This window comes from Corvus cornix, chromosome 3 (assembly GCF_000738735.6).
Source record: "Corvus cornix cornix isolate S_Up_H32 chromosome 3, ASM73873v5, whole genome shotgun sequence".
In the NCBI taxonomy this organism is placed as follows: Eukaryota; Metazoa; Chordata; class Aves; order Passeriformes; family Corvidae; genus Corvus; species Corvus cornix.
Genome location: NC_047056.1, coordinates 30,658,265 through 30,946,622, shown reverse-complemented (window position 1 = coordinate 30,946,622; position 288,358 = coordinate 30,658,265). Strand labels below are relative to the sequence as shown.

General features: G+C 47.1%; 1 protein-coding gene and 1 long non-coding RNA gene across 6 annotated transcripts; one reads left to right on the top strand and one right to left on the bottom strand.

The window, feature by feature from the left end:
* Positions 1 to 81,415: 81,415 nt before the first annotated feature.
* MDGA1 (MAM domain containing glycosylphosphatidylinositol anchor 1) lies at positions 81,416 to 234,148 on the bottom strand. 4 transcript variants are annotated; one of them, XM_019281293.3, is made up of 19 exons: positions 234,082 to 234,109; positions 233,500 to 233,802; positions 233,145 to 233,389; positions 185,336 to 185,475; positions 182,395 to 182,569; positions 176,804 to 177,000; positions 173,886 to 174,018; positions 168,891 to 169,160; positions 168,176 to 168,505; positions 164,561 to 164,854; positions 137,423 to 137,692; positions 134,029 to 134,180; positions 116,820 to 116,997; positions 115,738 to 115,761; positions 108,185 to 108,337; positions 106,830 to 106,964; positions 92,947 to 93,077; positions 91,852 to 91,960; positions 81,416 to 90,720 (listed from the first exon to the last, which is right to left on the bottom strand). In XM_019281293.3, exons 3-19 carry the CDS (start codon positions 233,269 to 233,271, stop codon positions 90,629 to 90,631), a joined length of 2,910 nt encoding a protein of 969 aa, XP_019136838.1. In that variant the 5' UTR covers positions 233,272 to 233,389; positions 233,500 to 233,802; positions 234,082 to 234,109; the 3' UTR covers positions 81,416 to 90,628. The 4 variants fall into 4 exon arrangements, with proteins under 4 accessions (XP_019136838.1, XP_010390105.1, XP_019136836.1 ...); XM_010391803.4 differs by lacking the exon at positions 233,500 to 233,802 and having other exon boundaries at positions 234,082 to 234,148; XM_019281291.3 differs by lacking the exon at positions 234,082 to 234,109 and having other exon boundaries at positions 182,455 to 182,569; positions 233,145 to 234,000.
* Positions 232,835 to 243,447, top strand: LOC109143524. 2 transcript variants are annotated; one of them, XR_005604206.1, is made up of 4 exons: positions 232,835 to 233,047; positions 233,996 to 235,005; positions 242,416 to 242,741; positions 243,266 to 243,447. It is a non-coding gene; the product is annotated as an uncharacterized LOC109143524 (long non-coding RNA). The 2 variants fall into 2 exon arrangements; XR_005604205.1 differs by having other exon boundaries at positions 242,416 to 243,447.
* Positions 243,448 to 288,358: the final 44,911 nt, after the last annotated feature.

Genomic DNA, 288,358 nt, shown 5'->3' with positions numbered 1-288,358 from the left:
TAGGGAAAGCAGCCCTGGTGCCACCTGGAAGAGGCTCTGAGCATCTTGCACCCTCTGGGCATAAGCCACTGGGTGCTGCTGCCATCTCATTCCCACACAGGCCCTTCTCAATTTGCTTTTTGGCTTGAAGCAGCTATATTGCACTGTCAGCATGTTCTCCCTCTTTAGATGGCCAGCTGAGAGGGAGCATTAGGTACCAGGCAGTCAGAGTGATCACATCAGGGTGGAAGCAGACTTCAAATGCTGGATGTGGTCAGTTTGGGTAATTTGCATTTCCAAACTCTGAAAGACTTGCATGCAAATGACAAGCATCTGGCATGGAGCTTTGATACATCCTTCAAACTGTGATTAACACCTGATTAGAGATTAGCAAAGGTAGTATCTCTGGTTAATAAGGGTGATATGTGTTCTCTGGGCATGTACTTGGCCATGTCTGACCTCAACAATATTTAAAGATTTTGAGCCACTTGTGAAGGATGGACAAATTAGAAGAGGTAAATGGAAAAGGTCATACAATGAAACATGAGTTTTGCCCTTGGCAGATCATGACAGAGCAGTCTGATATCTTTCTTTGAGAAGGCAGCTGTTTTTCTAGACAAAAGAGATGTGGAAGATCTGTTTATGTTTCAAATACAATTTTGATAGGATGCCACTGAGAAACCAGTGGAATTGAAGTATTTGGAAATCAGTAGAGCTGACAAGGTAAAAAACTAGCTGAGGAGGAAATGACAGCAGAGTGTATTTCACAAGAGTGTACTGACCAGGTTTAAGGGTCTAGAGATGTGTTTCTTAGGGATGAATCTTGGGACTGATCTAATGTTTTCATGAACAGAAACAGAGGTGTTCTCTGGTAGAATGTGATACTCCTGGAAAGACAGGAGAATCAGCAGGACAGAAGAGGATCAGAGTATCATGCAGCAGAAATTGGGTTATGTTCAAGACTAGAGAAGTTTACAGCCTGCTACTACTAATTGCAGTGTTAGAAAGTGGGAGAAACTGCTTATGAAAAGCTCAGCAACTGGCTGGGGGTCTGTGTCCTTGAAAGAGTCATCAAGACAGAGATCCTGGGAGTGCTACTGCATCATATGGGCTGGCAAAAATGAAGACTGGTTTCTCATATGTACCTGAAGGGAAGATGCAAGGAAAGCAGAGCCAGGCTCTTTTCAGTGATGCTCAGTGGCAAGACAAGAGGCAGTGGGCACAAGCTGGAACACAGGAGGTTCTTAAACAGCAGGAAACACTTTTTTGCTGTGAGGGTGACCAAGAAGTGGCACAGATTGCCAGAGATGTGGTGGAGTCTCTATTCTTGCAGATGTTTAGAAGCTGTCTGGACACAGACCAGGGCCACTCTTCCAAACTCAACCTTTCCATGAGTCTGTGTGAAAATGATACAGCCTGGAGAAAGGCAAATGCCAGTCCTCTCAAACAACGCATTTCCTGCAAAGAGTGGGAATTACTACTGCTCTCAGAAGGGCTGCTTACAAATAAGAGTGGGCTGAAAAAAGGCTTTGTGAGCATCAGAAAGCAGTGAGGTTCTGGAACGGTTTCTCAGCTGGTGTAATGGGAGAAAAAGCTCCAGTGGAATCCAAGGATTTTGTCAACATGTAAGAGGAATATGGTCATTTGCTTGCCAGAAGGGACAGGGGATTTGGCTCAGATGCTGCAAGTGCAAGCCTGTTTTTTAAAATGCCAAGAAGGGCAAATCCACCCTTTAGGGTATTTCTCCAAACCTGAAGCTTCAGAGACGGTCCCTTGGTATCGGCAGGCCAGTGTTTTTTCACTTTCTAGATTGTAATTTTTAAGGCCTTGCTGAAAGTTCACCTCTTCTTGTTGGCTTCCTAAACTGGGAAAAAGTACGTGCATCGCAGACTTGAAATACAATCTTCTGTGCTTTTCTAGGTTGTTAGCCTAGGTTTTGGGAAGTCAAATATGTCACTATAATTGGCCTGGGCTGCCTCCCTGATGCTCCCTGCTCCTCACAAGAGATTTGTGCAGTATTTCCTGTTATTGGAGGGTCATATTTTATAATAATATTCCAAATAGATTTAACAGGGCACTCTGGGAAAATTACTCCATTCAGCAGTTTCACATTTCTGGGACACCTGCTAAGAAATGTAGCCCTCTAAGGGCATGAGCAGTGAGCTCAAGCCCCTCATTCTGCACATTGGACCAGGAAATGTTTGCATTCCCACTTTGAATTTTCCTGCTCAGTCATGGCGGCTCACAACCTTCATGGGTTGCTCTGCATCCACCTCTGCTCTCCTGTAACTTGCACTAGCCTGCCACAGGGCTAGGATGGCAGGAAGAGAGGTGAAGGCATGTAGGCCTGTGCCACATAGAGGTGACAGAAGCTGGGGGAGAGGAGGGTCAAGGACATCTCTGTGAGCTGACTCCCAGGTATGGTCTCTGATGTGCCTCCTTCTGCTTTCCGTGCCTCTGTATATGCTTGGCATGAACCTTGGTGTTTGTCTTGCAGTGCTGGGCTTCCTGAGCACCAGCCAGCCTGCTACAGTACTCAGAGCATTAGGGAGACAAGGTTTCCAAGAGAAAAGCTGATTCTGGACAGGTCTGTACATACCCACCCCTGCCTCTGCCATGAACCCTAGGCCAGCCCACTGCACATTGCTAGAAGTTTCTAAACACAGGAAGCAGAGAGATGAAATTCAGATACCTTCATCCAGACAAGCATTTGATGAGTGTGTCCTAATGCCCAGCCCTGCATTCAGGTGCTGGTCAGTGATAACATCTTATTTTGGGCTAATGGAGGAGCTGTGGCATAGACTTAACTGCAAGCCATGGGGAACAGCACAACACTGATGGGTCTGTCAGTAGAGAAGGATAATTTTTTTTTTTCTGTTGGAATGTATGTGTGTATTTTACTGACAGTTTCAGCTGTAAAAAAGCAGCAGAAAGATGTTTGTGCTATAAGACCATAATCTGTGACATGCTGGGGATCTGTGCCTCTCTGCTACCTGCATCGTAGATAACAGTAATGTCACAGTGCATCTCCACAGCCGAGCAGAAACACCACCACAAAAGCAGCCCAGATGCTGCAGCCCAGAGTAATGATGCCATTGCACCCACAACTATTACTCAGAGATATTCTCCTTTCTGTGAATATGCTGTGTGCATTCAGGCTTTCCCAGCTGTGGTATATGTTCTGGTCAGCTGGCAAGGCAGTCTTAGAGAGGCTGAGATGCTGGCTTTTGGTTCATCTTTCTAGTGCAGCTGGGAACACAAAGAAACTGATAAATGAGAAAGGATCTGGCCTGCATTGCTCCTGACACTAATGGCATTTTTTACTGTCGTCAAAGTCCCACCTGGCCAGGCTCACATTGGTGAGAGAGGCAGCAAGAAGGAGCTCTCTTTGTAGCCAGTGCTCAGAGCTTTCTCCAGCCTTGCCTTGCTCTGGAAACCCTGTCAAAGCTGGGATTGAAGCAGAGGGGACTGAGAGCTACCATTCTTTCATGTGCACCACAAGAATGAAGAAGAACCAACCCAAGAGCCTGACAGTGTTTGCTTTCTGGAAAAAGCTGGAGCTTTTGAGGTCTTGTGTTCCTGGGCTAATTTCTGTTCCCTGAGCAAAGTCTGAGAGCCACATTTGCTGTGCCAGACCCCCAGTCAGAAAAAATGGGATAATGAGTCCACTAGTAAATACTTTATTGTTTTATCTTGTTTCCCCCCCTCTGTTTCCAATTTGTAGAGCTCACTCCTTCCCGTGTTGCTGACTGACTTGTTCAAGGTGCTACCCTAATGCAAGCAAGTGATGGTGACAGGTAGAAGGTCACCCAGCATGCCCCTCCAGTAATCTGTAGATTCCTCTTCAGTGAGCTATAACTTGAACAGGCATGGCCCAGGAAGCCTGTGGAGGCGGCATGGCATCCAGCGTGGAGGTGAGGGAGGTATCACTCTGTTGGGGTGCTCCTCAGGAGATGGGTGCACAACAGGGTCCTGGCCCTCTGCAAGCTGTCTGAATCCTTGGCTGTGTAGGAGCATGCAAATGCTTTTCAGGTGAGAAAGACTGTGGAAACAGCCTATGATGCCACTGCATCTCCTAGCTTAGCCCAGAAGGGACTTAACTGAGGAACAAAAGTTCACCCATGTACCCCGAGGCTCACTGGTGCTCACTAGAGCAACACAGGAGCAGTGCCTGAGCTTCTCATGTGCAGGCAAATCATGTTTCAATGGACCGAGTCTGGAATTTGTCTGTGCCTCACTGAGCTGTAGCCCAAAGCCACTCCCTGGCTTGCCCCCTGTCTGCACTGTAAACTCCAGCCTGGGCTGGGAGATTGCCTCAGCATAGGCAACAGGCTGCTACTATATGCTGGATAAATGGAGCCCATACTGGTACAAGGCATGTCCCAAGCTTGGTACATCCCACAGGCACTGCAGGTGTTTTAAGCCTGAACTGCCAGCAGCACCATGAGCAAAAACATGTGGATCACAGAGCCTTAAGGGCTCATGACCCTCACAGATCTCTTAACTGCTTTTCTCACAGCATGTAATACTGATTGGAGTGGGAGAAACCTCTTCAGGGATATGTGATATCTTCGGGTTTCTTTCTGTTTCCCTTGGAAGAGTGCAGCACCAACCAGTGCCAAGAACTGGTCACACTGAGCCCATCAGCTTCTCTTTTCTTAGGGAAGCAGGCTGAGCTACTGCTTCTTAAGATTCAGGAGACTGTAGAGAATATTTCAAGACTCATTGCACCAAAGCCTCCCTCGCTTCAGAGTTTTGATACGCAAAATATGGAAACAAATCCAAGCTTCGCCTTTTCTAATTACTGCTTAGTGCTTGAGATGTGTCTCTCGCATTTCTGTCTGCCATGGGAAGGTGGTGATGTGGAAAACTGATGTATATTAAAAGAGTGCTGGTTTGGCTCCCTGTTGCTGCTGGCTCTGCTTCTCTGAGAGCCTGCAGTACACCCTGAATTTCTGTAGATGTTGCTGCATGCCTACAGTCTCCCAGCAAAGCTTTCCACAGAGGGAAGCCCACAAGTGCAGAGCATCTGGAGGGAGCAGCACTTTCAGAGGGGCCTTCTCTTTCCTCCCTGGGCTCCAGAAAGTGAAGATGGGGGTGTGGAGGCTCTTCTCGGATGGCTGACAGTGGGCCTTGAGGAACCAGCTAGCTAGGATGGATTGGGATGGGTGCTGAAAAGTCACTGTGGCTAAACCTGGTGGAGTTAAAGGTTTACTGAAAATCATTGCTGATCTGCATTGCATTGCCTGTGCCACTGGGTTCCTCAGCACTGGCCCCACAGTGGTGGGTAGGGCCTGGTCTGGAAACACGGCTGTTCCTAATGTCATCCTTCCAACCTGGGGAGTCAAAAGGTTTGCAGGTATCGCATTTCCCAGTATGTGTCCCAGCACATCCCACAGTTCTGAGCCTGGCCTTTCTCTGCATTGCATGTACCTACCTTCTTGGGTTACAGGAACCCACTAGCTCCAAAACATGAGGTCTTGGAGCAGAGGGAATGTCTGGTGTAACCTTAGACTGCCATGGCCTCTGCAAAGTCATATGTAGAGTTACCAGCTGAAACTCTTGGTGTGCGAGCCCATGTGCTCCCTGCTGCCCTGCGGATATTAGCTGAAGCCACGTTAGAGATTGATGTGACTGCTCTTGATTGAGGGCATGTAGGCAGGAATCAGCTGGGTCCCAGGAACCTGGAGTAAATCCCAGCAGATGGGAAATACTCCTTTTGACAGATGCAAGACCTTAGAAGCAAGTAGCCTTCAAAGATGATTACCCTGAGATGTGATCTGTGCCAGGCACACACAGAGTGACTGGAAAGACTCAGTGCCCTCAGTGCCATGTGTCATGGGACTCCTCAGCCCCGTGGGATGGACACAGCAGGTTGGGGGAAGAGGAGAGAGAGTGGGACAGCAGGCTTGCAGTTAGGGAGGGAGATAGGCTGCTGCACAGCTCTTCTCCTCTCCTACCACCTGCAGCAAGCAATGCACAGGGTAATGGAGATGATGGAGTTCTGCCTCCTTTTTCTATGCCACTCTCAAGTAAGTCCACCCTTGTTTTACTAATGCAAGTTTCTAATTTGCAAACACAGGAGAAATTTCTCATGGGAGAAATTACTTACTCTGGTTTAAAAAAGCAGACATAGAAACATGGTAATGGGTTTAAAGAAACAGCCCTGACTGAAAAACACATAGAGCTGGAACAGAGAACTGAGATATTCACGTCAGGATCTGCTGGGGCTGATCTGCAGTACATGGTAGGCTTGGCATGAGATTTTGGCATGTTTGTTTATAGGTGGTGTTTCTTTTCAATGTTTATGTCCTGAAATGAAAGGTACGATGTTTTGGGGAAGCTGACAAGTCACTTGTCACTTGTCATTGTCCTGGAGTAGGGACAGACCTGTGAGCCCAGAACGGAGGCCAGTGGTACTCAGAATAATCAGGCAATTGCAGTGGGGATGCTGTTATAAAACTATGGCTCTGTCCTAAAATGGTGGTAGCCAAAGGACTTAGCAGTAAGTGAAGTATCTCGCAAAGGTTGGGATGCAGGGGTTAGCCCTCCTCATCCTTACCTCTACGTGTCAAAACAGTCAACCCTGGCTGCTGGAGAGGAAGTATCAATATGTTGAAGGGAGTGCAAATAGTTACAAGACTCAAGGAGTGGGCAGTGCCACCTGCAGCGATCAGGGCACAGAAGAAATGCACCCTTCTCCCTCCCCTTCTCCCAGTCTTCTGCTCCCTGCCAGTGGTGTAAGTCATGGATGTTGTGAAGAGTACAGCAGCGACCATGGGGCTGTCAGACTGGGCTGCCCAGAGCACAACCTGGCTGGTTTGATAAACTTGACACTTTTTGTGGTTTGACCTTAGCTGGCAACTAAGCACCACACAGTTGCTTGCTCACTCCCAGACCCTTGATGGGATGGGGAGAGAACTGGACGAAAAAGTAAAGTTCGTGCATTGAGATACCATCTGTTTAATAGGACAGAAAAAGAAGGGAAAAATAATTAGAATATATGAAACAAGGGATGCACATTGCAATTTCTTACCACCCATTGACTGATATCCAGCCAGTACCTGAGCAGTGGCCCCTGGCCAGCTTTCCTCCTAGTTCATATCCTGAACATGATGTCATAAGATATGGAACATCCTTTGGATAGTGGGTGTCAGCTGTCCTGGCTGTGTCCTCTCCCAGCTTCTTGTGCCCTCCAATCTCCTTACTGGTGGGGTGAGGTGAGAAGCTGAAAAGCCCTTTACTCTGTGTAAACACTGCTTAGCAACATCTAAAACACGAGTGTGTTATCAACATTATTCTCATCCCAGGTCCAAAGCACAGCAAGCACTGTACCAGCTACTAGGAAGAAAACTATTTCTATCCCAGCCGAAACCAGAACACACTTCTGGCTCAACTCAAATCCTGGAGAATTTGTTTGTCCTGTGTGCCCCACTCTTGCAAGGATGTGTGACTCCTGTGGAGACTGAATGCAGGAGCAACCAACAGAGCAGAACTGATGGCTGCTGTGAAGGAGACACAACAGGGTGTTCATGCCCTACATATGTATGGGTTCACATGCTGTGCAGGCGTGCAGCATCCAGATAAATGGCTATCCAGCTTGGCATCTCACCAGTTGGTCATGTGTGCTTGGGATAAGTGTGAGAAAGAGACAAGTGTGCAGTGCAGCCTCTCCAAAATACTCCCTCAGATCCCAGAGATCTGAATTCAGGGATTCTCTGATCAGAGCTGCTTGGTTAAGCCATCGATAGGTTTGTCTTCCTTGACTTTAGTCCACTGCCATTTGTATCCGTGTTGAGCATTCCCAACACCCTGTGGCAAGGAGTCCCACAGCCTAAGAAAGCATTGCATGAAGAACCACCATTCCTTTTTTGCTTTGGACCAGCCCCTTCCCTCTGATGCTCCCCCTAGTTCTGGTAGCAGAAGGGACAGCAAATATCTCTGCCTTTGGCAGATGCACTGAAACCTACTTGGCTTACCCTAGATCCTGGCAAGTCTAAGGGCTGGCTTAGACTATATTTGGCTTGCAAGCTTTAGATTGCCTATCACTTGTAAGATTTTCAGTTACCTGGACTCAGATGCCACCCTACAGCTTCAATTTTAGCAAGGAAAGGGAGACCTCAGCAGATATATCAGCTGCCATGAAATGCCAGGGTCAAGGCACAGGCTGCTCAAGAGGTCCTTGCTGTGCAGGCAGAGCTTAAAGGAGGGCAGAAAGCCAAAGGTGTTTTGAGTTCCTGGTATTGCAGCCCCCTTGCCTCTGTAGGCTCCCTGTCTGACTGGCACTTGGTGAGCAGATAGGACCCCAGTCTGGCTGTGCCACTCATGGGGCTTGAATTCCTTGTCCCAGACCAAGTGTGAGGCAGAGATCAGCCTGTTCACATTGGCACGTGCATCAGGGGAGAGATAAGGCAGTGAGCTGATGTGACTGAGCCACTTTCTGAAGGGCTGTGGCTGGGTGGAAAGCATCCTTGCCCTGTTCACTGAGTAGCAGCAGCAGCAGCTCATCTCTCCCGAGGTCTCCTGTCCTTTCAGCGTTAGATAACCCTGTGCACAAAGGGAGGCTGCTTTGCAAGCCAACAAGAGCAAGCCTGACCTTTGATCGGCACAATCGGCCCTTTCACTGATTTCAGCTTCCTTGCTGCTCTCTGTACTTCCAGGGGCTGGAAGCAGACCCTGGGGCACTGGGAGCCTGGGGATGGGGAGCCTTTGGCCTGAAGAACTGCTGCCCTGGTTATTTGAAGCAGCTGCTTGGCTCCTTTCAGATAGGCAGTTCTTTCTACCAAGAGCTGCAGCACTGAAATGGTGACACAGCTACTCTAGCAGCTGGGGCCATTGCCTGTTGTCACCTGCACCTCCCTGTGCCGGCACCCATAAGGGCAACAGGTGCTCAGCAGCCCTGCCAAGCCCAATGCTTTGACCTGGCTACCAAGATCTGGCACCCCTCTTTGGGAACCAGAGGGGTTCCAGTTCACTCTGCAGGGATAGGGAATAGTGATCCAGCCCCTCTCCCTGGCCAGTCTGTGATGTGATAGCTTGGCTCAGGAAGCAGTGGTGCTCAGGGCAACAGGTCATTCACCCCTTCTTTCCTCTTCCCTGTCATGTGTCTCAGGTTCTCCATTCACTCTCTTCAGTCATTCATTTCCCTGCTTTGACATGTTTTAGCAGTTTGCCCTCATTTTAGATAGTCCCCCAGAATACCCTTCCTTCAGAGAGGTGTACCAGGGAGTGAGGGAGATGGGGAGCAGCTGGTGCCAGCATCAGTCAGGCTACAGGGAAGGCAGGTCTTGACAGCCAAAAGTGGTAGAATATATATATATCTATAATTTATTTTATTAAAAATACCCTAGGACCTCTAAGTCCTAACTGGAAATCTGCTTTGTCAAAGGCCAGCCCTGCCTCCCAGAGTGCTCCCTTTAGTTTCTTTCTGCTCCTGAACAATCTGCTCCTACATGTTAAGAAGCACTTAGTAAGTGACTAAAAGCCTCAGAAAAGGAATAACCTAAGGATTTAATAAACTGCAAACAAAATTATATAAAAAAATTTCCCAGGCAGTTGAGTTTTCAGTGATTAAGAAAATACAATTTCCTGTAATTAAATCTTAACAAGAAATGTTATTAAAAACACTCTGTCCCGGCTTTTGTAATAATTGCCCATTCCCCCAGAACAGTAAACAGAATTAGAGTCTGCAACACACACTGTAATCCATGTGTCATTTTGATCAAATTTACCTTAATAACTTTATCTGGAGAGAAAAGTTGAATCACACTGTCTGAAATGGAAACCCCTGCACAGCAAATGTGGCATGTGGCTGCTTCTGGGGCTGGGGCAGGGGCCAGCCTGGGTGGGTGATGCTGCCAGAATGGTCCTGTCCTTGTGTGGGCTCCCTCCACAGCTGCTGTGGCACCTTGAACGCTGGGGATAAACAGGCTTGGTGCTTCTCTCCAGGTCATGGGATGTGTACCCTACCTGTGGCTCTAGCCCTCAGCATCTCCATCCCAAAACTCCTTGGTGTCCCAGAAGCCACCATGGCACCCCAAACCTCCCTCCTGGGAAGCCGTGCTCTGCAATGGTCATTTGTTGACGTCTGTGGTTTCAGTCCCTTCCCACAATGTCTCTTGTGCACTTCTGGTGCTTTCTTTCACACGATGTTTGACAACACCACTGCCACCTGCATTTTAGAGCTGGTGTGGGGCTTTGTGCCAACATGCCTCTGTCCCCTTTTCCTTGGTTCTGGCTGCCAGGGGGCTCTGGCTGTGTGGCTGCTGCAGCCTTGCCCATGCTGCTTGACTGTCCTTCCCTCTCCTTGCCCATGGCTACAGCCTGCTGTGCCATTTCTGCCCTTGCCCCCTTAGAGTGGTAGCCATCTTCTTCCAGCAGCTTTCAGGCTCCCCAGCACTCTCCCATCACCATCTGGCCCTGGCTGCTGGCAGAAGGGAGGTTTTTCTCCCACCACTATCAGTGTAGCTGACAAGGTGTTGTGCATTTCCCCCTGATTTCCTCCAAAGTCTTCTCCAAATGCTAGGGTTGGGAATAAAAGTTGAGCAGAGCACAGCGTGGGGGGCACTGGCACATCTTTCCCAGGCAGCAGAGACTAACCAGGGGCTTTGTCGGCTGGCTGACAATTTCCAGCCTATCCTGAAATCAGTCTGACAGCAGCTGGGCAACCCACTCACATGAGGGGCAATTTTTAAAGCCAGTAATTGGCTGTCATTGCTGTTGTGTCAGGCTATGCCTCTCACCCTGCAGCAAAGCCTGGGAAACAGATGAGGAATCTGCTTGCAAGAGGAGGAAGGTTTCTTGTGTGTGCCAGGGTGGCCATGGTAGAGATGGGGCAGCACCTGCATATGCTGGCCAGGGTTGTCCTGGGTGCTTCTGCTCTGCATCTTGCAGCACTGGGGAAAAATACAGTCCCTGCTATGAAGAGGAGCTGTTTGAGGCAATGTGAAAGGGGTCTTGCTGCGGAGACCTGCTAGAAGATTTTTTAGGGGGCAGAAAGACTTGGAAGTGATAGTCTGGTACCAAGAGGAGGGGTGTGGGCTAGGATTCAGACTAGTCTAGCTTCAGGTTCTGTTCCCAGCCACAGGAAGAGGCTGGTTTCTCTTGGAAACATTGTGCAGATGTTGCTACAGGGCTGAACAGCCTCTGCCAACTGTAGTCGAACATAGCATTGAGCAAAACCTGGATCCAATATCTGTAGGGACTTCTAACATTTCAGTGGTTGCTTACATCACTAGGTGGAGGTGAGTGTAGAAACTGGGGAGGTTTGAGGGGAGCAGAGAAGCTTTTGAACTACTATTCCATCTTTTTGTCAAGAGGCAAGCACCTGGACATGCTGTACAATTTCTTTCAGCAGGACATTGCATTTTTCCACCCAGCTTCATTGTCCCTTTGTGCAGTAGTTTAAGAACCTGCTGTCTTTGTTCCCCTCTAGTGATCCAGCTCCCCAACTAGATGCACCCCAGCCCTTCTGCCTTCTATGAGAGCCAGTAAAACCATGGAGGCTCTCCTTGTTGCATTGTAGGAGATATAGGCTAACCCAAGGAGAGAGGATTCAGCCTCTCAAGCAGAATCTGAAGCACGAACTGTGGACCCTGCCAGGGTCTCTACTTGCAAGGAAGCATGGGTCCAGTCCAGAAAGACTTAATGAACCAGTGGCACGCTGTCTCCTGGCCCTGTCAGTAGGTTCCTGGCTGTGAGAAGACAGATCCTGCCAAGGTGTTGCTGGCCAGCCAGCATGGCAAAGAGGCAGAAGAAAAATGGTGAAATGAATGCCTCCCTCCCTCTCTCTCTCTCTCTCCCCTTACCTACTGACCTACCTATTTTTCATCCCAACCTTCCTTCTTCTACAGTTACACCAATCCATCCATCCATCTCTCTCTAATAGAGAAATGCCCCATTACACTGTTTAACGGTAGCATCTCCCTCTCTGAGCAGTGTTTCTGTAGGGACAATCATTTCAGTATCTTGCCATCACCTACCTACAAAAGACAAGTCTTGGAAAAGACTGTGAAATATGGTGATGAACCATTTCTCTGGAAACCTCCAGATAAATGTACAACAGATGCTGTCTTTTTAAGCAAAGGTTTCTTGGAGGAAATAAGTTATTTGCTGAATGGGATGCAGTGGTCCTGCTAGCCTGAAAAGATGTACACTCCCATGGGACTGAGTCCTGCATTATTTCAGGGAGGTGGCAGGGCAGACTGCACAGTCCACATACTCCATCAATTGCATTTTGCTGGCCAATTTCTTATCTTTCAGAGTCTAAAATGCCTGCTGCTGTCAGAGTGTTTGAACAAACTGCCAAATCCTCGCTCTGTGTCACACTGCTGGCATCTGTTGCTTGTTCTGGCAATAAACCAGTTTATACTGTCATGATCCAACCCAACGGTTCTCCTGAGTCGGTGCAGGATGGCTCGGGAAGGCAGTTTCCTTTTCATAAGATTTTTATTAAAAACATTGGAGAGAGGAGTTTCTGTGCTGAGATGGTGGAAGCAGCTGGGGGATTGGCTTTTTTTCCAGCACACCATGCAGCAGGTATTTTATGTGCATTCTTCCTGCGGGGAATGGCCTTGTTTCTTCTCTTCCTTCTGCAGGTGTAAAAGAGGAGTCTTTTTAATGGAGTTAACCTGCTGTGAAGCAGGTGTAAGTGAGAGGAAAATCATGCCCCTTCTAAAAAATTGGCAAAGTTAAAGTCTTTGGGAGCATGTTGGACATTCCTGCTTCAGTAGGTACTTGAAGAATACTCTCTGTCAACTCAGACAGCAAGGCCATTGGCAGTAGAAACCAAGTTTAAATAAAAACTTCCTCAGCTATTCAGAGAAAAGCAAGGCTAGGGCAGGGCTAGGCTTAAAATACAAGGGCAGGCCCTGTGGGAATCCGCTTACCTCTGAGGGGAGGGCTTGGTGCGACCAAGCAGTTCTGATGAGAAACCAGGGATCCTGAGGCTGGTTTGAACACCAAGTGGAATTTGAAAACAGGAAGCTCTGAACCTTCCAGCAAAGGAGAAATTATTTCAAAAGAATAAATGTCACGAGTGACTCAGACACAGTGCTTTGAATCGGAGCATCTTGTGGCATCTCAGCACCTGAAATCTGTTGGGAGTTGAGTTGTTTCATGCTTGATGTGTCCACAACAGAGTCTTCAGATGTGAGCCTTCAGAAGTACAGAGAAATGTAGCAGAGTCTTGTCTGGAAGTTGGGGTCCGAAGGACTGGAAAAAGTTGGTTCAGAGCAAAGTCAGTTTGAGGTTTTCTCATCACCTGCTGGAATTCCAGCTCAGGGGGATGAGATGCTCCTGGTATTTCACCTTGTACCTCTATCTTTGGAAGTATGGCCTCATTTCCTGCTGGGAAGAGAAGTGATTGGAAGCCATCTAGCTCCAGCCATGGGAGTACAAGGGTTTATCTGTAACAAAGGAAGGAGAAGGCATCCAGCTGGGCCACAAGCCCCCTGGATGCCTTATGAAGGCTGGAATGGTAACACTGAGACCTCAGGTAGCACTTGTGAGGGAAGCAACTACTATGCCTTGTGCACACTCTGCCTTTGGCTGGAGAAGCCTAATGGTCACCAGCTTCCCTGGGCTACAGTCCCCAGCACCTCTGCCATTATTAAACAGAACAGTGAACATTTAGAAACTGATCCTAAATTCTTGTCTGTCTAGTGATTCCACTCTTGGAAACCCAACGTTAGCAGATGTAATCAGACCAGAGCTGTGCTGATACAAAGCTGTGACATCAGAGGTGTTTATCCATAAGGAAATTGTCACACTGAGTTTAGCAGTGAGGGTGTTTAACACCGCCTCTGTGGTCCTGCCCTGCAGTGTACAGGCTTCCCACCTCACTTCTTTCCCCTGGCCCTGCAAACCGCTGGTGCCCAAGCTCACTTGTCTTCCTTCCAAACTTCAGTGTCCATTGCTATTTCTTATTCCTGGCAACACAGTCCCCTCCTGCCTCCACCTCCTCTAGGGAGGGAGCAGCATGACGTGATTAAAAGCAGAAGGCTGTAAAGAAAGGTGGCTTTTCTGTAATAGCAGATACAAACAAGAAAAACTGCAGAGATTGTGTGCCTGGCTCAGTTTCATTAAAGTTTTGAGCTTTTAGCTGATGACAGGTATTGAGTTAAATCACTCTGGTCATGTTTTATAGTCATTAAAAAGACACCCCAAAGATAAAAAGTGAGAGATCATAAGCCATTTTCAGGATTTCCCCTTCCTTTGTGTTACTGCAAAATTTTAATTCTCTTGCTCTGCACTTTGCACTGATCTCTGGATGTTAAGACTGAGACCTTAAGCTAAGGATCATGCTCTAATTTGGCCTCTCTGTTGCACAGTAATACAGCTCCCTTGGCATTTTTTGCAAACATTGAATTCTTCTAAATGCTGCACTGGCTGTTGTGGCAGCAGAGCTCTGCTTTGGCCGTGGCTCTTTTGAACATCATCCACTGCATCCACCCCTGCCCTAGGAGACCATGCAATCAAAGTGGCATTCTTCACAGTCAGCCTGCCCTGCAGATGTACGCATGCAATTAGTAACCTCCCTACTCACCTGCATTTTTGGTATCAGCCCTTCCTTCCCTTTGAAAACACCTCAAGAATGAGCCCCTGTGGTCTTTATCATCCATCTGAGGCCCAGAAAATGGTAGAGTCAAAAGAAATGTGAAAATAGTCTGGTTTTCTCTAAGTGGACCCAATGCAGTGAAGATCTGTGGGGCTTCGAAGATGAGGAATTTCTCACCAGAGGATTTTAAGCTGCCAAAGTTTATATGGGTCCAAAAGAGACTGGACCCAGAGGCAGCTCTCAATGAGTACCTGTGCTCCTCCTTGGCCTGACACCCCTTCCTTCTGGCTGATAGGTGGGCTGGGCTGATGCCCACCTTGCAGACACAAAACTGCTGTGTGAACCCATCTCCTGTGTCTCTGCCCATCTGAGGGGCAAGTGCATTCCTGCAGGAGGGTGAGAAGAGCAGGCAGGTGCATGAATATATAAAGTTGGTGCAGGTCAAAGTTACAGTGCTCACTTTCTGGAAGCCACAGACAGACATTAAAGCAAAAATGTTCCTGTCTGCTTCCATTCATTTGAATTTTGCCTGGCTGTTTCTTGAACGCTTTGAAAGGGCTCTAAGTTGGTACTGTGTTATGCATGTTCAATAATGCATTTCCTGCTCACAATGTTTAAATGGTTATCTTCATTGTTATTTATTAAAACATCTCCAAGAATGTCTGGACATTCATGGCTCTGCATCTCAAATGATTCATTAAAACACCCACTTTCCTTGTCAGAAACTCCACTCTTGCATTATGTTTTGATCTCCACCACTGAGTGAGTGAGAGGCTCATGTCAGGTGGAATAAAATCTTTATCCCACTGCACATCCACAGGACAGAGGTGTCTGTGCAGTTTCTTGCAGATGGAGGTGAGCACAGACTTTCAGTTCTCCCCTCTGGGTTACAGTGTGTCAGCCCTCCCCTACTGTTAACCCCTGCTAGCAAGAAGCTGAGCTGCACCTGCCCTGCCTGTCTCTTCAGCATGGCATAGGAATTTGAGTGTCATGCCTTGATAAACCATCTACACGGCTTCTGGATTAGAGCTGGCTGGTGCCAAGCTCACAACCCAGGCAGACAAAGCTGGCTGGCAGAGTCTGCACTGCTACCTGTGGTAATCGTGATGGAAAGCTCCTGGAAGTGTGAAGATGGCATTTGCAAGCCCAGGGAAAGCGTGCTGTCTTCAGTCATCTGTACCCTCTGTCTGGCACTTGGAGAGAGCATCTGGAGTACCAGGTCCAGTCTGGGGCTCCCTGGGAAGAGATACTTACAAAGTGGAATGAGCCAAGAGGAGGGACATGTTTGGGGCTGGAGCACCTGGCATCTGAGAAGAGTCTGGAGATTTGGGGAGCTCTTTGCTATCTTCTGTTATGTAAAGAGCCATTGCAAATAGGATGGAGGCAAGTTGTTCTCAGAGATACATAGCAAAGGATGAGGGATAAAAATAGTTCCCAGGAAAATTTGGATCAGATATAAAGGGGAAAAAATCTTCCCTGTGAAATTGGTCCCTGCACTGAAATAGGTGCCTGGAGAGTCTGTGGGATCTCTATCTTGAAGATACTCACTCACAGAAGGCTGGACTAGATGACTTCAGAGGTCTCCACCCTGAATTCTTACCTTTTTGATTTATTGGTGGCAACATTTTATAACCAGCTCTTCTCATAACAGTCTTCTCTTGATCTCCAGACAAAACTGCCTCTGTTTCAGCAAGTCTCTGTGTTGAAACTGTGTGGAAAGGAAAAGGATTAGGAGCAAGTTTACTACATGCTTGTCCTGCTCTGCCCTGCCCCTGGTTCCTGAGAGGACCCTGGGATCCTGTGGGATACCATACAGATGTTCTTGTGGAGGGGATGGCATTTTCTTCACTGCAAAACTCACTCTATTGCAAAATGGCAAATAAAAGCCTGCTGTCTTTTGTCATGCAATTAGCTAAGACAACGAGCAGCCTGGGCTTCTGTATTTTTTGGGAGAGTGTACCACTTCCAGCAGCAGCTGTGCAGTCTCTGGCTCTTAACTTGGTCTATAGAGATCTTTCAGGGATGTGACATTTGACCATAGCTGTGCAAATAAGCACTGCTTTTGTTTGCTATAGGAACAGTGGCATTAAAAAAAGCCAACAAAACAAGCCCACAACTGAGGTTCATTGGGAAATTCATTATTTCTCCGTTTCCTGCTGAAATGAAAAGCAGAAAAATCATCTTGTGTTGAGTAAATTACTCATTTTGAAAGCAAATGTTCTGCTTAGGGATATATATAAAAAAGGTCTAATGGGCTATTAGGAATCTGTAAAAATAAATAGCTATTTCAAGAAGCTAAACCAGCTAATTCAGAAAATGTTGAATTGGAGCCTTTGAACTTCTCAGTTTTCTTCCCCTCAGCTGAAATAATTCACTGGTTTTTTACAGTGATGCATGACTTGGTTTGGTCAACCCAAAGAAGAATCTTTCACTGCAAAACAGGGACCCTGAAAGTTGGCTCCTTCTCCTCCTTAGGACCACCCCTAAAATGTCCTCCTGCTCCTGCCATGCTGATTTTCAATTGCTGCAGCTTCACTGCTGTCCTTGACACTAATCAGCTCTCTGGCACATCCCTGAGACACTGCTTCCCTGGTGAAGGTCTTCTAAAAAATAAGCTGTCACAGTGTTGTCTGCCTCATTTCAGCCTTCTTTTCCTCAAGGGTCTTTATAATTTTTTTTTTCCTGAAGTGACTGGGTGGCTTTAGGTGTGCTTTCAGCTGGATAGCACATGGCATTTATCATGGTCCCTGCTTTGCTGCCTGGCATGGAAAGTGCAAAAAAAGCAAAAGCAGCAAAGGTTGCAAAAGTTTTGTGGAGATGTGGGCTGTTTAGGAGGGGTGATAGTGGACACATCATCTGGCTGGAGACCCTAGGATGCCATGTTTCCGGGAGTCTGTGAGGCTGAATTCATCAGCGTCCATGAGGAGCACAGACATGGCTGTGGGGAAGGCTCTGGGGAGGGCATGGTGGTGATTAGTCCCTTGTAAGTACCTCCATGTTCACAAGGATCCAGGCACTTGCTAAACCATGTCCCAGGCAAGCAGAGTCCCTTCTCTCAGCTGCTCTTCATTCTCAGCCCCCTCTCGCTTCCCAGAGATGAATGCAAAATTAACACATTTATCACACACTGTCTGAAAAAACAGAGAGACATCAGTTTAGAACAGGTTGTATTTGCAAATATCTGAGCCCAAAATAAAGCAAACAAGCAGTCTCATGACAACTCCATGGTTGCTTCTCATCTGAAGCCTTTCACTGGGGTGGGACATGCCTCTTGCTTTGCTTTTCACTGTTCTCTGGCAGGTGATGCAATACCTTTCCACACTCAAGTCTCCAGTTAATCCTGCAAAATCTTTTTAAGGGGCAACAAATAGAGTGTCACTACCTATGCCCACTGCTGGCTGCCCCACCACCTTTGCCTGCTGCAGAGTGCTTCCCAGGGTGGTTTTCTCTATGCAGCTGGGGTATCCTTGGTGCTCTGATCCTCAGGAGATGACATTTTTGTCCACAATGGACTCCCACTTCTGAACAGGGAGAAGCTGAGATTAGCTGCATTTCCAGGCTGGGAGACACACTTCCTCCTCTGCAGTAAAAGGCAGAACCTGATTTTACCCACATTTCCCATCAACAAACAGAAAATGTGGTGGTCCTGGAGGTGAATACCCCACCTCTGTGAAAACATACAGTGCAAGAGGAACAAGCTCGTCTTCCAATATGGCACTGCTAGTATATCTAGCTACACCCTCCAGGGATTCTGGTGGGGATGAGGAGCAGCCTGAGCTGCCATGGTCCTCAGAGCTCCCAGCTGATGCTCTCATGGGGCTCTGCTTCCTAACATGTGTTGTGGTGGGATTTGTTTTGCCGTGGTGTGGGTCACTCCCATGGGACTAAGGACTGGAGAGGTATCTGCAGTGGAAGAGACTCTCTGTATGGAGATCTTGGAACATCTGTGTGAGGAAAGGCAGTGACTTAGGAGGGGAGGAGACCTGTGGGGTGGATGGGACAGTCTGTTAGACCCATGCAGAGACCTGACACTGGAAGTGTCCCTCTCAGGGGGTTATTAGTACAGACAGGAGTGGATGGAGGTGCAGAGACATGGGAAGAGCTGTTTATTTTTCATCTATGCCAAGTCTTCAGAGCCAACTCCCTTCACTATGCTGCTTTCCCAGTTCTCCTCTCATCCCACCCTTCCTCTTGTCACTGTCACAGGCTCCACAAGGATGATGGATGAAAGGCCTTAAAAGCAGCTGGTTTCACATTTTATCACTGTCACATAACTTGCTTCCCTCTTTGCCTGAAATCACTCCTGCTGCCAGAAATGCCCTTGGTATCCCAAGGTGTTTTCCCTTGCTGGTGCCCACCAGTGATGGCCTGCTGGAGTCAGGTGCCTCTGTAGTTTTGCAGAGCCCCTGGATGCCTTGAGAGGAAGGATTCATCACAGCCCTCTGCTCCTGACAGCTGGAGACAACAGCATTATTTTCATCATGGGAAGAAGGGATGATTTGAGCATGGCAGGGTTGTCCAGGCACAGGTGACTGAATTGCTCTGATGAGAGAGGGAAGGGAGCTGGGATGGGAAACTTTGGTGGCCCAGGGACATGTGGGAATGCCTTTGGGACTCTCTGTGCTTGTGTAGCCCAGCCTCCTGCTAGCTGTGTGCTGGGTGGCTCTGCTCTGCTCACAGGGAGGGGTGGTGGCTGTGCTCCAGGCACAGTCGGCATGACAGTGACTCCTTTGGGGGTTAACACGGGGTGTCTGGGGTCCCCTGTGGCACCAAAGAGGGCTCCTGTCATAGGCAGGAGCACCCTTGATGTGGTGGGCAGAGGAAAGTAAGTCCCAGAAGGACTGCACTGCTAATGCCCATGCACCCCTAATACCCATGGATAACCACGCTGCATCTCCATGTCGTCTCTCTGTGCCTTGGCACAGCCAGACCTCACCCTACATCCCCCCGTGCTGGCAGGCTCAGGTCCAAACCATGCCTCCCAGACAAGCCCTGATCCTCAGGATGGATCTGGCCAAGGACTAGGTAGAAAATATTTATACAGTTGCTTTTCAAATTTCCTCCGTTTGCAGTGCAAGCAGGTAAAAGCTGGGTTGGAACCCGCCTTGCAGGCAGCTGTGATTGAATGCCTAAGGAGGGGAGGGGAGGGGGGGAGAGGAGGACAAGAAAAGAAATGATTGAATAAAAAAACTCTAAAGTAAAATAAGAATCAGTGTGAAGCGAGAGAAGACATTGTAAATCAAATTCTGAAAAAGGAGGCAGAGAGCAAACATTTCAGCCAGGTCTAAGCCACCACCAGTTATTTATTCAGATAACATATTATTAGTGAAGAGAGACACTCACATCTGATATATATCTCCCAGTGCCAGAGAAATATGAAAAGGCAGCTGGCTCTGCTCCTATCAGAACCATTCCAGATGTTTTCAGCTGGTGTCAGACATGCTGCTTGGCATGACAAAGCAAAGGGGGAAAAAAAGCCGAGAGAAAGGAGGGAAAAGAAATGTCATCATCTTTTTTTTAAAACACAGAAGGAAAATAAATCATGGCTTCACATATTAAATGTTTCCCCTGGCAGCTCCTGGTGTAGTTGTCATTAATAGCTGAAACAGCAAGGGAGATAGCAGAAAACAAGGCTCCTATTTACCATTGTTAATCAAGCACTAATTGGTAGTTTAGACATTCTAAAATTATTGTGGGGAACGTTTCAAAAGTGTCAAGAACCCAAGATCCATTCTCAGAAGTGTCACCCAAATCTGATTTCCACATCTGAGTCATTAAAATGCTTTTGAAAATTTTTCCTTTACCAGTCACAGCTGAGACTGGAGCATAAATTCTGGTGCCAGGCACTGCAGCACAGAGCAGTGGCCGTGCCTGAAGGTTTTGATGAACATGAAGGAGGAAACTCAGTCACCCTGTTCTACATCTGAGGGATTAAGTTATGCAGGGGTTAAGGGTGGCACCTATATTGCTTTACTGGGTAGTTCTGGAAACCAGCCAGGCTGGTGTGTGTGCACAAGCCAGCAGTGAGTGTGCCACCCCACCTGCCTTTGCAGCGCGCCTCTCGTGTGGCACTTGCTGATGCCTGCTGGCACCTCCAGGCTCATGCCAGGCTTCAGACACTCATTCTGTGCTTTGGTGATTAACCATCTCTGCTGTGAACCTGTGGGGACTCTCAGGTGATGAGCAGGGAAGGTGTTGAGTGAAGTAATGCTTTTCCTGTGGAGATCTGCTTGTCTGTGGTTAACATTGCCTCTGGGAAAGGAGCCTGGGAGCTGTTACAAGACCTCACTTTCTGCCTTTGGTCATGAGAAAGAAGGAGTAAGCCGCAAATGGAGGATCGAAGATAAACACAAGCACTATTGAGGAGAGGCAAACATGGAGCTGGGCTGCAGCCGGAGACAGTTACCATAGTTACTCCCCATTCCTGCAAGGAAGGAGGCTCAGGCAGCTGCCCACTGCTTTGGCACGCAGAGCAGAGGTATCTCAAAGAGCCCAGGAGTGCTGCTGGCAGTGGGAGTCAGCTGGGGGAGACATCCGTCTGCTTGTCCTGAACTTAACCCCTTACCTGTGCTGAGCTGACCTGGACAAGGGAAATGTCCCAGCCACCCTAAAGCTGGCAGCCTTGAGGGTGGTGGGGCATGGTTGGGCATGCAGGACCAGGGCGGGGATTTGCTAAAGGATGGGCAAAGCTGCAAGAGTGCAAAGAGCATCCAGAGATTGTTTGCAGACTTAGCTGGGGCGCTTGTGGTGTAGGTATGGGCCTGGGAAACTGAGGGGAAAAGAGGGCTGTCCTTGAGATTCCTGATTTGGAATCAGGTCAGGGTTTGCAGGATAATTGACATCCCCTAATCTGGTTGGGGGATTGAGTTTAGATCTCTTTAGGGCCACTGGAAGAGGTGCATGCAGGATAATTGTGCGGATTGATGATTGAGATGCATGGAGATGATTATGCAGCCCCAACTCAAGCCATGCTTTGGGCCATCAATGGAATGACATGACATGGAGTACATTTCACCTGTACTCAGTACAAGCCTGAACCCCAGAAAAGCCAGCTACAAACTCGAGTCTTGCTACTAAGTGACTATAGAGAAAGAGCAGTAATTTTTCCCCATCAAGAAAAAAGCCTTGTAATCATATCAGCTGATGTGTGCTGACACCTCAACAGCCACTAGCTGGCTTTTCCTCTTAGAAAGAGTAAAGAGAGAGACATGTACATGCAAGAGATGAGCAGCCTACAAAATGAACCACAGAGCCCTGGAAGGTGCCTGTTCAGCCTACCGATGGCCATCCCCAGCATGTCAGCTTGAGGCTTGTCTCCTGATGGAGAGACCTGCTTGTGCTGGCTGCCAGCAGTCCCACTGCTGCTTCCCTTGGGTGCAGGGCTCACCTTGGAGCGGGATGTGCAGAGTGCTTTGGTGCAACAGAGATGTGTTTCAAAGCAAGGAAGTCTACAGATACAGAGATCGGATGCAGAGGTGGCAAGAAAACTTGTCAATGGAAGGTGGTGTCAGGCTGCCCTGTCCCCTGGGAAGAGGGCAACATGGCACACAGGCTTCCCAAGGCTCAGCCCACTCCGGAGGATGTAGCTGGGAGCTAGATATTGGCTGGTTGGGAGTGTATCCATGGCAGCAGCAGCTTCTGCATCGCAACATGGCTTCGGGAGCCAAAAAAAAAAAAAAAAAGAAAAAGGACCAAAATATAAAAAGAAAAGGAATTAGAAATTCTAATAATTATGCAAGACTTGGTGGCAGATCAGGTTTGCTGAACGCCTTCCACCTAGGTGGGGCCCACCCCTGGGCACCAGCTGAAGATGTGATTTCTAGAGGAAGCCAAGCATGTGCTCTAAGAAGTCAGGTTGTGAGTGTTCAGGTGGAGCTGGGGAAGGGGCTCTTCTGGCTTCTATGCTCCTGCAAGCTCTCATTACACTAACAGGGAGCATCGTGGGCAGAGACATGGGTATCAGCACCCTTGCTGTGCACTTAATAAAGTGCCTGAAGATCCTCTACATATTTTTATTAAAAAAGTGTCAGTGCCTCAGCGAAAGGCAGGAGGGAATGACTAAATTGCTGTTAAGTGACATGTTCAGACATGAAATCAAGCAGATCGCTACATTTTTAAATTAGTTTTTGACAGTCTTTTCCGCAGCATCTCACCAGGCTGCAGCTCCTGGCAAGATGTGTCCAGTCCCTCTCCTGTCCCCAAAGCAGCCCCTTCTGTTGGGATCAGCAGTACCAGTTTCTCCTTTTGTGGAAGTGCGACGACCACATTGCGTTATAGACCCTGTGCTCCTGGAGTCGTGGTACCTGGTGAGAGCTGGGACAATCATGGTGGGTGCATCAACACGTGTTGAAGCTCCTCTGGGCTTCCCCAGCTCATGTGGGTGCACAAGCTGCTGTGTGAGTGGCCCGTGACTGCTTCATGCTATCATGGAGCTCATGCCAGGGTGATGGGCTCTCTCTGGGACTATCTCTCCCAGGAACTGTCTGTGATGACCATGCCAGACTCCTGCTTGACCTAAGTAAGTGACTCGATGGTGATCACAAGTTTCATGGCTCCTCCTTATGAGACTGCCCCACTGCCAAAATCAACTCTTGCTCCATGCTTACAGTCCAGCCCACGCCCAGCTACCCATCCCTTGCCCCAACCACATTTTGCCGTGTCCCTGCTCTCCTGAATGGCAGCAGAGGCTGGGATGAGAGATAGGGTATTGCTAGGGGGGATAGAGGTGTGTTGGACTCCCAGCAGTGCTGTAAGCAGAGTGAACTGTATGTGTGGAGAGGCAGACTTGTTCATATTGCTCAGCACTGGAGGACACCCCTCTACCACCCACTCTCCATCAGGGGGGTGAGGGATTCAGCACAAAATTCCTGAGCTCAGTTTGCTTCAATTGTTTGGAATTTTCATGTAGGGGATTTAGTGTGCAAAAAAATGGCATTGCAAGTTAAGAGTCAGGTTTAGGAGCCTCATTAGCTGTCACAGGGAAGACAGCAGTGACAGAGTGGGGAAGGGTGGAGGAATGAAGAGAAGTTCAGAAGGAAGCTGTGGACTTGTGCAAAGCACTGGAAGTCTTCAGGGTCACGCTGTCCCTCCTTTCTCAGCCCAGCATGCTGCAGGGATTGATGTCTGTGAAAAGTATCGAGGGGCTGTGCTGCTTTAGCATATGCATGCCAGGTAATGTGCTGGTGGATACCAAGGAAAAGCTGATGTAAATTCAGGGATATGCTAATGCAGGCTCAGGGATAGGCATGTACTTGCCCAGTCAGGAGCCAAAATAGACATCCTCAGCTCCTGTATCTCAGCATATGCACAGCCATGGTACCTCTCCTGCAGTGAAACAGTGGGGCAAGGCACCCATGCAAGCTTCGTGGCACACATGCCTTCATCCCTGGCCGAGCAGTCTTTGAGCTTAATCTTCCTGAAGGCATCACAAGATTTCTCTTCGAGATTTTCTCAGAGCTCTTGGACTGCAATTCTGGGTGCAGGGAGCTCATATATAAAACTTGAAAACTCAACTGCAGTGCATCCCTTGAAAGCCTCTTGGGTCAGAGATGTGAAGACAGTCCATGGAGGGAACAGAGGGGGCAAGCTGTCATCTCCAATGGGAAGGGCATTGCGAAGAGAGGAAGAGTTTCCTGTCTGACACCCGCTTGTTTCTCTGATCCATCTCTTCTGTTATGGACTATTAAAAATTAACCGAATCATGTTCATCATTAACATGCGTTCCCTTTGTTCTCCAGGCTCCTAGTACCCATTTGTGGTGCTTTTGTTATGTATTTTTCAGCACTTTGTCTCTTTAATTGCTCACTTCTCTCTGATGTGCTGGGCTGCGGTTTGCAAGTCAGCTGGAGGGAACAGAGGGGCATTTTTATTGTTCCAGACTGGAGGGCAGTGAAAGGAAAGGCTCGGCAAGCCCCAGCTATAGCAGCCGAAGCTGCTATAGACCCTGCAATCTCTGATGCCTATGCAGCAGATGCTCCTTGCTTCCAGGCAGGCAGACAGCTCTGGAGTCTTTAGTCCATTACTGGGGAGAAGGAAGGAGGCTTTTCTGAAGTTTAGGCTGCCTTTGCTCCTTTTTACCCCTTTCCTCCCAGACACAGTCCTGCTGCTTTTCTCTCTCTCTGTTCTCAAATGATGTAGCTGCTTTTGGCACCCCGAAGTACAGCGCAGGGCTAGCTGCAGCTCTGTGGTGCTGGATGCCCTGGGCTCTGCTGCTGGCCGCACTGCAGGGGCTTGCATGGCTGTGGAGATACCTCCAGCCAGGATCAGGCTGCAGGTATCCCCACAGCCCTTTCCTGATATTAGTCCCTTCCTCTGAACCTAGGTGCTGCCTTCACTGGAGTTTAGTTGGGCCAGGCAGGCCTCCTAACAGCTTGTATGGTTTGAATCCCCCCAAAAATGGATGCAGCATGATAATCCGACTAGCTGGGCTGACACTGAGCAAATGCCAGCAGGAGGTGTGAGCAGTTGCTCCACTGTTGGGGCTGTGGTGGGGGCATCACTGTTGCTAAAGAGAGATGGACATGCAGGACCATGGTGGTCATGGGTCCTGAGATGCCTCCTCCTGCTGAGGGCTCCAGAAAGAAGGAGTGAAACCAGAGAGTGAGTTCAGTAGTAGGCACATAGGCTGCTCCTGTTGCCAGGAGAGCTTTCTCCTTTGCTGACCTGGGAGGAAGTCCGGAGAAGAGGTTGTAGGATAGCGTACTATCGCTGAGTCTCCTGGGGCACCCTGTCACTTGAAGCTACCAGTCATCCTGGCAGTCAGCTGGAGAACATGAAGAGATGGGTCAGCTGTTCGATGCTCATGCACAGTGAGTCAGTCCTCTGCCCACAGCTCCGCAGTGGGATGCTGAGCAGAGCTGACAGGCAAAAGCGAAACATCTGCTTCAAACCCTTGTTCTTTTTAAGCTCAGAAATTCTCAAGCCAAGAGCTCACCTCTTGGAACAGAAGTGCCCAAAGGAGAGGTACCAGGAGCAGGGGTCTCTGGTTTGGGGACAGAAGTCTGTTTGGCACTGAATCCTGTACTTTTGCAACCTGGCAGGGAAGAAAGACTTAGTTTCCCTTTGGATATGGACTGTTATGACTTAAGGCTGGGACTTACCACTTTGATGAACAAAAAAACCTAGACAGCATGTCTGCAGATCAACAAACCATGCTATTAGGAAAGGCAAAGATCATCAGAAGTTTCCTGTGCCCTGAACCTCTGTGAAACACCCTGATGGAGGGAGATCTTTAGTCTCAACTACCCTAGTTAGTCTCCTGATGCTTCTTATCAGGAAGGTTGTAGATCCCCAAAGCACTCATGTGTAAAAGCACATTGGAAAGACTCAAGTCCTTATGAAAATGATGTCAGTATTTTTCTTGGCTTCATCAGTCTTTGGATCAGGGCTGGACTCATTGTGGTCTCTGTGTGGCCATTGTGATTAAAACACCCAGCTGCAGGGGTGATGGCAGGAAGTGTTAGAAGGGGAAAGGCTGGTGTCGGCATTCCCTCTAAGAGTTTTAATGCACAACATGTTGAAATTTAATAATTAAGGAGGTGCTTTCAATTTTTTCTTTTTCTTTTTTTTTTTTAATAGTCTAACAGCATGAACTAAGCTATTCAATAATTAATTGATAAAGTTGAACTGCACATGCCAGCACCCGAGCTGAGGGTGTGGGCTCAATCTTTGCAGACAAATGAAGTGAGAAGTAATTGCTTGATGAAGAAAAAGAAGATATTAACATAAGATTTGTCAGGTCTCTCACAGGAATTCATCATAGTGGGTCTGGGGCTCTAGATGGGATTTTTGCTGCTAATTAATCACTAATTAACACTCTAAATTGGCCCAGGCATGACGGAGGGAGGGAGCTGGGGTGATTCTAGACTACAACAAGAGCAAGACGAGGGAGAGAGAAAAAAATCTTTATTTGTATGGGGGATGATTCAGAGGGAATAAGGAGGAGACACATATGGACTGCTTGTGCTGGACAACATATGCACATGCGTGGTTGCTGTTGGGAGGGGTCTAGCAACACTGACATCCACAGGGATGATCCCAGTGCGTCTGGATGGAGACTCAGTTCGGAGGAAAGGAGTTCCAGTTCCTCTCCCAGCTGACTCCAATCTCCTTCCTTCTTATCACTCTCGGGATATCTCTGCTGTTGCAGATGTTACATCTTGTCTGTCTGGGTGAGATTAGCAATTCAGCCTGACTCTGGTGCTCTGCTGCCTGAGCCTTGCTCCATGAACAGCCTGTAGACAGAACAAAGTCCCACAGTGAGGGAAGGCACCTCTCCAGTGCAGGCTCAATGGGGCTCTGAAGTGCTGCCGTAATATGGGGAATAACAAATCCTCCCAGATGCCACCTACAAATGGCAGCTCTACCTACAATAAGATGTGAGACCTCAAAGGTGTCCCGATAATTTAAGTCTGTCTCACCAGGCTATCTGTCTCTCTGTCTCTGTATGTGTGTTATGTGGCTTGGGTCTCTCTTAATTACCTGTTACCATGTGGGACAGCTCCACAGGGAGACAGTGAGGGCTCAGTCAGCATGCCTGAACCTGGCAACCTGGCAGCTGGGTAATAACTACACTTTGGGTGCCCTGTTCCCCTCCACATACTCTGATTCCCCAGCTATTAGAGGAGTGTCACCTTTCCTGTGATTTTTTTCTTTTTTTTTTTCCTTTATGAGAAAGCTCAAAAGCCTAATTCAACATGATAAAAACACTAAAACCTTGAAAAATGTTCCTAAGAGGACAACTTTCTCCTTCCCAGCTCACAGTTTATTCCCAGGACAACAGATTAGTAGCATTTAGGGCTGGAAAGGATCACTAGTTTAATCAGTAGATTAAAAAAGATCACGACCGTTAGTGCCAGACTTTGATTTTTACACTGCCACTAGATTTTATGTGGCTGTCTTCCCTTTTGTGGCATTTTATAGCATTCAGGATACCTCTGTGTTACCCCAATCCGTTTTATGTCCTAATTTTATCCTATTCATCTATTCCTTTGCTATCCCTTATCTCCTCAGATCTTCCTGGATCCATGTCCTGCTGTGTTTCCATCACTCACAGGTTGTGCCAGGTGGGAAGCAGTCCCATGAGAGGCTGGCAGTGTTTGTGTGATGTCTCCAAGGCAATGCAAGGGCAGTCTCTGTACTGCCTGCTTTTCACTTCAGGACCAGCAGCTCCTAATTTTGTCTCAAGGCTGACCAGGGACAGGTGATTTTTCTCCCCAGACACTACAGCAGAGTCCTGAGCTAAGCCTCTTCCCCGTGAAGGTGATGATGTGGACAGAGTGCCAGCCGGGCTCAGAGCACCTGAGCAGGCTGCCAGAGTCCTCTGAGATGAGACTGCTGGGAATGGGGTCACTTCTGGTGAAGAAAAGGTATTTCTCTCTCTCCCCATTTCACTTTTTACAGCAGCTGAGCTACTTACTCTCTCCCCACCCTACATGTTTTTGATCTTTGCCTTGCCCATGGTGACAACTCTGAGCCACTCTTACAAAGGCCAAAGTCATAGGCTTCAGGCGAAACATGCTGCTGTCAGCTGCTGCTGCAGAAAGGGAAGTGGCCAGAAGTGCCTCTGTGCCTCATGTTTGCAAAGAAAAATAAATGGATATAAAGAACAAACTTGTTTCCTCAGAAAGTCAGCTCTGGAGGTCCCCTGAACTTGTGTAATCTTTTTGCTGCCTGAATGTGACTAGATACGTGAGTGGATGGATTGAGGTACTGCAGCGGGACAGGCTACAGACAGAAATGAAGGCACTGACAAATTACAGTGTTTCTTTGGTGTGGTTTATTCCAGAGACCTTGCTGCAGCTTCTAGGGAAGGAATTACTCTTGAGGGAATGAAGCAAGTTTTTTAAAGTCTCAGGAGATAAAACCTTCTATAAAAATGCTATATTGACTTCCAGCCAAAACCCCTCTAAGGAGTGTCTGAGTACATTTTTGGGCTTTGGGTCATCCATGGATTGTATGCACAAACATACCTCTTCCTTGTGTCTTATGCACTGAAAAGGAAGATTTAGGTGTCAGCTGTTTTTATGGCTTCTGGAATTTTTGGAAGATAGAAAAACATAGTCAACTTCATTGAAGGGAGCTACAAGTCCATTCTCTGTACTTCCTGGTACAAGTCCCTGGATGAATTTTTTCTAGCTCTGCTACATGGATGGCAATTTCTATCCAAACCTTAAATTAATTGGCATTGCAGTTCTCTACTCCATTATTTTTCCATATGGGAAAATGAAAAATCCCCAAATGAGGTCTCCAGCTCTGTAATTCTGTCTCTGGAGAATCAGTCTTCATGAGGTCCCCTTGGGCATTGCTGATCTAGTATAATGTCCCCCCACAAGATTTTGTTTTCTGCTGATCAGCAAAGCTTCTTCATCATTACATTTTCTCTTTGGGTTTCAGGGTGAGTTGGGAGTCTTAATAGCATTTGAGCATCATCTCTAAGCCCAGAACAGCTATGTCATCAGATAAAACACTTCTTGTTAGTCTTCTGTCTTAGCTACAGAATGATTTCTGCATTGGCTTGTGTTTGCTCTAGTAGTGACGTGAGTTATACCCTGTTTCCCAGGCATGAATAATCAGACATTGATTTGAGGGGGATTCCTGCAAACACTGCAGCTTTTGTGACAATCCTCAGGACTCTATGACGTCAACACGTCACTTGTACCTTGATGAGGACACTAAGGTCCTTCTTCCAGAAAACACCAGGGGAACCTGGTGATTGTCAGCTATCAGTTGTATAATTTCAGCAAAAGTTGTCTCTCTCTAAAGCTGATCTGCAATGCACAAATCAGTACTGATTCAAAGGGTAACCTCGTGGCAGGTAGAAATAGCTGTCACCGGATCCACAGTGCTACCTGTGGCTTCTGGGTTCTCCTGAAAGGTTTCCTGTCCTGGAGCAAACCAAGGACTTAGCTGAGGGTGTGAGCATTGCCTCAGTGTGTACACATGGTCCAGAGGATGGTGCAAACTTCCTTCTTCAGTGAGAACAGCAAGTAGATGCAACCTTGGAGAAAAGATCAACTACAAATTCTTCCACAGCAGGATTTTTAAGACAGAAGAGCCAGAGAACAGGCTCTACTGTGTGAAACTCCTTTGGAATTGTGTCTTGCCACAGTAATGAAGGTGGATGCAAGCTGGGAGGAAATGCCTGGATAAAATGGCTCTGCTTTTGGTGTGTGCTGGGTATATGGCAGCTGGTGGTGAAAAAAATGACATGACTGTGGATATTCCTGTCCCTTCAGGTGGGATTTCTGCTATTTGCCACGTGCTGACTCCTGCAGCATTTGAGCAAGATGTATGAGGGTGATGGTCTCTGATGCCTGGAAGGCAGAAGGTTTCCAGTGAATACTTGGACCAAACAGAATTCAGCCAAACTGGGGCCCATTGCACTAGAAGAGACTCCAGGTTAGGAGGTGGGGCTCTGCTGGCTGACAGGGATGCTGTTCCCATGTCTTTCACACCCCAGAAATGTTTCCCTGGTCTCACAGGCAAGAGCCCCAAGACATATCCCAAAGTGCTATAAATCCTGAACCTTTTCCACTTTAAATGGTACAAATCAGATTTCTACTTCCCTAGAAACATGGAGGCTGGAGCATCCTGGTTGTATTATTGCTTCACTGCGCCAAGAACTCTGCATCAAACCTATTACTTTTACATTCCTGCCTTCTGAAAAAGGGATGCAGGTAACAGTACAATGTACCTGGAAAGCACATCTGCAATGTTAGCTTAGGCTCGTGGCTCCCTGGAAAGTCCTAGTGAAGTGCAAGCAATAGCAATGCATCAGAGCATTGCAAGAAAAAGCAATACATTAGCTCTGTACATGGGATTGTTTCGCTGCAATAGCCAGCTCAAGCAGCTCTAATAGCTTTCCTCTGACTTTCTGCTGAAAGAATGACTCTTGGTTCGAACAACAGAGATGTACCTGTGCCCGAGGGGGGTTCCCTTGTACCAGAGGCTGCTGTGAGCTCTGTGAGGGACACTCCAATGTTTCCAAACTGGAAAACCTGCAATCAAAATGACCCTAAAATACCCACTTCAGTGACGTTGAAAAGAAAGCTTACAGCTTCATAAATCAAACTGTGGTGAGGAAAGGAAGTGAAGGTTCTGCAGTCTGAGTCTGGAGGGTATAACCAATGGAAGGAGCACCTTGAGCCATAGTGCTTGGGGTCAGTTTTATCAAATTTTTAGGAGTAAACGATAGTGTCCTGGCTGTGTCTGATAGTTAGAGGATGGACGGCCTAGTACAGCCCAGGACAGGCAGATCTACAGCTGAGCAAACAGAACTGGACATGCAATACATATCAGGCAGCTCAGCCTCTTTTCCTCCTGGGGGGAATGCCAGCCATCTGCCATTTCACTAAATTCTGTTAGCATGCAAAATAACAGGAGTGGCTTGCAGAGTGGGGAAATAATCACATATTTTGTAAGTGGCAGCAAAAGAATCAACTGCCAGGGTCTGATCTGCCATGGCTTGTGGCAAGGCTCTGGCATTACTTCCTAAACTTTTCCTGCCATGCCCACAGGATCGTCATGTGTGGTGCTGGAGGGACCCTCCCTTAGACACATGTAGTATCTGCTTTGCTTCTGTTGGCTACTTAGAAAATTGCCTGCCTTAAGTAACCTGTCCGTCTGCCCCCCTGGGGACTGGTGCCCTCTCCTTTCTTCCAGTATCAGGTATGGAGCAGAGTGTGGAGATGCTGCTGGTACTTCACAGAGCCATGGGGACAAGTTAGCAAGCCATGAAGGAACATCCCGCAGGTACCACCACAGAGCTGACACTGACAGGCAGAGTCCTGAGAGCAAGACCAGGGAGAGCAGAAAGGTCACCTGTGCCTGGGGACGAAGTTGTGGTGTTCCCTGGTCCCCTCCACAGCCCTGGCTGGTCCAGCTTGGGAGAGACCATGATGTGGAGTAAGGCACCAAGGGCAGGAGCCACCCAAATCTCATTGGTCCGTCACCTCTTTTCCTTCAGCAGAGCATTCCCTGTCCAAGAGGAGCTAAGGCAGAGCAGGATAGGGATGTGATGCGGGGAAGGGGTGACCCCACTCTGAGCCGTCATTGAAGTGTGCTGCCAGCGGTAGCAGGGCTGTAACTCTCCCGCTTGTAAACATTCAGCGGTTCCTTCGTTCAGGCATTACCGAACGGGTTCATAAAGCAGCGAACAAAGGCTAATCAATATGCTGAGTGCAGGGGAGAGGGAGCCTGAAAGCATTCGCTAATCAGGGGGATGCCGCCGGCCTTATAAATAAGGAGGGTGTCTCTGACGGGGAGTGGGCCCAGGGAGCAATTCGGCACCTTTCATCTCCAGTCGTCTCTAAACGTCTCTCTCCAGTAATGAGCCCGGCGCTCCCCTTCCTCCACAGCGCGGAGCGGAGCGAGGAGGAAGAGGCAGGCGGGGCTGCCGCTAATGGTGACTTGCCACAGGGATCAATAGATGAGAAGCGAATTAACTAGGATCCCGTGGGAAGGGATTTGTTGATATGCGGGGTGACATCGGGCCGGATGGCTGTGCCTTTTCGGAAATACCAGCCTGTAATGAACCCCCGAGGGAGGAGGAGGGAGGGGACCTTCCTGCCACTCTGGAGTGCTGTCTTTCCTCACCTCATCCTTCCATTAGCATACACACCGCTTTGATTTTCCCCCCTAACGAGTTCTCTGCTGCCTCTCTCCTTCTCCGAAGTGCTGCTCTCTCCAACAAAACTTCTTCCATAGATGCCCCTGGAAATAGGGCAGGATCCTCAGAGCCCAGGGAGGGTGATCTACGGGGCTTTGCATTAGGATGTATCTGTAGCCTTTCTAAGAGGATTGCAGCCTTCCTGCCCTGGAAATGTGGCATGTGCCTGCAAAAAAAGCCCTGGTCTATTTAGTTTGCCTCACAACCACTGTGGCACTGTGCTGTGAGGTGGGCAAGAGAAGACTCAGCCAGGTGTTGCTCACCCCTTCCTTCTCTGGGCCTGGGCAATGAGCGACTGCTTCTCCAGGCAGTGAAGCTGGCAAACCACCCTCCTTTCCCAGCCAAGCCTGGCAACTTGGTCAGTCTTTGATTTCTGTGCGAGCACTCCCAGAGATGGAGATCTCAGGCCCCTCTGCCAGCAGCCAACACAGGAGGCTGCTGGAGGAGGAGACTGTTCCCAGCCAGCTGCTCCACAGAGCAACCTCATGGCTGGGAGACTGTCACGAGGCTGGGATTAAGGAGCAAGCATCTTGAGCAGAAGCCGATGCAGCCTGTCCAGACTGTTAGAATCATAGAATCATTGAGGTTGGAAAAGACCTTTAAGATCACCAAGTCCAACCATTAACACAGCACTGCTGAGTCCACTGCTAAACCCATGTCCATAAGTGCTCCAGCTGCAACATTAGGGGAACAGCCCTACTTGTAGAGGGCTTCTCCTGCCTTTCCTCCTCACCTGCACGTGGGTAGCCCAGCACTGTAGGTGTTAGTCTTGGCATTCTGCACCTCAGCTGGAGCCAGAAGAGCAGGCAGGAGGAAAGGTAAGGCTCAGCTGTCTGCTGGACCAAGTCTGGCTGGGTAAGGACAGGAGCTGCAAGTTGTGGCGCCTGCTGGAGGTTGTCCAAACAGGAAATCTGTGCACAAGTAGTGCTTTTAAGAATTGGAACAGATTCCATTATCTTCATGCTCATATTAGGCAGGCCTGGCAGAAGGGTGGGTGGATAGGAAGGGCAGTAGCAGGGGAAGACAGCGGGCTAAGAACAGTAAGTCCTGAGCATACGTAGAGAGCAGGATGACCCTGATGGAGTGTCAGTCATGTCTGCAGAGCAGATCCATTTTTAGTACCTCTCCTTCACTGCAGATTTCAAGGCACAGCATAGAAAGGGATCAGTTATCTGCTGAGACAGCCAGGAACTGGATTTCCCAGGGCAGTCAGCCAAGAGGAGGGTGCCTGGGACTCCTGGAAGCCACTGCCAGCATCTTTGCAAGACAAACTTTGTGGCTGAACAATGCTGAGCATTCCTTCTGGAGCTGATCAAGGAGACCCTTGAAAGCTTGCTCAAAGCAGAAGTCATGAGAGGGGCCTGAGTGCAGTGGGTTTTTTGGGGGACACCCAAGTTCCCTTGGAAGTCTGGGGAGTGGATGGGCTGCCAGATGTATCCCTAGGCATGCAGAGATGCATGTCCCATGCCTGTCATTCTCAACACCTGCGCAGGTGGCAGCAGGAGAGAGACCACCAGTCTGTTCTGTGGCAGGCAGCACGGGCAGTGTTCTGGCAGCTACTGATCTGAAGGAGCAGGGGTGATCTCCTGGCTGTGCTGCTTGTGCTGCTCTGGCAGGGAAAGTTCTCACTGTGCTGGTGGCCCCTCCTCACTGCCTGACAGCTTATGCCCCGGGGGGCTCATTTGGAGCAGATCCGGCAGTGAGTTCAAATCTCATTTAATTTTGCCCGCACGCACAAAAGAGAAATTCCTGTTGTTTCTGCTGCTAGCTGCTTGACTGGCTGCCCAAACAAACAGGCAAGATAAAGTGACCCTGGGCATCTCTGCTAAACCATGGCCAAGGCTCGATAGAGCAAATGAGCCTGCAGACAGAGAACAGAAAATGGCATGGGTGTGCTCTGCCTTGGCTGTCCTCCCCACCAAACACTGCTGGCACCCAAAGGAGTGGAGTCCCCTAGGTGCCTTTCCTGCTGTGGGGGCCTGGGAGGGCAGAAACAGCTTTCTGGGGTGGGGAGGAGTGAAGGGAGTCCTCATTTGGGAAACCAGAGCACTGAGTGGTCAGCATCTCACTTACGGGATCAAGAACAGAATTTCTTTGGGAGGTATCCTTTGTCCAGCCACTGGGACTAGAGCTTACTCACCTGCCCCATTTCTCTGCTTTCCTCTCTGCTCATGGCTGAAGACTGCAGTGTCTCTGGGCATACTTAGGAAGGTATGCTTGGGGCCAGTCTATTAACAACTGGAAAATAAACCTTCCATCACTCCTTCTGTGTCCCCCTCACCGCCTTCTGCACCCTGCTTTCTCATACTTCCATCTTTCCTTCCTGATCTCCACCTGCCTTCCTTATCCTTCGTTCTGTCTCTCCCTCCTGTTTGATCTCATCCTCCCTCTGCAGTGGAGCTGTGCCTTTCAAGCAGCCTGTTGAAGGGACTTGCTGAAGGAGCCATTAGTCGGAAGAAAAGCAGAGGCCTGTGGTGGCTGGTGGGGAGGGGAGAGCTGATCTGTATAATACAGCTCCTCTCCACTGCCAAGTTGGAGTGACCCCCCTCACCAGGCATCACTCAGCTACACTGTGACAGCCATTTGTGAAGAGATTCAGCATTCCCAGCTGCATTCCCTAATGAAGACTGAGACTCACAGAGCCCCAACTGCATCACAGCCCCCTCCCTTCAGCCCCAATATGTGAAGCATGAGTATCTGCTGGAGTTTCTGCTCCTCTGGAGGTGGCTAGCTCTCGCCAGGAGGTGAGAGGAAGGTGTGTAAGCATGAGGAGGGACCTAAGAGAAATCTAAAGGTGACAGCAGAGGCTGGCAAGTTCCTGGCTCTTTTAGGCTGTAGGAGACAGGTGAGAATGACTGTATTGTCCCAACAACAACATGTTGCCTTGTTGACATATCAGGGGCAGGGTGTGAAGCTCTCTTGTCTCTTGGTCACTGTTGGCAGTGATGAAATAAAGTCTGTGTATAAGAATGGAAGATAAGATTGGATGGGACATTCTGCCTCTCTGTGGTAAAGCCCTTTGAGGTTAAAATGATGTCTGGATTTAGGGACAACTTCTGTTGGGACTGCTTGGCAGGATCTTCTGAGTATTACTATTCTTTTTTCTGCAACAGTGAAGCCTGGCTGTTTCCCCAGCACCATCTGAGCCGTTTCCCTGCACAAAGCTCTGCCCTAGCGAAGAGCCAGCGTGTGCCTGCAGGTCTGCTTGCTCTTTCTGTGGCGTGTGATCATGGAGTGCCTTTGCTTGGGCAGAGAGGGTGCCTGCAGGATGGCTGGTGTTCTGTGTTCATGGCCTGTGCACTTCAGCCAGTAAAACACTGGGATGCTATAGATATAATTCCATGTAAGCAAATGATCAAGATTCCAAAAAGGCAGCATTGTATCACTCTCCATCTGTTAAGTGCTTTGCAATCATTGAATGCAACGTTTGATATAAATGCAAAATAATTATTATTTTTAAAAAATTATTGATTTCCTTCCATTATACACAAACGCACCAAGGAGTACATTCCCATTGCCAGGCATTTGTGCACAATCTCTTGAGAGTGGCTTGTCTGATGTGTTTATTCAGTGTAAATAAGTTAAATGCTGGGGAATGAATGGTTCTACTAATCAAATTTATTCTTGTAAATTTAATATGTCATTCTCGCCAAATGTGCCATCAAAAATGTGCATTATTTTGTTCATCTGCATGGTCATCATTGAAATTCAGAGAACACATTTGAAATCCCACTGCATGGTTGGAGGAAATGGTCTTTCCAGGAACCCATGGAAATACTGTGTGGGATTTCAATATTTGTATATCCAGAATGATGGCAATTGTAATGCTGAAATATGCCCACTGTGAGAGAAAGTACAGTTTCTTAGCTTTTCTTACTCCTCTCATATTGATTCCTTTGAGGCTTAGAGTCCCTCCTGTGCTTGTTCTCTGCCCAGAGAGGATTTTAAAGCAGAGAGGAAAGGGACAAGGAAAAGCTATTGGTTTTTCTATAACTGTGCTTTGCATTCATTGTGAGAATTATATCTGGGTGTAACTCGGCACCAGTCAGGCATCTTTTGCTCTAATTCCCGTTTTATAGCTCTTACAGAGAACCAATAGCAATGAAAGAGCTGTTTGTGAGGACACAATTGATTTGGAAGACCTGAGTGCAGGAGTTTCTTTCTGAATCTGAGTGCTAAGAGGGTCTGTTACATTTCTTTAAGCTCTTCATCCAAATCTTGTACCACAGAAAGTCATGCATCTGCTGCAAACTCGGTATGACACTTTTGAGCCTGTTGCCTGGCAGTTCAATAAGATGGTTCAGAGGTGGAGGAAGCTCCTGCTAGCTCAGCCACAGGAAGGAAAATAAAGCAAAGCAGAGTACATCATTATGCCACTGCCCGCATGCTGAGTAGGGTGTAGAGCTCTGGCTTCTCCAACTCAAATGCCTTTTGTATAATAGAGCTAAAAGCAGCTCGGAGCAGCAAAGATGACCAAAGATGGGAAGTGACCTGGGTGTGAAAAATGATTAACTGGGCTGGGACTCTCCCGTCTGGAAGAAACTGGTGAGGAGGTATGAAATTGTGAGTACCACGTAGGAGAACGAAGAGCAATTGTTCTGTCTCAACAACAGGACTGGGCTGGGGGTCGGAGGGAACAGGCAGGCGGCATTCCAGAAGAGACCAGAGGATGTGACTCCATGGCAGGGGCATTGCTGAGCTGTGAAATGCCTGGGCAGCAGGCATCTGGAGCATCCCAAATGTGGGTGGACAACACTGTGGCAAAAAATCCAGAAAGTATTAAAGACAGGAATGCCACATGTCACTTAGTATGTCTGGAAGCCAAAGGTGGCTGGGAGAGTAATCTGGGTAAATCCTGTGGCATGCTTGCCCTGCCCTCACCTGCTGCTGCTTGGCGACAGGCTGTCATGCGTGATGGGTCTCTGGTATTACCCAATATGACCATTACTGCACTTCCATGTCCATTGCTCAAAAACCACCCAGTGCTAGTCAGTTCAGCTCTAAGACCACTCAACTTCAGAAAGTTATGGGACTATTAACTGCTTTATCTTCATACCATTAAGTATCATTAGGTCCCTACTATGGGTTTAGCAGAACCCCGATGAGCCAAGAGGGAGAAATAACTGCAGCCCATATGCCTGAAATCATCCGTCCCACTAAGGACTGCAATTCCGCTCATGAGCTGTAATCACATCAATTAACCTTTGTTCCATTGAACATTAGGAGGGCCATAGAATTACAGTTTTTGTAATTAACCTCCTAAATAGGGATGTATCCAAAACAGAGAGAGATCCCTATGTCTCCCAGGCCTGTGCAAAGGCAGGGGGAGGGAGAGATGAGGATTACTGAACAAAAAGAAAGAAGGATTAAAATGCCCACTGAGCTCTGTTGTTGCCTTGCAAAGGCAAGGGCTGCTCTGAGCCCTTGGGTCTTATGAGCCTCCCAGGCAGGTGGCAGTTCTGTACCAAGGGCCTTAGATCCAATGCCAGGGAAAGGAGAGATGTGGGATCAGGAGTGGGGGAAAGAGGAAACTCCCAGAGCCTAGGTAAGGGTGAATAAAGGAAGCTCCCACCCCAGAGAGGTGGCCCATATGTTATCTCAGCCCCTCTGGGATCAAGTGCCAAGCTGAAGATGCATGGGATGCTTGAGACCTGGTCTCTGCTGCTCTGTCAGAGGGTCAGTCAGCAGAGCTGTCCTCAGGGGAAAAAAACACGGAGCAGCCAGTTAAAAGAAGAAATGGAGAAGATTCACTGAGTGGTAATGGGAAAGTAATTGAGCAAAACTGAAATGTAATTGGAAAATAATCATGGTGAGCAGCAGTTTAACACATTTTATTGTAATCTGAACAGAAGGTGCTTTATGAGTTTGTGTTCAGCCCCATCTTGGGACTTGTGGCGTGTCTATGATACAGACAAAAGACTTTTTCTGTGGCTTGGGACTGAAGCCAGAAACAGACTCTGCTCCCTCATTCTCCCTGCCACCTCTGTCTCCATATTCAGTGTTGGGGCAGAGCAGGAGGAAGAACCTGGTTTCTCCAGCAGTGTGGGAGAATGATGGTGATACCACCCACAGCAGACTGTGGCAGCTGCTGGCCAGGGGGGACAATGCTGGGAGACCCCAGTTGCTTACTCCATCAGGAATATTAATCAGGAATAATTTTCCATCCATGCTTTCTGTGTACTGTTCTGCTCCAAATCTGCTTATACCAAGTGTTCAATAAATACCCCCGAAAGGTGGGGGAGATGAACAAAGTAATGTGAAGAATAATGAAATGTCCCTCAGCCTCTGGGGAAGCAATATTGACCAGCTGTGGAGAGAGCTCATAATGAGCCCACTTTACCCAGAGAGAACAATAATAGCCTTCCTTTCTGTAGCCCCTGCTTACCATCCCTGTAAATTGTGTTTGCTCAAGAAAATGATTTGGGCAGGGAAGGAGCCAGGCAGCAAGTGCGAAGTGGAAGGGATGGTGTGGATGGAAGGAGAAAAAGCTGCAGGGAGAGTCATGGCTCAGCTGGGGTTCTGCACAGTCAGTCACGGCTACAGACAAGGTCTGCTGTGTAAAATGCTCCACTGGACCCTGCTGGCCCAGGATCCCAGGGGAAGAAGACTTTGGGATTGTGGGAGCCAGAGCTGGCAGCAGGGAGTGGATCCTGTGCTCAGTGAGTGTGACCCTTGTCCCAGTGACAGTTTCCCCTTTCCTCACCCAGCTCTCTGTCCAAAGCTCTGTTCTTGATGCAGGTAGTGTGATCTCTGCACCAGCCATACTCTGTCCTGACAGTCACCCCAGATCCTGAGCAATGCCTGTTCTGCTGCATCGCTCTGGATGGAATCAGGGAACTTGCATGCTGGACTCACTGGTCACTCTCCTCTGGCCCCTTTACCCACCACTGTCTCCTGTGGAGATCCCCTGAGCTGTGGCAGAGCATCCAGCCGAGGCTGTGTGTCTGGGCAAACGATCCGCCCCTCAGGGGTGTAACCCAGATAACCCGAGTGCCCAGTGACAGGGCTGCATTTTCCCACCCGCAGTGGCTCTTGTTTTCTAGCCCATGACCTCGGGTTCCTGGTGGCCTCTCCAGCACCACAATATCTCTTATTTCAGCAGGCGTGGAGATTTCTAAAGAGCACCAGCTGCTCACCTGGTTTTAACTGTGCTATCTGTTCAGCGCAGCATCCCATCTACATTAACCTTGATCGCATCATCCCTTCCATTCCTCATTTCCATTCCTTGCCCCCTTGTTATCTGGGGAGGCAACAGGTCTGTCACTTTGCCTTTCTGTTCTTCCTATTAATTTCTCTGCCTTTTACTGTCAGAGCTTCCTTTGCCCGCTCCCTCCTTGAGCAGCATGCCAGCTGGGACCGGCATCTCATTAGACTGCAATTCCCCTTGCCTTGGTCCAGTGTACAAAGTGCCAGAACACCTCAAATTGAGCTGGGACTGTTGCCTCACAGACAGCAAGGTCACTGCAATCCAAGGAGTTCCTAAGCCTGTGTGAATATGAGGCAGCCCACGTTCACACAGTGCAAAAGGCAGCCCTGCAAACTTTAGAGCTGAGTCCTTAAACTGTTGTATTCAAGTACCCCCACACTGCATAATTTCTTTGGCAGATTTGGTTTTATTATCATTATTATTGCATCATTTATTTCCTCCACAATGTCCAGAGGAGAAACTCCTCCCTGCCTCCATGGCAGGAGAGAAAAAGGTGCTGGAGAAAACACCAGATGGTGGAGACCTGAGATAAGGCAGGAACCTGAGAAGGGTGATTGGTGATACAAGGCTTGAGTGTGTGGTAGATCACAGATATATGGTGACCTTCTTCCCCGCTGCACTCTGATGTGGCCCATTGTATGGCCAAACCAGACTGGGTTTTTCAACACTTTGTGATGTCCTTCATGGTCTCACCCCAGCCTTTGCATCAAGAGGTTTCTGCCCCTGAGCTGTGGACAATCCCACACTGGCACCCTCAGGGGGTGTCCATTATCCTCTGCCAGGCAGCAGAGGGGTTAGGCTTCACTGTGCCCTGGGGAAAAGTCTCTGGAAACTGTCAGCCTAAAGCAAATTGGAAGAGCCCCCCTACTGTGTTCAATCTGTTGATTAAAGCAGTAGCTGATCTTATTGTCATTCCTAGCAGGTCAGCCGGAGTTTTCCAAGGCTGCTGCTGAGCCCATTGTTAGTTTGGCTGGTTGCAATGATCTGAATTTATCCTAAGGGTTTTTGTTTTTTCCTTTTTACAATTTTGAGTCTGCTTGGAAAATAACTTCTTTTTCATTTTGTGTTCATTGGGATTTCATGTGGCAGAACCTGCCAACCTGGCAAAAAACCTTTGATCATGAGTTACTGAGAGTTGCTGAAGCAAATCAAACTAAAGCAAGCTACATGAAATCCAAAAAAGCTAAGCTATGGTCAAACCAGACCAGATTCAAAAAGACCCATCAGACCAGCCTCAGCCAGACCAAACCAGAGACCTACCTTAACTTAACCAAACCTAACTGAGTTAATATTTGAGCTGAGAGGAACAGAAAGGCTCTTGGGCAGAAAGGCATTTTCTTTCCTTCTTCTACTGATTCCAGGAAAAGCTCTGCTCTGCTTTTCCCTGATAAGTGGGCCTACTGCTCAGGTTCAGAGCTCCCTAAAATGAGAGTTGCTTGGAGAACTTGCCACAATGCCACAGCATTTCAGAAGAGATGTCTTTCCTATCCATAGTAAAAGCCAAACGAAAGCAGAGAATCATCCTTACCCAGTATACACTTCCTTAGGAATCTCCAGAAGGAACATGGGAAATGGTATCTGTTGTTATCACAGCACCCACTATGACTTTACTGCTGTGGTTGACACCAGATGCTAACCTGGATTTCCTCCTGCCTGGAGGCGACACACAGCTGTGATCTGAATGAAGGGATTAGGAAGCTTTGTGCCTGTCCTTGTGCCTGTGCCATATGATCACAGTCAGCAGCACCAAGTCATGGCCATGCTGCTGTCCACTCAACAAGGTATCCAATGGCAATCCTGATCAGGAACAGTAATTGTTAAATGGAACAGCTCTTTGGAGACCAGGTATTTACCAGGCTGTCACTATCCATTGAAGTCCCTTATGATTTTTTCTTATAAAAACAAGGAAACAAACAAACAATCCAGAAGAAATAATTTTTTGCAGTCCCAACAGTTAGAATAAAATCTTTGTATTTGGACCTTCTCTTCTTCCCCATGCCTCAGGTTGAGCTCATTACTTTTCCCAACTAATTAGCATGCAGCCTGCAGGTTCCACAGCATCAGCTAAATATAAACCATCCTTTTATTTTTTCTTTTTGTTTGAGGGCTGTTGACAGAGCTTTTTGTTCACTTGAAAGGTAGAGGATTAGCCATGTGAGGTTCATTCCTCATGTCTGTCTCCTGTCATCTCATTAGCCAGGCACACATCCAAGGCAATGCACTGGGCAAGGTGTCAGACAGGAAAATGTCACAGCTGGACCCAAGGGAGTGAGTGCCTGGGCTCTCATTTGGCCACAGTCTAGTGCTGAGGACAGAAGCTCAGCTCTCATCACTCCTGGCTTTTCTTGTCTGCCTCTTGACTGTTACAGGGAAGTTACCTCTCCTCAGTGTGCTTTGTGTTCTCCACATTGTTTTTCTGGAACAATCATATCTGGGGAGAAGAGTGGCTAAGGTCTATGAATAGAAGAGTTGGAGGGGGATTGATCCTAGTCATCATTCTTTTGGTTTAACCAGCTGGTACCTGTAAAATTCTATGAGATTTGCTAAGAAATTAGCCTCTAGCATTCATGGGGCACTGATACGTGTCCTCTCCGTGTCCTTTCATGCTTCTACCAACAGAGCTGGCCCCCATATCTTTCTTGTCTGCCAGTTTGTAATGTTTTAGGAGTGATGACATTCCAGACTGAGGAAGAGTGAACACAGCTTCTGATGTTAATTTTCTCATCATTTGTTGCCCCCTATGTCCTTTTCATACCCATTAGGAGGACAGGGTGACATTAAGGGAGCTGCAGACTGCATTTTAAAGCCTAGGGGATCCCATCTTGGCTGAACTGTAGCTGACATTTCACCCACCCTGGGCTTTAAATTGCAGCAAAGACCCTCTGGGCATGATACACAACCGTTTTATAGAGCACTGAAACAGCATTCTCCAGCTGGGATAATAAAGGAGGGGATTCCTTTTTTCCAATGGCTCCTGTTGGAACACATTATGAAATCCTTTGTGAGAGGCTTTAAAAAGTGCCTTTAAAATTAATTCAAATGGAGTGAGACTTGGCAGAGTTTGAAGTGGAAGAAAAATGTGGGGGATGGAGAATCTCCAAACCAAGGGGAGTAATTCCGGGAGCATGGAGTAGGCTTGTCAGCAGGATTAGATCTCTTTCCTCCTCCCAAACAATGAAGCAGGTGGCAAGACTCAGATTTCCCTCCCTGAAGTTGACACACAGTTAGCCAGTTTATCACTGAGTCACGGGTTTGGTCACACATTCGATACTCTACAACAACAAACAGCTTGGTGTGGACCCTCAGAATGTGCTCAAAGTGGTAAGATTGGTAGAGCCAGGGCTGATGTGTTAGAGGCTTTCAGGGGCCTCACAGTTCTGCTGGGGAGCCTGGTGAAAGTAGGTGCTTTCTGATGAAGGCTTGCTTTCTGACTCAGATTAAAGGGTTTCTAGATAGAGTAAAGGATGAAATTTGAAGATAAGGATGAGTGTGAGAATCTGTATGGTAAGGTCTCTCCTATATATTAAAGTCTTCTTCAGAGAAAAGAGATAAAAATTAATCCATGGCTGAATCACAAGAGAGCTGGAGCTTTCTTTGGCCTTGGGAGAGGGGGGGTGTTTAGGGATCTCCACAGTCTGCCAGTGAAGCCTTGCGGTGCAGTACAGGTCTTGTGTCATCTCTGTGATTTCCAAAAGCAGCATGAGGGCACGTCTGTGGTACTCAAAAAAAAAAAAAAAAAAAAAAGAGAAGCTAGAAATCCTTGTGGCTTGATCACTAGCCTGGCTTTGTTATCTGTTCCTTATATCCAGACTCATTGCTACACTAGAACTACTAGTTTCAAAACCTTGATTCCTCTGTGCCTGCTCCAAAGTTGATCCATATGTTAACTGTGCAAGCTGGGGTTTTCAAAGCTGAAAATACACCTTGGGCTGTTTTAATGTTTCATCTAAATTGGGTCATTCATTTCTGAAGAGAAGATTAGGGAAAAAACAAACACCACTGTTCTGACCACACTGAACAAAATTCTGACAGATGGGTGGTTGGGAAGCACAAGCCTATATGTTGGAAACGGGAATCAATGTTTGTAGAATTCCACTCAACCGAACTAGAACTGCCCCAGTGAAAAGCCATGCATCTTTGCAAAGTCTCTGGCCCATCTATTTTCTGTAGAGACTGGCTGTATCCCGGCCACTCTGTCCTCAGAAGCACCTGTGTTTGCTGAGCTTGCTCTGCCTTCCTGTGGCTCCTGCAGCCCAATTTGACAGCACTTCTAGAGGGTGATTTTTCTGGTGCAGCTGTTACTCTGTTGTGTCATGGTAAAGTTTTCAATCCACAAAGCATCCTACAGGACTACTGCTGAAAGCTGTCTCCCCACTTCCCTGTTTTCTAGAGGAGTATTCCCTGGGATGTAGGTGAGGGTAATGCTGGAGGAGGCTCCCCCTCCAAGTACTGCCCTAGCTACTGCTCATGGTGAATATTAGGAAGGACTAAATGAGGGAAATGCAAAATGCAGGAGAATGATCTCATGCTGCCCACCCCAAGAGACTGGATTTCTTTCTTCCTCTGTCACTGAGCTCCTTGCTGTCAGGGAAAGGTGGCATAAGGTAAGACGTTCATTGAGAGCAACTCATTTCTCCTTTCCTGAATAATGAGCCTGATTTGTGCTGTTCCTTATTAAAACCAGATGGATTCATGCTTCAAACACATAAAATCCCATGTAAACCCTGAAAAATCAGACTTCAAGGTCTTTGCAAATCTAGGATCCCAAATTAATGATAATTTTGAATGAATTTGGCTTTGCTTCTGTCCTTCAGTTCATCAGGTGTGAAGATAATAAATCCACCTGATTCAACAGGGGAAGTGCTGATGAATAATTCATTAATACCTGTGGCACTCAAATGCTGTCATGAGCAGAACTTGGGAAAGGCTTTGAGGAAGATCTTGGCTCTGCTGAAGGCTGTGAATGAGCTGGAACCAGAAAGGCCGAGGCAAAGCTGGGGGGATTGGAGCAGTGGGAGTCACCATGAGCAAAGAAAAATGACTGTCACTGTGGTCTCTCAGTCTGGAAACCTTCTTCCTGGTTCCTCTGAGGGGAGAAGGCATGGGGATACTTGTCTTGGGGTGCTTGGTGATAAGACTGGAAGTGCTGAGGAACAACCACGCCCTGATACTCGGGAATGGGATCCCCAGGTGGGATAAGTGGGTCATCTCCATTACAGCATTCCATCATGCAATTTCCGCCTATGAAGAAGCACCAAGGTGAAGAGAAGAGACAAATGTCTCTCCTTGTGGGAATGTGGTATTAAAAGAGGAACTCCAGCAAGCCCTGGCTCTACTCTGTGTGCCAAGCTGCAAGGCAGGACAATGTCAGCTAATTTACCTGTCTCTGTGCTGCTGGCCTTCATCACTCCTGCTCCTTGCCCACCATGCAGCCAGGAGTTAGACTGGGAGCAGGCAGCTTGTGCCATCAGCCCAAATGCAGCTAACCTGCAAGGGAAGGAAGAACATGTGTTAGGTATTCAATAGTGCATAGCCATTAAGCACTTCTGAAAAATTTCAGCTTGGGTATACAAATTCATGTAGCTGCTAATCAGTGGATGATCTCCCAAGTGGTAATTTGTGTCAACAGAGTGGATTAAATGCTTGTGCACCCAGTGCAAGGCAAAACCGTCCCCAGAGCTCTGCTCCTCAGATGGACTTCCTTCTGCTGTTTCTGATCCCACACAGATAGTTTTTTCAACCCCCAAATACGGTGTCTTTTCCCTTAGTGCCTCGAGATGCTAAGTTATTGAAAGGTTTAATTTCAAATATTGGCACTACAAAAGGGCAAGAGTTTTCTGAGAGGTGGCTCACACATACAAAAAAAAACCAAACAGGGTTCTTTGGCTGTAATGGGGTGTTTCTCCAGTTGCTGGACAATTCAAAGCATCTGACATACTTCTTCTCGTGGCACAGTGGTAGAATGAGCTCCCTCTACCCTACAGAAGTCCATAACTTATCAAAGAAATCAAAGTGATCTAAGTGATGGGAATAATCCATCTGGAGGATTGGTGGATGTAATACACATCCCCAGGTGATCCAAGTGTCTGAAACCCTGGTCACTCCAACTTCTTCCATGATATATCACCAGAACATCAGGACATAGATCTGCAAGCGTCTTTTGACTGTCCTGGCTCCAAGTGGACAGCCTAGGTCAGGTCAAGCAGTCAGATACTAGTACACCAGGCTGGAAGTTACCTGCTTGGGATAGAAGTACACTTTGCAATAACCTGAGTGGTTTGAGCTAATATTTGATCAAGAAGTGCTACAGAAATGGTGTTTTCCACCAGCTCCAGTTTGTTGAAATCCAGAGTGTGCAGCAATAAGAGCTGACTTCAGTGATGGGAAAAAAATGTATGTGCAAGAGTATACATTTGTAGGTAAGGAGACGTTCCCAGACTGTCAAAGCCATGATAAAATTTTTGTGGCTTTCAGTTTGCAGCAGCTTTTCATTCTTGAAATGTTAGTTAATTCATACACAGAAGAAGGGGAAAAAAAAGCCTTGAAAGCTGTAAAGGTTGAAGAGGCTGCATGAATAGAGGTCTGTAGCCTTGGAGCTGATGGAGAGGCACTCTTGCCACACAAGAGCCAGGCTGTCTATCAGGGGAACAATCAGCCCTGGAGTGGTGGCCAGCAGCTAGCCAAGGTCACTCTTCTTCCAAAGGGCCATATGGCAGTAAAAGGACGTGCTTGCTGGACAAAGGGAAATACACTGTGACTCACTTTCCCTGCTGCTTTCCCCTCCCAAGCCACAACTGGATCTATCCCTCTCCCTCTCAGGCTGAGGGAAGGGAAGGAGAGAGGGGAAGATACGCCAGCAAGGAGGGCCGGGTGATAGCAGTCTGTTTGTAACCCTCGATAAATGCCAGAGTGCAGCCAGCGTGAAATGAAGAAATATTGCTTCTGGTAAATATTTATTTTATATCAGAAATTAGCATACCAAATGTAATTAAAAACAAATTTATGTGCACCTCCCTCCCCCCCCACCCCAGTCTGTCAAATTACAGCTTAGAACAACTAGTCATAAAGAATGTGGCCTAATTAGCAAGCATCCCAGCCTACTGCTGCTGTTTGATAATTACCCTACAATGAGCTTCTGAAATAAGGATTTCATTCCCCCTCTCTGCCTTCCTTCAGATGAAACCAGCACCTTTCTGTTGGTGAATACCTGAGTGCCTACATGCCAGAGCCAGCCTTGAAATCCCTCGCTTTGCTGAGCTGGGGACAAGTGAGTGACACCTGTCAGCAGAGTCACCCCTGTCATGTGGAGCAGTTTTTGCAAGGCAGGCACTGGGGTGTCACCTGCGCTCTGCAACTCCTTGTCCAGGCACCGGGGGCTTGCCTGAGGTGAGACGAATTATGGGATGGGAGGGCTTGGATGAAGGGAGACTGAAGAGAGGCATCGGGAAGAGCAGCTAGAAAGACGAACAGGAAAGCAGTTAATCCTGATCTGGCATGTGGCTGCTTAATTGCTTATCCCGGGGCTGCTCAGGGAGTGCCTGCTCAGGGAGTGCCTGCGTGCAGTGAGCCTGCTGCCTCCATTCACCAAGGCATACATGAGATAAAAACCAGTTTTAAAGAGAGCTTGCAAGTATTAAATCCATCAGAAATGACCCATAAGTGGCAGGGAGGAAAAAACAAAAGAAAGAACCAGATGGTGCCTTGTGAAAGACAGCCTTGTTGCTACAGTAAAACCAAGGCTGCCCTGCGCAGGTTGAGCCTGTGGAGAGGGGTCGCTGGCTCCTGGGGACCCGAGGTTTGGAAACATGTGTAGCTCATTTTCTCCTCCTGAGATCTTTTTACTCCCAGTGATCCCTGCATTTTGTGCTCATGTGCACACCTATCTCCCTGTGGCCCCTTCCTTGCAGATCCTTGCTCCCCCCACAAGCATCCACAGGCTCCCAGGGGCAGGGTGGGTGGGGGAGAGTCCCTGGGGCAGGTCCTCAGGAGACTTTGCCGGGACTCGCTGCCTGCCTCAGCCTGCTTGTGTCTGAGCCCCTTGCTCCTCTTCTCCCTAGGGCAGAGGGCAGGGTGCTTTTAGGACCTGCTTTGTCTGACTTAGTTTAAACACTGACCTTAGGATGAGACAAATGATGTCATGGAAGAGTCTGTTTTCCTCACCTGAGCAAGCAGAGACCCCAGGGTTACTTGCTGAGATAAGAAAAACAACAGTGAAATGAATCCTGTTCTGAGATCTTGTTTTCCCACAAATAGAGACTAACCAAGACAAAGCAGAGGAGAGGAGCAGATAGTATTAAAGAAAAACAGAATTAACTATAATGGGAAGCATTTCCCAAGAGGCTTTTTAAAAGACACTTTTCATCAGCACACAAGAGAGGCATTGGCTTTGTCTGCCTTTGTCTGGGATGCTTTACCAAGAGGAATGAGGGCACAAAGAGATGAGATTTTGGAGAGAACCATAGCCAAAAGGGTCACACTGCAGCTGAGGTCTCTAGAAATTCAGAAGGGATGCTGAGGCCCCCTCAGCTCCATTGCTGCTGTTTTTGATAGCTTGGTTGAAAGGGGGAGATGTAAGGGAACCACAGGCTTTAGGGTGAAACCTTGTGTGTGTCTGGGAAGGCCCAGACTAGGGACTAGGGACTTCTGTTCAAGCCACCCACATCTCTAAGGGCAGAAGAATGGCATTTACTCATCCCTTCCATCCCAAGTGGGACCAGAGACTTTGGATCCCCTCATGGGTCACTGGCTGGTGGTGCACTTTGGGTGTGAGAGACACAAAAACTGCCGTACTGCTGCTGGGCTGAGACATGCTGGTAGCCTGAAGGAGAGTGGGAAGAGAGGGAAAGGGACCTGCATGGCTTAGGAAAGCCTTCCTGAGACTCTGCAGTAGCCTCTGTCCCTGTGCTGACAGTGCTCCCAACTTTATGGGGTCCTCCTTCTCTTCCTGAAGAGAGCGGAGAGGATCTCCATGCTGACACTGCAAATGCAGCAGTCCCAGGCACTGGTCTCCTAATTGCTGTGCATGGCAGGGTCTCTTGGGGATCCAGCAAGGAAGGTTATTGAAGATAGAGAAGGCTGGACTTCATTTAAGTCATTAGAGAACTCCTCAGGGAGCTGGAGGGAAGACAAAGTGAGAGGTATGGTGGGGGAGAGAGAAGGAGAGGCAGGAAAAGAGGAAAAAAGGAAGGAATGAAGGAAGGTGTGGGGAAAACAGGATGGAAATATGGTGAAGTATCTGGAAAGCAGAAAAAGAAGAAGGGAGAGTAGAGAGAAAGCAGTGTGGGCAAGGGAGGTGGGGGGGGTGTGATGGAGGAAGAATGCCCCCATGTCAGAGGATGAGAAAAGAAGACCTGGTACTTACCAAAGCAAGGAGCAGGAGCACTGCAAGTCTTTTCCCTGGCGTGCTCAGGTCCTGTGGCCACCTGCTTCTTCCACCCCTCTTCCCTCTCTTTTACCGTGTTCTTTGTGCCACCTTCTCAGTTTTTTTCTCCTCAGTTAGTGCTCTGCAGCCATCTTCCTCTCCTGGACTGGGCAGCATCAGGCAGATTCTTAACCTTGGATATTTTCATTTTAATTTCTAATAGCAGTGAGAGCAGCACAGTCTCATTCGCTCTTTATTTTCCTTCTTTCCTCATTTTCTTTTTAGCCCCTTTCCCCCTCTTTTCCTTTTTTTTTTCCTTTTAATTTTCCTTTCTTTCTTTCTTCCTTCCTGTTTTCTTTCCTTCTCTCCCCCCTCTCCCCCCACTCCATGTCTCTCCCTGCTTTTGAACTCCTAAGGTCTTTTCCATCCCCTGCTTCCCTACGCACAAAGGAGGGAAGCAAGCAGCTGCTTGCAGAGCAAGGAATGGAGCTGACCTGCAGTGGAGTGAGCTTAGCATCGCAGGCTCTACTCTCATGAACTTCTAATTGCAAATAATTAGCTTGTTTTCTTTGGAAATATTTTCTCATGAAAAAAATAACTCTTTCCTATACACATTTTTGAAGGGCGGGGGGGTGTAGCAGATTGTTTTTTCTATCAAACATTATGCTTTGTAGATGGAGGAAAATCACAAACTTGTATAACAAATATCTAGTCTCTTGTCTTCCTCTATTTCCACACAGAGAAAAATTACATGTCTGAAAAAGTGAAGTATTTTCATGGATTGTTTTGAAGAAAGTAATTTTTTTTTGTGGTGGTAGAGCAGAGAAAAAAAAAGATAGTTTTAATGAATTCTGCTGGCATTCTGAATAGACAAAGCAAAATAACCTCACTGTAGCTATTTCACTGCTGTCTTTTAGCAGGGGAAACTGAGACATGGACAGCTTCATGGGCTGGCTCAAAGGCAGGTTGTGAATCTGTAGAAAAGACTGAAGCATTATTCCTGGCTTTCAGGCAATGCCACACTTGAAATGACTTCCCTGCTGGCCACAGATCCCGTGCATCTTAGCAGCTCAACATCTCTGTGAAGCCCAGGAGGGAGAGGGAACCACAGCTTAGCTTGCCCTGAGGACAGGGGAATGGGAGAGGGGCTGAATTAAGCTAGGCAGCTGTGCCTAGTTGCCTTAAAACAGTTGCCTCCTTCCAGGATAAACTGAACCATGCTTTTTCCCCACCACACACAGTACATTTGACCTCACCTGCTCCAGCTGTGTCCCACCCCAGTACCAGCTGCACCCTTGACCTCAGGGCAGCGGGCACACTGCTCAAGAGCTGTCCAGCAAGGATGTTTCTGCAAATGAGGAGGCCAGGGAGCAATGGGAAGAAGATTTAATTGCTGAAGCTCAGTATGTTTTCCAGAGCTTGCAACATGGACGTTTTCAAATACGGGATGTGTCAAACCTAATTGCTCTTCAGGCTGGCCTGCTCCTTAATTAGAAAGTGTTTTAAAGCCCCGTGTCAACTCCCTGCTGATAAAACCACTTTGCAGTATGAAATGAGATCCAAGTGCCCCAGCACCTTGCAGCACTGCTAGGACCGAGGCAGGAGCACGGGATGCCCAGTGCTCTCCCTGCAAAGAAACCCCACAGGGCTACAGTGTTGTGGGGTTCAAGGGTGGCCTCTGCTTCTGGCCAACTCCTCTTCCTTCAGTCTGTTTCCAAACAGAACTGTCCCACACAATATGTGTGCTTCCCTGGGAAAGAAATTCTCCTACTAGAAATCCCAGCTCAGTGAGGACATGAGTGGTTGTCTTGGATTCAGTCTTGAGGCTGGACAACAGGAGACCATCAAGGGGCAAGCAGGGGAGCTGCTCCCAGGCTTTCCCTGGCATGGAGATGCCACTGCATCAGCCCTCCTATCTGAGCTGGTCCAAGCCATAGCAGATCCATGGGAGAGGCAGGAAGCAAATAGTTTCCAGCACAGCTTCTTCCTTCTGAATGTGCCCTCCTCCTCTGCCTTTCCCCAGTCTGCCGTTGTCATTTCCCAGTCGGCCAGCTCCACAAACATCTTAATTTCATGCTTGCTTGTCAGGGCTGCTTTGTGAAACATCTGAATGACATTAGCACAGTTTAAGAGTGTGACAGACTGAGGAGCAGCAGCCTCCTGTGATCACCTATTCCAGATGGTTAAGTGACAAATCTCACTTCTGATATCTTAACTAGAGAGGTGCGTGAGGAAAACATCTCCAGGGAACACCAACACCCCACCCCCAGCTCTGAGCCTTTGCTGGGACCAGGCAGTGGTTAATCCATACAGAAGGAGACATGCAGCAGATGCCATGTTCTTCAGGGACCCTGGAAATATTTTCCCCTCCCTCTGACTTGTTGCTGTCTCATATCAATTACATGCACAGCCATAAACAGCTAATCCGTACTCAGTGCTTTTTACTGAAAGTGTCTTTCACCCAGCAACTCTTCTCACTAGGGTGATACCCTATCACATTGCTTTCAGATGGTATTTGTAGTCTCATAGGAATGCTCCAAGCCCCAAGCCATTGCAGGACACTTGGGGGAAGAAACTGCATCCACAGCAGTAGTGAAAGACGAACATTGCTGGGGGTGAGTTTAGAGTCAAAACTTGGAGGGGGAGCGTGTGTCGAGGGTGGTGAAGCCCCTGGCTCAGGGCCTGGAAGCTGCTTGCATCTTGACTGCCTTGCTGGTTGCAGCTTTACTTTCCAGTGTAACCTCTCCTGGATCATATCTAGCTCCTGACCTCTCATTAGTGTAAGAGTCTCCTACTACCATCACCTCTGGGAGTTATAGAAATGCATTGTATGAGTAGTGCTGACAGGTTCAAACTCTGCCAGCAAGAAAAGCTAGAAGTTTCCGGATCAGCACAACGATCGCATGTGTGAGTGTGTTTATGGGTTGCTATTCTAACTCTTGAAATGCAGCTGACCCCAGCCTGAAGCATAGCAGCTGATTGGAAGGACAGGACAGGACAGGGCAGGACAGGAGGTAGCAGGGCAGGAAGTGAAGCAAAATACTGTAAAACTGGGGAGGGGTACTTAGTGATCACCAACAGCTGGAGTTTTGTGCCTCCTCTGCAGCACAGCAGTGTTACAATGCTTCCTTTTGTCCATGCAATATAATGTAAATTCCCATCCTGGCTTGGGATCTGGATCCTGAGATGATGCTGTCCTTTCTCATGCTGTAGCAACAAATGTATTCTGGGTCTAAAGGCCACAAAATATTCAACACACAAGGTCAATATCAAGAGGCTATGTGCTCCTGTGCTCCCAGTGCTGTTCCCATTGCTATAGTTACAGCATCTGTGTGTTTGCTTTGTAAATGCCCTCGCCTCCCCTAATCCCTGCTACCCCCAGCCTCTATTCCCAAGCTCAGACACATCAGGGGCAGAAACTCACAGAGCCTTTGCTGCCAGTTCACCTGGCTTGCTTGTGTCAATAACTTGGGCAGGGACCTGAGCAGCTTTACTAGCACCCAAACAGGGAAAAGTGTCCATCCTTCCTGCCCTGATTCAGTCCCCCATCCCTGAAGAGAAGGCTCCCTGCCTCCTGGAGTGAGAGGCTGAAGTCATTAGCAATTGGTCTGGGCAGTAGAAATGCAAGACAACAGCTGATCAGAAAATAAAACCAGAGACTATGGGGAGAGGAACTAAATCTGGTTTTTACTGATCTTACATAAAATAGCAGCAATCTCGTAGTTAGATAATTGCTTTTGTAAAATGCTTGGAGGCAGGTCTGACTTGCAGACTCCTAAGAAGTGCTCACAGGAGGTATCCATCAGCATCCTGGTCTCTGGCTGCCATCCTCTTGTTGTGAGGGAGCACATCTGTTACTTCAGAAATATCCTTTGACCCTCTTAGAAATAGAAATATATGGGAATTAGTATATGCTGTTGAAACCTATCTTCTGCCCTCTGCAGATGGGAGGCAGAAATGCGGTTGGATCTGGATAGGATTACTCTGGATGGCTGAAATGATCTCCAGTCTGGTCCCACAAGAATGATAGGCAGAAAAATGAATGCAGGGGGAACAGATGTCTGAAACCTTGCCAGTGGAGAAATGTTTCAAGTTAGATACTCAAAGAAGAAAGGAAATGTTCAAGGATCCAGGAAAGGTGACCTGGCCTGATTTAGTTCACATGAGTGGCTCTGCATGTGAGGAATCACCTGCCCCAGCCCTGGCTGTGACATGGTGTTGTTCATCACCTTCAATCCCTGCTTCCCTCCCCAGGGATCCTGGAGGAAAGTGACAAGCAGAACAAAATGGAACCTGTGGGACTCGGGAAGACAGCAGCAAAGTCCCCAGCCATGAGTAAATTGCACATTTCTCAGCCCTTTTAATCTCCTTATTATGGTAATGGGCTGATAACTGATTGTGTAGTTAAAATGGAATTTGGCACCAGGGCTGCGTTTCTCTGACTTCAGAGAGATTCTGCAGCAAACAACCTGGTAAAGAGCTATAAGAGCTGATGTTCTGCTTCAAACCTGTGCTAGTGGGAATATGAAGAAGTGCAAGAGAATAAAGAGAAGCAGAATTTATGTGGATAGAGGCATCAAATGGCCCTGGATAAATAAAGCATTTCTTGGCCTAGAAAGAGGATGGTAAGAGAGGTCACTCTGTGGGTGGAGATGAAAAGGCGCAGGAAAAGCGGGAGCTGTGCAAATAAAGAACTCTAGGGCCACTGCCTTCAGTGTACAGCACCTGCACAATCCTGCTGCCATGGCTGCACACATAGCCTCAGCAGGCAACTGGCCAAGCTGATACTGGTGAGCCCATCATCCTCTTACCCCTACAGGAGATCCTGCACATCACATTCTTCGGATGTGGTTCCCCTCTGTTAGTCTCAGCTGCTCACTCAGTCTTTTTACCACATTTGTTTTCTCTTTCTTCTGCTGTTTTATTAATTCATAGATGTTGATTTTGTATTGTTTGCTGTATTGTCTGCTATGAGGTCCAGCATGAACCAGTGTTTTGTCTAAGCATTTGCCTTCCACAGATTTCCTTTAAATTTTCTAAACATTCCAGAACTTAACTCTGTTGCTTTTGCCTGATCTGACAGTTTTGCTCCTATCCTATCCTATCCTATCCTATCCTATCCTATCCTATCCTATCCTATCCTATCCTATCCTATCCTATCCTATCCTACCCTATCCTATCCTACCCTACCCTATCCTATCCTATCCTATCCTATCCTATCCTACCCTATCCTATCCTACTGCATATCCTGCTGTTCAGTGTAAGACTTTCCCAGCAAAGCACAGACTAATGTCTGTGGCCTGTGGTTTGTTCTTGTATCTTCACTCCTGCCAGTGATTTGGCACCAAACTGTGTTTCTACAGAGGAGGAAAGGGATCTCTATCATGGTCCTAGCAATTAAGTTGCAGAGGATAAGAAACACCAAAGTGACGGGGTTGTGAACCTATCTTTGCCTCCATCCCCATAAGCATATTTCTTCCACACGACAGAAAAAGAAGGAGAAGAACCTCTCGCCACTCACCCTTCTGAGATAGGTGACAACTGATAAGGCAAACTGCAAACCCCTCTGAACTGCTGGGCTCCTGGTGCTTTTCTAGTGAAACATAGATTTAGAAGAAACGTAAAGATTTTAGTTATAGGCTAGCTGTGTTGAAATTAGTTAGAATAGGAAGGAATTTGGGCCCAGCTAGAGTTAATTAAAATAGTTAAGAGAGCTGGACCTGAAATGGGTTTTAAGATGTTAGTAACTGATTACCAAATAACTGATGATCTGTCATTTGTAATGTTTGCTTAGCTGTGCTTAGAACGAGGAACAGAAACATTGATAAGCTGGTGTAGGGAACAAGGACAATTACCAATTTCCTCCCTTGGTGGGAACCTGTTCAAAAGTCACACAAGAGGAAACTTAGAGGTCACTAAAGTAATTAGGATTGTTAAAGTTCAGAGAAGCAGAAAGGTCAAAATGAGGAAGATGAGTTTTAGGACCACTGACCCAATTCAAGACCACCGACTCCATTCAGGACACACACTACGCATGCTTAATGACATTTAAGCTCATTTCCATACGAAGCAGAGAATGGGAGGTGTTAATGTAATGAATATGCATTTGTATTTTGGATATTCATAATATTTGGAAATAAAAGGCTTTGTGTTTGCTTGGATCGGGGCCCTGCATCTTAGGGAGCTATCCCACACAGTGCCTGGCGCCAAATAAAACATGCACTTTCTAACTCTAAACTGTTAGAGAGTCTTTGTCCATCTCAGTTGGATATCGATATTAGATTGATATTCAGATTTTGGTAAATCACTAGTTCCTGAATTCTGAGGAATTTCACGTTGATGGCCCGATGGCTGCAGGGAAAATCCTTGAGCAGACCTGCTGGGTTTACCCCAATGAAGATCTGTAGTCATGCTCTACCAATTACTTTGCCCACTCCATTGTCCCTTTGAAAAACAGAAAGGAAAAAGGCATCATTATGAGGATCTGCTTTTACTTTTTTCTAAACTCACAGTCAAGTACATTTGTGTGCGGACAAAAGATCCATTGAATTTCAAGGTCTCGGGCAGCAGCTATTTCCTCCATTAAGCAAGCGGACATGGGGAAACGAGGGAATGCGTATTGATTGATTTTACCACGGTCCATTATAGGTTGTGTGGATTGAAATATCAATCTGGCTTTGACATGAGGCAGAGAGGAAGCTGGATTCCTGAGAGGATACTGTAATGAGAAGGCACAGGCTTGGGTTTTTTGGTGGGCTCAGCAAGAGAGGGACGAACAGTGTCCCCAGGTGCCACAACTGAGGCTGTGTTCAGATGCTGCAGGTAGTCATGGGGTGCTCACAAGCAGCTTCCCATCCCATCCTCTTCCACCTGAGAACTATGGATGGTGTAGCCATGGGGTGCGTGAAGCCTTAGACCCCACTGTGAGCACATAGGGATGGGGCTGCCCTCGCTCCCCAGGCACCCTCTGCCCATGTGCTAGCCCTGAGAATGACACTTAACATGGCTCCTTCACAAGACAAGCTTGGGGACTGCGCTCAGCCTGTCCCTGAGTACTGGATGACTCCAAGGCTTGATAAAATAGCAACATTTAGGGAGGAGTCCACTGGAACCCACAGCCCAAAAGGTGCTTCTTGGGGAAAGTACTGGCTGGCTGGTATGATTAGCTGAGAATTCCATGTGGAGGCTTTTATCCAGCTGCACACAGCATCTTCAGGTAACGAGAGTAGGATCTGCAGGCCTGCAGAAACTCCTTGCTGGCCTTGAAGCAGGTCTGAGGGGATTATACTGTGATGCCCAACAGGGTTCATGGGCTAATGGATGTCTCACACTCACCTTTATTCTTGGCATGTGTAGAACAAGGAGAATGTGTAAAAAAGAGCAAGTTCAACTCCTTTAGGCAAAGCAATACCGCAAATCAAGCTGTGCTGATGCACATAGCACATGCTAAGCTGTGGAACTCCTTGACACAAGAAATTAATGGCGATAATAACTTAACCAAGCTTGATGGCACCCGTAGATAGGCAAACCAGCATGTGCAGTAATACAATCTTTTGATCCACGGCATAGGATGAAGTTTCTTTTCTAGCTGTTAGGTCTAGGGGGTTTTCTCAGCTTTTTTTTCAGCCTGCTGAACAAATACATCTTTGCATGCTTCTGTTTGCACTAATTTTTCTAGCAGGGGATTAGAGAGGTAACAAGTGTTTTTAATCTTCAGGATGCTGCTTGGCTGATGTACCCTGAGTCGGAAATGCAGTTCTCACCCAGTGAGATTCTCTTTTCTTTCCAGAGCTGTCAGTAAATCCAACAATACCATCCTACAGGTCAAGCTCTTTAACCAGCCCGGCTGTTGTTTGGGAGAATTTCTGACCCTCTTCAGCCCTGACAGTCGAAAGCATGCTCTACCCTTCTGCTGGGAGAATCTCCTTGTCCTTTTTTGTCTACACCCCAGTTCTCTCATCCCAGACTTTGAACTTGTCAGACATTGTCCATCAACTTTGAACAAACAGACGCTGTTTGCTGCCCGCTCGGCTGCCTCCTTCATATCCCTGTCACTGTGGTTGCACACCAGATTCAAGGCAGTGGTCCCTGGTGTGAGCTGGGCTCTTGTCTTTTCCTTCCCCTCCACTGCACATCGTTTGTGTCCTTGTCACCTCTCTGATGCCACGATGCATTCTTGCCTTGCCTTCTCCCTGGCCTCTCCTCATTAGATGACACTTCCAGCCATCGCATCGATCTCCTTCCCTTTACACAGTCCAAGGAACACCCGTTACCATAATACTTCCCCTCCTTGCAAACCACAGGCAGTCCCACTCCTTTTGGGCATAGTGTCTAATTTTAGCATTACTTTTTCTTACAGCTACTCTTCCCATCAGGTCAGAAGTGTCCCTGCCCTGTCAGAGACATTATTCTCCTGGCAGCAAGCAGGTATTTTGCCATCATAAAAGCCAGGCTTCTTAGAAGAAAGCAACCTTTTTTAGGCATTAGGGATGCTGTGATGTAGGGTCATTAGGCTAGGCTGGCATGAAAAAGCTCACACACACAACAGCTGGGGGTCCCTCTCCAGCCCTGCACTGCGCAGCGGAGGGGTCTCCCTTTCCTGCCTGACACTGCTCTATGACTGTTCCTTCCAAGAAATTCCACAGATGCACAGACCTGGACTAATGCCATCTAAGAACCACCTCTGGGAGCAGCTCCCTCTTTTTCTTCCCAGTTCCCAAGGTGTAGGTGATTCCTGCAGACTCTGAGGGGTCTGTGCCTGGGGATGATGCTAATCTTGGTCCTTACTCTGTTTTTGTGTTTCAGAGAGGCATTTAAGTTCTGGGGAGAGCAGAGTGCAGCAGAGGTCTCCCCTAGCTCCTCTGGGAGAAAGATGTGCTTCCCTAAGCAGGCATTCCTGGATCATTCGACATCTCTTTGAGTATGGCTTTTCACAGAAATTCCTCTGTCATCTCTGAGCTGACTGACACCCTCTGTGAAGTGAGCTGCCTTTTGGTAGCACTGCACTTGTGGTATGAGAGGGCTGTGTATTGAGGTTCTTCGTGAAGAAAGGCAGCCTATGAATTATTTAAGCACCTCTGTTTCTGATTAGCTTATGACTAATGCTCGTTGCACTAACCCCTGAGACGTAGCACGTTAAAACTAATGCAGAAAATACAATGGATTTAATTGCTTTCTAGGTAGCGAGGTACACACAGAGCTTTTGTGGACTTCTGTATGTTTGTTTTGCTTTTAGTTTTAAATAGGCATGCTGAAAGAGAGCTCAGAAAGTCTGCTCAGGGACTGGGAGTCCACAGTGGGCCTGAATCATTTTTTAAGGTCATCAGGGAACAATGGGGAGTGAATACCACAGCAGACAAAGGAATAGAAAAAAATCTTCTTCTAATTTCACATTAAGGTTTTAAAAGCCTTAAGACCAGGAGCAAGGAGGAGAGATTGCCTTGAGATAGCCCAGGGAATGAAGGGTGCATAAGCAACATCAGCAAATTTTACATCATTTTGAAAAAACACAGGAAATAGTACTGGTGGAGCTCAGAAATCAGAGCCTGATGTTAGAACAAGTTAATAAATGCCTGGTGTGTACTGACCTCTTTGTGGTCTGTGGCTGGAATTGGAGGCCATTTCTCCTGCTGGAGTGGATCTATGACAACTCCAAGTACCTACCTCTTACCAGAGAGTGTGAGAGCTCAGCTACTAACCCCTGTCTAGATTGAGGACACTAACCCAGGACCTGGTAATTCAGATATTTAACTAGCAGTTTCATGTGGGATTTGGATTCTCAACTCTACCGTTTTCCAAATGATTCCTGTACCTATTAGCATCCCCCTTTGCCAGGTGGCAGAGCTATCTTTAGGTCACTGGGGACCACAGATATCTTTTTGTCTGCTTCCCTTCTTTCTGTGGGTCAAGTGAGTTAAAAACTCTTAGACTGTGCTTCTTTATTCACATGCACTGACTGTGAGCTGTGGGTCCCTCTGGACACCTGTGTGCTGGCTTATTAACCACCTGAGTTATATTTGCTAACTAAGGGTCTTGATCACAAAACCCAAGCAGCAACAAAAAAAAGAAAAGTTCATTATTCATTGTATTATTCCACAATATCAGAGCCACCTGCGCCATGTTCCCAATGGTGTTAGTTTCCTGCAGACCTTTTCCTCAGCTGAGCTCCCTGTAGGTAAGAGAGCTAGAACAAAAGCCACTTAGAACAAAAGTTTGGGCTCCAGCAGGAACACCAGGATATTCCCTCCTGGAACCTCGAACTCCTACAGCCTCCTTCAAAACTTGCATCTGGTTCCCAAACTTTCTTTTTTCTTCTCCATATTGGTCTTGTTTGGGTTCCTTCCATCTAAAGGAGCAGTATTTCTTGGGTTTTTCAGGATTGTCTGAGACCCCACTTATCATCAAGAAAAAGGAAAAAAAAGAAGTATGTTACAACAAAGCCAAGAAACAAGGTCTCAGTAGCACAATGTGCCATTCATTGAACTAAAGTTTTTTCAGTGGGTGCTTCATCTGTTCTCTTCATCTGGAATAGATAAGATTTCTCTTGTCCTTAAAATTGCTCTTCTCCTGTTAGAGGATCCTGGGGTGAATATTTCACATGGAGGCATTTGCACAGCAGACATGCAGAGGTTGAGCAGGATGGGGCAGATTTTGCCCCTGGTTACAGAAGCAAATCACAAAGATGAGAGCTCTCATGCAACTCTTCTACCTGCTGCCTTGTAAAGCAGGAACTAAAGTGGTGTTTTCCAGACTGGACCCAACCAGTGAGTCCCCATTCAGACTTGGGAGCTTCCAGCTTCTACTGGAAGAAAAGGCAGTTTCAAAATGTCTTCCAAGAGCTTCTCAATAGTCCAGTTCTTTTGAGGGATCCCACTGTGCAGTAGCTTGTGTGTGCCTGCTTGGTGCAGGCGAGAAAGTCAAGGGAACATCTGATCCACACTGGTTTTCCTGCCATGGGTGCAGAGGGTGTGGAGCACAGGCTCTCCCATCCCTGCAAGCCTTGCCTCTGAGGAAGCCAGCTGAACGACAGCTGTGAATTCATGTGGTTGCCAGTCCTACCTCGCTCATCAAGGCATCTCCTCACTGTGTGGTGAGCTCTTGTTTTCGTGCCATTTTACAGAGACTGCATGTCTCAGACTAAGGCAATAGATGTGGAACCTACTTATGCTTGCTCCCTTCTCTGTCTTTGGGGGGCTAACTAGGTCTTTCTAGCCTTCTGAATTCACCAGACAGTCTTACCATAGTCAGGATTTCACCAGATCTCCTAAAATAAAAAATCTCCAGGATTTTGCCTGGTCAGTGATCCCTGTGGGAATCCTTCAGGGCGCATGCAAAGTGCTAAAACAAACAGCAGTGGCTTTCAGCATCATTGACATGGTGTGATATGAAGGGAGGCTTCGGTGCAGGATGAGCAGTCTTGTAGCTAAATCCTGAAATGCAGACTGCAGTGATGCCTTGACAATTTTTAGCCCTGTTTTTATGATCATACCACAAAGCTTGTGAAACTGCTTTGTACACCATACTTCCCATTGGGGCTGGTATTCATTGTTCCTTGCCTGATTTCTGCAAGTGCTGCCTCACAGTCCACCCCAGGGGCAGCTGCACTGCAGCACAGAGGGACTCTGTTACTTTTGGGAGTCCCTTGAGAGGGAAGATGCCATAGCAATGTGTTGATGGTGGCACAAGAGGGGCTGTTGCTGGGGACCAGCTGCTCTCCCTCTCTGCCATATGTCTGTTTCTGTATGCAGCCTGAGTGCAAATACATTTTATTAAATAAAAACATCTTTAGTTCAATGAAACTTCCAAAGCTGGTAGGGCTCCAAAAGCAGTGTCAGCTCCAGGCACTGCATTCCTTTTCTCTTTGACTTTTACCCTCTTAAGTCCAAACATCTCTCAGTTATTATCTCTTCTGCATTTTCAGTTGGCAGGGCTCACACGTTTAAAACATTTCTATGCTCAGTTCAAGGAACACCATGGCCTCAGCACTGTTGCCAGCAGGATGAGACCATCCTGCTTTAGGAGGAGAAAGTTTAGCTGCATGGATGTCAGCACCACACCATGCTGTTTGCTTTCCTCACCAGAGAACAGGCCTTGGTCTCTGAGACCAGGAGAAAGGGTATTTAGTTTTAGCACTTCTGGTCTCCTGATGTTCTCTGTCACTGCTTCAGAGCATTGAAGCCAGGCTGGTTATGTTGGGAGATACTTCACCTCCACAGCCACCATCCTAGAAAGAGGGTGGATAGAGCAATTATTCAAGAAGATGAGAGCACTCAGAGACGAGATGTACAGTATGTTCCTCAATAACACCTTAAAGGCACGGCACCAGTGTGTGGAAGAGATTTCCCTTCTCTGAATATCGCTACAGGAGCAATCTTCTACTCTGTATTGTTATGGTCACTTGCAGGAAGATCATGAGTCTTACTTGTGCATCCCTAGTGCTCCTTTGAGCTTCTTTTCCATAGTGACCTTGCTACAAAACATCCTGCTGAACCTGTCCTCTCCTTCATCCTGTCAGTGTCACCTGCTATGAGAGGGTACCTGTCCCTTTGCTACACTTTGCTACAGCCTGCTAAGGAATCCCTCTTCCTGGAGGTCCTGATCCCCAAAATACCCATGCTGTGCTGAACTAGCTGAAGCATAGGCAGCTGCAAGGGACACCTGCGTCCTGGTGGTGGCCATATGGGCTGGGACCTGGGACCATTGAGGGGTAACCAGACTCCAGCAGGGCATTTTCTTCATTCCCATGTCAGTCTGTGGCCACCACACAAAACTCCTGGCTGTGCTCTTCCCACAGACACCCAGCGTTGGAGCATTACAGAGTGGTGTGCTCTGGCACTGAGCGTTAGGCAACCTTGACACACACTTAACCGTTGTTTTCAAACAAAGACAAAGGCAGTCATTAGTGCGCAGACATTATCTCATCCATCCTAGCAGAACTACTCTGGCTTCCTCACTGCTTCTCGTGGCACCCTTTCCGTGATGACAAGAGATGGCTCATCTGTCTGATTCCTCTTCATTGCACTTAACTGCTGCTCCCTGCAGCCAGCACCACAGAAAACCTGTTTTCTCCTCACGATACTTTCAGGTTTGGGATTAAAGCAGCGAGGAGCTAGGGATATTTCCCTTCTATACCATGAGGCTGTAGCCATTGCGAGCCTTCATTTGGCTGGTTGAAACTTGAAAGTGGAGCTTGGGGATCTGCAATCAGAGCCAATTGCTTCTATCACTGGATGCTGTCAGCACTCGCCTGGACACAGTCCCCAGCCATTCTTACTAGCAACATTTCTTGCAATGAAAGCACTTTGCTTCTGACAGTTGTCCACGCTATGCTTTTTGGAAGTCTCTTGCTTAATACATTGCACAGGTCATACGATACTGTCACAAATCCCTGGCATCTTTAGTGCTTGTTTCTGGGGATATTCCAATTTCTTGAGCAGTTTTGGGGTCAAATCAGCCTCACTCTATAATCACTGGTCAGGGGTTGTTTTATTTCCCTGAACACAGAGTACCCAGTTCCTTCATGCATCATTTATATTCCCTGCACCCTGGAAAAGCTCTGGCCATTTCTCTATTCCAACCACGTTTTCAGAAATGTTCATTTTCGTTCAGATTCTCTTTATAAAAACAGAACTGCTCTATCATCTCCAATGACTCTGAGGATAGGTGATTTTATAAATTTTCCACAATCTCAGCAAATGCTTTGTCTGCAGATTTAATAGACCCTGTTAAACTGTGCAGCAGATGATAAATTTGAGCCACTATTATGGTCAGTAAACTGCCAGGATTTTTTTAGATGCTATGCACTGTTTACTCTCTGTCTTGGGGTGCATAGCATAGTGTGAGCAGTTTTCTCCGAAGCCACAGGAAAAACCTGTTTTGCCCAGAGCTGAATGTGTTTAATCTTTTCTCCTTTGCCCTCTGCATGCTGCATGGATGGATTCCTCACATCCCTGTACCTGCCCTATGGAGCTCCCTATGCCATACTAGTGGGTTTTGTGGCTCTCCTCATTCACCAGTAGCCCAGAAGCAGGATTGAGCTGAACTGCAAAAATGGATGGGGAGAAATGGGCTGTAAGTCCTGAGGGCTGGTTTGTATCAACAGCTTTGCAAAAAAAAGATTTTGTGCACCAATATGGGTGGAAGAACTGTGCCCTCACCTTTTGTGCTGCTACCCAGGTCTCCCTCTATCTTCTCTGTCTTGCAAAGTTACAGCAGAATCGCTGCCAATTCCTGCAGTGGTTTTGCATGGCATGGGCCATGTTGTGGTTTAACCCCACGCAGCTGCTCACTCATTCCACCACCAGCAGGGTTAGGGAGAGAATTGGAAGGGTAAAAGTTGGAGAACTCGTGGATTGAGATAAAGGGAGTTTAATAGGGAAAGCAAAAGACAAACACACAGGCAAAACAAACCAAGAAATTAATTCACCACTTCCCATGGGCAGGCAGGTGTTCAGCCATTCCCAGGAGAGCAGGGCCCCGGTGACTTGGGAAGACAAATGTGTTCACTGCACATATCCCTCCACCTTTCCTCCTCTTTTCCCCTTGTACACTTATATACTTATATCTTATATACTGAGGAGGATGTCGTATGGGTCGGAATATCCCTTTGGTCAGCTGGGGTCACCATTCCCAGATGTGTTTTGTCCCAACATCCCATGCACACTCAAGTTCCTTGCCAGCCTGGCAGTATGGAAAGCAGAAAAGGCCTCGGCTCTATGTAAGCCCTGCTCAGCAACAGCAAAAAAATCTCTGTATTATCAGCCCTGTGTTCAGCACAAATCTAAAACACAGCTCCATACCAGCCACGGGGAAGAAAATGAAACTCTAGCTGAAACCAGCGTGAGCCAGCACCCTCATCTTGGCTGGGACCCCAGTTGCCATGGCTCAAACACTGCCAATCTGCAGGCAGGTTCCTAGCAGGCTGCTGACACTTCCACGTTGGAAAAATGACAGCCTGGTGGGTTCTGTGCAGGTTTTTGCCTTACATTTGCTGGACGATGTTTGAAGCAGAGGGTGGCTTCAAACTGAGTAGGTGAGGCATTACATGTACTTCCCTTGTCCTTCCCCAGGTCTAGGTTTCTTTCTGAAGGCTGGGTGCTGGCTGGCTCATGTAGGTAGGTGGCTGTTCTCTGAGCCTGGACATCTCTAGCCAGGAGACCGATTCCCACTGCTTTAGATTTTATAGGCTGGCTGATGAGGATCTGAGGATGCTCAGCCGATTAGCACAACTCCAGGAAAGCTTCCAAATCCTCTCAGTGCCTCCTAACTCTCTGCCTTCTGATCCCATTGTTTTCACATGACACTTCCTCTGACAGCTGGATTTTTCTCCTGGTCAGCTCTTCTCCTCTTTCTGCTCTCTGCAGCTTGCAGTTTGGTGGATGGAGGCATTGGGACAGGAGTGGGAGCTGAATGGACAGAACAGTCTGTGGATGTGAGATGCATAGTCCTCAGTGCCTTATGCAAATGGTGGGGCCTAGGAGTCAGGTACTGTTCAGTATCAAGAAGCTGGACACAAAATCCCTTCACTCCTTTGTCATAAGATGGAAGTGTTGGGGTGGCCAAGGGGTCTCTCAGGCAGAAGCAACTGAAGCAGGAGGAGAAGGGCTTTACTGATATCTCTCAGCCCCTGGTCTTCAGAGGTGATGAGGTTACACTGCCCATCCCAGTCCCAGTGTCCCTCCAGAGAGCTCTCTGCTCTGGGTTGATGTTGTTTCTGCTGATCCATTCAGGCCCCTGGAGTCTTGGGAGAGATTGGTTGAAGTAGAGCACACCTGAGCTGTGGGAAACCTGCAGGCAATGATGCAGCTGACCAGAAAGGCAGCTATTGAGTCTGCTGAATGTTTTATAGTGCATTCAAGTACTGAGACCACTATCAAAGCTGGATGTTATCCATTTAGAGCCTTGTCTTCAAAAGAAATGATAACCCTTTCAGGATGAGCTGCTGACAGGTGAAGAAGAGAGGTTGTACGTCTGTTATGGGAAGAGAAACTATACCAAGAAGGCCGAGCACTCTCACCTGAAGGACAGAAGAGAGGGAAAATGAGCTCACAAAGCCCAGGCATCCCTCCAGATCATGGCATCATCCCAAAGCAAATTTCCCAGCAAACAATATTCTTGAATTTTTCTTTTTTAATCTACAGAGGTCAGTAAAACCTGAGTTAGTACAAATGGCTTGGAAAGGAAAGGGGAAATAAAAAGGACTGTGCTGGATTGGGAGTGTGATGCCATAGGCACTGGCATGCAAGGGAAGGAAACATGGGCCTGAGGAAGCTGAGGAAGGAGCTGCACTGCTGGGGAATTAATTCTGGGATGAAGATGTTGTGGGTAAAAAGGAGATGTACGTGTTTAAAGGTGTGGGGGACAGGTAATGGGGTATGGGAAGGTTTGCAGAGATGTGCAGTAAGCAGTGGGACTCCTGAGCCCTGGGGGGAAGGGAGACAGCAGTGGGAGAGGGCACTGCTTCCTTCTGCAGGAGGTGTACGGAGTGGGGGACACAGTAAAGCTCGCTGTGTGCCCAGCCTTGCTCAGCTGCACAAAGAGACAACTGCTGCATAGAAAAACACACGAGCCACCAATCCAAGCAGTAAAAAAAAGGGGTGAGGGAAGGGAGAGCAGGAGGCCATTGTGAGCACAGGAGATGCCATACTGGACAAGAAGAATGTCCCTCTAGGCCCTTATCTCAACCCTGACAGTGGCTGGTATCAGATGCTCCAGATAAAGCTGCAAAAACAATCTTCACAACACATCTGGGCATCTGTGTGATAGCATCCCCACAGGGGCTCTTCCTGCCAGACCCCATTTGCTGATCAGCCTACACATGGAAATCAGAAGGGTGAGAGCTCTTGTCAGTTTTTCTCTGGCTGATGTTGCAGCTGGAAGGACTTTCACTAACATAGCCTGCTAGCCCTGCTGGTTTCCTTCCCCACTTGCTTTATTCTGCATGTGCTGTGGGGTCCTCGGCCCCTGTGGCAAGTGCAGACCCATGAGCTGTGTCCCTAATACCTGTGTTCCTGCAGATAAGCACAGCCCAAGGTGGGGCTGAACGATACCCTTTCTTGCTCCATCTAATTGCCATGATTTGAGGGCTCACCCATTCTTCATCCTGCTGTTTTAAACACCTTGTAGCAGCGTGCCACCTCTCTCTCCCTCTGTGGGAGATGCATTCCTGGAGGATGGGTTAGCAGGAGTGTGAAGAACAAACCAGGCGATCCACATACCACTGCCACGGAAGTAATGGAAGGTCCAACAATGCTACATGGCCCAAGTGGAGGGTGTATACCAGCATTTCCAGGTGCCTGAGGCATTAAGCCTGATGCCTTCATTCTGCATGTGGCAGGACTGATGAATAGGGGAAGTAAGTTTGAGGAAGGATCCCAGGAACAGATGACAAACATTGGGATTTACTGACAATTGCTGATCTGAGGTTTATTGGCAATTGCTGAGCAAGTTGATGGACTGCAGCATTATCCCAAGAGACCTTTGACAGTCCCTAAGACGACAGCCCATAAGAGACCAGAGTGTGACCTACAGACCTATTGTACATAGACCTCCTAATGGAAAACCGACACTATCTGCTTATACTCAAAGCACAAGGAGACCAAAAAACAAGAGAAGAATAAAAAGGAATAAAAGAACTTCAAAAGTTTTGTTTGGCTGTAAATGAGAGTTGCTCCTGGCTCTCTGCACATAATGCTCTTCTGGAGAATTTCTCAGCAGCCTGGGTGGTCACCTACAAAAACACAAGTGGTGAAACTCTGACCTGATAGGTTTTCTGGGCTAAGTCCTCCCCATGGATGCGATTAGATGTGAGCCTGGGACTACCTTCAGAAAAACCTTCCCTCTCCTCAGCACAGCGTGGGAAGAGGCAGCATAAACCACAGGGGATCTCCTGGCTCTCAGCTGGTTCAGTTCCTTTGACAGACTGCTGATTACATGGGAGGTGTGAGGCTTTTTTTCCAGCCCTCCTGTCCCCTTGCATGCACACACATACATGTGCACAAGTACCAGGGGTTTCCAGGTTCTTGTATCTGTGATTTCCTGCAGCTGCAGGATTACATGCCCAGCCAGCAGAAGTGGTTTTGTTCTATTCCCCCATGCCCTCCCTCAAAGAACTGATTTTAGGGAACACACTGCACCAATTCATTGCTACTCACTGATGTCCCTACTGTAACATCCTTGACCATGGATCACAGTCCCACTGGCCTGTTAAATGTGTTCAGGTTCACAGTATTCCAGCCCCGCGGAGGGGCTGCATCTCACTGTCCTCACGGAGCCTGCTCATGGAGGGACCCCAGGGAGGGGAGCTCTTGGCTGCTTGCTGCTGTCAGCTCTCTGGATGCCTGTCCACATCTCCAATCTGCCCTGCATGCCCCACTGTAGCCCCCAGAGGAGGTGGCTCTTGCTCCCTGACAGACTGCATCATGGGGTCATGGCTGCACTGGCTGGACATTGTCACTGTGTGGCATGTGAGACCAGCTGAGGAAAGCAGGTCATTCATAGGAGTTTTAGCACATGGGACTTGGCTGGGCACTCCGGCTGCATTAGAATCCATGGGAAGATAAATCAACAGCTCTCCAGGGATGATCTCTCCATGTACTAGCCCCTTCCCTCTTCTTTGTCCTGGCCTTTGGGATGAACTCCCAGGCTCACAGGGAGGTAAGTAAGGACACTTGAAAGCTATGATTCACACTTTTAGGCTTATGCTGCCTGATTTTTTAAGGCTCTGAATTATTTGCTGCTGGGACACCACACTTGTGCTTCCATAGCTGCTTTAGTGCAACAGTGTTCATGCAAGAGACAGCAGACAAAGCACTGCCTTGGCAGGACCCTGCTCTCCATGGGTTGACACTGCCCTTCCCTGGGAGCAGTGGCAGCTCTGCACACTGCTCTTTTATGTCCAGGGTGACTGCAATAGGTAATATTTCTTGAAGTGCTAATGGGTCCTGGTTTGGTTCATGTGAGCTTTGTGGTTTCTGGTACTTGGTTTGGAGTGTGGCTTGTAATGCCTAATGAAGAGCAGTGAGCAAAGCCTACTCAGAGACCACATGAATGCTTGCACTTTCTTTCCCTTTAAATTAATACTTTTACAGTGTCAACATGGAGCTTTCCAGAGATTTGGGGGTTTTGTGTCTACTTTATCCCCACTCTATTGTAACTTTTTATTCAATATTCATTGTTGGTTTGTTGGTTGGTTGGTTAGGGGTTTGTGGGGAGGTTTTTTTGTTTGTTTGTTTTTGTGTTGGTTTGGTTTGTTTTTTAGAGGTAGCAAAGGTTATTTCTAAGCTGTTTTCCAAACAAAAAAAAGCCTTTAACCAGGCTGGGAAAACCCACAAGTGATGCAAAGGCAGCTGTGTGCTGACAGAGATAACAGAAGCACACTGGACTTCACCCCCTCCTTACAAGAGTAATATCTGCCTTTAATACAGAGCACAAATCCATGAAATGTTCCTGACATGGTTAAAAGATGTATTATCTATAGGTATAACCCCCAGCATATCCTCCCCTTCATATAGATTATAACTTCCCCTTTCCCCTCTCTTTCCCCCCTTTCCCCCCTTCCTCCCATCCCCCCAAAAAAGAGCACAGTTTGGAGCTAGGGTAACCCCACTATCCATACAATGTTGTTCCACAGATCAGGGACTACACCAGCCAGCTCTTCACTGGCTCTCCAAGGGGGTGCCAGGGGAGTGAAGGTTGTTTCTATGAAAAGAGTTTGAAACAAAACCTTGGATTTTGAGCTTGGATACTCAGGAAGTCAGAAAAGGCTTTTGGGAGAGATGGGAGAAGGGCAGGATTGTGCCTCTGGCAATACAACCATGTAGAAATGTGTTTAGCTGAATAGAGTATGATCATCTCACTGTCACAGAATATGTGTCTATGTCCAAAAAAGTTGCCTCCACTGTTGCTGATGCACACACCGAGGTGGAGGACTGAAAGATGAATTTGTAGTTCCCAAATCGCTCGTAACAAAGATCCCAGTAGTGATCTATGCAGTGCTTGTTATTTATTCTGTGCATAACCAAAAGAATTCATCCTCTGGGGACTCTCAGTCTAGTTCCTTTCATTAAGAATAAATGAAGTATTAATTAAAAAAAAAAATTGTAGAACAACATTTTTTAAAAGTGTTTTTTTGATTGGAACCCATTTCTATAAAGCTCTGGCTGGAATAAGCAACATGTAGTGTAATGTATTTCAAATAGATAGAAATAATGCCCTAAATAACCAGGCTAATTAGATGTACTTTCTCTACAAAACCACAATTCTAATGTTCCTGTCTCACTGTAATTAAGGAAGCATTTACCATGCATTGGAACTTTTAATTAGGTCTAAAATCTAATAAACTTGGAGTAAACTAACAAATATTTTCCCTGTCAGTGGGTAGTTTTTAATCAGTGTTTAGAGGTTTAAAATTTCAGATAGCAGACATCAGACAGTGTCTATAGAGCTTGAAGAGGCATTTGAGCATAACCATTTGAGTAACTGTTGTGCTCAACCCCCTAGTGTTGAGGGAACCAGTTTCCAGCCTTTCCCCTTTGGTAGGTTAGTTTTCCTGGGGTGGAATTACTCTAGAAACTGTATTTGCATGAGGTTATCTAGGCTGTGGAGTGGATGTAAGTACCTGCTGGGTGCCAAGTGTGGGTTCCTTCCTCCTTTCAAAAGCTGTCCAGAGGCTAGACCAGCAGTCCTGCTGTAGTCAGTGGGGGAAAAGCAGGCTCATTCTCTCCCAAATAGTGTTTAAGAGAGGTGAGGCCAGCCCCCTGCCCGAGATTCCTCTCTTCCTCCATCAAGACAGAGCACCTTGGTGGCCATCACAGACTAAATATCTGAGTTATAGACATCCAAAGAGAGGGGAGAGGTCTCTCCCTGCCATGTACCCCAAGAAAGCCCTGCTAGTATGAGATGGGGTTGTGAGTTTAGTGACATGTCTCTGCACAGAAATCAGAGCATGGCCCACAGGGGAGCTATTGGGGAGGAGAAGAAATCTCCTGGTGGCAATGGGGTTGCAGGAATCCACTGGGGACAGCTTGTGCTAGCCATGTGGAGAACTCTCTCCCCTTCCTCAGGAGGGAGGGACAAGGCTGGGGGAACTGGGACCTTGATGATGAGGAGGACAGAGGGACTGGAGGCAGAGCTACCTCCACATGATGTGCCTGTGTGGGTAGGGAAATGGAGATGTCTCTTGGTGACAAGAGGCTGTGAGTAGGAAGGCTGGCAGTCCATCCTAAGTGGTTTGCCATGGCTGTGTTGAGGTTCCCATGGCAGTAAAACGGAAAAGACATTGCAGTGGCCAGACTTGTGCTCAGCTGGACAGCAAAACTGCACAGAACTGTCTGTGGTTGACAGGTGTGAGTCCAGGGAAGGAGGTCATATGAGATCATTGGGACAGACTGCCCTGGCCAAGGAGAAGAGTCTGCAATGGAGGAGAGCATCCATCTGCTTTTCCGTGGCTGGTTCAGTGGGATCAGACAAGCATAGATCCTTTAGGACTTGCCCTCTCAGGAAGTTTCCTGTGCAACAGGACAACCCTTTTGAATCATAAGGTCCTTTATGTTTTCCTCTGGAAGGTCGGAGCACAATGCTAGACCCCTAAAGAATAATCAGCATATTGTGTCTCTGCAGCATCCTAAACTGCCTTCAGGAACCAGTCATGCTATCTTCCCACGATGAAATAGCTCAGAAATTTCCACATTCTCTGCAGAAGAAGAAGAGGCAGGAGAGTAGAGTATAGGAATATATGTTAAAGGAGCTACTGAGAAAGCAAACAGAGAAGTCAGGAGGCACATGCACAGGGTAAAGACTGAGGGTATGCTCTTGAGAAAGAGAGTGCTGTGGAGGATTTGATACAGTGAAAAAGCTGGGAGGGGGTGGATGAGGTAAAGACTTTCAGATTTGGTCATGGAAATGGGGTTAGGACATTTTGGAGGGGCAGGAGGAAGCCCAGGTGCTCCTGAAAAATGGTCACACAAGGCAGTACCCGTGAAGTGCCAATATTTGCTTCAGTACAACTGGCATGTGCCAGTACTTGAGGAACAGAAGGTCATACATTTTTTTTTTAAGTGTCCTGCATCTAGGGAATGACTTTAATGTAGCTTGAAGTACCAGTAAGTGGAATAAGTATGTGCCATTACCAATAACAAAACAGCCCTGGAATATTTTCTACCCAGAGATCTCAAAGCACTCCTTTTTGTGATTTATTCATTGACTCTTTGTGTCCCCAGGGAAGGAAGGGATTATAATGATCACCCACTTTGCAGGTGGTGAAACAGAGGGTAAGTAGCTGAGCTGTGACTAGAGCCATGAGTGTTCTCTCTCAGCATCAAGTTCCCAAGCCAGTGGTTGGGAAGGAAAAAGCTGCAGCAGCTGCCAGGAAAAGCCTCTGGCATCCCAAGGAGCAAGCCGAGGGGGTACCTGTTAAACCTTCCTGCTATGACTGTGATGTGAAGACAGACATTCAGACACCTTGAGGACAGAGCTGAGCAGGCTCATTCTTGTGCCAGGCAGGTTCTCTGGTGCTCTGGCTCCTGTGGCCTGGATTCCAGCACCATTTGGAGGTGCCCAAGCTGTTTTTTGAGAAACAGATTTGCATGGGTGAACCCCCACCCTCTCCCCTCACTCCCAGGTTGCAGGCTGGTTTCTCACCCACAGAGAGTGGGCAACTCACAAGGCAACAAAGGTGTTTGGTGTGACCTGAATGTGTGGAGAATATTTGGGCTCTGCTACTGTAGGTACAAAAATGCTGCTAGCGAGGATTTTCTTGTTATTTTCTAAGTCCGTGAGAGACTTTTCTCTCTCACAGAAGAGGTAGCAGGGAATGTAAACAACCAAGCCACCTGCAACCTTGAAAAGTCTTGTTTATGGTCTAGTAGAAAATATTTTGACAATGGATGTTTTAGGATTTTGGCCAATCACCCCCAAGGGGTGGCTGGTCCTTTGTCCAATTAGACTATGAAGAAAAAAAGTCTATAAAGAGTTTGTAAAATAATTAAATAAATGAATCTTGCTGCACAATTCCTGCCTGCTGGATCTTCTCTCCCCCTCCTCCCTCTGGCTGTGGGACACGGTGATATACCGTAGGAACAAGGCCTGCGGTAATATGCTACCTCCCTCTGGTTATAACTGATGTTTGGGTTGGCTCTTAAGCTTCCAGACCAAAGAAAAGGAGCACAGGTCTGCACAGGTCCACACAGCTATGGGTCACAGTGCGTGTGGACTCTGTGCTGTATTGTGTGCAATACACAAAAAGTATACAGATTTAAATGGAAATTTGATAGGGAAACCTATCTCTACATATATCTTTAAGAAGCATGCTAGGAACTTATTTGGGTGCTACCAGTGTAATAGACAACTTCCCAAAAGGCAGCTCTCCACAGTTGTGGAGAAGGTTGTCTCCAGATGCAGAGCAGAAGTTTAAAACATTCCTGTTGCAGTGGGAAAAACCTCAGGCCCTAACAGGACAGGATGTATTTATGTTGCTTGGCCACAACCCAAACACTACCAAAGCCTAGTAGGAGCCTAGTGAAGCCTCTGTGTTGGTGAAGCCTCTGTCTTCCTTCTGTCTGACATCCTCACCCTTTCCATCAACATGACTCCCTCTTTCTTCACTTACTGCCTTTGCTGGTCCTGACTGAAAACACGCACAAGAAATGCAGACCATGAGAGGCAAGATTTTGAAGAGGTTTTTCCATTGGGGGTCAGCAGACCAGCTCATCCTGGGGGTGGAAGGTGGCCTTATCCTTGCTTACACTGGCTGGCTCTGTCTCTCAAACTTGTACAGGCTAAAGTGAAAAGCCTGAACTTGCCTTCTGCAGCTGAGGAGAGGCTGGGGGAGTTGTGTGGCAGCACTGAGAGTTATTGCTGTGGCATTTATGGAGCATGTTGCTATGAATAGGTATTTCACCATAATTCATTTGCCCATTTTTCAAATTATATAACAAGGCTCAATGCTTGACCATATCATCCTTTATCCATTTGCATTTCCTCCTCTCCTTTGGAGTGGAGGGGAGCCCCTCTTCTATTAATCAGCAGGCCTTGGGGTGAATGTGGTTACACCCTGAAAACTAGTGGCTCCTTTTGTCTCTTATGCTTGAACACTGTCATCAAAAGGTGGGAGGCCAGGCCAGACTGCCCACTCTGGGAGGACAGGGGGCAGTTCGTGCTGGCTGGCTCCATGCCGAGATGGGAGGCAGAAAGCAATGAGCTCACGCTCTGTTCAGACAGTGACATTTCCATGGGGCAGGGCTCATCCATCATGATGTGGTGGCTGAGGAGAGCTATTAACTGTTTCGAGCTGGCTGCCTGCCTCCTGTGCTGCTGCAGTCAGGGTTGCTCCCATGGGGAGCTCAGGACCCCCAGCATCCCTGGGGAAGCTGTTTATGGGGTCTGGGGAGAACGATCCCACCCCCCTGAGCAGCGGGACAGTAAGGAGGACAGGAGACTCTCACCACGACTCAGTGTTTGGGGAACACAGAGCATCTATTTGTAGGGGAAGTGCTTCTGTTCCACCTGCATGGCCAGCTCTGGGGAGATTTATTTTCCCCTTTGTTCCTGATGTTTTCTTTGCAGAGGACAGGCAGACTCCCCCCAACATGTTCCCTGCCCACACAGGAGCTCATGGTTTGCATCACAGACTGACATGCACCCACCTCTTATCTCAGGGGTTGATTTCTGGCTGAACCCATCACCCTCCATGCTGTGGCTGGGGCTTTTTTGTTTCTTTGCTCAGCAAAGAACTCAAGCTCATCTGGGTGGTGACTTGGCTTTTGTAAAAATAACACTTGCTCAAAATCAGAAGCTGATCATGTCCTCAACCCCTCTTCATGCCTCATTCTCCTGATCCAGCCTCCAAGGCAATACCTATTACCAGGAATTACAAGCAAAGCAAATTCTTGTAGTCAGATGGCTCATTAGCTCCCACTTCTCTGGGGATGCCCCTGCGCCTTTGCTCTCTCTCCCCTGTGAGGAGCAAAGGACCTCACCTTTGCCAGGGCAAAATAAAGAACAATTAGACAGTCATTAATCTGCAGAAGGGAAGGCAGGAGGAGCACCAGCTGCTGAACTGCTGTTGCACAGCTGAAGCGTGGTTTTCCAGGGGCAGGTGGGAATGCAGCTTGGATCAGAGATGGGGGAACTGTTGTGCCTCTCCCTTGCTGTCAATTAGTACAAGATGTTGGCTTTACCTCCAAGTAGCCAGAGACCCCAGGAGCAGCTCTCAGAGACGTAAGCAGACTCTTTGGAGACTAATTGGGGTCTTTCACCTCCTTTTAGCTGCTTCTCAGCAATGCACTCTGGAGTGCAAGTGGGAGAGCAGGTGCTTAGTTTGCCAGGAAGTCAGCAGGGCTTTACCAGTGCCCTGGAGCTCAAGGGGTAATAGGAAGAGACCTGAGAGACATGGCCCTGAGGTCAGCTAGCCACTTTCAATCACTTAGCAGTAGTCCTGGCAAACTGGGGACGTCCCAGATGACGGGAGGTGAGCAAATGTGATGCCCATATATAAAGGTCAGAGGGATGACCCAGGTAAATACAGGCCTATCATCCTGATCTCAGTACCAGGGAAGGTCGTGGAGCATGTCATCTTGAATGCCACCTTTCGGCATGTATGGGACAACCAGGGGATCAGGCCCAGCCTGCACAGGTTTATTAAAGGTAGGTCCTGCTTAACAAACCTGATCTCCTTCTGTGACAAGGTGACCCACTTGGTCGATGATGGAAAGATTGTGGGTGTATCTATCTGGGCAGTAGTAAAGCCTTTGACACCATTTTCCACAGCATTCTCCAGGAGAAACTGGCTGCTCATGGTTTGGACAGGTGCACTCTTCACTGTCTGGACGGCCAAGCGCAGAGTGGTGGTGAATGGAGCCACATCCAGCTGGTGGCCAGTCACAAGTGCTGTTCCCCAGGAGTCAGTGTGGGAGCCAGTTCTGTTTAATATCTTTATTGATGATCTGGACGAGGGCATTGAGTGCACCCTCAGTCAGTTTGCAGGTGACACCAAGATGGATGGAAGTGTCGATCTGCTGGAGCGCAGGAAAGCCGGGCAGAGGGATCTGGACAGGCTGGATCGATAGGCCGAGACCAACTGAATGAGGGTCAACAAGAACAAGTGCTGGGTCCTGCATGTGGCTGACAACAACCCCATGCAGTGCTACAGGCTGGGAAAAGAGTATCTGGAAAGCTGCCCGGTGGAAAAGGACTTATGGTGTTTAGCCTGGAGAAAAGGAGGCTCAGGGGGCACCATATCGCTCTCTACAATTGCCTGAGAGAAGGTTGCAGTGAGGCAGGGGTTGGCCTCTTCTCCCAGAACACAAGTGACAGAACGAGCGGAAATGGTGATGAATTCTGCCAGTGGAGGTTTAGATTGGATAATAGGAAGAATTTTACTGAATGGGTAGTCAAGCACTGGAAGAACAGGCTGCTCAGAGAAGTGGTGGAGTCACCATTCCAGGAGGTGCTTAAAAGACATGTAGATGTGGCATTGAGGGACATGGATTAATGTTGAACTTAGCAATGCTGGGTTAATAGCTGGACTCGATGATCTTAAAGGTCTTTTCCAGCCTAAATGATTCTATGTTTCAGTGAGGTGCTTCATGGCTGTAGACAGACCCTTGTGTGGCAGGGTGGTACCTGCAATGGCAGCCAGCATGGGGGCTCCCCATCCCCAGCTTTCAGACCCTGCATGAGACTCCCTGCTCCCTGCTCGTGTCCTTCTCTGTGCCCAGGTCCTTGGGCTGATGCTCATCCAACCTCTAAGGGACCACTTGCCTTCTTCTGCACCTTCTCCTCCATGGAAACATGTGTGGGGAGACATTTATGCATGTGGGGGGACTTGGTGTTTTGCCAATGTGATACAAAGGCGGAACGTGTACATCCACATGGAGAAGCACCACCTTTCCCTCCTGCTGCAGGAGGCTGATGGTGGCTTACACAAAATGGTAATGGAAGTGCCCTATGAAAAGGGAAGGGAAAAGACTGCCCAGATGCCTCCTACAGGAAAGGTGTTTCCTCCCGGGGAGAGGAGAAAGGGATGAGGTTGTTCTGGAAAGATGCTCTGGACTGCACCAGAATACGCCATGCAATGAGTTTGAATGGTGGCTGGTTATGAGCCCCAGCGGGGAGGGCAGCAGGATTCAGGCTCAGTTATTAAGACCATAAATCATGGAGACAGTCATGGGAAAGGCTGATGAGAATGGTATGTGCAGCCAGGAATGCCAGGAAGGAGAGGTGGTGGGCATCAGAGGCACAGAGCTTCTCCACATTTTGTTATTTTAAGAATCTTTCTTTTTTATGGCAGTCCTGTCAGTTTTCTCAGAAGAAGGGACCAAATGATTTTAAGCTCCCATTTCCTGAAGACCCAGGCATGAATTCTGGGTTGCTCCTGATAAGAGCAAGGGATGGGGAGTGGGGGCTGAAACAACATTGCCAAGGCTGCAGGGTGAAAGTGAAAGGCAAGGACAGGGCTGGAGTGAGGCACCAAAACACCAGGAGCCACCCATGCTTGGGGCAGGGGACGGCCAGGATTTGGGATGGCAATATTTTCACTGTCAAAAGCAGAAGGCAGGTTTTGGTGAGGTGGGGAGGTCAATCCACAGTACTGCCTGCAGTGGAAGGTAGAGCTGTTTGAGGTAGCTGGGAGGCTCTGCAGAGCCAGGTTTGCTGCAGCCCCTTCCCTTGGGCAGCCCATGTGGCACCGATGGCTTCTCTGCTGCCCAAGCCCTGCCGCTTGCAGTCAGCTCTGATATCTCTGTGCTATGCTGTAGGTGTGATGCCTAACTACCTGGAGGGTACAGCAGGCAGATCCTTGCCCACTTGCCTCCCATATCCCCTTAGGAGCCTTCAGCTCTCTCTGGTTTAATGCTGAGGTCTCTCAGAAATATCTGGGTCGAGGAGAGGCGGTCCCCCAGAGCTGCGCAGCCAGTGTGCCTGGTGACTGCACCTTGCTGCTGGGCTGAAGGCAACTGCCTGGCTCTGGCTTAGCTCTGACTTTGGGTTTGGCTCTCATTCAGAGCATCAGGCACAGCTGGAGATGCACAGGGGCATATAGTGAGATTTAGGCACTACTCATGTACTGACAGCAGGACTCTGGCTTGCTGCAAAGCCCATTCAGAACACTGGGTTAGAAGAGGCTGAGTCTTGTGAGTGTAAACCTATTGGATAAAGGACACCCCAGTGATCTTCCTCCTCAGGGTAGCTCTTTTCAGAGGCAGATGAAGTTGAAATCATCCAGGGCAGCCCATGAGAACATAAAAACTGTCCCAGTGGTTTGAACAGGTGAGGTGACAACCAGGCTGAAACTGGGCAGCAGCCTGTCCAGAGGCTGCAGCTCAGTGTTAAGGCATGGGATGGGATCCCCTTCCTTCTCAATGGTGTGGAGAATTTTCCGATGCTAGCACAGGCAGGAGGTGATACCTTGATCTGCTTTGTGGTCTGCTGACAGGCTTGACTTGCAGCCCTGCACCTTGCAGGAGCAGCCCTAGCCCTTCTTCCTTGTCTGCTCTCAAGAAAAGCCTTCAAAAGCATGTCAGTCTGGCTTTTGCATGGAGCAATCTGTGATGCATCTGCCTTCCCTTATGCCCAGAGGCTCACATGGGATGTGGAAAACCCCTGCAGGGATGGATGGGTCCATCTCTGAGCTCCAGCTGCCAAAACCTTCAGCCTGCCCTGGCATCCCCCATCATACCCACCAGCTGCAAGGTACCAGGCTCTGGGCTAGCCTGTCTTCTCAAGGCAATGTGAAATAATTAATTAATTAATCCCCATTTCTTCTCCAAGGCAGGGAGGAGTCCTGGCTCGGTGCCAAACCAGAGGTGCAGGAGCAGGCAGTGGTTTTGCCTTATGTTACATGAGTGGAGAGAGTTGGAGGGCTACAGCATCCTGAGCCCTTGGTGCCGCAGGTGACAGGGCAGCGAGCCCAGGGGACCAGACTGCACCATCTGCCTCCTTCCATTACGAGTCCCCAGTGCAGCAAAGAGGATCAAGATGCAGCCAAGAGAGGCTGAAGGGAGTCAATGTGGCTGTCCTCACACAAGGTGGGACAGTGTTGCTGGTAGGCCATAGAGGGAGGAGGGTTTCCCAGAGATCAGAGATCCAATGGGAGCAAAAATCCAGGAGCACATCTGTAGCCGGCATCAGCACAGGGCTATTGCTGACAGAAAAGGACTGGGGGAGGGAGTCAGGTTCAGTCAGAGCCCCCATGGGGATCAGTGTGTGGCATGTACACGGGACCACATGATGGAAGAGTGTGACAGTGTGGAGAAACGCAGCTGGAGGGAGGTGCCCCCTCCACTGCCAGATATCCAAGCATAAGCTAATCCAACCCCTTGCCATGCTCACTGAGCTGATGGACAAGGCTTTCCCAGCCAGACTCAGGACCCAGTTCTGCTCTGGGGCTCACATGGGCTGGCAGGATGCTATTGTGGTGGGCTCTAGCTGCAGCCTGTATCTCTAAATCTTCTCTGCTTTTTAGGTCACTTTGTTCTGCTTATAAATCCTGGTCTTGTCTTACAAGCCATAAATCTTCCTCTCCAGTCAGCACCATTTATTTTTTTCTCTGGTCTTGTTACAATAACAGGGTCAGAATACTTAAAATCCAGATTGTTGCATTTTCTGTGGTTTTGGCTCATAATAAGTATTCTCTTCTGTTCTGGGAAAATGCCACAGACCTGTGGCCAGACAGCCTGGCTTAGGAATTTGTAGGAAGAGAGGAATAGGAAAAAGGGGTTCCAAAGGATATGCTGAAATGATCTGCCACTCACACAGCCCTTGCATGTATGTACAATTCCATGCATGTGTGTGGCACACCCTATGCACCTGTGTGCACAGAGCCTTACCTTCCCTGCTTTCACACTCTTACCACCTTGCTGGCACCCAGCACCTCTCTTCACTGAGGCACAGCCTTGCACAGATGAGAGCTGCATCTTGTCCCTCCACCTCTAAGCCTCATATCCAATCCCAGGCATCTAGCAGGGAACATAAGTGGTTCCCATCCTCCCCCTTGCCAAGCAGGGCTGTTCACCCAAACTTGGTCTCCACCATCCCAGCTTCATGCTCTGAGCCTTTACACCCTCCCCAGTGTCAGGAGCTGCTTCTCAGCAACCTCCACACCCAGCTGTGCTCCTCACCTCTACCTGCAAGATGTTGGTGGGTCCCCACCTGGCAGAAGAAGCACCTCTCCTCTGTTGCCTGCCTGGGGAGGGGGAGAGGCTCTGTGAGAGCTGGGTTCATGTGTTGGCACAGCGGTGAATAGCCTCTGCCAAGCACCAGGACAGCCCTGGGATCAGGACCCTCCCAAAAAGATGTGTGTGTGATGGTGCAAGGCCAGTGCTCCACACTCAAGCAGCCTGGAGCCCGCAGATGAGCAGTGAAGCATCCCCATGTGTCTGCATTACAGTTCTCTTCTTAATGACTGTACAACTCGTGTTTCTGCAGGTTTCATGTGAAGGGCTCTACTCACTTGAGCATGCAGTCAATACTCCTTTCGATCTTCATCACTCACTGTCTGGCTCCTGGCTTTATTTATTGCACAGCATCAAATCACCAAGCCAAAGACAAAAACAGCTCACTCCCTTGTGGCCCTTTTGCTGGGCATTCCCAGTGCATGCAGTGATGTGGCTTTAACAAAATTAGCATTGCTTCTACCTTTGGAGGTGATATTGCTGTCTGCAGTGCACGCAGGAGGGACTGAGCTGTAGCAGCTGTACAATCAATAGTGCAGAGCACCTTGCAGGAGCAGCCTGAACCTCAGCCTGATTTCTAATCTGCCAGCACATCCTCTTCTCCCTTAGGGAAGAATTGCAACATAAAGCTCGGGAATGTATTAGTGTGTAGGGAGTGAGAGTGACCACAGATGGGGTGTCAGGCAAAGACAAAAACTAAACAGCAAACTCTGGGTTATCAGAGGTAATCCCCAAGGGTGGTGCCCTGTTTGGGAGAGCCAGAGCCCAGGCTTTTACAGTATGTGTCATTTGATAGCTGACAACACACTGAAAATTTTGAGTGCTTCTGCAAAGCAGATCTAGTGTGGGGACATCTAGGACAGCAAGAATTAACAATTAATGACAAAAATGCAAAGTTCCAGGACAAAAGGTAAGTGGCTGGAGTAGACTCTAGCTCTCTGGGTGATATTAAACAATCTTACATTTTCTTTCTTTGGCTGTCCCCCTCTACCTCATTTCCCTCCCAGCCTGTGCCTGTTCCTTTAAAATACAGCCTACTTTCCTGCCCAGTCCCTGCCCAGCCTCAGAGCAGTTCTGGCCTGGGTGCAAAGGGAGAGGGACCCTGAAGAGGAGTCACGGCAGAGTGGGACAGTGTCTCAACATGTGCATGACAAGGGTGAGCTGAACTTGGGCAGGAATGACAGAGATGAGCAGTATGTGCATGCATATACATGCATATATATAATATATATGTATGTTACATATATATATATACACACACACACACATATGTATTTGTTTAATAGTGCTTTCCAGTACTTTGACCTGAATCTCCACAGTAATTCCAGTACCCAGCTCCCTTCAGGCTCCCATCTGGAACACTTATTTTTCATTATGAGGGAAAAAGGAAGCATTTACTAGGCATGATTACTTTCATGGAATCATAGAACCAGACATCCTCTTTGCCAGTGGGTTTCACGACTGCTTGCTGTGTGGGAAGCATAGGAGGTAGAAATGCTGGGTTAGCTTGGAAGACCCTTCTGCATTGCTTTGAGCCCTATCCCAGACTTTCTCCAGGCAGCTCAAGATGTCACGGAATCATCACCATTAGCACCAGCTGTAGTTTATGTGATCCACTGCCCTACAGTCAGGGTAGGCACCTGGGTGCTGTCTTTGTTTTAGAATCTGGTGAGGTTCAGCCAACAGCAGCTTATGGCCTGTAAAACAAAACTATGTTTGGCTTTCACATCCAGTTCTCTTCAGTGTTGCTCTTAAGGGCTTGGATGACGCAATGTTAACTTAGGGTCTAAGCTGAATAGCCCAGTAGATCTCATGGCAGAGAAGATACATTCACCCAAGAACATCTCAGGCATCATGTGGGTCATGGTTGACATTGCCCGTTCTCTGATGGGTCCATGGAGTAGCTGGACCCATGCTGGAGTCCCTGGGGTGGAGGGGAGTACCAGGACAAGGGGCCCTGGCACCACACTGACAGCCCATATCTGTTGGCTTGTTTCACACCTACTAGTATTGGAGCTGCTGCCTTGGCTCACCTTCTTATGGGAGAAGTGAAGAGCAAAGGACAAAAGAATAAGCTTTGAGTAGTGTCTAAGCTTTGAGTAGTGTCATCGTGAGCCAGCAGCCTCAACAGCTGCAGGTCTGGGATGGGAAGGAAGGTTTAGAAAAGACAGGAGGAGTGCTGGGTAAGGGAACATCAGGGGAGGGCTCTGTACCACTCCCTTCACAAGGGTGCCCCAGCACTGACTGTCCCAAACCTGCCTGTGCCCAGCCCCTGTGCTGGGGTTTGAGCAGAACTGAGAAGCCTTCCCCAGGGACTTAACAGATGTTTTGGGAAGACTCAGGGTCAAACACTGGCACATGCCTCAGTGCTGGGCAGCAATACGATCTCCTCGCTGCTCCAGCCACTGTGAGCACCATTTGCAGGCTGCCCCTTGTCACCCCGACCCCACACAAAGGGACACGCAGGCTCACCCACTCGAGTACTGCAGCTTTATTTGAATGAAACAATCCACGTTGAGAGTCTATAGGTTACACGGCGGGTGCATCGGGGCTGGGGGGAGGTGGTGGATGAGGCAATGCTTGTGAAACATCTCACCCTGTTTAAAAGGTTCAGTTCAGTCCCTTTGTGCTTTGTGCTTTTAACATTGTGGACGGCTTGGTATCATGGTGGCAAGAGGGTCCCAGCTCCACTCAGGGGTGGTGATGGCACTCTATGAGATGTGGAGTGGGGATGGGACAAGACGTGGTGGCGATGAGGGAGGCTGGTGGAGAATGAGGCTCTGTCCCAGGATCCCCACCTAGGACACTGATAGCAAAAAACCCAAGAGACACCAGAGGACCCCCCTCCCTCCTCCACAGTATCCCCAAACACACTGACTTTGTCTGTTGCTCCATTTGGGGGGCCGTTTCTAAACACTTCTGTCAGGTCAATGAACACTTTCTACTGGCCTTGGTGACCTGGAAGTGTGTGGCGACGCAGTCCCACTGGAACTGGATCCCACTGAAGTGGCTCACTGTTGGGCCTGAGCTGGTTCTCCCTGCACCTCGGAAGCTGAGGACGGGATTTTGGTGTGATCCCCTTCTATGGGATCCAGGGATGAAGTCTGCTGCTGTCTCTCCAGGCTGGAAATGAAACACTTGGTGAGGGTAAGTAAAGAGCAGGGGTATGGAGTGAGGAAGAGTGTGGAAATCACTGTCTGATGCTCACTTCTGGCCAAAGGCAGATGTCAGAGTTTTTTCCCCATGAGACAATTGCATCTTGGATGACAGCCCCTTTCCTCTGCTACGCGTATTGTGATACAGGCAGGATGGCTCTGACTGGGAAAAAGGACCCAAGTAATACCATGCTGGCACCCAATTTTCCATTCCATCTAGAGGTTAGAGATTGTCTCCATGCTGTCAGGCAAGGGCTGTGACCAAAACCACAAAGAAGAGCCACATATCTGTAGCATTCACAGCTTTTAGGGAATGTCTTGAGATGAATGCATGCTGTGGAGCCCCCTGGGATGAGATGGTACATCTAGAAGATCCCAAAAGCTGGAAAACAGGCCAAATTCATCTATCTGAAAGCACTGACACTAGGCCACTTTACCCAGCTTTAACACCAACAATTACATTAATGCACTGAGAAGCTGGGGATGGGCAGCAGAGAAGAACAAACAAGGTTTGATGAGAGGAAAAGGTCACCTCCAGCAAACTCTGAGAGTCTTCTTGTCTCAGGATGCTATGTGCACAGGAAAGCTTCTTTGTGTCAGGTCTGTAAATACCTTCCCTCATCAGCACCTGAATTTTCCCAGAGAAATGTCTAGTGCTCACCAGTCCCTTGCCCAGTCTCTGTGTGGTACATGCTGCCACCCATACAAAAGACCCAAATACTATCCCAGTCAATGCTTGTGGCATTTTATAGACACAATGGTATCTATATTCTCCTCTCAGCCCTTTCTAGGTGCTGCCTGAGCTGACCATGCTGCTACAGCCTGGCTGTCGCTCTGTTTACTGACACCCACAGCTTGTTCTTGAGAACAAGGCCCAGTGAGACAAGATATACCAAATGCCCCACCTTTGAAGGTGGTTGGAGCATGGACTGGGGAGAAGGGAAAGGTGGGGACTCCACCTCCAAAAGGGGGTTTTGAGTCCTGTCTCCTTCCTGTTGCATTTCTGGCAGCTGCAACACACCCACGCCGCAGCTTTTAGCTTTGATCCCTCTACAAGCTGCTAAGATAAACACCAGTGGAAGACCTACGGTGCAAGTAACACCTGGAAACAGCTTCAGCTCAGCACCACATTACATATCAGGGTCACCAAAAGAAAACCAGTTGGTGCCTGCCTGCAGAGGCCACAGTGTAGATGAGGAAGTGGGGTTGCACTTGCTCTTAGCTAGTTTGGGCTCAGCCTTGAGCTGCTGTAACACTGAGAGCAAAGGAGTTGCAGCTCACTCAGAGTGGCAGAGCAGGACTGCTGACACCTGGCATGTTCCAGCTCCTACCCAGGGCCTGCCTTTGCCGATGAACCGAGGCTTGCCATGGTCATGCAACTTCTGAAGATCTCCGAGTATCTCTCCATTGTAACAGCTGGGCTTTACAAACTGAAACTGCCTCAGTGGCAGGACCAGAGCCCATCTCCCCCAGCCAAAGCAGACCCCCACTGGCCAACAGCAGCAGCAGCAGTGGGGCTTTTATCTTCCTACAGACTTGGCTGGCAGACAGGACAGGTGCACGTGGGTGGCAGAGCAGATGGATACCCTTCACTTGGCTCAAAGCTTCAGGCAAGGGCCCAGCCATTACAGCATAAAGCACATCCATCACTACGAGCTGTGGGTGCTGGCACTGCCTGGGGACTGGCACTGTATGAGAGCTGTCCAGCTGGCCCTGTCTTATACTGACACTATACTTTAGGCCATCCTGAGGGTAAAAAAGTCTCACTCTAAGTCAAACATTCACAGCCCAATTTCCTCTTAGAACAACAACTAATGGAAGCACAAAATTTTGTCTCATTCTACAGGAGCAAATGGTTTATAGGCCACAGCAAATGCAAGCAAAACATGGATTTACCACAGACCTGAACAGCTCTCTACAAAAACCTCTGATCACCCAGCTCTACCTTTACAACAGTAGAGCATCTTCCCCTCTCCCTTCCCCTTGTTCTCTGCTCCATGCTGGAAAACCCCCACCATGAAAGGCAGCAGAGAGAAGGGCAGTGCTCATAAGCTGGGACCAGCCCTTTGCAGCTTTCCTGAGGGATCACCCATATCAGGACAGTGGCTTGCTCAGCTTCTTCATGCACAGATGTGCTGAGGATCTGGAGCTGGACCAGTGTATTTTACTGGGAAATCTGGTCTCAGGATTTTTGTTTAGTCTCCTTGCCCAGCATCTGAGCAGCTGCAGTTAGAGCCTTCTGCCTGCCATCAGTGAAACAAAGGACAATGCACTGTGGAGCTCATTTTTCCTCTCTCCTTTTCCAGAGAACACAACCAAGTTCTGTTCCATCCTTTCAGCCACTCATGGGGCTGTTGTGAACCCTCCTTTGCCTCTGATGAAGCCAGGACATGACCCACATGAGGTTCCTGATGGAGAAAACACATGCCCTGAAGTGCTCCTGCTCCATCACCACCATCCAGGCAGCCCCACCAGCCCCTCAGGCTTTGCCAGGGCTGCAGGGAGCAAGATGGAGAAGGTGCCAGAGCAGATCTAGGTGATCTGGACCGAGCCCCCATCCCCTGCAGCCACACAGTGGAGGAACACAGCAAGCCCTGCTGACTTGCTGTCTGTCTCTGGAGCTCTCTTCCTTTTGAGAAAAGATGCTTGATGGCAAAGCCACTGTGCACGCACCTGAATCACAGGGTCTGGATGTCAGGCATGCATCTCAGACAAGATGGAGTGGGATGGCACTGCTTTTCCATGGCCAAGAGGTTGTCCTGCAACAGACTACAGTTCCCTGCAAGCTGCATCCTCTCCCTCTCTAGAATGGCAGATTGGTCGAAAGTGGCCCTGGGCTGTCCCGCAGTGCTCCTTGGGATGTTTAAAGCCTCCAGGGCGCAAGTGGTCTGATATGACCATACCAGACTGTAAGTAGCCATCAGAAGACCCCAAAATCCCCTGTGGTGTGCTAGGTGGTGGCAGATAGTCAGCCAAACGGACATGTGTCTTACTCCCAAGGGAAGTACTGAAAACACACACATATCACAGCTATCATTTGGGATGCTGCGTGTACCAAGGCTATTCAGCTCCCTGCTGGAAACCAACAGCTGCCAGCTATTACCATGGAGTGTAAGTTTGGCCCCGTTAAAATGCAATATCCAGAGCTCTCCAGCATTTTTCTTCTGCAAAGGCCTTTTGTTTCAGGATGAGCAGTTATCAGTTGGGCCAAAGCAAATAGAAATTATGGCAACAGCCTGCACAGGGTCCTGCTGCTGCACACTTGTGACAGGGATGCACACGCATTGAGGGCAGTTTAAAGGACCAAAAGTGGTCTCTGCCAAAGCCAGGAGTGCAAGAAGTCCTATCCTTTGCACAGGAAATACTCACAATGCAACTGCTTGTCCTCACTGAAAAGCAGAGCCCTTCTTCCTGGGTGCAAGAGCTGGGCACCAGTAGGTGCTGTGGCACTGTGTCCCACCGCACCCAGCTCGAGGCACAGAGCCCATGGTGATATGTCCTTCCATGCCATTGCTAGGCCACCCAAAGGCACCCAGGAGGCAAAGGGGTGCTGCAGCATTTCCAGAAAAAATGGATTTCTGCATGGTGCTGACAGACAAACATGACTTAGACAGCAACATCCTGAAGCAGCATCTCCCTGAGCTCTCTGCCTCGGCCTCTCTGAGAGCTGATGGGGAGTAGAGCTTGCTCCTGCCAGTGCCTTGCACAGGGACCACTTCGCACTGGAGACACAGCTCAGGGCAGCGATGGAGGGATGCTTCTCCCACCTGCACCACTGACTGGCCCCTCCCAGGCTGAGAAGCACCCGGCACCAACCCAAAGCTGGGCACTTCTTGGCACAGAGTGATAGGGACAGGCTGAGGAGGAGGAATCCAGACTCTGTTCTCCTTTGAGTAGCAAAGTGGGGTTTTTTTTGTAATTCTGGAGTAGTGCACCCACAGGATTTTTTATACAAAGAAAGTAAATTTCAATACTTTGAATAGCAATAGGGAATAAAATACAATGTGTATCATATTTACTACACTCATTCACACATCTCTAAATTATTTTTGCAAAAGAATTACCAGCCTAAATAGCTGAAGCCTCCGCTACTTTTCCCCTGATTGCTACCATATCTCTTTCCAGAACAAAACTTGTTCCCAGAAGAAGGGCTCCCTATCACTGTTGCTACAGCTGTTCTCCAGGCAGCACGCCGTGCAGCTCTGCTGGAGCAGCTCTGCATGTCTGCCAATCACAGAATCACTGAATATGCTGAGTTGAAAGGGACCCACGAGGTCCCACAAACCATTTGTGCACCATGCAAAGTTTTTCATATACATGAAAAATTTCTTCACTCCCATACAGCTGGGAAGAGTTGCACTCAGGTGTTCCTAATTACTTAACTCCAGATCCAATGGAACATATTAGGTCAGTTGCTTTCCAGTGGCTGATCTTTGTGGAAGAAAAATAGTCTATTATTATTACCAGCCAGGAAATGCATTTCAGGGCAACAGTAGGAATTGATGTTCATATTGTTAAAAGCCATGGATTAACGTTCTGTGGATGACCTGTTATTTGGACTTGCACTGAACTGTAGAAAATTATAATTAAAAAGTATATTTTTCAGAATACAATGAACAACTACAAAAAGAGGTTTCAAACGTAAGTTTCTTTGTAAGCCCCACTTGTAACTACACAGTAGCATTCACTACTTCTAATATCTACAACTTATACCCAGGAGCCTGCACACTCACATATTTCCTGTTTTATACCCTGAAAAAAATGAAATCGAGTACATATCGGCTAACACCCACACAGCATTCTTCCTAATGTATTTCTACAACTACCAAGCAGAGGTCTCCTTGTAAATAAAAGCAGTCTCTTAAATTTATATTGCATTTTTCTTCTGCAGGGACTTACATACTATATACAGGAATAATATCCACCATTGCTGAAATGCAGCCACTTCTGGAGTGGAATAAAGCAGCTACTTGGTAGGCACAGAGCAACATAAAACATCAGGAAGAGAAACATAACATTGGGACTGCAACATGTATTTAAGATGACAAACAGTAATTAAGTTTAAGGACTGTAATTTAGCCAGAACACTGTGAAAAATGCAAAGGGATCTTTAATTGGAAGGCGTAAGGAGCATGGCTTTATATCTCACCTGGGATGCATTACTACCACAAGGAGACTTGCCCCTCAAGCATGGGGTAGTAAGCCACAAATACCACTATCCTCAAAGAGGAGAAACCCTGCCTCCCCTCCACCCCATCACTGCACAGCTTCCATCCTTGTTGCTGAAGTGCCTCCTTCCTCTGATACCCTCTTTGAGCACATCTGCACATCAGGGAAATGAGGTCTTTCCTTTTGTCCTCGGTACTTCTGACAAGCAGAGGCACTTGGGTTAATGACTTTCCCCCAAACTCACCAGCAGCTGCTTTCTAGCTGGAGATAAAAGAGCAGAGGTCTAAGTGGGGAGAGGCTTCCTGAGACTTTTACTGAAGCTGATGGACACCTGACAGCAGAAGGCTTCACCTCTGTCTGGGGCAACCTCCTTGCTCTGCCCTGGACCTTCAGCCACCAAAAGGCTTCTTGCCCCCTGTGCCATGGATTGGTGTGGTGAGGTTCTTGCATCCTTCCTCACAGGAGTTAGCAACAGGGCATGGACTCCCTCCCTGCAGGCGTTCCTTTCTAGAAGTGTGGTGCCCCTTTGCTGGCACTCACCTCACAGGTCCATCATCCTGAACCTTCAGGCTGCACCTCCCCAGCCCCACAGCACCTCTGATGCCCACTAAACACCAGCAAAACCCAGGTGCTTGTGCAACCTGGGCTAAGCAGTCAGTAGAAGAAACCCACAAGGGGTCTTGGCCTCAGCCTCAGAGCTTAGAAGGTGAGATGGTTGCCCTGGGCTATCCCTCACCGATGGAGAAGCATTCCTGTCTCCACCTTCTGCCCAGAAGAAGCCTCCTGGAACCAGCAATGGAACAAAAATGTTTTGCTGCTGCCAGATCAGGAACCATTGTGAAGCTCCCAAGGGCCCCTGGAAAGCACTGTGCCTCTCCTGGGAGTGAAAGTGGACTCTCACCAGGAGCGGGGTGGTGTCTTCTGACTGCCAACAAGCACAGAGGAAAGGAAGAGCACAGGGCTGGAAGAGCTCAGCCTAAAGAAGGGCAGCACTGGCTGCCCATGAAAATGGCAACAGACAGCAAGACACAGAATTGTGCTTGGCAGCCACTGCAACCATGACACTGTCTGGCCCTGGGCAACAGTTGTGGGTTTCCTGGTCAAATGTGCACTGTGATTGAGGTCTGGGCTCTGGAGGGAGGGGTGAAGACAGAAAAGACACAGTCCCAATTCTTCAAAATGGAGAAAAGCAAAACAAGCAGGGGAGACCTTTATCATCCCCTCCCACTCTCTTTCAAGGCCTCCTGTGAAGAAGGCCCCCTTGTCCCTTAGAGCTGATGTCCTTTCTCTCTCTGATGGTGGCCGGATCTCCTGGGAGTTAAGAGCTTTCCCCCTCCATCAGTGAAGGCAATGAGGCACCAGCTGTGGCTGGAAGCTGAGCAATGCAGGAGGCAGATAACACATTCAGGTGACTTCAGACAAGCATGGCTGTCTTGGAGAAGCTGATATATTCATCAGAAATGGGTAAGGAGCCATGGGTACTGGGTCTTCAGTGAGACAGCTATCTTATCTGTGGTGCTCCAGATAGGGATTTTGGATGGGGTGCCCCTTAGGAGGAAGAGTCCTACTTAACTAATTGTCAGAGTGGGATAGTAAACCCGGATTCACAGCCTTATGGGGCTAACTCTGCCCTGTGCAGGGAGGTAACTCATGCCCAGAGCTGCTTCCAGATGCAACAAGACTATCACAGCTCCTGTCTGGCTGGTGGAGGGCAAATCCTTCTCCTGGGGGTTCCCCTGGAACAGTGTGTGCCTCCACTTTGAAGAGGTTAGCCAGACCTGCTACAGGTCTGCAGCAGAGAGAAACACCAGCTTTACCCACTCATGATGCCAGCAGGAAAAAGGTGAATTTCCCCCATCCCTGCTCCCTTGTTCCTCAGTGGCAAACAGGGCTACAGTTCAGCATAACCCTCTCTTTTGGGCCAGTTTCCTGCCTCCATCCTTCTTGGAGCAGTTTCCTGCCTGTTTCACCTTTCAGCTCCTCTGCCCACTGCCTTGCCAGTGGCAGCTGAGTGCCTGTGTGGCTGCATGTACTGACAAAATTCAGCCACCCTGAGCAGCAATGCTGTAGCCACCCGTTGCCCACGCTGCAGCAAATTCACTGTGCATGCAGAAAGGCCTCAGGAGGAGGGCAGCACTGGAACTGCCTGAACTGCAAGGCCGGGGGCTGGGTCATGGGCACAGGACTTGTTGTCTGGCTGAAGAATGTTTAAATGCCTGACTCTTCCCATAATCCAGAAAACTTGAGGTGGAGGAAGTTAAGCAATGGAATAAAACCCAAAATAAATAGGTAACGAAATATAGGCAGAGAAGCAATCCTGGGTATAGGGCTGAGGCGGTCATCATTCCAAAATTCACAGGGGGAAGCCAATGTGCAACTGCTCCACCCTTCCAGACCCATCCCGTCACACCCCATCCCGCAGCCCCACAGAGACCAGACTTTCCTGTCTGCAGCTCAGACCTGCTCCCTACCCAGCAAGAGTGTTGAGGGACAGAAAGAGGCTCTTAGAGGCCAGTGCTGCAGCTGGATCCAGCCTGGACTTCTCCACCACTCAGCGTAGTCCATGTCATTGGTCCCCTCCTTACTCCATCTTCTTCAGGCTGGGGGGTGAGAAGCACAGAGTGGTGGGGAAAGGCCGAAGCAAACCACACTGGGGGCAATTAAACACGTGAGAGCCTGGAAGATGTGGATGGATGGAGACACTGAAGCACATGCGGTGCGAGGCAGGGCGCTCTGGCCGCCAGCACGTGGGGCGGCTGCTGCCCCACGGACGAGGCCGGTGCTACTGCAGGGAGCTGCAGCCGGGGCGGGGCAGCCCCAGCCAGCGGGAAAGCATGAGGAGACAAGGGGAGTACTGCAGGATATCATCCACTAAGCTGTGGGCTCTGCAGTAAAGAAGGTAACTGTTCTGGTAGAAATTTGTGCTTTAATATATTTTCGTTTGTTTGTTTAAAACAAGTTCCCACTTCCCTGAGGAAGCCCTGTCTGACATTCCCAAGGAAACATGGGGTGTTTTTTTCCTTCCTTCATTTGCTCTTCACATTTCTTCATTCCTATATTTTGTGTTTCGTTCCTTCTTTTCTCCGGGTGTGTTTCTTTCCTTCCTCTCTCTTTCTCACTCTCTCTCTCGTGCACGTGCTTTTTAAAAAAGTTTTGTCTTTATTTTTAAATTATAGACATTATGACTCTCTCAAGGAGTGCTCCAGTTCTGAACCAGATCCCTTTGCGTGGTCATGCCTGTCAGTCTTTGGTAACATATGGACACTTTGGTGTGCCAGTGAGGAGGGGAGGAAGAGGAGCAGAGGTGGCTGAGTAGGAAAGGAGCAGGAATGTCTTGGTCCGAAGACAGGAGCGCTCGCTTGCCATCATCTGAGTAGCACGTAAAGGAAGAAAGTCAATGGGCCACAAAGACAAGGGCTGTGCAGGGCTGGGACACCACTTCCTGGAAGAGCAACAGCTGCCAGGCAAGAAGGGAGAAAGAGAATTAGTGATGGGACAGATACAGATCTCATCAAACAAGTCTTCTCCCACCCTGAACCACAGAGAGTTCCCTGATCTTTTGGAAGACACTTTGAGCCTTTCCTGGACGTTCTCAAGGTTCCCCAAAACTAACTCTGGAGAAAAGGTTGAATCTTAGACACTTTTGAAATCTAATTCTCCTTTCTTCCCCAGAACTTTCAACCTGAGTCAAATAAAATACTCTCGTTTTGTTATGGTTACATCCTAGGCTAAAAGAGATCTTTAACCATACCTAAAATTTAGAAAATTTTACAGTGTTCTGACCTTTGTTTCCCCCTTCACCTCCAGAGTTAAGAAAATTGCCAGAAGTGACTCTTACTCTGAAAGTTTTTTTGCTTCAAAAATAAATAAACCAAACTGAACCTTGCTCTCAAGCTCCTGTCTGGCTCTGGTTTGCATACTCCAAACATCTGCTCTCCAGCCCACCTGAGGCATGTTATCGAGGGCACAGGCAGGACTAGGGCACATGGCACACCGGTGATTCCCACCCAATGGCTACGTACTGCTTACACACACCTTGCTGTGGCTTCAACCCTTGGTGCACCTTAGTGAGAGTGGAGCTCTCTCCCTTACTGCAGTGCTGGCATCAGTTTATGGGGATGGACTGGAAAGGGGCTGGTGGGATTTAGCCTGGCTGTGCATCTATGCTCAGATGGCAATGGGAAGAAGCACAGCCCTCCCTTGTCCCACGCCCCAAAGAGCAGATTTTTTTTCCCGGGAGAAGGACTGACTTAACCCTACGGAGGCCATTAAAGCCTGCAGAAGGTCTTTCCCTTTTCAAAGCTTCCATAACTAGAGTTTCCAGGAAATGAGATATTGCAGAAGTCCTTTAGCTTCTTGGGCATGACACCTCCTGGTTGTTCCTTTGATTCTTGCTAACTCTCAACTCTAAAGAACAAGTCCACGAGTCTGACAGCTCCTTTGGTGACTTCTGCTAGTGGAGTCAACCATCCCATTGGGTCCCACCAACACGTCAGTGTGCTCTGGAATCAGCTGTGCATCCCTAGCATGTGCATTTGTGAATGCACTCCTACCAACTCATTTGCCTCTGAGGCAGACACAGTCTCACCCTTATTCGGTCCAATTGGCTTCCTTGGACAGTCTCCCTTTTTCAGAGTGACGTCATCGATGGCAATGTCCCCCTCGTAGCTCGTGCCCCGGACACCTTCGAAGATGATCTGCAAGCAGAGCATGGGAGAGAGTCCAGTGTGAGGCTGCAGCTGTGGAGGGCTCTTCCTGCACTGCAGGGCTCTGCAGAGGTGAGCAGGACACAGACCAGGTCTTATCAGATCCCCAGGAGAATGATTTCCTTCCTGTTTCTCCAGTATTCACAGGATCTGGAAAGCCAGATCCCACTGTTTATGGGACCAATCTCTGTGCTGAGCATCTGTGCAGTAATAAGTAAGCATTAGAGCTCTGCTTTATTATGTGCCCTGCTCTAACAAGCCAACCAATACTGAACAGGACTTGCAAGAGTAACTACATTCTTATTTATTATTTTGAAGTATCCAAAAGCACACTGGGCATTTTGCCACAGTGCCACAACCTACCAGCCTGTACAGAGCAGCTCTCACAAACAACCCAACAAGAGCGAAGTAGCCTGTTGGGAAACAACCTCAGCCATAAATGCAGCCCACTGCCTGGGTACACATGAACAACTCGATGAGTACATGCAGAGTGCCCAGTTCATATTCACAAGTGCTCCTAGAGTCCTAAGCAAGGGGCACAGCGAGGGTGGGCTCTTGCAGCACATGCTAGAAGAAACCTCTAGCATTCAGTCACTTTACACCAACAGGCCAGCATCCCCCCAGCTGCTCAGCACTGAGGAACCTGTCCATCACACAGTCATGGCACCAAAAGGAGCTCTCTGACAAGCAGTTTCCAGACCAGCAATAACCAGAAAATTAATAATGCCAAACTGATGCACATAAATTTTTAAATGCTTGCACATTAAAACCTCAGAGAGAAGTGGATTTGACTTCTGTGCATCCACTAAGCCTTTGCCTTGCCCCAGTGACCCTGGGGGATGAAAGCTCCCAGTACCCTGCCTTGTGCCCCACCAGCCCCTGTGCTACAGAGGAAGATGTCTGCTGGGAAATCTTCTACATCCATAGCACACAGATAGGACAGTGCAGGTGGCTCCTTGACTGTGGGCTTGGCTTACCTGGAAGGGCCCGGGTGGGTTGATGGGCACATGTGCTTGCTGCCACATGTTCCCCCGATTCCCACTGAGGGACCAGACCTGGGTGTCGATGGCTCGCTTGTTCCGCACGCGGACTAGCAGGTTCAAGGAGCCTGGAAGAGAGAAACTGGGATCTGGCATGCTGGGGCAGGCAGCCAAGCCTGCCTGCTGGGCTGGCTCCTGGCACAGCTCTGGGCTCAGCCTTGAACCATGGCTGTAAGCCCCAGCTGGCTCAGGGACAGCCTGCACAGCCCCAGTGGTCATCTCTGAAGGGAGCCAGCTTTCTCCTGTGTTCATGGATAAGTGCCACTGGCAACGTTTCATCCACCTGGCCTTTCCTAGGGAAGCACAGACCCAGAAAAAGAGGGATGGGATGAGGAAGAAGCAGTGTGCAGCATGGCTGGGGTGGCACGACAAGAGGGTGGCAGAAATGCCAGGGACCTCCAGAGGCATCCCATCCAACCTCCTGCTTGAAGCTGTCTCCTGCTCTACATGAGGGCAGCATGGTTTTGCCAGGCCAAGTCCTGAACTTCCCTGAGGGAACCAAGTTTTCCTACTGTCCAACATGAACCTCCAGCACTACCAGTTGAGGCCACTGTTCCTTATCATATAATTTAATACTATGAAAAGATTTTGGTTCCATTATCTTTGAATTTGCCCTTGAAGCAGTTGGAGGCCAAGGGCTGATAGCAACCTCCTCTTTGCCAGACTGAGCAAGTCCAGCTCCCTTAACCTCTCTTCCTAAGGACTTCTGCTCCTAGCCCTTGACCAGCCTGATGCCCTTCTGCTGGATCCTGCTAATTTCTCTACATTTCACTTGAAATGAAATGGGAGCCCAGAACACATATTTGCCTCCCCCCATTGACCACTGGCACCTGAAATATGCAATGCAGCTAACAGGGCTCTCCCTGCCCTGGCCCTGGCCATCAGCTGTGGAACTATGACCAGTGTCCTCATCCACCACTTGCCCTGGGAGCAGCCTTGGGGTGAGCAGCTGTTCTTTGAAGCACCAGAGAGCACTGCCTGTTCCACACCACCTGGTATCATCCCAGCCCCATGTTTTCAGAGGTTCACAAAGACCCTGTGAATCAACACCAACTTCAAGTTCTTTCAAAAAAAGCAATTCCCAAAAGGTTTTGTCTATCATTAAACCAAAACCAAAGCCAACAAATCTCAAAGCATTTCCAGTTCTCACTTTGAAAACAGTGTCAGAGCTTCCTACCCTCCACCCACACATGAAGCCATCTCAGTTTGTCTTCCTGCAGCATTTTGTTAGTATGCCCTCAGATTACTTCTTTTCCTTTTTTGCTTCAGTGAAAAAAGCATTTTTAAACATTCAGTCAGGGTTGACCTGAACCACTTTTTTTTTTTCTCAAAAAATCAATCAATCACAATTCCAGTCATGCTGTTGCTCATCAGTGTTTCTGGTCTCCATACACAGATATATTACACCTGAGAGTGGGATGGAAATAGTAACCCTTACTTAGCCATCTGTAGTCTGTCTGCACTTGGGATGCTGCACTCCCACATGGGTACACCCTTTGGAGAAGCAGCAGAAAGAGGTCAGGGGAAGAGGCAGGGAAACATATATATATAACCTCCCTCCTACATGATCCCCCCAAATCCTTCTTTCTTGGCACATCCACCTTAGGGGCACTGTATGAAGGACAGGGACCTGGAAATAGTCCCATCAAGTGCCTGGCTGTCAGAGAATGAGAGATACATCACAGGGAGTTCAGAGCATAATAAAGATGATGAAATGTTTAGATTCTGAGTGAATGGTTTACAAGAAAAGGTTAAAAAAATGAACTATGTATATAATTTAGTGAAAAGAGGATAGAAGGCACATTATTGACTGGAAATATTCAGAAGCATTAACTGTAAGGCTAGCTGAGAAAACTAGATGAAGGCCTGACAGGACATAGACAGCATATCCAATCCCCTTCCCGGGTGGTTCCCCGGTTTGGGATGCACACCACAACCCAGGATAAGGAGAAAAATAGCTTGTTTCTCTCTCCCTTGAGACCAGTTGGCACTGCACAACCTTGGGGGATCCAAGTCAGTGAGACCTCCCTCCTGGAAACACAGTGCCACAGATGAGAGAAGTCACTACAGGAGTCTCTGGCAAAACCAGCTTTGAGCTGCTGGTTTCCTGGCATCTTCCCTGCCCTCAGCAGCTTCCTATGAAGGAAAGTGTCTCTAAGGATACCTAGTCCTCATGAAGCCCCTTGTCCAAACTGACAGCTCACGCAGGAACTACATAACCCCATAGATCAATGTCAACAGGAGTGTGTTCAGAGCAGCTAATTACAGACACCAGGGCCGGTGAGGTGAGGGATTGAGAGCAAATGAAGAATTAATATAAAGCTGCTAGCAAGAAAGGATTAAAAACAACCATTGTCTATTCTATCCTCATTTGGGGACTTGTAGCTAGGATTTGCTGCACAATAGCTTGGCTGAGTAGCCAGCACTGGGACAAATCACGCAGCAAACGAACTTTGATGCCCTAGAAAAAAAGCAAAGGCAAGATAGAAAGAAACCCAGAGAAGCATCTGGAATGCAAATTAGCGCCTCCAAAGCACTGGCTGTGAATGCCTGGCCTAAACCCAAACCAAGCTTGAGCACATCCTGGCTGACAGCTCCATGTCCTTGCAGCCTCAGGAAAAACAACCTTTTGGCACCTGAATTCCCTAATACAACAATACTGAATATGAGCAGGCATTCTTCAAATTGTTTACAATTGGAAAGGAAGCTCCCTTATCTACTCACAACATGCAGTGTTTCACTACTCCTGCCTACACGTGGAAAACTGAAGGTCGAAACAGAGGAGCAGCACACCCATGGCTGTCTTAGAAATCAGTGAGAGTTGTGAAGGGCAGCCAGGTCTCACAGCCCTACCTGCAATCCCTGCTAAGTTACAGAGGCTCCCTGAGTCTGGGAAGGAACTACAGACCTCCATTTTCCAGTAACACTGTCACTGGGAATATACTTCTGGGAGACATGGCAGAGACTCCTGGACTTTAAACAGTGATGAAACCTCTATCCCATCTGAACTGAGACCACGGGGTTGTAGATGTTACTGTTTGTGTAGCTCTTCTACTTTACTCCCTTCCACCATGTGTCAGTCTGCCACCAGTTGCCAGTCAAGTTAAGGGCACGTAGCCTGTGATGGAGGTACCTGTAAATGAACCTCCAGATCTGTGCTCTAGGCAGAGCCATAAAATATTGCAGACTTGGACTATGGGAATCTCCAAGTCATCCTCCTTTCCAGTGGTTACAAACTGAAGAAGAATCAAAGCATGACCTGCTCTCCAACTCATCAGCAGAGATGAGAAAGGCCCATCTGGGATGTTCTCCAGTGCCAGTTGCTGCAGTCACCCCTTTTTGCCTGCTTTCATACTGCAATCATGCCTGCTTTCCTGTATCCGAGTCCAAAGCCAGCTGGGCAGTTTTGTTACCTATTTCTCTCCTTGTTGCCCCTTCCCCATCTCCCCGGCCTGGCATTTCCTAAGGACACCTGCTGGTGAGGCACACAAAAAGACAGACCACCTATCTGCTGCTATATCTCTCCAGCTGACCAGAGACAGACAGACAAAAGAGAAATCCCAGGACACCAGCAATCCTGTTGTTAACTCTTCCCATACAAGGCAATCTTCGCATTTGTCTTGTAATCTGCATTATTCCTTCTTCCCAATCAAAAGGGAGAATAAAGGCCAGTGATGAGTGAGGAGGAATCAATTACAGAGAGAGCCAGCTGTACCTTCTGCTGTCTGCCTTGAAGACCAGAGCTGGCATTTCAAAAGAGTGGCACTCACACAAAAGACCAGCTGGGCTTCCAGATAGAGTAACCCAAGGGATGCCTTTTAAATGTTACCTTCTCACAACAAAAAAAGGTCTTCACTCAGTTTCCAGGGGACAGAACTTCACTGTCACATGGAATTGCAGTGTAGATCCAGAAGAGCTGGCACAGGCAGCAGCAGGAGGGAGGCAGGGTCTGTAAGGGAGGGACCACCAGCACAGTCGGTATGGGATGGCAGAGAAGGTAGAGGTTTCCTCAGGAGTTCTCTTGGGGAGTTAATGCAAAATGATGGGGTGCAGAAAAGGCTAAGGAACAGCTCAGTTTACATGGCTCAGGATGGGAGGCAGGCAGCTGGAGTAGTCAGGATGCAAAGGGAGGATGACACTACACACTGAGACATGGGGTACCATGCCAAGTGCAGCAGAGCTCTGTGGGATGGGTAGGGAAGGTTGTTGGGATCCACAGCCATGAGCTGGCACACAGCCTGGTCTCACTGCAACTGCGTGCTGCACTCTGTAAGATCCTTGCTCCAGTACGGGGCAATTTCAGGAGACCACCTATTGATGAGAATTCCTGGCTGCAGCTCCAGTTTAGATTTGGCACCCACCTGGGAATTCAGGGCTGAAAGGCCCCATGGAAATTCCCATGGCATTTCCAGTGCAGGAAAGACAGACTGAAATAGGAAGCTGACTGATTACAAGAGATATCCAGTACCTAGAAAGAGATTCACGGTGTGGAGAGGACTTAGACCTTACACAGCTTAGCAGAGTCACCCATAGACCCAAAAAGAGGGCTAAAACCAATCGAGGGAGAAAAGAGCTCTTACATTTCCAACAGGGGCTCTGAGCACTTCTTCGAGTGTTTAATGTTAATGCCGCTGATCAGAAACTAAAAGCCCAAAGCTTAGTGCAGGCAAATCCCAGGAGCAAATGACAGTCTCCAGAAAGAATCTATTACTTTTTATAATATTCACAACAAACACAGGTCTCTCTCCCTCTCTCATTTAAATGGATGTTAATGAATAGCAGTCAGCATCAGGCTGGTGTTCTTGGTTACAGAGCTGGGGGGAAAGTTACTGCTCTGAGAGCTAGAAAGCAGAGGGTAGAAAAATAATTGTAGCACAGATAAAGAAGCAGAAATAACACCAAGTGGTACTGACTCATAAATTCTGGGAATGTAAGTTGTCTTTGTGCCATGGTAGGATGTATTTACTCATTCACAGTCTCTCAGGATGCTTCACACATTAACATATGAGGAGTAAGACAATTAAAGCCTCTGGGCTGCTTTCCACTCCTGACTACAGAGAACTTCATCTCTACACGTCTTCCACTGTTCTCAGCTTGGTGTGCAGGGTCCCCTCTGTGCAGTCATGGGGTCACTACACAGACCTGTTTCTGCAGCCACACTTCACTAACTCCAGAGCAGGAGGGTTCAGAGAGCTCATCCTCGTCAGTCTGGAAAGCACCATAATCCCACCTCTACTCCTAAGACATCTGCATTGGGCATGGAGAATGTTTGGCCTGTGCTGCCAGCTGGCTGATTGCTGTGGGACACTCCATGCTTTGGTACAGTAGGGAGGCTACGGAGAAAGGAATCAGGGGAATCAAAGCCTCCTGTTTCCTGCTGTGTCTAGGACTTTCTGGGGATATAAACAGCAATAAGGTAAGTTTTGATTGGCAATGTTTCTCCTACAGCAAACCTGTGAAAATTACTTATATATGGCTACAGGGAATTTTCTTTGGAGCTAACTGTGGATTTCAAAAACCTGAAGAAACAAACACATTTCCACCTCTGACCTCCTAAACCACCATCAAATGAAGCTGGGCTTGAAGCAATATTCCCTGACATAGCTACACCAATTGCACAGATTGATCTATGATCCATCACTATCTATCTGACTAGTCTGGCATGTACAGGAATTTCAGGATGGAGGGAATGTACCAGCAGAGAAGCAACAACACTCTAAAAAGGCGAAGTGGACATATGGATGGACCCCTGGAGAGACACACTGGGCAGGGGGGACCTGGGCCCTGCAGACAGAGGGGTAAGTGCAGTGGTACTGTCATGGCTGTCTCGTGATGAGGAATGGCAGGCAAGCTACAGCTATAGCTCCTTCTCTCCAGCATATCCCCACCTGTCTGTGTACACAGAGAGCAGATGGTGATATGGCAGGAGCAGACTCGCAGTGGAGCTATGCTTGAGCTCCTTTGCTCATTTGATCCGCCAGTCTAATTAGAGAAACTGTTAGCATAGAAAGATGAATGATACAAGACTTCCATCTTTGATACTGTGTTTATGGAACAAAATCCTGACACTCCTTTTCATGGAAAATTCCCTCAGAGGTTGTTTGTGACCAGTAAGAGGCTTTCTCTCTGTGGACAACAGGATGTGGTTTAAGAAGTTCAGAAGAGGGAGAAGAAAGATCTCCATGCTCCACAATGTTAAATTTATGCAATCTCAGAAGAACAAAGGCTCATCCAATATGCAGCCAGAACAGAGAGATGGCACAGGGAAGGTGACTCAGGGGTAAATTCAGAGCTGGTCACTTGTTGGGGCCATGGCTGTGTAGGAGCCCAGTGCTGCCTGTGACTCAGCTTCAGGCAGGGCAGGGGGAGCTCCAGGTGCTTGGCAGGGAAATGGATGCTCTCTCCTTCATTTCTCTGTGCAGCTGCTGGCAAGCAGGATGGGGGCTGCCGATGGGGGCAGCTCCTTCCCTCTTTCCTGCTGTAGCTCGTGGTCCCCAGAAGTGCTGGGTACTACCTCAGAGAGGAGAGGCCAGCCTGGCGGAAAATCACAGAATTGTTTACATTGGAAAAGACCTTTAACATCAAGTCCAACCATTAAAAATGAGAGTATGATAAACCTAGCAAGAAGGAGATCATGTGTAGGCAACTTTTCCCACCAATTTTGCAGACTCAAGAAGCAGAGTGAACCATAGTTCAGCTGCGAGGTCTGTTTGCTCTTTGTTCACCCTCTGTTTCGTGACATGCCCAGATGCCTTCAGGCAATGCTCTCTCTCCTCCCAGCTTTGATAACGGGCCCTTTCATCTTTGGCACCAGAGACAGCTGGGTCCTTTATGGAATTCATGTGCTCAGCTCTCAGACTGAGAGCACGCACTGTGCTCAGCACTCCCCGACGAGCTGAAACAAAGTCTGCTTCATAGACACTACCAGGTCTAAAAGAGCACAACAGCCAGACGGGACTCTGCCTGTCTCCCTTCTGTGGGCAGGCTTTGAAAAGACCTCAGCAAGAGAGGAGGGAGCCTCCCAGAGCCCACAAAACACAAGTGATGTGTGTGGAAAGGTTCCTGACAAAAACCCCGCAGACACAGATGCACTTATGCTGAGGAAAATCTTGCCTGTCTCTTCGCTATCCCTATTAACAATTTTCCTATTTCCCCATCATCACCCTGTCTGCGGTGTCTCAGTCCCGGGAGCCAAGCACAGGGCAGCTGCACAGCTGCAGGGCTTGGAGCAGATGGGCTGTTTTACTGCAATGCTGAAGCCAGTGAGACAGAGGAAGGAGCAGCTGAGATCACATATTCTTCCTGCTGAACTGAGGACACCACTCAAAAGCTGTTCTCTGGCCTCATCCTCTGCCTGACCCAGGGAGATGTGCGAGGATGAATGGTTCAGGCCTTGGAAATGATTTGCTGCAGGAAGGCTGTTTGTTAGAGCAGGCTGTGCACCCAGCTTAGAGTCAGGATGCATTATAGCAAGAGACTCTTTTCCCACTTCGTGCCTGCCGTACTTGCACCACAAAACTTCAAGGCGACTAGCTGAAACTGTGATACCCCAAATCTGCAACCGCAAACTCCTTCAGGTGCTGGCGTGCCTGTCACCCCTGCAGAGCTCTCTTTGGGAGAGGAAATCACTCCTGGAAGTGATGGTGGTGACTGACACTTGTGGAGCATTTCTTTGATTTTCTGGGATACATTACAAAATCACGCCTGGTTGAAGCTCAAATACAGATTAGGATGGATGCACAAGTGTGTATCATAGTTTTGCACTCTGGCCCCACAGCCTTTACTCTGTCAGAGCACCCAGGGGGGTGTCCAGATGTGCACCTGGAGTGACCAACAGTGAAATAATTAATGGTCTATGGACAGAATAGAAGAGTGACAAGGGAGTGCTAAAGAAGTAGCTGGATATACTCTGAGAGCTCCTGTTTCCTCTTAAGTGTCTGTTGTGTTTTGTATATATCAATTTCAGAGTCTGAATAATTGATGCAACACCTGATGTCTCAGGAGATAATCAGGTTGCAGTGTATCCTTACAGCTCCTAAACTTTGCACAGGGATGCTGCTGTGATTAAAGTCTGAATGGAAAGATGTTCTGCTGATCATTCAGCAGGAGGGGAGATCACAGCAACTGTCCACCAGAGGAATAACTGTGTCTCCAATCAGGTGATCAGGAGCAAAGAAAATCTGTCGGGATTCAGGGCATCTGCAAATGAATGGGTGCCAGCAATCTGTGCTCCGACAGCCTTGCCAATGAAATCTGCGGCAGGAAAGCAATCAGACATTCAGCTAGCAAGACAGAAGAGGGCTTTTGAAGAAGGCAACATTTCAGTGTCTATCTGCACTGGGAACTTGATTCAGTGATTCCTTTTTAGTGAGGGGCAAGGAAAGGCAGTGAACCCCCGTTTAAGGTACTAAACAGAATACCTGCATCAACATTTGTGGAATAAAAATGACGTGTAGCCAATCCACACCTGAACACCCTTCCCTCGTCTCCATGTGTTCTTTAGATGTCAAGCTCTTTGGCTTAGGGATGGTTCAATCCTACCTATCAAACATGCTGTTTGTGCTCTTCATAAGTAAACATATAATGAAGGTATAGACACATAGGATTTACTGGGCTCCAGCAAAAGTAACTGAAGGGAATTCTCTGCCCTTGGTTATGCAGGAAGTTTGATTAGATGATGTATCAATACTATTGGGTCTTAATAATCTTTAAATCTATGCCTCTCACTCAATTCTTTAGAATTCTTTAGAAAGTCACTGAATTCTTTAGAAAAACAATGACTTCATCTGTCTTTGGTTCAGAGCCACTGTATTGAACTTACAAAGGTTGAATGACACTTTACAAATACATGGTCTCCTTGCTAGGTGTTTATAATCTTTGCTCATGATCATGGTAATTGACTAACCTCCCAAAAAACCCATGCAGATACTACTAGAAGAGGCCACAGTCTATCCAAAGGGTCCATACCACAGCCCACAGGAAGGTGCTGGATCTCTTCATTAGTCAATACGTGTTTATTGATGGAGGAATGACTAAAGCCAAGAACACATCTGAATAAGTGGAAAAAGAATGAGTATTAAAAAGTTGAATACATTTTTTCATTACAGACTGTTCACTTAACTCTAACCGTGACTTGTTTTCAAGAGTCTAGAGGGAAGTGAATCATACTCATTAGGAAAATCAGCCTCCCCACAATCAATCCAGTGACGTAATCTCTACTGTGTAGTTATTGCACTGGAGATAATGGCATGGATTTAATGAACAACACATTTCTATATGAGGCAAACTATGTATCCAAAAGAATGCAGCTACCTCCAGGGTGCCACCTGCATTACTGTGCAGTGGCAGGGTGCTGTGTTCATAAACAAAGTTTGGGTAGGAACGAGGGAGCTACGATGTTGAATCTTAAAAAATGATGGCTTTGTGGTTCAAGCTGCTTTTACATGGACATAACTGGTACCTCTCAATCCGTGTGACCTGACTGTGTGATCTGACTACTGTCACTAGTCAGAAAGAAGTTGGAGCCACATGGCACCCACCAGCTCCTACGTGTGATCATCTACCATGGCCTTTCAGACACGCCTTTGCACTGATTTTCTGATCTGAGTTGGACAAGAAAAGAAGCAATTCAGTTTGGCAGGCCTTCCAGACCTGTGATTCCTCCTCAGCAGGAGAGCAGCAGTGGTGACACTGCCTGTGTAAGTGGCCTGCCCACAACCCAGTTCCCTCTGTGAAACAGCCATGGCTTTCTTGAACTGACAGATGCTGTGGCAAGAGATCTGATCTGGCCTCATTGTTTCCAGTGACTCAGAACCAAAATCCTTCTTAATCAGTCCCCAGCACTGTCCCTCATGGGATCTTAGAGTAGAGTAGAAGAGAAAAAACCAAAAGGGAAGTGAAGGGAAAGAAAAGTTGGAAAGGACTTAAAACCACGAACTAGTCCAACTGCCTGACCACTTTGATCACCTCTCTAGAAAGCCTATTCCAGTGTCTGACCACCTTTTCAATAAAGAAATTTAATCCTTCCCTGATGTAGTTTTGAACCATTCCCATGCATCCTGTCACTGGATACCATGGATTGGCACCTTTCATCCCCCTTCCCTCCTCAAGAATCTGTAGACAGCAATGAGTACTTTACAATTTTATTGGAAGCTTTGTATCCTGATTATACATAGACCAGACTTAGCTGGGGTGGTCAGGTAAGGTCTGTGTCAGCACTGGAATAATCACACCCTTAACTCTCCATTCAGTGTGGCTGAAATTTCCATGTCCCTCTCAGCAATCTTCATCCTGCCACCTGACCACGAAGATATCTCTTGCTGCAGGGCCTGCAAGAGCATCCAGCAGTGAGCAGGAGGCCATGCAGATCATAACCTGGCTGACCACTGAGTTAGGAGGCATGAGAGAAAGGTGGCAGGGCACTGTGGTCGAATCAGTCTGTCAGGGAAACTGTCGTCTTAAAGCATCCCCCTCTCAGGCAGCCCCTGGGAAGGGAGGAAGAGGAGTCTGATGGCTGCAGCAAGGACTTGAGGATTTGCTCCAAGCTGCAATGCTGACTCACCCAGCCAACCTGGCAAAGAGGCTTTTTTGAACTTGGCGAATAGCTGCTAGCTGCCACCGCTAGTTTCCTCCCCTGAAGAAAGCAAGCAATTCCTCAGAAACACAGAATCACAGAATATTCTGAGCTGGAAGGGACCCACAAGGATCATCAAGTCCAACACTTAAGTGAATGGCACACATGGGGATTGATGCCATGACCATGGCATCATTAGCACTGGGCTTCAACCAACTGAGCCTCATTTGGTATTTCTATGCCAGCCACACGTAAGACACCCTCGTTCTTGAATGCCTTGTGGAAACGGGATTTCTTTTCTTCCCCTCCCCCTGATTATTGTGTTGGGGCTAGCAGGATCATAGGGCAATGTGAATGCTTGCTACAGAGGTGGCCAGAGGAAGAAAAACAGATGACCAAATAACTTCAGAAGAATGGGAATTGCCTCCAGGGAGCTCCCCTTCATCCTGCTCTCTCATCAGCTGAGAGATATTCAACAGCGTCCTGCTCTGCTAGTCACTGAATATTTTATATCATGGCTACAACCAGTGCATTTGTATTCCGTTTCTCTCTTTCGTCATATCTATTATAAACGAGTAGTGTCTGGGAACTCTCCCAGGGAAGATTTGCCTGGATGGCTGTGGATATTTTATAGTCAAATTGTGAGAGTAAACCAGCTTTCAAGTTCTGTAGTGGGGGAAAAAAAGGTAATAAAAGGGTTATTAAAAAAATAAATAAATGTCGGGATTTTATACAGCTACTTTTTGTAGCGACAGAGCTTCAGTTTGCTCCACGATGGAGCTGGAAAAGGCTTGGGATGGGAGACACCCTCTTGCTGGCACTGTCTGCTGACAGGAACAATCTGATATGCTCTTGCTGGCACCTGGCTTGGCAGGACTGTGCTGGCACTAGGTGAGCCAGGGGTTGTGGCTGTGACTGCAGGCATCAGGGATAGATATATGGGAAGTGAGGCATGGCTCCAGATTGGAGCAAGCCCACCTTTACCTTCATATTGTTGCATATGTGAGATGGATGGGAGGGCAGGGCCTGTCTCCTCATTTTGCAGAAGTCCTACTGAGTCCTACACCCTCCTCAAAGCCAGGGCTAAAGAGGAAGAGCTGAGTAAACTTGTTTTGCCCTAAGGACTCTGAGAGGACTTCAGCCAATAAGGGCATCAAGCCTGGCATCAAGGAACTGAGCTTCAACTTGCAGACAGATACATGGTGGGTTTGCTGGACCAAGTAATGTATTCCACAGGCCAAGAGAAAAAGAACTTTTTTCTCATTTCATTCTCTTTCGATCTCTGTCTCTATCTAGTCAGTCTAATTTTAAAATTTGCCCTCAGCATTCAAGAGTCTGTCCACCCCACAGAAAATTTATCAGCCCCTTTGTACAACAAGAAGAGAACAGGGATCAGGCAGGGGCCATAACATTGGGTATGAAGTGAAAAATCAACAGACATAAAAGGTGTCTGAAGCTGAGGAAAAGAAAATAGCACTCAGAGGCTTTCTTAGGTCTTCGGAGGCACTGTAGCTTTTGGGTAATTTGTGGATGGAGCAAATCAGTAAAGAGTTAAAAAGCTAAAAGCGAAAAACCTGTAATGAATTGATTCTCTGTCATGTCCAGCCCACCCCATCTCCAGACCAACCACCACAAGAGAACTGTTAAACCGAGCTCTCTTCCAAAATCAAGCAAGTGTTGATGAGCTTTTACTTTACCTGTGAAATGAACTTGGGAATATGACACAGGAAAAAAAGCAAGAGGCCTCCACTCTCCACATCTTTTTTTTGCTAATCTCCCACCAGTCTGGGCCAGTCTTCATCAAAGAATGAGATCCCTTTCCGAGCCTCCAGGAGAAGACGTGCAGGCATTAGGCAGCAGAGCTGGCTTACCGTAAGGGCCAGCTGCAGGGAACACGAGTTCACCAGAGAGCATTAGCAGCTGGACTCTGTCAGCTAAGCAGGACCAGCAAGTCCAGGAAAACCTGGTGTGAGCCAACACTGACAGTGCTCTGCCTGAGCAACCTGCCACTACTGGCATAACTACAACATGGAGCAGCCTGTCTCCAGGCGGAACCCAGGTGTTGGGGTCCCTCCCCCGCCGTGTAGCCCTGGCAGAGGGGCCCTGAGGGCACAGACACGGGGCTTCCCTGCGCCTGCTCAGCCTCGTTCCCGTTGGTTGGTTTGTGTTCCCTGTGCGGGCAGAAGGACCCTTGGTCCCGTGACTGGAACAGTTCCTGGGCAGAGCCCTGGCCATGCGGCTGGAGAAATAAACATCTCTCTGAAACAGCTATCAAGAATCTGTCCACATATATATTTCTTTTCCGCGGGACTCCTGGTTTGATACAGGCGTGTTACAGTCTCCGCACTGTAACACCCAGGTGTGTGAGAACACCTTTGACCTAGCCCGATTCCAAGTGCAGAGAGCAGATATGAACCCTCAAAACACAGACACAGATGGAGACCTGCTCAGTGAACTGCAGTCCAGCTCCTAGGCCCTGACACCCATGGTGTCAGGGTTTCAGCCTTGCCCAGATTTTGCAGTTTTAACCTCTCAGCCGTGCCACATGTACACAGAGACGTGGCCAGACTCAGGAGCCTGTTCCCTTCCAATGACATCTACAGTACTGAGCAGAGAGCTGTTAATTAACCCCACTTATTGAAGGGCAGACACATTCCTGCCTGGGCCCTGATTTTTCAGTCAGGCTCTAGTCCAGCAGGTGATTAATAACCCTGTGTGCTGTGGGAAGAGTGCATCTATTATTCAAATTAATGAAATTATAATCAAGAGGTGACGAATTAGCAGTTGCTCCTTGACTGGATGTGGAAACTCATTAGTGTGCCAGGCGCTTCTGTGGTGCTCGCTGTACTCGAGGCTTACAGTAGTGAGACGAGGGAGCCAGGCAGAGCAGGCAGCCCCTTGGCACAGCTGGGGGAGCACACATCCTGCCCACCCCAATATAGCTGTAGCCTCCACAGAGCTCTCTGGTCCCACAAAGCCCCTTCAGCCTCTTCTCCTCTCCAATGGACAGACTGGCTGTAAGGTGCTGCCCCAAGGATGGGCTGTGACAGCCTCACAACCCTGACACTGCTGGGCTGCAGGACAAGTGTTTGAGAGCAGCAGCCCACCCTGTTGCTTGGAATCCTGGAGTAGGACTCCCACCCTCTGGAATTGCTGGTCACAGGCACAGCTGCTGGAGCAAGAGGCTGGAGATCTTCCCCAGGAGCCCACATGAGGCTGGGTTTACCCCTCCCCAGAGGGTACTCACCAATGTGCTTCCCGTACATGTGGTAGTAAAAGGAGACACAGTAATACTTGGCAGTGATATTGTAGAGGGGGCTGATGAGCCGGGCTTTGTCTCCTGTCACCCGGGGCCGGGATGCCTCGATGAACATGTAATAACCTGCAGAATGAGAGAGAAAGGTGGGCAAAGGCAGCACACACTGGGTCTCCCTTCCTCCAAATGATGGGATGCCAGCACGGCTGGGAGAACACCCCTCCTCTGTGGGACATGGCCTTGCTCTTCCCAACTGCTCTGCACCCACTGTGATGCTGGCCAGAGACACTTGCAGGATGCCTGCAGTGCCTCCTCTGCCTCAGCAGTATTTAGGGACGAGCAGGAGAGATGGGCATCTGCAGACCTGCTGTGAGCACACATAGCAGGTGAACTCCTGAACATGCACATGCTCTGTCTGGGTGCAAAATGAGCCTTGCTGCTGCAGCACAAGGAGCCTCAGGGCTGACTGCACTGTGCAAGGAGAACCCCAGAAAGAGAAACCATTCCAGACTAATTTCTTTGCCTCAAGTAGAGGGAGAGAGGATTTGGTACATCTAGCCTAAACAATATTGTTGTCTAAAGAGAACAATACCAAAGCAGTTGTTAACAGCCCAAGGAGGAACAGATTAGCCATTTAATTTGTTAACATCATTTTCAATGCTCAATCAGGTTGGTGTACTGAACACTAATGGGAAAAGCCATTTCCTCAGCTGGCCATTGGATGTTCCCATTTTTTTCTGAGTTCAAAGTTATGTGTTTGCATATAAATTTACTTCTCTTATTACAGAAAGAAGGATGTAATATCCAGCTAAACTGGATAGCACTGTATTCCATGCACAGCTACCGTGAGCAATAAATAACACCAGTCTCCTTCAGCTATAGGTGGGGCTTCCTTCTGCCCCACAGGCAGCTTCTGTCTGCTCTCTCATGCTTCTGTGCTTGGTACTGAGGAGATCTGTTTGCATCCCTGAGAACTTCTTTGAGGAAACAGCTCACTAAAACCTACAGGACCGTTTCTAGGTGTTAGAGATGTTCTCCTTCTCATTAATCCATTTTTTACTTCAAAACAAGCATCAAACAGTGCAAGGGCATTAGGCAGCAGGCAATTAGCTGATAACAAGAACTAATGCTCACACTATTCCCTTCAACAAAGTTGTGGGTGTTTTAATTGTGTGTTTAATTCCAGTCAGTAACATGCAAATTAACTGCCTGCTCCCTGCACTCTGTGTGATGTAGAAAGCAGATCAGCCCTCCATCAGCTCTCAGAGCTGTAAGACTCCTGAAAAGAGACGGTGTGCACCTCGCCTCCCCAGCCAAGCCAAAAAGAAATCCAGACAGGTGCCTACCCTCCGGCGTACCGCTGATGTCCGTGGGGGGCCCTGTGTTGACGGTGCGCTTGGGGTTCTGGGTCAGGGCATTCTGCCGGGTCCAGTCAAAGTTGTCCATCTTGTCCTGCATGAAGCCACAGATCTTCTCGTCCTCAAAGCGGCAGGTGTTATCTGTGGGCATGGGGAAGAGAAGGGGCTGCTAAGCTGCTGCTTTTCAAACACCCTCCCCAAGCTGCCTGGGTGCTCGCAGCAGTGCTGTGTCACTACTGAGGCTCTGTGTCAAGCCGGGGGCAGATGGGCAGCCCCCAACCTCAGGAGGAGGCTGCAAAGGAAGGCATCACAGAAATCACAGAAATCACAGAATGGGTTGAGTTGGAAGCAGCCTCAAAGACCATTCAGTTCCAAACCGATTGCCATGGGCGGGGATGCCATTCACTTGATCAGGTTGCCCAGAGCCCCATCCAGCCTGACCCTGGACGCTTCCACAGATGGGGCACCCATAACATCTCCGGAAAGCTTGTTCCAGTGCCTCACCACTCTGTGAGTAAGGAATTTATTCTTAAAATCAGATCTGAATCTCCTCTTTCATTTAAAAATGTTCCCCTTTGTCACTACCCATACTACATCAGTGATTAGTGCTGTTACGGAAGTGTTAATCCAGGCTGATGGATATGATGGTCTGACAAAATGGAATAAAGCTACTAAGGCTAAAGAGGAAGAGATTCTCTGAGACATCTGAAGGGGCAAATGTATAGGAGCATAAAAAGATCACCGAAGGCAAACTGGCTACAAGGTATTTATATCAGAACAACTTGATGGTAGAATAATTTCCCCAGGAGAGAGGAAAAAGTAGCAGCAGATGACCCCCCTTCAGGCTATATATTAAACTAAACTATGACACACATGAAAAAAATCAGCTGTGGAGAAGAGGTCAGCTCAGTGCGACAAACGTGTCATTTAGCCAGAGTACATCTAATTTATGTCAGCTAAAAGGCACATTTGATTTTGCAGCTTGTGCTGGTTCCCCTAACAAAATAAAACATGTAGGTAAAAGATTTTTATGTAGGATCAACCACATGTGCAATAGGGCTTGCTTTTATTACTACCACAAGATGGTTACACCCTACAGCAATATTGTAAGACATGAAAAATCTTGTGCATAGACATAACCCAATATGGACTTGCAGAAATTGAAATGAATTGGACATGACCAGGCTGAAGATTGTAACCTTTGTGTTAAAAAGGTAGTTTTGAGTCACAAAAGCAAAGGCCAAGAACCAGCTTTACACTGCTGACACAATAGGAGAGGGATGGATAAAACAGGAAAAAAACAAAGAGAAAACAGGTCTAAGAACTGATGTGAAAACTGCTGTGTGTTGTGAAAGGTCCCTGGGCAGAAACCAGAGCTGGAGAATGAGCTGGAAGTGGGATCTCGGACCTTGTGAGTGATGTAGATACAGCAAGCACAGATATTTTTATTTGCTGCTTTTATGTAAAAGCAAGGAAATGTGCTATGAAACTGAAAGATAAAGCCATGAAAGAACACATACACAAAGGAAAACAAGGCTCTTGACAAGGTCTTGGGATGTGCTAGGAACCTCATCCATGGCATGCTGGTGCAAGACTCAAATTTGGTGTTTACCTCCTACCCTAATCTATCATGCCTAGATGAAGAGAAGCCCAAACGCCTACTGGGGCTTCCGCATTCTTGTATCTTCAGTGATGACTTGCTCTGGTTCCTGGGCAGGAGGCTTTTTCTCCTAGCATGGGTGACTCTGGCAGGACATGTAGGGCAGAGCAGGGTCCTCAACCTATGGGCTGGGTGCCAAGAATGGGACAGACAAGGGAAGTTTTCTGCAATGTCAGGGCCAAAAGCTCCAGATGCAGTACAATGTGATGTTAGGAGCTTCATACACCTACCATACACACAAAATCTGTTATCTTGTACCAGAGAAGAGAGGCTGCTCATGAAATGAACAGAATCTTGACTCTGAGATGCTGCACCTTCTGATGGCTACCCTGTAGCGAGCATCCTCCCCATCCCCTCCCATTTGGAAATGAAAACGACTGAAAATGTAATCCAAACAGACATGAAACCCTGTGGCAGGGAAGTGGATTCCCCCTTCTTGCCTGTCTCTTTCCAGCATCCCATCAAAGCAGTGAGAAAAGAGGATGCAGCCTCCTGCTGTGGCCTGCAAAAATGTCTTTGCCAGCATAGGTTGGACAATGTGTGGCAAGCCAAGGCCTGGTTCACAGACCAGGGCAGCTGGGTTTCCCATAAGCTCAGTGGGAAGCACCACATGCCCCCTCCTTTGGGCTGAGCACAGCCATCGGGAGCTTGTCTGGGCTGGCCACTTAACTGCTGATTAACCCTGGCTAAGTGCTTTCTGTTCAGTCTGCTCATTTCTAATTAGCATCCAAATCCAAATTAGCCACTGCTGAGCAGCAGCTAGCACAGGAGCCTGAACAGCACCTGGAGCTGAAGGAGAAGGGAGCAGAGGACAGGACAGATGCTCGCAGGGTCTGAGACAGGGCAACTGTGTGGGATAGGGGGCCTCTTCCATCCCCAGAACAAAGAAATGGAAGGAGAAAAGAGTGAGAAAGCAGCTCCTAAGGGTCCTTCTTCAGCTCTCATGGCTGAGAGAAGGAAGTTCATGGCTGTGGGAGATACCCAGTGGTCCTCAAAGGAGGGGCTGGAGCCTGCAAGCTTGCTGATGTTGCTGGGTTGTGTAACACTCCTGGTTTCTCTCCACTGGAACAAAGACAAACATCTGCATGACTCCAGCTCATGGGCTGCCAGCTGCAGATGAAAGAGACACATTTTCTCTTAGAATGGCATTATCCTACACAGCAGGATCCACCATGACTGTCCTTTTGCAAAAGCATCAGGGTGGTTTGCACCTCTGACCCTGTTGATTATGTGAACCTTCAAAGAAAGATGACATCTTTCTCCAGCACAAAATTACCTTAACAGGGAATATCTGGTGGAAAGCAGCATTGGAAGCTGTAACACAGAGGTCAGACAGGCAACTGCCTGAAAGGGAACAAACCACAAATGAGGAGGCACACAAATCAAAGGAAAGGCAGATTAAGGAGAAAGCACAAGCTCAGGTGGAGATCAGAGAGATTTGTGCAAGACAATAGGACCTGAGAACAGCATTCCCAATGTAGCACCAAGGCCTGGTTGTGCCAGCCTGGTGGACTACTGTGCCTCATTTGTAAGAAGCCACACACATGGGATGAGACTGCTCAGAGAAGTTGACACAAAAGCCTATGGAGAGCTCTTTTAATGTCCAAACTGGGCCCTGAGCACATCCTCTCCTCTCACTCAAATGCAGCTACTTCCAGAAGGCAACGCTTCTAGCAGAGCGCATAAAAGAGAGAAGGGTCCCATGCATCACAGATCAAGCGACGCTGTTGCTTAATCAACAACATGATCCATCTTATGTGCACCACTGGCTGTGCAGGATGCAGGAGTTTGTGACTCCAGCACATCGCCTCTGCTGAGCTTGGGAGCTCTAGGCACTTTGCAACAACTAATGAACAAGGCTTCTTAACTTCTCTGTAACATAGCAATGCCTCTCTGTGTATCTTCTGCATTACATGTGGGGAAACAGATGCACAAAGACAGAGAAACACATTTAAGGTCACAGCAGGCAGGGCCTAAGCTGGAAACAGAACCCAAGTGCTCCGACTCCTGGTCCTTTGGTTTAAAACAAGCCACAGGAAAGCAAAGCTCTGTGGTTTCTCTGAGCTACAAGTGGAGGTGCCATGAATAACTAGGAAGTGTTCAGCGTGGTTTGGGACACTGCCAGCATGTCACCTCTGGATGGTTATCAACAAGGTTCACTAGGAGAAACCTTGCAGATCCAGCCAAAAAGAAGTCAGATCACCTGCTGTGCCTCAGAGGCCACAGAGGTGATCTGACTTTTGACCTGGATTGCGTGTTGCAAACCTTGAAGACTTTGGCCTTTTGCCAGGGATCCTGGCTCATCATCAAGGTGTAAATGAAGCTTCCTGTTTAAAATTTAAGTAGTGGATTTAAAGATTGGACACAGAAGTTGTTCTCTGGATTGTGATAGATGAGATGGAGGTGGCAGGGGAGCTGCCTCCTCAAAGGCTGGAGTTAGTGCTGTCTTCACCAAACAGATTTCCTAGGCAGGCTTTGCAGTGGTGGCAGCTCAGAGTGAAGAGATGTTTGCTCACAGTTAGACACCTCCCTGCACTCCCAGGGGAGGGACCCTCTGTTGTGGCTATTAGCATTTCTTGCTGCTTTGCCTTCTTGAGAAACATAATGGAAGTTTTACTTTCTAGTCCTTTGGGGAAAGCCATGCCTGGTTCTGAAATTCTGGCTGCCAGATGAATGTAAAAATAATAATCCTATTCTAGCTGCAGACTATGGGTGAATAGCAGATGGAGTGCACTTGCATAAAATTGCCTGGATCTTTTAGCTGTGGCCTGACAACTGACACTGGCTTGGTGCATAAAGGACCACTCTCTGAGCCCCGGCTCTGTTGCAGACCTGCTGTGTGACCCACAGGCTATCACTTTCTGGACATCAATTTCCCCATCTAGAAAATGAAGACAATGAAAACTGTATTGAGACCTCAAAGTATGTCATGATCTAAGAAAGAACATTCAACATTCTCTGCCATTGCAAGCTTCTGGGGATTTTATAACCAGTAATGGAAGGAAGCTTCACAATGCTCTAACTGGTTAAGTCATCCTATTTGCCATCAGGATACAAGGAACCGTCACCTTTTTTAACCTTTGCATTACAAACATTCTTGAAGAATGGGCACACACTTGAGTAATCCAACTCTAAACACAGGCTGACATCTCATTCCCACATGTTCTTACCTGAACACACTTGGATTCCTCTGGACTCTGAGCATTATCAGAGACTAGACACACAAGCAATAGATGGTAAGCAACAAGCCAGGCTAATCTACATCAACCAACATCTACCATGGATCACCACCCACTGTACTTGTCCATGGTCCCAAAATCACGGTTTTAGCACAACACAGCCAGACTGCAGGTATGTGAGAAATAGTGTTGCTGCTCTAGAAGGGCAAGACAGGTTGGTTAACAGAAAAATAAACCAGCTATGCCATATACTTTTTAATGACCCCGTCACCAAGGTTGCAAGGTTACATCTGATAGAACAAGGGAAGCTAAAACACCCACTGCTGAGGAACTGGAGTGGCTTGTGGGGCAGCACTCCAGAGTTTAGTTTAGAAAGCAAAGGTTATATCCAAAAAAATTGCAGAGGAGGTAAGAAGGACAGAGCAGATTCCCCAGCACTGGAATTTGGTCATGACATTAAAATAATCAGTTATTCTAAGACAACTTTCAGGTAAAATCTTAGAATTAAGATAGTTCTTAGGCAGTTTTTTAAATACGAATTCTACTTTTTAGAACCAGATTAACTGATTTTTAAGAGTCAGTCTTATTGATGACCTCTAAATATTTGGAATTCCCAGTGTCTTTTGTTCACTTCCTCTGCTCTTCCTTTGCTTTTCCTTTATAACCCCAAACCTGGCTCTGTAACCATGCCACACGCATGCCTGCCCCAATGTTATTAACATCTTATTAGGCTGAGAGAGAAAATGCATGAAGAAGTAATTGTATTAAGTGACTCTCAGAGTTTGTAAATTAATCACCATTGTGCATGCCCTTGGATCAGGCTGCCAGAGGCATTAATCATCTAATCTTTGCCTTTCACTCGAGAGCTCTCAATGTTTGCTCCCAGCATTTGGCTAGGCAGCCTAGTGTTAACTTTCCCCTGGGGGTGGTGGTAGCAGGGGAAGTAGGAAAAGAAGAGGTAGCAGGAGGGATTTCCATGTTACTGGGATGAGAGTTGGGGAACTCAGCTGTGGTCCAAAGAAAGAGCCAAAAGCCTTTGGGTCATATTTCACTGGCAGCAGTGAAAGGACTGAAAGGAAAGGGAGTATCTGAAAGCAAGTGTGGTAGATCTGATTTTAGGCAGTCAGTCTCAAGGCATGAACTCATGGGCAAGACCCTCACAAGTGGCCCAGAGGTCCCAATATCCACCAGAGGCTGGGCAGCTTATATCAAGGGGAAACTCTAAGTGCTGGGTTTACTGCATGAAAAATTTGAGTGGCTGAGTGATCCTCTGCCATAGGCAAATTTCCTGCAGTTGTTCTGGACTCAATCAAGCTGCCAAAGCAACCCCAGGCAGGCAATCTGAAGGCTCAGTTTACAAAGACCCCAAGAGATTGACACAATTAGGACTGAAGTTGCTCTGGGTTTACCAGTGATTTATGCAGTGTAAAAGCAAGTGGCAAAAGGCCAGATTTTGTCACTTCCACCTGTGGGCTGGGACGCTTGCCTCCTCCAGCAAGTACTAAGAGACACATTCTGGAGTGGGTCCCTGGCAATATGCTCCGTGTTTCCCAGTGAGTCTTGTGTGGAGAATATTTAAAGAAGATCAGAAAGTGAGGAAAAGCAAGCAAATGATATCAGGAATTAGAGCCACGAAATCCCTCTGACTCTGTAAGAAGCTCCTACTCTCAGGCAGAGTATGGTTCATCAAAGCATCCTCAGAGTGTGAACGTGCAAGAATTAACACCTTGTGGCTGCCTTAGGAAGACAGCTCCCTATCCTGATTCATGGCTGCCATCACCTAATCCTGGCTTCTTCTCCCCCCTGCTACCCTGCAGTGCAGCAGTAGCACTCAGCTCCACACACAGTAACACATAAAAACACTGCATACTGACTCAGCAGCTGGAAACAGGGAGACACAGCCCCATGCTCTTCATGGAGCACTAGCAAGTAGTCTGCCCATATCTGCCCAAGAGCTTTGCCTGGGCTTACATCCTGCAATCAAAGCTAAGAGACCTTGTTGCATTCCCTGAAGATCATTCCCCCACTACTTACAGCAAGCTGGAATTCCTCTTTTATGCTCAATGGGCACTATCATGTTGGTGTTAAAGACCATCATTCTTAGACATTGTGTATTCTGCTCTCAAAATCAATGGGAACTCTGGATGTTCAATACAGATGGGCCTGCATCTTGCCAGGAATGACCAAAAGGTAAATAATCAAGCTAACAGTGATGACACTGGAGGGGAAGAAGAAAGGGACTGTGCTCAAGGAGTTTGCAAGAAGTGCCAGATCTGAGCTGGAGACTGCTCCATGCAAGCCCGCAGATGTACCAAGTGATACATTTCATAGTCAGAAGAGGATGGGGAATATTCCTAAACACAGATATTTTGGGGAACATTTAATAACCTGCTTACTGGAAGTAGATTGCTCATGCTGGGGTGGGGAGGTAGGTGTTCAAGATCACAGTCTACCCAGTCACAGAGATATCAGGTGTGAGTGAGAGGCATATCCCTGGTGTAAATCTCCTGGCAATAACTCGAGGTACAACAAATGGCAATGTTTACTGGAAGCTTTAGTGTATGCAATTTCATCTTCTTTTGGGGAAAAAGATTTGACAGAGTCAGCTGTGTATTCCAGCCGCTTGTCTTGCCTGATCTGTTGGACCACTCGACTAACATGCATTGCATTCAAAGTATTAACACAAAGGTCTTGCTGCTTACCTGTTGGATTGGGATAGTTGATTGCTGGAAAAAGAAATAGAAAAACAAGTCAGAAGAGCTAGTACTCCTCCAAGTCACAAATCATAATCAAAGTGTGAAAATAAAACAAACACATCAAGAAAGGTCACAAATGCATGAGTCTCCTGGCAGCATCCCTGTAAAAAAGCAGTGCTTGGTGCCTGTGTTGGTGTGGAAAAAGATGCTGACACTCTGATCCAAGCAGCAACAGACCTTAAGAAAATCCCACCTAATGGGTGATCCTGGGATTGCATAGGGAAACCCTTCTGGCAACACAAGTAGTTTCCTGCTGGAGCACCCAGTGGGATAGCACCCACTTAGAAACCAAAGCTTGGTATCTAAGAGGGGCATCAAAGCAGTTTGATGCACTGTGGAAGTTTGAGATGACAGGTATGCTGGGGACACCAGACACGTTGTCAGTCCATGGGACAAGAAGGTTGTGTGAAATCAAGCAAACATAGAAGGAGAAGGATCTGTACTTTCTGCTGAAATAGAGAGTAAAGAAATCACAGAGTTGTGGGAATAGAGCTGTGAGCTGTTGGAATGATGGGGAGAGAAGTATGGTCAATGTATATCAATGGGATAATCCAGGATTCAAGGTATTGGACAGAGCTACAGCCTTAGGGGTGACTAGTTAGGAAAGGAATCATGCATTCAGCTCTGGAAATAACGGAAGTCTCCCGAAATCCTCTTAGTTTTATGGGTGTGTGGCTAATACACAGCATCCAGTGGCTATCTTGTGTAATACGCCTCTGTACCATGGGGAGTACAGCATGGCCTGACTGGGGTTTTGGGGATCTCCTGTCCACAGAGTGCAGAGTGCAAGTCAGAGCTGCTGAGTGAGGGATGAGTGGACACTGACCTTCAGAGGTCTCTATTTAGTGCTCTGCATTAATGGCAACATCCAAAACACAGTCAGATGTGATAGCACTGTACCATCAGAACTCCTCAGAGCACAGAGACCCACCCAAGGGTCACAGAAGACCACACCTCTGCCTGCCCACATCCCCAGGCCTGAGGCTGGGACCTGCTCTCGTAGGCAGGACCGAGGAGGAGACACCTACGTTCCATGTACCGGATGATGCGGGCAGCCATGTCTCCAGCCCCAAAGCTGGTGATGGGCGTCAGGCGAACTTCATAGCTCTGAGGCACTTTCAGGTTGGGCAAGATGTGCTCCAGCAACAGGCCTTTCTCCATTTTCTTCACAGGAATGAAGGTTTGGATGGTGTTTCTCTGAGAGAGCTGCACAGAAAAAGAACCCACAATGTTATAAAAATCCTGAAAATGGAAACCTGAGCAATCCTGTCCATCATCTAACACCCTATTCCTCCTCTTCCTATACAGACATATACCTCGTTGCTCCATGAGACCTTCATGCAGTATTGATTTGAAAATGGCCATCCCTGGTACAGAACAGTGATCAGCAGCCTGAGCGCTCCCTGAAGGGAAGCCTTGGTGTCCTCCTGACTGTAGGGACAACTTGAACTACAGGTCCTGAAGCAACTTTGTGTCAGAATCAATGGCTTCAGAAGGGAGAAAATGAACCCAGTTCACCCCTGTTAGTGCACCCAGGTCCTGTGCAAACATAGCACGGCATTTCACCAAGATACCCTTCAGTTCACAATCACTGCTGCAGAATTCATTCATTTGCTGCCTGGGCCGTGTGGCATTTCATTTCATGTCTCACTGGGACCAGTCTGCTACCATACTTCCTCAGCGACCTTCCATAGGGTCCATCCTTGAACCCTAGCCCACACTGCCCTGCAGACTAGAGCAAGGGGTCTAGTTCAAGTCGATGGCTCTCTGGAGTCCCTCATAGGCTCCCTCTTCCTCTGATGCCCATTGGAAGGGGCTGAACTATGCTAGCTGAACCACAGCAGCTAAACATTGTTCAGTTTGCTAAGGCAGCAGGGCAGTTTCAAGAAAACAATGGGGAAAATATCGTTATCAAAATCACCACCACTAAAAATGATGAATTACATGTCAGTGAAACTTCCCTGCCATGGTCATGCTTGCTTGGCCGGGAAAGGACAAGAACGAGGATTGCATTGTGAAGATAAAATTTCCTGCCTGTTGCTGTGCAGTGCCTGGACCCTTGTGGCAAGATATATTACTGGGGATGCTGGTCCTGGTAAAAAGACCTTTGTCAGGACTTTCCATAGTCCAGCGTCCACTAAGCTTTCCCCTGCCTCTGATATATCCTCTAGGCTGAAGTTTTCATCACAAAGGCAATTCTCCTGACAGGCAGTCTCAGTGTTTGCCATTAACTCTGAAGTTACAGGATTACTGGAACAGGAGGAAGGTTTACAGCAAATCTGTCAGTGTAGAGTGTGTGGGGCAAGAAGATGGAGTGAGGGCACAGCAGAAGTGGAGGCCACTATCAAAGCAGGGCAGGGGGCAATGCCGACGTGGCCCTTAGTAAAAAGGAGTACATGCAATCCCTCCTCTGCTTGTCCCAAGCCCTCTCATATGTAACTCTAAGTTCAAACTCAGAAGCAATGGCTGCTGCTGTAGAGCTTTCCAACACGACCAGGACACATTGACCCACCTCCTTGACCTCCCACAGTTTGGACGGTGTTCCCAAGGGAAGGGGCAGGGACTGGTCCCTGGGAACCCGTGGCTGCGTGTGGTTCTCACAGTGAAAAACACTTTTGCGCCTGCCTTACAGATTGTACCTCTGTGAGACCTTTGTGCCTGTACAGATCAGGGTGTAAGTTGCTTGAGGAACTACTTGCTGCAGTCTCCTCCCCCTCCTCCCCTGGATACCAGGGAGCAGAGAGCTGGGAGCTGTTCTGGTGCCTTCCCCCAGCTTGGTGCTGCCCTACAAGGTATCTGGGAGCAGTCCTAGTGGGCAGGACCAGGGCAGTGCCTCTGGGAACCAGAGGCACCAGGATGCTGCTGGGATCTGTTCATATCAAAAATGCCCTATCTGCACACATGCAAGCTGAGTTCTGACCCAGCTGGCATTCCTACTGCTCAGCCCTCCCATCTGCAAGCCCTCCACACTGCTGCTCAGGCCAAGCAGTGGCAGAGCTGGCTCCCAGGGGCAGGCACTTAACCTGGGATCATTAGCACCAGACCCCCAATTATCTGGGAGAAGAGGAGCAGTCAGAAGCCAGAAGCAGGAGGCTGGAGTGGTACAGCTTCTGGCATGGTACCTTTTGGGGAGTGGAGTGTGACTGGGAGGGCTGGCAGCAGCTCCTCCTCACAGGCTGCCGTTTGCTGGGGTGTTGGGAAGGCAGCTAGCAAATAGGAGGAGGTCAGGAGCCATTTCCCTTGTCTAGACATAACCTTTAGATGAGAAACAAAATGGAGAGTCAGAGAGAAACCTGAGGGTGAGATTCAGACAGTGCAAATTCCACCTCAGCCGGGAGTTAGGTGGAATTTGGGTACCTAAAGCCTCCGGGAGCAAGGTCAAATCATGTACTCTCCCACATCATCTAATCCAGGACAAAGTGAGAAATCAGGCTCCAGTCTGGACTGCAAAGCTCTGCATCCCCCAGTTGAGTCTATCCGTGGGGACTTGTGTAACCAAATAAATAACTGGCAGCCAACCAGGTTTGGCTGCAAAACAGAAATAATTAAAGGCACATATGCTTCCCATGCGTTGCAACCTCCCTGCTGTCCAGAAGAGACCTGGATCACTAGGTAATGGGAAAGGCACAGTCAAGGCTCAGCATGTATCTCCTCTTGGTGCAGAGAGGTAAAGTTTTATGAGGGTCTTTTCCCTCCACCAAATACTCTGTAGCTAAATCTTCTCTCAGCCTATGTTCTCTCTATTCAATATGCAACTTGGACAGACACAAGAGACTGGCTGCCAGCAAGACTGCCCTCTGCACATCTTTACTACAGTTTCTACAGTCCTGGCATCACAAAAGAACTGGCCCTGGATGTCTTTGGAAAGACTGACTCTTCTCTGTGAAAAGCAGCATGGGCCTTGAGCTAGCTGCAGCTGTCAGTAGAAATAGCCAGGTGCGCTGCCAGCACGGTTTAAAGGGCATGAAATTAGTGCAAGGGAGAAAAGGGGGCAGCTCCAGCCAGCTGCTTGCTGGCATGTAGTCACTAGCACAGGTCCAGCAAACAGAGACATAAAGGCCAAGGTCTGCCTCTGCATCCCCCTCCTTAAACATCCTTTGCATCCCCGATTGCCAGCAGCAGGCCTGTGTAGAGCTGCATGCATCAGTCCAGTAGGAACCCATTTTTCAATCCACTTCAATTGCCATCTGTCTCCCTTTCTCCTGCTCTGTGTGCTCTCTTGTCTCATGCTATCCTGGTATCTCCTTCCTTCCACCCCCTTCTCAGCGCCTCTCCTCCGGATCATGTTGACCCAGTGCTCCAGTTTAATATTGCTGCAGTGCAGTTAATAAAGCAGAGGCTGGTGCAGAGGACAGGGAAACACTGGCCACCTTATTAGAGATGCTGAAGCCTCAGTGGAGGAGCTCATGCAACAAGCTCATTTATCACCAGGCTCAGGAAGCTGCCAGTGGGGCCAGAACAAGAGCACTGCGCAAAGCACAGCCTCGCCTTTGCCTTTACCTCCTTCCATTCCCAATAATCTGAGGAAGGGGATGGGGAAGGAAAAATATCCAAACAAATCCACAGTTTCTACCAGCTGGCTGTGAATATCACACAGGCTGCAGAGGTGAGAATGTTCTTGTAGAGTGGGTCCACTAAAAACACCTTACAAAGGGCAAAATCAGCCCCATGTGGCTTGTGTGTATTCCTGTGCAGTGTATGCAACCTGTCCCTTTCCCCTGCCACTGTAAGCAGTATTAGTGATCAGGGAGAGCTCACTCACACGCACTCAGCCACCAAATCTCTGGGAGCTGCAAACTGGGGCTGCCCTTTCTCATTCCTCACCGCCACCTACCCTGCTGGTGGGTACTGTCTGCCCTTTCCCTTGTTGTATCATTTGAGCCAGCTCATGGTGCTTGCAGAGTGCTTGTCCCTCTGCAGCCAGCTGAGCTGGCCCGTGCACCGGGAACACACACCAAGAGTCTCAGAGACAAAACCAGGATGCCACACTACCCCTGCCCCTGCTTCCATTCCCAGCTGGGGCACTGTCACATCAGAGGACCCAAGGTACAACACTGCCACACCTACATTTTCTGTTTATAAAGGCTATTAAAGGAAAAAAAAACAGGATAGTGTTTTCAGACTGAATGATGTTTATGCCAGATATATACCACCTAGCAGCCATAATAAAGCTAAAAGATATTAATAAACACATCTGTCAAGAGTTACTGTTGTGGTTCTGCTCTACACCACCACAACAACCTACCTGTGCTGAGACTGGTGTGACTTGTGAAGCCATGCATGTGGTCTCACAACCAGCTGTATATTAATGCTAGTTTGATGGAGAAATTAGAAAGAAAACCTGTTCCATCACCAAGTCCCAAGGAATTGTTGCAAACACCAGCTAGAAAAACGTACATTAAAATCATGTACATTCCCCAACAAGCTGATCAGAGCAAAGGAACTGTTTTGCAGGCATCCAGCTTCCCAGCATTGCAATTCACTTGTGATGCTCTCTCTTAAATTGTCCCACTTCTTCAGCAACTTCTTAGCTCAGGGCACAAGCACTAGCTCTGCTTTCCAATATCTCCATTCAAATCCTTTCCACACATGCTCGCTCTCTCACCCTTTTTTCTCAAGCCTCATTCAAATTCCCCTGGCTGCTCCTTTCTGCAGCACAAAAGAGACAAGGGGTGGCTGCCTGCATTCCCACTCCATCCTCACTAACTGCAGATATGGGCTGCTGGGAAAGCTCCAGCTCCATCCGCTGCCTCTCCTGCCTCTCTGAAGGCACAGGAGGCAGTAGATAAAGGCAGGCAGGTGTGGCGTGGCAGCCTCGAACTCAGGCTCCATCCCTCTGGCAGGCTCTTCCTTGCTCCCTGAACAGCTCCGCAGAGGAGCACACCAGACAAATGCTGTCTGGGCACGTGTGCAGGAGGGGTCGCCTAAGCCCCCTCACTCTCCCCCTCCTCTTTCATCTGTGAGTGTCAGGACATCTGGAGAGCAGACATCCACCAGACTAGGAGCTGTGGAGAGCCTGGTGGTGCAGGAAGCACAGGTATCTGAAAAAGATCTGAAATGAAGCATAGGGCAATAATCTGGACAAAATAATCTTCAGATGCCTGTGTAGTTCATGGGCTGCACTCTTCAAGCAACCAGCAATCAAGGTGGTCTTCAAAGCTCAGTGTCAAGCTGCCCAGTTTCTCAGCACACATAGACATCCCTGCTTAGCAAGGTCTAGGGACCAGCAGAAGGTGAGAATAGCAGTAGGGCACTTTCCTCCTGACAGGCAATACCACTCAGGGTGTGACAGAGCCTCCCATTTGTATCGTGTCAGCCTGTTTGCACAGTCTTGGCTTCATTACACAGCTCTGTCCTAGAGTGCTGTAGGCATCATCTCTTATCAGATTTCCCCAGTGGCTGCCACTGTGATGACCTCATCCCAGCAAAGTTCAGCTAAGATACAGCTGCTCCCTTCCTAAGTGAGTGTTGCTCCCAAAGACCAGAAACAACCACACCATTGCCCTCAGCATGATGGGACTGGCAGTGTCTGTGGCCATAAACAGGTGACAGCCAGGAAAAGTACTCCCAAGGTACTGCAAGGGGCTGAGCTTCTTTATGGTGCTGGTAGCAGCTCCTGGGATGAACATGGGGCTTGGCAGTGCCAAACCTCCTGCTACTCCAGCAGACATTCCCTGTCCTCAATTCCTGCCCCAACTGTGCCTTCAAAGCTACAGGATATGTGGCAGAGAGGCAACCTCAAAGAGTTTAGAAGCCATGGACTTCTTAAAGTAAAAAGAAAAAAAAGGAAATATGATTACAGAATTTATGTGTGCCAGAGTTTATAGTACCAGAGACTGAAAGGAAATTATCCAATTCTCCATCACTGGAGAATGAGTGCCCAGCAGATGAGTTTCAGAGGTAGAAGTAATTTTTTGGGAAAAGAGGAATGAATTGCTCAGAAACAGGGTCAAGAGGGATGTAGGGATAGGAAATTTTAGGGAACTCTCTTGATCATGAGGCTCCAATATATTCCACAATGCTGGGAAAATATGCCATAAATCTGGCCCTTCTTTTCCCCTTTTTCCCATTCATTCTCTGACACATAGCAGTGGATTGAGATTATGATCCTTGATGTCACCTTGGCACCACAGGGCAGAACAGAGGAAGACGTCTTCGACATTTCTTTTGAACACCATGAATTTGATGCTTGATTTCTGTATTCTGGCAGAGGGATAAAACCCCTCTGCCCCCAGAGTTCAGAGAAGGGCAGAGTATGGCTACAGTCTAGGACAGAGCAGGGGAGGTACACTCCTGGCTGATAGGGTCCCCCGTCACCAGAGGGGCTGCCTCTGCTTATTAATTTTATGTATGTATCAAATCCCATCTTAGAAGTGGTTTGTTCCCTTTAGGCCTGCCCCTCTCCCTGGACATCTCTTCCAGAGCCTGACTGCCCTAATGTTCTCATTTCCAGACTGAATTTATTCACATGCAGATTGCACCCAGTTATCTTGTGCCAGAATTGTCCTCTGGCTTCAATGGCTCTTTTCCCTCGCTGCTGTTTGACCCCCTGATGTTTTATAGACAGCAATCACATTATCACACTACTTCTCAGCTTTTGCTTTGCTGGGCTAAGCTGGCTGAGCACTCTGTGACTGCTCTTGTAATACGTACTCTCACTTCCCGTGATTGACTCTACAATCTTTTTCTGTATCATCCCACTTGCTGGAGTTTGGTGCCCCAGCCCTGCATACAGGATGCACTGGCAGTTCTCCACCTTGGCCCAGAAGTACCTCAAGTTCCATCTAGGAGTACACTTGCCCTTTCTCACACCTGCATCTTCTCAGCAGCTACTTGAAGTCAACTCACTTGTGCAATGCACTCATTTCCCAATGATGAGCTCCCAGTCTGCAGCACCTTCTGCATGTATGACCCTGCCTTTGTACCACTGCATTTCATCCCACCAGAACCACTCAATTAGTTTTCCATCTTTCAGATCTTTCTTCCAATCCTTCTTGATCCTTCACCAAGGTGGCATTGTCTTCCAGCCTGGTGTCAGCTGCACAAAATTTCAAGAGCACAATCATAATAGAGGATTCTGTACTCACTGGCTGGTATCAGCTGCAGGGAAGATGCCTGCCTACTCTGGAAAAACCATTTGGGTAAGTTTTGGGTAATGAAGAAATTTGGTTTGGATATGAAGATAGTCATTGTGATGTTTCTTTATAATCTCTCATCAAACTCTGTCTGTCTGTCACATTGAATTGAAATATTTTCCTTGGTTAGTACTTAATCACCGTCTTGGATGGAAATGATGTCAAGCATTAACCTCATCAATTAAAGGCTCAAGGTAAGTTTAAAGTTGCATTTATTTCATTTTCCTTGCTTGACAACCATTACTCCCAAGGGGTTTCCAGAACAAATAATCAATCACATTGCAAGCACAAAGCTGGCATTTCCCAGACAAGCACATTGGTGAACTGAAATTCATGCCTATGTTTTTCATCAGCCAAGCACACGGGTTCAGATCCTGGGATTAAGCAAGGATGGATGGCCAAAGCAAATCCATTATTCAGTCTAAATGAAGAGTCCTGGAAGCTTTTTGTACTGAACTGTTTTTTATCAGGAGGCCCAGTTTCTGGGCTGAAACATTCCCAGCTCCAGAGAGAGAAGCTACTGTGACCTTCAGTGGCTTCTGAGGACAGCTGGAGCCATCTAGGCTGGAAGTCAGTCTCTCTCTCTCTTCCTCCTGCACAGGCAATCAGCTGCCCATCCTCATTAGGTGCCAAGAGCAGCAGATTATGGCTTCCTAGAGAAACCAAATTGGTGCTGTCATGAATTACTGTAAGTGCTTGTTCCACACTCTTCAATAATGTCTTTCATTAGGATCTGATCAGAAAGCAATATGTATTTTATTAGCGTATGTTCCCTGGTCTAAGGAAGAGCAGACCTAGCCTTCACTCTGTCAGAGAGGCAGTTAAGCACAAGCCTTTACTAAGGTTCTGTTCTACTGTCTCACAGCCTTATTTTCAACCCTGAAGGCACATGCAGTCCTTCTGTTTCAGACTGGAAGCTCTCTACTGTTACTGCAAGCTCCTACCTGCACCTGGCTATGCACCGCAGAGCCTGAAATCCCCTGTCTATTGTATGGGCACGAGCTGGATAAGAGACAGTATCTCTCATGTTCCTCCACATCCCCCACTTGCAGAGAGCAATGGTTCCAGACTTTTTCAAGCCTCACATCTGAAAATCAGCACTGTTCAGTGCCTTACTGGATCCAACTTTATACCCATCCCTACGTCAGTAAGCACAGTCTCCTCTTCTGCCAATTTCCTTGCACTGGACACATCTGCTTGCAGCCAGACCCACCTACATGTCTATGCACTGTGCTGTCAGCACTTCTGGCTCCAAGATAAAAAAGCAATTTGGCTCTGCACAGCCCAAGTCTGCCCAGCTGCGGTTAGGCTGAGCTCTGAGCCACTTTCCCTATAGTACGGGTGCAACTTGCAAGCAGGACGTGCTCCACCAACAGGAGTTGCCATCTCCCAGGCTTCTTTTCTTGGGTTCTCAACAGAACCTGGCAGACCCTTCTGCTAGGGCACCTTCACCCTTGAAAACAACTAATAAAGGACAGGGCTGATGCTTCCTGGAGCAGAAGTAGCCTTTTTGTGTGACTCTGGACTTTCCAGTCTGGTACCTGTAATGAAGGTATATAGGTAAGCATCATTCCAGCCTCTAGGCTGTCTACAAAGAGGAGGCAGAGGCAGCACAGCATTTGCAGAGAGAGCCATAAAGCCCTTCACATTGCTCCATGCTGCCTGCTTCATTTCTTTATGATACACAGCCAAAACATCCATCTAGTGCCTACTCCTGCTCCTTTGTGACTAGCTATGGGAGAGACCACATCTCTCTTCCAAACCCCTCCTCTTCACACGCTCTTATCTCCAATGTGTTCTAGGAAGTGAGAGCCGGGGGAAAAAAGAAACAAAATCAAGAACAAAACCTAAAAAGGAAACAGAAACAAAAGAAAGAGGAGATGGAATATAGGAGGGGGAGCATGAAAAGGCACAAAGATCCCCAAAGAAAAGATGGTGAAGCAGTAGGAGGAACATGGACTGGCTACTGAAAACAACAGATGAGCAGAGTAAACAGGCAGAAGCTGCATCACTGCCTATCAACAGGGACTTTAAGGAAAACTCAGTACTAGCATGTATCCCTTGAAGCCACTGAAGGAGTGTGAAAAAGAGATGGACAAAAAGGACTGACTTTGATACCTGGTAACCATTTTTCATTCTGCACTCAGCTTTGCAAAACACAAGCCAAGAGCCTGCTGGATACAAACAAGCACAGTGGTGTGAAAACAACATCTCCGTCCTGCAAGGCTGCTGTGAGGGGTGTACTGGCTTGGGGAATCTGATTATCTCTTCTCTTACATTTTTCTTACCCCAAATGAACACTGAACAGTGGCGTTGGAAGCTAGAAATACATGAGATTTTCCTTCTAGATGTGTTTTAAGATCATACGAGCCTTTCTGGCAAGGTGATTTGTATTGTTCTTCTCAGCCACTCTATTCTAAACACAGCTAAAACTAGGACATCTGCTTGGATTATTCCCTTGTACTAGGAAAGCTAAACAATATCCTGCTTTCTTTCTTGCCCAGTCAAGTACTTGAACGGCATTAGGAGCAGTACTTATGGAAAGTTAATGTTAAGACAAAATCTCTCTGCAAGGCACCTTATGAATGGCAAGACACCTTGTAAAACTGTCAGCTACCCTGTTTTGGGCAGGTTACCTTACGCTTTGGATCTGGGTGAGACAGAGGTGGTTTTCCCCATAGGAGCCCTCACAATGCCGTGCTTTGTGTGGGTAGCTAGAAAGAACTTGGTAACACATCAGTGTTTTGGCTACTGCTAAGCAGAGTTCCCACAGCACCACCACTGTCTCTCCAACACTGTCCCCTCACCAGAAGGCTGGGGGTGGGCAAGATCTTGGGAGGGGACATCATATCCAGGACTGCTGATTCAAACTGAGCAAAGGGATATGAAAGTATGACTATGATATTTGTCTTCCAGAGCAACTGCTACATGTACTGAACACCTGCTTCCCAGGAAGGGACTGGACATTGCCTGCTGATGGGAAGTAGAGAATCAGTTGTTTGTTTTCCCTTGCTTCTGCACATGGCCTTATCTTTGGGTTATTAAACTGCCTTTATCTTGACTCGTGGTTTTCTCAATCTTATTTTCTCTCTCCCTGTCCTGCTGAGGAGAGGAAGGATAGAGCAGTTTGGTAGGCAGCTGGCATCTAGCCAAGGTCAACTAACTACACTTTACTTACTTTAATCACAGAAGAGAAAAGACACCTTAAGACTGAGGCACAACTAATCCGCCACTGTTCGTATTACTAATTTTCCCAACTAACTGATTAAAAATGATCTGTGGACTAGGGAAAACCAGCTCAGGAAAACCATGTATCATATTGAAGAGCAATTTGTGAATGCAAAAAGACAGAATTAATCAAACTAATTCATTAGTTAAGCATCATTTGCTAAGCTCTCATGGGCAAAGGGAAGAAGTCCCAAGAATGGCACTGGAAACTGTTAGACTACCAAAGGGGCAAACCTTATCCCATGGCTACCAGTCATTTCCACTGAAATCACACCAGACCCACCAGTGCTGGTCAGGCCCGTGCCAAGCTTCCCTGGCCACCCTCATAGAAAACATGCTGATCCTCTGGCTGACAGAGCCACAGCCAGGCAGACACCTCCACCTGCAGTGAGTAATGGCCAGGGGAAAACTCCCTTCGTTTGTGCTGGTGGAGGCTCTGCTGTTGTCCACTTCGCCAATAGAGAGCACAAACATGAATTGTGGAAAAAGCTCCTTGTTTCCACCCCCCACCAAACATTCAGCTATCCTGGGATCTTCCCTTATAACACAGGTGGAGAAGATGTTGTTCTAGCAGCATCCTCTGTGACAGATTTCTAGGGATGAAAAGAGAGATGGCTCAATGTGCTGTCAGCTGCAGTGACTGATGGTGTATCCCATTTCCAGGCAGCAGAGAGCACAGCTGAGGTAAGATCCTGCTGTCTTCACTCCCACATGCCTGTGGCAAAGTCACTGCTTCACCTCCAGGTCCTGCACAGCAATCTTACCAAGCTTCAAGGACTGCTTGTCCACCATATACTATTGAGCAGCCAGCTCTCCTTCCACCAGCACGTGGCTCACACTCAGTCCCAAACCTCTCCCGCTCTTGCAGCCTAGAAAGGCAGAGCCTCCTCTCCCCTCTCTTGCTTTCCCTGGCTTTGCATCTTGGTGGCTGTTCAAACCATCCACCAAGCACACCTCCCACTGACACTGGCTTATTTCTGCATCCTTTTCCACCTCTTCCTCAGGGCTGAGTCCTGCCCAGCATCACGTAGGCCACTAGCACAACTGAAGGCAATTGTCTTGAGAGCACAGATATAATCTGCCTATTCTCACTTCCTGAGCAAAAGTTGAAATTAAAAGAAAGAGCATCAGTAGGGAGATAGGATAGTTAGAACTAAAAAAAGCCCTTTTTCCACTACAGAAAACGTCTCTGCAGGTAGATGGAATTGCGTTGATTTGACATCCCATATGACAGCAGCCTGTGATCAAACATCAAACTGAGAGACAAGGTAGGCAAAAAAATAAGAAGAGGACTAGAGAAGCTTTCTGACAGATGTGATTTATAAGCCATCCTGTGACAGAAGGTCTGCTCTGAGAGTCAGTGCTGGGCAAACACTGTGAAGCCAAGCCACTGGAGTCCCCAGCCCCAAAACCAGTGAGACAGGACCAGCAGAGCCCATATCAAGTGCAAGGATGAACAGTAAAGGGATGTGGTTTGTCACATCCCATGGGTATTTCGGTCCACACAGCACCTCACATGCAGCCAAGGCCACCAAGTGCTGCTTCAGGAAAAGCCAGACTCCCTTCCTGGCTGCAGCCAGCTGGGACTGTGATACTCTAGGTAAAGGGACTCACACATCCTTGTTCCAAGTGCCCTGTCTGTGTCCTACCCTGGACATCAAACTGGGCTGTCCAATTAAGCACCCTGTCAGCTGGAGGTTTTTTTGGTGGATGTGGCACCACAAACCTATTCCCTTTTTCCAGGTAACGCCAGGTCAGTGCACCACAGAGCACATTTTATCCAGAGCAGGATGGGTCCCTTCCTAGCCCACAAGCTGCAACTCTTCTTCAAGCTTTTCATTTTCTAGTATGAAAACTAGGACAGCCCTGACTGCTTTTTAGTTAAGTCCTAAATCAGATATCACCTCCTCAGCTCTTGCAGCATCCTCCAGCTGAAAACCCCACTGCAATACTACTGTGGGAATGCACAGGATAGGGCCAGTGAGGTCACAGTGCATCAGAGAGCCTTGGGATGAGGGCTATGGACCCAGCCTGGTCTGCAGCAGTTGCCTTGGCAATGGCAGCGTTGTGCTGCGGAGCCAGCAAAATGTCAGAGCCTTACTAAAGCGAGTTCAGCCACCCTGAACTCTGCCTTGTGCAGAGCTGTCTCCTTACCAGGTGTCCCCCTGCTCTGAGGTGCAGCCCACAGGCAACCCCCCAAGGCGCCAGCTGCTCGTTTTCCCAGGAATCTTTGCCTGAAGCCACCACAGCATGTGCAGAAGAAAAGGAATTTTGTTCACCTCCCAGGATACACGGCTGGGCTGCTGCAAGACCCAACACCTGCTCAAGTATATCACCTTTCTGCAGTCACAGCCTTTTCCAATCTGGGACCCAAAGGCATTCTCAAGCAAACATTTATGGGAAAATGTGGGTGGATGCACTGCTCATTCATCCTCCCTTTTGCTTAGTACCACCCCCTGCTCAGCATGTAAAGAGTGGGAGAGACACCCGGCCCTCAGAGGGGTGGCCGGCTCCGACAGCTAATGAAGCCAAAGACAGGCAGCAGTAGACAGACACTGCTGAAGTGGGCTCAGAGGAGAGAAAAAGAACAACTCAGAAGCAGAAATGAAGTGATACAGATCCACAGGCCGTGGGCCTCGGCATACAACCTCTCCTGCTGCGCTGGGATGGCTATCAGCGGAGTTAACCTTGCACTCTAATCACAGTCATTAAATTCCTGCTAATGCCCCTGTCCTATGTCTGTCCAAACAGCTCTGTTATCTGTCACCTCCCCACATGGTGTGCAGGCTCCCCACTGCCACAGCTCTCATTAATGCTGCTCTGGCTGGCTGATGAGGCAAGTGGCAGCCGGCTCCCAAGCCCAGATGAGTTTTGGAGACAGCAGGGAATGTTTATCCAACATGGAGGGGATGAAAGTACAAACAAAGAGAGACCATACAATTACTCAGGCATTGCACAGGGCCAGTCTCATTAAAGACAGTCTTCCTGACAGGAATTAATCTGAAGTGACAACCCAGTGAGCTAATTTAGCAGATGGGTCTGGGGCCTGGCCCAGTGCAAATTTCAGGGGTCTGTCTAGCAGGTAGACTGAGACTGCTCTGAGGAGGGGAAAGCCAGGAAATATGTAAAGCTGGCCCAGTTTCTGGCCCGAGCCTGTGTGTGAGAAGGTACAGAGGAGACTGCAGCCTCAGGTCGCCTTGAGGGGAGCAATGAAGATTAAACTTTTGTACTGCACCAAGAGCTTCTCCTTCCTCTTTCTCTTGCAGCCTCAGGTCACGGATGGGTTCCAGCTCATTGAGTGCACAGTTATTCTGCCACTATCGCCCATAACCATAACCACCAGCCCAGCTTAGATCTTTCCTCCATGATGCAACCTGCTTGCAGTACTAGAATGGCTTTTCATTTCTCTTTAATGTTAGAGCAGAGCCCTGGGACGGGTATAAAATACACAGCGAGAAACAAGCAACTTAAAAGGCTTTTTATTTTTTAAGCAAAGATCTGGTTTGGGGAGGCTGCTTTGAATCCCCAAGCAATGAAAAGCATTTTCACTTGGAATGCAGTACTTCGGTGCCTTTTCTATGCTGCAAGAATACAGGGAAGAAAAAAAGCTGACCACACAAATAGCCAAATGCCTCGTGGCATCTGCCCACAACCAAACCACCCAAGGCTGTGACCTCATTGAGGTCACTGGCAGAGGTGAAGTAAGGTGTTTGGCATTTGGATCAGTTGCCTTGCAGCAAGAAAGGGAAAACCTCCCAAGCTGTTAGGACAGACGGCTGTGAGGCCCCTGCTGTTTTTCACTGGGCATGTTTTCCCCTCTGATTTGTCACTCAGCAATGCCACTGCCCAAGCCCACCTGAATGACAGCCTCCAGGAAATAACAGCCTCTTTGCCGAGATATAGAGTAGAGGCTTTACAAGAAGCTTGCTCCAAGTTGCTACCATATGCACTTTCCTGGGTCAGTGGCTCCAAGCTGTCAAGCTGCTTATCAGGTTTTAATCGAAAGTTAATTCTTATTCTACTGGAACTGGTGCATCTGTTGTGCCTCTCAGCCTGCTCCAAAGCACTGGGATCAATCAGCTCTGGTGGAAGTGCATCTACCCATCTTGCTGGGAGTCCCCATGCATTGCTTAGGCAACCAAATTCCCCCAGACTGCTTACAACCCCCCCAGTAAGGCCCTAGGAAGCTGCTGAACAGGAAGAATTGGAGGAGGCACGGCACCAGGCAATTAATAAGCAGCACTCTGACTCTCACCCAGCCCCATTTTCAGCAGCTGCAGCAAGCAAATTTAATTCAAGGGTTCCCAGGTGCCCTGCAAAGCATCCTGCTACTTAGGGATCTTCACATTACATATGCCAAAAGTTCCTTGAGCATACCAGGGAGTGTGAAATGAAAACTAGCAAACCAAATTGCAACCAGTGGGCATCCCAGCTGGTTTCCTTTTGGGTTCCATCTCAGCGAGAGTTAATTCTCCTCTTTCCATCCCCTCTTTCCCCTGACAGCCCCTCACCACCCCAAGACTTCAGGCTGCCACATTCGTTCATCCTTAAGGTGCTGAAGAGCCCCTGCCATGAGCACTGAGGCTGCGGAGCTCCCAGGACTGGGGGAGAAGGTGGGCTGGCTGGCTGGCTAAGCTTCCACCAGCTTGATGCTGGCAATAAATCTGTTGCATCTGGCCACGTGTAAGGCCCATTTCACCTAAGGAGAATATTCCACTTCAATCTGAGCTCCCTAGGAGGATTTTTGTGCCACCACAGCTGGTGCCTGGAAAGCCAGCGTATCCAGTGAGGAGTGTGTGCAGGCGAACAGCAGCTCCACATTCAGGCAGACAAATCCCCTTTCTTAAGAGCTCTTCAGTCAGTAACACTTTTAAGCGTTTAAGGTTTTCACAGTTATATTCACTAAGGTCACTATGTTTTGCAGTCTAACAATGGAACAGAAGGATGCAAAGCTTAGCCCAGGTGGCCCAGCACAGAGAAAAAGGTGCCATAAAGCCGCAGAATCTGCAGGACATGGGAGAGGGTGATGGAGCAAGGAAAGGAGTGAAAGATCAGAGGGTGTCACAAGGGTGCTTGGAGTCCAGGTGAGATGAGACATCACAGCAAAAACGCCAGGAAGGCAGCACATGAACACAGGGAAGCAGTAGGCTGGATATGAGAGGGGATGTGATCCTCTGCAGCAAGGAAATGAAAAGGGCTCTGTAAGACCTCCATATGGCTCATGGAGGTGGAGACCTCACCAAGAAATGCAAGTGTTTTCATTGGAGAAAGGCCAGGAGGAGGCACTACCATGAAAACCTTTTCTATTGTGTCCTAGTTTCAGCCAGGACAGAGTTAATTTTTTACAGTAGTACCACAACAGTGTTTCCTGCTTGTGCTTGACAGAAGTGAGAACAAAGCTCCCCTGCCTCCTCCTCTCTCTGCCTTCCCTTATCCAGTCCCAGGCCACCATGATAACACCTGTAACCATTTCTAAGAGCCTTCCCATTTGACTGGGCTACAGCAGGGCCTCAGTATCATGCTCCTCTAAAACACAGCACTCAATAGCCACAACTACGTGGTGATGCTGCAAAAATTAACAGCAGTAACCAATGGGGTATGAATGAAACTGGGTGTGGGTGTGTGTGTGTGTGAGCAAGGCACTCAGCTCCTTTCTTGTCGTAACTTAAAGCAGAAAAGTGATTTCCCCTTTCTAGATCCCTATTGGTAGGAGCTCAGTGAAGAATAGAACCAAGATTACTTTTAGACACTGTGCAAAAAGAAAAAAAACCCCTCAACTTACTGGAGAAGGATAAACCCCACAAATTTGTTCATTGAGTTGCAGTGCTGATAACAGCGAAACTTGGCCCAGAGGGAAGATCTACTATGACAAACTGCCTTCATTATTAGAGGCTCCCACATGTCCCACATTATTATTAAGTACTGACAATGTGCTCCATGCAGTGTGAGTAACAAACAAAGGCTGTCCGACCCCAGAGAGCTCACAATCAAACGGAGACATAAAACTGGAGCCTACTGTGCAGAACTAGAGGAAAGAGACACTTGAATCTTTTTAATTATTTTGTTTTCTCTCTACAGTAAACAAACTTTTCCTTGCAAAATGCGTTTGCTTCCCAGCTACGACTGAATGGCAAGAACCACCAATTTTAAGCGTCCCCGTTTTTCAAAACTGTTGAATGCAGGCACTTTGCTGGGAATGGATGAAAGTCCAGCAATCCTGCTAAGATAAGGTGCTCTTTAAAAACATCAAACTCTTTTCCCTAACCTTCTCCAACCAGTGATGTCTTCAGATTTCACTCAGTCCTCTCCCCCGGCCCCCAACCCCCAGTATGATTTCTCTTCAAACTCAGAAACCTTGAAACCCACTTCTCTTCCGCTACAGAGTTCATACAGTCCAAATAGCTTAGCTACCATGACAGGATGAAAGCCCTTCTGCAACACAAACAGCCATTGACTTTTTCCTGCAGTTCCTGCCTGGAGAGCTCTTCAGCTTAGTCCCTTTTTTCCACACGAGTGAGGAGGATGGAATTCCACTCATTTGAATCTTTGGCCTACAAAATCTGCAGCACCAACTAATGACTATAAGGCATTGTTCCCATTAAAACCCCACTCAAAACGCTGAGCATGAACAGCCCAATGGGGCCCGTGGGGCTTTGAAAGACCTCGACTGTACCCAACCCCAGAGGCAAAAATGAACACCGAGATGTGCACTTGGCCTGTTTCTTCCATTCAGGGGGGAAGGTGCAAGACCATCAGGATCTGCCAATTTCATCACTTTCAGCTCTTAATCAGCAAGGAGGCATTGATGTAAATGCCTCCTGAATGGCTCTCTTCCCAAGGCCATATGCTGGGGCTCCAGAAGAGCAGACCTTACCTGCCGGACTTCTAGACGGTACTTGAGGATGGGATCCACAGCATCAGGCTCCTTCTGGGTCCACTGCAAGACGTAAGAGTAATTCTTGGATTGCTTCTGGCTCAAGGTGGGGTTGGGAGTGTCATAGTAAAACTCTGGGCTATAAGCTTTTGCTGGAGGGGAAAAAAAGAAAAAAGAGGGAGGAAAGTAAAAGAGTGGGATCAAGGGGAACAAAACTTACAAAGAGACGTGGTGAGAGTGGAAGAGCTCCACTCACCAGCTTATCCACCTGCCTCTAACATGATGGACACCTTTACTGTTGCAGTAATGTGCCACCATTTTCTGTGAATCACTACTGCTTTCACAGCCTAAACTATTGGGAAGATTAACAGCCCTGCAACACCAGTGGGACATGACCAGCACCTGAGAAGGTGGGAACAACTTCAGTTCTCCAGCTGGAACCAGCTCTAATCTTTTCTCCCTTGCTTTGTAGTTTAGATTGAAGTAACTGGCATTTCTCCCGTTTCATCTGCTGCTTTACAGAGACTCCTGCTAACAAACCCTGAGGAAAGATCATTTGGCCAGTAGGTCATAGGAAAAGTGTTATTTATCACACAGAGATCATGGCATTAAAAAGGAGACCTTGCTCCTTCTGCACCTCCCCTGCCTTGGCAACACAGTGCTCCAGCCCCTTTGTAACACAACAATCAACTCGGCAGCAAAGGGGACACTGACCTCAGCCCAGGTAAAAGCAGTGGGAGCTTTGGCAGGGGCAGAGATGTCTTTTCTAAACCCACATCTCTCCTTAAAAACAGTGCAGCAGGAGAAGGGAAACACAGGAGGAAAGACGTACCAGAGAGAAAACGAGCAGTTCAGAGAAGAAGAGACTTCCCATCATTTCCCCAGCAGCCGCTGTCCCGAATCACTACCAAACAGAATTTGAAGGCTCCTGCCATGCAGCCCAGCAGCTGGCAGACGAATTAATGCACAGGGCTCACAGGCAACTTGAGGTCTTATCCATAACCGATTTTGCCCTATTTGAAATTACGATCATTTCACCCAGTGAACTTCAATTTTTGGAAGGTCCTGTCCTGAGCACGGCAGGAGTTGGACCTAAATGAAAGCTTAGGTGTCTGGGTTCAGGTCCAGTCTGAACCAGCAGAGACCAGAAAGATGCAAGGGATGCTGGAGAGCAGAACAGGCATGAACACCATCTCCCCAGGATGTCTGCTGCACCTTTCCACTTGAATCACAGGCCCTGCCATTCTGTGTGGTTATAATTAGGCTCGACAGGATTCAATGTTTATTTTTTATGAACTCAGATGGATAATATTGATATTTATTTCCAAGTCCTTTTTCTCTTATTATTTTTATTGACTTGAATTTTTGCGCAAGCAAGAAGTTCAGAACCACCTCAGAGACTAATAGCAGCTTATTCAACTTGTATTGACTATGGAAGTCAAGCTTCATAATGGATTTCAAAATAAAATCAGAACTGATGATAATCATTATCTTGCATGATATTAATTCCTTATTAATTGACTCCAAGATGGAAATAGAAGCTAGAAAAAAAAAGGTTTTGATAGAAATACTGCACATCAAAATACTTTCAGAACTTCCTTCTGGAAGCTTTTACTATTGCTGGAAAGTTTTGTCTTTTGCTTGGGAAGAGCTGAAGGTTATCCACTTCTGTCTTTCAGGCTCTTCTGTGCTTGTGGCTAGTGAGGGAGCAGATGATGAACAGTACGGGCTGCCCTGATAACTTCCTCAAGAGGAATGGGTGGATGTCTCACTATCCTTCCAAAACATCTTGGAAAGCTAATCACCCATCCATAGAAGAAAATAATCCCATCCTGGTCAGATACATGTACTGTATTTTCAGTGCATCTGAACATCCCACAGTCACAAATAAGTCACTTTGTCACACAGGAAGGTTTTTGTTTTGTTGGGGTTTTTTTTTGTTGTTGTTGTTTTGTTTGTTTGTTTTTTTCTTTGGTTGGGTTTTTTTGTTTTGTTGGTTTTTTGTTTGGTTTTTTTTTTTTTTCCACAGAGAAAAAACAGAAACCAAAAAAGACCATGCCATTCTCCCTGCTCAGGTAGGAAGGCTGTGGCTGATGGGAATTAAAACTCCAGCAATCCTGAGCCCAAGAACAGCAGTTTGGTCACTGGAATATTTTTCAGGATGCTGTACAGGCTTAGAAGGTCTAATGAGTTGGTTAACTGTCCAGGACACAGGCAGAGATGTCTGAACAGCTACACCAGGTGCCAATATGTATTTGTTACTGCCACCAGCGAGAAATTCCTGGGAGCATTCCCAGGCTTGACAGGGATGCAGTTTTCTGTGATGGCTCATAGAGGGATATGGTTTGCTGTCAGTGATGTGAGAGTTACAAGCATATGAAAAGGGTAGACAGGGCCAAAGCTCTCAAGCAAAATCCACTGCCAGACAAATTACAGGAAATCTCAAGGAGTGAGAGCAAGGTCCTGAAAAGGGGCCCAAATAGTAGAAGTAGTTTGGGTTCCCCCATTTTGGCAAGCATCCCAGAGTTACAGCATACCCGAGCTTCTCCAAACCCTAGGAAAGACCTGCTTCAAAATCAGGCCTCTCTAGATGTTATTCATTCTCATTTTTTCAACCCTGGATTGAAAAGTATTATATATTGGCCCTGGACTCAAACCTGAGTATTTGGGCTGAATTTATTGTTTATTAAGGTGACTTCATGGGGGACCTTTTCTAGAAAATTGTGCCCAAGTAAGTTGTGGGATCATGGGAAAAGCAGATTTAGTGATCAGTTGGAGAGGCCAGGTCAGATGTGCCATTTTAGATGCTATAACTCTGCCATCCCTCTTTGCAGTTGCAGGTGCTGGAGAGGAGTCCTGCTACAGTGGATGATGGATTCACAGAAAACTGTGAGCAGCAAATCCACTGAGTACCAGTGTCCATTCCCAGCTCGTGTTTTTTCTAGAAAGCATTGTGAGACACAGACAGACAGGAGTCACAGGGAAGGTACATAATACAGCTTTTGTTTCTTTGTTTGTTTGCTTTTAAAGAGGAAATCAGATGGTCTGGAGCCTGTTGGAGGGATGTACAGAGTTTTTCACCTCCCCTTGGTCAATACTTACTGACGACACAGGTTGTCCAAGCTGGAAAGCTGATGGCAGCCTTGAGTTTAAGTCCTGTAAGTGGTCAAACACTGCTAAAATGTACGAGCGACTAGCACTTAGCTGCTCCAGGTCCATCTGTCTGAACGATGGAGACAGATGTCCCTGCAGGCTTATGGAAAAACATTCCTCCTGAACAGAATGCTGGGCACAGAGGAGGCAGTAGAGGCACTGTACTGGCACCAGTTTAGGAGGAGCAAGCTTCCCATGACCCCATCCAACAGCTTGCTCTGATGTGCACTCTGTGACTTACCAGACACCTGGAAGAGGCAGGTGGAGACCCCCACGTCGTTGGAAATGCTGCACTCGTAGCTCCCACTGGTCTCCCGGCTGACGCTGTCCACCTTAAGCTCTGAGTAGTCCTGCTGCTCTGCCAGGGGCTGCGCCAGGAGGCTCCCGTTGAAGCGCCAGACGGAGGTGGCCACTTTCATGGGGCTGCCCTTGAGCATGGTGCAGCGCAGGGTGACGCTGTGCCCCATGCCCTGCCGCACATCCTGGAAGGCCGGCTCCACCACGGGGGGGACTGGAGACCCAACAGAGCAACAGACAGGGATGCCATCAGGGAACAGCTGCCTCACTCAGCACAGTCACCCCGACTGCCTCTGACAAGACAGGCACCTATGATTTCCAAGGGGATGGAGCCAGGATCCATCACACCAAAAGCCACAGTCGTCTGACATTCCTTTCTGACTGGGCTGGGGCCACATTCTACCTCCCTCCCATTTGTGAGGTAGGGAGAACCTTTAGCAAGTACTCATCCCACACCAAGCACTGCTTGGAGGAGCTACCAAGCTCTGTTCTCTCATGTGAGAAGTGCAATGTCAGCAGCTGTATCACAGCTTGGATTCAATCCCCAGATCTAATCAGAATAACTGGTCCTCTTACACAGCATAAAATGCACTCTCTGAGCAGGCAGGTAAGCTCCCAAGCAGTCATGTTCTTCTTGTCAGTGTCTGGCAGGGTTATCAAGGACACTCTGTTTAGGTAGAGGGATCTGCACTGGCTCTCCCCACACACCTAAGGGGTTTTAGAGGCTCGTTCCCAAATACATTAGCACAACACATCATGGACTCGCTACAGGGACTCTGGGTCCTATTTTTATCTCTGGCAACAATTTCCTGATGTTGGGAAGTGAGTCACATCTACCCACGTCAGCTTCTTCGCCAGTAATGTGAGAATGGGAATGGTGATGTGTGTTCACCTCCTTAGGAAAGGGAAACTACTGCATCTTTAGCACTTCTTCAGCACTCGTAAAAATTTATGGGAATCTCATGATTTGGGCACGGTTGAGGCAGAACAAGGAGAAAGATTGGTATTGTTTGGGTTATTCCTTATTTAATGCAATGACAGAGGACTTCAATCTCCACAGCCATCTGAGACATGTTTCACTTGCAATAAACTCTTAATTAAAATGCTACAGCATGGGGATAACCAGAAGCTCTCCATCTAAAATGAGAAAAGCTTCCTGAACACAAAACAGCTGTTAGTCTGAATGTAAAAGAGGGAGAACGCATTTATAGCAGCTTCAGCACAATCACAACTGACCTTTTCCAGGTTCAAAGCACCTGCTCTTCCACAGACAATTTCTATGCCCTACAGATCAACAGAGCACCTGTCTCCTCTAAAGGGCCACAGAGTTGCCAAGCACAGCCAGGCCCAAAAACCTGCAACACCCAGCATCTGCAGCATCTGCCACAGACACAGCTCTACCAACAACCAATGGGTCACTCAGCATCCCTGCTGCCCTGAACATAGCCATGCTGGGAAGGGCTCCAGCACACCAGTCTCTCTTCTCCCATAGCCTGACCCCAGCAAGACTCAACAGCTCTGTGACACTAGTGGCATCTCTAATCTTCACCACAGCTGAAGGTGGTGCATGCACCGTCCCATAGGTGGACATACAGTGTCCCCTCTCCCAGGGGCACAAATGCATCTGTGGGTACAGGCAGTGTACAATCATCCCCATCATCCCCTCCACCTGGCAGCCTTTCTTTGATGAGGTTGTTTTCAAGGTACCTTGCTCTCAACTCTAAGTCGCTGGGCCCCTTGCTGCACTTAGGTGGATTAAAAGCAGCCCCTGCCTGAGCTGACACTGCCTTGCTGAGTGGCATGGTCAGCTCATTATGGATGGCTTTCCTGGAGATGTGTCTCTGTGAGTGCTCCAAGTGCTGACTTGCCTTTGGCTCACATATCTCCCACCTCACAGTGAGAATAATGTGAGAAGTTGTTTGATTAGACCAAGTGCCATGAACGTGTCATCTCCATCCCTAGCTGCTATCCCATTTCTTCAGTCACATCTGCTCCTTAATTGAAGCTGGTGGGGTCTCACATTCTAATCTAGGCCAGCTGGTGATATAAGGGAAAAGAAAGAGAAAAAGGGCAGAGAAGAGAAAAAAGAAGGCTCAAAAAAAATGGCACAGCCACCTCAGATGTACTCAGAACAGTCTGTCTCCTGAGGAGGAGAGAGAGGGGTGGGAGAGCAGCTTCCCTCACTGCATCTGGCTGTGCCAGGTATGGGGCTGGGACAGCAGAAAAGGTCTGAAACTGGACAAAGTACCATCTGCAAGGACATGTGCTGCAAGGAAAGTGCCCTCCTGGGCCTCACTGAGGGAGTTTCTGGGGCTGGTAAAGAGTCACAAAGGAACAGGGCTGGGATGCTCCAGATGTTTCCTTAGGTCACTGGAACAGCAGGGCAGCCAAGGATGCAGAAGATATTTAATCTTCTTCAGCTGGAAAATGGGATTTACTTGATTTGTACTGGGACAGGTTCTGAGCCTATGTTACCATCTTGCAAAGGGAAAGCCTGAAAGTGCCTATCAATTAAAAATTGATTACATTTTTTCCTCTTGTCTCTGGCACTAGGAAACACCCAATGAGCATTAACTCTGCATGTAGTCCTGGAGCTCCCAGATTTTATGGAGCGAGATCTGAAGCAGGTTATCCCATCACTACAAAGTATAGAGAACTACACCGGGGTCAGTTGTTCCCCAAGGTTCCCAATGGATATGAAAACAAAGGAAAGTCAACAGCAATTACAGAGTCAGACATCAGCTCTGGCCTCCAATGCCTACCGGGGAGTTCACACTTGTTCAAGGAGGTTATACACAAAAGGCAGACTCACCACAGAGGCAGGGATTCAGTCTGTAAAACCTTGCTGCTAACAACACAGCCTTTTCTGTTTCTGTTCTTTTTCCCTGCCTTAAAGGCAAAAGAAAGCTTGTTTAAATGAGCTGGTGCTCCTACTGCCCAAACCTAGGAACTGAACAGCTCCAGTACACCTGAGACGGGGGCTGTCTTGGAGGAGAGACTGTGGCATGAGCCCTGTACAGACACCTTTAGGGAGCTGCAGAAAGGATAATGATTTTCAAGTTGCCTCTTATACTCACAGGGAAGCAGCATTCCTGCTGGCTATAAAGAAGTAGTATTTGGCTATTCTGGCTTGCCAAGCTGCCATATTGCTCTTTAAGTTTTTAGCCCAGTTCCAAAAGTGAGTCCTCATCCAGAGGCTCCTCAAATGCCTTTCTGTATCTCCTTTGAACTCCAGCTCTTTTAAGAAGCCTCCACACTGCAGGCAGCAAGTTGCTACGCTTCCAGGAGGTAAAAAACCTCTGTGCACATATAGAGCTTCAGGATCCCCTGGCAAGAAACACAGCAAACAAATATAGACAATTACTGCCCTCTCTCAGCACACAGCTTAACTCTAGAAGAACTCGCTGGCAAGAGCAGTGATGAAAGGGGTAAAGAGACAATGCTCCTCCAGCAACCTTGTTAAGATGCAGCTGCTGCGAAACACAAGGCAGGGCGGTCTGCCTTTGCAGAAGAATTAGCTAGTTAGGAAAAATTCCAATCAGCCAAACACAGGCAACCTACTCCAGCATGCCAGGCACCCTAAAGCAAAACTGGGCTGCAGGCAGCTCCTCACTGTGAGCCAGAGCAGATGCTCTGCACCGAAGGGCTGTTAACCTAATGCTGCTCACAGTGATGAAGGGCAGCAGCGAGAGAAGTACAACAGCAAAATGTCAAGCACCAAGGAGTGTTGCTTTGTGTCCCAATAACCTCTTATTTTCTTGGTTTTATTGGAAATAAACAGAACTGAAATGCTCATCCTGCTGGGTGGGTGAGAAGTGCACTTCCTTCCCACAGTTTAGTTATGGTCAGCTTGGTTTAAGTCTGTTTTAGTTTTAGCCTTGAGAAAGGGTAAAACTAAACTAGGGCTCTTCCTTACAAGAGCCAGAGAGCTCGACAGAGAGACCACAGTCTCTCCTTGTGCTGTCATTGTGCTGTCCTGCTTGGGCACAGCTCAGGAAGGCATACTTGGCCCTTGCAATGCTGTCAGATTGCTGCAGGTTCCTATCAAATTCAGATGCCTCCAGAAGGCAGAGATGTTTCTTTCACCAGTGATGAAGTCAGAGCATCCCAGGATAGCAGAGATGCACTTTGAAGCTTTTTACTTGTGGGGTAAATAGAGAAAAAAAAAATTCCCCTAAATTAGACACTGGCAATGCTGTCGTGAGGCTGCTCAATCCGGTATGTATGAAAGGCAAAGAAAGGCTCCTGTTGGAGTGGACTGATGCACAGAAATCAGTGACAAGCTTAGAGACAAACCAGCATCTGCAGAACAGGGGAGCACTGAGTGAACAGACCTCACACAAATTGTTCAGGCAATAATTGAGAAGGTTGAATATCCTAGATATCATGGGACAACACTACTATGCAAGACACATGCATACTCTGCTTCCCCACTGCAGTTTGGTAACTGTGAATAGCACAACCTGCTCAAATTCCAAATGCTGGCTTTTTTTGGAAGGTTCGTCAGAGCTAGGGAGCTCTTTCATAACCTGCTCTCTCACAAGCAACCTTGTCCCCCATGTAGCCATGTACAGCTGACAACAGCCATCTCTGTGGGTGGTGAGCTGCCAGCACTGTTCCGCTGGTCTGTGCAGCTGCCATGGGCTGCTACATTCTTATTTTGCTACAGGAATTTACTTCCCACAACACTTCCTCTGCTGCAAAGAGCACCACAGCACAGCAATGTCCAGGGGAAAAGGAGAGGCGTGACTAGAAAGATGCCCTAATCAAGGTCACACACACACACTCAGATCAGACAGAAGCAGCACAGGAGTCCTGTATCCTCACCTTCAGTACCTGGTGTCCTGAATCAGGATACCTTCCATATCGGGACCCCTATCCTGGTCCTTCCATTCTTAGCCCAGGCTTCCTTGTCTGTGAGAAACACCCTCTCCTCTAACCTCCAGAACCAGTCTTTAAATTTTTATTTAAATCTAGACAGTGCAGTACGTAACACAAGTGATGAAAAGAGCAAGCTGTGCTGGATTAGAAAGCAGCTTAATTTCAGCAGCTCTCATCCCACCCTACTGACTGACTACCTCAAAGCTTAGCCATGCATCACAGCACCAGCGAGACTCCTGCCTTTGGTCTTCACCATGTCCCTTGGTGAGACCTAACTGACCACTCATTTGTAGGATTAACATTGCAAACAACACATGGATAACCTGGTATGAAAGACTGCACTTAGTGGTCAGTTACAGTTATTAGCTGTGTCTTGTTATCTGAAGAAGCTGATGACAACAGGAAGTAATTTCTCTCTCTAGAAAGCAAATCAGCACAGGCAGCTATTAGGACCTTATGAGACCTGTATGAGTCTATCTGGCATCTGTTTAATTTCTTATAGGTATCCTTTTGCAGTCATACTGGATGCAGTCTTCCCTAATCTTCTCTAGGCAACCAAAGCAACCTCAGCAAAGGGTGCCTTCCTTTTCCAACCCCTGGTCCCATAATTTGGGGTAATAAAGATATCACAGACAGCAAAGATACTGCAATCCTTTTCTCACAGCATGTAGAAAACTCCATGGTTTCAGCTCCAGAAGAGACAAAAAGTCTCCACCTGAACAAGCGGGAAGCCCTTTTATTGTCACGAGGCTGGGAAATCACAGCTGAGCAATTCTGTTCCTTGCAACAGCACCTACACCCCACACCCTAGGAACACACATTAGGCTCCAACAGTTTTCCACGTGGAGACAAATATCCAACCTATATTTACAAGCCCAGTCTCATATGCTTGCTTAATATATAATTGAGTAGTTAGAAGAAGGGAGATCCAAGAAGGCTTGCTCAACCTATTTCAGCTAAAAGCCAAATCTCATTCTTTCATCTTATATGACTTTTGCCTTTCCACTTCAGTCTCACCATGTATGAGGAGATAAAATCTGTGGGTTTTGCATAGTGCTTGAAAGCCAAGTTGCAAATATTGTTATTTCAAAGAAAACAAATTTGTTTGAGCACATTTTCTGCTAGACAAGTGAGTGCAGGGTCTGGAGAGACAGGGCTCAGAGAGTGTTTAGTTCTGTGCTAGTTGACTGCTTTTAAAAGAAGAGCAAATGAAATGTATTCACTACCAGCTTTTCTGCTTTCCTCTTATCCTGAACTTTCCAAGCCAATTAGCTCAACCAGTCTTCACCTAGTTTCAATAAAGAGGGATTTACTAGAGGATTTCCTCTTCTGCATGACAAATTGTGCTGATTAACACATAAGACCCCTTGCTCGCTGTACCAAGTGCTTTGAAGAAAGTCCATCCTGGGTGGGAATTTCCAGACCTTTAGCCTCACAGATATGCCTTCTCATAAAAAGATCTGTCCCAGACATGCTGGAACGCCACCCAGACTCACTGCCCAATTAATTCACCCTAACAAGACACTACAAAGACAAGTATTCTTCTACAGTGTAAAGCCACCTCATTCCCATGCCTCACTTACCTTCAAGCGCCTCGTTTCAAAACAGTACACTCCCCTAATTGAAAAAGATAAGTAGAAGAAGATGGTGCATGTACAGAAAACACACACACATTTATATGTGAGATGCATGCTGATAAGCCTCCCCCCACCCACTTACCACCCAATCAGCAAAGTTGTTCGCAGGAGAAATATAGAGGGTGAGAGTGGGCATTTCAGAGCTAATACCTTCAAGTACTGCCAGACCAATGGCATAACCCCATAGACTTTTTTTTTTTTTCTGCCACAGACTAACACAAAAATATTTTCTCTAGCTGACAGCCAATTTTACTAATTATAACATGGTGAAGCAGCATGATGGCCAGGGTGGATCTGCCCACCCTTCATTCTCCTGCCCGCCCACATACCCACAAGAGGGGAGCCCTGCCATGTGTAGCAGTGTCAGACCACCAACGCTTCGCTCAGGTTCTGCCTGTCTTCTACAAGATAACAAGGTGTCACCTCATGCCCATGCGTCTGTTATTACATGCCTCTGTTTAACAAACTGGGCTAGCAGTGACACGCTGCTCCCAATAGCATATAAATAGTTTAGATGGAAACATTCACTAACAGTCAGCCAATGATATTCTTTCCCCAAAAGCATCCTATATGCATTAACTTTTGGCAGAGAACCAGTTATCTTACTACTCAATAATTCATAGGTGAGCTACTCAGCTGGGCAGTTCTGGGAATAAAGCAACTCATTGCCAATGCAAACTAAGGAAAAGAAAAAAAACCAACAAAATCAACCCACAAAAAAGAACGAATGAGGTTCTTCCAAAGCAAAGAATCCACATCTTCTCTCTTAGTTCATATTTTACCACTAGTTTTTTTTACTATCTAACGTAATTCCCTTGCTGCAGTTTAAGCCTACTGCAAGTCCTCCCCATAGGTATTTTCATGTCCTAGTAATCAACTCTGTACTATCTCCAGCATGTAAAGAAGGGAAAATAGAGGGAAAACAGCCTATCTATGAAGTTCATCATCCTAGGATAGACCCTCCGCATTCCCGAGAAATATTTGGAACAAATGGGAAAGGACTGGTAACCTCCCCTCCCCAGGTTTGACAGCAAACCTGGTGCTAGCTGAAGCAGGACTTTAAAGGACAAATTTATCTCATTCTTCTTCATTGAGACACTCAGCTTAGGAATGACACCTCCCTCCAAGGCGATAGAGCGAGAGGGACATCTCCAGAGGATGATTCAGATGGCAGGAATTCCTAGCTGGCATACCAGCCTCTGTCCTGTACCGGCAGGGGGAGCTTAAGGTGATGCCAGCCCTCACAACTCTGCTAGGTGGGATGAATGCAGAGCAAAGCAAATGCACTGAAGTGGCAGTGCCCCACTCCCATATGAACCTCTCATGAACTCTCAGTGCCATGTTTGATGAGTTGATCAGTAAGCTGAGTCTAACACACATCTGAAACCTGGGCAGTGTATCCTGCACTTGGACAGGAGACACCTCCTGTGCTCCAACTGCTATGTGCCACAACAGAGCTCACCTGGGAAGGAAAACAGACACCAGCCTGCACATTCCCCATAGTGAACACAGTGAGAAATCTTTGGACTCCAGGCAATGTCCAATTAGTGCCACCACCAGGGCTCATCTCCAGAGTACGCAGCTGCCGCCTACAAGGAATTGTCTGAGTTCCCCCTTATCTCCTAGAGGCTCTCACCCCCAACCAGAGGAGCTACCGGGCAGAGGTGACTGCTTCCTCCAAGCATCAATCCAATAGCAAGAGGCTCCTATTCCATTGCCAGCTGCTGTAGCAATTCAATTGCTTCCATATATTTACACCCCTTTAATAAAAGAACTGAAATTTGTAAGCAAGGAGGCTGCAGGAGAAAAGTACCTCTGAGGACTGCAATCCTATCAAAACGAAAAGGAGTCCCTCCTTTAGAAATGCAGTTTTTGTCAGGGCTGCAGGGGATCAGAGGCTTCTGCTCACAGCTGGACCACAGCACTACCTCATTCTCTGATTTCAGTTTGAAAACTAAATTGGGACCACAAGACAATCCCTCCACAGCTGCTTTCCACACATGCAGGCAAAGCGAGAGGCAGCACAGCCAAAACCAGAAACACTGATTAAAAAATCAGACCTGCTTTAATGTTGGTGTGTTGTGATCAGAGCTGGAAAGGGGAGAGATCCAAGTCAGAAAGAGCCTGGTAGAGGAAGGCAGGCCATCCACAGCAACTGATATAATAAATTACTAACCAGCACTCCTTAATATGTTTACTTTGAAGTCTTTGTTCACAGTAGCAAACATGGAGCATGGGGCAAACCTAGACCAGGAAGAGTTAATACAGTGGTTCACTACTTATCTACAGAATGGAAAGAGGACAAGCTTCCCCACACAAAACAGGCTCTCAGCCTCTCCCTCAGGCTTAGCAGGGAATTTGGACCAAGGATGAAGAATTCTGCATGGAGCAACACTCAGTTCTCCATCACTTCTCTATCTGCTGCCTCAGAGTTCTGTTGCCAGTTGTTTAATATCCTGCTCTACTAACTGCCATCATTACCCCATTTTTCCATCCTTCACCCTTGATTGGTCTTGATTCATCTGAGGAAGATGACGACAATGAAAACATAACTGTTCTGAAAGAGGCTGAAAGGATGCTCAAACTAAAAGATTTATGGCAAACATTCAGTCTCATAGATGAAAACAGCTGAGGTCAACAGATATCAAAGCAATTTTTCCCATAAGAATTAATATAACAAGGGGGGCAGTGCATACAGGAACTCAAGAAATGCATGCAATTTAAAAACACAGGATAAGTATATACAGCATAGAGAAAGGAGAGGCAAGAACATTTTTTACTGTAAGCATTTTTACTGTCATTCTCTGGATGGTTACCGCTTCATCACTGTCATCATCATTTTCAGATGAATCAAAGCAGATCAAATCAATCATGGGCAAAGGATGGAAAAATGAGGATGGGTTCAGAAGGTCTTCAGATGAAATGGCTGAGGTCTTTCAGAACAGTGACTAGCTCCAAAAAGCCAGCTGCCAAACAGCCACCATCTCTGCCACCTGTACATCCTGTCTTTCCCCTCCATCCTTCACACCACTACCTGCATGCATTTAAAATGTGTGACAGCCATAAGGACCTTTGCCCAGCTCCTATTCAATTAATTATGAAAAAAATACTTTATCTGTCCTATTAGTACTGTCATAGTTTTCATGAATGTATCTTCAGCAGATTGCTGGTTACAGAGAATCATCTCCCCGCACTTTACTCCAAAAGCTGCTGCCTGCCTATGGAGACCGCAGAGGATCTGGCAGTCCCATTTCTTCAGGTATGGATGATATCACCCAACTCAGAGAACAATATGGACTCAAGCTATAGAGGACTTACTCCCGCACTGGTAACCTCCTGTCTTCTCTCGATGCCGGCTCCGTGTTTCCCAAGGCTCAGCAGCACACCAGCCTTGCTGCTGAAGCAGCTGCAGCCCTGTAGCTCCGGTCTTTCCCTGAATGAGGGAGAGCACTGTCACTTCAGACAGCCACAGGTGCTGTGGGCTCCCAGAAAACACTTTCCAGGGCTCGGGGTCTCCTCTGTAGCAGAGGGCACAGGAAGGAAGCCAGTGAGAGAACTAGCCACCATTCAAGGACAGCAGCCTGCTCCCTTAACCTCCCTATCTGGCTATCGGCTCTGTCCCATCTCTTCTGAACTTGGACCAGGAGAGGTAAATTTATTAACAGTCCCACTCACTGGACAAATCTGATCTGACATTCAGTTTTCCACGACTGAGCTCAAACTGAGCCAGCACAGCAGGAACTATTTGGATGAGCAGTGTGGTCACTTGCCTATCTCGTACAGACACTTCTTTGTGTTGACTGAGGAGAGCTTTGGCTGCAGCAAAGGTGATATGCAGGACAAGTGGGAAGGACACACTCTATTTCTTCTCCCAATTCCTGGATTTTCGTCCAACACACAAACATCTGAAGTTGGTTCCATGAGTTTTCATTATTCTCATTCCCAGCTCTGCTGGGACACAAAAGTTAAGGCTGCTACTTTCCTCATTCTGACCCACTGCATCAAGATCTGAAAGTGGATCCTGGCCTGAGTCAATCCATCAGCAATTGTCATTCTGAGGGGTTGCACCAGCACACACTGCAACACAATCCTGCTCCTTCCACCCCCTTCAAAACAAATGATAATGCCTCCCAGAATCAGATATCCCAGGTGAAAAGGATATTTTAAACCAGTTTCAGCAACATTTGCTGAAATGTCCCACTATAACGGGCAGGAAGTAAATAGAATTCTGCGTACAGTTTTGGAAAGAACCTGCGTGGACTTAAATCTGGAAATATTTGTGACTAAATCTGTGATACAAGCCAGAGAAGATGGAAAGACAGGCTATGCCTATTTGTAAGACTCTAGCTAGGTCTATGTACCCTAATCTGAATTCATCAGTGCAAAAATGGCAGACTAACAACAGATCATAAAAATCTTAAAAATGCCACAGAAAGTAGTAAAAGATGTGGGAAAATTTCATCCAGCCAGGCCTTTGAGGGCAAGTTTGTGGTAGCACCTTGTGAATACCTGAGGAGATAAAATTACTCTCTACCCTCCATTCATGTATTGCCTAAATACACAAATCAGTTCGGTCAACCTAAGCAGATGAAACCTCAGAACAAACAGCAATAAACCTTTTTATTCCTCACTGATTCCATAAAAAAACTCACGGAAGATGAATGTGGGATGCAATATTCCAAGTTAAAAATGAATGATGATTAATATAGTTTTATGGGTCCTTGGCAGACAAACTGGGTAGTGTTTGAGAAAGCAACAAGAAAAGTAACTATCCTGTCATAACATCCTCGGGCTTTGGAAAGAACCTGGCTTGCTTCCACACGACAGACTAATTGAAGATATAATACTATTCAAATGCAGCCCACATTAAGCAGATTAAAAACACATTAACTGAAAGAGTTCAAAAAGAAATTTTAAATGCCTGCACGCACCATTGGGATCTCTCTAGCGACAGGGAACACCTCTTCTAGGAAGACAACTCTGGTAAAAACCCACGCGAACCTCTTAAACTGATGCTATTTCACATCTCCATCAAGGTCAGAGATCCAGACAGCAGGTTGGCAAAGCTAAAGCATATCAATTATAAAGCACCCTGTTCAGGCTGTGTAGCCAACATCGCACATAACCACCTTCAGTGGCTGAATGACCTTACGTCTGTTTGCAGCTGGTGTGACTGGGTGCACACCTTGGCAGATCTGTGGCTTTTGGCTTGGGCTTTGCTTCCTTCCCTCCCACACAAAGGCAGTGATAACTGACAATCACCATCCTTAGGTGCCTGTGTCAGGATAAGAACCAACATTTGTAGAAGACACAAAATATGTAGCAATAAATAGCATACTAACGAAGTACCTCTGACAGGACAACTTGACTTGCCTGATGGAATGGTCTTATGGTAACTCCATTCAATTTATCTTGGGCAATCGCAGAACCATAGAAAACTTGGGGTGGTAGGGACCTTTAAAGGTCATAATGTAAAGGTTCTGGAAAGGAAACTGTTGAGGAAAGAATGTGTAACTCTTGCAAGGAAAGAGACAATGACTCCAAAAGGAGCATGAGTTAATGTAACCCATTGAATATCAGCTTTCAGCTTAATTCCGTAGTCCAAAGATGTCCAAATCCTTAGATGATTAAGCCAAAGCTTACTAAACATATTGTGAGATGGGCATTGCATCTGCACTGGTGAGATTATGTTTGAAAGTCTGTTTAATACGTGTGACCATGCTGACAGAATGATGTTGAAAAAAAATGAGACGAGGGCTATAAAAATAAATATAGGGCTGGAAAACATGCTTTGTGGTAAATGGCTAAAGAGACCCTTTCTGGATTGCATATTGAAAAGGCTAAGAGATTACTTGTTCTGGTGTCTGAGACTACAGGAGGAAGAGACTGCTGATAACAAATAGCTCGTTATGTGAGAAGACAAAGGCATAAAAAGAGCTTGTTGTTGGAAACTGAAATGAGACAGGCTTAGATTAAGTGATGACAACTGAACCATGAGAGTAAAAAAACACTGGAACAACTTACTGAGCAACACACTGAATTCTCTGTCATTTCAGTATGTGAGGAGATGTTGCACTGAGAATCTACAAATAATCCAAGTTCAGATGCACAAAGGTAAACTCACCTTGTTCCTCAGCTCCATCAGTGTTAGGGACTATGTTTGGCATATAAATAAGCCTCCTGTCCAGACAAACAGCACAAAATGTTTAGAGGGAGATGCAAAGATCTCTTGCTTTCTCATAGTGATTGGGAAGCTGGAGTCACAGCATTTCAAATAAGCAGATTGGAGCATATAAACTTCTCCAAAGGGTTTTTTTGAAAAAAAAAAAACAAAAAAAAATCCCAACACAAACCCCAACTCTTTCCTCCTCTCTTTAAAATCTGTAGATAGTTTCATTTGCATTTTTCATTTATACATGTGAGTCGGGTCCTAGAAAGTGAATCAGTATGAAAACTTGCCCACTTCCATGCATAAGTTTGGACTTTTGCAAAGCCTCATTACAAGCAGCCAAAGGGGAAGAGAAAGATTTCCAAACCACAAAACCCTATTTTGAGTTCTCTGTTTTCCTCTGATCCAGCCAACTGCCGCCATCTTCTTATCCCTTTAGATCCATGATACTCTCTCCAGCAATCCATCTTAGATGGAGGGCTGCTCACTTTCCCTCAGGCCCCAGTTCTCCATTTTACAGCATACCAGAATGGTGGCTGAAGGGCCTGTATTATACATAAACTATGAACTGCTCAGAAAATCCCAGCAGACTTAGTGCTATTAAGCTCATCTATATTGCATTAAGTTATTAGCTACTGTATTCTAATTTATGATTAGGACAGTAGAGTATCTCCTTGCAATCAGCACTTTGTAAGGAAAATCCCTGTTCAGTGCAAATGCTACTGTCATTCATTGTTCTCTTGACTGCAATCACAGCCATTGTTGGGAACCTCTGTTAGTTTTGGCACTCCAAACAATTCCTCCTATGAAATGCTTGGCCAAGTTGGGCCCAGAGTTGTAGCATATTTGCATGAGATTTGCAACACTCATTTCATCAACTGTGAGAGCAGGTCACAAAAGATCAAGAGTCTTATTTTTCCTTCCACATTTTTCTAATCTGGGGCACCTGTAGAATTTAAGAGCTCAGTCTCAATCCCAAACTTCCATTTTGGTCTAGTAGTAGGTTTAGGGTTCAGAGAACCATGAAGACTACAGCTGCAGGGATACTGGGGCTGGAAAAGGCATGCCAAGTAGAGCACAACACTGCACCAACACTGATCTCTCCCCATCTTTCTTAATCTGGGCCACCCATAGTACTGGGGACCTCAGGCTCTGTCCAAAGCTGCAATTAAGTGGTAGGATTCAAAGAAGTAAAATGCTTACAGCTCCAGGGATACTGGGACTGGAAAGCCTGCATTTCCAGGGATCAAAAAAAAACGGTCACAAGTGCTGTTCCCCAGGGCTCAATTTTGAGGATAGCTCTGTTTAATCTATTGATGATCTGGATGAGGGCATCAAGGGCACCAGTCAGTTTGCAGACACACCAGTTTGGGTTGGAGTATCAATCTGCTGGAGCGTAGGAAAGCCCTGCAGAGGGATCTGGACAGGCTGGATCGAGGGGCTGAGACCAACTGAATGAGGGTCAACAGCGTGAAGTTCTGGGTCCTGCACTTGGGTCACAACAACCCCCTTCAGCACTGCAGGCCCTGGCAGAGTGGCTGGAAAGCTGCCCAGAAGAAAAGGCCCTGGGGGTGCTGGTGACAGCAGCTGAACATGAGCCAGAGTGTGCCCAGGGGGCCAAGAGGGCCGATGGCACCTGGCCTGTATCAGGGATAGTGTGGCCAGCAGGCCCAGGGCAGTTATTGCCCCCTGTACTCGGCACTGGCAAGGACACACCTTGAATCCTGTGTTCAGTTCTGGGCCCCTCACTGCAGGAAAGACACTGAGGGGCTGGAGCGAGTCTAGAGAATGGCAATGGAGCTGGGGAAGGGTCTAGGACATAAGTCCTACAAGGAGTAACTGAGAGAGCTGGGGTTGTCCAGTCTGGAGAAAAGGAGGCTCAGGGGAGATCTTATTGCCCTACAGATACCTGAAAGTAGGCTGTGGCAAGATGAAGGTCAGTCTCTTCTCCAGGCATGTAGTGACAGGACAAGATGAAATGGCCTCAAGTTGTGTCAGGGGAGGTTTGAGTTGGATATTAGGAAAAATTTCTTCACTTAAAGTGGTGCCAAGATTGGAACAGGCTACCTACTAGCAGTGGAGTCACCATCCCTGAAAGTGTTCAAAAAATTAGTGGATGTGGAACTTTGTGATATGGTTTAGTGGCCATGGTGGTATTAGACCAGCGGTATTAGATCTTGGAGGTCTTTTCCAATCTTATGATTCTAAGTGAACAGTCTCAGAAGTCAGCTTCCTCCCAGTCAGCAGTAACAAAAATTTCCATGGTTTCTTCTGACCACACATGACTGTAGAAACAAGGACTCCAAAATTAAATAAAATGCAACAAGGTAGGCATGCAAATAGGAAATTTAAACATGTCTGTCAATTCCTGGGACCAGTGATGGATTTGCAGGTTCATTAGTGGGATCATAAAGGAAAACCAACTGTTTTACCTTGAGTAATGGAGCCAATTATATTTGAATCAGAAGCAACAGCTGAGATAAGGAAGGAGTGTGTGCACACTCATGCTTATTTGTGTTTGCAATAGAGAGGCAAAGAAAAATGGAAATCAGGAACTATATGAAGTGAAATAGAGTGAGAGCGGTACATGTTGGAAATATGATTTCTGCTCACTGAGAAAACACGATTTCCTGACTTCAAAGAAAAAACAGTTTCTTGCTCAGAAAGTGGCCCAAGTGGAAAAGCCCAAAACTAGTCACCTAGTAGCTCCACAGAAAGCTCCATAAAGTCCCTATGGCCTTGCTAAAAACTGAGCTCTCAACCTCCCTGTAATGTGTCCCAGCACAGAATTGGCAACAGCAAGACCCCCTGGGATGTAGAGAAGCCTGAGAACCTCTGAAATTTAATTCTCATTTAAACAGTTTCCCTATAGGGGTGCACGTAATTAGTGCTGTTTCAGAGATCGGGGTCAGGATGGTCACAGCTCATTCAAAACACACCCAGGATGCTCAGTTTCTTACTGGGGCTTCTGTTCATATCACGAATCTCTCAGAGGCTTCCCGCGTAAGTCCTCAAAAGTGGCACCACTATTCTGTGCACTACTTCCATGTGCCTGCCACAGTCCTCCAGTCCTCTTGGGCTGGAGGAAATAGCTGTGCTCCAATGCCAGAATCCAGGGAGCAGGTGGAGAGTAGCATGGGATCCTGCTCCTGCACTGTCATAGGTGTTGCCTGACATGGTTTACAGCCCAAAAATCCTGGGAGAAAAGCAAAGGCACAGGCACAATGCCATGGGACCACAGCTCTCTCCGGAAAAGAGTCTGGGGGAAAAGGACCTCTGCTTCCCTGGCACAGGTCCTTGTTGGGGTCCCTTCCCCCTGCCATGGAGCCCTGGGAGAGGGGCCCTGGGGGGGAGACACGGGGATTCCCTGCCCCTGCTCAGCCTCGTTCCCCATTGGTTGGTTTGGGTTCCCTGATAACGCCAAGGACCCTCGGGTCCCGTGACTGCGGAGTTCCTGAGCTGAGCCCCGGCCATGCGGCTGGAGAAATAAACATCTCTGAAACATCTACCACGAATCTGTCCATAGATACTTCGTTTCCACAGGACTCCTGGTTTGAAATATGCTTGTTGCAGTAATCCCCGCTGCGACAAACTGGTGGAGAAATGCAGGCAAGATACTGATCCCTGAGGACAATTCGTGAGTAAAATAACCACTCTAGACCTCTCTCTTCTCATCTTGGTTTGGATATTCTCTCTGGACTATGGAAGAATCGTGGGAAATGGGGCTCTCTGAGCCACAGAAAGAAATGTACCTAGAAGTTAAAGGAATCCTTGAACAACAAAACAAAAAAGTAATGGAACCGGGAGATCTAGAACTTTTTTTCAACTGGCTTTTCAAAAATTTCTCCTATATTTCTCCAGAGTTACTTTTTGATATTGAACCTCCTGGATCTTGTCAGGGGTGTTTTTGGGACGAGATCTTGTGGGAGATGAAAGATCAAACAGAACATGTATTAGTGATTGAACCCTTGCGTGGATCCATGGTAGTCAGTGAAGCTATTCAGGAGCATTTATATGGTCCTATTAAAGCAAAGGATGGCCATAGTCCTGCGGCGGAGGCCGCACAGCCACCATCCCTGTGGCACATGCCGGCGGAGGTGCCTGCACTGGGTGCGTCCGGCCCCCTCGGGAGCGCCCGCCTTATCGCAGACCCCATCCCTGTCTCAGGGTCCCCGGCCACACGGCCGTGAGTGAGGGAGCGATGCCGCAGGCGCCGCGGGTGCCGTGGGCCACGAGCAGCCAGGAACCGGGCATCGGCGTGGCAGCCCGCTCTGAGCACACGGCTCGGAGAGCCCAGCGGAGGGAGAAGCGGCAGTTTCCACAGCGACACGAGAAGCCGCGCAGCGCAGCGCCGAGCCGAAACGGGGCCGCTCTCAAAGCAGTGTGGAGTTTGCGGAGCAGAACCGCTTGCAGGGCACGGGGCCAGCGGTGATGGCAACGCGGGGCCGCGCAGAGCCCAGACACGCGCCGGAGCAGCACCGCTCGGAGAGCGCGGAGCAGCCGCAACGCGGGGGCCCGGCCGAGACGTCGGAGTCAGCGAGGCGGCGGCCACGCGGGACCAGCAGCCACGACGAACACGCAAGCACGTGATAGGAGGAGTTGTAGCCACGAAAGTCACAGGAACTGTGAAATGGTACAATGTAAAAAACAACTATGGATTTATAACACGAGATGATACAGGGGAAGATCTATTCATCCATAGAACTGCCATTAAAAGGAATAACCCTAAAAATTACCTGCAAAGTGTAGGAGATGGGGAAGTTGTACAATTTGATATAGTGCAAGGGAAGAAGGGTTTACAAGCAGCAAATGTTACTGGGCCTGGGGGTATTCCAGTCAAAGGCAGCCGTTATGCACAAAATTATAAACAATATCCATCCCAGCAATTTCCCTACCCACAGCCTATTTTCCCCTTTTACCCTATACCCAATATGAACCCCTTCCTAAGTTTACCCTATCCCCAGTTTATTCCTAATCCGTTTTTCACCCCATGGCTTCCCTATACAATTCCATTTCCCTACAATTCCTCTCCGATGCCGAGGGGGGGATGAAAAGGGGGAGGGAAGAAATTAAACCCTCTCCTGCCTCAGTTTCCCCACAAAGCATGCTCAGAGAGTACTGTCTCCCTTGTGTCAGCCCTAAGATGTTCCACAGAATCTGTTTGGACATTTAAAGACTCAGGAGGGTGGCTTGTTTTGTCTTGAAACTGTTCTTGTTATGTTTATCCAGTTGTTTTCATTCTCCTTTTATTAAAATAAAACGGGTGAGATGTTGGGGTCCCTTCCCCCTGCCATGGAGCCCTGGGAGAGGGGTCCTGAGGGGACAGACACGGGGTTTCCCTGCCCCTGCTCAGCCTCGTTCCCCATTGGTTGGTTTGGGTTCCCTGATAACGCCAAGGACCCTCGGGTCCTGTGACTGCAGAGTTCCTGAGCTGAGCCCCGGCCATGCAGCTGGAGAAATAAACATCTCTGAAACATCTACCACGAATCTGTCCATATATACTTCGTTTCCACAGGACTCCTGGTTTGAAATATGCTTGTTGCAGTAATCCCCGCTGCGACAGGTCCTGTGTCAGGTCTGATGGCCTATGCTCCCCTGCAGGTGTGGACAGCTGTTTTCACTTCTCTGTGCCTCATGCCCTTGTGCAGAGGCTGAGAGTTAACACGAGAAAACGAATTACAATTTTTGTTTGCTTGGTGACTTCCTTGTTTCCCTAGTGAGTTCTGGTCCATGACATCTCTCTCTCCACTACCAAGAGGCAGAATTTGATAGGGACAAGCCATCCCCTCTTTTCCTGTCCTGTGACCCCAAGCTCAAAACATGAGAACTGACGGCAGTTTTCTAATTTGCTCCATTTTTCACTTCCTTTACCCTATGTCTGCTGAAGCCACGGTGTCCTTGTTTCAGCTGGCACAGAGTTAATTTTCTTTGTAGTACTGGTATAGTGCTCTGTTTTTGACTTAGGTACAACGGTGTGTTTTGGATTTAAGATGAGAATAATGTTGATAATACACTGATGTCTTAGTTGTTGCTAAACAGTGCTTTAACTCAACGACTTTTCACCGCCTCACGCCAGTGAGCAGGTGCACAAGGAATTGGGAGGGAGCATGGCCAGGACAGCTGACCTGAACAAACCAAAGGAATATTCCTTACCATAGAATGTCATGCCCATTATATAAACTGGGGGGAGATGGCTGGACCATCAACCAATTGTTGCTTGGGGATGGGCTGGGCACTGGTCAGTGAGCAGTGAGCAATTGTACTGTGTTTCACTTATTTTTCTTGATCTTTCCTACTTTTTTCCCCCCTCTCTTTCTCCTTTACATTACTATCACTATTATTAATATAATAATGTATTTCAACCACTAAATTTTTCCTACCTCCGCCCACAAGTTTTACCTTTTTTTTTTTGGATCCTCCTCCTGTCCCTAACAGATGCCCCATAAACTCAGATACCAGTCCTATTTATCACCCTTATCAGAGAATATCCCCCAACCCCACACTCCCGGATCCACAGTGCTTTCTCTGCCTTGGCCAAGTTCCCATGTCTCTTGGACCTGGACTGGTGCTGCAAAGGCCCAAGGAGAAAGCAACAGCTGCAGTGCCAGACTCACTATCTCTGACCTCCTGACTGGAGATAAGCACATGGCAAAAGTACTCACAGCGTATGTGACATGCCTGTGCAAAGCAGAAGCAGAGCCACGACAACCTCTCCCTCCAGCCAGGCTGTCTTGATGCAATCTGGGTATCACCAGCTGTATCACACTTTGGAGATCTTTGATACAAGTGGTTTTACCCAAGGTCTAAGCCTAGACAACAACAGGACTCAAAAACAAAGCAGCTTCCTCAGAATGGCAAGATGGGAAGCACGGGAAAGTGTCTGACAGTCCTTTGGCAGCAGTATGCTCCTGTGACTTAAAGACAAGCACATGTGTGGGCGAGACCCAAACATGCATAGCCTTGCAGGATGCTCAGCACAAAGCATTTGAGAGGATTCTGGAGTTGGTTGTTATCCCAACAAGTTGACATATACCTAGGTCCTACAGAGAAAACAGCTGCCATGGCAGGAAAACCTTAAAAGAAACGTCTGCATTAGAACAGTGTGAGATTTGGTGTTCAGCCCTGAAAGGGCCACAGGTGAGCAAATATTTACAGAGAGATGACCAAGATTGTCTGCCATCCACTGTGTCTATACAGCTCTTGTCTCTCCCTTCCTGACAAAACTGTACAGCCTGAATGTGTCTCTCTCAATAAAATTAAGTCGCTCTTCCTGGAGAGTCTGGCCAAAAAACAGGATAATGGCAGATTATGGAATGTGTATTTGTTTCTCCCAACAATATCCGAGAAATGGATTAACTGATTTAAAACAGTTCTCTTCTGAACAAACAAATTCATCTCTCTAGGTGAGGAGCTCTCACACAAGCTTTTACTCAGCCTATTATTGAAACCACAGAGGTGTTGAGAGATGAGCAATGAGCTGCACAGAAGCTGAATGGCACAGCAGGTGGGCTGCAATCTCACATAGCAGACCCAGGTTCCCACTTTAAGGCAGGCTCTCACCTTCCTGATGCACATATCTGGGTATTTTCCTCTCTTCTTTTATGGTCTTTTACTCAGGGAACAGCGAGGAGGCCTCACTGTACTTTGCATCTGACGTGTGGTGCCACAGACTGGACATGCCAGCTTTGCAAAATCTGCTCCCCAGCCTTGGAAATCCCCCTGCCATCTGGGCCTTTTTCTTTATGTCTCAAGTCTCTTGTATCTCCTGGTCCCCACAGTGTGCAGACATGCTCTGTCAGACCAATTTCAATCAAAGAGGTAAACTGGAAAACTCTCAGTGCACAAGGGAGACTTCCCAAGAAATCTCACTGAGTGGCAGCACATGGGAACCTTCCCCACAAGGCAGCAAGCAGAGAAGAGACCACAGCTCTGCAGAGTAAGACCCAACTGTTAAACACTGATGACAAAATTTCAGACCAGTCAAAATTCATACAACTGCTTTACCCTGTGAAAGATGGGGTTTTTTTTTCTTTAAAGCTGCATATAACAAATGCTACAAAAACCCCCAGCACTGGGAGTCCTGAGGCTTTGCTGTATGAACATAAAGGTGCTCCAAAGAAGAAGATGCTAGCTAAGCATCCTTAGCCTGCCAGACTGTCTGCCCCTTAATGCCATGAGGCTGGCAGGAGGGTAGGGCCAATGAGTCCTACAGAGTAACTTCTGGTACAACCCCATGTGAGGACCCCATCCTAAATGGATGTAAGCGCTGTCACAGATTTTGTCTATCAGGCCCCAGGACCAATAGATGGTAATTGTTATGACAAATCTGAGGCCAGCTGCAAGTCTCTGTGGTTGCTACTTTGCTCTGAACTGTGGCCATTTGGGCTTACAGCCACGACGGAGTAAAACTTCAGCCTGTCCTGAGACCGACAACTCGAATGAGTTGTTAGCAGCCTGGGCATTGGGAAGTGGAGTGAGCAATCCTAATGCTGTTGGACCCAGGACAGGGCTGTGTGTACAAACACAAGCTCTAAGGAGCTTAATCCCAAACACAATACTGCAAGGAAAAAGTGTGTTGACAATCAGGAATGAAATCCTCTGCTCTTAACAGGGGGAGCAGAGGGTTGCTGCGTATTGAGAGAAATGCAGAAATAACGTGTATACTTTCAGCTCAGTCACACAAACTTCTATACAACTTATTTGGGGATAAGCAGGGAGGATTTCCATCAAAGTGAAACCTAATTACCAGGTCAGGCTTTGTTCAGACTGGTGGTTCAATGTCATGCCCATGGCTATGAATTATTTTATTCTTTCTACCAATTAAAGTCTCCAAGTTTGCAAACACTGAACTTGCAGAAGGCACAGTTTTCCTTTGGCTTCGAATACAGACACACCTGCCCCAGAACGTCAGTTCATTCTTAAGCCTCTGATGATCTAAAATGAACCAGAACACACCAGAGTTCTAGTTGGCAGGAGAGACAGAGGTTTCCCTCTCTTGGCAGCAAGACCTGTACCATGGAGAACAGCAATACTGAAACATGAATGGAAGAGTAGGAAAGCTCCAGCCACTACAAGAGTAGAAAAACCATCTCTTGCCCCCAAGTTAGCTCCTGAACTGCGCTCCTCAGCTTGGAGGAGGGTATCAGGATGAATTTCACCAATGAAAATAATAAAGAAAAACAAAACAGTCGTTATTAATAAATAAACTCAGAAATTAAACCAACCAGGTCTAAAATTCTTAGCAGATGGCTCCATACTGCAGCTCACATGGCCAAGCAGCAAGACAGATAAGCCAGCTCAGCTGCAGATAGGGGGGTCAGCTCTGGCCCCTGACAGTCTCATTTCTCTTTGACTCCCTTCATAGTAGTGAGAGCTGCAGGGAGCTCTTAGGAGCCAAAAGCTCAGTCTTAACCACTCTGCAAAAACATCTCCATGCCAAAAGCATGTCTCAAGAGCACTCTTAAGAGAGCAGTTAATATCCAAGCTTATGTTTCAGGAGGGGGCAGGGCACCAGCAAAGAGCACTGACATTGAGCTATGGCTTCAACACTTGATCGAAACAGTTTAATGCTTTTCCATTTCCAGTTGCATGGATCCAGCAATGTTTCTTACTTATTTACAGTATCACCCCCTCCCCTGCTCCTCGCTCTCGTGTTTGCTACATAGGTAACGGGAAATTGATGCTGACTATCGCCTGCCTGATGTACAGCACTGCCAATGGGTTCAGCAGGATTTTAAAGAGGAATGAGTCAACAGTGTGTGACCAGGAATAACATTTGCCAGTGTGTGAGCTTGAATAGGAAAACATATCTGTGCCCACCTGAGCATTAGTTAAAGTGACAATGGCAACAGATGCCCCAGCAGGACGTGTTCTGGCAGTCTTCCTGGACAGGGCAGAGCCAGACCTGCAGGTCACCAGCCCTATAGCAATGCCTATGTCTAGGACTATAAATGGCTCCTGAAGGCCTGATAACCATCCCTCCAAAGGGAATGTCAGTCTGCTTTCCTGACTACACCTAACATTCACTATGCTTTGAAGATAAAGCACAATAACTCACCTGCTGCCTAATGCAGCAGAACTTTATCTAAGGACAGTAAGTGTAATCCTTTGGAGATCAATCCCAGATGATTGTGGGCTATTATTTTAGATCCAGAAGAGGTAAAATTCACAGGCCATGTTATGGCAGGGAAGGAGACACTCGGGTTAATTCTTTTTCTAGTCTTTCTTCCTGCAAAGATTTCACCTGCTGTGTGATCCCAACATGAGAAACAGGGCCAACTTTCAGACTTGACTATCAAAAACAAAGTCAGCCCTATATAACTATCCCCCTTTCCTCCTACTCTTCTTTCACTGGGCACTCAGAGACACCAAAACTTCTGCCAAAGACAAAAGTGGCAGCAGTAAAAGTCTGCTTATCTCATCTTCAGAACTGGGTGAACTAATTAACAACTCTCAACAGAGGAGACAGGTGCTCTTCTCCCAGGCTTTGATGGTTATCCAGAGAGGGAGAAGCCATCCAAGTGTGGGCCTGAGACAGCAAGCAGTGAGTGCTGTGAAGGAGGATACACTCATCTGCAGGGAAATACGGCAGTAGATGTTTCAAGGATCAGGTTGCGCACAGTTGATGAGGAGTGCACAGTTGAGCTGGACTTGGACAGAGCTGTCCAGTAGTTTATGAGATGTTGTTCAGGACTGGCAAAGTGTCACAGCTGACACAATATTATTCAAGCAGGATAATTTACTAGGATTGCAATTTTCATCATACTCTTTCATGAGGCTCTAACAGAGCAAATGTCATATTCACCATGGTAAGACACCCATGTCAAGGGCTACCTCTAGCAGCAGCCAGAGCTTAGAGTCATGACTAATCTTTGAGATTCCTGGAAATACTGTTTTGACCACTCTTAGGTTACATGGCTAATACATATTCTTCAATTTGTTGTTATGTACTTGCTAAATTAGTATCTAAGTAGCATCCTTTTCACTGATCCACACATGCATGCTTTCTTTCCCCTTCTCATACATATCAGCTCAAATGACACTATTGCGTTCCAAAACCCAGACTGCTGCACATTTTCAAGCCCAGTGTGTGTTTCACAGCCTTACACTAGTTCCCCTACACAGGGTGGCCCTGCCCTGATCTTAAACACACCTCTGCAGAGGATTAATTTTTCTGCTGGGATTTTCTCAAGTACCTGGTCCTAAAAAAACCCCTAGATAAAAACATCAGTGATAGCATTGATATTATTAAGAGGACTCTGCCACTCCATTAATATTTTTATTTCAAGACTCCAAAATGCTACGTTTATTATGCTCCACAAATCTCTGATGAGATGGGTCCATTTTATTCCTGTTTTGAAGATACAGGAAAAGATGACAAGACATTGCCGATCCAAGTGGTAGTTTCCCAGGAATTCTGGCAAGCCCAGTCTCTCGCTCTAACCATTATACAACATTTCTTCATCTTAGAGCTATAAGGCTGCACGGACTTTCATAAACTTATTAATCTTTCAAAGCTCTGCACTACAGACCAAGAAGTCCAGGGAACAGATCATCCATCCTGTCAGAGAGCTGATAGACAATTTCAGCTCGTAAGCTAAAAGAAAAGCAATTTTCTCTGCTTTCTAAATACAAAAAGAAAAGCAACTTTTTCTGCTTTCTAATTACAAAAAAACCCCCTAAAAAGTCCAAACACCTTTTTTTTTGACAGCTGACTTGGGGTTTTTTTGTCTTCTTATTCCGTTTCCACTATTGCAGTGCAGTTGGAAAAGTCTATTTCTGGACGAGTTTGTTACAATACACTGCTATATGCGTGAGGATGAAGGGAGAAAACCAAGGGGAAAGGGAAACACAGAAACAGGTTCTGACATCTAATCAGATCTGCTGTATTGATTTTGCAACTTTAGCTTTGGAGCAAATCAGAGAAACAGCCACATTACCATCCAGAATGTGCCGCTCCCCGGAGCGAGGCAGTTCCGGCGGAGCTCCCACTGCCGCACAAACAGGCCGGCCTGCATGCGCACACACGCGCACGGCCCCGTGGATGCGCACCCCTCCAGAGCCGCTCTCCGATGGGATGCGCGGGCTGGGGGAGGTGAGAGAAGCGCTCATCACGGAGGCTGCAGGAGCCGCACGATCCCCATTTCCAACAAGATGAGAATTCCAGAGCAAGCCACCGAACTAATGAGCTGCCCACGCTGGAAAGCTGTGTTTCAATTAACCACAGCAGCCCCTGCCGCACCCACATCCTTCCAGCAGCAGGAACAAGGCAGAGAGGGATAAACACGGACTGTGTTGTTTCTGGGTCTATTTTTTTGCACGAAGGGAAAGGGAGGAGGCTGTAAAAGGGATGAGGGCAATTCTTGCCCTACTTTCTTGGTTTGTAGCTTCTTTTTCATATTAATGGAAAGAGCAATGACAGCACTGAAACCAAAGTTGCCTGCTGACACACAGAACAGGCAGTGCCACCATAAAGTCCTTCCACATTTTCCAGGCAGGAGGAGACAGCTCAGGTGTACACTCAGCTTCAGCTAAGGGTACACGGAACTGATTGACAAGGGAAGGGGGCTGTTTGGGTGGGCTGGCACATGGACCATATGACCATTACTTGGGCAAGATCACAATAAAGCATTGCTTGGTCACGGGAAAATCTATAGGAAAAGTACGTTCAGTTACTCTTTACACAGAAGTTCATCACATCTTTGCTTTCTTGAGAGTCACATCAAAGTCTCTGCCCCAGACAGCTTCTGACTTGCACCTACCATTTTTCTTGTGTGGGGAGTCATGTCCTTCCCCTTCAGCCCAAGATTCAGGGCTGTGATGCCCCTCCAGACCACGCAGCAAGACTGAATTCATCCCAAGCTCAGCACTGCTACTCCCTCTGCAGGGGCAGCGAGGGTCAAGCGAGGTTCACACAGCTTTCAAAAAGCAACACCAAACCGGGGACACCAGCAGGTCTGATGGTTCTTCACTCTCAAGGGAAATTTTGAGACATGTCTCATCACCTCTTGATGTCACCAAAAGTTACCTTCCCTGCCATGTCCCTCCAAGCCCCATATGACTGAACCAGGCTGCCTTCCTGAAGAGCTCAAACCAAGCTGCACATTTACACCCTGCTTAAGGGAAGCTTCTCCACACATACTTACGTGCACAGAAATCTTCACACATTTCCCTATCCTATCCTGTAATCTAATCCTGCCACGCTCCTGAATAGACAGAGATAATTTTAAAAGGGACTCTTCAAATACTCAAAGTGCCTGCAGGATTTCACACACCTCTGTTACTGCTGTGCTCCCAGCAGCTCACATCTGTGAGCAGTGTGTCTGGTTGGTTTCAGCCAGGTTGTCTGCTCCGGTCTCACTTCTCTTACTCCTGGAGAGTGAGCCTGGAAGAAGTGTGGCAGCATGTCTAATGAGTGCTGCTGTGCTGTGTGTAGAGGGTCGTCAGTCACAGCCCAGAGGCAGCATGCCCAGGTGTAAATTAACCTGTTCCCTGCCTGCCCCACACCTGTCAGATCCGCGCTGCTCAGAGTACTCTGCAAGCATTCAGCAATCGTACCATACTAATGGGATGAGATCTGCAGGGAGAGCCAAGCTATTTTACCCAGCTGCCTTCCCCCAGTCTGATTTGAAATCTCTTAAGAGAAAGAGCACAGACTCCTGCATGTCAAAACACACCTCAATAGCTGTGGGAGCTAAGCAGGCACTCACTTCTCTGCAGGGAGAAACCACTGCAGGGAAAGGATGGAGATGTCACCCAATGCAGGATCGCACCCTCTGTGTTCACCTTTGTGTACAAATGCTGCCTTCAAGTGGGGCTGGGAGAACCACCCATAGCTGAAATCACCCCACACACTACACCTGCTAAGAATCAGTTTTCTGTTACTCACAGCCTGGTTGCATGAAAACCATTTGGGAGTATACATTCCCTGTTAGGTCTGCCTAGCACTGCTTTTCCAGGCAAAATGATTCAGGCATATCCAGGGGTAACTAAGTTGAAGAAAGGGTTGTGGTGTGGAAATGGCCTAAGTAACATTAATTTGCTACCTTTTGAGTGTTTGACTTTACAAACTACTAACATACCCTGAAGGTATTTTACACACATATAATGAATATAAACACACCTGGTGAAGCTGCACTCATCCCCTGACACAGAAATAGAAACCATTGTACACAAACACACACAACACCTCTCCACTTGCAACACGCTTGCCATATGGTACCCCGCCCTTAGCCTTGTGTAGCCTGACCAATTAAAAATAAACTGTTCAAAGGTCCCCAGACAGAAGAGATGTGTCTTTTCAGCCCAGTAAGAAAGGTCAACCCTGCCTAGTCCCCAGGCTTTTGTGTATAAAAGCATTCAGGCAGGCACTCCAGCACTGTATGGTTGTACTCACACTGCACGTTGAGCTGCACCAGGGCTTCCCGGGGTCTGATGTTAAATCCATTGTACCTGGCTGTCTGACACTTATAGGTACCACTCATTTCTCGGCTCACGCTCTCCAGATGCAGCTTCCCATCGTATGTCTCCATGGTCATTGTCCCTGAAGGCATGGGAGTTTCCTTATCTACCCGGGACCAGATGATGGGTGGCTTCGGCTTTCCTCGAACCTCGCACTGCAGCTCGGCCCTGGAGCCTTCCCGCACAGTGATGGTGGACTGACCCTTAGGGACACTGATTGTTGGTGGCACTAAAAGGGAGATAAGAAGGGAATCATTTTATACCAGCTTTTCAGCAAGTAACAAACATTCTAGAGATGCTTCTGATTGAGTCACACCAACAACCCTGAACTCTAGAGGTTTCCACTTGACACGCTGCAACCCCTCTACAAACACACTGTCCAGGCAAGTTACCCTACAGGGTCTGGAGCTGCAGGGTACCAAGGAGGATCCCAGTTTTTCCAACAGTGTATCCCACTATCAATGGGAAGTGCCAGTTGTATTGGAGCCAACTCCAGGCTCCCATCCTTCTGTTTGCAAAACGCTATCCAGCTGCAGGGATAGCATCAAGGAACACAAAGCCAAAAGCCTCTTTGATCCATTTCTAAATTTCTGGTCAGTGAATTTCTCAAGGGGAACTGCAGTCTTTTGGCCAAGAAATAGAAGTTGTATCTGCTGAGGTATCTAGTCCCCTCATCCAGGTCAGACCAAAACCAAGACTTAAAGGATTAGTGCTTGTAGATCCCATCTCCAGCCTTCTCAGAGGTCCAAGATCCCTGTTTGTTCTTAAACCACAGCAAGGAGTCAGTTCTGTTAAGTGTCTTTGCTTATTTTACTTCTGTTGTGTATTTTACTTTTATTATTTATTTTGCTTTTGTTGGTGAATGCACTGTGAATTTCTCACACCAATAAACCATTTGAGTGAGAGATGGGTCCCAGCAACAATCACTCCTGCCTGGCATTCCTTCCAGGTTGGGAAGAGCTCACCCAGCAGAACTGCTGCCAAGCTGAGATTGGAGTTGGAGGCAGAGTAACACTCAAAGAAATATTCAGCTATGAACTGATAAACACAACTTTGCTGATCAACAAAGCTCAAAAGAAACCCAATGAATGCAGGGTACAGAGATGTCAGTAGGAAGAGGTTTGTTGTTCACATCCCCAATTCCTCCAAGAACCCAGGAAGGGGATTTTTGTGCTATACCACATGTAATATTGACAATTTATGTGTTAGACTTTAGAGTCAACAGCTCATATGAAGTAAATATGGCCATGATCTTTTCTGAAAGCTCCTGTTTCAGCCCTTCCTGCTGACAGTGGCAACACTTGGATTGACACTTCCATAACTGCAAGGGCCATGTACTTCATTTCCATTTAAATCCAAATATAGGACTACAGAAGCTGTAACAAGCTGGTCTGACCAACATTTGCTCGATTCAGCTCCAGCAAAGGAGAGTGCGCTATGGTAATTGTACATATTACAGCCTGCAGCTCATTGTGAGCAAATTTAGGATGAATCCAGCCTAATCTCCCTCTGCAGTGACCTCCCTATGCAACAGGGAGGCCACATTTTCAATTTGCAGGTCTCCTGTGGGCTGGGGAATCTCATCACGCCCTGTCCTGCACGGTGCGAAGGGACGGCAGCAGTTTCAGTGCTGACGCTGCCGGCAGCCGCTCACCTGGCGAGCAGCAATTTTCTCCACAGGAAAAGTTGTAAATTGCATTTGAAGGGGTTTTTTTAATTAAAGCTTTCTCCTCTGAGCTGCTAGTGGAGGCAGCCACTTTGATGAGCTCAGGCTTTGCTCAGTGGGGAAACATGAAGCCACTGCTGCTGTCCTCTTGCTCTGATCCTGTGGTCTGGGGAAAACCTGGTGTTTTATGTAGGAACCACATGTTGGAGGTGGCCCATTGCTGTTTGTGGGGATGCTGCCCGTTGGATAGCCATGGCTGCTGCATGCAGGGCTGCTCCAGCAGGGATGGCTGTTTTCATTCCCTGGGACACAAAGTGGTCATGCTGGCCCAGGGTGCCAAAGAGAGGCTTCAAAATGCCCCAGGCTGCCCTCCTTCCCTTCCTCATTGGCAGCATACACACAAGCACATGGGACTCACTCTCCTCCAGACAGGCAACCTGTCACCACAGATACCTCCTTTAAGGCAGCAACTGGCTGGTGCTTGGACCAACACCTGCACTGACAGACACTGCCAAGCCTCTTGGTGGGATCATCCAGGGTCTCCCACCCCTTCACAGCCTCCTACCCTTGCAGTCTGAAACACAATTGCACTCTGCCATCTAGTGATCTTGGGCAAAAAGGATTGCTCCAGGTGGTATCAGCCACGCAAGTTTGGGAGAGCCAGTTTTGCACCAGGATTGGGGAGTTCCCCCAATTTTATTCCCTGTTGGGTTGGTGTCAGCTGGCATGGAGAGCTCCTACCTTCCATGGCTGCCCACAGAAATGAAGGACCATTCTTCAGTGTTCAGTAGATCCACTGCACGGTCAGGGCTCAGTCTCCAGGTTGCCAACAAGAACTGGAAGCAATTCTATTGGGAGCAGGCTGGCCCCAGTATTTCTAATGGGAGACAAGGGCTTCCCAAGGCATCAAAAGTAGTTGCAGCACTTTTTTTCTGGGGAGCTGAAGTGAGCATCATCCAGAATCAAGAGTGAGATCAGCCTGGCCTGTGGATCCAGCACAACCAGGGACTGAGAAGAAACCTTCTGTGAAGGTGCAGGTCAAAATCTGTGGGCAGCTGACTCCCCTGAGGAGTCTTCCATCAGATTACTAACCCAGAGCTTCTTTGTGCTGTACCCTCATGGTCCTGGAAAGGCTGCACAATGACATGGATATAATGGAGAGCACAGCTGGACCCACCACCTCCCCAGAAACAGAAAGACAGCCCTGAGACTCTATATTTTGGTCCCCAAAGTGACTGACAAATACTGACATATTGGTCCTGCCCTCACCAAGACATGGGGTGAAGCTTTGACCCTGATTTTAAGGGGGAAGGCATTTATAACACTGGGACTCCTACAAAGAGTGCCCAAGAGAGACTGCATTTGCAATCCAGTAAACATTAACTGCCTTCACAGAATTTGCTATGACAGATGACACCAGTACCCTGGACACAACTCTGAAGAAAGGTAAATTCCTCATAAGCAATGCCAAAGAGAAGAAACAGTAGCATTCTTTCTCTTTTACTCCCCTCTAAGCAAAGAGACACTTGAAATTTGCTGAAATACCACCCCTTCTTCCTTCCTTCACAGCGAGGAGGTTTGTTTGAACAATCGCACTGTAAAGGTGTCTCTGTAGCTTTGACAGGAGTGCACTTCGGACTTTTCATAGGGAGAAAACATAAAGGAAGATCTGCTTGGTTACATAGCACATCTGACTGAGAAGTTGTAACTACTACCCATCTCCAGTCTCAGCCAAGTGCTTGCCTGAGGATGTAAGACCTTTCTCCACTGGCATTCAAGACACACATGTGAGGTTTTTAAAAAAAGCCAGAGGCATGGGGCTGTGGGGCAGCCAGTGATGCCAAACACTCCTCTGGGCTCCCCACCTGCCAGAGAGAGGCTCACCTGTCTCTGAGGAGATGTTCACCTCCACACTGAGGTCAGGAATGGGTGCTCCCTGGAAAGTAGCCACGCACAGGTAGGTGCCATAGTCACTGAATCTCAGGTCAATAATCTCCAAGCTGCAGGTCACGGGTGGGAGCTCGGGGTCATTGCGGGTGATGAGCAACCGGTCTGAGAACCTGGCTGGTTTCCCATTCTTGTACCAGGAATAGACAACCTTCTCCTGGGGAACAGCATCCACATGGCATGAGAGCTTCAAGTCCTGGCCTAACTGGATGGTCTCACTCTCTTTGATCACATCAGGGGTGATTTGGAACGTGGCATTCTTCATGGCTGAGATGAACAGAAGTGCAAAACTGGTTAGGGATAGCAAAGTGTCTTGGAGAGGACAGGAAAACTGTTCTTTGCTCCTCAGGAAGGCAACACTTCCATGCAAAATCTGCCCAAAGACCTCTCCCACTTATGTTCCCACAAAATGTCCCAAGGGACTCACATCTGGCAGTCTGGGATCATCCAGTTCAGGATAAGGCTACAGTCTAGGATGAAGCTGCAAGCAGTGCTTGCACAGCTGGGAGCAGAGAAACTTGCACAGGCACTTCTCCAGAATATTAATTACTACTAAATATCACATTCGCCCTCAGCTGTACAAGAACAGCCAGGAGGAATGCAATTCCCCTGCTCCCTGAAAACACATGCTCAGAGAAAAATGGCAACTTACAGCGCACCAGCAGGTTCACAATCTTCTTTGCCGGGTTCCCCACATTGTTGATGGCCGTGCAATTGTAGTAGCCTGAGTCCTCCACGCGGATCCTCCAGATGGTGAGGTTGCCTCCTTGCACAAGGCTATTGGGAGGCATTGGGCCAGGAGAGTGGGACCAAAGCACTTCTGGCTGTGGGTCACCACCCATCAGAGAGCACTGCATAGTGATGTTGTCACCAGGGTTGACCACCAGTGTCTCATTGACAGACAGCTTCAGAGCAGGTGGGGCTGGAAAAGCACATAGAGGGACACTTCAGAGCTTGAAAAAGACCCATCCACTTGCCTGTGCACAGATTCATACTTTTTATGACTTGTTCTTGGTGATGGCTGGTTTGAGTAGGGACAGCTGGCAGGATCTATGAATTGATTACAAATATGAGGTGTTTGTGAATCTAAAGCATGATCATTACCATGTCTTTGAGTGAGAACACTCTGCTCTTTTATGGCTAGGAAACAGAGCAGGCAGGACCTCACACCGCCCCAGAAAACACTCCACCGGTGCTTAGGACTGGGGCACAAAGTAGCTATGACATTTTATCAGTGCTCAGTGCAGGTGCTCTATGGCTTAGGATGCAGGTCAGAAGAAAAGCCTGATAAACCCACTCTGCACATATAGGGGTGGCAAACAGGCAACATTTGGCAGTGAAAAACCCAAGGCCTGAAGTTTCTTGACTCCTGATGCAAACAAATGCAGCCAGGCATAACAGCAATGGAAGCCTTTGCAGCCTTGATGGAGAGGTGAAGGAAAAAGGATAGGCTCAGAGGAGCCTGCTTGAACCCAACCACTGCTTGTGCTCAAGGACAGCTGGGGCAAAACCACTCCTCTCATTCGGAGTTTCCATCCCAAGAAGCAAGCTTTAGGGAAGGTCTGTCATTCAAAAAAGCTATCCTCAGCTATCCCGTGATATGCCTCTCTATCTTTCACACCCAACTAGACATCTTTGAGAGGCAAAGGCTTTGCCAAACACATAGTCCTTGTAGCTCGGAGACTGATATGGCAGTCCAGGACTTGTCTGCACCTTAACAGACCATGAACAGCAGCTCTGAACCTGCTCTTAATCTCCTTCACCTCCTCAGGTGTCTAATACACTTTTCTGTACACCTGGGGGCTATCACAATCACAGGGATTCTCCCTTCACATTCAGTTGAGCTGAGACTGATTCAAAGTGTCTAGACAATCTCTCCTTTGAATGCCTGGATACCCATTTTTTGGTTTCATTTTATTTCTGCACCCTTCTCACTACAGCCCCCTCCAGGAACCGATCCAAAATCCTTCCCTTTGTATTCTCTGTTTCATTCCATGAAAAGTCTTTCAAAGCCTCTATGAGCACTATCACTGGCTCTATCCAGGCAGAGCTGAGAAAGTAGCAGTCCCCAGCACAAAAGCATGGAGTATGTTTTAAGTAACAGCCATAATAATGCAAAATAAGACATTGTTCCATATTCATGAAGCCTGATTTAACAGCATCATTATTTCTGCCTCTTCTCTCCCTGGACCCTGTGTTAATGAGCTGTGCTGGATTTGTGTTGGATCTCTGAATTACGGCCCATACAAACAAGGCGAGGAGGACTCTTCTCTCCTCAGCACCAGTGCCATAATTTAGTAGCACAACTACTGCCGTGCTGGGATATTGCTTTGATGAACTGAATATAATGTCCTCCCTGGCCACTGCACATGCTATTTGTGTCAGAGGTGGCCAGCTATGCCTAAGGAAGAAGGTGGCTCTTCTGCTACTTGCACTGGCCATTTTGAGGCCCTTGAATTTTGGAAAAGGCCTCAGCCTGCAGTCAAAGAAACTTTGGCAGGTCTCTTTGCAGGAGTCTTGTAAATAGTGTGCAAGGGAGGGTTAATGCATATTAAATGCCAAAGGAAGGATTTGTACATCCTCACCAAGCTCCAGGCAGTTTCAAGAGATACTATGAAGCCTAGAAACACAATAGCTCAACTCACCGTGGTTGGGCAGGACACATTCCTGTCACTAACTCGGTGTAGCTGACACCAAATAGCTGTTTCTGCCCTCGGACATTGAACTGGTCTCAGGTTCACAGTGCACAGAAAAACTGGCAGATGCAGCATCTTGCCTGGGAATCTCCACCATCCCTGTCAGAGACAGAGAAAGCCTGAGACCAGCCTATGTCCAGAGAGAAGGTGTCAGAGTTGGGGAGTACAAACCAGAGGTCCTGCAGGCTCTGGTTAAGATTTAGGGCTCTTGCAGATTTAGGGCTGGATGTGCACATATCTGAGCCACACTCATCTTGCCCAGCTCTGGGCAAGGCAACATGTTAAAAAGGTGACATGCTGGTCAGCATGCCTGAAGCACTGCATCAGGGCACGCTGTGCGTGCAGGCGTGAAGGAGGCAGGAAAACTGCAAATCTGCCACCTGCACAGCTCCAGGCAGCAAGCTCCCATGACATCCCCCAAAATGGAGCCTTGGCTGTGGCAGCCTGCATGGGTTACCACTCCCCACTCCCACTCCTGTCAGCAGACAGAGGTTAACAGACTGCAGACATTGTTATGCAGGAGATGATTCTCATTTATTTGTAACCTGTGGCAATTCCTTTTGTTCTTGGCTCAGAAAACCTGCTGGCAGAGTCTGCCGAGCAGCGAGGGGACCATTAAAAACAAAGAATCGCTTTCAATTCCCTTTGAAGTCCAATTTGCTGCAGTAAAACTGCAGGAGAATTAACCAGCTGGGCTGCTTAATATTGCAGAAATTGAGGAAAGGGGAAAAGTCAGGCTGACCCTGTTGGAGCAGGTGATGGCAGCCTGGTTCTGAGCTGGTTGTGTGGCTCTGTGCACGCAACCTGCTGCTCTGGAGCCAGGCAACAGCAGCAGAACAGAGGAGGAACAGGGACATCTTCTTCCCACTAAGGTTGCAGACACAGAACCCATTCCCTGCTGCAAGGCCCAAGCTGCTGAATAGAGCTTGGGAGAAGTCCATCTCCTTACTGGAGACTACGATCTGCCCAAAGGACGCTGAGGAGCCAGCTGAGGAACAGCAAACGAGCTGAGGAGATTACCCTGGCCTGACCTGATCTGACCCACCAATACACCTCAAGGTCTGTAGTGCTTGGAACTATAAATATTTATGAGAGAGAAATTTCCAAGCATTTCAGCACCCTTTGGGCCCTTCTCAGTTGCAAAGGCAAAGGCATCTTGAGCAAAGCTGCTCAGGATTCTGGGCACAGCCAAGCCCAGAGAAGCTGTGAAAGCGTAAGTGCAAGGGGAACAGAAAAGACCTAGGCAAAAAATGAGAGAATTAAAAAAAATCATTTAAATATTTCCTCATCTGTGCACAATGCTACCTACAGGGCAAGTAACCCATATAATATTTCATGTTAAATATAGTCATGCTATTTAACACAAACCCTGCTCACACTGCAATGCCAGTTTCATTTTCACTGCCAACTTTTAATACAATTTGCTAAGAACACATTTTCCATGGCCCCTTTGAACTTGCAGGGGCAGGCTCCACTGTAACTAGGTATAAATATGCATCTATAATTAAAAAAACAGGGAAAAAAACCACCCCTAGACAGATGTGCTTAAGAAGCTGGTGTAAATTAAACCATATTGCTGACTTCTCACCGGGTACAACCTGAAAATACATTTTCCCCATTCACTTAGTAAAGGGGCTGGATTGAAATGAAGAGTAGTTTCCTTGTGCTTGGGCTGGCAGGGGGAGTGGACATGAAGAGGAATTTGATTTTCCAACTCTTCAAAGGTAAAGGCACAGAGGGAAGAAGAGCTGTATAATATCCCTTTCTTCATCATGAACAGAAGATAAGTTTTTAAAGGGAATATTTCAACATTTGCTACACTCTCATCCTGAGAGAAATTCAGCTAATAGGGTGAGTTGTTCAAGACATGTTCAGAGATCTTACTACAAAGAGAATACTTTTTTCTGACATTAGCTATAATTCACTTTCTTAAGCTCATTATTTTGCTTCTTCCTACATAAAATAAGGCAACTATTGTTCAGCACCTCGGAACTCAAGTCAGATCAATAAACATAATTTAAACAGTTTCAACAGTATCCCGTCAACAGTTAACAACATCAAAAAAAGTTCTGTTTCCGCTGCACAAAGATGACACAAGGGATGCAAACTGCTTTGTGTTACATTAGAGAGGTGAATAATTCAAACAACTACAATGCCTTTCTCTCTGATCATGGAATACCCCAGGGCTGGAAGCAATTTCCTGACATTTACTTATTATTTGCAAATATTCAACACACATGGGGGCTTTGCAGGTGAGGATTTTTTATTGTGTGGTTTTGGTTTAGGTTTTTTTAATGGACAGGTTGCAATCAAGTCCTTGCCAGTATTTGATACATGACACTCAGTTATCAATCACTTATTGCAAATCAAGCAAGCAGCACCAAACTGAATATGCTCACAACAGGAAGTGCTCTCAGGCACTGCCAGTATTAATATGAGTGTAAAATTTATTTATTGGGAAGGCACTGGAGAAGTATGCCTTCAACAAACACCAGCACCAGAAGAGCCCATTGCCTGGGAGGTGCTTAGAGCACAGCCTGGCAAATCAGGCTGGAGTCACACAAGGATTAATTATTTGTAGGAACTGCTGCAGCACTGCCCTGCTCTAGACTGTATCAAATCTATTTTTAAAGTCACTTAGAATTATAAATAAATAAAACAGAGTATGAATTAGAAGCTACATAGTGCTTCAACACCTACACATAGTCTGTTTTAATGATCTCATGGCAGTCCTGGCCAAGGCAGTGGCTATATGCAGTGCTACAAGAAACTAGAGCAGCCCTGGTCACAAGACTTCTGTGTGAAGGATCTGTAGTCCCAGCAGCCATGTAAATGAGGTTGAGGTGCTGCAGGCCCTGGGCAGAGCGCTGTGTTATCCTCCTGGAGGAGTAATGGTTGTTGAGCAGGTGAAGGGTCAGAGTGCTGCAGGGACCCTTCATGTCCCCTCTCACCTGTGGTGTTTGTGAGCTGGAAGGTGATGGATTTGTCAGGGATACTGCAGACATTGCGGACAGACACCTGGCATGTGTAGCTGGCATAATCCTGAGGTCGAAGGTTCTTCAGCTTCAGGACTTTGGTTTCACCCTGGGATTTGGGGAAAATCGGGGCAAAAAAAGACACAGGTGTACAGAGCAGAGATCATCATTCCAAGTCCATATCCTATCCCAAAGTTTACAGATTACCAGCAGCTCCCACGAAAACTTCAGGGAACTGTGCAGATTTCAAGTCCCCCCAGCTCTGTATAAAGGAGACACAAAATGTTTGCAATGGTCTTTTCACCTCCGGGGTTTCTCAAAACACCCAGCAACTGACTGACACAACCTGAAAGCACTGCCAAACAGGTCTGGGCATAATTTCTCATCAACTACTGCCAGAAACATCTTGTAGAACATGACAAATCTTAACCAGCCCAGAACAGACCCTGAGATCTAACTCTGAGATGTCGGTAGGAACCCAAGGGAAGTCACTCGGGACTCAACATTGCCAAACCAAAGCAAATCAGAGCAGATTGGGGCATTAATACTGGTCTAAATATGACAAGTTCACAGTTATGCTGTAGAAATCTGCAGTACAGGAGGAAAAAAAATTCAGAGAAATACTCAGAGAACTTCCAAAACTTTCTGATCCCTCTTATCCAGATTCTAATCTCATTTATGCTGATGTAAATCCAGAGTGACTGCAGAGAATTTGATAGACTTTTCTCATTCTAAGGTAACAAATAACATCACTGCCTGCACTCCATTAGTTACTGGCTTGTTATAGAAACAGAATCAAGTTGTTACATTAACGATAGACATGTTCTGTAGATTTTTATTTATGGAATGCAGCAAGCTCTGAGCTGCATCCTATGGTTTGCACACTCTGCAACCCATATGTCTTCCACTGATGGCTTTTTGCTGTTGTTCTCCTTGTGTTTGTCTGAATCTCTTTTGGAGAAACCATTCCATAGCTGCCTGCAAGTGTGAGGAGGTGTCAGCATGGCAAATCCTCCTGAGGACAACCTCGAAAGACTGGACAATGAGCAGAGACAATATGCAGAGAACAAGGATGTGAAGTGAGTGAATTAGAAAGTCCTGCCCCTGATAATTGTTGCTATGCCACACAAATTATGGCATTTACGATATGCTTGTCATCTACTTACTTACAGGGTCACATGTATCCTGTGTATTGATTAGTAAATTTGGGTATATGTGTATAAACCTTCAGAGCAAATAAGTTTTTAAAAGCTTGAACAGTGAAGTCTTCACCTCATTTTTAATGTAAAAGCTTATTCAAACCTGACACTGATAAAGGTTCATCTCTAAGACAACACTGCAAACTCCAGCGATGGGTACTTTGTTAAACATTCCAGAAAGATTTTCCCCTTCCAACAGTGTTGCAGAGGTGTGCTTTTGTTAACTTCAACTCTCACCAACTCAAACTTAGAGGCTTATGCTGGTGTTAAGGAGAGGACTGCAAGGGCATGCCTGTCTGAGCACAGCAGTCCCAACACCCTCTTTCAGAGCTGGGAATGACCCATCATATTGGGAGCATTGCCTGACAGGAGCTGCAGCATGCTGGGTCATTTAAACATTAATGCTGCAACATGGTAAATTTTTGCCAGATGCCTTATTTAGCTAGAGAAAATATCCCAAGTCCTAAGACATCCTCTCTTTAAGCAATGTCTCCTGTTAATTACACTGAGCCTAGTGAAAACTGGAAGAACCCATGGTGGCTTTCTCTAAGGCCAGGGATGTCCTAGTTGGGAGCCACATAGCACACAGACAAAGCTGTCTTCAGGGCCAAACAGCAGCGCTGACCTACAGCGTTTCTGCAAATCTGCCACTAACCTGCAGCTCTCTCCTCCCTCCTCATCCCCCTGAACATTTCCATTTGGATGCCCATTTCCATGACCTACAGAGGCAGCGTGTTTCAATAAAACATGAACATGACTACATTAACTTAAAGGTGGCCTGGGGCATTGCTCAGAAATCAAATCCAGCCAGAATGTGCTCTGGGCCCAGCTTTGGGAATGCAGGAATGTGCTTGGGATAAAACAGGTGCCCTGGGGAGCTGCCCCTTCAGCCCTCCCTTCCCACCCATCGCTGCCATGTGTTCCCTAGCAGCCTTGCTGGAAGTACTGGGGCTGATTAGCATCTAAAGGACATTCAGATCCTGAGCTCAGCTTAGGGTAACATGCCCAGAGTGCCCTGGCAAAAGAAAAGTTCCCTTCCATCTCCCATTGCATTGGCAGGCTAATTACTGTGAAGAAAGTAGTGTGTAGAGGGGAAATCTGGTTGTGCAGGGCAAGTCCAACACAGGCAAGCAGAAGAAGGAGAAATTATGTGGACACCTTGTCACAGGACAACAGTCACAGAGTGCCCAGGCAGTTGGGCTCCCCATTACTTGTGGCCATTAAGAAAAGCTCGTGGATCCCACAGCAATACCTGCCATTTGCTCACACTGCTGCTAAACAGGAAGCCCTTCGCTGATATACAGAGCCTGGGCACTCAATTAAGAAAAAAAATTAGTGATGGGAGATAGAGGAAATCCAATCTTGGGATTGTTTGCTTGGATTTTAGTCTCAGCCATCCAACAGCTGCATAACCTCATTAGGGGAGCAGTGTCACTGCTCTCAGGGACAGTGACAAAAAGGGAAAGGTCCTCCTAGGCTGTCACACTCCCTCCTACTGCTCAACTCCTCTTGTACCCTGTGAATTTGCATGCAGAAGGAAGGTCTACTGGCCCTTCTGGAGGCAGTGCTCCTTGCAGCGGCCTGCACCCTCTCCCCAGCATCATAATCCATGCAGGGAAGGAAACACCATCCACTACAGTGCCCTGCATCAGCAAGACACTCAACACAAGTTGGCAGAGGTTTGCTTATTTTCACCTGTGTGTAAAGGGGTTCATAGATGTCCACACCATTGTCCTGACTGTGAGAAAGTGTCTCTGCTCCCCGTTTCCAGATGAAGCGAGCTGGTGGGTTGGAGTTGACCGTGCAGCGGAGGAAGACGGTCTTCTCCTGGTAGAAGCTGCCACGTACGTCACTGATGGTCTGGTGAACGGTGAGAACAGGCCCATCTAGATCTGGAAGGGAGGTAAGGAGGGTCGCAGCCATTGTTAGCAAAGCTTGGTCTGCATGTACAGCCTGCAGAGCAGATGATGCTCCAGGTACCACTGAGGAGAGGGAAAGATCCCACATGTTTGGCTGATGACAACTGCTGATTTAAGAGTTGATCTGAGGGCAGGTAATACAACCAGTATCTAAAGGGAACAAACAGGAGAAGCCAGAATTCTCCCGCTCCCCACATAAACCTTCAGAGAATAGAAAGCAGTCTCTGGTTTGCAGATCCCTACGCAGTCCCCAAAAAAACACCTGCCTGCCATGTGTCTCAGAGCAGTGGGGTGCCTCACATTCCTGAATGGCACCCCCCCCCCTACAGAAAATCACTACTCTCTACTTCAGTGAGAGTTCAGAAGGATCCCAGGAAGCTCTGTTCCATCGTAATTTCTCCATTTTCTGGTTCCCAAATCCCTCCTGAAATCATGGGGCTAAGCTCATCGCTGTGAGATGTCCATACAAACGACATGACAAACCTTCAAGACAAAGAATGAAAGTAAGAAATCAGGACAAGATCAAGGAGCTGAGTTGGAAAGTCATCTAGACAGAGCAAATCTCTTGGGGAGTCATGGGAAGATGAGATGCAAAACACTGTAATAGGTATGTATAATTTCTCTCTTTTCCTATTAAATATCCTCTGTGTATTTTCTTCAAAGTCTGTATTGACTGTCCTTCTTCAGCAGCTTCTACTCACTGCAGCTCCATTACCCCTCCCTAAACTGATCAGATTCTTTTGTTTTCTCCCTTTACAAAAGATGCTCCTTTCAATTCCCTTATTGTACCTGCACCAGACACGCAGCCACCATGACTGAATCAATGGTTATCAGTGGCTACACTTGCAAGGACAGAAGCAATAGCCCTGCAGGGAGAGGATTTTCTCCATCCACACAGAGCATACTGCCCCTCTACAGTTGCCCACCTGCTGAAAAGGGATGATTTTCTCAGAAGTTGCAGCAGGTATCAATTTTCAACATCACCGTAGCATGGGGGAAACCTCAGAGGCAGTGGATCTTTCTCCTCACAGAACCACTTTGAGACTGAGGTTAAATGTAAAGATCCCTTTTGACAAGTGTTGGGGTTTTGGGAGTTCCCCTTCTCTTTTCTTTCTCCTCTTGAGGAATTTTTCCCATATATTTTGCCGGGGCGACAAATTGCTGGGTGCTTGGGAGAAACAAAAGATCTGGCCATAGCGGGAGGGGTCCAACGGGCTACTCCCTTTCACCTGGGTGTGTGGGCGGTTGTTCTCAGAGTTAGGACAGAGAGAGAGGCTGCCATCCTGGTGGAGGGAATTCGTCAGCACTGCAGGCTTCTGCTTTTTCGGCTGCCTTCCTTCTACCGTGAGTGGAGCTTGCTCACTGGAGCGGCTGTTGCACCGGGACCCTAACACCCCACTAAAAGAGGAATCTTTTCACCATCTGCTTGGGTGCCTCAGGGAGAAACCCTGGGACCCCAAGCCCGCCTTTCCCTGCCCCACAGGGAGCCGAGCTGCAGCTGCCCTGTCCCCAATATTGCTTCGAGCCTTCGCTACATCGTAGCCCCACACGCCCTGCCTGCAGAGACCTCCCAGGGTTCCCGCTGCAGCTCTGGAGTTTGATCCATCTCGTCTGCCATCCAGGATTTGTGCTTGTCCCTGCCGTTCCAGTCTGCCATTCCAGCCTGCTGTTCCTGAGGGTCCGGCCGGACACTGGGATCAGCTGCCCAGGGGTTTGTGAAGCCTTTGTCCCATCCCTTCCCGGGATCCCAGGCTGCCAGTGTCGCGTGCTCCCCGAGCTCGCTCCGGAGCGCCCCCTGCAGGCGCGGGGGAACCATCGCACCTGCCCTGCTCACCGGGAGCCACCAGCGCCCCTGCCGGCTGCGAGCGGAACTGCACCCGAGGGGAAAGGGCCTGACAGCTGAGAAGGCTGGGACTGGGTTTGTGATTGTTTGCTGTTACTGCCATAGTTATTGTTGTTTGTTCAACTGGTTATACACATATAGATATATAATAGTAAAGAACTGTTATTCCTATTTACTATATCTTTGCCTAAAAGCCCCTTGATTTCAAAATTGTAGAATTTGGCAGGAAGGGGGTTGAGTTTTTCATTTCAAGGGAGGCTCCTGCCTTCCTTGGCAGACAGCTGTCTTTCAAACCAAGACAACAAGAATTGGCCCTCTAAAACTGAAATCAGTCCCTGTGTCTTTAAGTATGTCTTATAAGGCACCTTTAGAGCTCAAGTTAAAGGATTCTGTATTTTCAGGAACGCTATGACCTCATCTTCAGCTGCAGGGAAACTGAGGTACTTGTACCAAGTATCCTCTTGTGCTGCCAGCATGGCCCTCTGCACACGCCAACGTGCTCATCACCTCCTGCCCTCCCATGCCACCTAGTTTTCACAATATATTCTTTTACAGATTTCTAAGTTTGGAGATCTGACTTCCAGTAAGGAAGAGGGAAGCAGGGATGAGTTTCTGCTAACATGTCATCCAAACAACATATGCTCTCTGCTGAATCACAAGTGTCAACTTGTGGATTTGCCTCTTTTAATGAGTCGGCAGACAGCAATTGTAATGGGACTTGAAATTTGTCTGCTTGACCATACCTCAGAGATATGAGTAGAGCCATTAGTGGAATAATGACAAGACACAAAAAATATCCCAGGAAAAAAACTCCACCAACCAAAAAACACTCACAGCTGAAGAAAAACATGCAGATGGAAAAAAAGGGCTTCTCTCCATACAGTGCTGTCTTCATGTGGCCATAGGGTGACTGAACATCAAATTCTTTTGGACCAGGATGCTGAGCATAGCCTCTCCTCTTTTCCTCTTTCTTTGTCCTTAACCCTCCTCTATGTGTTCAAATTTCACATGAGTGACTCTGTAGCTACCATCCTTCTGAGACTCTGTTTCTCAGCAGGTAAAACACTTCCCTTACTAACCAAAGAAGCTCACCATCCCAGTCTTCTGGCTCCCAACTACTCCCCACACAGAAAACAACAACTTCTTTTTGGTTGCTAAAACTTTCCTCCTTTGAATCCTTCAGCCTTCTTTTGTAGCAGTCAGCTCTAGGTCTAGCCCTCCTGAGAAAAGCTAAAATAAGACCTACGACAATATGTATGTCCTTGATGTACAAGTAATGCCACTGATGTCAGTGAGCTGCTCAAATGATAAATTTGGCCCAAGGCTGCCCATGGAGATGATCACGTGGGATGTTTCACACACAATACAAGCTTGTAACCATTCATTGTTTTCTTTTCTTTACTTTCTCTTTCTCCCACATGGAAATACTCCGAACAGCAGCTGCCTCTCTGCCAGTATCTAACCAATACTTTAAAGCCTCACTGATGCCCACTTGGGGCAAAGGAATATCATGCTACCTGGGTTAGTGTTTCCAGTTTAATATCCTCTTGGCACCAACGATGCTCTCTGCACAACCTCGCTGTTGAATAGCAAAAGTATGACTGAGGACTAGCAGCAGCTGTCAAGGACACCAAGGTACACATGAGGGTGATTACTTACCTCTAACTACAAAATGGGATGCAGGAAAAGAACGGATTTGTTTTCAAATTCTGGTTCATTCAGCTGAAGGTTGCCTGGGTGAGCGTTCAACAAAAACTGTGGCTTTTCCCATGTGTTCCCTTGTACCTACTGCAAATACTAGCAGAAAATAGTCTCTCCTCCCCAAAAACCGAGTGAGCAGAACAGAGGTGCAGTACCAAGTCCATCTGCAGAGTAGATGTTAGTATGAGAAAGCCCTTGGCCACCCCATTAGCCCCATAGTTCTACAGGTCAGAGCTGCATGAGGGACCACAGGACACTACATCACTCTAGCTCCAGCCTGCACCATGGGAGCACCCTCAGGGCATGAGGAGATTCATGGCACATTCCTGTTCCTAGACACACAGGCCCTGGCAAGGTGTCACACTGAGGCTTGACAAAAGCAAGTATCCTTTGCAATGGAGAGTTATCATATGCCTCCACTGCATGTAGGAGAAGAAACAGGCAGAGAAGCCAAGCAGATCTAGGGTGGGTGTCAGAACTTCTCTAAACAAAGTGATGCAATGCCAATGAACAAAACACTCATCCTATCCACAGTGGCTGCTGTTGAAGCAATCCATTTCCACAGCCTAGGTAGGAAGGTGCCCACACTACACTACTCCAATAAAGAGTAGGGCAAGGAAGGAACAGAGATGGGAGCTACTCCCAGCCATACAATATGACTGTGGATCGTGAACCTGCCAAAACCTAAGGATGCCCAAGTCTGTGGCACATTTTATGAGAGTCACACCACAGCTGGGCTGGACAGCAGGACTAAAAGGAAGCAGTTAGGCAGCAGTTGCTGTCAGCAAGAAGGTCTGCCCAGACTCCAGGCATGTACTGGGATTTTGAAGCCTGGAGGTTGTTCCACTGACAGATAACCACAGTGCCCCTCAGCTCAGAAGGAAGGACCTTCTTGCTAGAGGGAACATAAGAACAGCTCATGACAGGTTAAGGGACAGATTCAGCTGCTTTATCATACCTTACAACTTTTTAGTATCAGCCTCTTGCCTTCTCAGATAATATGATATAATAGGTATTTGGTGTTAGTTGGCCTGGAGAAAATTGGAATAGTGTATAGTCAAGGACAATATAATGGTAATCTTCTCCAAGAGTGCAAATCTCTTCACAAGTTGCCTAGATATTAAATCTTGAATTTCTCCCATAGGGGACTTATGGCATAAGTTTAATTTCCCTCCCTTTTGACCACAGCAGTCCAAGAATAAACATTAAATCCAAGAAAAAAACATTAAGAGAAACCCTCAAAACTTGAAGCCCAAGGTGGAAAGCCACTAGCAGCATGTCCAGGACTCAAGAAGGATGGGCACTATGACCAGCCAGGGAAATGTTGAGTCACCTTCACGTTCACCCTATCACAGCTCAGCCTCCTCAGCTGCATTCCAGAATTTTTGGCTGTTTCCACCATGCTACAGAAGTAGCAATGCTGGGAGCAGGACACTGGTTTCAGGAATGCCCCCAGCATCTGGGACACTACCAACTTCAAGAAATATTGCTTGCTTCAAGCACTGTCAGCTTCAAAATGAAGACAAAGAAAGCAGAAGCCACCCACAATGCTACATCCCAGACAAGTGCTAGGGAACCCTGTCAGTGACAGACACCACAGCACCTAGCTAAGAATGACTCACAAGGACAGCAGAGCTATGCTTATCAGGGATGGATCTAATCTCCTAGGCAAAAAAGACCACTGGGGAGACCACACCAGTCCCTCTGCTCCCGAGTCAGGTGCACGTGGTCCTAGGGCAATGCAGCTCCCTGCTGGCCCCGCAGCAAGGCAGAGACATGCAGTAGAACTGTGGGAAGGTCTGGGTTGCCGCTAAACGACTTACACTGCACATCTACTCGAATGGACTTGATGGCAGGGACCCCAACCCCATTTTCTGCTTTACAGTAATAGCGGCCCCCCTGCAGCCTTTGGATCTTCTCAATCCGAAGGGTCTCGTTAAGCACTGACGTCTCTTGGAATTTGTCCGACGCGCTGCCAGCAGTTTTGGTCCATCTCACCTGCCGGAGAAGAACGAGAGAAATGAAATCAGGGACACAAAATAGAGATCCCAAGATTCAGCAGAGCTCCCTTTGTTGCTCTTCCCCCTCCTCCGTAGCTTCTTCCATAGAGGTCCTACAGCACCACTAGACTTCGCAAAGCTCAACTACTGATCTCAGTATGTCTCAGCAGGCCAGGTGCTGATTCTGGTCCATCACCAATCCCCATGTCCAAGACCCCAGGAAAACCCCTCACTTCACGCAGACACACACTGCATGTTTACCACTCCTGCTCTGATTCTGTAAACCTAGCAGCTTGCTCAGTTTTACTCCACTATCTGCACAGCACAGGACTTTCAGCATTCAGCCTTGAGACCCCATGTGGCTGGTAGGCCATGATGCTACAGCAGACATCAGCTCATAGCTACAGAGCTTTTAGTGCAGTCCACACTCATCTTTTTCTGGACAGCAAGGCTATTTCTGCTTTTTGCTTTTCCATGAGTGAAAAAATGCAGTTGCTATCTGACTCTTGCCCCTTTCCCACTGGGAACCCCTGTGTATTTTATTTTTGTAAGTCATCCTTTTGCAGTACACAAGCTTTTCCTCTGTTTCTAAAGATACAGAAAAAGAAAATAAAAAAATCCCTTCAGATTTCAAGCCATCTTTTCATCTCTTTGTCCTTATGTTACATGTCTTAAGGTCCTGGCTTGCAGGGGCAACGGAGCTGCATGATATTTCATGGTGAATGGTGGCAAGAAGGCAGCAATCCGAAAGACTGGAGGGTTACTCTTACATCTGCAATGAGGTACAGCCCTTGCAGTGGCAGTACAAGCTTCCCCCTTGTTTTGTGCACTCCAGACAATGAAAGAGAGAGACAACTTTTCTCAGCCCATTGGTTTTCTATGTCTGCAACCTCCCTTCTAAAGGCTGCTGACCACCAGCCTCCTACTCTGGTGACAATCTAGATTTTGGGACTGAGATCAGCCAGCATAAAAAAAGAGACTTTCATTCAGCATTGGCCATAGATAAGATGAACCAAATACCTTGACCGCTCTGCCAGACTTTGCCTAAAGCTCACTGCCTTCACCTGATTGGTACTGATGCTCTAGAAGGAGCAGGGGTGCCTACATCTCATTCCCAGAGCACCAGGCTGAGCAGATTTTCAGAGCTATTGACCATGGATTTATTCAGCCTTTGTAGGCTTATGAAATTGTCTGAGGGCCCCAAGATTCTTGGAGTCTCCTGTTTTGAAGGACACTTCAGCCAGCTCTTTAATCTTTTCAATCACAATCTCATTTTAGTATTTTGGCCACATTTTCATGCTTTAATGACTGGCTGATAGAAAGAGAAAGAGAAGATTAAACAAAGGTTAGGATAAGAGCTTAGCTGGGGAAGAAATCTATCCATTAGGAGGGAGGGCAGAAATAGGATGCATGCCACATTTTATATGCGCAGGTTCCAGTCTCCCTGGTCATGCCTGGTTCCAGGCTCTGATGTCCCCCGTGGAGATCTGGGCAATGACAAGCCAGAGTGCTGCCCACTAGCCCGCTGTCTGCAACAGGCTCTGCTCCAGAAATCTCTCTAGCTACTCAGGCTCAAATCCCTACAACCTGCCAGGACCTTTCCACACATTCAACAACCTTAGGCCACTGCTACCAAATTCCCCATTTCTGATGCACACAGGTATCATTTGTCCATCACTGTCACAAGCCTAGGCTGGTTGTTTTTGCTGACTTGGCTCAGGTAATTTTCTTTTTATTGTTTCCAGGATATTCTTTTGATGGAAAAACCATTTCAAATCTTTGCCTTTGTCATCACCTCTTTGCCAAGTAGCTCCTCACAAGCAAGTCCACAGAGACACTAACTGGCATAAGCAGATTCATGGCCTCTCTCCACAAATACCTTCGGCAGGATTGAGGAAGGGGACCAAGACATATATTATATGTGGCTCCCTTGAGTGTATTCTGGCACATCCAGCCTCGCAGTGTGCACCAGCTGCTGTTCCTACCACGCTCTGTCTCAGAGCTGGCAGACCTATGCTCTGGTCCAGTACCTCTACGGACACATCCACTCTAACACTGAACTGCCCAGCTTGAGTATCTGAAGGGTGCTGAGGTGGCTGCACGGGCTTGAAGCTGTGCAAGCCTCTGGGCACCCCAAGTAAGGACTGCAACCATTAGCCAAGCTCAGCTTTGTATCTCCCCACTGGACTGTGTCTTTGACCACAGCATGGATGTGTCCAGTGCTGCAAGTCTGAATCTGCCTCTGCTCAGTGTCCACAAAGCAATGACCAGCAGGCTCTGCACGGGGCTCAGTGAAGGGCGCTACCAACAACTTCCCAAACTCCCGTGAGCATTGTGCCCTTGGCTGTACATCCAGAGAAGCTTGAGAGACTGATGGACCATGAAGGACCAACTCTAAAGGCAAGCACATGTGGGAAGCCTCTTCTAGGCTGTTTCTACTTTGTACTAAGAGGGTTAAAGATTTGAGGGTGCATTGTATAATGATTTCTGTTCAGACTTTCAGTTTTTGGAGGGACTTCACATACTGAAGACAAGTAAAAGGTCTTTGTAAGCTTCTGCAAAGCTTTGTGGACTGTTTTCCATGAAAGTGAGCTTAAATGCTTCACAGCTTAACAAGCTAAGTGCTTGCAAAATGGGGCATCCCCGCCTGAGTCCAACATGTAGGAGAAAGCTGGACACCCCACTGCCCACAGTTCTCCACTATGTGGAGACTACAAACAAGTGCTGTGGGGAGCAGGGGTGACTGGCAAGACCGAAGGCTTACCTGTGGCCGGGGGTGTCCTGTGACCAGACACTGCAGGACCAGCGTGTCCCCCTCCCGAATTGTGTAAACGCGTTCACTGATGTTGTCTTCCTTCACCACGCACGCTTGCCCAGCATGGATGATTTGGGCCTGAGCAGGAGCTGTGGAGAGGAAAGAAGAGGTAAAGAGGGAAAGGGCCAGTACTCCATCTCCTTATGCCCACTGCCCAGGGTGGCTTCTCCCACCTCTTAAGCTACAGAGAGGAAGAGCCAGGCAGTTCTGGCAATGAGTCACGGAGGTTTTAGGGGATATATTATTAAGCAATTTTCCCCATTTCCTGGGTGACTGATATCAACTACTGTTTTAAAACCTTTGGTGCCGTTGGGATGAGCAGCTCTAGATACTGAAAAGCAGAATATGGAGGTTTTTTGGGGTGGACCCTCCTGCACAGGTTGAGGACTAAAAATTTCCTGCTGTCGTCTCCCCTAGAGAAGAGTATGTGCAAGCAGCTATAGCAGGGACTTGGTCAAATCACAACTGCTCTATGGCTGTCTAAAATAAGCCTGATTACTATGATTTACCTTGCAGGGGGCTGGGATAACTACTGAGCGGAGCCAGAAAGGGCCCTGAAGCTCTGTACAGCTATTAGCACACATCCCTAGAACAGGCATAGCACACACTGCAGGAAAAACAAGTCTTTCCCATATTAAATAGCAGCCTGTCTCAGCCCTGAGCCAGAGGAAACAGCCTCTGCAGGACCAGAGGACCCCATAATCTGTAGGGATTCTCCACCTACAGCTGCAAATGGAGACCAATTACTGCCAGTTCAGCCAGGAAAATGGGTGAAAAAGTACCTAGAAAGAAAGTTCTCAAAACAAAGTTATAAAATGCCACACCACCAAACAGCACCTATATCCCACTGCAGCCCTGATGACAAGCAGGAAGAGACAAGCTCTAGTAGAACAGGATTTTATAAAGAAAAATGCCTCAGCTCTGAAGTTCTGTGCAAACAGCCTTTGGCTCCCTACTCCAAAGCGTTTGTGTCATCAGAGAAGTGGCTGAGGTGCATTGAAGGTGACTGTGCAGCCCAACAGGACACCTGAGCCTGTTTGAGGGGGAAACTCCAGTTGCATTTCAAGAAACAGAGAAACCCACAAACGTGTCTAAGAGTTGGTGTCTCACTGACAGTCCCGTGGGATACTTAACCAGCTTTCTAGAATGCTTTCAGGTGACTCTGGCTCTAGCTCCCATTAGTGGAATATAACAAAAATGAACAAACCAGTGAGGAAACGATCAAAGGCTTTAAAGCAATGAGACTTAGAGAGCCTTCCTAGGCAAGAATAAATTTTGCACAACCTGTTAAAGCTGAACCAAGCACCCACTTTTTCCTCAAGTTTAGTTGAGCTTCAAGGACTACCTTTTAAAAAATTATTTTCATTCTTTTGGCATGACCAAAATGCTGTAGACCAAATCACCCAGGCAAGAGAAGTGCTTGGATTTTATCTGGTTTAATCCACCAGCAGTACAGACGGTTGGACAGGCTGGGCTCGGGCAGTGGAGAAGATCTGCCTTTGAGATCAGCCTTTATGTACTTGTGTCACCACAATGCACTGGCCAAGCAGTAGGGACACGGGAGTGGACACAGGGCTCTGCTCTTGCTGCTGAGGCTTTACAGCCTGCCATGGCCACCCAACACCCAGGCAGCAGCACTGCACATACAGCAAGCTACTCTCTCGTTTTCCATCTCGTCTGTCTTTCCAGCATGGTGGCACTTCGTTAAAATCATTATTACTGTCCAAACTGTTGACAAACAGAAGCAACATGTCTATTTGAATAATATGATGGCACAAACATGGACAAATTCCCCAGCCTCTCCTGTCTTCCCCTTCTGCAGGCCTCTCAAGATTCCTGCCATTGCTTGGGCATCATGGAATGCCAAAACTGACTGTTAAGACTTCATTGATACAACTGAGCACATGAGTGACCTTCCCCTGCCTGGATGGCAGAGAGTCTTGTTGAACCCAGGAGAAAGCACAAACCTGTATATATGCTTACACACATCTGTGTGTTTGTACACACATACATGTATGGACTAAATACATTAATTAAAATAATGATTTATCAGGAAAAGACATCACGAATGCTTGTCAAGCCAACAGTTGCAGAGGAGGAATTCAGAAGTCTACATAACCTTTGCTAATATACCTTAATCCAAATGACAGCCTCTTGTGCTGTTTCAGCCCTCAGATCAGTTTCCTGCAGATCTGCCATGACACCTTTAGCCCACGTATACTGCAGAGCACCGCTTACAGGGCTGAGACACAGGCTGTGATGCTTATCAATCTCTGCTGACTAAAAGAGAAACTCTGCCCCTTTCCATCCTATGCCACATTCCTCCAATCTCCAAACTGTCCTGCCTGCATTTCAGCAGGGTCCTGGCACCCTGAAGCAGCAAAGCTCTGGTAACCTCTCTTCACAGTCTCTGGGCTGCCTTTGCCAGCTGGTGGCTCTATTTCCCTTTGCAAACATGACCTTGCTATAAAAACTAATTTCCAGACACCCCACAGAGAATCGGAATATTTATCTGCAGCTCTAGCTCCCAGTTAAATGTTGCTCTTAAGTTGCACTGCTGTACCCCATATGGTATACAAAGTAAGCATTGAAACTTTCACTCTTCCCTTTGTCTATTCCACTTTCATTATTTCACCTGTGTTGTGTAACCCTGTTTTACCGCTTGTCCAGAGGCATTTCCACATGGGTAACTTCCACAGCAAAATCATTAGGTATAGTGGTATAGGATTAGAAGGCTTTTCTGCAACTATTCTGGTGCCAAAATACCTTGGGGTAATTCGCTGGCATAACTTTGAGTTTGAGAGAAACATTATTTAAACTAATCCTTATATGGCACTAGACTACAACAAAACGACAGCTCTGGGGATAAAACCCTGGGTCATAATTTTGTCCTCTTCTCCCAAATTCTCCCTGAATACACTGAGCTGTAGTGAAACTTACAAGCAAGCTTTGTTCACAGGTGTCTGAACTTGCTTGTGTCACCATCACTAACACCCTTCAGCTAAATCATTGGAAAGGGACATCACTTTCAGGGAATCCCCACTGCTTAAGCTGTAACAGCTCTCTGGCAATAACAGCACCAGCTACGCAGCAGAACAGCCACTGTTTTTCATGTCTTAAACCCCACTTGAACCAGATCTCTCAGAAGGAAACTCAGAAAGCTTGACATTGTCTTGGAAAGAAAAGCACTCAGGTAGATGGCACAGGAGCCTGAGACACTGCCTCTGGTTTGGTTAAAACTTGACATTAGTAGGTGGGGGCTGAGCATTAAATCACAAGTTCTTTGGGGACTGCATTAAATTTGTTCTTTGGGGACTGCATTAAATCACAAGATGAGATTTGGGAAGGTCTCTGTTCCAAGCTCAGCCTGCCACAGCACACAAAGGCTGGGAAAGTCACCTCATGCTGTATTACAGATGGGCAGAGAGACTGTGAGGATTAATTGCACTTTTAATGTGCTTGAACAGAAAGAATATATTAATGTTTGACATCATCCCAGGTCTCTTGGAGGATTTCAGCACGCAGACAGTTTGCACACTGCCAGCACAACAGGACGGCAGGAACATGCCTGTCAGAGTAACAGTTTCACAGAAGGCCCTCAGGAAGGAAAAGAAGGGCTGGAGATGAAAGAGTAACCCCAGCCATTCTCAACAGTGCTCCACACAGAACAACCCTTGCACAGAGACAATCTCCCCTGTTGAGTCCTTCTGGGGCAGAATCCCTCACCTCAGGCTAGCAAACCCCAAAACAGAAGTCCAAGAAAGATCTCTGATGGTCTCTATGGGGGAAGAAGGGACAGATTACTCCCCTCCCATTTTTCCCAGAATTTTGAAGGACAGATGTATCATCACTTTTATTCCACTTTCAGGTAAGAGATCAACTTAGGGAAGGTTCTCAATACAAAGCCCTCCAGAGAAACTAGGCCAGCCAAATGTTAAATGTCAGATGCTTTAGAAGGGAAAAAACTCTGAGTATGAACCTGCAGCATTAGGCCCTTCCTCAGAAAACGGCTGGACTGTAATGCATTTGGCCTCTGCATCAAGATTTCCTACTATGCTTTCGCTTGATACATTTACACATTAAAACAAAAGGAAATTGAAGTGGATAAAATAACTTTATTCCCAGTGCAGTGTACTGTACAATGTTGTTATTACCATAACCTGGAAAGTTTACGAGACTCTTGGTGCTTAGAGGTTGCTAATAACATGGAAACGTAGAAAAGGAGAGAGAAACGGTCTTTTGGAGAGGACTGAGTCATCTGTATTTGCTTCACAGGTCTAGCCATTCATCTTCTCGAAGCTCAGATCCCATCAGTAAAATGACAGTGATGAGAGCTCCTTCACAGAGAGGGTGGTGAGTGACAGATACTGCACTGGCACTCCCTCAGTCACTGTCAGCACCCACAGGGGCAGCTGCTCCCCCATTTTGCAGCTCAGCACCTACTGCACTTCCCTGCTGCCTTCCCAGCACCCTAACAGCAGCCATCACTGTTTGACTCTGTCCCACCACTACCCCTGCCATCTGCATGTCCTGCTGACGGCTCAAGGACGAAGAACATTTATCTCCAAAGCTGCTGGGCCAGTACCTGCTGCTGAACGCACAGGGGCACTGAATCCACCCACCTCTGCTACCTTCCTCCTCCAGGATAGGGAGAGAGGGAAGCTGCACCTAGAGCTTTCCTCTTCCTCAGCCTGAATCTACCACCCTGCTTTGCAAGGCAAGCAGTGATCTTCCATGCAGCTGGTGCAGTTGTAATTCAGCCTCTTCTATACACACCATAGGCAAAGAAGCCAAGGTCCTTCCCATTCCTGTTCACAGGCTCCCCGGACTCACACTACATAGTTACACTTGAACAAAAAGGAGGGCATCAGATGCTAATCTGCTGCTTAAACCTCTTAAGAACCTTTCTGTCCCCTTTCCTCACCCTTCCCATCCTGAGCAAGTAGCATGTAACAGATGCATCTGGAAGGGACTTCCCAGAAATGGGAAAACACATGGTATGTATGGACCACGGGGGGGTTGAATAAGCATTTCACTCAGGAAATCCACGTGGCATTTCTTGCTGAAGAGACATTGTTAGTGACTGCCTCTCCAGGAACTGCCCTGCAGTGCTGTGAGTTGCAGACCATGCACAGCAGAACACCCAAGGGGCAGCTCAGGCCTCGAAGTCACTGCTGGAGTCAGCGTTTTATCCCGCCTGTTCATGCAATGCACAGACCTGCTCGGTGAGCAGGGGCACACCAACATGGAGACCCGTGAGGAAGGGGTCATGTCCCCCCAGCAGAGCACAAGGGAAAGCCAGTGCACGCGTGAAGGGAAGAGACGTGCTAGCAACAGTCGTCAGCAGCAAGGAAGGTCTGGTACGACGGGAAGGGTCTGCAGGGGCAGCATCCTGACAGCCAAACAAAACACCCTCCTCTGGGAGGGGATGGAAACTGCCTTGATGTGTGCTCCAGCACTGCTCAGCTGGTCTCATTGATTGCTCCACTAGGGATGAAGACCACAGGCTTTGCTGAAACTTTAGACAAAACAAATTAACCAGACCAGATCCAGCCCACAATGCAGGGCATGATGTCAATGGGCCATTTGAAAAGGAGAATTCACTCCAGCTTGAGGACAATTATGGAAATAATAATACACAATCAGTGTCCATTAACACTGTCAGCAGGGCTGTGGATCAATATTGTATTAATGGCTGAAGAAAAACCAGCCATGCCCATCAGTCAGCAGTTAAGACCAGCACAAGAACAGAGGGAGAGGAGGTGGCAGCGGGCAGGTGTAACCAAGCTCAGGCGTTGGATGTCTTTGTGCAGCCTGCCCAGGGGAGCCTATTTTCCAAACCAAATGCCACCACCACTTTCCAAACACATTCCCTGGCTGCTTGTTCAGGGGCCTCCTCCTCCTCAGCTCAGCCCCTCACAGCCTCTTTGCCCAGTGCAACAGCAAAAGGAGCCTGCAGGGAATTTCCCCCATGGGAGATGCTTGGTACAGTTCAGTCTGATTAAACTCCTGCTTTTAACACAAGGCCAGGCTGGTCCCTTAGCACAGAGAGAGGCAATGCAGAAGGCCCAGGGACAGCTGAGGATCAAAGCGTATCCATGGTCCTGGGTCTCCTCCCACTCCTTAGACTTCTGTCTCACCCAAACTCCTTCTGTTGACTCTTCCAACATCATGTGCTGCCTGGGCAGTTCTGTGCTACCACAGTACTGTCCTAAACGAAAAGACATCTGGAAGCCCTCCCTGCCTGCTGACACTAAGGGTTACAACCCCAAACAAGACAGATCTCCACTGAGGTTCTTTTGCTCTCATGCCCCGGTGTTTTCACTGCAGCCAAAACCTCATATGATAAAAAAAAAAAAAAAAAATCTGCTTACTGTACACCTGGCCTAAATTTGCAGCAGGGAACACATTATATTTCAGTAGCAAAATGTCTCTGAGTCCTTTGGTGTTTGTACACTGATCATGATTAAAACACAAACATCCATTCACCCACAAAAGAAACACAGCCACTCACAAGATATGCAAAGAACCATGTCTGACCCCACACAACACTTCACAGTAACCCTTGAGCAAGAAGAAAAAAATACAATTTTCAAGGAGAAGTGCACAGAGAAATGACAGAGTTGTGGAAAGTAATCACAGAGCACGAAACTTTGCCACTAGAAATAGCATGGGATTTTTTTTCACTTGGAGGAGACCAAGACTGTGTCTTTACATCTCTGTCTGATTGCATCTCCAGAAACAGTTTCTTTTTGCAAAGCTCAGCCAAATGATTTCCACAGTCTTAAAATAACTTTTTGCTTAATCAATGTCACTTCCTTGAAGCACCTCTACAATTTTTTTTCTTTTAGAAAAATGCCAGCAACAAAATCATGTGAGATGTCATGAATAGCAGGTACACCCCCCAGCAACTGCAACACCTGCTCCAGAGACCATCGTTCAACTTAAAACCAAAGCAGGATCATGTACTTTACTAGAGTATCAGTTACCAGATCATCACTGATCACCTCAATCCCCAACTCCACTGCCTGCAGCAGCTCATTAGCTTTCCTAGATATTTCCAAAATATTCTTACATAGGTCCACCTAACTGCAGAGTGCTAAGGAGCAGAGTAAAATTGATCAGCAACTTTGTTTGGTGAGAATCAAGTGACAGATGTTACACACACAGAGCATTGTGGCACAAACTCTGCATTACTGCCTAACTCTTATGCCTGAGTGGAATTTCTATAGACAACTCAATGCTGGCAATTGAAGTGGCTTGTCTTCAAACCTTTAGGGGCTCCAGATACAGTGGCAGTCAGAGCCTGCACCTCAGCAACACTGTCCTGGAAGATTCCAGCTTTGGCTGGGAAATGAAAAAAGCATGCCTGTCTCATAATGGCCCTAAAGAGACTTTATCATCTCTCCCAACCCACTTCCCCCTATGCCAGCTACAGAGTCTGAGCTGTATCTCTAAGTCTTGGTGCAAAACCCAATGAGACACAGAGCCACACTTGGGTGAGGAGATCCTGCCAAGCTGAGTGCTCAAAATATTGCAAATTTCTTGTCTGGTTGCTACTTAAATCTCCTGAGCATTTTAGGGGAAAACACAGATGAGGCAAGCAGCCTGGGGGAGAAATCATCCTCTATTCTAGAAGATACAGACACTAACAGAATGATTTTTTTGTCAACTTGTAAAATACCCAAACATGAAACAATCTAGTCAGAGAAAAAAGGGCTACAAAGAGAGGAACTCAACTGGACATGGGCAGCACAGACACTTGTTTATCCGACCCATGTGCTGTAGGAACAGGTGAATATTGCAGGACAGGCGAGCACCAGGCTCCTTGGTAGATTTGATTATTTGTCTCCTTTATGCAAACTCCCGCCAGGTTTCCAGTCCCCTGAGCCAATCTCCAGCTGCTCCATGCACCCACCACCCTCTGAAGGGCAATGAACAGCTACAGGCACCCCGAAAGACTGCAGACCCTCTGGCCTTTGTTCTCAGCTTTCACTGTGCCCATCCCTAGGGGCCTCTGAGTAGCCACCTCACCAGAGAGCCAAGGCCAGCTCAGATGGAGATGCAACTCACACTTCTCCTCTCTCTTTTTTGCCTCTCTGTCGTGACATGCAGGAGACACTGAAGCTGCATATCCCCACTCAGACAGGAAAAATGCCTTCCACAGCCATGATGCAGCTTGCCAGCACTGGGAGCAAAGTCCAACAGGCGATGTCCCCACCATCTGCTGCTAATAACTTGTGCAGGCAAATGGACTTTGTTTGAATGGTCCCAAGGGTTTCACCCTCTCTCCCTTGAATTCAAGATCAGCTCATTTCCAAAGCCCCCACTGGTGCTGCTTCTTCTGCTTTTTTTCCCCTTTTTATACTTTGAATGCCTTTGGTACAACAGTGACTCTTCAACAAAGAGGTCCATGTGCACAGATCTTTAAACCAGAGTACTTTGAAACTCAGCTGTTGTTTCATGGCTGGATCATTTGACATAGGAGATGAAAGGAGAGCACAACACACACACTTCAGTCCTTCAAAATGGGGGGAAAAAAGTCAATTTGCTAATCATCTGTTGACTAGATTAGCAGCAAAGGTGCATGAACTCCAATCAATGAATAACTACAGGCTCCTTTTCATATCAAAACCAGAAAAAAATATCAGATGACAGCTGCTATTCCTGAATCATGAAAAATAAGGCAAAGCAGAGGTAGTGGTTTCAAACTGGGTTCCCCAGCTAGTGGGACACAAGGGAAATGCTCCAGACTTTGCTGGTGAAGGCTCCACCAGAGTCACATCCACATGATAAAACCTGCTCTGGAAACACAGGAAGAGAAACAAATTCAAACTCCCAGGTATACTAAAAACAGCAAGAAAAGAAATAGAACAAAAACCAAACCAGTATGAAATCAAAGCACGCTATCAGAAATCGAGTAAGAATAGGAGCATTTCCATGGAACTCCAGCTGATGCTAAATGCTAAACCCTGAGGCCCAAATTCTTCAATGCTGAGGTGGAGACTGGAGGCTGGTGGGCAGGAGAAGGACTGTCAGAGAAGAGCTGTCAGAGGAGAGGACTGCTCTCTACATGGAGAGCCAAAGGGGATGATGTATTCTCAGGGCTGCTGACCCCAGAGAGGGGGTGTGCAGACATGGGGTAGCAGAGCAAGGCATTGACTACCTAGTGCCCCAGCTCTCCTGGAGACCTCCCTGTGTACGTGACCAAAGCAGCTCCACCACTGCCAGGAAAGTTTCTGCAGAGGCACAGAACTCTGTGCAGACCACAAAGCCTGTCTGTGAAGCTGAGCATTGGCTCAGGAACCGAGTCAATGCAAAATCCTCACCTGTCACAGCTCCACTGCTTCCAGAGCCCCATCCAGACAGCTCAGAGTGAGCTGGGGATGTGAGGGCAATCACGCCATGATGGCAGTGCAAACAATCTCTTCATGCAGGAGAGGAAAGATTCAACAAATGGCCATGTTTACCTACTGCTATCCCCATCTTCCACAGAAAGCAAAAGGCTATTTCAACTGTGAAACAAAGGGCAGGAGGGGGGGACAGGCAAATGAGAGCAGGAGAGGGTGGTAAGAGCCACAAGAAAAAGACTGAAATAAAATTTCACTGAAAGCCTATTTAGAACAAAACATAGAAAGAGCTGGAAGTTCAAATGCTACCCCTAATTCGACTATCTAAACCCCAATTTTACTACTGAAAAATGGTGGGCAGCAGATACTTGTCTCCATCCAAAGCTCTAGGAACAGCAGTGCACATCCCACATACAGCCCAGGTTCCCTGCAGCAAAGTCACCACCCAGGGGATCAAAGCACAAGATCTGCTCTCAGCTCCAAGCCACTTGGTGGGACAGGACAGGCAACCATGGCACCAACCCCAGCACAACCACTCACTGGCAAACCTGGCAGGGATGCCAAGGACCATGGGGACCACAGAGACTTGGCACCCCTCTGCCGGGTACCTATCTGCTCCCAGCAAGATCAAGGATTGGAGATGGGTGCTGGTGATGATACATGGAGGCTGCTTGTGATACAGCCCCTCAGTGGAAAGAGGCCTTTGTGCTTGAATGAGTTCCAATGCAGGCCCTCACAAAGCACTGAAGCTTTTATCCCCCAAGCAGTGCTGCTAAGTGGGGAAGTGCTGCTGTTGCACTCTGTGATTGTTGGGCAAAAAGCCTAAAGCACAGCCAGGGATCAATCCATGCCTAATTCCAGTCTACAATGCAAAGGCCAAGCTCCACCCGAAAGGAAGAGAGAGAGCATTGAAAGCAAATGCCAGCAAATTGTCAACAGAACTGAGGCAACAGGGGCTGAGTGACACTCCTGGAAATCAAGCCATGTAATGTTTTATCTTGACAGCATCTTTTACATCCCTGCAGTGCCTTTGGTGTGCAGAGTCCTAGAAAGTCCCTGGTTCTTTCCCTCTCAAGTACCAATAATTAACAACCACAAACTGGCAGACAAGAGAGCAATTCCCTCTGGTTCCAATAAGAGGAACTGACATCTCTCTAACCCCAGCCACCTCCATTGCTTTATTTCCTTTGTTTATTGATCCTTTTATGCACATAATGCAAATTGACATTTAATAATTCAGCCAAGTTAATGGTGCTTAAATATTAAAAGGCTTTTCTCTTTTAATTAGCTGTAGCAAAATAGGCAACAAAGGAGTGCTAGATAGACGCCATTTAAAATACTCTTGTCCAAGTTCCTTGGCATTTTTCTAGGGATGGAAAAGGATAGTTCAATGGAAATTTTGTACAAGTCTCCTACTTTCACTAGGAAGGTAACCAACCCACAGAAGCATTTCCAGAAGCTTTGATTCATAGAGCGTATTCATCTCTGTCAACTCTCTGTTTTCTCTGCCTTCTCCTCTTCTCCTAATAAAGACACAGGGGAGTGGAAGGAAGGGCAGAGGGTAGAATGAAAACTCTTCCCCATAAGAAGTGCCAGAACCCATCTAACATGTTGCAGATGTGGATGCAGAAGCCTTCTGCTACATCATTGCAAGACCTGCATCCAGGTGAAAACAGAGCTAAAAGGTAGCACACAGCTGCTTGAAGAGTTACAAACAGCACAGAAATCTTGTAATTATTCCCTGGGGTGAGAACAGCTTATTCAGGAAATTAATTGAATATTACACTGGGAAAAAAAAAATCCCATATATAGCAGGGTAAGGGAGCACTCATTTCTCTTCTGCTCATTATGCCAAGGGTTCAGAATAAGAGGGAAAATACATGGTATCTTTAAACCTCAGTTCCATCTCAGCTGGAGCCAATGGCAGTAATACATCTTAGTCATAATGTTGCTGGTGTGAGTCACCATAACTCAAAAGACTCGGTATTACTTGGGTTGTTTTAACTGTGCATACCTCCTCCCTGAATTAGTGCTCATTTGAAGTCCTCAATTGGTTTGAGTTTGGGATAATGATTTCCCACCTAACCCAGAGGAGAATCACACAGTCACAATGATTAGATATAGAAACTGTTAATAACTTTGTTTAATTACAGCCTATTTTCTTCAAATTTAGCCTAGACATAAGATTTCAATGAATTCTAATTACATGCCACATTTGAAGAGCCTGTGTTATTACATTATTAATTCCAGACAAAGAAACAGACTGACAAACACTAAATTCCTTACTGAAGATACTTAGAAAAAAAAATTAATCTTAATTCAAGTCAATTAATATATTCACTTGCAAATTCTGTGTAAATTCATTCTTTGAGGGAGGAGTATGCACTGTAAATCTGTAGAGGGTAAGCTGCATTTTTCACGTGTAAGAAAAATATCAAATTCCCAGTTTATGTGCAAAGTTGAGTTCATCCTTACCGCTGGATCTGCTAGGGGCATTTCCATGAAACACGGGAGCCACTGCTCTGAAGCTGCCAGGCAGGACATCATGTCAAAGGGTGTCCTCACATGCAAAGGCACCCAAGGACTTGAGGATCATGGGAGAGGGCAGAGCACTGATCCTTCTGTCCAGAAGTGACAGGGGTGTGCAACATCAGCCTTGTTCACAACCAGCATCCCCCTACGCACACAGGAGAGGGCAGTGGTGCACATCTGAGACTCAGCCCATTTTACTTTTATGACTGACTTTAAGGTGGCGAAATTCGGGTGCAGGAGCCACTACTTTATCTCCCCTTGCACACAAAATCTAGAAGGTCTTTTACAACCCTCTTGGACTCTGGTTACCCCCGTCCATCACTTTGGCAGAACATGGGGAACCCCTCCTTGCCTCAGTAGGGCTCTGCACAGGGAGCATTTTCTGTCACTCCACATCTACCACATGTGGCTCATGCACTGAAATACTCTTGACACTGCAACAAGAGTTTGCATTGTTTCCCTTTAATAGATTAGCCATCTACTCCTCTCCAGCTGTGCAGCACATCTGGCCACACTGCCTCTCCTGGGCAGGCACTCCTTACTCCAATTTTCTGTTGATTGTTGCTCTGGAGGCTTGGGAGGTGATAAGGGTGTAAATGCCCAGTGGACAAGTGGCATCTCCAGGCATTTTCAGAGGCAGTAAAACACAAGTTCACTTCCAGCCTCTTCAGTACTGAGCTACCACTTTCGGCCTTCTGTAGCTGTCAGGACTTAAAGAGCGCAGTTAACTTGTCTCAGAGCACTGCCAAAGAAGGAAGTTTCCTTAAGATAAGCCCCCACAACAGGCTCAGATGGCAAACACAAGGGTGTTAATTTCAGGCCTACATGGAGATGAAAGGTTTGGAATTGGCACAATGGACAAAATTCCACTGTGCATACTGGCAGAAAAGTGCAGATGGCAACAACAGGAAGATGCCAGGCCTGGTGAGGCAGATCTGGGCAGCCTATCTGGACAAAAACTCCCATCATGGCAAACTTTGAGAAAAAGGAAGCAGCTGCTTAGAGACATGCCATTCCAAGTTGTGAGAATGGCACATAAGCCTCCTGGATACCTGTGGCTTGGACTGTATAAAAGTGGTACCTCCAGAAGAACACCTGGGGACTCCCACCAGCAAAAAGACCAGCAGGAACCTATGTGGTGGTGACTATAATGTGTCTGTCTCTCTAATATCCTCGCTGGCCCCCTCCTCCCTCCCCCTTTCTATCTGTCTCTCTACCTCACATTTACTGTTAACTAAAATCCGTACTATTGCCTTCGGCATAGGGTCTCATTTGCACCTTAATTTGGGCAGAGGCATCTTGTAATCATCAGACCCTAACATTAGTTTGGTGTATCATAACATTATTTTTGTGTGAGAAGTGGGATCATAACAGCAGTCTCCCTTCCACCTGCAGCTGTTCCCAGTAAGATGGGGCCACATTCTGGATAGACACATGATTAACTAACACGCTACTGGAAGGCAAATGGGATGGACTTTGGATCATTACTATAAAGAGCTCTCCTCAACCACAAGTGCCAGGTGTTGGCCTCAGGAGCATCCCCCAAACCCTGCAAAAGAAGAGTAACTCTGGCATTGCCACATCCTGGCTATATTGATGGAGTTCATTCTGACAAACAGGTGCAGCAGCTCAATCAATCAGACTGGGGGAAAAAGAGGGGGGAAAAAGGAAAAATGAAAATGGACTAGTAAAGAGTTTTGCAAAAAAAAAAAAAATCTGATTACAACTGAAACACAGGGAAGGAGAAGAGAGGCAGGCTGATGATAGCTTGGCTGTTCCCCGGTGAGAGACGAACAGCAATGAACTTAGGAGCAAAAGTTCCACAAAGCAAGGTTATGAATTTATTACTCTGCATCTGTGCAGAGTCAAAAGATCATCTGAAACACCAGAGACTTGCAGAGGAAATTGGGGAAGCACTAATCCACATGGGATAGCGTTTAAAATAATTTCTCAGCTGGCTGACTGCACAGGGGGTAAGAACAGGGATTAATTCTCTACCCAAGATCATGCATTTGTGCAAACATTGTTGAGCAGCTTGTTCAACAGGGGACTCGGGGACTAACGCAGCCATATCAAAGCAGCCAGGGTCTGGCTGACAGCTTTGCAAAGGAAGTAAGATGATCTTTGACATGAAGGAAATAAAGCTCTGGCAGACTAAAATGCTGACAGGCACCAGCCTCAAAGCCAGAGCATCTCTGAAGAGGAAAGCTCTTTAAAGACTTCTGTTCTCAAGCTCTCTTCTGCAAGGGAAAAAGCTTTGGCCTACTTAGGCAAGGCCAAGCTCAGGCTAAGACCTCAGTATATTTTGAAATCACTTATCCTCAGCTCCATTTGATATTTTCTTGATATTACTAAGAAGTTTCACTTTATTTAGAACTCTCCTGGTCCTTCAGCTGCACGTGGAATGACACAGAGCAGTCCATCCCTTGGAGAACAAAATGGTCCCTTGGTCTCTGAAGGGGACAAGAGAAATGCAAACTTGCACAGAGAGCAAAGTCTCAAAACCAGCCTCTTTTCTTAAAGGACCTCAACCAACCCAGCCTGCTGCAGAGCACCCTGGGACAAATGAACACAAACTAGAGAGTGGGCTTCCCATTTAAAAGACAAAATGTCTGCAGAGGGAAGGATGCACAGCTTCTGAAAATATGCGTTTACTGGGATTTCCATCCCCTGGAAGAGCAAATCCCTTGTGCTGCCCATCAGGCAAGGAATTGGTTTACTTTCTCAAATCTAGCTTTGCTCCCAGTTTCAGTCTGCTCCAATTCTGCACTAAGGGTAAAGACTCTGGATCTGGTTATGCCCCAGAGGAGCATACCCCTCCAGCAGTCCACCAGACTGATGGCTGACAGGGACTGTGAAACAGTTTAGCTGAGACAGGCAGCACACCTGTCTTGGGGCATTTTGAAGCCTGATGTGATGAAAGTTTGCTTGTTATAAATTTTGGGTAAATGACCAAGAACCATTTGAGTCTTGCAAACCACTTTTGCTAATCTTCATCTGGAGCGACAAAAGTTAGCCTTAGTTAGAACTTCAGAAACTGGCTGGGACAGAAAAAAAACCAAGTCATGCCTCGCTCCTGCAATGGGTACAACCAGGACTGCTGCTCCTTCCACAGGCCAAGAAGTATGCATGCTGCTGAACACCCAAGGATGAGCCACTCAGTCACATATTACAACCACCATGCCTCCAAACTCCTCTCCCTGTTTGATTATATCCTAAAAGGTGGGGAACAAAAGGCTGTTATCAGCTATGTGCTTTCTGCATTGATGCCTGCCACAGAGGAGGCAGAAAGTCATCTGCGGTAGCTGGCGAGCTGCTCAAAACACTTCAAAGGATTTCACCTGCAGCAGCAATGTTCCAAACCACCAGTCACCATCGAGCACTGATGTGAGCTTTTCAGGACCCTATTAATCTCAAACTACCCCAACTCCATCCAGAAGACATGGCATCCTGTATTTTTGCTCACTTTCATGGACCTAATGGTCTTCAGATTATGATCTTCACCCTCTACCACTCTCATATATCCCTGCTCAGCTGTGACACCAAGGAAGACAGAGAATGGAAAAGAAACACCAAAACCAAGAAAAATCTCTAACAAGTACTTAGTAGTTGACTTGATGTGTGACGTGGGCAAGCAGGTTCTCCCCTTGGTGCATCTTTGTCTCACCACATGTCATTTGAATAATTGCACTACCATGTCATGCAGGGTACTTTAAAGCTTAGTGTTTATACAACTTTTTGAAGATGCAAAAATCATATAAATGCTAAGTCTTATTGTGGTGATTACCTTCCTCACAGGGGGGCTATGAAGCTTTGTAATTAGTGTTTGTAAAGCAAACCTTGGTTATCGGATGAAATGTAATGTGTTAGAGAAGTGGGAAGGATTAGTATCACCAGTAATCTGATGTGGGTTTTACTGTTCTGTGCAACACTTAAAAAAAAAATTAAAAACAAACCTAAGCTGATCCTGATAGGAAGGATGAGGAAACAGAGAAGGATGCATGGGGGGAGACACTGCTCTCCATTAATTAAGCTCAATATCATCATCTCCAAGACACTGCCAAGTATTTTCTTGCGTCAGGTGATAATCACACATTCAACTTAATGCTGATTTTGGGTAACCAGAATGCTTGAGCACCCCAGAAATACTTTCAATGCATTGAGAAATACCAAATGCAGCTAATGCAGCACATCTCTGACCCCACAATTTTTATGCAGGAACTACTGCTAGGGTAGACAGCAACAGGTGAGATATGCTCAGAGACCCCACAACCTGGAAGAGAGCTGAAAGAAAGCTGTAAACCCACAGGGTCTCACTCCCATACACCTGAAGTCCTGGTCTTCAGTCACTAGCTTGGAGGTGTAGAGAAATTTCACTCCTGAGGCTGTGCAGGATTCAATTCCCTTGGAGCACAGACAGCTAGCAGTCCTACGTATCGAGAGCCACCAGCTCAGTGGCTCTGCGAAAACAATACCAGCTTTAAATTTCTCCAGTATGAGAAATGTGGCTGCTGAAGTGTTTTGCAGTACAGCTACTTACAAGTGCACAAAGATGGATAAGCATTTGGACAGTCTCTTGAAGAAAATTACCACCAACGAAGGAAAATTGCTGGCAATTGCTTTAACTGCTTGAGTGCCGGCTTTCCCCCCAGCACAGCAGATGCAGCCAGAGCACCTCCCTCCCAGCATCCCCATACATGCAAACAGCCCTCCAGATACCCCATGTGACTGCGCTCACACCACACGTCCCTGTATTGGGGACGGTATAGGTACTTCAATATACTGTATATGTACTATTTATACACTATATATAGAATGATATAGGCTATCCTGCCTTTACACACACGGGTTGCAACAGTAGTTCCCTGGCAGACTCCAAATCAGCAGGATGTCCAAGCACTGCAGATATTTTTTGTGCAACTGTTCATCAGGCTTCACTCTTATTTACTGCATTTGCCCACACAGTTTCTTTTCTGGTGCCAGTTCTCTTTGGTTAATGCCAAAGGGATAAAAGCAATACTGGTTTTCCCCTGAATATGTGCATACAGATATGCCAACACTTTCCACAGGCAAAAGGGCCAACAGTAAAACTCAGAGAAGCTACAGAAAGAGTTCAAGGGACCACACGTTTCAGACAGTCTCACAGTACTGCCAGGTCATCTGCAAGCCTTCTCTACAGGCTGCTCCACACTGATGATCTTGACCAAGCTTTAAAATGTCTCCAGAGAAGCATCTCCACAGCTGCTTTCATGTTTGCATCAGGAACTTGTTCTGGCATCCAGCCCCAGTTGTCCTTACAGACAGAGGTTTAAGACAGGCTGGAACAACAGCAGCCAAAGCATCTGTCTAATAGGAGGTATGACATCTTTTCTGTTTATCACTTGAAGGCACACAGCAAGGAGATCTGAGCTCACATCAAGTATTACAGTAATAGGTGTGATTATCAACAATCTTGGTAGTGTCTGATACACCACCACAGCAAGCAAGACACATCCTTTCTCTTTAGAGAGCTTCAAGTGATGATGGGAAGCAAATTACACCACAACCAGAAAGACAATAGCCACTCGAGAGTCCATGGGACAGGGTAGGAGCATGAGAAACTAAACAAACACCCCTCTTCACCTATGGGACTTCACTCATTACTCTCTTTTAAATCCTGAGAAGCCACTTACACTGACTCACTTGAGACTCAAAAGGAATATAAAACATGTGGCACTACAGAGCAGTGTAACACCCCTGCCCTGTGCAAAGGATCAAGCCGAATGTCCCTTCACCATCTTCTGTTGTGCAGGGGAGAAGTTGGAGGGGGTGTGCTTCATTGCAGGAAGCTCTGCTAATCCTTGCTATACATGAGCAATAAGGGCAAAGGATTAGCATCACCAACTGCTCTGCTGGAAAGTGCAACAAGGAAAATTGGATGCATATATGCAGTGTGGAGCCATTAGGAAGAACTGCCTCGAGCACCTCCCCCTCCCCATATTGCAGCTCATAATTCCCCATGTCAGGAGCACTGCTTTCAACACTGCCTTTATCTCGTCTCCGCTGCAGCCTGTTACCCCAAATGCCATTTCCACCCCTGAAATACAAACCCCCCCCTTTCCCATCAGGACTGCTGCAGAGCCTGTTACCCTGATCAAAACCATGCCAGGCAGCTGGTGCACGCTGCAGAACCATGAGAGAATTCAGCACCTTCTGCAGCTTGGCCTTAGCAGAGTGGAGAAGCCAGACACTCCAGCTGTGAGAAGCAGTCACTTTCCCTCACATTTTGCTGTCATTTGTCATATCAGAAGGACTTCATATGTACACAGGTGGGGGAAGAGGGGCTGCTTCCCTGAGAAACAGCCCATTTTCTGAGAAACAGAACACAGCTTCCTCTGAGGTGGAACACAGCTGGTTAACAGGGCTCAGGAACATTATCTAATTGCTCAGGCTAGAAAGGGAAAAGCAATCTAAACTGATTTGAAGCTTCAGAGGGAATTAGGAAACAGAATATAATAACCTAAGTTGGAACTTGGCCATGACTCATGGGAAATAGGAAAAAAAAGTGATTCTGGTCTTTCACAAACACAAATTGCAACTTGGTGTTCCATTCCTTTCCAGAGTAGTACAGGCATGCATTTGATCTTGTTCACATTAACAGTGCTCTTTAAGAAGCAGCTTAAGGAGAAGTAAGGAAAATGCATTGGCTTTATACCAATACAGCTGTCAATTACACTGTGACGCTGTGCTAGGGAGGACATAATGCCTCACATCGCACAGGTGACCTCAGCTTTGGGAATATGCAGATTTTGAATCCTTCAACTTCACTATTTTGAAATCCTCCAGCAAATCTTCAATAAAGTAAATACACACTAACAACCAACTGCAGCCAGACACTTTTCAGAATATTCCCTATCTGTCACCTCAAGACTTTTCACAAAGCACCCATGGAAGAACAGCAGTTTTCCCGTGGCCAGGTGTCAGCTGCACAGCTCTGGGTCCCTGGCACAGGACAGTGGCAGTGCCCCTGGCTTGTGCCCTGACTGAAGGTCTTAGCTGCAAAAGGCTTGCTCAAACCCTGAATCCCCAAAGCAATGTCGGTACAGCTCTTAGCAGTCCTGGAGGAACAGTGAGATGAGACCAGAAAAGTGTGCATTATGAAGGCAGGAAAGCTTTCACTCTCATTAGCTCTGGCACATGGCTACTCTGAAGCTTCCCTGGTATTTTACAAATTGTGAGAAGCAGCCAAGACAAACCTGTCCTGTTTTAAAAAACAGCCAGACTCCCACATAGGTCTGAAACACTGCACAGCTGCCTGCAGCTCACATGAAGTTCACATATGGGACAGGTCATAGCTAAAACAGTGCTTGGAAAAAGCTGTCAGCAGTGCCAGACTGCTCCTTTTTGCACCTCCAACCGTACAAGTATCTGCAAACAAGTAAAGACAAGGCTGGTCCCTTTCTGCTTCAGCCTACTCAGAAATTCAGCTCTGACAAGGTCTAAGCCTTGGCTATTCCTGTTGTAGACATGGCAGGAACAGCTGGAGAGCACAGAAGACCCCAGAGATCAAAGCCCATTTCTCCTGTTCCCCTGAGGAGAGAGATTTTCCCACAGCAGCCACTGCCAGCCCTAACTTTGAGAGGTTTGACAGGCATGAAGTGAGAGTAAAGGCCATGGCTCTCATCATCCTTACCTGCCAAGTGCCTGTTTCATCCACTCCCTAAGGTCAGCCTTGTCCCACTCTTAAACAGCAAGGACAGAGTTAATGCTGGGCTGACTGAGCATTTAAGCTGATTGATTTGCGACGAAATTCATGCCCATGCTTTACCACAGCAAGGTGTCCACACCCAGACAACCTAGCACCAGTGTTTAAGCCCATGGAAGTAAGTGGATGTATTATAAGCTACACCCAGCGCAAGTGCTGTGCCAACACGGGCTTGAAGATTAGTCTTCTACTAGAAGGATTACAAGGGAACAGGTAGAACATCAACGCCATCTCTTCTGTTCAGTAGCAATCACACAGCTTTGATTACATTGCTGTTCTTTTCTGAAGTAGACGGCAGGGGAAGTGGGATTGGAGCTAGCTTGGGGGGATAGGGAGGTCTGCCAGGAGGAATTAATTTCAACAGTTTTAATGCTTAATATAATCCAGAAAAAAACCCCCAAAAAATCTCCAAGCCTTCACAGAATGGAAACTGTCATAAACTAAAACACTTAACACTTAAAACCCATGTACAAACAAAGGAACAAAAGAAATTGGCAGTAGCCTTTGCTCTCCACCACTTCACACTTCAGTTCTTAATGGTAAAGCAGGGTCGGGAGAGACACTGTCCACTGTAGACTGAGTGAAGCACTGGTCGCAGACACTTAGAAAGGGTCTTGCACGGACCTTGGGAAAAGGCCCAGTGGAAGCCAGGGGTGGGTTTTCTGTGTCAAATATGCATGGATACAATTCCGCTACAAAACAGTAACTTTCACTGCAGCTGATGGGAATTACACCTATTTAATAGACAGATGAATTGATTTTGTGATTCCACGTGCCTGGGCCTGCAAGATTTCCAGCCCACATAACTTCAGATAAAAATCCAGCAAACCCCAAGATAATGAAGTCTGAGATTCCACAAACACTGCTTCCCTGAGCAAAGCTCAGATGCGCTTGGAGCTCAATGCAATCACAAGCTTCTGCTAAATTACCTTGGGCCAGAAGCATTGCAGATCAGGATATTTCCAGGCGGGTTAGGGACTAATGTCATGAGCATTGCTACCTAAGGGATATTTTTATCGCTACTGTATTGCTCCTGGGCAAAATGCAAAAGGCATTATGTGTACACAGAGCTACAGTTTCCATCTAAGAGCTGAGCCCAAGCTTCACATCAAGCTGTTCGACTTTACTCTGCAAGCTTTGCTTGTCACAGTGCAAATGCAGTGATCTGTTTAAGGAGATCCCGTTACCAGACAGAAAGAGTGAGAAAGGCGGCAGGAGCAGGTGTCACCTGCTGAGACACAGGTTGGCAGCTTAGTCGGTGTCACACTGAGGGCTGTGAAATGCCTGACAGGGGCAAAGAAAGGTCATAGAGATATACTTCACTAGTCGATCCTGGCACCTCGATCAAAGCACTCTTGGGAAATGGGAGGACTCCTCAGCTTCGCTCCCCTTTGTGTTCTCATCGCACTCCCCTTGCTGAGCTTCTGAGCTCAAGTCAAAGGCGAGAAGCTGCTGCTGGAGCCAGCGGGTGCCTGGCAGCTGAGGGAGTTTGATGGAGAGAGCAGAAAAAAACCTGAGGCATGAAGACAAGCATCTACACTTTTTCTCCTGAAATACTTTTCTGTGGCATGGGAAGACTCAACACACTGGAAGAGCACGAGGCATCCCCACAGCAGCAGTGGGGAGCTAAAACTGGAGCCACACTGACCAACAGGTTGGGAGCTCAGCAGGGCTCACTTAGCAATGCAATCCCATGACAATGCCTGTTCCAAACCTAAAGGCTGTCCTAGAGTCCTAAAGATGAATTAAGAGTGTTCAAGCAAGGCTTTGGCTTGCAATCCCTGTTCTCTCCCATGACACAGCCTCAGCTCTTCTCCCTTAGGAGCACTCAGGGAGCGTTAACTGCATTCAATTAAGCATCCCATGTCCATTCACAGTAGTTCCATCCCAGGGGACCCTGTGGACCTTGTGATACATTGTTCTCCCTGCACAGAAATTACGTAGTTTAGCAGAGCACTGGTCACAAACTGAGTTATTTTGCATCGTTTTTTTGGCTCTTGGCCATAGTGATGATAGGACAAGAGCAGATGCAGCTTCCAGGGAGAAAGTCCTGCTCCTGACCCACGGCTCCTGTCCAAAGGCAGACAGCTGAAAGAGGTACTGTGGCACCTCGTGGGAGCCTGCATCACACCTGGAGAAAGGGAGGTGGGAGAAAAAGGAAACAGACATATCACCTCTCCTCTCTGGAGGGAAAGTGCTTAGACTGGAGGGATTGGGATCACTGCCTATCCTCTCAGCCTTGCACAGGCCTCTCATTTGGAAAGGGACAGATGCTCATGCCCCCCTGGCAGGCTGGTCAGCAGCTGCACAAATAGGGGAACTGGGCACACAGAGATTAAGGATTGTGATGGGGATATTCAGGGAGTCAGCTGTTCAGTCCAGGAGCTCACTGTAATCATTTGGTCCCATAGCTATGGCAGCGTTCAGCAACATACAGTGAGGAACAGCCTCTTTGGTGTTCATCCTTGCAACTTCCAGCCCAACAGCCACACATTTACCTGCCTTCCACAGAGGGAATCCCAGTATAGGAAACAACAGGGCCCTCAGGGCCTGTTTTCTGTAAGGTATCCAACACAGGTTAGCAAAGGCTGCCTGGTGCATTCCTAGGGTAATGCTCACTGCAACAGCTCATACCCCACAACACCCCAAGGGCTTAGAAAAAGAGGTGCTACGAGATGGGGGGTTACTCCACTCATGAGCAACCTGACTTGCTGCTGGAGAAATCCAGCCCCTGAGGAATAACACAAGGGAGAGAAGTGATGAGCAGGCAGTAGGAGACTGAGACAGAAAGCCTTCTAGGTGTTTATTAAAATAGTGTCTGCTAGTCACCTCCTTGGCCGCGGTGGCATTTAAGCTGTGAAGCACTGCCTTGAGGCAGAAGCCAGCACTCCTGGTGCAAATACCTGAGTCCCACAGGAGGCTTCCAGCAAAGCCTTGCCAGTGGCCTACAGAGCTGCAGGTCTTTCACTTCCAAACTGCCCCAACTCACGGAGCCAGCCCCTCAGCCTCCTTCAGCCCTGTCTCACATGCCCACAGCTCTGTAGGCCATGCTCCCTGCCAGGAAGGGCTGCACTGTCTGAAACACCCAGGTGCAGGGAGGAAGGAAACAAGGGGAAAGGGCAGCTGGAGATGCAGGAGCTACTTGCCTTAGCTAGACACGTGGTCAGCCCAGTCATGAGAACTAGCTGGGATTGCCATGCCCCACAGCAAACACTAGCACTGCCCTCCCAGTAACCTAATAATACTCATTACAGTAGACTGGATCCTTCAACAGGGAAAGCACAAGGTGTCCTACACAACTTCTCCAGCAATGGGTTTCAAGCTACAGAACATGCAACCTGTGATAGACCCCTATTCATCACTTGAGCCACGTTCTTCAAACTGGAGGCTGATCCTTGCCTGTTAGCCTTTATCACTTCTCCCTTTGCAAGCTCCCTTCTTCCTTGAACAGTTAGGCACTTGTAGACTGTTTCATGGTCTGTGTCACCCAAATGAGTCCACTTGCCACAGAAATGCATCCATGTGGGGGCAGAGCCCAGCCAGTTTAATGATCTGTTGCAGTACCAAATGCTACTTGAACACGGCAGGAGGAATATTAAATATGATCTCACATCAGACATGAAAATCCTTCTGTAGTCATAAAAAAGAAAGCCTAGAACAGAACATAAACCCATTGGGGGATTTTTGTATGTTCTTCATCTCTAGGTATCCAGGCAAGCGAAAAGACTACAGCAATGCTGGACAGTCACACCAACACAGTGAGCAAGACAGTATTTCACCATTCACTGCCCATTGATGCTACCAAAGCACTGGGAGATGCTCCCATCTTCTCCCAAACCAGAGATTTTCTGCTATATCCCATGTTCTAATTAATGCAGCTGAAAAAACAAAGGGTGAAAAAACCAACCTGGCAGCCAAGGGCTCAGTGCCCTCACCTGTGCACCCATGGCAGTAGTGCTGCCAGGCAGATCCCATGACACCAGCTCCTTCATAAAAGGCATGAGTTAGAGACCCAGGGAAGGCAGCTTTTCAGTAGCTTTAAGGGATGGCTGATGTCAGGGGTTGAGGAGGGTGGGAAGCAGTGAGGACTTTTAGCCCAGACACAGCCCCATCCTAAGCTGTTAATTCTCCTGGGGTGTGTGAGTGCTCTGGGAAGGACTCACCTCAGGACACCACTGGAACCAGCCAGGTCTGTAAATGGATTTCTCAGTGCACCATGACAAGAAGAAATTCCAGATTCATCTGGCTGAAGGTATATATGCTGCTTTCCTTCCAGTATCTTCCTGCCTAATGCTAAGGGCTGCCAAGCCCAAATGAGTCTGGAAAATGAGTGGGTAGTTTTGGTGAAGAGTAGGGAAAAAAAGAACTGAATAGCCTGCTTCAATTGTTTGGAGAGAATTAAGGTTACTCTCAGAGAGAGAACATCAGGGAGCAGCATCAGACCTACCTGGGGAAAAGCAAGTCTCTGCTCACCAGGGGGATGGTATTTTGTAGAAGACAGAAGAATAGTTAAAACTCAGTTCTGTGCTCTGTATCTAAGACAATAAGATGTGGTATAAAGTACAAGTTTCGTCCTGTAGCATGAGAATTGTCTTGAATTTCTTTGGATTACATTTCTCAAACTTTTTCTTCCCTCCATGCCCACAGTCCCTTCCATAACTAAATCACGCCTCTTATGCAGATACAAGGCTGGTGAAGAAGCAGGAAGCATCCAAGCTGGCAGCCAAAAGCTCTGATGGAGATTCTAATGGAAACACAATGGGTTACAGTGATTTAAAGGTAACATGATTCTAGCTGCATGTTAGAGGAATTACTACAGCAGGAACCATCTGTACCAGTGGAAGACAGGCCTTTCAAGAAGCAGTGCAAATGAAGCAGTACCATGACCTGAGCTGGCTTTGGTGCCCAGTTACTCCACACAACACAGCACATCTCCTGTTCCAAGTGACCACCGTAACAGATGGACCCAGAAGTCATGGACTAAATGAACACAATGGACATTTTGTACACATTTATGGACATCCTTCCAGGAGACTGGTCCATCAGCTATGGGAATGGCAACTGTGAATTATACCAAAGGGTAGGAAGGGGGATGCACTGGATAATATGGGATCTGAGCATGACAAACAGTATCTTTAAGGGATGGAGAATGTGCTGGGTTTGGCTGGGATAGAGTTAATTATCTTCATAATAGCTACTATGATCTGCTTTGTGCTGGACACAGCGCTGATAACACTGGGATGTTTTCTTCATTGCTGATCATGCACAGCATCCAGGTCCTTCCTGCTCCTCACCGCCGCCCCTCCCCCTCCCCCCCCAACCAGCAAGGGGGCTGGGGATGCACCAGAAGTTGGAAGGGGACACAGCCAGGACAGCTGACCCCAACTGACCAAAGGGCCATTCCACACCACACAGCATCGTGCACAGTACATAAAGCTGGCGGGAGAAGGAGGAACTGGGGATTTGGAGTTGCTGTGTTTTACCTTCCCAAGGCCCCATTATGCACATGGAGCCCTGCTTTCCTGGGGATGGCTGAGCACCTGCCTGCCCACGGGAAGCAGTGAATGAATCCCTTGTTTTGCTCTGCTTGCATGTACAGTTTTTACTGTCCCTATTAAACTGCCTTTAACTCAATCCATGAGTTTCCTCCCCTTTATTTTTCCAATTCTCTCTGCCTCCCTACACAGGGGGAGTGAGTGAGTGGCTTCATGGTGCTTAGTTGCTGACTGGGGTTAAACCACGGCACAGGGTCAGGAGCAAGGGCCTTTGGAGGGAGCTGATCCCTCTGGTGTCATGGCATCAGACCCAGACAAGGAGAAGCAGCCCCACGTGCACATGTACATTTTGCAGCATGAGACTCAGAACTAGAAGAGACTTTGAGTCGAGCAGTGACCTCTCCCTGAGTCACACCAAGTCCCCAGCAACGTGGGCAGGCAAGCACGTAAACAGGCAGATGCAAGTGAAGCCTGCAAGGAAGACTTCCTCTCGTATTCCTGGGGAAATAACCCCACCAGTGGTGTTACTGCCTAGAAAAGAAATACATATACAAGACATTAAAAACACACAAATACATGTTGGCAGGGATGGTGGAGGAAACAGGTGCTGTTTGCTGTAGTCCTGAACCAGACAGAGCCTGATATGCTCTCTAGGAGGAGCATGGTGAATCCGTCTTGCACAACAGCAGGGACACCAAGAGGGTGTTACCCTGGGGACCTGTCACAGGCTGCGCTGTGCATCCCAGGCACACACTTGGCTTCTATATACACCCCATATTACTTCCCCAGTAGTCATTTCCAAGCCATACTCCACAATATATGCTACAAAACCTTAAACATTAATTGGAGAAAATAGTTTGCCTAAGTCTTGTGAGCACTTGTGAGAACTATCCCTCCCTATCCCCCGTTCCCTCAGCAAGGGTCACTCCCAGCATTTTCTTCCTACAACCAAGGCAAGGCAGCCCCCAAGCACCTTCCTGCCCGGTGCTATCCCAGCAATCTCCTCCCGTCAGGTCGCTGCTTGGTGCTGTGCACCACATCCTCCCATGGGAGCAAGCAGATGACCTGATAGCAGCTCCTCAGCACACTACCAAAGCACAGCTTGCTCGCTTTGCTACAGGAACCAAAACTGCAAAATGAACTGTTAACAGACACAGTTCAGTTCCCTCCTCCTACAGCCTGTGCCACAGCCCATGAAGAAGAAGACAGTGGAATGAAAGGGCAACACATTCAAAGCAAGGCCAAGGACCTGCAGTTTGACAGCTCTGTTTCATGAGTCATTCCCCTCTCTGCTAAAGCCCGGGGCACTGGTCACACTTAGGGCAGGTGCTGGACCAATTAGCTGGCATGAAAGGCTTAAAATCCAGCACCTAATGGGAGCCAATCACTGGTGCATGTCAAGCAAGAGGTACACCTTGGTTTTTAATTGTCTCCCCCTAGCCTGCTTTGCTCAGAAAGCCTGGCACAGCAGTTGCTCTGCCTGTTGTCCAGAAAGCCATGATACAAGCTGGAGGAATGGGGCTCTCCTTCCCTCAGGAATGTGGCCAGCAGCCCTTCTGCAGCAGCCAGCACCCTTGCCAGCTGGGCAGAGGAGCCTGTTCTCTGCCAACCCTCCCATCCAGCACATTAACAAGACTTCTGCTGACTCTAAAAGCAGCATCAGCTCGTTCCACAGCCCCAATACTGTTAAATACTCTCCTAAATATTACAAAATGCTGCTGTCATTGTCCCCATGCACATACCTCTCATGCCATCAACTGCAGGGACCTCTGCCTGACTGCTTTAAAATCTCATAAACTTTCCCACTCTTTTTCAAAGCTGGAGTTACTGCTCTCCCTGGTACTCAGGCCGGTTCCCTGAAAGTTATGGCCAAGTCAAAAATAAACTTGTGGTTTAAATTTTGCACTGATTTAAGATTTAAAGTCATTATTTATTTCTGCCTTCCTGCCTCCTTCCTCCCTCTAAGTGTTTCTGTGACCAGCACTAAATTAAAGCAAGTATAAACAAGGCCGAGGAGAATTCCAGCTAATTTTAAAAGCTAAAAGCAGCATCTCTCCCACCCTACTACTCCCTCCTACTCTTATCCTTGTGTTTTATACAAAGGATGGTTTCTCCCTTTTCCCACCTTTACTAAACAGATTTTCCAACCTCATGCTCCCACATTTGGGCAATTAAAGGAAAACAGGCAGCATGGTGTGACTCATTAATGTGGAAGCTCAATACAGACTTAAGGACCAGGAGGTTGGTCAGGGAGCTAAGTTTAGAAGTGAAAAACACTTCTTACATTTTTCAAGACACAACCCTGATGCTTCTGGCCTTCTCAGAGTGGATGCTTCTGTGCACATAAAAGGTCTTTCCAAAATGCTTGCACATCTCTCTAACCACAACTTTACAACTGCCTCGTTGCCACAAAAGACAGGCTAAACTCCAAGCCTCGAGATTTCCAAGCTGGCATGGGGCTGGCAGGAAGCAGCTGGCATCAGACCTGCTGCAGACCAAAAAGGCACTGGAAGCCATGAGTCTTGCTAACCTTGTCAGGTTGTTCACTACTGGGATTTCTGGAAGCTCCTGATAGCTGCTGCATCTGGATTTAAGGGATACTGAGACTGTACCTCCTTGTCTGGATTACTTCTGAAGCAATCATGGAACAGGCAGCCAACAGGGAGGCATGAGGAGGGGAGCTCCATGACTCTATGGCATCTTCAGCACAGCTTTGGGTAAAAGGTGGGATCTGAAGCTTCTTGTTATGAGGCAGCTTCTCTCAGACTCCAAGAAAGCATCAGGATCCAGCAATCCCCGTAGCAGGCTCTTGAGAGGCACCACCCACACTGGCCCTCTCCAGCAGGAGCACACTGGGGTCAAACCAGTTAAGGAGCACAGCTGGACCAGACTGAAACCCACCTGTGGAGAGAGCCATCCAGCCATCCTCACAGGAAACCTGTTCCTGGCCACACATGGAGGGAAGGGATGGGCACGAGGCAGAAACCAGTTTTGCCCTCTCTCCCCATCTCTTTAGAAGGCTGCAGGAAGGGCAGTTTTCTCTTTCCTGGGGCTGCTTTGACATGCCAGGCCTGTGTCCCCCGTGCTGAGGGCATGCAGCAAGCTGTCCCACTGTCCTCACAGGCAAAGCTGCTGCAGCGCCCAGACGGCCCAGGGAGGCACATGGAGGGTGCCCAGCTCAGAGTTTAATCAGGCTTTTTTTTCAGCCAGGTACCTGGCTCAAGCCTGATTCCCACTTGAGAAGCACCACCCTGCAAACCCCCATGATGGGACCCCCCTCTGTAGGCTGTGCAAATTGGAATACAAATCAGAGGAAAAAGCTTTCCTCTGTTTGAACAAATTGCTATAGATTCACCCCCGTCTCAGGTCAGAGCCCCCGATGGGAAATATTTTCACTGGCTGACTGCTAATAGACTCTGGAGCAGCCACTGGATCGATACCTGAATAAGAAAATTAGCCAAAGCACACAATCTGATTTTACCTTGTTTTGAATTACAGCAGGTTTGTGTTTATTTCACTCCCCTTTCCCTCCTTCCCTCTCTAGCACGCTTCCCCCATCCTTGCTCCCTGGTTACCCATCTATCAAATCTAGTCAGATTTGTGGGAATATAATAAAGTACGTGCAGGAAGAAGTAATGCCTTTTGAAAAATGTTTACATGCATTAATATTTTCTAGTGACACTGCAGCACTGCCACTCCCTCAGAGGAGATAGTTCAGGAGCAACAGCAAGATGTCCATACGTCCTCCTCAAAAAAGCCATATGCAAACAATTTTTAAAAATCTGAAAATCTGACAGAGGCTCAGCTGCACACTCAGAAAACCCAAGAGGTCAGCAGCAAGGTTTCAATACCAGGAATTTAACATAATAATAGTAATAACAACAACAACCATAATAACAACAACAGCTCAGTCCTTTCAGTCGATGTTGGTAGCAGTGGGGATGTGTAACCACACCTGGGCTAGATTTCAGAAGCAGAGAGGGTTACAGACCCCAGAAGTCATCCTGTCCTTTGCAAGACTTCACCAGCAAAGGGACAAGCAAAATGCTGCCTTCCACAGCGATTCAGTGCTGTGTTTCTGACAGATGAACACATGAACCATCCCAACTTCCTAATCCTTTCTTGCTGGTTTAGAGCCTATTTCATTTTAATCTGGGAATGGCCCTACAAGAAAGGGAGAGACAGAGAAATAGATCACAAATACTAAGCACATTAAAGAGAAAAAGCTGCCAAACCAACTGTTCAGATAGGGCACGTTGCCCAGATAAAATTCAGTGGGAGTAAAATAATTCCTTCTACTTCCTACCCCAGCATCCCACTCTTCATGCCATCTACAATTGTGTCAAATGAAGAGAAAAAGCATGACTCAATCTTCAGCTTTCTGCTCCTGCACATCATGCTGTGAGGCAAAGCCACCAACTGGGCACCCATGGAGAACTCAAAGCATAAAGAAACCCTGGAGCATTCAACGTGAGATGAGGTCCCCCTGTCACAATTAACACACCACAAGTGGCTTTGAACTAAACAGTCTGAGCGGAACCTCAAGCCATCCTCCTTACAAAGCTTCCCTGAGAAGCTGCATGTCTTTCTGCCTACCCAGTCACTTACTGCTACACACTGGGGACAGGACCCTCTTCTTTTGACTTGGTGCACAGCACAGGGCATCTGCTGGACATTCCCTGCTTTCTGTTCGAGGAAACTGACTGGGTATCCCAAGGGCAACCCTGCAAAATCACTTGCGTGTCTAATAAATAAATATATATGTATTACATATACATGCAATTACACATGTGAGTACATATACACACACACAGCATTTTTACTCCCTGTGATATGTGGTCAAGGTGTTTAACACCCTTTCCCACCGTCTCGAGCCCCATGTTTGTTTAATCTTTATGTTACGCTCATGGAAGACTACTAAGTATAACTGTTGCCACACATTATGCTGCACGTAATGGAAAATGTACAAATGTCTACCAGCACATCTTCAGTTTCCTTCTTTATCTGCAGCAGACGATACCAGGAGCTTGCTAATTGCAGCATGTTAATCAAAGAACTTTAAAGAGGAGGATAGGCCATAAATATCATGTAGCAAAGACAATCTCAATGAAAGAAAATAGAAAAGACATTTTTTCAGAAAGCAGCACTTACAGTATGTGATACTGGATCAAGTCCAGTGAGGGATCACTGAAATGGCCAGGCAGGTGGAGCATATGGTATATGAAGAAAAGCTGAGAAAAAATGTGGGTGGGTTTCTTTGGTTGGTTGGTTTGGTTTTTTTCCTAAGCCTTAAAAAAAGACAAGGCAGAACTTACTGCTATTGCTTAATTGGGATGGAGTGGATGAAGGGAAGATGGACACAGGGTCAGACTCTCCTCAGTGGTGCATGCTAAAAGAAGGGCAAAACCCACAAGACACAACACAGGAAATTCCCATTTCTAAAGACAGACTCTATTCCACCATAAAGTTGGTCAAACACCAGTAGAGGGGCCCAGAGACCATATGGACCCTCCATCCTCACGGAAGCTCAAAGTTCATCTGGATGAGGTATTTAACATCCTGCCTTAACTTCTAACCTCAAAGTAGCTCAGCTTTGAGCAGAGGGCTGGACCGGTGACTTCCAGAGGTCCCTTCCAACCTCAATCATTCCATGAAGTAGCCACACACAAACCAGGTTTAAACCTGGAGAAGTATAAAAAAGGTAAACACCAAAACCACAAGGGAGGACTATCATGGACATTGGTCTTGTTAGCATATATTTTTCTTCTGACTTACTTGGTTTGGTTTGGTTGATTTTTAAGATTTGTTCCATTATTGCAGATACTATCAGAGATTAACAAGGGTTTTCATGGTTTAGGGCCTCTAAACCAGGCTGCAATCCAGGCAGCAGGAATTATTGTCAGTCCTTTCACTGAGATTCAGACTGAGCCCTCAATTACAATTACTTTGGTGCAGATTTAGATCTCCAGACCTTGCTATCTCCCAGAAAAATGTAAGAGGAATGGAAAGTTACCACAGACTAGATGCAAGCTCAGTCCCAATGAAACAGAACGTTTTCTCCTTTAAAAACAAATTTTATATATTTCCCTCTCTGTTCTGTTTACGGTGTTGATTTTCCCTAGTAGGAAGTTACTGTATCATATCCCTCCTTGAGGACCATAAAACCCAGAAAGAGCTTCTGGGAAGGTGGCCACAGAACTCAACACAACACAAAATGTCACAGCTTTCCCCAGGCAGGGATTCTAGAGAAATCTAGCAGATTATCAGAGACAAAAGCAGCTTTTCCCAAATGGATGAGTGATGCCTTTGCTGCAGTGCCTACAACTGTACTGCTCACCTAAGGCACCTGGCTGCTGCCATCTGAGGGGCTGCACACTCCGGGGGGAGAGCCTCTGAATACCGGGGAGGATGAACAGACTGGCTATGAAAGGGGAAGAGTCACATTCCTGAGAGACTAAAAGACAAAAAAGGAAGGTCATTCTATGATTTCAGTAGGTGAGAGCCTCATGCAATTCTTTTCTTCATCGGAAAGGACTGCACTCTTCTCTACTCAACCTAACCATCCCCAGATGCTGCAGAAGAACTGCAGATTTGGGTGTATTACTCACTGGTTACCCAAGAAACAACAATACACTGATCCAGCAGCAACCAACATTACGCACACAAAAGTATCATGAGGAGACAGCTTCTTTCCCCACCTAGGCAAGTTTAGTGTCTGGAGGCTTTCTGTCCTGGAACATGTAGAAGTTAAGTCTTGGCTTCATTCCAGCATCAGCACTGGGCTGAGAAGAACCCTGGCCCAGCTGACCCCCACCAGGAAGGGCATTGCTACAGGAAACACACCAGCTCCAGAAGCACTCACAGACCTACAGCCCAAACTTCTTCTTGGAGGGTGACAAGATGATGGACGAATGATCTGGAAATGTATCTGCCCAAGAAAGAGGCAACAAAAAAATTTAAAACATAAAATAAAGGCAACAACAGCAATAATGCCTGTGTTAGGAATACCATGAAGTGAATTTGTGTGTGTGAATCTACACAATTAGTTGGACAAGGAAGAAGGTGAGGCTGGAAAGAAGCCTCTAGGAAGGAAGGCAGGATAAGGGAGCACAGGGAATCTGAAAAGCTACTTGACAGCAAAAAACCCCAAAGCAGCTGACAGTAGGTTTGCTCTCTCACTCTTGCTCTAAAATTGAAGCAGTGATGAGAGCTCACACCAGCAGAGCAAACACTACAGTAGAGATTGCTGGTGTGGCTACAGAAGCAGCCCTGGAAGACTTCAGCCCTGCCTCAGATCACATTTGATCTCACACACAGGCCCCAAGAGACCAAGGAGCTGGCCCTTAAGCCCAGACCCCGAGTTCCCTGATGACCACCAGGCTAGATTCTCACCCCAGTGAGAGGGGGTGAGACATATATTTAATGTCACACATGTACAAATCATTACAAAAACATTAACAAAAAGGAAAGGAGAGACATGGACACAGTGGAGAAGTCCATCCACTCTGGTCAGCAGGGCAATCTGAACACATTATGCCTAGGTCTTTCTCAGCTGTTTCTCTGCTATGCTGAGCTCTCTGGTCACCATTCCTTCAGCAGGTGCTGAAGACACTCTGTGCTTCTCCACAAGTGTTCAAAAGCTTTGTGGAAGAGGGTCAGGAAAATACCCCTCATGAGCACCAGTGCCTTCTACTTAATCTTAGTCACACAAAAAGATCAAACCAAGCTTCCAGCTGCTGTTTGCCTTCAGTGTTGTAACTCAGTATAAAGGCATCACTTGGGTTTTCTTTGCTGCTGCTTCAGCTGTAGGAATTTCCATTGTATCTGGAATTAGCACGCAGGAAGCTGGGGAAAAGAGCTTTCTTCAGTTGCAGACCTCTTACAGGATTTTGTTGACATACCCACTTTATGTACAAAAGCATACAGTCCCTTCCTTTGCAAACCCCTCTCTCGCAGAGCCAATATGTGCATTTAAAATAAGCAATAATGTACCCCTTTAATACAGTCTTTATTGTTCAAACAAGTATTATTTTAAGCACAGTGAATTCAGGAAGAATTCCGAAGGTGAAGCAATGGGAACTGAGGAAAGAGAGAAGGCAGATGGGAAGACGGTGGTGACAATGGGACAAAGACTCCCCCCCAGCCGGCCCTTATCTCCAAAACAAGCTGAGATCCTGAACACTAGCTCTATTTATGTCCCTTCCTGCTAGCTGCACTTTTTAAGGACACCAGAAAAGTTTGGGCACAAACATAGGTGACAAAGGCAAGGAGCAAAAAACTTCAACAATTGTAGTGCAACTAAGCAAGAGAAAGGAAAAATTCCTCTTATTCTGGCATAACAATCCTGCAGGAAAGCAAACGATGGAGAAAATAAAAAAGAAATCCAAATAACTCTTCCAAGCTACCTCCAATTCACTTCAAGACAGCAACAAGAGACAGGCCTGCAGTCACTAGAAAAGGATACTTGAGTGTTATCACATATCAGATAAAAGAGCCAAAAAGCTTTTGGGGTAGGAAAGACTGCTTTTCCCATTATTCCAGACTGGCCAATGGTAGTGGAGGCATGACTAGCAGAGAATTAAGGTGTAGTTCAAGTATAAGATTTATCCCATTCTGCAATAATCACAAGCACAGTCTGAGTCCTCCAGAGCAATGATGCTTGAAATCCAAGTACCCAGACACTTTTCAAGCCAAGAGAAACAAGAAATCCCCCTACAGAAATGAAAGTAGATCCAAAAACCAGAGACTACAGCACTTGGCCTCTCTGGCAGCACGTTACCTGGTGAGCTAGGTCTCGAGGTACTGCACTCTGGTGAGACAAAGCCAGCACACTTTCTGAAGAGGATTCACACTCCAGGATGTTCTGTGCTCTGATGACAGATCTGCCAGCAGCAGCCCACCAAAAGCAGCTCAGGGAGTGCCTGAGAGAGTGACAGCAGCACAATGACCACAGCAACCAGCCAGTGATGAAAAGATGCAGCCAAGTGGAAACTAAACTGAAGTTTAAAACTAAAAATGTCTTGAGTGAAAATTTAATGGTGATGGGGTGGGGGGAAAAAAAATCAGATGTCCATGAAAATCTGTAAACTACTAAGGCAGGACACCACACAAAAACTGAGGTTGCCCTGTCTGTGCCCTCTCCATTCACATCCAGAAATCACCTCACTGAAAACCACCAGCTTCATTTCAAAACCTCTGTCTGAGGCAGACAAATGGCACCACCTTCCATTCACACAAGCAGAAGGGCAGAAGAAACAAACAGATTTGAACTTTTTTGCGATTTAAAGTGAGTTTATTTGTTGCTGGTTCTTATATTTTGGGGTTTTTTTTCAACTTGGCTTACACTGAAGTCTTTAAAATAAAAAAGTCATAAAGAAAGACTGACAGCAACAGGATCCAAACCATTATGTGCAGCATTTCAGGCCAGCATTTTTATGAGAGCAAGTGCTCAGTTGGATTTAACTCTCTTGCCTTAGAATTAAAATGCTATCTAGAGGAGTAGCACAGCAGAGCCAAAAATTGTATCCAGGAAAGTGAATCCTCTAAGATTTCCTCTACCCTGCTTCTAACTTCTTTTTTCCTTGAGGATCTGAGGAAACACAAGCATTTTGCCTGGTCAGGCAGTAGCAGAAGCTTGAGTCAGAGTTTGGCCAGCAGTTTTTGCTGGCAGATCACAGGCACAAGAACTGCCTGCTCACACCCCCATAACAGCATCAGTTCTTCTGGGCTAACAAATAAAAAGTCATCCATGTCATCAAGGTGAGCAGGTGTGACAAAGCACATATAAGAGGCAAGATACCAACAAAAATCCTATCAGCCAAACACGCCTCGAAAACTAATGACAATGACTCACTGGATCAGACAAAAAGGGAGAAATACAATACAGGAAAAATCAGTTAGTTCAGCAGCTGAAACTTTTAATTGCAAACTATTACCCATTTGGCACCACCCTGGGATTTGGGCCCCAGCCTTGGTGTCACCTACAGCTGTTCACCCACAGACAACAGCAGTGCTCACTGAGCATCTGGGACCCCACAAAAAGCGTATAGAAACACACATGCAAACGCTGTATTTAATCCCCCTCTTTCTTGCAGTGGAGGTGCTGAGACAAGCCCCCTTTTACATGACCCTGAACTTACAGCTATTGCTTTCTGGCAGATGTGCAATCCTGTTCAGGGAAGGCTTCTACCTGACGGGGATGGCAGTTCTCACTTGCTCTTCCAATCCTTCATTTTCAACAGCAACAATGTCATGGGTATTATCATGAGACCAATGAAAGAGAGAAATATTCTCATTCCTCAAACTTACACACCACCAACAGCATCCATTTCTTTTTGCTCTCTTTTTTTTTTACATCCAGCAATAGCTAGGCACATTTCTTTCTCATTTCCCTGTCTACCTCACCAAGCACATCACAGATCCTAGTACTTTTTGGCATTTTCCCATTTTCTCCTTCTGCAAATTTTTGATTTAGGGCTAACAAGCAAAAAGCTCACAAGCATGGTTTCCTTCCCCCAACATCCTCACTTACTGCTTCCTCTAGACTTGCTTTGAGACAATCAAATGTAATTCTTAAATTAAAATATCTCAATTAAGTATTAGTTCTGCTGGAGCTTTCCTGCACACTGTTCTATGCAAGGAAAGAAAGTTTGTGGTGCTGTGATGCAGGGCTGGTTCCTCTTTTTTCTCTACTTCTAAGTGTCTGCACAAAATGCCCTGCTGACCCAACTGAAGCTGAGTGATAAGCAGCTGATCTAGTGTGTTTTACCCAACATCTCCTATCTAAAACCATCTCCTTACGCAAGCCATATGCTGCAAACATACTTTGAAATGTCTCCATAATAATCTGAGAAGCAGAACTGTTTGTCAAATAGCACACACACTACTGCTGGCCACTTGGAATAACCATCAACCACAAGTAGGTACATATGCTCATCGTGATCTGCAAAAATCAGCATGGCATCTTTGCCAAGGCTTAGCAAATGCCAGAGTGGTTTCTGGTTTCAACAACTGACATTCACTTTGGCCAATTTCTCCTTCTACATGGAGTTTCAAGCCAGATTACCGACCACAAATATGCAACAAATTGCTTGTTTCAATTTGTTGTGGTTGTTATGAACATATATTATAGTATTGGCTTCTCGCAAAGTATTAAAGTAGATACTATATAATGTTAGAAATGCTTTTTGCTGTGTGGATGTAGTTTTCTCTCGTTTTAGCAAGAATGTTAGCAAGTGTGAGCAAGTAAGATAACCTCCAAGCGAGCAGAGGATCAGGCCCGAGAAGCTGCTGATCAACGCTTTGTCCAGAGAACAAAAGGGCCCAAAGGCTGCTCTGCCAGGAGAACGGGCGGCCAGGAGAGTCCAAGAGCCCTTATCACCGCTCTGCCCGGGGGGCAAAGAGGCCCAAAACTGCAATCAGCCCTGACTGTCTGAGGAATTAAGAGATCCACCCTACCATCGACTCTTACCTAGCGGGCCCAACCCCAAGAATCAAAAGAAATAAAACCACAAGGCAGAAGACTACGCATGCTCTAAAAAGGCGGACCCAAGGAGCGGCCATGCAGATCAATTCCTAGAAAAGTTTTAATATGAATAGAGAACAGACAGTAAAAATGGTATAAAAAGGACTCACCTCGGGCATCAGGCGTGCTCTTGGCAGAGCGCCAAGGCACCCGGCCGTTATCCCTTTGCTTTATTTTATGTGTCTCTTATTGTCTTTATATTAAACTCTTTAAATTCTAACAGGAGAGTGAACCTCGTTTTTCACATGGTGATATTCATGCCTCTCACCCAACATCCCAACATGAAAGATTTATGGTATTAATCATGCACATCATAGTAAACAGTCATTCTGTACTGTCAATCGCATTTTTCTGCTGAAATAAGGATGAAAGTGCTGAGCTGCTTATCGTTTGACCAGCCAGAACATAAACTATTATTGTGCTATTTTAACCAAAGCTGGAGCTTAGTTTCTATGGGTAACGTCTTGAGATGCAGCTACATGGTACAGGAGCTTGACGATCCCATTTTGAAAAACAATTTAGAAACTTAATCACAGCTAAATGCAAGGCTTGTCTATGCAAGGAGTTATTCAGAAATAGCTTTTCAAAATTAAAGATTAATTCCAGACCTGTTGTTCAGAGGTTCTCTTTCACCACAGGAAACTGCATTAAGCCAGTGTACACTCCTACATAGACGCTTGCTTGAAAGACACCACAGATCAAGAAGAACCCCGGTACTTGTCTTACCAGAGTTTGCAGCTATGGGATTGCAGCAGCTAAGATGCTGCAGCCATCAAGCTTCAAACTGCACCCCACAATAAGCCAGTTAGTTGGATTTGTAGGAGTCCCCCCCCCAGTAGCACAGGCAGGACTTGAGTTGACTCTACTTGTTCGCACTGCAACTCAAAAGCAAGCATGAACCTGGTGTAGGTGCCCCACAACCCACTTACCGAGGGGTCAAGCACAGTCTGTCACTGCCAGGTGACCCCAGGCACAGGGGGCTCAGCACACACCACAAGGCTCCCTCGGGATGTTGCACGAGTGGCTGGAGCACAGGCCAGGCTGAGCTCCACGCTGTTACTGCTGCACTGCAATCAGTAACCAAAACTGCTAATTTAAAGCTAGCTCAAGAGTGCACCCGCAAGTCACAGTCCTGCTTCTGCGTAGGCGTAGTGTGTGTGTGCACCGTGAGTCAAACTGTCAAACAAATACCACTGACACCAAGTCCTTTTGGTCTTCATTAGCATTTGGGAGACAAACACTAGAAATTTCTCTCTGTCTTCATACTTGTAAGAAAAATAGCGCATACTTAAAATGACAAAATGTGTTGGAATATTCGTATTTCCCTTTTGCTTCTTCCAAACCTGTGCTCTGCTCTGGCACCCAGCCGCATTTTAGAGCTATGGCCCTTGATATTGCATCTTCTCCTTTGTCCCAGGCATTGTCCCTAATTGTGTACCTGCTTTTCTTCCCATCCCAAATCTTTGCTCCTTCATGGCTAACACTGCCTTCCTGTCTTTCCCCCGGGTACCATCAATAGTCATTTAATCTCCTCCATTCATGACAGAAGTTTTCCATAGCAAGAAATACTGCCTCTTTGATCAAGTGCAAAATAATTTAAATCGTTGCAGAATGAGTCAACAGTTTCCCAAACTGATCCTTCTGCAGATTCAAGCACAGCAAAGCCACGTATGTACCCACAACTAAAAGACTTCTGTCTCTCCCAGTGCTGTACAGGAAGGCTTAACTTCTAGAAGACCTCCAAAGGGTGTCCTAAAATAATCCTAATCTGTGTCAAAGACGAGCTAAATTAGTAGTGAAAGACAAAACATGGTTTTGTTTTCTTACTAAAAGTGCTTGATTTGGAGATAACTGGATCAGAGCCAATTTTCAATGGCTTATGCCTTCTTATTGAGGATGTATTTACCTTGAATCTATCAGCCACAGGGATTGCACTTAATACCAGCTGCACTTTACCAGAGAGAAAGGGATAGTTAAAACTTTGCTGATGTTCAATTCTTCATTCTGCCACGGGCAAATCACTTAATCTCCATCTCATTTCCCCACATGCAGACTGGAATTACTGGTGGCAACAGAGGCATTGTAAAGGTGGAAGTTCATAGATATTAAAGTGATGGGAGACACATAAACCCACAAGAAATCCACCATGTACAATATGAGAGCGATTTTCAGGGTCTATCAACTACAGTACAGATGCCCCTACCAGTTAAATATTCCTAACACCCCAGCTGGATTCACTTGACTGGCACAGGAGTTCAGTCTCCCATCTCCAGCTGGCTCTTGCTGCTCACGTTACTTTTATAAGCCTCAACTTCTCACGATTCTGCTGCTTTGAGGAATGCTCCAAGTCAGAATAATCCATTTATTAAACTTAGCAAAAGACACTCATTCTTCACTCTAGATCTACGAATGCCTTTTTTCACTGTGCAAGGCACGCAACAAGCACCAGAAGGTGAAACAGTATTTGTAAGCAAAACCCATTTTGACACGTTTCTCAAACATCTGTCTGAATCACATCTTTGTTTTTCCTTTTTATTTCATGCCAAAGACACACAAGAGATGCACAAGATTCCCATCCACATTTATTTTAAAACAATTTACGCTAATTAGTGAAGGACCATTTGCTTCTGAAACAGGAACAGCAATAGCAAGCAGTTACTCTTGTATTAAATGTCCACCTGCAGACATCCTAAAGCTTTTCTCACAGCTTGACTTTTGCTTTCAATGTTTTGTCAGTTCTTCTTTAGGCAACATTTGCTAATTTGTCTTCAGAAACTGCCGTTCTTACTGCACCTTTGTCAATTGCTATCCTCAGCCTGCCATTTCCATTTACATGAACCCAGCAAAAGTATCTGCATGACATTTGTCCTACACTACGGCTCACAGTGGGGAGAAACCACAAGCCAGCACATCACAGCCCGGCAGATTTTTAGTTACATCGGTGGTATCTCCCCTAGGCAAGCTAAAGCAAAGGGTAACAGCCATGAGTGATTTGCAGCACGAGAGAAGTAGGAGACACAAGAAAGCAAGAAGCTGGCCAGATCAATAAAACTTCTTGTGGTCCTTGCTTGCTGCCTTGATGCACCATCTCCCTGGAGGTCTGCAGCCCAGCACAGAGCCCTGACCTGCACACAGAGCAGTGCTGGTGACTTCAAATCACCAGGCCACTCCAGCACCACAGCTGTCCGTAGCGGGCTGTCCTGCCCGATTCACAGCCACTGAAATATATAACTGTGTCTACATAGCTGTTCCTTGCTAGCACAATACTGAGAACACTGCGTGCTCTACAGAAGCAGCATCCTTCTCAGAGGAGTTCAAGCATTACCAGAACCATAAAGTTCTCTGTTCATTTTGGGAATACAGTCACAAGCACACCTTGGAGTAACCACATTGCCTAGTCTAGAAGAACAAGTGGAAAATTTGAAGAACTAATCATTTAGATTCATCTGCCTCTACTTCCTCAGTTAACTTTAGGCATCTCCTTTGCCAGCCATAGGCCACAGTATTTGGGCATTAAAACTAAAGCTTTAGTAGCCAGAAGATGACCTGGGATACAGCATGGCAAATACAGTGGTGCAAAGAACTCCCTGTAGGCAGCAACAATGCTCAGAAGACACTGTTGCTCTAAGTTAGGGTCCCTAAGCCGTGTTTTCCAAGGGCCAAAGCACCAGAATCAATCCTATACCTCTGCTGTGGCCCTCTCATCTCTGCTGCATCACAGAACCAAGGCTACAGATATATCACAGCACTAATGCCTTCAGCTGAGAATTTTGAAGCCCGATAGGCAGACATCACCTTGCCGTCTTTTCCTCCTCTCCCAGAGCAAGGCCATGCATGAGTACCCCTCTTCCCTTATATCCATTCAGACTGCTTTAATCCTACCTTTTCGATACCAAAACCGACCACCAAACAAACCCCTAAACAAACAAACAAAAAACCGCATAAAAAATAAAAATCCCCTAATCACAACTACACAGTTATGTTAAAAAAAAAAAAAAAAAGGAGTGAAAACCTCATGAAGTACTTAAGAGGCCTGCGCTCACTTTTTTCTATAATCTTTGTTTGGAAATGGACAAAAGGACTGAAAGAATAGCACGTTCATAATCCAGGAGAGGGGGGGAGAGGAAGGAGACAGAGGAAAACAAACAGAAAAGGGGAAATGTTAAAAAAAAAGGGCGGGGGAGGAGGGTATCGGTTATGTAGTGCTTGGGTACAATTTGACGGAGCTCCAGATCCTAAAACAAACCCGGGACAGATGCAAAGCCGCCCGCAGGCGGCCAGCGCCAAAACCTGGACGCGGCAACTCCATCCCGGGCGCTCGCTCCCACACAGCCTCCCAGAAAACGCCGGGAAGATGGACAGCGAGGTCCCGCCCGAAGTCCGCCAAGGTGGCCACGGGAAGAACGAGCCGCCTGCCGGCGTGGCCCGCCCAGCCCGGCAGCCGGGGCCGCGCCCCAGCCCGCCCCACGCGTGTCCGGCCGGGACGCGGTCGCTGCCACAGCGGGAGCGGGTCCCGGGGAAGTCCCGGCCCGCTCTCCCTGGGGAAGGGCCGCTCGCCGGGCACCCCCGGCGGGGCCGTGCAACGCCTCCCTCTGCCGGGCAGCGGCGGAGGCGCGGCCCCGCCGCCCAGATTTGCTCCGCAGCCGCAGCTGGAGAGGAGCCCGCCGCCAGGACGGGGAAGGACGGCAGCCTTTTCCTCGGCTGGGAGGCGAAGCAGGAGCCCTGCGGCGGCGCGCTCTGCCTGAAGAAGTCACAAAGAAGCGGGAGTCTAAAGCTTCGTTCCGAGAAACACCTGGCACTGGGTACAAAGGCTCTGCCTCCCATCATGTGCTGCCCCGGCTAACCCGGTGGTAACAGCCCTTCTCCCGCTTGAGCTTCGTTGAGGCAAGACCAGCTGTAGCCCAGGATCTCCTTTTCCTGGCTCCACTTCTCGAGCTCTTTCCTAACTCTTTAATGCAGCACTTTTGAGTCTCAGCTCCATGAATTATCACACACTTAATTTCTTCATTTAAACAATAAGCAAGTGCTTAGCTATAAGAAACGACCTTTTGTTGTTTCTTCAGTCACCTTCCCCAAATGAGGAGCAAATGAAAGCTTTTTTTTTCTTTTCAAATCCAAGGACTTTGGATCCTATCAGAGCAGAGATCTACCAGCTAAATATGGGCACAGAGACATGAAACACACAAAGTCTCTTTTTCCACTTCTCAACACATCACTCTCTCTGGTTGATCCTGAAGGCCTTCCCAGATCAGCATTCTGCTGTGTGGTGTCAATGCCATAGCTCTCCCCTTTCCTCCACAAGCCCAGAGGACACTGGCACATTTTCCCTTTTTGAATCTAAACCTGTGTCATACCAGAGGATGATGATCAGCAAAAAGTGTCTGATGTGTTCGCACTTGATGTGTTCGCCTTGAGTGCTTGAGAGCAGAAATGGTCTCAACGTTTTCTTAATGGTTTCAGTGTACCTAAGATCTGGGCTAGCAGGTATGGCCTGAAGAAACACATACTGTATCACCAGATGTGGGTACACACAGCCTTTCCGAGAACAAACCCACATTATCCACTGCCTCTTCTCTAGAAGGCTCATCTTCACAGCAAAACACAGCCACCCCTCTGCACAAAAAATATCAACATCTCACCTGTCCTGCTGAGAAATTCACCAGTGAACTGTCTCTCCAGAGCTACACAGGCAAACCAGTTGCCTGTGGACTTCCCTTGTGCCAACTAAAGAAGCTTTTTGCACGTAGGGTTCGGGACATTTCCATGAACAGGGTAAGAAACACCTCCCACCCCAAGCTATCTTTCACTAGTAGAAATGCATCTCTCTCTATTGCTTTTGTCAGTACATCGGCACTGGGCAGAAGGCAATTTTTCCCCACCCCCCACCCCTGCCCTCCTCATAACAAGCCATAGCCATGCAGGCATGGTTCTTAGCTTAATGCTAATGGACTATGCTTAATGAACCAAGAGAGCACAGTGTGTATGGAGGGAGGGACTGGAGGCCTGAAACTGCACTATTCAAGCAAGCAGAATAGCAGTAACTCGTCAAAACACAGGCAAAACAGTAGGGCTTCTGGTTGATGGGAAGTATCCCAAGACCCCTGAGTTACCAGCATGGAAATCATTTTTATCTTTACTTCAAAATAGGAACAGCAGCCTCAGCAGCACAGCACCCTTTACTGCCACCACTGAATTACTGTGGAAAGACCCCTCCAGGGCCATCTTCTGCTGCATCTTCTACTTATTGGAAGTCACTTAATACACCTACCTCCCCCTCTTTCAAACTCATCTGAAATCATATATATATATTTCAAAAACTCCAGTGCGAACCTGACACAGTGATCATTTTAAAAGCTGTGCTGCTCATGTCAAATTATTCAACATCTGTCTTCATGTTCCCACAAAAATTAGCATAGGATGGTGGTTTCTGATGACACCTATAGTGAAATATTTTGACTTCATCCGGCAAGTTGCAAACAACCTGTCAAGACGATAATGTCAGTTTTCTAGTACTGCATATTAAAGTCAATTGAGGGCTTATCTGGTGTGTGAAGCTACTGACCTGACCTAATACCAGAGGCTCTAGTGTCACAGAAGAGTGAATCTGACGCATTACAACTGAAGAACAGCAAGACATTCTGAAGCAGTGGGCCGGACAGATTTAATGCCTTGACCTTAAAGAGCTGATCAAGAACTGTGCAAATCTTGGACCAACCCAGCCCTTTGGTGAGACTATTTCTGTGGCACTCCAGTTACAAAAGTCATTCCTCAAAAGGCTTGAGGTATACAGACTTGGCCTCAACAGGTTTAAGAGCTGGACAACAAAGAGAAATGACTGAGCACAAAGGATGTGTGTACATCCATGTATGTATGCATACACACACACATATTTAGTTTGGAGGGCCACTGTTTCCAAGCATCGCATTTTCCAAACAGAATCAGCCAAGAAGTGGCTCACAGGAGCCAGCTCCATCACTTCTTTAGCCAGCAATCTCTTCAGCCATTTCTGAGGACACAGGGTGCACTGAGATGACAGCAAGGCAGCTGAAGAGTTCCATGTCTTGGCCCCGAGTTACTGCTGGCAAAACAGCTCTAGGCAGAGGCATGTGAGAGGGATGGATCCAGATCACTAGGCTCCAGGTGACATTAGAGTGCCTGTGCCCCAGAAACTGTCAGCAGAGGACATGCACACACACAGGTTGCAAGAAGGTGTGAGGCAGCCTACATTAAAAAAACTCTAGGAAAAGTGTTTTTACTTGAAAAAAAACAGGTAAAAGGAGCAGGAAACAAATCATGTCATGTGTACATGAAATGAAGAAGTGTGGATGTTTATGACTTAAACACAGGATATGTTTTATTATGATACTCCACCATCACAGACACAAGAAAACAGTCTTCCACCAGGTTTGGTTTTTTTGCTGTCTGTAGTGGCATCTCAGGGGTGATTCAGTGTGATGGTGTCTCTTAAAAGAAAGAGCCTTAACAGGTCATTTATTCCCCACCTCCGAGGCCAGGGCAGAACTACTCTACACTCCAAGCGCTTCACCCTGCCAGTTTCAAGTGCAGCCCATCCAGTCGCTCTCATCATGGTGCCAGGCAGCTTTCCTTGCTGCCCAGCCTAAACATTTCCTTTTATTCCCTTTCCATCACCTTGCTGGATGTAGCCCCTCATCACACACTGTGATGCCCATTCCCAAAATGCCTTTTCTGCAGGCGAGTTATGAGAGGCAGGGCAGAAAACATCCCACTTTCTTATTCTGCCTGAAAGGCTGCTGCTGATCAGTGGGCACACTGTGCTAATTGCATGACAACCCAGAAGTGTTAATTATACACTGGACATGGAGCAAGCATAGCAGAAGCACTGTGCACACCAAACCAGAGCTACACAAGTCCTGAAATCTAGAAGGGGAATGGAAAGCAAGAGGCATACTTTTCCCTTTGAATGCCACCCCACCCTCAATCCTCCTCTCTCAGTCTGACTTATAGTCTTTAGGGGTTGATAACTCCAAGCCTCGAAGGGCAAGTCCCCTGTTTCCTTACCCCCTCATTCTTCCTCCCCAATTTTGACATTTTCTAGAGATCTGTTACAGTTGACTCCTCATCTTGACCAGCAGCATTAACACACCAGGATTGAAAAGCACATGCAGTCTGGGAAATGGGCTACCACAAAAGGCTGATAAAAGTTGCCTCTTGGCAGTCTGCTGAATTGCCTTCCCCATCAGGCCAGCCTTGTCTCACTGCAACAAACAAGGCTGAAAGAATAGGATCAGCTAATGAGAAGAGGGTTTCAGACACACTTCAGTCATTACAACAAATGCCAATTTATATAACAAGCCTCTTCAGGTAGCAGACAAAAAGCACCTTGACTCCTAATTAAATTGCACCTCAATTGCAAATGCTTCTTTCCCAGAACCCCCCTTATACGCATTTTATTTATACCATTCATCTCAATAAACCTCTCCAACAACTCTGCTCTCCCAGACAGAGGTCTTTTGTGCACATCCATGTGGGTGTATTATTTAAAGGGTACATCACATGGATGCTTTATCTTGTTTAATCTGATTTAATCTCAGGAGATTTGCTGAAGTAAAATATATTTATAGACCCATATAGATGCCTCCCCCAGTCTCCCCTGCCAATATTCAAAGGCAGGAAAACAGATCTGAACCGTGACACTTGAGTTCCCATCATTTTTAAATTAGGTGCCACATGAGATTGACATTCACAACACAGAATGCTGAAGTACAGCTTAAAGCTATGGCAAGAGACCAATAAAGAGAAAAACCCAAGTGGAGGGGGGGCAGTAGCACTAATTTCTAATCCTGCTTTTTATTTTTCCTTGCAAATATAACAATATTAATCCAGCTCTGCTTGAGCCATCAGTAACAGCAATCTCACATCCAAAGAAACAGTTCTGGCTGCACAAGGCATGAAATCAGCCCAGGGTAGTGGACTGAAGGCAGAATTGGTAAGGACAATATGAAAACTATTAGTCACCGTCCAAGTTTGCAGCGTGCTGATTCCACGAGACACTGCTCTGGGCTGCACTCAGCGACAACTGAGTATTAAGGCTCCTGTTGTTTGATAGTTTGAAGAGGTAGGGGTGGGGAGAGGAAGGAAGACACTAGATTTCCCCTTTGTGTAGTTAAGTAAGAGAACAGATAGAAGTAGTGTACCATTTTGGCTTAAAAGGATGCCTTCATCTTAGTGTATGTCTGCATCTGTGCTTTCTTTTGTACACAGCTTCTTCAATCCCTCTCTGAGTGAAAAAGACAAAAACATCAGTAAGTTATTCTGAAGATCTAATAGCAGCAACTCTGTCAAATGCAACTTCACTGAAGTGTATGAAAAAATACAACAGGCAACCCTCTAAAGCACATTTAAGCTCTGTCCCTCTTGCTACAATCCTAAGCAGTGAGTCCATTCTACAGCAACTGACAGCTATTCGGCAGCAAACACACTGAAGGGAAATAATAAAAGTTCAACTAGAAGCAGATGACCTGTTTTAAAGGATTAAATGGTATGCCCTGACCAGGTTTCTGTACCACAAACTCATTCCACTCCTCATCTTTCCAGCCTTTTAAGGGTCATACAATTTTCGTCTGGATATGCAGACCGGGAGAAAACACATATACTAAGAGGAAGAAAGAAAAAAATAAAGGAAGCTGAACACCCTCTTTTTAAAACAGTTATTTTACAAAACAGATCCAAACTCAAATTAACATCCCAGTCCTCAAGGAGAAAGGAGGAATTGTTTCCATTAAAGAAATACATCATTAAAAAGTGACCTACAAAGACTTACCCATAGTCAGTGAGACTGAACTGATCTTTGCCAGAGCTCACACAAGAGACTGGCTGCGTGCTGTTAAAAAAGAGGGAGCGGGGGGGCTGGATTCTCTCACTGGGGTCTCTCTTCAGAGCTCAGAGAGCTTGGCTTGTTAGAGGCAGTGGCATGCCTTCCAGAAGGACTTTACAGCAACGCACAACTGAGTTGTAAGCCAAGATAAAGCCGGCTTGTTATGAGAGACAAGTCTTGTGGGTTGCTTTTATTTATTTTTTCCCAGTGTATTGGAAATGCAGATCTTGTAAAGCAAGAATTCAGAGAGGGCTGGGAGAGGGAAAGGGGGGCTGGATGTCTGGGTAAAGTAAATCCCGGGTGTTCTCTCAGCCCGGGGCTTGTGCTCGGCAGCACGGGGTGCCATCCCCCACCTCTGCCCTCTCACTGAGGGGCTGTGGAAGCCAGACCTCTCATGAGGAGACCACCCGAGCTCGCCATTTGCCACCCTGCTTGCAAACAAGGAGAGGAAGTAAGCTCCGTAAATGCAAAAATCATAATAGTAAAAGAGGGGAAAATAATCAATCAGCTCGACATCAGCTCTGCCACAGACCACCACCCACCCATCTCCATCACCTTAAGAAGAAAATCAGCAGCAAAGTTCCACAGGGTGCAAAACCAGCCTCGCCTCGTCCCCCCGGGGAGCCCGGCGGGGTTCGCCATGGGGAGCAGCGGGGAGCAGCGGGGAGCCGGCCCCGCCGAGCCAGGTGGAGCCGTGCCGGTGGCGGGAGCGGGAGCGGGCAGCCCCCGGCACCCAAGAAACGAGACCCCCGGCACGGCAGCCCGGCCGCCCTTCTCCCTGCTTCCCCGTGCCGGTGGTCCTGAGAGGAAGGAAACCCGCAAGCGCAGCGCGGAGAAGGGATCCTCCGTCCTCCCGCTGCCCCAAAGAAAATGCAACTCGGAGGTGCTCCCGGAGCCGCCCCCGCCGGCATCAGCGTGGCGTCCCCACGCGAGGCGGGTGGGGAGAGGGGAGGCAGGGCCGGGGCTCCAGTCGCTCCCCCGGCGGCAGCCCCGCCGGCGGTCCCTGCGTGCCATCTCGGCGGACTCGTACATGGGAGGCGGCCAGAGGTTACGGCGAGGAATTATGAAGTAGCTACAGGCGCTGGAAGCCCTATTGCTGCATCAGTCTCTCCGCTCAGGCTGAGACGAGGTTCGGCGGCATCATTTACTTTCTCCTGCAGGTGCTTTTTAACTTTGATCCCACCGCCGCCTTCCGCGCCCTCGCCCCCCACCCCTCACCCCTCCTTCGCAAACAGCGACCGCGACAACGTCTCTTACCGTACACCCCTTGTCCCCTGCTGTACACGGGCACCAGAGACAGGAATAAAAAACAGATCATGTCCATCTTCAAGGCAGAGCCTTCATCGCCGGCGAAGAAAAACAGCCAAAACAGCTCAGGCAGCATCCGGCGGGGGAGCAAGGAGCAGCCGAAAGCCTCCTGAAACGCCGCCCCATGCGCCCCACTCCGCGCCGGGCACCGGCGCCCCTCGGGCGGAGGAAGGGACCCCCCACACCGGGGCCGCCTGGGGGTAAAATCTAAAATTAATAAAAAAAAAGGAAGGAAGAAAGAAAGAAAGGAAAAAAGAAGGGAGAGAGCGAGAGAAGCAGGCAGGGAAGGAGAAACGCGGAGTACCGCTTCTCGCTTTCCCTCGCCAGGTTGCTCGAGGATCTCCAGGCGAACAGGCAGCCGCGCCCGCACTCGGGGTACGGGGAAAGGCCAGCCCAGGGGCACCGGGCCGGAGCCGGGCTAGGGCAGGAGCAGGGCCCGGGCCAGCCCAGCCCTATCCCCCGATCCCTGCGGGAAACGGGGCTCCTTTGTTCAGCGGGAGCTGCCAAGCGCTGCCCCAAGTCCCGCGCTGCCCGAAGTGCTGCCAACTGGGGCCAACTTGAGTGAGTCCTCGCCCTTCCTCCTCCTGACGAGCTCTGGCCGCAGCCCCTGGAGCGGACGGGGAGAAGGAGAAGGAGGTGGAGAAAAAGGGGGGAAGCGAGGGTGGGGGGTAGGAGCCAGCTGCTGAAAGGCGGAGGGAGGGATAGGTGATCCTCGCTCTTCTTTTCCAGATCTTCTGAGGAGGGGATTGTTGTAATTAATCAAATCCAGGAAGGATTTTTTTTTTTTTTTTTTTTTAAAGCGGCTCCCAAGAGCTCCCCCAGCTGCACTGCACCGCCCCAGCCAGCCTGAAGGGAGAAGCAACCGAGGAGCAGACAGACCACGCACCCTCGCTGCGCCTGCAGCTCAGCCCGGCTCTCCTCGCCTCCTCCCCAGCCTGCCAGGTCCTTCGCTCTTCAAACTTTCCCTGATGTTGTGTGCCGACCTCGTATGGGTGCGTCGCCTCCGTTCTTGTCTGCTCCGCCCGCCTCGCAGAGGATTTGCAGCTGTAGAGAGGCCCCTGCCTCTCTCCCTCGACGGCTGCCGGAGCTCCTAGTGGGAACTAACGGGCTGCAACTGGAAGGGAGACGACAGTGAGGGACAAGATGCTGAACGAAGTTGAGCTACTCCTGCCAGACGCCAGCTGGAAACCGCTTGGCAGGTCTCTACCCCTCCGCTTTTTCCTGAAGCGCCAAAATCTCCTGCAAAAGTTGCCGGGAACGTCACCGCTCTGCAGCCGGCCCCGGGGCGCTCCGCTCCACTGCCCCCCGACGGGGCGTCCGGGGGTTCCCGCGCCCGCCAGCGGGGCTGGCCCGAGGTCGCTTCCCACCTCCCTGCCTGCCGGCTCTGCCAGCCGCGCCTTATTTTCTCCTCTGTTGGCTTGCCAGGTTTTCCCCCTACCCCCTTCACCATTTCATTCCCCTCCACCATTTCACTCCCCTTCGTTTAAAAAAAAAAAAAAAAAAGAGCCAATTAAAGAGGGCGGGCGTGCTGGGGAGAGCCCAGCCTCCTGCCCAATTCTGCGAGCCTCCCCACGCCTCGCCCCGGCCCAATTATAGACAAGACCGCAGGGGTGGGGAGAAAAAAGGACTTGCTTCGGGCGAGAGACCGGTTGTCAGTCCAGGGTATCCCCATCCTCAGGACGCTCGCGGCAAGGTTGGCTTCTCCCGGCTGGGACTTGAGATGCCAAGGGATGGGGGGCAGCGCAGGTTGCCGGGGTGTCTCCCGCACTGGCGCTCGCTCGTGCCAGCAAAGTTTTTTGGGGCCCCCCAGGTAGGTTGCAGGCTGGCGGGGCTGCCTTGTGCATGCTGCTAGGGAGCGGCGGGCGCGGCGCTCCTGCGGGCCGGGGGTGCTGTGCGGGGCCCCTGCCCGGTGCGTGGCTGCGAGGCCGCGGTACCCCCCGGACTGCCGGCCCCGGGCCGTGGTGATGCTCCTACACGGAACCCGGAGCGGGAAAGCTTTGCATGCACCGCTCCCCGTGCCCCCCCCCCCCCCCGCGCAGGGCCCGGGGCGAGAGGCCGGGAGGAGGAAGAAGATGCTGCGCCAGCCCCGAGCATCACCACCGGCACCGGGGGCTACGCGGCGCCCTGGTTTGCCATCCCTATCTCCGTCTGCTTTGCTAGGGAGATAAAACGCTGCTTCTGGGAAGCCTAGACCTGCTCGCCCCCGAGCTGGCGAGCCCATCCGTGCCTGGCCCGGGTCCATAGCAATGAGCCAGACCGTAAAGCGGAGCCAGCGCCGTGGAAACCCGTCTTAGGGGCGCGTTCTGCTCTAGAGAGCCGGGCTCCGGCTCGTCTCTTCCCCAGCGCTGGCCCCGCCGGGGCTCCCGGGGACGGGCTGATGCGGGTATCCCTTAGAGACAGCGGATGCTCTCCGGCCCTTCCTGGGGGCTAGCCCCTGCGCGCTCCCCGCCTCGGCCAGGCGCGGGCTAGGCACGCTGCCCGGGGGCTCCCGGCCCTGCCCCGCGGCTCTGCATCCACACTCTCTCCCCGAGGCAGCTGGCGAGGGGTGCGGGACCCGGCAGGCACTGAGTTGTCATGTGAACAAGTCACTCCCTGGATAAAAATGTAATTTAAAAAAAAAAAAAAATCAAAAGATATAGACTAAAGAGCGACTGGCTGCTCAGTCATGCTCTAACAAACAAGCAATTGATAGATATAACCCCTAATTAGTAAGTAGTTACTCCTATTGTAAACGGTACTCAGCAAGAGAGAAAAGCAGTAACATACACCAGGAAGAGAGCAGTGATACAGACAAGACAGCATCACCCCAGAGCCCAGCATCCCCCCAGTGCCCAGAATCCATGCATGAGGGACGCATGGCAGGTGATTTCCCACTGGATTCTATTCTATCACTTGTCAGGATACCACCACTATAAAACTGCCTTGCTCGTTTTTGTGGTGGTTTGGCTTTTTTCCCCTTTGTATTTCTTTTTGCTATAACTAAGGGAAGATTTGCCAAGAAAGTGTGGTTTTCACACTCTAAGATGCCTTTTCCATAGCTGATGGCATAGAGCAGGGCACCCGTGAAAGCACCTGATGTGAGCAAATTTATTCTTTAATACAATAAACCCTTATCTGAGAAAGATTTAATCCTTCCCGCAGTGGGTGGTTGCAGTGTTAATAAAGGGTGCATAGGTAGAAGGAGGCAGCCAGCACCAGGCGGACACGTGGATCAACTCCTCTGCCAGGGCATGAGGAGAAGCAGGAGCAGATGATAATGAGACAAAGTAAAATTGTCTACATCTTCACAGAGCAGGCTGAAAACAACCCAAGGAAAACAAGATGAAGAGATGTTTGCAGATCCAGGAAGCTTCGTGGTGATAAAATAAAGCCATGGAGACATGAGTCTTGTTCTTTTCTATGCATAATTTTGAAATAAGGATATTTATGTGGCATTTTGTAGCCTTTCCATTATTTTTTTTTTCAGGGATTCTCATTAAATTATGGAATACTGCCTCAGTATTTGAATGAGTATGAATTACATATCTGGCTAATGAGTCGAGAAAAAAAATCAAAAAAATGTATGCTTCACACCCCTTTTTTGTGTTAGCATTCAATGCACATGCTCATGTTTCACTGGCACAAATGCTTCTGAAAGATGAATTTCAAAGTAAACTGCCAAAGTATATCCTGAGTGGGAAAAAATACTGCCAGAACCCAAGAACATAACTGCATTTGCTAAATAAGGTAATTAATAATTATTGCTTGAAGCCTAATAAATCATAGCATTCATAATTATGGAGTTTCCAATGGGTGACAGCAAGGCAGCACTCCCATGCACACTTGCTAAGCAAACTAGTTATAGGGAAACCATGCCCTGTAGTGATTCTACTTGTCAGAAAGCAAAGATGAAGGATCCCCTTCCTCCCCCCCGACTGTTTCTGCAGCATGTATTTGTCCCATCTTTCCATCTGGGAGTCAGTGTCTCCGGTCGCTTCTCAAGACCCCACTTGTCAAATGAGTCCTGTCTCTGAAATATTTATACATACTCCATCACCTATATTTCACAGCTCTGTTAAGAGGTAGACAGTCTCTGGGACAGCTGCTGTGTTCAAAGAGAGCAAATCATATAAAGCACGACACCAGGCAAGCCGCGACTGAAGAACCATGTGAGGCCAAGGTCCAGTTGCATGAACATTAATTATCTCTGTGTCAATGTTTTCATGCTATAGTCTGGTGCAGTCTGTCATTTCTTTCTTTCCTGGGATGATGCAACTATCTCTGGGCCCCGGCGATCTCTTCAGCTTGTGGCCTGACATTTCTATCACCTCTTTCCTGTTCATTTTCTTCTCAGCAACCCATCCAAGAATGTCTCCAGGATCTATGATGTTTGATCTCTTCGTCCCCTCCCTCCTTCCACACATATATGGAAGCTTTACTGCAACATTTCTCTCACTATGCCCACTGAAAGGGAGTAGTAATAGAAAGTAGGAATAGAAAAGGAACATAATGGAGCACCTTAAAGGGAATGGGCAAAGCCAGGGTGACTCCAAATGCTGCAGGGGAGGTGAGACTTTTGAAGGGGAAAGCTGGAGGACTCTGTAGCACTGCAGCAGAGATGTTAGCAGGGAGATGGGAAAACAAGGGAATTCTAACTGCACCATAGGTCTGCATCGAGGAGCTGAGCATGCAGGGTTGTTCCTGTGCTGCTGTTGAGCTGGAGCAGGTTCTGCAGCACTGTGGGACAGGGTAAGTGTCTGACCTGAGGTAGTGAGATTGGGCAGCAAAGGAGCTAAAGAGGGGAAACTGGGAAAGGCAAGGGAAAGCCAGTGTGTGCGAGGAAGGGGAGCCCCTTCAAACTGCTACAAGCAAACTAGAGACAACAGCACCAGGTAGTCTGCAACACACAACCTGCTGGAAGATGGGAAGCTGGGCAAAGCTACAATGACAGGATGCAGCTAAACTGCTGTCTGTTTTCTTTCTGTTTAACTGGTCTTCTCAGGAAAACTGTAGAAAAATTTATTAAAAAATCCTGGTTTGCCATTCTGAAGTGCTGGAATCAGAATCTCTTTGTGCAAAAAAAATTCCCCTGGCCTAGAGCAGTGTTTCCCATCATTCATTACACCAGGCTGGTGCTGCTGCAGTCTAGATCCTCCTGGGTATCTCCTGCTTCCAGTATGAAGCATGCCAAGAGAGGGCTATAAATCCCAAGGGTTCTGCTTTTCTGTCCTCAGTTCTCCTCATCTCCATTCCAGGGAATACACCTATGCTGTGCTCACTTTCTTCCCAGATGCATTTTACAACACTAGTGGTACCTCTGAGTCTCTTGTGTATCCTCTGCATTTTTGATTACCTCTCCTCATCACAGATAGTGTTTGGTACTGAAAGGAGTGATGGAGAGGGAGTCCATCTCTATTCTTCACCCAAGGTATTCATCCTACCTGAGCATTACCACTCTTCCTCCCTGCACTTCCCAGATGCTGCTAGTCACAGGGCTGTGCTGGGATTTCTGACAGCTAGTTGCTATTGTGTTGGGTTCCGCTATTCCTGCCCCCTGCCTTCACTCAACTCTACTTTGACAAACTTCTGTTTCCTGGTTAAGGCTTATTTGAAAGCCATTGCAATGCCTTGCCCCTGTGATCTTAATGGGTGGCCCACTCTTCTTTCCCCAGCTCAAGTGCTCACCCCGTGCCCCCCTCACTTCCCCCTTCCCGCTTGTGCACTAAACCCACAGGCTTTTAACTCAACATTTTCTACCAATCTCTCTGCTTCTTAGCCTATATATCTAGTTTGCCAGAGATCCTGCTGGGTTAGGATTTTTTGCTCTTATGCTTTAGGAGAGATTTGGGCTGGTATAGGGGCTCAGACGTGTCTCAGCATCACGGGGAACATATTTTTCTTGTTTCACCTTTTCTTTGATCTTTTTTCTCTTCTGCCTGCTTCTCCTTCTACATTCATGCTTTCTTCTTGTTTCCCACCTTCCCTTTCATGTGTAAAAAGTGAGTTGAGAAAATGTCAAGCTGATTCTGGTCAAAGGAACTTGTTCTTCCTTTCTTCCACTTCCTTTTATTGCCTCAGTGCCCTCTCCTAGCCCACATCTCCCAGACTGCACTGGAGAGGGATACTTTTTCACAAAGAGCAGATACAAAGGGTTTGGCCATGATTCTGCCCTGTTCATGCCCTCTGCCACTACAAGCGAAAGGTATATCGATTGCAGACTTCGTCAGTGCCAGGCAGCTGATCTAAAACATGTGATCTCTACCCTGCAGTGGAGGTGGTGGTGCAGGTGACAGCAAAGGAGCTGCTCCTGAAGCAGATGCCTCCAGACAGAGGGCTGTGCTGGAACCAGTGTCAGCACTCCCAGGAGAATGTGCTACTTGAATTTCCCCTGAGGGGTTTTAAACGAAAGTCACAGCGTGGGGATGATTGATCAGCTTGTACAACTCTTAGCTGGGACCTTCCTGTTTAGGCCTTGGTGGAGACAGCCTTTGGCTGCAGACAGCATATCATGTCTCCCTGACGAGAGGAGGAAACCATCCTGCAGAGTCACTTCTGTGGAAGTGCCCAGGTGAGGCTGTGGCTCACATGCCCTGACACCTCTCATTGGTGAGAGAACTCTCCAGCTGGTGTTCTCACTTCAGTTGCCCAGTGGCCACACTCGTTTTTGGGAAGCTGATCCTATTAGCAATACAGTGACTCAAAATAACACACAAGAAGTTCCTCAGTCCCATTTTGTCCTTTGAGCCACCCTCACTTCAGGAAGTTGAGCATTTTTGTTTTGGATATAAAAAGGTAGTTGCAGAGAAAACTGATTTTCTGCCAGAATCTCCCCTCCCTATCAAACCCAGCCCACAAGAGCTAGCAGAGCTGGTTGCAGAAAGATCCAACAGTGTGCCAGGCAGGCTGCAGAGAAGAACATCCCATTCAACTCCTGAAGGATCCCCACTGCTTCCTGGGGGAGCATACACTGCTGTTCAGAGGTGCAGCTCTCCACCAGCCTCTCACTGTAAAGCAACAATGAAAAACATTTGGAATCCATAGCTGTCAGAGCCAGTGTGCACTGCCACAGTCCAAACAGCTTGGGCAGTCAGACCATTACTGGGATGGGCTTCGTTCCACCCAGGAGAATGGCTGTGCAGTCCCCAGCTCAGCTGGCCATCACTGGCTGTTTTGACTGGAGATACCTGATTCAGCCCAGTGCCTGGTGGAGGCTTCCTCCTACTCTCTTTTTGGCAGCTCTTCAGCTGATTGCTATTTTCCTTCACAACCACAAATCCACTCTCCGAGCCTGACCCATCTTCCCTCTACCCAGACTCCTTCCAGGAGGGTTATAAATAAACAAGCTTTGACCTGAATTTTGGAAATCCTGAGCCCAGAGTTCTTGTTCGAAATATAGTGGCCCCAGTGTACTTATCTCTTCCAGAGGCACTCAAAGATAGATGTGGACACTTATGTTTTAATTCAAAATAACTTATAAGGCCTGTTTCACTGTCCTTCCTTGCTCTGCTCGTACCTATAGCTCAGAGTGGCAGGTGAATACATCAGAGGGTTTCCAGAGGTTTAAGGAGAAAATGCAAAGAGCTACCTTACTGGGCAATGCATGTCTCAGTGCCACTGAACTTCCCTGCTTTGGGTCTGTAAGCTGATGAGGTCTGGAGGGATAGAGTGCTGCAAATCTTACTTCCGTGAAGGAGGATGCTCTGACCTCATCTGCAAGGACAGGGTCTCTCAGCCCTCATTTGTGTTCCTCAGCAGTCTCTGCACCTATGCCACTTGTATAAAAACATTATTTCATCTCAGTGTTTTGATCCTTTATGACATTAAGGAAACTTGGATGCCTGAAGTCCAAGCGTTTTGAGAAATGTGAAACACAAGAAAAGTCAAGGGCAGTTGGCTCCTCTATCTTAATCTAAAAGCCACTCCCTTCTCATGACCCAAATGTAGCCCATGGTGCAAAAGTAGCACACAAGGCTCAGCCACTTTAAGTGAGTTTGGGAGTAAAGCCCCTACAGTTAATTTGTGCAGAAGTGGTTTCCTTGTAGGGTATTGTATACAGTTTATGAGCTACCCTTACAAGTTGCTATTGCCTCTTCATTTTCAGGTGTTGTTTGCCATTGCTGCGGTACTTGACTCAAGGATCCAGTGAATTTTACTTTTGTGTTAAACTGTATGTACACACACACACACAGATACACACACAAATCCTTTTCTCTTCCATCCCGTGATACAGCTACATTTTTAACAAACTGCCTGTTGGAGTGAAAATATCTTGGAAATTCATTGCACAAATCCAGAAGTTGCAAAAGAAATATGCGAAGAAGAGAAAATGTTCAGAACTGTGCCTGCTGAAAGGATGTTAAAACACAACACACACACACACATACACACATGCACACACCAAGGATTGTGCTTTTTGGGGTGAGTCTGAAGCACAATTCCATGTTGCCTTTATGCTTAAATATTTTCACATCCTTAAGGCACAGCAGTATCCTTATTTTTCCTCTGTATCTTGATGCATTTTAGAAAATCCATGGTGAAATACTCTGTTTCAACTTAACATGACTATTTATAACACAATTGTACAGCAATTCAGAGTTAGAAGAACCATTACTGTAAAACTAAGTAACACTAGATGCTACATACAAGAAATTAACAGAAAAACCCTGTTGGGAGGAAATTCTAGATAAACCAACTGCTTTCACCAACATATTTTTCATTGGAGCTGCTCTTATCATTTTAGAGAAGCTGGGGCTGGAGCTGCCTGGGGACACAAGAGAGGTGTGTGAGTTCTCTGTAGCATTGAAACACTGCTCCTGGGGAGGCAGTTTACCAGCAGAGCTGCTCTTGCCAGGATCACCCATCTCCTCACTGCTCCCAAGTAACACAGCAAGTGAACCTGCACTGACGCAGAAGGGTTTTGCTGGCATGGCTGTCTCAGTCAGAAGCTGCACCCCTGATCAAAAGTGAGCATGAAGGAGCACTCTGCTGTGTGAGGAGGGGGCTGAAACACAGAGTCGAGGTGTGACTCACCCAAACTCAGGCAGCAAGGCAGAGGGATGAGCAGAGCTGGAACAGAATGCTTTCTTGCCTCATTTCTCAGCATGGCTGCAGACAGACAGAATTGCCACTGAACTGTGTATTCCAATGTATAATTACTTGCTTATTAGCTGGCTAGCTCATTATGCCAAGAAAGTTAGCAGGAATGCGGAACAAAGACATTTCTCTTCTTGCTGTCTTTCAGACCAGAGAAATGGCAGATCATACAACCTGCTGGGAACCTCCACCTTCTCCACTCTTCACAGGCTGGCAGAGGTTGAAGTTTGATTGATTTCTCAGTTACATCTAGTCCTCAGAAGAAAGAGAAAAAGAGCTAATCATGCTAGCCTGATACTAAAGCCAGAGACTTTGATGGTTGTTGCTATTGCTGCTTCCAGAAGAGTGATGTGCTGGGCACACAGGTGATCTTGTACTGAGCCTTGAAGACGTTGGGAGCAGCCAGCTTTAGCACACACCGTTGCTTGGAACCTCACAGATGGGGAGGACTATGATACGGATTGTTAGCCTGAGGTAAAGCCAAATCCAGGGCCGCTGGAGCCAAGATAGGGCTTGACTTACCGATTGTTTAGGTGGCACTTTCCTAAAGCTTGAAAATGTAATCCCCTCTGTTGCAACCTCCCTCTAGGGGCTCACCAGTCACTTCAGTGTTTTAAGACATATCACTTCATGTCTGAAATGTTGCACACTCACCCTGTGGGTTTCCAAAGAAGTTTGTCCATGCAGCTCCCCAGGTGGCATGGTGAGGGGTGAGAGGCTTCTCCTTTCTAAACCAGCCCCTGCATCCAAACTTCCCCAGGCAAATCAGACAAGGGTTTTGAGCAGCAGGAACAGACTTCCCTATTAGCTATGTCAGTCAGTAAAATTAGTGGAAAGTAGCATAATTTTTAGATGGACCAAATCATTCAGATTACAGAGACAGAAGGAACCACTGCTGGTCTGATCTCCTGTTCTAATCAAAGTGCATTGTGAGGAACAACCTCCAGAGCTGATTTCTGATAAGCCAATAATAAACCATTCATTTCTATTTCACACAGAGCAGTGCCATATTCCATCAGGATGCACAAACCAGTATTCTGGAGGAACAATACACATCTGGAATCAGGTTTACAGCTCTTCAGCAGCCCTCAGATTTGCAGATACACCAATATCTGACTTGCTGGAAGGTTTCATGGCATGTGATTCTGGCACTGAGGAATAAATGCCTCTGATTTTCCTACTCTGATTTTTCCTGGTCTTTGGCGTCAGGAATGAGGGAGACAGATGCCACCTCTCCATCCAGCTTCAGGGAGGACTGGGGGAACCAGCAAGATCCAGGTGAGAAGGAGAAGCTGGTGGGGAGTCAGGCAGCACTGACTCAGGAATTAATGGGGTGGGCAGAGAAAGGAAGGGCTGGAAAATGGCCTGGGGGAGGGATGAAAGAGGGACACTGGGGCAGCTTGAAGCATGGGAGGAGAAGCAAGGACTGCTGGAAAGATGCTGGGAGCAAGTAGACAACTGAAACTTGGGGAAAGCCAGAATGAAGAAAGCACTGCTTGCTGGGGCAGGGACTGGAGGCCCCTGGTTGGGCTGATATGTGGTCCTGGGCCATGGGTAGGGCGAGGGGAGGCTTGTCAGGGGAAAGACTGGGCAGGGTCCCCAGGATCTGGCAGCTCTGCCCCTTCTTTCCGCCCACTTAGCCCTTATTTTTCTCCCTCCCACCTTTGTGCACCCCCTCACTTGCCTCACACCCTGCCTTAATTCCCTTACAGTCCTGCCCTTGGAATGAAGCCAGTAGAGTTGGAAGGGCTGAAATAAAGGAGCAGTCAGGGAAGAACAGGGTGAAAAGTGCTCCCCTGTGCCTGAAGATCCAGTCCAGCTGCCCTGGGCACACCTGGTCTTGGGGATTACATGGCATTGGGTCACTGCAGCTGACAGGGGCTGAGCTCATCCCTGCTCCAAGCATCCTGTGTGAGGTGTCTCATGTTAAATACTCTTCTGTATTCCCCATGTACCTCTGAGTCCCTGAAAACAGCAGACATACTCATAAAAGATGTCTGCGAAAAATTATTTTACAGAAACCAATAGATGCCTTTCTCTCTGGAAAATGAGCTTTGGTTAATCAAGAAATTACCAATAAAAATTTCTCATATGAGCACTATTTCCCCCCCTTGTTTGTGTTGTTAGAGGATCACATTTCATTTTCAAACGGCAGTTCTACATTTATCATCCCTGATTTAGCAAATTGCCTCTTGCGGAAGCAATGTCTAACCTACCTTTATTTAAGATTTTGCAGGATAATGTGTTTATGTTGGACTCAGAGAGGCTCACGAAAAAGTGGCAAACATATTGCAGTGGAGGTAATATAAATGATTTTAGATTCAAAATATTCCTTCTCAAGTAACACTTTCAGAAAATATTGTATTGTCAGTAAGACTTAACCCTAAAATCTTGAAGCAAGAGGATTTTTGTTGTCTTTCTCCTTTTTTTTTTTTTTTTAACAGGGATCAGAATTAACCTTTCAATAAGCATCTCTTTGTAGTCAAAATAGAAGAAGGTGAAGATACCTCTTTAATCAGACTTTGCTCAAGGCTTATCAGCAGGGTAGGAAAAATTTAATTTTGCAGCCCAAAGATTTTCACTTCACCCTTGGGCAAGCAAGAGTCAACTGTGTGGCAGCAGCAGAGTGGGTCTCTCCCTGGATATGCTTCTTCTTTTCTATCCTCTTTATAGCAAGCAGCTTGGAGGGGAAAGGCTGGACAATGGGGTCATGCCTGCTGCAGCCACAGCCATCCCCACCTCTTCCAGCCAAGCAAACCAGGCTGCTGGCAGCCCCTGGCAGGCTCCTGCCTTTGGCAGCCAGCAGTTTGCCCATGCTTGAAACCAGCCCTGTCTGCAATAAGGTAGAGGAACTCATATCTGCAAAGCTGAGTCCGGAATCCTTATCTTATAGCTGCAACTGGAGCTCCCACTACAATGGAAGGATGCAGATAATTGGGCTATCTTGTAGAACACAAATTGTTCTGCCCTATAAACTGCAGTCAGTGCACATGATGCAATCTCACTGTGCCAGGGTGGAAAGGGGAGTCTTGGGAATAGGGGTGGCTTGCTCACCCCAAGCAGGAGAGAACTTCTGTGCCCTCGGCACACACAGCTAAACTGCAGGGGATCGCACGTATGACCCCTTTCCATTTGAGCTCTGTGGGAATGCTATCAAGCTGATGATTTTCTGTGAAATCAATAAGAAAGTAAGAGGGCATCAACAAAATCATTAATAATTTCTCCCAATTATAATCTAGTTTCTTCAAATACAGCTGTTGCTGGAGCCTCCAGCCAGAATTAATGATACGGAAAATCTGAAGGACAATAAACAGTATATCCGTGAGCTAGCAGGATGTGAACAAACAGTAAACAAAAATGAAAATGTCAAAGGGGTTAAATCTTTAATAAACTACTGTTCCAATATTGTTTGATAAGCTCCCCTTCAGATGTCGCACAAATATTGTCCCTTGCTTTCAGAGCCAGCCTGGTCTTTTTCAAGCCAAACACATTTCACGAGACAAAATTGTAGAGGAACTGAAATGGGCCTTTAAAAGAGAAACAGATTGTAACCTCATTCTTACATTTTAAAAGCAATAACATGAATGCATGATTACGCATTCCTCATAGCTGGGATTCCTCATTCCTCACAGGTACAGAGCCTGTCCTGTGTTCGGCACAGAGCTCACTGACGTTCAGAACCTTCTGCTGTTTATAAAGCGAACCGAGCAGGTACATTTTGCAGTTGTTAATACCAAGGGTAATAATATACACACACACATTCATCTGCCCACACAAGCACAAAAAGGTTAATACCAATCTGAAAATATTTTGTATGGCAGAAAGAATACAAAATCATTGTCAGTGGAGTTGTTGGAAGACAGTATCAGTTAATGGAAGGTTTGTAGTCTTGGGCACACTGTCCATCCTGGGCAGCCACTATCTTACCTTTTTTAAAGCACTTTATCAAGTGTTTTGTGATGAAAACCACCACAATCCCTGTGTGTCTGAAATAAGTAAACAGCAATGCAAATGAAACAGGCACATTTATGAAGCCAAGGAAGGAAAGGATAAGTTTTCTTAGGCTTGATTTTATGTCACAGGTGCATTTTGTTTCTTTTAGACCTCTCACGAGTGACTCAAAATGCCAAATTCTAATCTCCCAAGACTCAGAGACAATCAATCAAAGGGGAAATGCTGAATTCCCAGTATCCAGCCTGCTCTAAGAAAGCCGGTCGGCTGTGTAATGCAACCTAATCTGTTTCAAGCATCAGATTTTTTGTTTCTTTCCCTGGTTCACGTATATACACACATCCAGTGGGAGAGAGAGAAAGAAAAAAAGAGAGAAAGGGAGGGGAAGAGAGAGGCCACATCTACACGTATCTATAATTGTTGGAAGAAAATAGCTAATATGTGGAGCTAGAACTGGAGAAGGTGAGATTGCTCTACAATTCCCTTGGTGAACTGCAACTAAGATTGGTCCAGAACAATCATAAATAAAATACTGCATGGAAGACAAAAATCAAGGCATGTTTTTAACCGTCTGGTGGGGGGAAAATAGTTATGGATTCTGACTGGGAGAAGCAGATAGCGATGAATTATGAGAATAGGGCACTGCTGCTGCTGCAGCCACTGCTGCAACTGCCACAGCTCAGCTCTTTTCCATCTGACAGAAGGGCCCTTGGGCAGGCAGAGATGAGTCAGACTTGTGTGTGTGCAGGCATCTCTGGAGAACCCCAGTTGTTCCCTGCCATTTGTGTGACACTGCTTCAGGGTTTGAAAAGAGTCATGCAGCCCCTACATCCTGAGAGCACCCTTTCCCTTTGCACTTACTTTTCCCAGTGTCCAAGATGTGGCCAACCCTGATGAGCACAGCATGGCTGGCTGGCATCATGCAGGAGGGATCTCTACAGGCTCCAAGCAAGGGTGATACTGGCATCCTTCGAGTGGTGCACCAAAAGTCCTCAGCTGATGCTGAGATGCAGAGAAGGAGCCATTGAGGACATCTGTGTTGGAGCCATCTTTCTTGCACTCCTTGGGGACACCTGCACCCAAGGATGTGCAGCAGGCACAGTGCAGAGCACCAGGATTTGGCTAACACAATTAAACCTGTAGGTTACCTGTTAGCACTGGTGAATAGTCCCCTTTGGCTCCGGGAGGCACCTCAGCCCCTGAGCAAAGCTGTTGTTGGCCCAAATGCCAACAAGACAGTGGAAGCAGAAGGACAGTGTTTTGAGCTGGAGACTGGCCAAAGCACATATCCAGTGTATCCACTGTGTGAGAAGCTCTTGCCTGCTTGCAAAAGAGAAACTATGCCAGCACTGGCACCCTGGATTGCTTTTTTTACAGAAGACTTAGCTGTTGGATTGAAGCTGAGATGTTTCCTATCCTCAAAAGACTATTTTAAGCTCCACAGAGAGCAGTTGTTGAACAAGCTCTGTAAATACAGAAGAGCAGTAGCAAATTCATTTCACCTTATTAGCTAATGGCTTCCCCTTCAGGAAAAGAGATTCCTGAGGAAAGAAACAAACAGTGCTGTCTCTGCCGCCAAGCCTGACCTGAGCTTCCCTGCAGCAGGCTGCTCCCTTCAGCACCTGAGAAGGAAAGGGGCACCCCTCTGATAATTGTGTCTGCCTTCAAATACAGGACTGTGGGCTGAGGGCTGTGGCAAAGGAGGGGAGATGAGCTGGGTGAGGAATTATTGCTTTCTGTTCCTTGATACCTTCTGGGAAAAAATTAGGGATACTTAGCTGCTGTCACGCAAACATTTTATGCAAATCTTATCTTTGTCTTCTGCATACTGGTACATAATTTGCATCTGATTATCAACTTTGGGTCTATTGTTTTATTCTAAACAGAATTCCTGTTGCTGAAAGGTGTTGGATTGACAACCCCAGTGAATAAAATCATCTCATCATCTCTCTATCAAGAGGGTAGGAGAGAACAGCTTCTCACACAGGGCTCTGCCCTTATTCCTCAGCCAGGGCCAGCAGTGAGGATGCCAGCCCTTGGCATCTTCTGAGCATGCCAGCTGATGTAGAGCAGGGCTATGAATATGGAATCTCTGAGAACTTTCTGCAAAGACAACCCAAAACAACTTATAAAGGAACAAAATTCTATTGGGTCAGATTCACATGTGTGCTACACACACAAAGGGTTCCAGCATGTAGCTGGCTCTGGATCACACCCAAGGATGATAAAACAGTTTACATGGTGAGATCTTCACACCCAAAATGAAGGCCTTTAGTCTCCTGACCTAGAGGAGTGGAGGTATTTGCTCCCTTTGGCACATGCACAAGTATTGCCAGCTGGATACAGCCCTGTCTCCAGCAGCAGCAACACCCTTGATCCTTTTCTTACTGGATGTCTTGCCTTGTGTCTTAAAGTAAAAATATTTGCCTGGAACTAAAGTGCCTCAAGTCCATTGGAGTCAGTGACCTGACTGTTCTACTTCGTTTACCCTGGCTGAGAATTTGGCTCAGGTACACCACATTAGCAGGAATATTCTGGGAAGCCGCATGTAGGAATCAATGACAAGCAGAGATCACAGTCTTCAAGTTTTGCAACACGTGGATCTTATCACTTACCTCTTCTTTCTCCAGAAAGATACTTGTCTTTCATCTTGAATGAAGGCACAGGGTGCCTTCCCCTCCCCAGCACTGGGGAAGAACAGGAACTATTCACCATAGCTACAGGATGAAATGGGGACTGAATCAATCCTGCAGCGCAAGGCTGCTTCAGTCAAACCAAAGGATGAGGACAAACTACTCTTAACCTGATTCTTAGGCTTCAGCAATCACAGCACTGAGCAATAGGAGTCTGTCCACTTGACTTTGGGATGGATGCCTGTTCTAGCTGTGTTTGTCCCATCGATAAAATATTCAGGCCCACTAACAGCTGCTTCTGTAAGAGTGCCAGATTAAGACAAATAATGCAGACTTAGTGCTCTTTACATGGATTGCATGGGCTGACCCTGCTGCAATATGCACACCCACAAATCTTCTCATCTCATTACCTCATTGAACACGGCTGCTGCTCTGTGAGGACAGGAGCTGGCTGATACCTCGACAGAATTCGAGCATGACATGCTGAGTCAGAGCTGGAAAGAGCTGACTGAGACCTCAGGGTCTGCCTTGGTGGGGAGGTGGACCCTGTAAAAAGATGCAGCCTCAAGAAGAGCACCGGACAGCCCTGATGGACAGGACCCTTGGAGTTGTGGAGGAGCTCATTAAGACACCCCTCATTATTCCTGTTCTTGCTCTTTGCTAACACCGTCTTAGTATTTTACTTCCCTTCTTCTTGCACAGCCAGTTTTGGGTTAAGAAGGGAGGAGTATGCATTGCGTAAACGAAGCTTGTTGTTTTTCTTTGAAATATGTGGAAAGGCTTTGAAAACCCAACTGTAGCCGTTCCCAATAATCTCAGCTTTCTGCTCTATTTCTCTGGTTAACCTTGCTGACTCAAAACAACAAAAAGCATAGCCTGAAGGATATAGTGCTCAGTGCTTTCTTAACTTTCCAATGGCATTTTCCCAGAGATATTTTCTTTCTGCTAAGATCTTTGAAGTCCATTCTTCTCTTTCTGTGTGGATTCCCACTGAGACCAAATGACTTCCCAGCCTGTTTCCCCAGGCCTTCATGGGGAGGAAGCATGGCTGCCTTCCCCAGGTGATAACAAGAAGGAAGAGTCAGTGAGGGGCCTGCTGAGATGACAGCAGTAAACAAGTGAACACAGAGAAATGTTTTCTTCCCAGAAGATGGTGGGAGTGAGATCTTCCCTCACTCATGTCCCAGTTAGAAAATGACAACATCATCTACTAGGATATTGCTGTGCCCATCTAGTAAGACTGAGCAAGACTCATTTTCATATTGCTTTGCAATCAACTCAAAATGTCACTCTTACCTGAAGAAAATTTTCTTTCCCCAGCCACACTTGTTTCCCCCCAACCCTAGCTGCAGTTACAAACTGATTGCCTGGAGAAGGAAGTGATGGGAACTTCACATTAAGGCAGGCACCTGTCAAGCTTTGCTAAGATACTTGCCCGGAAGGAGAAGGTGAAATGTGGCAACAAGATCACTGGAGGAAAGGCAGACACCCTTCTTTGCTCCATTCCTGCTACAGAACTTCTGGGCAGGGGTCTATCTCCTTCCTCGTCTGAGCCCAAAGGACTGTGGATTCCTTGCCAGCCTCGGACACTTTTTCACGTGCTGCTCAGCAGCTTGACAGACAACCCTCCCATGACTGCATGGCATAGATAATGCTTCTGCCAAGGTACCAATCCTGAGTGTGAGGAACGTGATGGAGAAGGGCATTTGCCAGCTGTGAACTGAGCACCACAGCAGCACCCCATACAGCAGGCTGAGAACAGGAAAGACATACAGATGTGTCTGCCAAGAAAGCCTGGCCCATAGGTAGAGCTTTCGTCCTGACCAAGTCAGCAGAAATGCCACATACCCACCCACAAGAATTCTATATCACCACCATCTGCTTCTGTCTCATCACTAAGGAAATTTCTTCAGGGGAAGATGAAGAAAAAGACATGTTCTGCTTCTGTAAACACCAGCCCTTCCATCATAGATGTGACGTGTAAAGGGACGGAGAAAGGACCGTATAAAGAGGCCCCTTGAACATAATTAGAGAACTGGACTGCTTTGGCTTGTCCTTATAACAGTCCAGAGCTGGGCACTAGACTTACCCACAACAGATAAAGATGAGTAACTACATAATGAGGTTAAAATATTCATTAAGCTAATTGCATGTTAATGAAGTAAATGATGCTATTAGGCATCCATTGAGCTCCATCTGTGTGTGCAAACAGGAGTGAGAATAATCACACTGGAAAGCAGGGGAAAAGACAGTGGCAGCACACAGGCACCAGGGGTGGAAGGGACAATCAGTGGGGGAAGCCCCAGGTCCTGGGGGGACTGACAGCTATGAAAAGGAGGGTGGTCCCATGAAAAGAGGGAGCCTGGTCACAAGAAATCCTGGGTGGCTGTTGCCAGCACTGTGAGTGGGCGTATCATTTTCCCATGCTCCATTTCAGACACGTAAAACATGGACCACAGCCTTGTCTCAAGTGAGAAAATTCATGAGGGAACTCAGGAAAGGGTCTGGACAAAATCACCTTCACTATTGTGTCTGTTGATTTTATCAGAATTGCTTGCAGGGGCAGAGATCCATCACCCCAGAAAGAGCAGTAGGACTCAAGCCAAGAAGCCATAAGGCACCGGAAAGGTCTGTTATTGAAAAGGGCCAACAAGAAGGCTAAAAATAAGGAGGCAGAATAACTCATGCATTTAAACTTCCTCTGTCAGCACCATGGAGGACAGTTTCTAATAGGTACTTCAAAAAACAAGAAAAAAATTCCGTCTGACATAATTATGACCAGAGTTCTATATGGCAAAATAGGGAAAAAGCCTACATCATTCATGGTAAAATTCATTAATAATGAAATGCAAGGGTTAAATTATATAACTGTCACCTTAAAGTTAAATAATATTTTCAGCAGAAGGAAAGGGAGATGGGACAACTCCATAACCAACATGTTTATTTCAGCACATGAATAATTTAGGCAAATAATACAACAGCTTTTTAAAGGGGAGAAGATTTGATGAGGAGATTGGGTTAGAAAGAACTCACACTGCATTTGGAGATTTGAAAGACTGGGAGAATAATTCATAATCAATCATTCATTCAATTAATTCGTCCTTTCTTTCAGGCCATTAATGGGCAGATTGTTCTTTTTGTAAATGCACTTACAGTTTGAAGTTACTGGAATAAATCTGGTCCATGGTTCCCCTTGCGTGGCCAGTTTTTTGAAACGAGACACTGCACAAAATGGAAACATGTTTGTATGGGGAGGTCATCTCCCAGTGGGCTTCTGATCTCGGACTAGTTCCTCAAGTTCGGATGTTCCATAACATCATTCTCCTGCAATAATTGCTTAAAATCTCTTCTCCAGGTAGACCTGGAAGCTCACCCCACTCATCCTGTGTGGGTACAAAGTAGCAGGCAAAACTGGAGTGAATATGAATGAAGCAGATTCATTAAAAATTTCAGACCACTGTTACTGAAAAATTAGTTTATTGTGTTAGCTTGTCCCCAGTGAAGCTGGCATTGTTCCAAACTACCGTTCTGGTGAGTGGGAAGGAGAAGAACTGTTTAAGTCATTCATATTTCTGCAGTGAAACCTGACAGATGAGGCTTTAGCCAGAGGCTGATTATTGTCTTGGGAAAAACAAAAATATCCCTGTAAATTCTGCTAAATGCCCAAGTATATGTGCCCTGATGTGCAGACCCAGAGCCTCCCAGAGAGACTCTGGCTCGTGAAAGATGCCCAGTAGAATTGGCACAGCCCTTCCCACAGGCTCCCAGATAAAACCACTGCAAAAGTTAACCAGATTTCTCCGAGTGGCTGGAGCTGTTGGCAAGAGCTCTGCGTGGGTCCAGGGATGATGAAGCCTGCGTAACAACAGAGCTCCGGTGCCCAGAAACCGTTCCTGTGACTGACTCAGCAGGAAGCCTTAATCCTGATTATTTTATGGCTCTAAGAGGCCTGTGCCTAATGATTTTTGTCTGGGTTGTCTGCCCATTTCCAGGTAGATAAATGTCTGCGTAGCAAAAACAGAAGCCCTGTTTGGCACTGAGATGACTGCCAAGCTAGGGATCTCAACAGGCAGCCTCAGGGCTCCTGCTCAGTTCAGTCTCCACTCCACATCCAGGGAAACATGTTTTGCAGCGGAAGGGACAGACAGCAAAGGAGGCACAAATGCATGTTGCTTCTGCTCTGTTAGCAGGAATAAGCAAAGAACTCCCATCTCTGAGGATGCTAATTAATTCTGCACAACATTCTCTTAATTTAAAGAAAAATTATAAATAAAAAAACTTCTGAAAATATTTCCTGTGGGTTTGAAATGCAAGTGAAATCTAGGGTGTTCATACATGTAGGCAAAATGGAGAATGAGCAATAATGAATTAGAGTGGGGATATGTGGGAGCAGGAAGCACTGTTATTTTATCTGAATTGTTTTATGGGCTTGAGGACCTAGTAAGTCTTTCCCATCTCTAATTTCTCTGCTTTACCTATCCCTAGTTTATCATTAAGGAATCACTCACACAAATTCAATTAAGTATTTAACATTTTCCTTCCTGTCGCTCCTTGTCTCATTGACTCTTCATCCCACTTCAAATCTCAGCTGACATCTCTTACCTCTCTGGCTCCCATTTCTTTGCCCTTAGACTATTAACTCAGTAGCTGTGTGACTTAATCCACTGAAATATTTTGGATTCTCTCTTTCTTGCAAAGGAGACACAAAATGAAGCTGTAGTGTAGGGCATCAACAAAGCCCAGCTGCTGGCTGCACAGCTGTGTGCTGCAGGAGATTAGCCCGCTGGTCTGGCAGCTCTGATGACCCCAGTTCGGTGCTGCATTAAGTCAGGAATGAAAATGAGGTTTTATTTTCCATTGTTTGTGTTCACTGGCTAGGTACAGCATATGAGGCTGAGTTTAGCAGAGTGCGTTCATGAGCTTGGGATGGGAAGAAGCTGGCTGTGACATGGGCCAGGGGAGGGGAAGACCTGTGCATGAGGAGTTCAAGGCTGGAATAGCAAAAGTGAATGGGTTGCAGGATGTACAGCAGTGGTGCACAGCTGTGCTCAGTCTCAGCCAAAAATTATCACTCTGCTGGGCTTTGAGAAGGAAATTTTAGCTGCTTACCACCTTGGGTTCTATCCTCCTGGGTTTTCTGCCATTAGTTTTCTGGAGTTTTGCTCTCTCTGGCGTATGCTACCCTCCCTTCCCACATACATGTTAATGCAATTGTATGTCAACTTGCTCAAGCTGAAAACCAGTGTTCTTCAAAGGCTCAGGAGCAAGTCCCAGCTAAGTGCATAATTACACAGTACTTGGAGTAATTTTCCTTTTCCTCTGAAAATGCTCATTGGCTCTGATTTTTCTATCTGCAGACTGTAAGCTCATAATTAGCAGTAAATTACTTGTGCTTTCAAGTAAACAGAAAAAATACAGTCCACAAATTGCCTCGTGGTGGCACAGGCCCCCGGCTTTTCCTGCTTCCATCCATCCCACTTGCGAGAGGGATGGATGGATGAGAAAACATTTCTTCAAGGAGCTTGGATGAGGATATCATTTACTGAGTTACCACAAAAAGCTATAAAAGACAACTTCTGAGCTAATGCTGGCCAGTCCCTGAGGATTGTGTGGCTTGGCTGGGTGTGAGAAGGACAGCATGTGGCAGAGGCGCCTCGGGAGCAGAGGGTCTCCCTGAAGCCAACCCAGAGCGTCTGAGTACATCAATAAACCCATGATGCAAGAACTGGAACTTCCCCTTTCAAGCAACATGAAATAACATGTGCTCTGGAAAGTTGCTGCAGAGCACTGGAGGAAAATCAAAGTGCTGAGCTATTGTGGAGCAAAGGCCAGGCCAAGCCTTGAGGGTGGAACAAGCTTCTTAAACTGCAGTCTGATCTTGGGCAGTGCTGTGTGATGAAGCAGTGCCAATATGATTTGTTAATCACAGTTAATCCTGGTTGCTGGGGGCAATAGCCCAGACAGAGTGGGTGGACTTCAGAGCAAACAAGCCAGTCATTTTCCAGTTTTCAGAGCCATCAGCTGAGAAATGGCTCCTGGAAGAAGCCCCAGAGATGGGTATATGGATGGAAGATCAGCTTTTCTGACTGGACATCTGTCTGAGACTCAGAGAATGGCAACAGGCCTATTCATCTGATTAATGAGCAATATGTTTTCAGGGATCTCACCTGATGGTCATCAGAGTCTCTACTACACACCAAGAAGGTGTCTCAGGAAAAATTGCCGCAGCAACTATCAGAGACACAGAGATGACAACAGAAAAGAAATTTTTTCTGGGGTCAAAAGGCAGTTGTTTGGCAATGTGTAAATACAAAGGAAGGATTATTGGAACATGCCATTAGCAACAGAAGAATAATGTGAGGAGGTTCTGCATCAGGGATGTTGATTAGGTCTAGAGTAACTTTCAGGAACCAGTGTATACAGTGGCAGAGTAAACCCAGCTTCCTGAACACTGTCATGGATGCTGCTGTGAGAGTGTAGGCATAAGCAAATGCAAAAATCATATCCTTGTTCCATCTTCACTGGAAAATCAGGGGGGAAAACACATAATCTACCCAGCAAGCAGAAAATAAAAGGAAAGGAAAAGGAAAAGGAAAAGGAAAAGGAAAAGGAAAAGGAAAGGTGTTAAAAAAGAAATTTAAAAAAAAAAACAAAAAAACAACCAGCCAAAAAAACCCCAAACAACAGGAAAAGATTATATGAAAAAAAAAGAAACCACAGGTTGCTGTTGGCCTAGGATCATAATCCTTTTGTTATTACATATTAATATGTAAGGGATGTTTGCAGGGAAAGGATAGGATAAAACAATTAATCTAGAGCATCCATCCAAATAGAGGCAATTCTTTCCTAAGCACAGTATCATGCAAATGCATTTGAAACAGAACTGATTACAGAGTCATTTCATATAGAACTCACTCACATTTTTAAAGGTGGACTGAAATTTTCCAACATATACACATTAATATATATATTTTTAGGAATACTGTTTAAGTCCTTGAATAATAGTACTTTGCACTATTGTAGCAATTTCCTTCTGAAGATCTTGAAGAACTTTACAAAAATGAATGAAACAACTTTCTCCAACCCACTGTGAGGGAGATAACTGCTTGTGCCTTGTTATACAAAGGGGAAGGAGGGGAAACAGCAAGGCAGAATAGTTAAGCAATTTGACAAAAGTCACAGAGTACATCTGATGGTCTGAATGAATTTAAGAAAGAAGTGGCTAAGTTGCTGCAGAAAGTATGCAGCCTGGCTGATATCAGCTCTAAGGAGAATCAGGGGGTGGCAGATGTTGCAGCAGCCCTCTGCAATAGATGTTTGGGAAAGCAGAGCAGAAGTGTTAGTTACCTGCAATGAAAACAAGACTGGAATGACAAAATATCTGAAAGTTGAAGATATAACAGGGACTCTGGAAGGGCATTTGCAAAACCACTTCAACCTATTAGCACTCCTTGAGCATGTCAGCAAACATGGGACAAATGAAAATTGTCTGCCTGTTTTCACTTGGATTTTCAAAGCATTCTCGACAGGATCCAAACAAGAGAGTAGGCAATCAGGTACTCTATTAATGAGAACATCATGCCGTGGCAAACAGACAAGCTGGCTAAGCATCCAAAAAAACAACTATGTAATTTAGTATTAAGTCTGCCACTTCCAATGCAGAAAAATACTACTAGCAGCATGCATCTATCTCCTAGAAATACCTCTGTTGGTTTGTAGATTAATGGACAACGTGGTAATGGCAAATAGTCAGTAAGGTGGAGATACTTGCAAATGGTAAATGTTCTTTGTCAAACCTAGAGAAAGATGTGGGTAATCAACCACATAAGGGTGCAAATTTTCCTGGTAACAAATACATGTTGGAAGGATTCAGTTGAAGTATCCATATGTTCCTACGTTCAAAATCAGAAAGATCTGAAGTCTTCTGAGGCTGCAGTCTACTTCCTTGTAGCACCATGCTCCTCCGCAGTCAAACAGTGCTCTCCATTTGTTGGGGCATGCATAAGGAATAGGGTGGAGTTTCTTACTAAAAATGGTGTGAGATCAGTATGGGAGCACACGATGTCCAGAATGCTGTGTTCAGTTCTGTATTCAAAGAAAATTATAGCAGAAATCAACAGGGCCCAGAAATAGTCAACACAATTGTTTCAAGGAATAGCATGACTTCCGTGTAGGAAGCAAATTAAATGGCAGGTGTATTTATTCTAGAAATCATGTGAATAAAATAGGCACTCAAAATAGTTAGAATAAATTATGTAGAAAAGAAAATTCAGTGTTCCTATTTACCTTGCCTTTCACACTCTAGCACCAAAGGCACATCTCATTAAACTGAGAGATAGGGAAAGTATTCCATCAAAGGGAATACTTTTCCTCAGGCGTCTTCATTCACCTGTGGAAATCTCTTCTACAAGATATCTCTGAGGTGCAGGGTGTGGAAGGATTCAAATAAGAAAGAGATATTCATGGATATTGAAAATTTCCAGATTTACAATAGAAGAAGTTAAGATACAAATGATGAACATAAAAGCTTCACAGCTTCACACTACAGCATGTCAGCCAACCACTAATGAGGGTGCTAGGGAAGCTATTTCCCTAAGCAATGGTTATCCTTAACTGTTCAGCGTGAGATCCTGGGAGCCTTCCTTTGTAACTTCTGCTACCCATCAATATCAAAGAAAAAATACCAAAAAAATGGATAATTGCTTATATCAGACGTGGCATTTCCTGTGTTCTTGAACCTTCTTTTCTTCTATTTCTTTCTGTCATCAAGGCCAACCTTCCTGTCATCTAAAGTGCATGGAGGTACAGCTGAATCATTTAACATTTCTATCGGTGTTTTTTTGGCTCTTTTAAGCAGTTGAACTCAAGGCGCCCAGCATCAGCCTCACTGCCAATTTTGACTTGACCTGGTCACAATTTTGCAAACACTGTCAATGCCAGAGCAACAGCTGAAATGGAAATTTTAATGATGTTAATGAGTAAAAGCTTAAGCTGTGCTTCCTGCACCTGGGCAGCAAAAGTGCATTTATAATTACTTGCTGAACAAGCCTCCTGGCTGCATTCTATCTGCCCCAGGCAAGCAGTTAACTGAGGTTCTCTATCACCAGGATTATTTTTGAGTGAATACTTCTGCCAGTGAAAGCTGTTGGAGTGACAGCTCTGGAGACCGAAGTCCTCTATTATGTGACAGAAGTGAAAAAATCTGTAACAACAGTTTTTATTAGGTCACCTAGTTCATCCCTCTGTCAACACAGGATTTTTCATTATAATATATTCTTGAGTGATTTCCACCGCCCCTATACTCCTCCTGCTCTTAAATATAAGTCCCTAGGTCTTTTCCATTTTGCTGCACAGTCTCTTCTTTATTGACATTGTAGAAAAAAACCCTCTGTGTGTGAATGTGAAGATATCCATGCGCATCTTCCAGGCTCCCAGACTTCGTTAGAGAAAGGGCAACAAAAAAGTTTGAAATCTGCAGGGAAGATGCTGACAAAATATCAGAAAGCAATTTCTGTGGAACAGTAATTTTTCTCCTAGAAGCATCCTGAAAAACAATGTTCTTTTCCCTGCTCTGATGCTAATGCACTACAGGTCAATACCTTGATCGTCTGAATGACCACCACCTCTTTACCAGCAGAGCACCCTTAGAACTTATCATGGCAACTTTGCATTTGTTTAAACAGAGAGAATTGAGGCACAGGGGGATTAAGTGACTTGCCCAAGCTCACAGTGGGTGAAATGAGTCTAAATTCCTCCCTACTTTCTAGCCCAAACCCTTAAATCCTCCTTGGGGACTGGTTGAGTAAAATGCAGCTACTGATGAATCTTTGTCTGTGACATGATACTGGTCCCATACCAGTGCAGTAGGAGGGGTCCTTCAAATCCCACATACCATAGATTTCTGGGAATTCCAATCTCCTCTTAGCCCCTTCTCCCCTTGCATATGGACAGGATTTATTGCCTCCATAGTGTGACACGAGGGTATTTCTTCCAGAATAGGTCCTTCTCTCTGTTGAAGTCAAACCAACAAACAGATGAAAACAGGAGCCTGCTTAGCCTCACAAGAAGAACTCTGACAGCTGTTTCTGTTTGTAGAATCATAGACTCACAGAATGGCTTGGGTTGGAAGGGACCTTAAAGACCATCTCATTCCAACCTCCCTGTCATGGGCAACCTTCCACTAGAACAGATTGCTCAGAACCCCATCCAACCTGGCCTTGAACACTTCCAGGGCTGGGGCATCCACAGCTTCCCTGGGCAACCTGTTCTGCTGCCTCACCACCCTCACACTATTTAGTACATGAATGAGAGTGGGAGTAGAAACTACACTAGAGATGACTGGTTTACAGAGATGCATTTTCTTTCTGTTTTGAAATCATGTATTTACAAATCATTCCTATAGTCAGCAGCCGTTACCAAACACCCTTTCTTATCAGACTCCTTTCACGCTACCAGTTCTTGTACTGGAACAGACCTGTGCTTGATAGCTTCCTCCAGAGAGACACCCTGAACACCCTTAGCTTCAAAAGGGCATTACCAGTGTATAAAATGGCCAAGACTACTGTCCCAGACATGATCTTGTTTGATTAGCATTTGAGTTCCTGACATTTAATTCTATACATTTGGCTTATAAAAGGATCTTAGCTGGCCAGTGTCAAGCAGTAGCCAAGTGTGTTCAGTCAGGGAATTACAACTGATTTATTTATTTATTGCTGTGATAGTGCACATGGATGGGTCCTAGACTGCGTGCCCAAAAACCAAGGGCATCTTCTGCTCTCACACTACAGGGCGTATGTCCATCATGCAGTGCATCTCATGTGGAAATTTCCAGGCTTGCACGTCATGATTTTGCTTTGGTTTCAAAGGCACTGGAGCTTCACTGTGTGGTGCTGGCTCCAGGGAGCTGGTCCTGCTGGGAGCAGTCTGCTGGCATTGCTGTATTTCTCCCATGACCGGACCTAACGTTTCCATGTAACTCCCTGCTGTTGGGCTCACTCAGTGCTTCAGCACAGCAGTGCACTGTGCGGTGTGGATGTGCCCTCAGGTCACTTGCCAAAGTCATTTAATTCCTCCCAGCTCACGCTATGACAACAATGCAGCATCCAGATGTGGTTATCAAAAAAGAGGGTGATTACAAGAGGATGAAACAGTCTTGAGGAGTCCCTACAGGAGAAGGGCTGGCTCAAGAGAGTCAGAGCATGAGCAGAGCTTAAAAAAGAGACTAAGACTGGGAACAGCCTCTGTTGGGATTTCACTCTGCAGGAGAAAGGTACACATATAGGCCAGATTCAGCAAAGAAATAAAGGATATTGGAAGTGAACCTATGCTGAAAAAGAATCAGCAAGGCACTTTAAAGAAGCTGAGAATCTGGGTGGTAAATAGGTGTTGTGTCAGATATCTGAATCAAGCCTGGCCACCTGGCCTCCTTCTGTCTTGTATCGTTACTTTGCGCTCAGCAGAACAAGGTCTGGCTTGCTGTGCAAAGGCACCTGGAGCCTGCCTGATCCTGGAAGAGATACTGGGCCTGGCTCCCAGCCACCCTCATGCACCACAGAGCAGCCAAGGACTACGAGGACCACCCTGGGATCTCATCCACACCATACCCACAGTGCTCATCCAGAATCACACTACCTTGTGCCCTGGCAAAATTCATGCCCTCTCTAAGTGAACAATTTCCAACAGAGTAACACAAGTGATTCATTCTGTCTTACAGTCTTTCACATGTAAATATTTTATATTCCTACTGAATATTTTTGGATGATTATGAATTCTTGATGTGATTAGGACCTTGCTATGAAATGCAGGCAATACCAAGGACTCTGCAAGGAGGAAAAGCATCCAAGAAAAAGAAAAAAGATATCATTACAAATGACAAATTAGAGAGAGCTGGGGTAAAAACACAGGCACATACCACTCCTCCTTTCTCCTCTGTCTGGACATTTTCAGAAACTGTCTGGAACTCACATAATGAGCTTTGCACAAGGATTGATATGGAATTGTCTGCCTCTCACCCCTTCCCTCCCTTTCTTTCTCTCTCTCTTCTTCCAATTCAGTTTTAGTTTCACTGTTCAATAGCCCAAGGGACCCAAGACTGAAGTCACTGCAGAGCTTCTGCTCTGTCTGTAGTTTGACTCTATTTCAGCAGTGCACCCAGAAACCCAGACTGACCCTCTGAGTACTGAAGTGAGACTGAAGGCAGAGAATTTCTACAAAAGAGATAGATCTTGAAAGGATCTAGACAAGACAATGATTACTTTTATGGCTCTAGTATTGATAGTGGCAGTATGAGCTTCATGTACCAAAATATACTACAAGTACCAAAATATCTCACTGTCAACAGAAGGGACCTCTGCTAGGATGCAGTGATCTCTCTTCTAGGTCTCAGTCACCCACCTGGTGACAACAGAAGGATGTGCACACATACAGAAGTAAGGGGCAAAAAATGTTAAGTCTCAATCAAGTTAGGACAAGGTTTGTCAGCAGTTACATATCCTCTTCATTTGAACTGAAATAGCTGAAGGTGAGTTATAATTAGTGTTTTACCCTATGTGTCCATATATAAACTTGGCTTCTCTTCTAAAAGTCCTCTCCATGAGCTAAAAAAGGGATTTTTAATGTTTTAATTGTTTTCATGTCCTGACTGACAAGATGTCAGTATCTGCGGGACAAATTTCCTCCAAATTTGTCCAAACCAGCACAGTGGGTCACCACAAGCCAGCTGAGGCCTCACCTGCTGGTCCAGATTTAAAAGTACATGAGCCTAAGCCTATCCAAACGGCATGTAGTTTGTGTTGTTGGTATGTCTAACTAAATCAGGAATAACAGTCTTTCTAAGGTTTCTCTAGGATCCTTGTTGTCCCTTGTCCAAGGTCCCAGCAATTGCATCTCCATAGAAATCCTATGACAAGGAGTCACACTGCTATCTGTGCAAGAATAGTTTCTCAAACCCTGTAGGCAATTCAGAGATGCTTTCTTTATGCGGTGAGAGAAGAGAACATTACCTTTTCAGAGTCAAAGCTAATTTGGACAGGCCTAAACTAAAAAGCTGACCAGAAAATGCTTATCGGACCCATCTTCCAGACCTGTCCACCTCTGCTCATGCTTCCCTAAGTAGTTGTCTCCAAGCATAGCCCCGCCATGACTGTCTGCTTAGCATCTTGCCCACAAAAACAAAACATCCCACTGTCTACCAGGGAAACATGGCCAAGCAGCACAGCAAGGGAAGTTCTCAGCTGAAAAAGCCCAGATAAGGATTGCACAAAGGACCCTGGTTATCAGGTCCCTGTTGTGCTGGTATCAAAGTCCTGCACTGAGCATTAGGGTTTCCATGTGTCCCCAGGGTGTAGTATACTGACTTTGCTTGAAGAGCAATTTAAGATTGATGAATTCACACATTTTAAATCAACTGCAAGCGTCCGGGCTGGCCCCTTGATGGAGGCTATTAACTTAATGAAACTGAAAGGCTGTGAAGTCAGATAACAGACATTAGAGTCTTTATTTACCTAGAGATTTAAGGAGACCTTTCTGAGATAGCGCATGGCTTCTCTTTTGAGAAGTGTAAGCTACTGCCTAGCAGCTCTTCCCGGGCACGTGTACACATGCACTCAAGCTGCCAGGAAGGCACTGCGTGCTGACAAGTACTCATTCCCTCTCAAGTTGGCTGACAAGTGGTGGAGAAAGGCTTATTTAAAAGCCCAATTTCTGCTGCAGTGAGTGTCCAGTATGAAAGGAAGAACACCCAGCAAACATCGGGGTCCCATGTAGCCAGCTCCCCAAAAATGATGCAGCCAGATGATGACTAATGGGTGGTGCTGACCAGGTGTGTGCAAAGTCACTCAGCAAGTCAGCAGCAGGGCTAAGGGTAGAGCCTGACTCTCTCAAGCGCTGCCTGGCTCTGCTGGGCACCAAGCACCACAGCCTTCCATCATACACTTGAAAAGGAAGAGCCAAAGCAGTTCTCCAGCTGAGTGAGCCAATATCTAGCAGCCACCGGGATGCCCCAGCTCCCCACCTCATGGTTAATGCATACCGTGTACCACGTGCGCGCTCATTCTGTGTACAAATGTTGCCCGTTCCAACTGCGATCAGACCGAGTCTCTCTGATAAGCTCAAACATTATGTTTCCTGCCTTTCCCCGCCTCCCACGCACGGCTACAGTGACAGGGTGCACAGTTTGAATGCTCGGGTGGCTGCTGACGAGGCGGGAGAGGCTCGGCCATCTGGCTTGCTGCTGTCAGGAGGGAGAGGGGAGCAGCAGAGCAGGCGTCCAGCGCGTACAGCAATCCCCAGGCACCTGCTCACACAGAGGCAGTGCTGCGGCCCGCCCTGCATCCCGGGCGGATGCATCCCGGCATCAGTGGAGCCAGCAGGGAAAGAGCAAGGAGGACCAGAGCAGAGGATGGATAGCAAACAGATATAATGACCCCCACAGCCACTTGCCTCCTCGACAGTCAGTTCAAGAAGGAGAGCACCAGCTCTGAGTCCCTGCCTTCACTGCAGCCAGTTTACACAGCACTGAAATCCCACCAGATTCCCTGAACCGTGGAGATTTGTGATGAGAGCTGTTAGGGTTAGGGGAGTAGCCTCCTACAAGGCAATAAGGATGCCCTGCTCCTGAGGTAATATGGAAGAGCAATCTCAAATGAAGCAATGGTGCTTGGATGTGTTTGTAGTTATGCATCCTTTATTCAAAAACAGACTCTTAGTCACTGAAGTGCAACAGGGCAAAATCTTTGTAAGTCACTTTTGTCCTGGAAAACCCACTGCAGACCCTGGCATATCTTGCTCAAACGTACTTTGGCTCCTCCCAGCATCAGACAGAAGAACTCTCAGAAGCATGTGATAAAGGATTTAAGTGTCAGAATAACTAAGGAGTACTAGGGAATTTATTTTGGCTAAATGACATATGTTTCAATTTGCACTAGACTGAGCACTATTCCATTTAAGCTCTTATGCAGATGATTTTTGCTCCTTCTCACCTAGCTCTAACCACATCTTTTCAGAGAAAGTGCAGGGGTCACTCTGAAACATAACTTCCGTTCAATTCTCTTAAAAAAAAAAAAAAAAAAAAAAGCAATTAAAGTTTACCTTTAAAGTTCTTTCCAGTTTCCAGTTTTCTTCTTTTAGTGATATATTATCTCTTTGGATTTTCCTGTGGGCTGAATGCATTAGTTAGACTGTAGCAAAAAGACTAAATTTAAATTCCAGAATAATCTTCCATCTGCAGGAAGTTTAAATCAAATATTATACCCAAGTTCTTGTTTATAGGCACAACGGAAATGCACGCACGTGTACATATATTTTTATGTATGTATTTAAACCCAAGAATCTGTTGCTAGTATAATCGAAGTCTTGAACAGTGTAATCCAAGAATAACACTCCAGATCTGACTGCAACACAAAAAGGAAGTATACTTCTGTACAGAAAAAAGCCCTTAATAGTAGGGCTTCTTAGTTGGTGCCCCTTTTCCTGCTCCTATGCCCCCCTTTCCACTGCTCTTCTGGGTCTTGATGGTGGTGGTTTCTCTCTGGTGGGAGGGGATGGGGTTTGTCATGGTGTGTCTTCAGCATGTGGAGTCCTTCACCGGAAAAATGTGATGTTAATGTTGATGGTTCCTTCTTCCTCACTCTAGGGTCCTGTTGGGGTCTACTTTATATATCTGTTTCTATACCTTGCTCTTTTTTCATTGATCTGCCACCCCACATTACATCCAAATGTATTATGTATGGATAGATACTTCTTGTTCTCTTAGGTAAAGATTACTGGTTTGGGGCAGCTCCAGAACACCCATCCAGCTGCATTTCTCAACTGGCTGTTGCTGAGTGGTTTATAGCCATGCAGCTGCCAGTGCCAGCTTGTGCCCCATCTCTTGCTGTCCCATACCTGTATTCTTCTAAACCTCTTCATGCCTACAAAACTGACAGAGATCCACGTGCAGCACAGCCCTGCTGGTGCTGTCCAGGCATTTTTGCCTCAGTGTTGTTCTTTACAGTCACAAAAATCTTGGAGACCAAACATAAAGACAGGGAGCTTTTTCTTTTAAATCCCTGTGGATTTCATTCCTCTTACCTGCTGTCTGCCATCTCTAATTAAAGTGCAAGGACCATGTCATGAGGATGGTGAAGTTGTATTTGGACTGCAAAATTTGTTTCCCAGCCCTGTCACAAACTTACCAACTGACATTAGACAAAAACACAGTGTGTGCCCTTTGTTTTTCCCTTTGTAAGAAAAGGATGACATTGCTTGTATTATCTCTACAGAGACTTTGAAGGAAGGACAGATAATGTATTGGCCCAGGTTTGCAGATGAGCTCTGACAACTCAGACAGTGAAGGAAGGGGCTAAACCATAGTTATTCTCTAACCAGTTTTTCACTGGTAGTAGATCCTGGAGCGAAGAAGAGAAATCCTGAGGATCACCAACAATGGCAAATTTAGGTAATCCCTTAGGGATTATCCACCTGCAGGAGACAGTGAAAGCACAATGATTCCCCACTTTTCCCATACCCCTCATATGCTCAGTGCCAGGAACAGTCTGGGGATGATGACTTAATACACGAGACCTCTGCCAGCTGAGTGCGGGGAACTCCTCAGCAGTCAGGTACCCATCCCCTCTGGCAGGACAACAGGATGGAGAAGGTCTGATAACTTTTCAGAGGCTGTAATAACAGCAATAAGAGGAGCTGTCTCTCTTGCAGCCTGCCTCCCAGAGAGAGAATTTCTTGCTGAGATTCTCATCCTAATTCACTGCTTCATGCCTCCTGGGCTGCAACTACAGAAGCATGCCATTGTGCTCAGAAACATTTCCAGTGTATGGCTTCTGGCTCCATTATTAGAAAATTGTGCATTATCTACTGGTGAGTGACTTGTGTGTTAAAAGTCACCCACAGGGCCCTGTCCCCTGTGCACACCGGGGGTGCAGCCTCTGGTCACTAAGATCCAGCACTTTGTTTCAAGCTGCTGCAGACCACATTTCCTCTCCACCACTGTGTCGTTCCACCCACCGCACTCCAGCCATAATACTGTGTACCAAAGAGCTGCTCGGGCCCACCGTGGTGCAAATGGGCAGCAGTCTTGCTGGCAATAGATGGATATATCCCAGGGTGGGGGAAAACAGAATTCAGCCTTCCAGCTCTCTGACACATCTGCAGCAAACACAAAAAATACCATAATACAAAATAATTATATCTCCTACATCTTACCTTTCAGCATTAGGAATAGTTATGGACTTGGATGCAGCCCATATCCTGAGTCAGGATTGTAAATTTTGCCTTTTCAACACAGCTGATAATAGGTGTCAGAGAAAAAAGAAAAAACAAAAGAGCAATAAAATGATAAGCACTCCTTTCCCTATTCCCTGCTGGAGGATTTCTTCCCTTTGGTTGTTGCACAGTCAGAGAAATAGCAGACTGACTGACTGTTAGATTTCTTTTTTGGCAACTGGCCTTCCAAAAGCAGTGCCTTTTCCCTTCTCCTTTCTGTCTTGGGAGATGGCTCCTTCCTGTGCCCTCACCTTTGGATTTTGTCCTGCTTGGCAGAAGCAGCCAAATCCTCATGTCAATCTGAAGTCAATCTGAAGTGGTATTGGGGTGATGGATATGGGACTCCTTTAGCTTCACAGGATCACAGAATCACAGAATCATTTAGGTTGGAAAATACCTCAGAGATCATTGAGTCCAAGCTATGACCAAATACAACCTTGTCAACTAGACCAAACTGCTGAGTTCCATATCCAGACTTTCCTTAAACACCCCCAGAGATGGTGATTCTACCACGTCCCTGGGCAGTCCATTCCGACGCTTGACAACCTTTTCTGTGAAGAAATTCCTCCTGACGTCCAGCCAGGTGCAGTTTGAGGCTATGTCCTTGAACTTTTCTCTGGGGAAATGAAGGGGAGCTCCGTAGAAGAGAATAACCAAACCAAACCCATTATCATTTGTGAGAACAATAATTATTATATCCACTGTGAATTATTCTAACCTATCCCTCCTTTCCCCCATTTGCCAGGTTACATTTGTGCCCCTAACCTACAGGTTAGGGGCACAAATATAGCTTGAAATGAGAAGCCACCCCAAACTAAGATGTTCTGGAGTTACCTGAGCACATGCCATGCCTGTAGGAGCAGCTGGGGCAATAGCCCAGCCCATGGGCAGCTACCTCCAGCTACCACAGAGAATCAAGGACCCTGCCAGCTGCCCTATCCAGATACCTTTGGCAAATACATCATTTACACTATAGCACAGGAGGTGGATTTTACAAGGTGTAACTTCTGTTTTGCCCAGGAACAAATCCAGAAAGGCAGCTAGAAGAGAGCCCTGAAGAGGAACGTCTTCTCCCAGCTGTGAAGAAAAGTTCTGCATTGCCTGCTGCTCAGGTAGGGAGGGCCATAGCCACACAGTGACTGTGCAGCCACATCCTCCTCAGAGGGCTGGAGAAGACCCCGAGCTTCTTTGAGCTGTTCATGGCCTGCCCCAGTTCTGCCTTCCCCACTATCTTCTCCCTTGGGGGGGGGAATTAGACAGTGCTTCTCCAGCCAGGCTGGCCCTGCCCCATGTATTTAGTCTTTTCACTCTGTCATAGCTGGATTAACCCTCCTGCTCATCTGGATCTGCTCATCATCTAAGCTGATTAGTTAAAGAACTTGTTTCATCCCTCTCTAGGGCTTTATTTTTCATCTGTCATTTTCCTCTTTATTACCACAGCAAGCTTCTGCCTCTCCAGGTCTTTCCATGCTTTCCACTCACTGCCCCCTTCAGTTCCTGGCCACTGGCCTTTGCCAGTTTTCCCAGCTGGGGTGAGGGTGCAGAGCCTTCCCACTCACCTCAGTGTGATATTTCCCCATATCCTTTCACCTCCTTCCTTCAGATGCTCTCTTTCACCTGAGTTAATCTCCAGTTTACTCCTTCCTTACTCCCTTCTATCTCCTCTCCCATGGTCCATGTTGGTCCCATGCAGAGCACTGTGCTTGAAGACTCTGGTGCTCTTGCATGTTCCAACACAACTGAAGGTAGTCTCAGGGGCTTTTCTCACTGTGCTTGGAAATCCTGGGTCAGGAGTCAAGTAGGAAACTGTATGCAGGTAGTTGTCCTATAGAATGCTCACATATTTGTGCTTGTTTCTGGCCAAAAGGAGCTTTGGACCATGAAATGGAGGCTCCAGGGCTTTGAAGTCCATTGGAATGAGCAATACTGAACATGGCAGCTTTTCTCAGCCTTCTGCAGACCCAGCAACACCACTCCCTCAGCTGCCTTACTCATCTCAGCATCTGGAACATGGCCTTATTTCTCCTTGGCTCTGTCTAGCTTGCTGGTTACCTGACCCTGACAATTGCTCCTCGCTCCTGCCATCTCCTCTCTCTGCTGTTGTCCTTCCAAGTGTCCCTGCACATCCTTCTCTGTCTCTGACCAATACAGGCAAACACTCCAAATGGTGGGCAATTGAAATGTATCTTTAGGGGAAAAAAAAAAGGCAAAAAGAGCCTATAATTATGCTGCCCCTGTGGCTGCCAGCAACAGCTCTGATCACTTTGATTGTACATTGTGACCCCTTTTGCCATGCTCCATCTGTTTGTTTTTATAGTCTGAATTTGTAGCAGCAGCAAAAGCACCACGTCTTCTTATTTGTATCTACAGGGTTCCCTGTGCAATCTGCCCCAGTTCTGACCTGGGCCTTGCTCTACAGGAGACATCAGGAAGAATAGCAATAAAGAGTGGGAGCCACAGCCAGCACCACCTACTTTTGGGAGCAGAATAAGACAATTAAGGAAAGGATTTTCAAATAATCCAAATGAAGAATACAAGGGAGTAAATATTTAATACTCCCTCATGCAGCTTCATTCTCTCTGATAATCCCTAATGTTTCTACAGTGCCTTTCAAAAGGGAGCAGTGCATAAAGGGCAGATGCAAAATGTGGCTCTGACAGGCCAAGATCCTCCCTCTTCTCTAGTGGGATTACAAGTGTGCTGCTAGACCCAGGACATGAGCAAGTCCTGCCACTGGCAGCCACAGATGTAACCCTGTGGAGCTCTGCTGGAAGGATATAGTCTGCTTAAGCCATAGCTGTGGCTGTATTTCCTGTTCTTACTCCCCTTGGCTACACAGGCAGGATCATGAAGAGATTATGGACTTAAAATACAGTAATGCTCTGTTTAAAATTGAATAAAACCAGTTTGCACTTTTTGCAAGGCAGTCCGTGTTGCTGTCTCTCTGGGGGCTCAGCAGGTACTCTTCTTGTGGGGAGAGGGTGCACTGATCATATCTTTCCTTCAAAAAACCTCTACATTACACAGACAATTTCTCTGTCCTCCTCTTGCCCAGGCATTTTCAGGTGTCAGGCTCCACTCAGGAATTCCCAGCACAGACCAATGCAGGTATGACAAATACCAGTGGCCAGGCTAGGTCAAGGGGAATTGAGGAAAATGGGAAGGGGCAGACACACTGCTGGTGGATTGGACTGGCCAAAAAGAGGGAAGGACAGGCAGAGGGGCTGTGTGTTCCTGGAGGATGCTGGAGCTGGTACCTGGGATATGTGCCGAATATTTTGGAGTGGGAACATTTTATCTTTGCGTGTGGGAAAAGGGGAGGATTTCAACAGTCTGGTTTTCAAACCTTTTTCCGCCTTTTCTGATGAACAGTTGTGATTATAAAACAGAATTAACAAGCCATGCTCCTACTGGGCAGGTAATATCTGTGAACAAAAGGCGACATATATGGATACAGATATATGTATATCAGGGAATGGGCCACTTGCAGAGCATCTGCAGCCTTCTCCCCTCTCTAAAAGCAAATTTGATCTAATTTCCCTCTTAGTAGGCTAAGGCTAGCTGTAAGCAACTGGAGGGAGAGGGAAGAAGTTACCAACATGCTGCATCCCTGCTTCTGAGAGTACTTGAGTGTATTTGGGTAAAAAGAAATCCCAGTTGCAAAGGATGGATGCAGATAAATCTCACTCTGGGACCTGATAGGCTTATTGGGGATTGTGTTATCTTCCAGAGACTTGGACAAAGGAACCACATTCCCTTCACAAGTTCTCTAGATTATACAACCTTTTTCAATTTTCTGCAAAATCAGCCATGCGTATGGAGAAAGCACCTGCTTTGTACAGTGTTCTTAAGGTGGTTTTATACAACTCAGCTTCAGGTCCTGCCTCCCAAGAGGAAGACAGGATGACATTTCAGAAAGGCATTTTTTCAGTAGTTTCCATGTAACCTTGAGTGCAGCACTGTGTAGTGGCAACCTTGGGAGAAAGGAGCAAAATAAAGAATTGTTGAATAATCCAGGTTGGAAGTGACCTTCTAACTCCTGCTAAATTCAAAGCTGAGTTGGGTTAGACAAGGCCTTGTGCAGATGAGTTTTGAACATCTTCAAGGATGGGGTTCCCACAACCTCGCTGGGCACCTCTCTCATGATCATCCTCCAGGTGAAAAATTTCTTCCTTATGTTCAACTGGAATTCCGTGTGCTGCAATTCATGTGTGATGACTGCCTTGTGCCTTTTGACCTCTGGGAAGAGCATTTTCACTGTCAACCCTTTTAGGCAGTAGAAAACAGTAGTTAGATCTCCACTTTGTCTTCCCTGCTTAAGACTAAACTGAGTTTCCTTCAGCCTCTATCTCTGCACTGGGGGCTGCAGCTTCCAACCACCCTGGTAGCCCTGCACTGGACTCCCTCCAGTTTGCCAAGCTCTTTCTTTTACAGAGCAATCTCATACTGGCCACTGGACACTGGACACCAGGTATGTCCTTGTGAGTGCCAAATAGAGGGACTAATCCCCTCCCCCAATTTGATAGTCAGCTCAGCTTCCCAGACCTGCCCCTAATAAATGCACACCATGGATGTGTCCTCAGCAGTTCTGCACAATGCACTGCATACATGTCAGAAAAGGAAAAACTTACTGGTGAGTGACAGACAAAATTTCCTTCAATGAAAAAAAAATTAAAACACTTGAAATAATTAATGTTTGAAAACTACCAAGAGGGAAGAGCTTTTAAATGTCCAGTAACATTTTAGGGCAAATTGTGTGTGCATGCTTGTGGGGTGTAAGTGAGTAGGTGGCTGAGTGGGTGTCAGTAACACTAGAAAGGAACTCTTGATGCTTTTTAAAATAAAAAACATTAAGGACCTAGCAGTATGAAACAGCAATTATTACGAAGCATGATCTCATTTCTGAATCTGGTATGAATTTCAGGCTCTGCAGCTATTACATTTTGAATAAATAGCAATTAACATCTAAGACTTTTCTATTTCTTTTAATTTCTTTTTTTTTTTCCCCCAACTCCTGGATAACAGACAAACTTCAGCCATTCTGAAATTCAAATACCTTTGAAGAGAATGTCAAGATCTCTTCATCACCACTAATGGAAAAAAAAATCCAAAGCACATTATCCAACTTTGAGATTTTGCTTTATCTTCCTGGACTGACAAGCGCTGACCACTTGTGGGTTGTCATTTATTGCAGTGTCAAATGCCTGCAAATCTTGTACTGCCTTTGCAGCTGGTTTGTATTTCAGCTTTTCATTCTAGTGCCTCACTGTCAAGTCTAGACTTTTTTTTCCCCTTGTTTGTGTGATAAGACACATAGCAAAGTTTTGCAGGCCATGTTCGGCTGTCATTGCAGAACAATTCCACTTTCTGTGGTTCACTGACAGTGATACAAGTACAAGACTTAGCACATGCTAAGTCTCCAAATTATTGCTGAAGCAGCAGATGGGGGATGCCCCCACCACCACTGGAATGTGTGAAAATGCAGTATGGAGGTGAAGTATGGAGAGCTAGAGCTTCAGATCACCCTTCCAGGTCTGTGATAGTGATGTAGGAGATATAACGTGGAAAACCAATGAAAATGTATTTATCAAAGAAAAAAACCCTCTAATTCTCAGGTGGTACCTTTTCCTTTCACTAGAAAATCCTTTCTGACCCATCTTCTTCCCTTAATGTCTCCAGTCAGTATGTCTAACATCTACAATTAGAAATAAAGCCTTGAACATGAGATGGAACTTCCACATCAATGAATTAAACCATTCTTTTCAGTTTATGAGCTCCTTAAAAAAAATTCCAGTGTAAGTGTTATTTATTTCCTGTAGAACAAATGTAAGACTGCATTCATGTTTCTTTGTTATCACCTGAAAGTCCTGTGGGAGCAGTCTGTGGACTTCCAGGAATCTGCAGAGCTCAGACTGAAAACTACTGCAGTGATGTATATGGAACGGATACACAGCCCACAGAGCAGCTGTTGGACTGGTATTCAGCAAGATATGAAAGCTTTAGAATAGACAAAACACTTCACTATTAACCTCTGTTTGATAGAAAGTGCTGTTGCTGGAGGCCTGATGGAAGCTTCGCTCCTGAAGAGGAAGCAGTACTACAGCCCACTTGATCCTGAAACGCATTAACCTTGACAAGCAAGCGATGCAAATAGACCAAGACCAGGTACTCCTGTTCTAAAGAAACCACAGTCTGCCCCTCTTTCACATAGTGCCTCCAAGTGTACTATTCAAACCTCCTCTGAAGCAAGCTGGGGTGTGGGCAATGCCTCCAGAGTGTGACACAGACTTCAGTCAGTTGTCCTTTACCCTCTATTCCCGCTTTACTCCACATTACCCTCCACTGGGCACAGTGGGACATCTGGACAAAAAGAAATTTCCTGGAAAGTTTCCTCCCTGCAAGTGCAGGGGTTTCCTGCAGGGATGCACCCTCTGCTGTGGTTTCCAGGGGGCAGAAGCAGCGAGCTGAGAGGTGTTGATGAGTCTTAATTCATGGCCATTAGCAGAGGTCACTTTCAAATGCTTCTCCCTTAATGAAACGCTGGCTGTTCCTTCCTGGTGTTTCATTAAATCACAAGCTGGAGCAGGCAAAGATGCACTGGAATGAAAACAGGGAAAGAGGGTCCCCCGCTGGGCCCCTCTGGGGTCTTCTGGGATCCCCCTGTCTCCTGCAGCTGGAACTCTCCCCCAGCCCACAAAAGAATAAAGAAACTATTTTTTGTGTTGAGGGGTTTTGTTGTTGTTGTCGCCTTTTCCCAGTGCCGTGCCCAACGTTCCAAAGAGAGAAGTGAATATTTGATTGCAGTAATTAGTTAATCAGTAACTGGCATAATTTTTTTCCCTGATTAATGCTCTGAATAATCATTGCAGCCCTATCTGTAGGCAGTCCTGTTATCAGAGTCACTTTGAAAACAGCTTTGAAAAGATAGAACTGCATCCCTACAGATAAAATTAGACAGGTCAGATGCTCCACCCTCCAAAAACTGGTCTTTCATTGAAATTGGCCAGGGGAAAAGAGAGATCAAAAATGCATTCTCTTCTCTTCTCTCAGCCCACTCATTTGCACTTCTCTGTAAGCAGCATTCTGGAAGAACCTGGGGAATGAATCCACATGGAAAATCTCAAGCTCACAGGGCAGATGGAGGCACAGGATGGGCCTTCCAGGAAATGAAGACCGGGAAAACATTTATACCAACACTAATCTATCTTTGTCCCTAGAGCTTATTCCAGTGCTCCAGGGGAATGCTGAAACAGAGGACCATATGCTGATCTCAGGGACGGGTAACTCAGTGTGGACTCCGTGTGCTTATACCTACATACAGTACATGTATATAAATAAAATATGTTTTAGATCTATACTGTACTTTTGTATAATGTGTGTTTCATATGTCTTAGTCATATAAAACATGCATGTGTAAGATAAACATTAAAACTAACTTCAGAGAAAAAAAGAGATCTTTTTTCCACCCTGCAGGAGTTAGACCAATTCCTAAAGCAGTGTTGAAGTTCAAATCAGCCTTACTCTGGAGGGATGAATAGTGCAACTCCAAAAATTTTTCGTAACGAATTATTAATTCTGTAAAACTGAATCTTTCCAGAAGAACATCCCAGGCTCAGAAGGAGTCTCTTGGCTCCTGGGTGAGATTCTAAAAGGAACACTTATGAGAGGAAGACTTCTGTGAGAGGAACAGTGCAAGTGAATATATGCAATGCTCAGAATGCTCAGCACAAGATAGTGCTCAATGGGAAGGGCCCAGTTGACAAAACCATGGCTTCTCCAGTTGACTTTGAAAAAACCTGGACCTGAGTTCTACTCATCCCTGGCCAGAGCTGTAGTCTCCTGCACATGAGCTGTTTTGAGCGTCCACTCCCAGTCTGTCACCTCCCACCAAAAAACTTGATAGAACGGAAGTTTTCCTTTTCGTTCTTTTTCTCCTGTGAAGCAGGGATATTTCCAAAATCCTGAAGATGCTGAGAGGATGAGATACTATTTCCTGACACCTGGACCGCCTGCCCCCAGAAGTTGTAACATCTGCAATGGGCACATCAGTAGCTGTGTGAAGAGCCCATCAGCAACAGTGACTTGATCATCACAGATACAAGCTGAATCCCCTCCTTGAGGCAGTTCTCAAAAACCACAAGGTATGAGGTGGAAAACAAAGGAATTTTTAGATTAGAGAAGAGAGAAGCAGCAGACTGTGTGTGAGGACAGACACTGCATCATTCAGAAGAGCTGGACCCAGCTACACTGTGTGACCTCACAGATATCAGCAGCAAAGGGTTGAAAGAAACTCCTCTATGAAACCTGGGTTTCCTGTAATATGTATAAAGAAATATATTTATCGATCTTACAATGTGATACCACAAGTAGACCAGGAACAATGCAACAGAATTACAATCAGACCATCTTATCTTTATCTAAACTATGTCCACACTTACGTTTAACTTAAGTGAAAAATTGTATCTGCTGGCTTCTTGGCAATGAGGCCATTCCTTCTGACCTTTTGCTTGTGGAAAGCCTCAAATCATTTGTCTTGCACCTCCAATATTTCCTGGACATTTAACTTCCACTTACCCTGCCTAATGCTGAGCTGACAAAAGCTGTCTTGGTAATGGGTACTCATATGTGCAAATCTACTACCTATACTCCTATCATATTCCATTTCTAATGATTATTGTATAATATTTCCTACTTTCTCTTATGCTTAATACTATACTTAGACTTACTAAAAGAGTCAGGATTAAATGACATGTGAACAGCTATCAGAATGGATAATACTATTCCCCTTGCGACAGGAAGACTCCCAGAGTGATATGGTCTGGCTGGCTGGTGCATTTGTAGTCATGAGAAACCGAGCAGACAGATCCCTCATCATTTCTGTCTCTGGAGGAAGGAGAGCTGCTTAGAGCTGCTTTCTGTCTGCTTAACGGGGAGTAGCAACTTATAGGGGTGAATAAAGCAGAACCCAGAGAGTGACTGAAGAGGACCCTTGGACATCTCAGTCTCATTCCTGTACTTGGAACAGCCAGGTCACTCACTAGTAAAGCCAGTAAAAACGATGAGATTCAGTCTTGTTTTTATGGTTTCAGAAATAGCTATCATCTTCCAAAGACTGTTGCTGCCCTAATAATTGACCTGGTCCTGCCAGTATACAGATATCTGCAAAGGGGATATTTACTCACTCTCATCCCAGTGGGGATGCAAATACAGAAGGTCATGACCCCCCTTGTCCATTTATTTAACTAAGGGAATTTCTGCCTGGAGCTGCCTGGCAAACCCAGACTGGAGAGAGCTAGGGCTGCTGTCCTGTCCCTGCTGGTGGCAACTCCACAGCCCCAGGAGACTCAGACTTCACTGGAAATGCAGGCAGCAGAAGCAGTGTTAAATTTAGACGACGTTAATTTCTGCTATCTGAAGGAAGAGTGAGCAGCTGCCTATGTCCCGGATTCCACATCTGAGCTGTTTCTCTCACGCTTGGATGCTTGGCCATGCAGAAAGTCTGGGAAAGAACTGGGGGCAAAGGCAGGAAAGCTGGAGGACCTCTGTGCAATCTCATCCCCAGGGAGAATCTCCGCAGGCTTGGATGTATTTTTAATCTGTTCCATCAGCAATAACAAACAGTCAGAAGAAGTAATAACAGGGATTTTGCTGTGTATGAAGTTGTTATCATGAAATGTAATCTCTCGATCAAATTAGAGCAGTGTTCATGCATTCTCTTCACTGACCTTGGGCTCATCAAGAGAAAAACATTTTCTTTCAAAGGTGGCCTGTCACCGGTGTGTCCTTTAATCAGCCACCTAAACACTTTGCTCTTGTAACTACCTCTTTAATCTGTTGATGCTTTACTCTCTCTGAGTCAACAAGTAAGGTCAAAGCAACATGAGATGTTTTCTTTAACATGAGATGTCCCCTAAAAACCACAGTTGAGTCTGATTACTATCTTGTTTCTTCTGTGCCTGACCCAAATACCAAGTCAGAAGAGTTGCAGCCCATTCTGGATTTATCCTATTGTCTTAGATGGCCAGGAGTACCTCTTTCCTTCATACTCTTAACTGATGTGTAGCTAAGAACTGAAAAGCAGCTGCTATAGTTCACAGCATGGCTGTGACTAGACCGCAGTGTGGGTCAGGGTGCTACCAGAATGTATGCAATGAGTTGGTGAAGTTTGTTGGATATCTTGGGTGGAAAACACTCACTCATCATTCACTGAGGCATAGCTACTTAGACAATCAATTCAGGATGTCAGACATCCTCCATCCTACAGTGCCAGTGCTTAAGAGCTCACAAGGAGCTTACAGCTACTGCATCTCCTTGCTGGGGCAACATGATAAATGTCTGGGGGCACTCCTGAAGCTGACCAGATAATTCCATGATGCAAGCTGGCCTAGTCTTTGTCCAGTGCTCCAGAAGGCTTGTCCAAACCCACACAACAGAAGTTAAAGGGTAGCGGTACCAAATGACCCTGCTGTGTCCTTAATGTGCCAGCATGGATAATTCATCATCCTCAGATAACCTGCAGTCCTTCCACCCTTCTGGTGACTGTATCAGCATTTGCAATGCAAAGCACTCTTTTAATTTTATTTGTTGAGGGACTGATTTGCACAGCAGGGCATCACTTTGTTTATTCTCTGCTATCCTTGTTACCTTTAATGAAGACAATGAAGAATTTTAAATAATAATTATAAAATATATCCCCCTCAGTTACCGTGGCAACAAGCTGGAGCTTTTTAACACTGCCACATATTCCATCTGTTTCTTTCTTTTAAATGACAAAACAGCTTCCTCACATACCAGCATTGCATGGAAGAGAGAAGACTCTCAGGAGGAGTAAAACAGAAGTTCCAGCTAACAAACAACTCACTTCACTACCCTGAAGGAAAGCCTGTTTCTGGTCAAGAGTGGTTTCCTCCTACCAGTACTGTCCAACAGGGTTTTCTCTACAAAAAAAAAGGACACAGGTGTTTTAGCAGCCAAGCCTCCAGGACTTAATTCACTTCTTCAAGGAGCAATAGGTACAGTGGTGAATGTCTTCGTCCCTTAGCTCCATCTTGAGCTAAATCAGACACTGTCAGCTGAATATCCTTCAGCTTGGTGCAAGTCTAGACCTACTTATGACTCAGCCCAGTTTGGAAAGAAAAGTGCGTTCTTGTGATACTGCAAGAGAGATGTCAAAACAAGGTGCTTTCCAATAGACTTCTGGGATGTGGGTTAAGGGTAAATAAAATATCATTAAAATGTTGTTTTTCTAGAGTCAGTTTCTCTCAGTACTCTCTCACCCAGGTTTCTTGGACCGAGTTTTTTCCCTTCCTCCTCTTTCTCAGACTCTGTTTTGGGGCTTACCCCGGCTCATCCCCATTCCCAGAAATTTTTTAGCTCTCTAAAATGAACTCTGGTCTTCTCTCTTCCCTTGTTGGCAGATAATCCCTCTCCCCCTAAAGACTGGCTGTCTGCCACTGCTCAGATGTATGTCACACCTGCCTCCTGCCCAGCATCTGACTCACAGATGGAACCATTTGCTGTACAGAGTCTCCATCTGCAAGATTTTCCTCTTATTTTTGAGGATGTAAAGTCAGAGCTATTCTCCCAAATTTCCTGGAGATACTCCTTCTCTTGTGCTTGTACTACCAACACCACAACTATGATCAAATGTTCCTCTTGGTCTCGCAACTGATGTTCCGCTGAGAAACATTGATGGACAAAACTGAATGCTTAGAAGGAAAGCTGGGAAGTGACCTTACACGCACAGCAAATATAAGCCTTATCTTCAGAAGCATCTTCAGAATCAAAAAGATAGCACTCTTCCTTTCTTTCCAGCTTCCAGGGTTCATTTTGGCTTGTGTGGGGTTTTTTTTCCCCTATTATCTAAATGTTTCCTGCAGTCTTCTGCCTTTGTTTTAGGTTGGTTTTGCTTTTTTCATCTTGTGTCCCAGTGTTTCTCCCAGAGTCCAATTTCATTACCCACAATTTTACTTTCAGGCAGGCTGTATAGTGTTTTGGGGTTTTGCCTCTTCTGATATCAATCAGTTTATTGGTTCCTTTTGTTCTTCCAAATAAACAGCAAATTGCAGCTGGGGATCAAGGGGAAGTTGGGAAGCAATCTGAGAGTTCACCTACTGACATTGTAGCAACTCTAACCAAGCCTGAAATGAGAGTCAACACGTGGCCAGGAGAGGTTAATGCCTTTCACCTCTGCATTTGTGGATCCTGGCCAGAGCCAGGCCTCATCTTGACCATCACTAATGGACACCAGACAAACCATCATGGTGGCAATCTCTACTTTGGAAAGATCCAGGGCTGAACAGCAGTGAATTGGGACAGTCAATAGCAAGGGTGCACCTGCAGGTCACAGACTGTAGTAGAAAGTGCTGTACTACTGACTGAGGTTGCCCCAGGACATGAATAACAGGACATGCCCCTGGTGGTGCTGAGGGAAAACTGTGTAGTGGTCGCAGTGTAGAGAACTGTGACAGTAAGACTGGTCTGACTGGAGGATGAGTAGGAAAGTCTAGGTATGGATACATGAGAAAGGACAGAAGAACAGGTCTAAGGACAACAGATGTTAAAAATCCAGAGATCACCAGGATCATGGCATATCTACAGGCAGTTTCCCAAGAAACCTGGAAAAAACTCCAGAAAAAAATAAAGAAAAAACTTAATATGGATATAACTTCTTTGTTTTGTTTTTGGTGTTCTAGTCCTGAAAAGTACCACTAGCTTTTCTCTGTCACACACAGACTGAGATTCTCCTTCTTGCCTTCTTTTCTCCTTATCTTCACCCGTAAAAAGGAGACTCCCAGAAATGCTGTTAGTTTCCTGGAGAAAACAGATAGTTGTGAGAGCAGCAGAGATGTTTGCCTGTAACCTGATGAGCCATGGAACTAAGACTTGGGAGCTGTGAAGCTTGTCTGCTGACCAGTACAGTGTGGGATGAAGGGAAGAGAGCTCCTCAGGCAGCATTGGACAATGTTGGAGAAGAAGCAGAAGGGTCATGTGACCTTTTAAAAGTGGGATAGAAGAACTGCTAGATGAGCAGTAGAAGATGGAAAAAACAGGCTTATTTTGACACACCTTGCCTTGAGATTTCTAAGGGCAATGTGCAGTATCTGAATGATAAACTACCAGAAATGTGGTTGATACCAACCTTTAGAGATGCTGTGTTGAAGTCTTTGAAGGGCAGAAGGGGAGAACAGATCAGTAACATCTTCTGTAATATCACACTCCTGAGCCTGGAAGGCTTGGGGCGGAAATGCCACCATCCTGCCTTGGGCCTGCTGTTTCACAGTTGTCCATTACTGGGGATTTTAACCTTCATCCTGAGGTGTCCCTTTGTGTCTAGTGCAATAAACAGGGCCCTGGGGCCAGATGGTCCCATCAGCAGTCCTGATGCTGGCAAGACAAGAGCATAGCACTTGGCACTTTACTACCTGCTCCTTTACATTGCTTATAACTGATGGTTGTGCTGCTAAAAAAGGACAAATATGATAAATAACCGTGGAAAAAAAATTATGTAGATGGATATTCTACTGTAAAACATATGTCTCTGTCCAGGGCAACTGCACAGTCGTTACTGAAAACAGCAGGCTAATAAAAAGCAAGATTTCCTACATTTTTGATGATGTTTTCTGACCATGTGTAATATCAAGTGTTGAGAGACTGGCCAGAATTTCAGCCCTGGAGGCCAGACAAAACCTCCTCATGTCGCACCTTCTGGGATCTTCCGCTAAAAGGAGGAAACCATTGCTGCCAGCCAGCGCTTGCCTGGCACCAGGCCCTCCTCCTCCTTCTGGTGGTGAATCTGCACCTCCAAAAGAAGCCAGCTTTCACTGCTATCCTGGTGATCATAAAGTTAAAGGTGTTGGCCCTTGACATTAGCTATTCAAGGGCAAAAATCTTACTCAGAGAAAGATCACATGCACAGTCTGGAGAAAATCCAGAGTATTAGTGCCAGCAGAGACTTAAACCCCCAGCTTTCCAGGATCCCTAATGACAGAGTCAACCCATCAAATTACTTTCTCGTGCGCTGATGAGGACTTCTAAGGCCTCTGGACACCCATCTCCCAAACTCCACCCATGACTAGGCATATCAGCTCAGGTCCCCACAGATCCACCTTTGCTGTCTGAAAGCTAATCCAGATAATTATTCACCTCAATTAGCTTTCATACAGAGAGGATTTACCAGAGTAATTTCTGCTCTGACAATACCCTGACCATCAACTTTCACCTTATAGTCTGTAACAGATGTCATTGTCAAGCTTTCCATCTCTGTTGGCTCTCTGAATTCCTTGATTTATATCTTCTGCAGCAAAAACATAGAGGATGAAAGCTAAAAGTGCTTAGCCAAGCAAGGACTGAGATCGATGAAATCAAGGGTTTGGTACTCCCAGGTGAGGAGCAAGACATGAGTAAACACGATATGCTCCAAGTTAGAAGCAGTTCTATCCTGTTACCTGCATCCAGGGAGACATGGTGAGTGGGCAGTTAATTGTTGCCCCCAAACACAAACATTTTCTGCAACTGAAAATCAATAATTTTTTATCTTACAAATCTGAAATGCCTGGTAATCATGGTTTATTGCCCTGTCACAAAGAGCACTATGAGTAGGGAATCCATTAAAAAGGAAATAGTCAGAGTCATTTCCTCCTCTGCCTGTGTAGACAGAATAAACAGTCCTTCATCCCTTGGAGCTCTGGCTCTTGGGAATTGGCAAGCTGGAATATGTTTTTACTAGCAGCTATGGACATTACAGGGGTTTTCAGTTGGATTTCCGCCCCACTGGGTTCACAGAAGTGAAGCATTACAGGAGAGAAGAGCATTTGCAATCCCCCCTTCCAAGCCTTATCATCTTTTCCTAGCTGTTATGATGAGCTGAAGGATTTGTTCCCCTACCTGTCTTCCCTGAGCTATTTTTCATAGTGGATTGAGAAAGGCTTAAATGTTACAGATGGATGAAAATCTTGTGGGATCAGAACAAAATGGCTGTTTCTGTTCATGCTAATAGCCTGAAATGAACAGCAGCAGCAGCAACATGCCATTGTGAGCCTTGGCCTCGTCCCTTCAGTGTCTATCACCTGACAAAAATGAACCAACATATCTGGTAGCAAATACTGTCCAAAGCCTTTTTGGCCCAAATTTGCCACTGTTTCTAAGACTGGCTTGGCTACCTCAGTGATAGCAACGGACAGGTGACCCATCCAGAGAGTTGCCAGCATTTTTTATGTGTTTTTTTAGCAAAGATGAACCTAAGAGGTTGTTTAGGATGCTTGTGTGTGGTGGTGAACTTTCAAAACCTCTAGTTGTGTTTGAGACCATTTGGCTACCAGGTCCCATTAACTCAGCTCTCTACGATAGCTGGGAGCCCACGGGCCAATGTCACGTAGCCTTTTCTTTGCTGCTTGGTTTGAGAACAGCATTAAAGGTGACCAGCATCTGACTAACTGCTTTCTGCATGTTAACCAAAGCAGCAGGTGAATGTGCAGCATGCTGTACATCTGTGCTTTTGCTTGGAAGGCTTCCCAATCTGTCCTTGTACAAGTCCTTCCTCATACTTGGTCCCTTCATGACCTGCTTTCTTTTTCCCTACTTCTTCCTTTTACTAGAATGGAGCTGATTCTGGTAGGATGAAAAACCAGCACAGCAAGCTTATTTTCATTCTCACACCAAGGACAAGCAGTAAATCCAGGTTCTTGGTGCAAAAGCACCTGTAATTGAAAGGCATCACTGGAGCACTGGAGCCCTCTGCTCCCCATCCTCGTCCATGCAAGAAAGGTATTTGCCAGCAGACATTTGCACACACGTGTGTCATCTCTACAGCCTTCTCTGTAGCAAAGTGTGTAAGCAGGATGTCAGCCACACCTGTGTTTGAATTGTTCATCTAACAGCAAAAGGAGTGGTCCCTTTAAAATAAAAATACTCGAATTAAAAAGAGATGCATTTGTTGGAGACAGATTTCAGGGTGTTTCTGAGCAGTTGAGCTTGGCTCAAATTATTAAGTGACAGGACCTAAAACTCAGTTTCCATGTTTTTCTGCAGATATGTTTTTAACATCAGCCCTGATTATGCCTTGGACTGGCATCCTAGGAAGGCAGATGGGTTTTCCTGGCATCAGGTTTCCTAGGCTTTTGACTGTTGGAGTCTACTGCATCCTGTTGTAAGAGGAATGTATTTTGCAGTGCCATAACAGGATTTTGTCGATTTCCAAATGTAGTGGTTCCCTCCTAATTCTCAGGCATGAGGTACTGCCAGGAATGGCTCAGCCTGACACCATTTTACTACAATGGACATGTGAAAATAGCCTGATTTCTGCACTGAGATTCCACGCCAGGAATTAATTGAGCCAAGAACAAATAAATAATTCCTTGTTTATTCCTCAGCTAAGGTTTGCTGCTGTTGTCAGGCCATAACAGGTCAGGGAGGAAAATTGCTCTCTGTGCCTCAAAGAAAATACTACTCACTGTTACAGAAAATTAATAAATGGCAGGACTCCTTTTCCTCCAGGAAAAGGATGTGCCTCTCTCTTTGTAATTTACACCAGTGTTTTGTAATTTGTGTCTCGTAACTACAAGTGGTTGGACTACCACTACTACTTTATAAAACATGGAAATCCTCATAACTTCCCTGGAGTTTTCTCTCACTTCAGACCCCACAGTAGTTACCCCATGGGGAAGCTGTAAAGGTGACATTTGGCTTTTGGGGCAAATGCAGGGACAATCTGCCTGGAAGCCATAAGTTTCCCTGTGGAAGTATGGAAGGGTTAGTGAGTTAGGGGGTGTTCTACAGAACATCACTGCCTCACCAAAGCCATGAGGCCTGAACCACAATCTCCTTCTGAAGATCTCCTTTCCTCTATCATGCTGGCAACAGGACCTGCTGGCACGCACAGCCCTCTTTCTTCATAGGTACTTTCGAAAAGTTCCTTATCTTGTGGTTCAGGCTCTGACCACCAGGAAGTTTACTTGTGGCTTTACATCTCAGGTGAGTGCAAGGACATTTCCTAGCAATGTGAGCATTGCTTCTGCATAGTGAACCCTGAAAGGAGAGGTTTCCACAGGGCTCGACCTCCTCTGTTGCAGGCTTCTTTCTGGCACCTGAGGGCACTCTCCGTGGTCTCTGTACAGCAGGACAGAAGATGTGCAGCTCAGGAGCCTGGCTTGTGTCCCACCAGGGGAGACACACACACTGCTAACACCCACCTCTGGCAGGACAGTAGCCCTTGGTCATGTGCTTGAAGTTCCTACGCTACAGGGGCAGTGCCAAGATGCCTTCTTGGCTAAGATTGCCTTTAGGAACAGGTTAGTTAGAGGGCACCTGTGAGGACACACAGCAGTCCTGCTGCAGCAAGGGAGGTGCCCAGGCCATCTCTCCCTACTCAGGGCTGCTCAAGATGCTCCTCTGCTTGGTGAGGCAAGGGGCTGCACCACAATTCTGCTCCACGCCTCTGCTAGCCCCCTGTCCATGACATGTGGCTACTGTTACTGCAGAGAGCTTTTACCTCAGTATTTTACATTTCTATACAGCTTTCGGTTTTAACATTGTTTGATGAGCAACTGGCCCCTTCCATCACAGTGTTAGGCACCACTGAAATAATTCCTAATTGGTAGCACCTTCCAGCAGAGCCTAGTTTTCCTCCAGCCTTGAGAGGAAAAACTTGTGGAGAAGAAAAAAGTATCTGTTTAGCAGTGTTCACTAAAATTATGCAAGAATATCAAAAAGCAAAGTGAAAATCTGTACTAATCTGAAGTGTTGGGGAGATTTAAAAACCATATAATTAGACAGACATCGATGTGGCCAGGAAAACCCTGTTCAGTGCCTCTCTCTTTAGAAAAGGACCTGAATTTTGCTCATGCAGCACATAGAGGATTTACCAGAATATTAACAACATCCCCATTCCTATATCGGGTACAAATACAAGGGTCAAATAGGCACCCTTGGTACAAGTAGAAAGGTATTGCTGTCCACCCATGGTCTGTTGCCTTTGCTACTTAAAGACCCCAAGCACTTTGCATTTTGTCAGCCACTTGAAATATATATACTAGCTATAAAATGATACTTAAAGAGTCCCTGCACTTTGTACAAATGGCTATTTATGACCTGCCATCAATGTTGTTCTACAGAGAGGCATGGGGAGGGGGGATTGATGGAGCACTGTGCCCAATCCATCAGTCACTTCACTACAAACTCTAAACAGATTTTAATTGTGAGGCCAGATTTACTCCAGCCATCTGTATACGAAACGTGTCTCCCCACTGAAATAGAGAAATACTTTATCCTGAATGTTCTTTTGCAATGTATATATTGTATCAATGTCAATAAAATATTTGTCACAGCAAAAATGTAAGCCTGTCTGCTGTGTAACAGAGAGCCCCAGTGGAAGGCAACATTCCCAGATTTAATGCTGACTAAACTTCTCAGTTTCACAGGAAATTAATGGGGCTGGGGAAGAGCCTTACAATTAGAGGAGCAGGGCTACAAATTTTTGCCTTGCTGTTGGCTTGCTTTATTGGAAAGATCTCAGTTCTCAGAGCAGGACTGGGCTGATGGCTGGAATTGCTGAGAGCTTTTTTTTCTCCTCAGAGCAATAAAAATAAAGCCACTGGCATGACAAGCTTACCTATGCCTCCATCCCCTGCTCTGCCAGAGTACCCCAGGTTGTTCCCTGCCCAGAGCAGTGGATTTACTCCCCACAACCCCTTTAAACTATGGCATCACTGCTGAGACTGCCAACATGGGAGCCAATTAGGTGGTGCTGCAAAGATGTGGATGCCTGTGGTGTGATATCTATCAGCTCATCTCAAATATCCCCTGAACTGCTGTAAGTGGTAGTGGCTTTTAATCATTGCTGAGCTTGACTCAGCTCAGATCATTTCCTTGAGCTATCCGGTCCTTCTGTCCACCTTACTTCCACAACAATTAAAACTCTGTTTACTGTAAGAAGACAGTATCTTCTTTAAATATTATTCCTTTCCTCATTGCTAGCCAAAATACAACTGCTTCTGAAGATCCCTGGGTTATGTGACTTCCCCCTCTCCTGTGGTAGACACAGTCTGCCACCTCAGATCTCTGGGCAGCCCAGCAGAGTCCTCAAGACTCTGTTATGCAGTCCTGCTACTGCTCAGCTCTCTCTGGCACTCAGAGAGGCACTGCATTACACCCTCCTTTCTGCAGACAGGCCCTCCCTGCCACTCACAGATATGTCTTAACCAGGCAGAACAGTTCTCCTTTGCAATTCCCAATGCATCTGTTAATAATACAGACAAAAAGTGACCAGTACAGCCTGAAAGGTTGGTCTCTGGGTCTCCTAGAAGCTCTGTGTATGTGAGAAACATTTCCCCCACAATCAAGTGACCATTGCATGCAGGGGCCATCCTTATTTTCTGTGAAGGTGCAAACCCTACCAGCCCCATCGCATCCACATTTATATTTTCCTCCTGTGACATTGTGGGTACCACTCACTCATTTGTTGTGATTTTAAGTTATTCACACAGCTCATGGCACAGGGCTCCAGTCTAATTAACCTGAATGGATGCTGGCATGCTAAACATTGTGTAGTCAGATTTATAGAGGATCCCTCAAAAGCTTGTCCTTGCAAGGCTTTTCAAAATCCAATTTGCTTTTCACATTCTGCTGTTTCCCTGTTCCTTGGCATTTCTCTCTGATGGACAGTGGAAACAGATGTCTGGCTTTCACTTCAGTTTCTAGTCAGGTTTACTCTGAATTTTGTGCACTAACAGAGTAACATTTGTGTTGCAAGTTCCAAAAGGGGATTTTTCCTTGTTTTCAAGACCATTTCTTTCATGGGGAATTTTTAATGAATTGCTCTGCGATCTTTTTATTGGTCTGTGGTATTTATGGCGCAGGTTTATTTCCAGCAAAAGCTGGGCTAAGGGTTAACCCCTATCCTTGGAGCTTCCCTCAAAATGGTGGCCCCTGGGCCACAGTTACTGAATCTAAAACATTCATGACAGGCTTTCTGTGTGCATGAAGGAAAGAATAGATATTGACAGCCTCTTATCTCCATTTCTGGTCAGCCATGCTTGGTATCACAGCAGCTAATTCTCAAATCACCAGATGAACCTCTGTGCCATGCGATGCAGAGAGATCTGCCAAGGAAGAAAATAATAGGTCAGTGTCAGTCCTTCTGAGTTAACCTGGAGATGTTCGTTGCACAGGCATGAGCCTCGTCTCCTGGGTGATATTGAACAACCCAGGAACGATTCCAAACTCCTCAGGCTTTGCTCTTGCTAGACTGGCAGCACATGCCACCCTTCTCCCATTAGTGGTGAAGTGAGAAATGGAGTATATGGATTTGAAGATGGGAAGGAATCCCAGTGAGGCCGGCAATAGTTTGGCAGTTAAATTTACCATCAAAACCACTCTAATGTATTCTAGAGGCATTTTAAGTGCACTGCATTAAACACAACTGGTAATACAAAAACAGAACAGAAATATGTCTTTGATTTCCTTGCCTGTTTTTTTATTGCTCTAGTGTGTGCTCTGTAAACCACGTGAGCATTTGCATCCAGGATAAGGCATTAAACGACAGTGAAATTCAGTGGGCAATGTTCCTGCCTTTAGGCAGCCGCGTTGAAGTCCGTATTTTCCTTCAAGCTCATACCTGCTGGTAGGAAAGCAGGAAAAGGCTGGAGGGGCAAGTTGCTTTTTGGACCAAGCATTAAACGGAGAAACATTGTGAGATGCAACAGGGTGCAAATGAGGATGCACATCACTCATTCCAGAAACATTATAGAGAGTATGTACATCTGACACATAACAAAACTTATTAAAATGACAGTGCAAAGTCAAACACTGAAAAATTAGGAAAAGGCAGGGATCTTCAGGCAACCATTAGTTTGCTCCCTTATGCATTAACTACGTGGCTACACAGTGTTTTCCCCACAGGGCCCTGTTTCATTCACTGCACAAGATAGGCATCACAAACTTATAAAACAGCACTTCAGTGTTTCCTTTCTCCTTGGTGTTCAGGCTGCTGCCTTCACGGTTGGGTTCCTCATCTCCTGTGCCCCTTTCTGCTTTCTCAGTCCCTGTGCTCCCAGCCATATTCCTTTCCCTTGCTGGTGTTCCAGTCCAGATCCCCTCCACAGGCACAACACCAAGTCTTGCTGCCCCTTCCCATCAGTGCCTCCAAGACATCCTGTCACATTTGTCTCTGCTCCCCTCCACCCTCTTCAACCCATATTCAAGGGTTGCCACTGTCTCTGCAGGGTCCCACCATTATCTCCCCATCCACACAACCTCAATCACTGAGAACTGGCCTCCCACTTGACCCTTACCCATCCAGCCCCCATCAACCCCAGGTGAAGTACCAAGGAATCAGCACTGCATCCAGGGGCTGCAGGGGTTGGACTGTGACATGGAGAGACGCCCTGCAGAGGGTTTGCGTGCCAGCCTGGGAGCAGGGCTCTGCAATACAGGCAGATCCCCAGTTCTCATCAGCCTCAGAAGGTTTAAATCACCCGGAGGGCTCAGCAGCTGATGTCCCCCCCACAGGCTGTGAGCCTGGGCCCCATCTGATCAGATGCAGAGGTGTCCGTCTGAGCTCATCTGGTGAGCCTTTTGTCGTCAAGGCAGAGAAAACACAGCAGTCCTGGGGCATGATTCATCCTAAGCAGGCACTTAATATAGGTCAGTCGAAATGTTCCCTAGGAGCGCCACTGGCTGTAAACAGAAATAGAGCCTGCAAAACCGTGCAAGTCAAACGCCATGCTGGTGGCCAGGAGGAGGATATCACACAGTCGCCTAGACACAGTCTCCGCCTCCATAAACTCAGTCCCAGCCTGACTCCCTGATCCCACTTCCCTCACCCAGACCATTTTCCAGGCCCAGTCCCTTTGCTCACTGTGTCTCAGTCTTTTGCCCTTCTCCAGATCCCATCCTGGTTTCCCTCTCTCTCTCTTGCTCTTAGCAGCTCCCAGATGAAATTCCAAACCTCACCAGGCTCCTGTGAAAATCTGCTGCCCCAGCAGCCGCTAAAAGCTGGTTCCACATGGCTACAGACCTCATACAGCAAATTCTGCGTAGCCTGAGGCATCAAATATGCCCAGCACAGACAGAATCTTAGGGGAACGCTGCTTCTACAGTCCAAGTAACTCCCAGTAGGCATGTGCAAAGCACAGTTTTTGGAGACCCCACTTGGGGCAGGTTCATAGAGAGACGAAGGGTGCATTCCTGACTCAGAGGCTACCCAAGTGCTCAATTTCAAGTCTTATTTCCACAGCATGCTGGATACAGAAC

What these genes read in the sequence shown, in the direction of transcription:
- MDGA1 (XM_010391803.4), bottom strand. Translation starts at nt 233,271, where the DNA reads ATGCTGCCTGAGCTGTTTTGGCTGTTTTTCTTCGCCGGCGATGAAGGC. An exon ending in CAACTATCCCAATCCAACAG is followed by an intron (nt 108,338 to 115,737) that starts GTAAGCAGCAAG and finishes CCATGCCCACAG; the next exon opens with ATAACACCTGCCGCTTTGAG. An exon ending in CATGTACGGGAAGCACATTG is followed by an intron (nt 93,078 to 106,829) that starts GTGAGTACCCTC and finishes TCTCTCTTCCAG; the next exon opens with GCTCCTTGAACCTGCTAGTC.